The sequence below is a fragment of the Chelon labrosus genome, assembly GCF_963514085.1.
Source record: "Chelon labrosus genome assembly, chromosome: 17".
Classification (NCBI taxonomy): domain Eukaryota; kingdom Metazoa; phylum Chordata; class Actinopteri; order Mugiliformes; family Mugilidae; genus Chelon; species Chelon labrosus.
The window spans coordinates 6,715,059-6,971,839 of record NC_140350.1 but is presented as its reverse complement, the minus strand read 5'-3'; the positions used below and the strand labels follow the sequence as shown (position 1 = coordinate 6,971,839).

General features: G+C 41.5%; 15 protein-coding genes and 1 long non-coding RNA gene across 27 annotated transcripts; 7 read left to right on the top strand and 9 right to left on the bottom strand.

The window, feature by feature from the left end:
* Positions 1–3,781: 3,781 nt before the first annotated feature.
* LOC311502650 (flotillin-2a) lies at positions 3,782–21,315 on the top strand. 2 transcript variants are annotated; one of them, XM_084564977.1, is made up of 11 exons: positions 3,782–4,009; positions 6,966–7,047; positions 9,424–9,514; positions 14,529–14,652; positions 14,878–14,996; positions 15,102–15,215; positions 15,340–15,459; positions 15,558–15,772; positions 16,562–16,745; positions 17,265–17,414; positions 18,221–21,315. In XM_084564977.1, exons 1-11 carry the CDS (start codon positions 3,961–3,963, stop codon positions 18,269–18,271), a joined length of 1,299 nt encoding a protein of 432 aa, XP_084421103.1. In that variant the 5' UTR covers positions 3,782–3,960; the 3' UTR covers positions 18,272–21,315. The 2 variants fall into 2 exon arrangements, with proteins under 2 accessions (XP_084421103.1, XP_084421102.1); XM_084564976.1 differs by lacking the exon at positions 9,424–9,514 and adding an exon at positions 10,027–10,117 and having other exon boundaries at positions 3,785–4,009.
* A 3,199-nt stretch (positions 21,316–24,514) lies between these two features.
* LOC311503002 lies at positions 24,515–25,665 on the top strand. Its single transcript, XR_014699569.1, has 2 exons — positions 24,515–25,165; positions 25,280–25,665. It is a non-coding gene; the product is annotated as an uncharacterized lncRNA (long non-coding RNA).
* Positions 25,666–26,265: 600 nt separating this feature from the next.
* On the bottom strand, positions 26,266–33,762 carry eral1 (Era-like 12S mitochondrial rRNA chaperone 1). Of its 2 annotated transcripts, none has more exons than XM_084564076.1 (11): positions 33,316–33,762; positions 31,532–31,690; positions 31,236–31,363; positions 31,061–31,138; positions 30,919–30,965; positions 30,759–30,820; positions 30,539–30,651; positions 29,248–29,535; positions 28,867–29,016; positions 27,932–28,012; positions 26,266–27,140 (listed from the first exon to the last, which is right to left on the bottom strand). In XM_084564076.1, exons 1-11 carry the CDS (start codon positions 33,434–33,436, stop codon positions 27,018–27,020), a joined length of 1,350 nt encoding a protein of 449 aa, XP_084420202.1. In that variant the 5' UTR covers positions 33,437–33,762; the 3' UTR covers positions 26,266–27,017. The 2 variants fall into 2 exon arrangements, with proteins under 2 accessions (XP_084420202.1, XP_084420203.1); XM_084564077.1 differs by having other exon boundaries at positions 33,331–33,760.
* A 22,957-nt stretch (positions 33,763–56,719) lies between these two features.
* Positions 56,720–64,906, top strand: fam222ba (family with sequence similarity 222 member Ba). The gene is made up of 2 exons (XM_084564594.1): positions 56,720–56,933; positions 63,132–64,906. Exons 1-2 carry the CDS (start codon positions 56,852–56,854, stop codon positions 64,832–64,834), a joined length of 1,785 nt encoding a protein of 594 aa, XP_084420720.1. The 5' UTR covers positions 56,720–56,851; the 3' UTR covers positions 64,835–64,906.
* Positions 64,907–65,014: 108 nt separating this feature from the next.
* trpv1 (transient receptor potential cation channel, subfamily V, member 1) lies at positions 65,015–78,038 on the bottom strand. The gene is made up of 16 exons (XM_084564593.1): positions 77,884–78,038; positions 75,994–76,221; positions 75,711–75,868; positions 75,469–75,621; positions 75,159–75,296; positions 73,834–74,132; positions 73,527–73,703; positions 73,281–73,436; positions 73,105–73,200; positions 72,929–72,999; positions 72,603–72,768; positions 72,446–72,512; positions 69,716–70,044; positions 69,514–69,629; positions 67,870–67,991; positions 65,015–67,788 (listed from the first exon to the last, which is right to left on the bottom strand). The coding sequence occupies exons 2-16, from the start codon at positions 76,200–76,202 to the stop codon at positions 67,703–67,705; spliced, it is 2,343 nt and encodes a 780-aa protein (XP_084420719.1). The 5' UTR covers positions 76,203–76,221; positions 77,884–78,038; the 3' UTR covers positions 65,015–67,702.
* A 331-nt stretch (positions 78,039–78,369) lies between these two features.
* Positions 78,370–86,097, bottom strand: shpk (sedoheptulokinase). The gene is made up of 7 exons (XM_084564195.1): positions 85,370–86,097; positions 85,150–85,291; positions 83,451–83,625; positions 83,201–83,353; positions 82,814–82,989; positions 82,308–82,508; positions 78,370–81,016 (listed from the first exon to the last, which is right to left on the bottom strand). The coding sequence occupies exons 1-7, from the start codon at positions 85,505–85,507 to the stop codon at positions 80,622–80,624; spliced, it is 1,380 nt and encodes a 459-aa protein (XP_084420321.1). The 5' UTR covers positions 85,508–86,097; the 3' UTR covers positions 78,370–80,621.
* A 154-nt stretch (positions 86,098–86,251) lies between these two features.
* Positions 86,252–88,549, top strand: emc6 (ER membrane protein complex subunit 6). 2 transcript variants are annotated; one of them, XM_084564197.1, is made up of 2 exons: positions 86,252–86,436; positions 87,106–88,549. In XM_084564197.1, the coding sequence occupies exon 2, from the start codon at positions 87,137–87,139 to the stop codon at positions 87,467–87,469; it is 333 nt and encodes a 110-aa protein (XP_084420323.1). In that variant the 5' UTR covers positions 86,252–86,436; positions 87,106–87,136; the 3' UTR covers positions 87,470–88,549. The 2 variants fall into 2 exon arrangements, with proteins under 2 accessions (XP_084420323.1, XP_084420322.1); XM_084564196.1 differs by having other exon boundaries at positions 86,256–86,436; positions 87,103–88,547.
* Positions 88,550–88,910: 361 nt separating this feature from the next.
* Positions 88,911–96,135, bottom strand: p2rx5 (purinergic receptor P2X, ligand-gated ion channel, 5; the record flags this gene model as incomplete). The annotated part of the gene is made up of 12 exons (XM_084564923.1): positions 94,733–96,135; positions 93,984–94,134; positions 93,704–93,775; positions 93,515–93,590; positions 93,182–93,266; positions 92,924–93,004; positions 91,181–91,322; positions 89,994–90,127; positions 89,791–89,884; positions 89,631–89,696; positions 89,288–89,376; positions 88,911–89,184 (listed from the first exon to the last, which is right to left on the bottom strand). The coding sequence occupies exons 1-12, from the start codon at positions 94,861–94,863 to the stop codon at positions 88,911–88,913; spliced, it is 1,395 nt and encodes a 464-aa protein (XP_084421049.1). The 5' UTR covers positions 94,864–96,135.
* A 573-nt stretch (positions 96,136–96,708) lies between these two features.
* On the bottom strand, positions 96,709–98,189 carry LOC311502895 (polyubiquitin-B). Its single transcript, XM_084565331.1, has 2 exons — positions 98,108–98,189; positions 96,709–97,471 (listed from the first exon to the last, which is right to left on the bottom strand). The coding sequence occupies exon 2, from the start codon at positions 97,464–97,466 to the stop codon at positions 96,777–96,779; it is 690 nt and encodes a 229-aa protein (XP_084421457.1). The 5' UTR covers positions 97,467–97,471; positions 98,108–98,189; the 3' UTR covers positions 96,709–96,776.
* Positions 98,190–101,427: 3,238 nt separating this feature from the next.
* On the bottom strand, positions 101,428–103,859 carry LOC311502858 (polyubiquitin-C). The gene is made up of 2 exons (XM_084565274.1): positions 103,754–103,859; positions 101,428–103,177 (listed from the first exon to the last, which is right to left on the bottom strand). Exons 1-2 carry the CDS (start codon positions 103,830–103,832, stop codon positions 101,568–101,570), a joined length of 1,689 nt encoding a protein of 562 aa, XP_084421400.1. The 5' UTR covers positions 103,833–103,859; the 3' UTR covers positions 101,428–101,567.
* Positions 103,860–107,059: 3,200 nt separating this feature from the next.
* Positions 107,060–119,460, bottom strand: pigl (phosphatidylinositol glycan anchor biosynthesis, class L). The gene is made up of 7 exons (XM_084565207.1): positions 119,023–119,460; positions 117,836–117,935; positions 111,636–111,726; positions 110,411–110,478; positions 109,124–109,155; positions 107,674–107,807; positions 107,060–107,526 (listed from the first exon to the last, which is right to left on the bottom strand). Exons 1-7 carry the CDS (start codon positions 119,279–119,281, stop codon positions 107,398–107,400), a joined length of 813 nt encoding a protein of 270 aa, XP_084421333.1. The 5' UTR covers positions 119,282–119,460; the 3' UTR covers positions 107,060–107,397.
* A 365-nt stretch (positions 119,461–119,825) lies between these two features.
* ncor1 (nuclear receptor corepressor 1) lies at positions 119,826–169,028 on the top strand. 5 transcript variants are annotated; one of them, XM_084565155.1, is made up of 46 exons: positions 119,826–120,030; positions 122,972–123,161; positions 126,550–126,644; positions 126,818–127,025; positions 127,356–127,538; positions 129,573–129,686; positions 130,930–130,986; positions 131,105–131,157; positions 133,142–133,208; positions 134,362–134,528; positions 135,885–135,975; positions 136,757–136,935; positions 137,093–137,147; positions 138,052–138,153; positions 146,161–146,291; positions 147,050–147,345; positions 149,451–149,516; positions 151,744–151,880; positions 151,976–152,069; positions 153,627–154,062; positions 154,174–154,297; positions 154,605–154,782; positions 155,451–155,618; positions 157,184–157,341; positions 157,704–157,815; positions 159,083–159,159; positions 159,261–159,423; positions 159,505–159,630; positions 159,721–159,804; positions 159,898–160,148; positions 160,382–160,691; positions 160,949–161,176; positions 161,406–161,606; positions 162,027–162,188; positions 162,897–163,118; positions 163,229–163,364; positions 163,582–164,060; positions 164,268–164,381; positions 164,757–164,905; positions 165,019–165,230; positions 165,308–165,451; positions 165,661–165,806; positions 165,933–165,986; positions 166,081–166,275; positions 166,372–166,545; positions 166,660–169,028. In XM_084565155.1, the coding sequence occupies exons 2-46, from the start codon at positions 123,051–123,053 to the stop codon at positions 166,857–166,859; spliced, it is 7,209 nt and encodes a 2,402-aa protein (XP_084421281.1). In that variant the 5' UTR covers positions 119,826–120,030; positions 122,972–123,050; the 3' UTR covers positions 166,860–169,028. The 5 variants fall into 5 exon arrangements, with proteins under 5 accessions (XP_084421281.1, XP_084421282.1, XP_084421280.1 ...); XM_084565156.1 differs by having other exon boundaries at positions 134,356–134,528; positions 165,661–165,764; XM_084565154.1 differs by having other exon boundaries at positions 134,356–134,528.
* Positions 169,029–169,584: 556 nt separating this feature from the next.
* zswim7 (zinc finger, SWIM-type containing 7) lies at positions 169,585–180,909 on the top strand. Of its 2 annotated transcripts, none has more exons than XM_084564592.1 (5): positions 169,585–169,851; positions 171,209–171,230; positions 172,136–172,238; positions 176,380–176,484; positions 178,250–180,904. In XM_084564592.1, exons 1-5 carry the CDS (start codon positions 169,776–169,778, stop codon positions 178,358–178,360), a joined length of 417 nt encoding a protein of 138 aa, XP_084420718.1. In that variant the 5' UTR covers positions 169,585–169,775; the 3' UTR covers positions 178,361–180,904. The 2 variants fall into 2 exon arrangements, with proteins under 2 accessions (XP_084420718.1, XP_084420717.1); XM_084564591.1 differs by lacking the exon at positions 169,585–169,851 and adding an exon at positions 169,894–170,698 and having other exon boundaries at positions 178,250–180,909.
* Positions 180,910–180,928: 19 nt separating this feature from the next.
* On the bottom strand, positions 180,929–189,076 carry adora2b (adenosine A2b receptor). Of its 2 annotated transcripts, XM_084564589.1 has the most exons (3): positions 188,961–189,076; positions 188,343–188,816; positions 180,929–181,665 (listed from the first exon to the last, which is right to left on the bottom strand). In XM_084564589.1, the coding sequence occupies exons 2-3, from the start codon at positions 188,660–188,662 to the stop codon at positions 180,933–180,935; spliced, it is 1,053 nt and encodes a 350-aa protein (XP_084420715.1). In that variant the 5' UTR covers positions 188,663–188,816; positions 188,961–189,076; the 3' UTR covers positions 180,929–180,932. The 2 variants fall into 2 exon arrangements, with proteins under 2 accessions (XP_084420715.1, XP_084420716.1); XM_084564590.1 differs by having other exon boundaries at positions 188,343–188,991.
* A 776-nt stretch (positions 189,077–189,852) lies between these two features.
* On the bottom strand, positions 189,853–252,547 carry specc1 (sperm antigen with calponin homology and coiled-coil domains 1). 3 transcript variants are annotated; one of them, XM_084564073.1, is made up of 15 exons: positions 252,522–252,547; positions 240,186–240,373; positions 239,980–240,115; positions 221,196–222,757; positions 219,291–219,498; positions 218,364–218,437; positions 217,218–217,393; positions 213,324–213,487; positions 212,232–212,332; positions 212,064–212,139; positions 211,197–211,332; positions 209,030–209,132; positions 196,826–196,942; positions 194,857–194,916; positions 189,853–191,258 (listed from the first exon to the last, which is right to left on the bottom strand). In XM_084564073.1, exons 2-15 carry the CDS (start codon positions 240,348–240,350, stop codon positions 191,169–191,171), a joined length of 3,168 nt encoding a protein of 1,055 aa, XP_084420199.1. In that variant the 5' UTR covers positions 240,351–240,373; positions 252,522–252,547; the 3' UTR covers positions 189,853–191,168. The 3 variants fall into 3 exon arrangements, with proteins under 3 accessions (XP_084420199.1, XP_084420198.1, XP_084420200.1); XM_084564072.1 differs by lacking the exon at positions 252,522–252,547 and adding an exon at positions 243,980–244,382; XM_084564074.1 differs by lacking the exons at positions 239,980–240,115; positions 240,186–240,373; positions 252,522–252,547 and adding an exon at positions 232,954–233,388.
* Positions 252,281–255,897, top strand: timm22 (translocase of inner mitochondrial membrane 22 homolog (yeast)). The gene is made up of 5 exons (XM_084564075.1): positions 252,281–252,797; positions 253,341–253,670; positions 254,217–254,413; positions 254,847–254,919; positions 255,011–255,897. The coding sequence occupies exons 2-5, from the start codon at positions 253,412–253,414 to the stop codon at positions 255,085–255,087; spliced, it is 606 nt and encodes a 201-aa protein (XP_084420201.1). The 5' UTR covers positions 252,281–252,797; positions 253,341–253,411; the 3' UTR covers positions 255,088–255,897.
* Positions 255,898–256,781: the final 884 nt, after the last annotated feature.

Genomic DNA, 256,781 nt, shown 5'->3' with positions numbered 1-256,781 from the left:
CAATGCTTCCATGGGAGTGGGTCCTGGAAGGAGTTGAAGAGGTAATAGAGGGCCCAGGTGATGACTATGTTGTAGTACGTGCACATGATGAAGGAGATGGCCACTGATGCCAAGCCCACTCCTGAGGTCAGACAAAAATAATAATATCTAAATATAATTTCTGTTGTCAGACAAATATTCTTTCTATATCTTTCACTGATTTGTCTGAGTCCAAGTACCTTTTAACAATGGGCAGACGCTAGCCAGAGCATGGACAGGCCCTCTCCTTGTGTACTGGCCCACAGTCAGCTCCATGTGGAGCAGAGGGATCCCCAACACCACCAGCATGAACAGGTACGGCACCAGAAAGGCACCTGGCAGGAAGTAATGGTGAATTAACTGTCACACACATTTTGCTGGCACAGGAGATTTACGCCTGGACAAGTCTATTGTAGCCTCTAATGTTTAACTTTTGTGAAAGTACACTTTAATTAATTTCCATAAACTTGGGTTTACAGAAGCTACATCCTACCAGTGTATACATCCTATCAGAGACACATGCAGCAGTGTGAGTTCAACGGATTTTCAACACTTACTCTTACATGACATACACACTCATTTAACTTCATAAGTAACCACAGAAAGTATGTGAAGCCACTTTCACAGCACATTTTGTTAACCTTTGGACCCAGGTTTCAGATCTGTGCATACCTTTATACTGTATATACAGTCAGTACAGTGGATAGTCTAGTTTCAACTCTGAAGATGAAATCTCAGTTTGGTTTCTCACCTCCTCCACTCCTGTAGCAGAGATACGGGAATCTCCAGACGTTGCCCAGACCCACAGCACAGCCAATGCCGGCCAGAGTGAACTCTATCTGTCTGCTCCATGTTGGTCTGCTAAGCTGCTGATCCATGCCTGCTCTCTGTGTCAACACTGCTGCTTGTCTGGGCCCAAACTCCATGGAAAGGGTGACAGGCATTTAAATGACTGCAGGTGATATAACCTTCCTTTTTATTATACTTAATGATTAGCTTAGCAGAAACACTTTACACTGTAGCAGCCCCAGGGCTCACAAAGAGGAGAAAGTTTTTTTTCACAAAACTCATCAGATACATAGTTTTGTATTTCATAAAAAACACGTGAATGCTAAAGAAATGGAACCCATTTTCATTTTAAAAAGCTGAATTATTGTCAGACATTTGGCCAGTGGATAAATGTGAACACGCCAAATAAATACTTTTTCACAAAGTTAAAAGCTTCCCTTTTTATTTTGATCAGTTTAATGATTCCCTTAAATCCCTTTTAAAACACAGATTCCATGGGGTTATCAAAGCCTAACAGAGTCAAACCTTGGGCTTTATGGTTAGCAAAGATACAGTGGTGGCCGTTTAAATAAATGTATCCATGATCAAAAATAACAAGCAAAACCAAACAGTAGCATTCCATAGAGCTTATATTAATTAGCTTTCTTTGTTTTGCACATCAAAATTATGGAACAATCTACCACTGCAGATCAGACAAGGCCCCTTCACTGTCCATTTTTAAAACTTGTCTTGAAACCCAGTTTTATTCCTTGGCTTTCAACCCAGCATGAGACGTGTTTAGTGCTTTTAGTGTTTTTTTTTTATTATTATTGCTTTATTGTTTTTATTGCTTTCATTGTTTTATTGTTTTATTGTCTTTAATTATTTGTCTTATGTCTTATGTTCTTATTCGTGCCTATGTACAGCACTTTTTATTCGGCAGTGGTTGTTTTTAAAGTGCTTTGTAAATAAAGTTGTGTTGAGTTGAGTTTTATGTACCAGTTTGATAATTATTGGTTCCATATCACTCAGGGAAAATGTCTTTCTCATGCGAAATCCCTGAAAATAATAATGTTGCAGTATACAAGCTACTCTTAAGATGAATCCATCAAAATGAAGTCATCAGACCAGATATTAAACATATTTTCTGCCAGCTGCTGTGTCAACATTGAAATATTATTAGGTTAAGATGGGCAGAAAAGATTTACCGGGAGACATAAATACAGCTGGACAGAAAGTTCAAAACATCCTCTAGGGCAGGGGTGCCCAGTACGCCGATTGCAATGGTAGTGTGGGTAGATTGCATGGCATTGAAAAAATGCTTTAGATACTATCATTTATCTGTTGCACCTCCAGAACAAACAGCAAGACAAACATTCATCTTTTTGTTGCAACATTCCCTCAGTGCAGCGGCACACATCCACAGCCATGCACAACATCCTCCACAACTCAAGACTATCCTCTTTCTTAAAAGTAGCTCGCAAGCCAAAAAAGTGTGGGCACCCCTGCTCTAGGGTTATAGAGAAAACTACCAAGGCAAGAAAAGTCTGTGGAAGAGGTGTGCAGTGGTGAACTTCACAAACGCTCCTCTGTGCCACGGCCAGCTCAGACGGGAGATGCAATGCAGAGTAACAACAAATATGGAGGATGGAGAAGAGGCACATATAAGGAAAAGTAAAGTATCAGAGTGCCTCGCTCTGACGTGGGGGGTGATACAGTAATAACTAGCTGTTCTGTCAAGTAAGCATGAGACAAGCTTGTAACAGCGCAGACCTCAGACTTATAAACATGAATATCAAGAACATGTTCAGTAACTCTTTGTCCTTCTGAGCAGTCGCCCTTAAATTTACATGATCATCACCACCAGCTTACTGGGACGAGCCCGAGGGTCCATCATGCCCTGGCATTATCGGATGTCTGGGCCTCAACAGTACACAATCAGCCGTGTAAAGCAGGTTTTGTTGCTATTTTACCTCAGGAATGTTTGTGAATGCAGCTTCAAAGTTTGGCGAGTAACCTTGCCAGAGGCTGTGGTGTCTGATGTCCACATGCTGGTTGTAGGGCAAATATGGGTTGCGGGCCACTTCTAGTCCCAGACCCTGCATCACAGAGGCACTTGTGTGGAGTGTGTGGAAAAACTGCATTCAGATATAAAAGGCCATCAAAAACAGGACATTATGCCATGGTGATGAGGTTCACATCAATGATATGAAATTATGAAACAGAGAATGAACTCTCATGTGCCAGAGATAAGTATATTGACAGTTTGCATTTGTTCACAAATAAGAAACCAATAGGAGTCATGTGATCTGACACTATCTGTTTTATGACTTCTATGACTTTTATGACATCTACAACCCAGACTTTATTATCCATCACAAACCCACATCATGATGGATACAGAGGCGTTTGCGAAGGTACATTCAAGTTTTAAAATTCCCTGACAGTTGTCATGTAGGTTTTCTGCTGTGGTCACAGAGAAGAGGACTATGCCCATAGCGCGCACCATCAGATCTTACTTTGGTTATGAAGGTCAAAGATTGGGCGGGTTTTTGTATTATATTATAAATGCACAAAATTGACGAGAAGAAACGCCCTGTTGAAGAGATAGTGGGGAAGCATTAATTTCTTAATACATTTGATTAAGACAGTTTATCTCTCGCATGATTATTCGAGCGATAAATATGTGATAAGGTCACTACACACATGGCTGTCTTCGGAAAATTACAGTGTATTTTGCTGAAGTGCCTTGCGTGAGAGGATATTTAAACAACCACGCCTATTGCATTAGTATGGACTCGTAATCACGTGTGTCCGCATTGAGGGGAGGGGTGACTTGTTAAGTGAGTCAAGTGGCAGAGAAGCAGGGACACCGTCACCGCAACGTTACCTTCAACATAAGAGCACAGCGATTACGCAAACGCGCGTTCATTAGCATGCCTTTATTTCGAAAGTATTCAGCGGAAGCCGTACGTCTCATAACCTTCAGTGTGACGCAACCACCATCTCTGCTCTCCATTTTGAAAAAAACAGAGAAATCATCGGTAGGGGCGTGAAGAAAATAATTCAGAGTTGGAGCAAAAAAAAAGAAGGAAACCTAGTTTTTTTTAAACCAAATTAGCTTTGACTGTCTTAAGTAGGTGTGGATATTCGTTTTTCTTTTCTGTCGGTAAAATGGGGAACTGCCACACCGTTGGACCAAACGAGGCCCTTGTGGTTTCAGGTAACGTAAAGCCGTCTTGGACGATGTGTTTTAACTGCTCGGCTCGATCTAGTACTTAAAGAAAGTGAACCAAAAATGTGCTTAAACGCTACAGTAACGCGTAGGAATAAAGTAAGACGTAAACATCTGTATTAAACCTAAGCCAATATTCCGCGTAGTATTACGAGAACCCACCATTTGATGCACAGCGGCGGTCGACAACCCCACCTCCTCACCCCCCTCACCCCAATCCGTCAACCCAAAGACGCTTTTCTGGGTTTTAATTTCGTATATGTTGATAAGTCCGTTTTGAAAGTGCAAATATATCATGTTTTTAGCAACCCCAAGACGAGCCATTATATCCACCACATCTTACCAGCGTGTGTGCGTTTTATTTGCAAAATTACTTCTTCGCTGCTCTTAATGTAAATCATTTATTTTCCATTTATTTTCCTGTTTAATGTTGTTTTGATCACGTTTCCAGTGTACAAGTGCGATCCTTGCGTTTTTGAGGCTGGGATTGCACCAGTTTTGCTTCCCCATCTGTTTTTAATTAACTTTCTATGTCTGTTTATGAAACTGCTTCTACTTCGACGTCTTAATAATGTAAAGCTCAAAATGACTGAGCTGCATGTGTTTTTGTGGTGCAATATGGTGACTCCCTGCTGCAGAAGGAATACAGTTAAACTAATTAAATTACAAGGGAAGGGCTTCTACACAGCCCTGTTCCAGTCTGGTCTGCACACAACGTTTTTCACCACCAGCTGATGTTTCTACCCCGATACTAGACAAACATAACATTTGTTAATATTAGGGCCAACCTTATAAATATTCAGAATCTAGGGACCCATTTTGTGTCAAAGTGTAGGTCATTTCATTCCAGATTAAACAAAGTGCAACTCATTCTTCACAGCGTGTCCCTAATCTTTGTGTCATGAATCCCTGGTAGACCAAAGGCCCAGCTTCTTAAGAATCACTGACTTTCCCCCCCTCGTTTGGAAAGCTTTTCTGTACGTTACAAATGTGGTGAGGCAACAGTGTACCGAAAAGAATTCCAGGATGCGGCTGTAACTGAATCTGTGAGTGTTGGTTTCCTGTCTAATCGCTTGATAAACCAAAAAAAAACAAATGAGAGAGGAGCTTTGGGATTTTCCGTTGTGAACTTACTTTTACATCACATGCAGCAATGTTGGAGGGCGGAGGTGAATGGGCGTGACTTACATCCTGATCCACAATGTAGAAAAAAAATAGTTTGTATGTTTTAGTTGAACTAAACGTCATGATGGGGCATTGTGAGCGACTGAATCGTCGTTCTTTCACATGGAGTCCCCACCCCCCTCAGTGAAGTGAATGCATTCAGGAATGCCAATTATGTCTGTGGTGAACTTGTGGGCCTAAAATGTAGCTCGAGAATTTCTATAGGTCTTCAGCCTTGTTGGCAGCGGCATTTGGCAGAAAACAGGTGGCGATGTATTGTAAAAGCCTGGGTCACCGACAGTTACCTCACTGAAACAGCACTTTAATATATAGATTACTATGGAGGTCCTAATAAAGCATGTGGCACAATGAAAGCAGATCTATTTAAACAGTAAAAAAATACTAGTTTTGTTGCAGCATAGCCACCAGTCAGACTAGTGTACTTGTCATCATAGTTTACTTTGTTATCGTGATTAAAAAGTTTAAAGCATTGCTCATTTTTTCCAAGTACGCTGTGTACTTTCACTGCTTTCGCGTTATAGCGCTACTGCTTCCTGTTCATTCAGCCGGGAACGTGTATTGTTTATATTATGTGAAGAGTTGGAAACGTAGGGAACCGCTCTATCAGTTCTGTTTTCTTTTTGTTGATCTTTCTGTAAGTGGAGATTTTAAACACAGATTTTTTAATGCGTGGGATGAGGTCAACCTGTCCGTGCATGATTCTTGGTCGTTGGGGAATATCTGTTTGATATAGATAGTCCAGCTCCTCCCCCTCCTCCCACGTCTGTCAGTTAATATGTGACAGCTGGGAATGTCACACTGAACACTCAAGATTAAACCGACTTAATCAGACTGAGGCTAGTGAATGGTGCTGGTATGTGCTGCTCTTATTTGGAAAGACCTCACATTTATTTCAAAATGCTTGTCACTACAGTTTCCAAATGTTGGGAGGTTGATGACACGCAAAATGTTGAAATCAGATATTTCTGTTTCGTTCTCCGCAAAGGGACCTGCGATGCTTAGTTCAACCACTGTATTTTTATTCTTCAGTTCCAACAGTCCTCCTTCATCTCATACTGCCTGTTATGCAGTCCCCATCAGGCCAGCCATAAACTGAAAGCAGTGTGGGGCTCTGTAAGACCATACTCCTTTAAAAGCCCACTTTCCTGTTCTAATTGGCAGGTTGGCAGAACAGAATTTACCAGGAAGACAATACTTTGACTTTGTGTGCTTAATGTGCCTGAAGCAGACAACCGTATAAAGAAAAGAAAACCTTTTTGTCAGCTTGTCATAAATTCAGAGCATGATGTCAGACGTGTGAATAAGACTGAAGCACTTAGATTTAACACCTCTTAACCACTTGATTTGAAAAACAATTTCATCCGGAAAGCAAAAGTACTAGTACAGTTTCTAGTATGAAACAGAACGAGCACTGAGGTGGCTGTGGTCGACAGATGGAGCAGAGTGGTTTTATACGTGTACAGTTCCCATGATCATGCTCTTTGAAAACTAATTGCACAACATGAAAATTGGGTCATTGATGGAGCTTTGTGAAAACACTGAGACTGCTTTGCATTAAGAAGGAAACCTACTTCAAAAGCCTGAATGCAGTGTACGTGTTGAAGGATGCATGAATTCAGATGTTGCAGACGTGCAGTCTGTTAAAGTATCGCCTGTTGTTTTCCTCCAGTGGAAAAAAAGTGGTTTTGTTAGGTGGCTAGCAAGTGATGTGAAAGGTCTAAAACAAATCAAAATAATTGTCATCTGTTTTATTCTAAAGGTGGCTGCTGTGGCTCAGATGAGAAGACGTATGTTGTGGGAGGCTGGGCTTGGGCCTGGTGGCTCATCTCTGACATCCAGAGGTAAGACCTGTCTGTGCTGGGTTTATTCCAGAAAATGTGTGGTCAGTGAGCTCACAGTCTCAGTCAGAAAGCCTTTAAGAACGGTGTGTCTGCAGGTCAGCACAAGAGGCTTTCTACAATTTAAAAAAAAAAAAATAAATAAAAGAAATTGACAGCAATGGATTTTTCTGTCAACTTCTTTCAACCATTCAAGAAGACTGCTGACTCTATTACTATATACAAAATTTCATCACTCCAAAAAAAATAAATAAAATATATTATACACAGTATATACAAACTATTTATACAGTATATGAAATGACTGCATATAAAATAAGAGCAGAGAGAGTCAGGTTAAATTGCGTACAGAGCAAAAAAATGATCCTCCGATTAGTGTGATTCACTGGATACATTTACCTCCTCCGTCTCTGTGCCATAGTTCTTGCACTGTTTTAGTGATGTAAATACACACAAACCTACTCCGAATGACAATTCCTAACAATTTTATTGCATTGTTTTGAGTGAAATATGCTGAAAACAACAGTTCCCAGCACCAAGCCTTTAAGAAATTAAATTAATTAAAATGGATTGTTTTAGAAAATAGATCAGTATTTTTGTGGGTTTTTTTCACTTTTCATTTTGAAAATGCTCTCGTTTATTCGTCTTTGTAGTGATCAAATGTGGAATAACATCAATATTAAAAACTAATGTTTAACAAATGTGTAAACACAGCAGCTCAGCACTGACTGCTATTAAATGCAGCATTAATGAATCAGCTTCAGAGATAACACCAGAAAGGTAAACATATGATAACGTAATAGCAAAGAGGGAAAGGTGCATTGAAACAAAATCTATCAAAGGAAACAGAAACCTAAAACAAAGTTGGATGTGTTATAAATATTAATAATTTTCCATGTATTGATTGTTAATGGAGAAATTCTTTCACTGCAATTGACCCATCCCATTGTTCACACAGTGTTGTGTACACTTGGAGCAGACTTGTGCATCGCCTGGGGGGAAAAACTACTCGTTGCTGGCAGGATAATTGTATCTCTGCCAGAGCATAAAACCAAACTAAAATAAAAATCTTTAGTCTGATCTTATTCATAAACAAAACTTGATCTCATTGAACAAACAAAACATGTTTTGCAGCTGAAGTACTGACACCTCACAATTTTACCCCTCCCCCCCCAAAAAAATATAAAAGAACTACACTGTTCTTCTCGATCTAAGCAGTTTTTGCCAGTGCCCCCTCCACACACACACATTAAAAAACATTTAGCTGCTACAAAACTAACTGAGAGAGATAGCATACAGTTATGTGTTAATGTTCCTTGTGCAGGTCTCCTCGTCTTAAATAATTTGTTTGCTTGCCTCTTTGTTTGTTCTTTTCTAACTTGCTTTGCTTTGTCTGGTATTGATCTCACTCAGTCTCAGCCCTACTATCCTCCAGGTTAGCCATTTAACATTAAGTGCTGCTGCTCGTCTTTAGTTGCTAAGAAACGTAATGATAGACCATGACAAGAAAATGCAAAAGTTGATACATGCTTGGATTTATCTCCATTTAGAGGCAAGCTGCCCTAGGAATATCTTCTCGTCTATTTTTAATCACCATTTTGGTCATGTGCAGTTTGGTCAACATTTCAGATGCATCCTTGGATTATAAATAAGAGAGATTCTCTTGTGCCTTTCCAGAGTAATGATCCACTAAAAGCCTTGCGTGCAGGGTCCAGTCGCAGGACAGCATCATAAAATCGGAGGGAGGGGGGAGGGGTGGCTTCCCGCTTGTGATGCAGTAATCATGTTAACGTCCAGGCCTGTGACTCATTGATCCAGTTGTTCTGGAAAGAAAGGGAGGTGGAGCTTTAAACTACAGAGTCTCCAATTCCAGGTGTAGCTACAACAAGCCTCGCATGTCTCTGAAGCTGAATGCAACAACAAAAGAATCCCAAGTTGGTGTCTTTCATCAGCTCTGAAACGTAATCTCTTATAAACAGTTGAGATGAACTAGTATTGAAGCAGATGATATGATTAATTGCATAGGATAATCCTGTGTAATCGCCAAACAAACATAATCTTCAGGAGCGACTGGGATCGATAAATCTGTTAACACCGACTTGATTTCTTTGTCTATGAATGTTGCTTTTGCCGTAGTTCATTAAAAAATGTCTTAGCCGTGACAATATAACCTTTAACACCTTTAAGAGGTATCACCAGCAGCACATTATACACAAAACAGTCTTTGGGACTCAAACCAGCATCTCGTGAGGTTAGGTTGTGTCTTTCCCCGTCTCTCTTCCCCTCTTCCTCTTGACCTTGGTTACTGACATTCCTAACCGTTTTTGTTCAACTTACTGTTTTGCCTCTGCTACTCCCGCCGCCTGCCCGCCTGCGTAGAATGTCTCTGGAGGTTATGACCATCCTCTGTCGCTGTGAGAATATCGAAACCTCGGAGGGTGTTCCCCTGGATGTGACAGGGGTGGCTCAGGTAATGCATTTAAAAATACCCCCCCAAAAGCAGTGGCTTGTGCTCAAAGCCAAAGGAGGACAAAGGAAAATGGTTCAACTAACAAGCTAACATGTGTGTGTTCTCATCTTGCTTTCGTTTTTCTTCTGCAGTCAAAGGGAGACAGTCAGCAGTCACTTACTTGGCTTCACTTTAAAATTGAGCTCTGAGTCACCTTTGGCAACGGGGTCACTAAATGAATGCTATAGAAATTTCTTAAAAGAAGGTTTGAGGAGTCTAATGCTATCACCAAATTAATTTATTTGAATAAAGTTGCATTTCAAAATAAACACTGCGAATCCTGAAGCCAAAGATATTTGAACTGTGAATAGCATCTCATTTTGCTCCGTTGTTGGTGATCTGGAGTCCTTGGGTGAATGGTTTCACTGTGTTTTGTTTATTTATTTATTTTTCTTGTGTTCCTTTCCTTCCCTTCATTTGCTTTCCTGCGAACATGTCAATTTTTATTTTTTATTTTTCCACATTCTTCACAGGATAACGCTTGAGATTATGACCCTGCAACCCAAGTGTGAGGATGTAGAGACAGCGGAGGGTGTAGCTATTACTGTCACTGGGGTGGCTCAGGTAAATCACCACACTTTTCTGGGAATGCCAGTTCAGACATCACTAACCTTCCTCCCCCTCCCTTTCTCTGGCATCAGCCCATAATCACAGCAGATGTGGTATTTCGTACAGAAGGCTCAGGTTCATATGTATACCTGTATTTTTCAGTTAAGACTCTAAGATAGATGTACACATAGATGTTAGGTCAGATTGTTGTCTGCATGATTTACCTTCGTATTTGGGCAGAATACACCCTTTTAAACCAAGCTGCAATCAGACTGACAGTAGCGCTGTGTCAAAAGTACAGTCTCCGTTTGTATTTTGTTGTGTAACTGGTACCTGCAATGCCCATATACACAGCGATATGTGTTGTGTTGACACAGTGTTATTGTCAGTCTTTCAGTGAACCTGGTCCTAGCATGACAGGGAAAGGGTATGTCAAGCGTCTGAATTGCATTTGAATGTTGGTCTCAGTGTATTTTGTGTATTTTTTTTGTTAGATCAAGTTTCAGGGCTGTCACTTTTTATTCACAGTTACAACTTTTTAAAGAAATATTTTTGAGTTGTAATTGTGTCTGTTACAACATTACATTAGTTTGTGATCATGGAGATCCATTTCCACTATAAGTAGACAGAACTTAAGTGCCAAGACTGTTTTTTTCCTTCAATAAACTAAAATGTTCCTACAGTTGTCTGCATTTCCACCCCAGTCTAAAAGCTTTTGATTATTAGGGAAATTAGTCCCCTGACATATAAAAAATTGTGAAATGTGAAACCTTATTTTGTCCAAATGCCCAATTTTACCAAACGTTTTTGGTAATCTACTGATCACCTGCAAAGGTTCCTAGTTTATGTGGTGCAAAAAAAGATAAGAAAACATGGACTACAATAGAGAGTCGTAATGGCACCAAATAATCTGAAGTTTGGGTTTGCCCCAAAGATGTGATCATAAATTTGTTAGATAACTTTATGAAAGAGCTCTACCTTAGCTGTAGTAACAAAACAGGTTTAACCCACCAGCCTATTTCCCTATGATGCAATAGAGACCCCAGAATATTTGAATATGGATTGCATTCAGCTTTGTTCAAACAAATCTCCGCTTCAAATTGTTTAGACATAATTGTAAAAAAAGTGACAGACCTGTTTAGTTCTGTTCCAAAATTAACTTTTGTTTTTTAGGTTGAGAACTATGAGATGTTAAAGAGAAAATCCACCACAGATGTTCACTAAACATCTCCACCTTTGTGTGACTATGCATACGTAACAAAAGCTTGTGGACTACCAAATGATTTTCTTCATTTATATTGTTAAAACCCGGTTCGAAGTACATAACATAAAGTGGAGAAAGGAATCTGATTCACAAAAATAAATAAATATCAATACATTGTATCATGGGCGTGGTAGTGGGGGGAAAAGGGGACCTGACTACCCAGGGCCCGCGTAGGGAGAGGGCCCATGATTTATTTTTTTTTGTTGCACGCTTCGTGCACTGGCATGGATAGGGGCCCACTGACATTAAGAGTGTACAGGGCCCAGAATTTGGTGCTACGCCCCTGCATTGTATATAAAAACTAGAACAGGCAACAGGTGCGTCCTGGTAATCTTCTGTGGTGCCTTCAAGGCCTTTCCAGCCAAGACATGTCCTTGATCCACACCACCTCAAGTGTGGTTGATTGATACAGTCAAACCCATGCACAACTGCTCTGCCACTGCAAGGACAGTTGGGTTGCAGAATGACACAACAGTATCTAGCAATGAGATGATAAAGGTATGGACTACTACAAGTTTGGTTGTATTAAGAAGGAGTCATAGTTCTGCATTAGGTTTCTCATAGAAATTGTCGCTATGCTGCATTGTCTATAAACAGATTCCTGCATATAAATGTGCAGAACCAGTTGGCAAGCGACAAGATTTTGGTTGCAGAAGCACTTTTGTTTGTAGGCCATGTAGTACTGACCAATCATGTTTGAGCAGGCTTTGGTTGCATGCAGGTGAATAGTCTATTGAGAGACGCTAAATAGACAGAACACTCTGTTTATAACCTGCCAGCAAGCAAGTGAACACGTCTTTTGTCAAACGGGTTCCTTAAATAAAGCTGGTGGTTTTAAGCAGTAAAGTGAGCCCAATTGGTTGTAGACTTGTAGTCTCAACTCCACCTCCAGTTATACATCTCAAAGTACTAGTGAGTAGTAGTGTCTGGCAACCAGAGTAGGCGGCCTTGGCCCAGGTATCTGTTTTCTGCTTGTTACAACAGAATGCCTGAAACACTGGCCGTTGCTCTCAGAGGTGAAGTCATCAGACATTAGCGAATGTGTTGTCAGACCTGGTACACCACACTGTGAACCTCCTCAAAAATGGAACTACATATATAGGATGACAGAGACTACACAGATACTACACAGTGATCGTAGAGATAGTTGGCATTTGGTTAGGTGAACTACAGCTAACCATCTGCTTTGTGTTCTTTTCTTAAAGGCATACCTTCTCCTTCCGCAATGACACAAAGCAAATTTTAGAACCTTATAATTAATGTTGAACACGTACAAAACTTTTAGTGTCAAGTATAAATTGAGTTTAAATGTCCAGAGTAACAAACTGAATCCCATTTGAGGTAGCTCTACTTGTACGGGTCAGTACAAGAGTCATGGATATCTTGTGATAAAAGATAAATACTTTTCATTGTGGATTTTCTCTTAAGATCTTGTTCTCTGCATTTCCATTTTAAATGGTATTCTCATTTCCTGTTTTTAGCCTGCATGTGAGCCCTTGTGTTTGTCTTTGAACATCGAGGCCTCATTATCAGTTCTCTATTTTAGCCACAGTCACGCCAGTATTCCTCTCCTCAGTGTTTTCCTACATGTATGCTGACAATGAGCCCAGTGTTTGGAGTTGAACAACCCCTCACACTCACACAGTTCACTTCACAGAGACGCTGATCATGGCCTACATTTGATTGGTCCAACCTAAGCCAGAACCATTGTGGTGTGTCCCATGGCAACAGGAGTTGTGTGTGTAAATTAAAGGGACATGTTTAGACTTGGAGGGGGGACATTCTAGTTCATTTAAATGAAACTAGAGCCGTGTCTTAATCTAGGATATTAACTTTACTTTTCCAGTTGGATATAAATTACATTCCTCCAGCACATTTTGCATTGAAACTTTCAGACAGCCTATTTTTGTCTACTTTGACAGCCTAATGGTCAGTTGGCAGTGAAACACATCAGCTGAAAGGCCCAACAGATTCATCACCGATATGAATAAATCTCTGTCATTTTGTATCTTTGAGGAACTGTGGGTTTGGAAGAAGCAGGAGAACGGGTGGTGGCACAAGGCGGATGGGAGGGTGGTGGAGCGAATCCGGAGTTGAGGGCAAGCGATAACCATTACACACAAGTCCCTATGCCAGTTTCTTCCATGGCACGACTCCCCCTGCTGTTTGACCTGCCCTGTGTGTTCATGTGGCTGGCTTGCAGCCTTTTCTGTTTTCAGACAAATTTCGGTGTCTTGGAATGAGGACCATCTTTCCTGTCTTTGTGTTGACCTTGTTTTGGTATGAGTGCATGTGAAAAACAAAACCATATGCAGACCTCTCGCCTAAGGACCCAGCTCACTGCTTTTTTCTTACAGTTCCAGTGGAGTACAGGATTACCCCAAACCTTCTTATTCCATTTATTAAAATTGATTTTAAGTGAGCTCTATAACTGACTGCCCTTGTGTTTACCCCAAATCATTGTTGCTGATTTTTACTTTGGTGTTATTTTAATGTTAATAGTCCATCTGATGTTTTCCCCATTTAATTCCCTCTAAATGTTCCTGGTATTATTTTTTGGTCTTTTAAAGGAGATGTACTGTAGATAGACATGTTGAATTGTGGTATTATTACTTGCATGAAGAATTAAGCATGGATATGCCTTGCATTTAATTTTGTACATCAGGACCTATTCCATTTACGAATGTGTGTAATGTATGTTGCTTGTAACCATAAACTCCAGAGGAATAGATTTGGTGTCAAATGTATTTCTATGTCTACTATTATTAATCATCTGAGTAAAGCTTCCAAAAACTGATTACTGAGCTTGGTTTGGCTTTAGAACACAGCTCAGTATATTCAGAGATACTGCTGACTGAAATATGAAAATCAAAGGAGTCATATTTTAATACTACAGTGATTTATATACTATGATGATTGATAAGAGATAAGTGAAATAATACTAAGAAAACGACCCATCCATCTCTTTGATGTATTTTGAACTTAGAAGGATTACCTTTAATTCCCATTTTAAATGTCAGTCTTTCTTTTGTTGAAATTGTTGTTTTCTGTAATGTTTGCTGGGTGATGCCACAAAAGCAAATATGTGTTATGCTTTCATGTGCGGCACACCTGTGTCTGTGAATGTGTGTTCAGCTGACCATCTGTCCGTATTGGCACTAGGTGAAGGTGATGACAGAAAATGAACTGCTGGGCTATGCCTGCGAACAGTTCCTGGGAAAGTCAGTCTCAGAGATCAAGAGTGTCATCCTGCAGACCCTCGAGGGTCACCTGCGTGCCATCCTCGGTGGGTACCTCCTCTTGTTCTTTGTGTCTTGTAGTAACAAAATCAGGAAATACTGTATGTATGCATGCAGCTATATCAGTGATAATTTGATTATTTTAGTCTCTTCACATATACTGGGCCATCTTTTCAGAGTGTCAAATTTTTAGATAAATGTATTATACGTATTACAATGTCCACAGAAACAGTTTGAATTATGAGAAACTGAACAGTTGTTCCATGTTTCAGGCACCCTGACTGTTGAGCAGATTTACCAAGACAGAGACAAATTTGCCACACTGGTGCGAGAAGTGGCAGCACCTGATGTTGGCCGCATGGGCATCGAGATCCTCAGCTTCACCATCAAGGTTTGAGACAGAGAACTTGAATGTCTGTTTCCTGTTGCTATTTGTAAGTTGAATAAATTAGTTGCTTCTGTACAGTACCTCAGTGTTTACTTTCCCACCTGACAGGATGTGTATGATAAAGTGGAGTACTTGAGCTCACTGGGCAAAACTCAGACAGCTGCAGTGCAGAGGGATGCAGACATTGGAGTGGCAGAAGCAGAGAGAGATGCCGGCATCAGGGTAAGAGGAACTTTTTGAGGAAATTAAAACTTCAAATACATTTCAAAGCGATCAATGTTGGATTGTTTATAGCTGCACCTAATCCACCTCCCTATCGTTATCTTTCTCTCCATGTCTTTTACAGGAAGCTGAGTGTAAGAAAGAAATGATGGATGTTAAGTTTGTCGCAGACACAAAAATGGCAGACTCCAAACGAGAACTGGAAATGCAGAAAGCCTCCTTCAACCAGGAAGTGAACACAAAGGTACTGAATTGAATGCATTAGGTGGAATATACTGTCAACAAACATGAAAGATAAATATTAAAAAAGAAATAAATAAAAAAAATCTCCTGCCTCTCTAGAAAGCCGAGGCCCAACTGGCATATGAGCTGCAGGCGGCCAAGGAGCAGCAGAAAATCCGTCTGGAGGAGATTGAGATCCAGGTGGTGCAGAGGAAGAAGCAGATCACAATTGAGGAGAAGGAAATCGACCGCACTGAAAAGGAGCTCATCGCTACTGTGAAGAGACCTGCCGAGGCTGAAGCCTACAAGATGCAGCAGCTGGCTGAAGGCCAAAAGTAAGTGTGCCCCACACAGCTCTCCTTACAAACCACTGAAAATTACTCTCACTGGTGAAGTGAGATTACTGATTCATTTCAGAATATATGTTTTTATTATTTATATTTTGTTTCTATCATATCTCATTATCTTGTCATTGAATACAGCTGCAGAATTATTATTATTGCTTTATTTTAAGTTGTTGACATTTAACCACAATAGTTGAAACTAAACTGGTGTTAAGCAACAACCACTATTGGCTATAATGTGACATTGTTGGTGCTATTTCAAGACCCAGTATGGATTTAATAACAGAATGCATTGTTTAAATCATACCCATAAAACACCATCTTTACAAGAGTGACGGTTGAAAACCACTAAAACATATTTAAACATGTTAAAACCAACAAAAATCAGGAAACAAGTTGAAACATGTCTTTAAAGACACAGTCCCATTTCGACACAAGAGCAGCTCCACTACCGACACATGAAACACTTAATATAATACTGATGCTGTTGAGGTGTAAGGTGGAAAAAAAGGATTAGGACGGTTTTGGGTAATGTCGTCGTCGAAAAAAGGATTGTGAGTTATACAGTACTATCCATCAGAGGTCTGCTCATTTGTTCACCTCTAAGTCAAAGTGATACATTCATATATGATATATAAATACGTAAATATGCTGTACCACAGATATTTATAGGAAGAACCTCTAAGAATGTACATTTCACACAATGTAGAACAATATATGAGCAACTGCTAATATAAAGAAAGACAAAGAATCAGATCGTCTGATGTTTCCCTACCCCAGGATTAAGAAGGTCCTGACAGCACAGGCAGAGGCTGAGAAGATCCGCTGTGTCGGAGAGGCGGAGGCTGCCTCCATTGAAGCAGTGGGAAAAGCAGAAGCTGAGAAGATGAGGCTGAAAGCTGAAGCCTACCAGCAGTACGGCGAGGCAGCCAAAACCGCTCTGGTCCTGGAGGCTCTGCCCAAGGTTTGTGGCATACATTTTATATACTGGTGTTTCAACCACGTTGGTTTATTGGTCTTATTACGTTGTGTTTTCACCACTTTTCCACATGATAGCTAACCAGCTAACTGTGTAGTGTGAAAGAATAATTATTAACAACATTCTTAGTATTCTGAAGACATGACAGCAGCTGCCATGTCCTATGTAAACAAGAAGCCCCAGGGGAAGAGAAACGGTCTGCTTTCATCGATACTTCCAAAGAGTGCATTTCCTTATGTTTCCTCACGTTTCCTCAGCACGTCTGGCAGGTTTACATGTCGATCATTAAAAATTAACTAACCCTGCTTTACAGGTGTCGCATGCACTAATTTGTCACATTTAGAGCAGTGCTGCCCCCCTGCAATTTCTGAAAATGGTGTTTAGGCATCAGCAAAGTAACTGATCAAAGCTGTCAGTATGTTCTGTCAATGAAATCCCCTCAGTCCTCTGATATAGATGAGCAGAATGGGAACTGACCAGCATATGCCCACTGTGTCCTTTCAGATTGCTAGTAAGGTGGCTGCTCCCCTGGCCAGGACCAATGAGATTGTCATCCTGAGTGGAGACGGCAGCCGCGTGACTGGAGAGGTGACCCGTCTCTTAGCTGAGCTCCCCGTGTCTGTCAACGCCCTTACTGGGATAGATCTAACTAAGGTGAGTGTGGCGCTGTTCTGCACAAGTCTTAAGACTCTTTTTGTGATGTTATCTTCGTGATTCTATACTTGATTTATTATTGCTGGAAGATTTGGGTGCGGTATAAGTGACTTCTGGTTATTAATAGTTGTGCTAGATATGTGATTTTCACTGACACAAAGCACTATTACAACAAGTGAACACAGGGCTGTTAATGCTGTCCTCTTTACTATTCACTTCTTCACTCTGCACAGTTAAGTAGCAACCTGGGAAGTTGCATGGATAATTTGACCACCCATGAATGGGCAAAGCATAATAGTTATTACTGAAATCTGAAATCTTATTGTGTAAATAGAAGACTGTTTGCCAACACCACACCAGCTTGTTCGTGTCAGCTTTTCTCAGCAACATTTATTGTAGCTTTTATGCAAGCTTTAAAATATTGTCTATATTCACTGGATATAAAAAGATAATGATATTTTGTGTACAGTATATACCAGCCCCATGACTGGCCATCAGGGGGCGCTGCAGTCACTCTTAACATGTTGCTGCTGATTCAACTATTGTCTGTTTTCTACTTAATACATGTTTATGTCATGGATTCATTATTAAATGTAGCCACACTCCCAAAAGTAAAAGAAAAATACACACATGGGTTTGAGCTCAGAACAATCTCATCTTCAGAAGCTGGTTCTTCCCGTATCAGATTTCATTTGTAAGCAGACAATAGCTGTGATGAAAGAGGTATAATATCTATCTGTAGCACTCTGTGTATGCGACACAACTGTGAGCAAGGCCCTGAACACCTCTGCCCTCTGATCCCACAGATGCCTCTGCTGCAGAAGATGACCAACCCACAGGCCCAAGTAGCCATGTGATGTATAAGACCTGCGACTCCTTAACTCTGTTTTGCCATGTATCTGCCTCAAGCATGAAAATCATTTTTCATCCTGTGACCCCTTATGCAATTGCCTTTGACCAGAAACACTTGACACCAACCAGGATTTTTTTTTTTTATATGTATATTTTTAAGAGGTTTTTAATTTTCTAAAGGAAAAATATCACAGGGCCTTACTTCCAAAGGACCAGACTGTACACATCATCTGTTCTTTTTAGTTCTTGTTTTAGAAACATTCAAACTTCTCGTATAGCCAGGATTATATGCTGCAGTCCTGTTCAGTCCTACAAGTCATCCAAAGCAGAGCTGGGTGTTTCTCCAGAGCTGTCTAAATGTCTGCTTGGAGTCTGGAGAGGACTCTTTTCTGTCAGGTGTTTTGACATTTATTCACCTTTGGAAGTGGAGTAAAGTGTGCCAGCTCCTGCCTCTTCATTACATACTCATTCATCTGATGCTCAAAGCTCAGTTAGGGAGGCAGCATACTGAGCACAGTGATAGACTGTGCATTTTTAAAATTAGATCGCTAACTCAGATAGTACTTGTTCGATTTACGAACTGTGGTCATACTTCAAACTCACCAAAAACATCACCCACTGTGATTGTAAAATTTACAGTACGTTACTATTTCAGTGATATTTGAGTCACTTGTATGATCATCTTTACTTGGAAGTACGTTGTCTTCTCGTTTTCATGTGTAGTGCCTGTCCACCACTCAAGTGCCCAAACCGAAGGACAGTGGTTTGGCTGTAGAGTATATGACTGTGTTATAGATGGACAATGTTTAAATAGTGCACTCATAACGTCTGCTTATACTAACAGTAGTGTTTACTCTTCACACTTCGTCTCGTGTTTGAACACATAGGCAATTTTTAAGCAACGCATAACAGAAAGCCATAGTTAGAAATGATAAGCCTTGAAAGAGACCCTGGACGCCTGCCAGACCTACTGAACATTTCTGTATTACCTCAAGTAGCACACGGCAGACGGTCAAGGTCTACGCTTTAATTCAGCTCCTCTCTCTGCTTCCTACACCTCAAATGAACTGTCACCCTCCTATTCAGATGTTGTTTGCTCAGATTATGTACATATTTTGTAACTTTAGGGACACTAAATGCTAAATAAGAGAAAAGCCGCTTTGCTCTGGTCACTGTTGGTTGAAAGTTGTGTTGCATATCTGCCCACACCCAGTCTATGATGACAAAGCAGAAATCTAATGTTGCATTCAGTCTGAAGTTGGAAAGCTAGCAGGTGGTAGGTTGTAAACACTGTACTTGGTGTTGATGTTCAGGTCAGTTTGGTAGGTGATGTGAAGTGTGCGTAGGGTTGGAGCAGTTGGACCAGTGACATTTTCTGCTGCAAAACAAACTATTATTAGGTCAGATTTCTACATGTATCCTGTGACAATGTGAAAGAAAGAAGAATATGGTCAAATTTATTCATGTGTAATCTCACAATATTATAAAAAACACGTAAAGCATTTACTGAACAACTAATTGTTATAGTTTATTGTATGGTTACACATAAAGATTTAGTGCAGCTTCAAAATTTCATTTCTCTCACAATTCACATTCACCATTATAAACAACTACAAGCTAATGGCTCAGTGGTTCATCATGGCTTGTGGTGTGGACGTCCAACCTCTAAATCTAAACACCATATTTTTATATCATTGTATTGTTTAGCCACAGTACCAACAAACTTGCTGAGCTTTTTTTTTTTAACTGATGATATCCTTCAGAGAAACCATATCGCGAGTAATCATTAACCACTTTTCAGAATCTGTGACCATAAATGTGTTTGTCAGTGATGGCTATGAAATCATTATAATGACCCAGTCCATCTTTTCTGTGAAATAAACACAAGGCTTGTGGCTTATTTGATCTGTGCAAAGTTCATCTTGTTTCTGTTTTTGATCCTTCTAATGTGTTTCTTGTATATTTCTTTCCTTTGAAACGGCCAGTAGCTTTGAGTGTGATGAGTTGCAACTGTTAGCAGACGATAGTCACTCAAGGTGGACACACATCACCTGATCACCCACTGACAGATGTCATTTTAGTTTGTCAATGTGTAACTTTCATACCCCTGGTTACTCCAGTCTCCACAGTTGCTCAGGTAAAAAAAAGTCATATTTCACCCAAACTGATCTACTCAAATCATTTAAATGGGAGGAAGTGTAGTAGAATCATTTTCAATTTAAAGTAGTCAATGAGTAATGAGCAAGATGGATGTTAGGATTTTAAACCTTTGATGATAGGTCCATTCAAATCTGACCAAGATTAATCATGTGGCTGAGGATGAAACCGAGTTCACAAGATGTGATAATTTCACCTCAGTATATCTGAACGAAACAACAACGGCTTCTTCTGTTCTGTAATGCTCCTTTCAGTCTGAAGTAGATTTGCATCCACAGTGCCTTTTGTTAGATACGCTGACTTCATACTTCAATGTGCGGGTTGTTAATCATAAACTTAGAAGTACTTGTGGGATGTTATATTATGCTGTAGGACAAAGATGCACTTGTAGATTATGTGAACTTAATGAAATTATATAGTTCAGCTGTAAATTTACCTCTTTCTACTTTTTCTGTTTTATGTTCTTTGACATATCACATAACATATAAGGAAACTTCTCCAGTGTAATTAAATGATCAGTATAAGAGTAGCATATAGGAAGGATTTTACATCTACTCTTAAAAGAATTTTCACTCATTATTTTGGCCATTGTATCAGTGCCAAAGAATCTGCATTGTCTAATCAGAATAACGAGACCTTTCCATTGCTTCCCGTAGCATTTTAGAGGAGAATGACCAAACATAAATCTAAAACCTACGCCTTAACTCTTGTCTTCAGCTGAACCGCCTGGTGTCTGTCATAAATCTAATCTATATAGATTATATTGTGGATTTATCTTGTATCTTCACCTGTAACACTGGCCTTTTGAAAATGATCCAGCATGGCATTGTACGCACGTGTTCATGTTACTCTTTGTTGTGTGCCACTCTCTAATAAATGTTGTACCACTTCCTGTTTGCCTCGTCGTCTGTTTGTCACATAAGGAAGCCTTCACGTGAGGCGTCTGAGGGGAAAACGTCACGGTATTGCACATGCAAGATTTGGTTTTTAGTTTGTTCCAAATTTAAAGGGGATTAAGATAAGGAAAGTTCATAAGTAATCCTGCAAGGTGTGGCTGTCTGAATATAATCTGATTAATGATTACAGGATGAGAAGCAGCAGCATCATCATCATCATAATGCCTCTGTGGCTTAGCGTGCTGCTGTCCCTCTTGGCGGCGTGACAGCGAGGATAGAACACAGTGGATCAGCAGAGAGCAGATGTGTCCTCTGGCCGCCGCTAATCTGAACACGCTCATTGTCAGAGGTCAGAGGTCATCGTGGTAAAGTCATATCCTGAAACTGCTACATGTCAGAAATAGTTTCTTCCAACACAGATTAATTATAACTATTTGTGTAAGTTAATAAAGGGCTACCTTGTGTCTTTTAAGGAGTGTTGTCACTTGTTGTGTTTGTCCTGAGGGGGGCAGTCACGGCCACAAACTTTCACACAAGCCGAGGATACAAATACTGCAGCAACAATTTCTAAGTATTTTTTTCTACACCCAACAGTGTGTGTTTGCACTTGATGATACTGCAAATAATTTTCCGTCGTGTGTTATGTGCTTTATTTTTGTAGGAACATTTCCTACATTCCAGGAAGCTGTCACTTAATCCCTGTATTGTAGGAAGCTCATACTTGCCGCTACATGTATTTTTAAGGGGAAAATCACTGTGTGAAAAGGAATGGGAGTCAATAGATGTCTGGAAAGTCAGGAAAACATCGTTCGAATTCTATAAAATCTTCATCTTAATAACGAGTGTGTAGCCTTGACAGTTACATGTAACTTAATATCATTTGTGGCATTTCTTCCAACATCACTGTCAGGGAATTTCTTCGGAGAAACATCAGTGATAACTATTATTAGATGGTTTAAGGTTGAAGCAGCCATATAATACTTGTCAAATATATTCATTCTGCAGTGAGAATTCCCCTGTGACTGATGTGTTATTATGCCGTGCATTACTTTGTTAATGTGTAAGCACCACTTTACCGTTGTAGGTGGTCAGGGAGAAGTATCTACTGTAGGTTCAGGGGTTTCCAGTCCATGGATCGGGCCGCAGAGTTATGAAGGCTCACTGAAGGTTTACTTTGCTCGGCCTGCAATTGAAAAGGAAAGAAGAACAAAGAACAATCCCCATGGCCGCTTTACTTTTTGAAATGCCTAATCAAAGAGGTCAGAAATAATCCCCAATAATGCGTCATAGTTTAGAACCTAGTTTTACTGTAAAATCCCAATCTGAACGTTAAGTACCTGACATTTATACTCATGTGTTGTACCTAACAGTGAATCTTCCATTTCATCCTCTATAGGCAAAATGTATTTTGATGTCATCTAATGAACAACTGCTTAATTCATTCATCTTCATTCATCTTCTGTAAGCGCTTGTAAGCGCCTATCCCAGCTGTCATCAGGCGAGACGGGTACACCCTAGACAAGTCACCAGTCTATCACAGGGCTAACACAGACAGACAGACGGACAACAATTCACACCTACGGCCAATTTAGATTCACCAATTAACCTAACCAGCATGTCTTTGGACGGTGGGAGGAAGCTGGAGTACCTGGAGAGAACCCACGCAGACACAGGGAGAACATGAAAACTCCACACAGAAAGGCCCAGTCGGCCCATGGATTTGAACCTGGAACCTTCTTGCCGTGAGGCATCAGTGCTAACCACCACTGCGCTGCCCACAACTGCTTAATTTTCTAGAAGAATCAAATAACTCACTGGACATGGCCCAAACTGGTTCACAAAGCTGTTGGCTGCCATGTGGAGCCTTGCCACTTTTAAAAACAATAAATAGCTCACATTCACTGAACCAGTAGTGGTAATCTCTTTAAAAACAAGGTTGAATCAAAGGTAACTGGACTAGTTTGAGTTCTCTTGGATAAGAATAAGAAAACCTTTATTTGTCCCACAATGGGGAAATTGCAGTGTCTGGTTTGCTTGTTTAGATACACCATAACCTGAATGTCTCCAGACATACCAGCCGTTATATAATACAAAATACTCACAATCTGTCATTTTCCTTTTTCCCTTATTGTAAATAATTGAGCTTGTATTAAATAATTATATCCCCAGTGTTGCATCTGTTTTTTCTCTGATATGAACCAGTGGGGTTTGGGTGCACAGTCAGGGGTGAGGAGAATGGGTGAGAAACACGTGGAGGATAGAGGAGCAACTACATGATGTAATAGATTTAATATTTAACCGTTTATATAAAAGAGAAAACCTTTTATTCCCTTTCACGTAAGAGTTTAGGCAAATCTCCAGCAAGTTTCCCTGATTACTGACCAATGGCAGCGGCCTTCGCGTTGTCCTCACAGGCACTGAAGAATAAAAAAACTTATCTATGAATGCCAAATGAGAGTCGTAAAAGGAGTCCGAGCATTTCTGTGGCAGATAAAGAGCTGGAGACAAACCAAACCACCCCGATAGTCCTACGTCCACCTTTATCTGCCGCCGCAGCAGGACCTCTCACACCCCCAACCAGATCCCACACCCTTACTAAGCAGCGTGTTACCAGGGCAAACAGTCATGTCCCACCTAACTCTGGCGATTCCTATAGAACATGGTGAAGTTCACGCTAAGCTTCTGCATAGCAACCCAAATGAAATTTATTGGATTTAGTTAATAATATTAAAAATGACAGGTATGTATGTGTAACTGTGATAAATGAACGTGACAGTATTCTGAGGAGTCACTACGCCTGACAAAGATGTGGCCAAATTGTTTTCTTGTTCCTGCACTACATGTGTTCATTTACAGCTGAACAAGCTTTCGGAGCCATTTTGGATTTTGACTTCCACGTTTCTAAGAAGGTGGGGGAACTAAACCCCTCAACGAGACTCCCTTTCTCCTCAAAAACCTACAGTTGAAGGGTGCAGACAAACTGTCAGGGATTAAAGACAAACCACAGCAGGTAACCCGGCCTGCCACGGCCCAGACGTAATTTGATGCTGTGAATCTGATGCAACACGTCTAATAAAATAAAAAAAATAAAAAATATATATATATATATATATATATATATATATATATAAAAGAAAAAACACACCTCGGCTCTCCGTATCCTGCAATCTAGCTGAGCGTATGAAAAAGAAATACACTGCGTTTAATAAGTCAGATAACATGACATCAGCTGACATATCGTAGTATTAAATTCCAATCCATGAAACCATCGCACATAAATCCAAAGCCTGTGAGAGTCGGAGAAATGAAGAGATGGAGAACATTAGATTTATTACCCCAGTGTGAAATAAAGCTCCCTGCTTTTTTTTTTTTTTTTTAATAGACCCTGTTTTGGCTGGCTGCTGGGCTCCTTTAATTAGACGTGTATGAGCAAGAAAGGTCAAAACTCACAGCGAGATGGAGGAACATTTGGGAGAAGAAGAAATATTTGGAGCTCGATATAATAAACTATTGAAAGCACTGAGCAATTTCCCTGTGAATTACACAAATGCTTTAACTCAGTGTGCAGTATATGCAGCGCAAATAAAACTGGGGTTCACGTGTAACTCTTCTGCAAAGTCCAGCCGGGTGTAGTAAGGGTGTGGGCCCAGACTGGACAGGGGCAATCAGGTTAGGAGCAGATAAGAAAAAAGTCCACCCCAGATGTCATCGCAGTATGCTAATGAGCTAGAGGGGTCTTTAAGTGCCAGAGCCCAGCAGGACACCAGTTAGGAGACCCTGAACCAGACGTGGACACGTAGCAGAACAAAAACATGTTGAGAAGGAGATACCGCTGCACACAGAGAGGTGAGCATGTGACGGACAGGTGGGATTTCTCTTTACAATGTTTAAATACTTGTTTATTTAATATTCTTCACTTTTTCAAGCTTTGCTAAAGTGGCGTCTTCCTTTGTCTCACAGATTACAAACACAGCGGGACCTCTGCTCACGGTAATGTCTTGTTCCCTGGACAGGATATCATCTTATACTGTAAGTTTATTATAGAGACACTACAGTATAGATGATGTACTATCCAGGGTTACATCCCCCCTCCGGCGCTACCGGCTGACTCACTGAGGGCTGAACACACTGTAGAGGGGGGCCGTCAAACCGTTACCATTACTGAGTTTTAGTAATGGTAAGGGTTATACGGCCTTCGCTCACTGTCGTCTAGACCGGGAGGACGAGCGAGGAGGAGGAGGAGACGCTGGTGACTGACGTGTTTACTCATGTGCTTCTGGATTGTTTATTTTTTTTACTTAATCACACTATTGAAATGCATGTGAAATAAAGCTAATAGTTCTCAAGTGTGTATCTCATTATTTTTTGGTAAAAACTAAATTAAAGGAGGGTATATGCGCTGTGAATAAGGTGCGTCCGAAGGATTAGTTTAATGTGCTGGCTGACGTACATCAGCTTTAGTGTGTTCAAGCTGCAGTTGGCTTGTCTGAGTGGCGATCTCTGCTGTGCAACCGGCTTGTCTAATCACTGGGAAGCAGCCGTCGTAGAGAGCAGCGAGAGCTCTGGGGGCTGACGCAGCTTCTGTGAGACATTCAAGGCCTCTCCCCCCCCCCCCCCCCCCCCCCCCCCGTCCCTCCCTCCCTCCCTCCCTCCCTCCCTCGATTGCTTTAGGCCACTAGCTGGTTATTCATCAAGACGCCCCGGATAGAGTAACCGCCGAGTTAACTCACAGGCAGCAGGAATGAATCTAATCACCATTATCTGACCCATTTTAGCATCAGGTTAGTGCTCCATTTTGCCATCCATTAGGGAGACAATTCAGGCCTTGGGGGCTTGAGTTCGGCTTTATAAGAGCCAAAAAAGCAAAGGGAGGGAGGGAGGGAAGGAAGGAGGAGAGAGGGAAAAAAGGGAAGAAAGCAGCAGCAGAACAAAAAGTGATAGTCGCAGGGACGGATGGCTACGCTTCAAAGGCAGAGGAGAAGGCTAAAGTGATGTGGGAGTTGGGGGAGCAGGGTTGGACGGTACATCGGGGACATTTGAGTGAACATGACTGTGCAGGTCCCGCTTCAGTTTATCTTCAGTGTTTGCACGAGGCGCCCGCCAACTAAAAAGCTCTGAGAGCCAAAGATAAACCATCGGCCTTTTCACGGCTCGCCAGACCTGCTCAGCCATGAACGCGCCGTCTCACTCGTGTCAAAACATCCATCTGATGAGAGTATGTGTCATGTTTGCCACTTGAAATATGCCACTGCTCAATAACAGTCAATAATGCATTAGTTTATTCTGCAAATTGAGTAAGATGTGTTTAACCAACAATGATATCTATAAGAGGAATAAATATTCTGAATTCTATGAAGTTGTGGCTCCTTGTATGTAACATCTCCACAATAAAAGCTTTAATAATGTCCACATGAGCATATGCTGCGGCAGCATAAAGACAGATGATGCAAAAGTCTTAACTTAGAGCACGATTTCTCCTCCTAAAAGAAGTTCCAGGTGAGTGGGAGTTCTGGGGCTGTGGATTTATGGTATATGCCACCTCACAGCTCTGCACGTCAGACTCATGAGGAGACCTTATCCCTCATTCCGCTAAAGCCCTGTCCTCTGCAGAGGAAAAATACAAGAAGTGTCACTGAAAATCCACCAGGATCTGTTTCCACATCTTCAGGATTTCCCAACGAAAGTCCTTCCGTCCTCTTCACTTTTTGAGCTTGGCTGAGAGCCTCAGCCTTACGTCCCTCAGGTAGACTCGGCTCAGGTCCTCGCTCGCCTCACGGGCGATCCGTTCTATCGTCTGGCCGGCCAGGCCGATCACCATCTTCTACAGACCAGAGGAATAACAGCGACGTCAGGCCCCACAGAACATTTAGCCGTTTATGATATGCTTTATTTTAAGAGACGGTGCCCTGTTACCTTTATGTGATAAAACACCCAAGACTGTTAAATAAATCTTAGCTGTGTCTACAGGACAAGAATAGCTTGGCAAAGATGACGCGTTTTAATTAAAAATGTTCCATTATGCATTTTGTTACACCGATGATTCATATGAAAAGAAAGTGCCAGTGTATTCTCTAGGTTTGTCTCACCTTAAAGCCTAAACTGTCAAAAATATAAATACGTTTTTTAATATATGCAAAGGCACACTAGCTTTGAATTGGGAAGAGTTCATACAATAGATGAAATTCGATGTCTGTTTAACACACACATGTGCCGTCACTGTGTGTGAGAGCTGAAGAACGGCCTGAGTGATTCCTCTTGGAGGTCACCGGCCTTGAAACGTTTCAGCAACCACAGATGTTGCTTTAGATATTCTTTTGTCATCAAATATGAATGGCTTCAGAAAGGCTGCTCAAATATTTAGGAGCTAAAACACAAGGAAAAGGCAACCTGGAGGTATGGGAGAATGGCAAATACATTTTAGAAGCCATCAGAGAGGCCACAGGTGTCGGTCATAGAAGAAAAGCTTTGACAATCAAACAAACAAACCAAAAAAAAAAAAGGAAAGAAGAGCTTTGTGTGTCTGCACTTAACATATTGGTAGACAAATTAAAGTTTTGACCTTCTAATGTCAAAATAAGAAAAGCTTCATTGTAAATGTGTGCGAGCTCTTACCATGTGAGAGTCTTTCAAGGTGTAAAGTTTCACGGAAATATGAAGTTCACCATTTTCTCCATCTTGCCAGAGTTCAATAGACTGGAAACAGAAATATTTTTTATGTTAGAAACACTGGGTTTAAAATGAATAGCTGCTGAGTTGACGTCCACATTCATTGCTATATTTCACATTTTTTACTTGGTGCAAAGATGCCTTCCAGATGACAGATTCTGTCCTTGTAGCTGTTATCTAACTAAATGATAAATAAATCTAAACATGTAATAACTAATGAAATAATTGAATACGAGGACACTGGGTGTGATTCTGTCATTAAACACGTATCAGCATGCAGTTAATTATTGATGCAATCATAATGATTTGATGAAGGACATATGTGTAGTTAGGTTACTTATTGCCTCAATAATGACCTGAGTCTTTATTAGTCACTGCTTCGAACAGCACAGCACGGTGCGTATTGAAGTTCATTTCTAATCTGTGCTTTGTGCAGATCTCTAAAATAACTAACCAGGGCAGAGATCACAAATAAATAATAACTGAACACTTTATATCAGAATGACTTCACAACTTGTTCCAAAATATTTATCATTTCCCCAGTGAGGTGGGAGAGATTAATTAGAAACACAATATTCTACTGAGTCACAAATGATGTTGGTGTTTATTGGTATACAGAGTGTAAGACTGAGATCAGATCTGGAGTGCCTGCTGGTGACACATGTGGAGATGCATTTCAATGCCGGTATGAACGCAGGTACTCTAAGCTAACCGTTTGGACTGCCCAGATCAGATGTTAATGCAAAGTCTGAACGGGGCCTTCATTTAGAGGGTGTTAACTATGCCACGTAAGCAATGCAGTAAGACTGTAGCCAGTATACTGTCAACTTATCATCACATGTGAGTGAAGAGTGCCCCAGTAGAACTGGTTCATTAGTCACCTGTGTCATTGAATAGGGCACTTCCTGGGGCAGATAGTCCAGGAGCTTCTCCCTGATGATGTTGGTGCAGACTTCCTCTGGACTCTGGTCAGTCAGGACCTCACTGTGATACTGCCACGGCCCTGGCTTAGCCGCCGCCATAAAGTAGCTCTACATGAAGAGATAGAAATACAAAACTAAGTCTAAGCTAAAAAGCTTAGTCTAAAAATAAAACATAGGTAAAATCTATTATTATATACAATTTCTTGATTTGTCTTGGGTTTTATATTATTCATATTATTTATATATTTTTTATTTCAGCTTTCAGTGTTGACATAGTGTGTGACATAACAGATGCACTGAACGTCACACTTCTTCTGGTCGTGACCATCAAATATTTACCTTTAGTGTCTCTACATCCTCCGTGTCCACAGAGGACATCATGAAGACATCTTTGAAGTGGGGCCAGCCCTGCTGTTTCCTCAGTGTCATCAGCTGCTCTTTGCTCAGCATGGACTTGAGCTCAGCGCCGTCGCCATCGGACGGTAACTCTGAAACCCTCTCTGACCTCTTTTCAGCCCACGGAGGCTTGATCACTGACCTGACCCGTATTTTGCGTCCATTTACTATTCCACATGTCAGCTGTGCCACGATGTCAAGCAGCCTGTCCTTAGCCTTCACCAGGTCCACCTTGACGGCGAAAGATTAAAGCAGGCACTTGTAAAGCTCATCAGTACAGGTGAGAGCACACACATTTATTTGAACGTTAGGGTGTAGTGTTCAAGAAAAGGCTGCCCCTATTCTATATGTTTCATTGCTGTCAATGAACCACAAGAAAAGACCACACAAAGAAGTATCCATAAGATATTAAGTCAAAAAACATCAGCGAGTCCAGTCTAAAAGCAGTACCAAACAAATATTTTTCTCCTGTTAGAGTTTCTCCAGTGAAATGATTTTGGCCTTTTTAAATATCTGTCCTGTGAAGAGTAGTGGGGGGGGGGGCTGGAGCCTATCCCAGCTGTCACAGGGCAAGAGGCGGGGTACACCCTGGACAGGTCTCCAGTCTATCACAGGGCTAACACGGAGATACAGACAATCATTCACACTCACACCTATGACCAATTTAGAATCACCAATGAACCTAACCAGCATGTCTTTGGACGGTGGGAGGAAGCCGGAGTACCCGGAGAGAACCCACGCAGACACAGGGAGAACATGCAAACTCCGCACAGAAAGGCCCAGTCGTCCTGGATTCGAACCCGGAACCTTCTTACTGTGAGGTAACAGTGCCAGCCACCAGGCCACTGTGCCGCCCCTTTTTTAAATATCAACCTTGATATTTGTGATCCATTATTAAAGATTTAGGAGCCAGCGGACTTCGAGCTGAGTGCCACAGTCTGTTTTGGGGAAGTTGGAAACTACCATGAAAGAGGCTAATAATTGATTTTGGCCATTTCATGCAATTTGATGACAATGAGAAAATATACTGAATACACAGTGTGTTTTTGTCAGAAAACAATCTTGTCCAGATATTTCAAAGAAATGCTTCCAATGTGAGCTGCTCACACAAGGAATATCTACATCTAGATCAATTTATTTGTCATTCCAACTGCTTACCACCTTTTAGTTTCTGTCTAAGTGAATGTTGGTTGATGATAGTGTAAACAGAACAGATTATTCTGGAAAATAGTACCTTATTGAGAACTAGTATCGCTGGGATACTCGTGTTCTGGGCCAGGCATTTCAGCACCTCAAAGTCAAGACTGCTGCACATCCATCTGTCTGACACGTCCACCATAACTACCACTGGAAATAAACACAAGCCCTTCAAACTCACTTCTGCAGTCCACTGTCCTTGTTGAATCATCACAAAGTATCAGAAAGAAAACTAGCTCAGAGTAAATATGTCATACTTATGTCAGCTTCTTTGACAGTGATCCAGGGATCCACAAGCAAAGACTTCTCCAGCTGGTGTCTGCGAAGACAGAAGGTCTATTCATATAATCCACTGGGCAATAAACCTACATGGAGACTGCGACTTTATAATAACAAATATCTAAACAAGAAAGGCACCTTTTGACCTTAGATGGGGTGGTGAGACCAGGAGTGTCGAGCAAAATCTACGAAAAAATACACACATATTTATTGATGAAGGCGTTTTGCTTTTGAGTGGTACTATTCAAATATAAGAGGAGGAATATGAAAATGTTCTTACTATCTGTGTGTCATGCTCGGTCAGGACCCCCAGTGTACGTGAACGTGTAGTGTGCACTTTCTTGGACACAGCAAACACCTTTAAGAAATTACATTACAAAGTGAGCAACACCACCTCCACTCTAGCACAGATATATGTACAATATAGCATGCAGGCGTAAAAGAGAGACAAAGACCTTTGTGCCAAGGAGCTGATTGGATAACGTGGATTTCCCAGCATTTGGTGCACCTATTACAGCCACTTTCAAAACCTTTGGGTTATCTGGCTGATCTGGATCTCTTACTAATAAATTTAATTGTTCACCTGAAAAAAAAAAAAAAAGACACAAAATCCATCATTAGGCAGACAATAAACGTGACATCAGCAATAAAATGAGTCAGAACATCAGAGTGGTGGCAGGATGACGTCTGCAGATTTTGGAAAAAGTCTCGAATTTAAAGATGTAAATCTCTGAGGCAGTGGTCTGGTTACCCCTGTCTGGTGGAACTGAGGCTCGAAGGCGATGAATGTTGCCGTCTGCCTCTGCCGGTCTCCCTTTCATCAGTCCGTGGAGAAATGCCTCTGATGCAATAAAACAAGCAGGAGTGAAGATAAATCCGTTCCTCCCTCCTCGGCTGCAGGCAGAATTTCCTGTTAAGACATCAACATCTCCATCACTTTGCTGCCAGCAGGGCTACAGTTAATGACTGATCACATTGCTTGGATGTTAATACGATACAACTGAATGATGTTTCTCGTAAAAATAAAGCATTGAATAAATGTAATCACAGAAACATGTTATTCCAACTAAGTAGTTCTGCGGGAATCGCAGAAGTGTTTTATGCTGTCACCCATTAAAGGTATCCTGTGGAGTATTTGGCCACTAATAGTGCTATGGAGCAACTTTCAGTAATGTGGAGGAGTTACGTAATTGTCTTCTTCTAGATGGCTTTAATTCAATTAAGGTGAGTGAAGGCCGACTGTGACATCACCTCACATCGCCTGTATTTGGACCAAAAAGTTGGACTTGAACACACCACAAAGGAGCAGACACAGTTTGTTCTGCACCTATGAGAAAGGAAATAACTCTTCACACCAGCAGGTGGCAGTAGTCTATATTTGACTAGAGTCTAGGATGATGAACCATTTGTGTACTGAAATGTTCAGATAAGACGAAGATGAAAAACGAGATGTGCCTTCTGTGTGCCTTTTGAACTTTGTGGTTTTGTTTAATTTCATCACTTCTCATACAGCGGTTAGCTAAGCCGATTGGCCCAACTTAGTAATCATAAAACTACTGTAAGTGTTCCTCATCTTACATTATGTGTGTCAAATTTTAATCAGATGTTACTTGTTAACTGTCAGCTCTGACACCCTTGTCTAGCACTAACTGGACCCCCAGCCGTGCATTTTGAATTCGATTCAGCTTGTTGAACGGTCAGTCAGTGAGAACCCTAATGTCAATATCAGTAGTTCAAACTACTGGTAAAAACAATTAGTCACTCAATGAATGGATGTCTGGGAAGGTTCTTAGTCGTCCAGGTTATGGTATATTCAAAAACGCTAAAGGAAGGTAACTGGTCTTGTAGAATTTCCTCTTCAGTTTTGAACTGAAGAAGCTACGTGGATGAGTGGCAATACGTCTTCAAGAAACTCACAAGTCCAGTTGCCTTTCTTTAGCGTTTTTGGATATCAATAAACAGACTATTTCATCAAGGAGAAATGTGGAAAAAGTGTGTTGGTCTTCTCCATTTTAAATCAGAATAAAAGACATTCATATCTGGACCATGATTTGTTGATCTGAAACTCTGAGCATTGTAGTATCAAAACTCAGTTTTGAAGATTGTGGCGAATCTTTTAGGGCAGGAGGTTTTTAAATATACCAAAAGTTAACAAGAGAGTACCAAGTATAAACAGAGCGTTAAGTTGAATACAGATATGTTATTGCAAACATGAATGACTGGTGTTTTTATTGATGGGGGCGTTGTCTTTTCCGGCTCAATCAGCAGCTTTGGGAAACCACTGATGGGGAAATCACATCATTTCTCTTCGTATATGAGTCATGTGTGAAAATAAAGTGACATCGTTAGAGTCGTTAACGAAGCTAATTAAAAGCAGCATACTAGCATTAGCATTCACGTATTGCCACATGTTAGCTTGTTTCAGATCTGTCATTGTACGCTACTGAAGTAAATATCAGACATTTCCACGTTGCATTAATCACATGCTTTAAAAAATGTTGCTATAAATGAAAATGAAAACAGCAGTACAATAACCTTTACGTGACTGACCCGCTGTGAGAAACCATGACGCACTTTCCTGCCGAGCAGAGACAACGAGCCGTTTGGACAAGATGGCAGAGTCTCTGAAAACCCGAGCGCACAGCCTGAGAGCCATTATGCTTTGATAACAGAAGCGGCTGGGTTTCAATTAATAAGTATAAGTAAAACAGTATCTATCATGAAACAGGTGCTCCGCTTGTTTACAATCACATTGCCTGTAGGGCGAAACCATGTTGCTTTGACCAACGAGAAACAGCTTCCGCTCTCAAGAGCGTCTATAAATGCTTTGTAGAGGCTACACTGCCCCCTAGCGACCGATATGTTAAATTCAAATCTAGGCCGATATCCCATACATGTGTCACAATTAACCTGTCAGTTTTTAAAGTTAAATACAACTAGTTTAATGTGAAAAGCACGACTTAAATTATTTAATGTAACTACCTAGTGTATTTTGTATGTTTTTCTACTCTTAATGAAGGCTGCAGTGGTAGAATTAGCTTTACTGCCTGCATCACTAAAGACAGATCAGAGTCTAAGTGACCACAAAATGATTGCATATGAGCAGAACATCAAGGAAATACATAAATAAAGGCCAAAGAATGAGATGGAAGATAATTCAATTTAGAGGAATTATCAGATGAAATCATTCAAGTGGGTAAACCCATTCTGCAGGCATGGACACCATTTTAATACGTAAAATAATAATACGTCTACATTATATAAGAATAAAAAAAAGCAGTTGTGGATTATTTTTCAGCAACCCCTGTGTCACCCCCAGAGGATCCCTGAAGCCCAGCTTGGGAACCACCTGTCCACAGCAGGTAGGACATTCAGGGGCAACCGTCAGCCAGTGGCAGTTCCAGATCAGCTCATCACAATGCACAAACACATCTGCCGACACAGGCAACTTGCAGCTTAAAATGGATGACTGTGCTCAAAGGATCTTTTGGCAGAGGTGATATTCTCTAGATTACTTTGTGAGGGATGCAGTGCCCATAACCACAAATCAGATTGCACTGCGCAGACTTTTCCGTTCCCTCTTGTCCCTTGAGTACACAAACAGAGCTTATCCCCGAGGGTGCTTGAAGCACAGTTGTGACAGTGTTGTTGAGGATATATCAAGCATCAGCGCTTAAAGCAATATGCCAGCCTAAGAAAAAAAACACTACGTGCTGTCTCATTCACTCCTTTTAACTCTTCAATAGGAATTCACAATGACAAGCTGATATAATGACTTGATACCCAGGACGTCTGTAAGGTTAATCATCAGAGTAAAGGACACAGTTTGCATATTGATTGATTAGTGTAACATGTTGTTTTCACTCTGGATGGCAAAGCCAGGCAGAGCAGATGTCTCCCCATAGTCCATCAAACACACCGGCTGTTTGTTAGTCCTCGAGGACTTGCTCGGGGCGGAACAAACACCTCCACTGGGGAGGATGATGAAGGATATCAGGTAGCTCACAATCTGTCATCATCTAACTCTAAAAGCTCAGCAGCAATGGAAGGGCAACAAAAATGAAGCTTTTAGCAGACACTTACTGCTGAATTCCAATTGAACCAGAAACCAAAAGGATATTTGAGGATCAGTAATGTTTGAACTTTCTCTCTATGTACCTCTCACCCACTCTCTCTCTCTTTCTCTCTCAAATTCATTCAAGGCCCTTTCTCCCTCTGGGCTTTCCTCACATGGCCACTTCACGTGGGAGTGTATCAGAGTTCTTTCTATGACTGCATTAACTTTGGCCTTCAGAAAGAGCTCTCTCTCTCTCTAAAAAAAGACAAAAAGGCTTTGCCTGCAGACCATTTAATCATAAGCTGTAGCCCACTTTGCCATGTGAAGTACACTTGCCAATGAGGTTCAGCACAGTGTGATGGAAAACCTCTCTCTGCTGCTGCAATTCAGCGTGCTGTTGATTCCTAATCAATCTTGTCTTCTGTAATTCAAACAGAACACACTGCATTGATGGGGAATAGATCGACTCTCCTTGAAAGTGCAGAATTATTTTATAGCCGAATCAGGTGGAGTCAGAAACAGACTTTCTCCTACACTAGGTTTTGCTCTGGCAACCTCTCTTGTTGATAATATTGCTAGCTGGGATTAGTCGTGGAATAACTGGCAGCTTCTGCACTAATAAGGAGACCTTGCTCCTCATGAGCAATAACAAGGTTCATGGAATTATAAGCACAAGCCGTGGGGCATGTCAACAGGGAGCAGAGGTGGGAAAAAAACAATCTGTCAGTGCGTCAGAGCATCCATCACTCCATCACCGCTGATTGCAGTGAGAGGCGTGATGGTGCACAGCCGGCTGACTGTCTGTAAAACAGCCGCTCCTGAACTTTATCATGCTGAGAACTCCAGCACGGATAGGCTATTTGTGAAGGATCCCACAGATTAATGAATGGATGGATGAATTTCCACGTGTGATAAATGAGAGAGTGGTGAGATTTAACTGTTACATTTTATGCGACGCCCTGAAGGTCCCCCAAGGTCCCTCGATTCAGTAATCACGACTCCATACGTCCTTGCTCAGACTGCTTTTTAGAAGAGGTGATTTAGCTCCCAAACTACCCATATAGGTCACACTGATGCTCTGATTGTACAATCTCCGTCTCTGTGGGGGAGATAAAGGGGGGAAAAAAACTTTTATTCATTCTAGACTTGCAATCGATGGGACTTGTCTGTGAAGTGGATCAATAATGCCTCCCTTTGAAATCATCAATCACGTCAGTGGTGAATTTAAAAAGCGTAATTAGGAACAGCGTTCTTAAACATCCTTTATTGACGTCTTCTTTGGTATGGAGAAAGACACCATTCTGCATCATTAACTTTGTATTATTGCCTGATGGAGCCTGCTGCTGCTACTTCCCCACCTGCTGAACTCAGAGCGCTGTGTGTGATTGGGCTTTCAGACCAAATTCTCCCTTCTTTCACTTGCTGATGGGGGAAGTGAAGCTTGCAGACCTAAATTGGCTGAAGTATTGTAATAAGCCCAGTCCATACTAGAACCCAGACCATAGAGTTCTCTTTCACAATGTGTTATATCAGACATGCTTGTGGGGCAGAGCAGGTGTAAATTTTTCTCTAATCATCTTATTTGATTACTTTTGTGCAGGCTCTAATGTGACATGACATTACATGGCCACAAGCACACATTCTCAAACCTTTCCACAGCTCGCCACAATCTTCAGCGTTGTCCATCTGTCCCTATCTGGTAATAAAATAGTATCAATACTGTAGAGAGGGCAGGTGGGCGATTGTAATGGAGTAATTTATTTTAGTTGTCACAGAAATATAAGTCTTTGATTAGGGAGCCATACACATCAGGCTGCACAAATAGAACCTTTCATCAAATCACAAAGCATGTGACACTATTGACCAGGAGTCCTCTCCCCGGGTTTTATCTTCCCCAACAAAATTCATAATATGAGAAGGGCACAATGACGCAAAATGCAAAGGTGACACAGCTCGAGGCAAATCTGTGCCAGTGTAAGAAATGATGACTATTACTGTTAAGTGACAAACTGTGTTAGAGATGCGTAACATCCTCACCACAAAGGTTGCCGGCACTTCAGTTTTTGCAGATACAATTTTTTAAAGAAAGCATAATTTCTCACAGAGCCCAATAGCGAAAACTGAATAAATTATTAGATAATATTACATACACAGCTACTTCCATTCAGTACACAGAGCCGCCAGACTTTAGCTCAACAACAAACCAAGGGGAGATTTTTTTTCTTGTTCTGGTTGACAGACAGTTCCCTATACTACCATCAAATATAACAACAAATGAGTTTTAACAGAATTGTGCTTCATCATTTCAGTGGAAACATGGACAGTTGATAACAACCCTTCAAATGAAAGAGAACCGACTTTTTCCAAAATGCTAAAATGTTGTAAATATTATATAATGGGATCATAATATGGGTCAATGTGAATATATAATTAAATGCATGCAAAATATCAATCTGCAAAGCATCTCAGTGACTATAGATTGTCAGATGAAATCTGACTCTGAAATGTACTGGAGTCACAGTATTAAAAAAAAGAAAGAAAAAGAATAAGAAATATAAGTGTAAATCCAGTATTCAAAATAACAAACAAACAAACAAAAAAGTAGTAAAAAAACTAAAATAATATGTTAATATGTTACTTTCAACCATTGGCCACTTTTTCAAGTTATAATTTATATGCCTATTCAGCACCATTACACCCCATGAAATTAGCATTAATGCCGTTAGAATTAAATGTAGTTAATAAGTAATATATTCGTATATTTTTATTATTATTAGTGTAGTAGATGTAGTAGTAGCTTTTATGTATTTATTTATTTATTTAGTTAGTTAGTTAATGAATTAGTTACTTTAATTTTAATATTAATTTTTCACAGCATTTCGATCAACCATGCATATTTTATTACACTAATTTCACCTTCCACTTAGACATCGCGTTGGGCCGACGTCAAATGTCTAAACATCCAATCACATTTCCCGATGACTGTCCCTTTAAACCACTCGGTCGTCCTGCGCAACGCGCGGCGCAGTCTGGAACGGTCCCGGTTACAGCGCATGCGCCGGAAGTTGCTGCCGCAGACAGCAGCAGCAGTGATTCGGCAGCGCAGGGCAACGGGAGGAAAATCTGTCCGTTTTAAACCATGGCGACGTACTAAACGATGCCTATCGCAGAGGTAAACGGAGAGTAAGTAGTGGTATCTTTGTAACACGCCTGTTGCCCGGTGCCGTGTGACATCCTCTCAAATTGTGGCACAAATATTAGGAGAGGTTGAGAAGGCAACAATGGGACTGTTTCAGGCTCCTGGCTAGCTAACCTAGCCAGGAGCCTGGGCAGTCAGCTGGCACACTGACTGGCAACATGCTGATTCGTAGCTACTGTATTGCTCCCCTGTCTTGTCTCTATATCTACTGTAAAATACCCACCTACTGCTAATAAGCCACAACATTTTATACAGGCACAAAAGTAGCTGTCAATTCTAGTTTAAAGCTGCTGTTAACTGAACTAAACTGGGTTTGTGTTGTGGTTAGCTAGTTTTTTTTTTTTTTTTGCAATTTGACAACATTGAGGATTAAGCGGAGCTCCATTAGCTTGCCACATGATTATCGTGCTTATGTCTTCGTCATGATGATTTTCATCAACGCGATGGAGACAGTTGTGTGCCTCATCTCAAGAGAAATTGTGAGTTGTTTTCCATGAAAGAAGCTGGAGCTGAAGTTTGCAGTGTGCTTGTTGTACTCTACTAGCTTCGCTCAAAGTGTGCCGTGGCTGTCGCTGAGTTGTCACCGCTGCCAGGATGTGATATAGTCGTTAGGACACGCATGCATATGTCCACATTTGGAGTGTCAGCCGTCTTCAGTCGACGCGCAGATGCTGCGTGCGCCCCTCGCGTCCCCGGCGTGTCTCTTAATAGCGCCTCTTGATGTAGCGACGGGGAGAGATGTTTCCACCTGCAAAAGCGAAGTGTTAAAGGTGATAACAAAAGGTTGACGTCACCGGCTCATCCTGATCCTGCCGCACAACCTCGACCACTGAGGAGGTGGAGGAGGAGGAGTTTCAGAGGAGGAGAGCGGCTTTCTGCTATAATGGTTCGTGTCTGGAAGGAAAAGGTCTATCTCTGATCAAATTTCGGGTATCCTAAGGGCGCACTTAACTAATGGGATCCTATCGATGTCTCTTCCCCCCTCCAAGCCCGATCTTCACACGGCGGAATGTTAATGTTGCCACAGCCTGTCCGTGTTGTCTTTGGCTGCTCTGAGGCTGGCTTTATTGTCCTAATCGGTCTATAATGTCACGGAGCTTGACGGATTTTATGAAAAGGCACACCACAGTAAAGTAACTCATCTGTGACTGACCGGACTATGGAAGTTATCGGGTTTGCCCTGCACATGGTAAGGTGATAAAACTGTGAATTGTTATAGGGGAACGTGCAGTAGATAAAAAACTGTTTTGTCTGCATTTGCATAACCATTTTGAAGTTGGAGAAGAAAAAAAATAAAAATCTGTCGTTATGTAAAGAGCCTTTATCTTTACCATAACAAAGGTGAGACTGTTTAGTTTATGGCAGCAAGGAGGATGTGCTCAGTGATATCCTGTGCTTGCTCAAACAAGAGCCTGACATTACTTGCTCAAAAGTGCAGTTTTGCAGTGTAGCTTTCCCTCCCTTACATTTTCCAAAGAGCAGATAATTAAATTTCAACCCTTGTTGTCGGGGAAACTCAGGCCCCGAGACTTTCTGCAATTATCGTGTAGAAGGAACCCTCTTTGCATTGGGGTGCTACGTTTCCCAGCACAATGAAGATTAATTAGGTCTTAGAAACAAATTACTGTAAGGCCTCCCTGGCCATCTGCAAAATGCAGTTCACCTCTAATGGCTGTTGTCTGAGAGTGAAATGCTTCAGACATGTTTTGAGATGGCTTTTCAGAAGGCTGACGATCTCTTATGATACGTAGGCTTTGCTTGCAGCTCGGCGTCTGATGTAGAAGTCGTGACTTTCTTTGTGTTCTCATTAATATTTAAGTCTGAATATGACACGTGTCTCAGTCATAAAGGCGTCAGATAAGTTCCAATATCAGGCGCACCTGGTTCACTTGTTCCTGTCATGCCGGTCAGCATTGTAGAAAATTACAGCGTTGCACCAAATTGAAATGCCACTTGAATGTATGTGTTAATTAGACCTCTGTGAAGCTTTTCAAAGTGTCTCTCCTCCTCTGCCCATGAGTCATGTGCTGACTCTTTGACCTGTCACCACAAATCCAGAGTCTTTGCTGAAGGCAAGCTGACAGAAAAGCAAGTCTGCTTAGTTTTTTTTTCTGCCTGGAAGTCACTGACACGTTTATTTGACCATATTGATCTACATGGTGGGGCAAAGGACGTTCATTTTCTCTAAAAAAAACAAAAAAAAAACTCATGTAGCTTCTTGGCTGCTGTAGCGCCATAGCCCCTCCGTGTACACATGCCTGCTGACAACGTTAAACAACTGCACAAATAATATATACATATATATATATATATTGTAGAGAACATACACACCTACGTGTTTAAAATTGAGTGGAAGCCATTAAGTAGAGTAGTGAGTAGAGTGCAATGTGAATGTAATGCACACATACACAGTTTCCGGGCACTATTTTTACTGTCAAACCTTGTTCTTGTAAGCAAATAGCAAAGCAAATATTAGGAAGTCATGATTGACATCTCAGAGCAAGATCCAGCCATCTGAGGACCTTATACTGCAGCCCGGATGTTTTATGTTGCAGAGGGTTCTCCACGTGACAGCCAAACGATCTGATTCCCAACATTAGGCTTGTTTCAGACAGCAGTAATAAGAGGATAACATCAAAGCTCTGCTTTATTTCTCTGAGACTTCAGAGCAAGTCTATGAATAACAGATCACAAGGTACAAAGAGTGAACCAGAGAACTTGAGCAGCTTTTATGTTTCAGCTGTTGTTGGGATTCACAGGGAGCTCATTAAAATACATTGATTAGTAAGAGTCCTGATTCTGTGATTGTTGACTGTGAAATCACTCGACTAACCAACATATTTTTTATGCGATGATTTTCTGTGCTGGAATGAACCACTTGGCTGATGCTCATTTTGGTTTATTCAAAGCCAGTGATTTGATGTTGCATTTTAGAGACAGTACTTGAATTGGAAATATGTAACCGCGTGCTCTCTGCCAGTGCAATACACTGGTTCCTTTTGATATTCCAGCAGAGACCTGCGTGTGTTAAATCTCTTGCAGGTGTTGTCGGTGAGTTTTATGTGCATAGCGGATTTTTAGTTTCCTCACCCAATCATTTTAGATGAGCAGCATTTGTTGAATATCATCCATTTGCTGAATGAGGCTGCCCCCAGGTCTCGGGCAGCAGGGCAGAGATTTCCCAGGTACCGATGATATGCCAGCCCAGTACCGGTGCAGCTGTCAGACTGCACTCAACCTCCCACCACTTGGAGAAACTCTCTGTGAGGCCATGCGATGTCTTCTCAGCTGAATGAGTCTGGTTTCAGACGGTGAACAGATGCTTGGTAGCCTTTGTGTGAATGGGCAAAGTCAGGGGACACAGTGTGAGGGTCAAACGCAGGTCAGGCTTGGAGTAAAGAACGGTGGCCACATGATACGTCCAGATCAGGTGTTTAGGACATGATGGGCAACTTCTGGATACCTCTAAGGAGCGGGACTTACCTGCAGGGCAGAGGGTGTGGGTCAGCTGTTGTATGGTATCGAGTTTGGTTTATGTGGGTTGTTTCATTTTGTGCAAAATGTCTGCAGGCAGTAGGCCTGATTTGACGATACACTTTGTGTCTTTGTTTGCTACATTTTTGTGTTCTGCATGACTTTTCTTTGTGCATAGATTTGCATGTTAGCCAGCAGGTCCAATTAGGGCAAACAGCCCTGCTCTTGCTGGGTAGTTTGCATAATCAGCAAACCTGAATCCTTCAGCCAGGGAGTGACGTTACAAACACCAGAACCAAAGGGCTCTCTGGAATTGTTATGTCTTCAGCTTGAAGGTAATCATAGAAAAATCTAAGCCTCCTGGTGACATTCAGAGCAATAACAGCAGTCGGTGCAGCAGGATGAACAGGGCTTGGTCTAGGACAGCGTTTGTGTGATCAGGCTTGTCGGAGGCACTGCAGATGACAGGGTTGTTTATCCACCTCCATCTCACAGGAACAGCAGAAGAGCAGGGCAGATACTGTTATCTGTTTATGGCACAAGATAAGGTCGTCTCAATCGGATCACTGGCCCTCCACTGTCTCCCTCCACCCCCAGTACCAAGTGCTCTGTAATAAGAGGTTGCCAGGCGAGTCCCGTATCACCCTTAAGTAATCCTAATAGATGCCATTAGCATGTCTGTGCTTATTGCAGCAGTTTTCCAATGTCCATGCCAACTGTACATATCAGGGCATCATTAGCCACCAAAAGAGAGGCTCGGAGCCCGACCCGGTCTGTGGGGTCAGAAAGAATGCTGCAACAAAGCACCAGCAAAGCTGTAGGGGATATCAACTGGAGGGGATTGAGGGTGAGTGAGCTCAAAGTGTCATAGTTGCCGCAGACATTAGATAAGGCTAAGCTACGAGAGGATTAGAGAGGGAGGAGATGTAAAATGCTGTCGGCTAATTGGGCTTTATTTTTAATATTTCAGAGGGTTCATTAGAGACTAAATTGGTGAAGTATTTCAGCTCTGTCTGTAGTCTGAGAGGCTTTTTGGGACAAGCCTTGCAACCTCAATAATAGCAGATCATTTTGGTGAAGGTCTTGTCACTGAAAACACAGGATTTATCGTTTTATTAAAACCCTCCTTTTTTTTTTTTAGTAGTTACAGGGTTAAATTTCATAGTTGTTGCCCAACTGTGAGTCTAGTTGACTTACTTTATGTCTTATTCTGTAATTTGTGTATTGGAATTATTTATTATCCCAGCATTTTGTTTTCAGTTTCCTTTTTTTTTTTTTGCCCTTTGTATCTTGAACTGAACATAATAACCTGGATGATGACATTTAGGGTATCATGCAGCTATCTTCTCCAAAACGACAAAGAAGTGAAGGCCTGATAAAGTACTTGGGAGGCTTGGTCTGGCTGTTAAGATCTGTGCTGGGGAGGCTGAGCTGAGAGAGCCGTTGAGGAGAGCGGTCACAGCGCGGCACTTTGCCATGACCCTCCGCAGTTTATCATCGGTTACACCACTTCTCCAGGCCTCAGTGTGTGGGTGTGTTTTTTCTGTGTGCGTGCAGTGTGCTGGAGAGCGAGCAATGCTTAGAATGGGGTCCTTTATAACCTCCTAACCCTCTGGTCCTGTTTGCAGCCATTGTTGGCCACTGTGAATGGTATCTCCGTGCCTTGAAAAGTAACCAGATGACATTCTTCCTGTTGTTCAAAAGGGCCCGGGGTTCTGTTGTGAAAAGCGGCTGAAAGGATAGGCTAAGACTGTGACCTTCAGAGGCTAATCTCTGGCATGTCATTCAGTGCCTGTTTGAAGCAAACGCAGACCTTTCTGCCTGATACCACACAAGTCAGAAATTCCTCTTAGGTTTTCAGCAGTTACACTTTACAAACAGTCAAATTAGTTTTTATTGAACCTCCACTATAAAGGAAGCAGGTGAGGTTTTCTAGCATCTGATCTGAATCGTTATGCCAGACAGGCAGTGTGTCTGACACCTACATTGTCCAAACAGTCTCTTCAGCCTGTGACTGAGCCCTCTGTACACAGACCTGTGGCATCAGCAGCCCCTCTGTACAGCATGCTGAAATACCGCCACTGCTGTGAAAGCAGTGGGGATGAAATGCACTTAGTGAGACAGTAAACATCGGCGCAGCTCTCAAACTAGCTTACGTTGTTTATGCCTCCTCTCTGGTGTATTTGCTGTCTTCAGCTGGCTGCGTTTCCCGGAATGTGCAGAGATGCAGTTGTCGCTCTGCGGGGGGATGTTGGCTGTAATCACAGTTCATAGTTCAACTATGTCGTTGGACTCAACTGAGCAACAGTCAAACAGGAGTCACATTATTCTCTTGAGCTGGGACACCACACTTGACGTCACCGTTTTCCTGCATTGAAATAATCTTCACAGGATTTTATTATGAAAATTTCTCATTGATAGATGCATGTCTTTTTATTTGTGGTTTAAAACTTGTCTTTGGATCTCCAGACCACAACTATTACATCTCTGATAGCACTTGAAGAGTTGCAACCTTCACAGTATAATACAACCCTTATCTAACATCACACTCTCAAAATCCCCTTAACCAGATGCTTTTAGTCCACAATGAGAATGAGCCTTTACCATTAATATGTTCAAGGGGATTTGCTTTTCAGCAAAATACACTTTACTGGCATTGAGCTGTCTTGGTGCTTGTCTAAATGATCTCTGAGAGTCTGAGAAAGAAATGTTTCTGAGTGCTTCCTGTGTTAGCGCTGTGCCACCTGTATGGGGTTAAGATTGGGGTCAGACCTCTTGTAGGAGTCTGTTGTCTGGGGCCCCTTTTTCAGGAGCTGGTTGTGCCGGGGAGTGACATGGAAAAGAAAAGCTGTCAGGTATTTAGGCCCTCTTTTGTCAGACATCTTTCAACGATAAGTGATTGGCATATCTCCTGCCATTTCCCCCTTTTGTTTGCGACCAGTGGGTTTGAGAGCAAATAACGAAATTGACCATTACGTGCGATGTGTGTGCGGCCTGCGCGCCTGTGCACGCGTACACACATAAAAAGGCGAGGTTGTTTACAAAGGAAGCATCGGATTAGAAAAGGAAAATGTCAACTTTTATCACGGCACCGCACAACCATTTTGCATTCGTCAGAAAATATCCCCTGAGGTAGTGTAACATCCGCAGAATGTGATAGAGATGGAGGGGACTGGGTGGGGGCAAAGGAAGAAGGGTGGGCCACAGTTTGAAAGGCATACTTGAAAGTACTCGTGTGTAAAGAGTCCTGAGGCAGGTCATGTTGCTGTGTGACAGAGAAGCATTCGTCTTAGTGTGTATCTGACATCCCAGGCTTTCATTGCAAAGGTTTGCCTGTGCTGCGTGTCGGCTTTCTGTAATTAATAGCCAGTAGCCCCCTCACCCCATCAAGGGACCAGGTGCTGCTTAGATCTGCTCTGGCATGGAAAGACAGCAGATATGCTGGTTGTGGGTTTCACTGTTATTGGGATAAAGCTCACAGATGTCACATCTCTCGCACTGTATACAACTCAGCTGACTGTGTTCATATAAACACACAGGTCCAGACCAAAAACAAAGAGATGAATTTTAATGGTGCACAGCTGATGGATAGCTTGTTGGTAAAGGATGTGGTTCATTTAGTCTACTTTGTGTCAAGCACCATTGTGCTCATGTCCTGTGCTGTTTAGCAGGGCTTGCGGCCCTGACAGATTGCCATCCCGATGGGGAGATTTACCCAGCCAGCACTGCCAATGGCACTGACACCATCATTAGGCTTTGATCAGCTGCAGTCTGCAAGGGGAAGAAGAGAGAGTAATATTCTTGATCTAATTACTAGGAGACATTTCAGGCAGTGTAATGTGTGATTTAACCTCTTGTCAGAGGCTATAAAAGGAAGCTGGGTTAATCTTCCTGGCAACCTCTTTTCCACACAGGGGAGAGTGCTTTTAAATTTCCTTTTCCCATGAAGCCAGTAAAAACCAGCATGCCGCTGTGGTATGCAAACGCACCACTGCTGGCTTTCTTCTTAAAATCTCTTAAGGCAAGAGTTCTCTGACCTTTGAATGTTAGCAACAGCTGCTTCGCAGGAACTCATGCGCTATGTGCATTTGGAGAATTGTAAGTAGAACAAAAACGCTCTCCTTTTGACTTCTGTATGCTTCCTCCAAATGGATTGTTTTGCAGCCTCTTTTGTTTCTCTCTCGTTCTTTCTGTCTTTTCTTTCCCTCCTTCAACATCACCACCCACACACTGCAGCACGATGAGAGCAGGGGACTTGATTGTACAAATAGATTGTAAGTGGAATCGAGGGGTTTGGGTTAATCAGTCAAACATAGTTAAACAATTCTTTGGACATGAAGGGATTAGTCTTGCCTGCGCTGAGCTCATCAGAGCTCATTCTCCCCAGCGCTGGCTGGGCTTTTAGGGCCAAGGGCCACGGCCTCTCTGGCTCCATGGAGAACCACACACGCACCCCTCAGCATGCTCCATTGCCTCTGAATGCCCCACCACTCTCCTCTCTCTTTGTTACAGAGTACAATTGGAATGATGGATTAGCAAATTAAATGCAGACCTTTCTATTCATGGCCATTCCCGCTCAAAGTCTCATTCACTGGATCTATCGCAAACCTACTTTAAAATGGTTACCAGGTTCACCGTATGTCCTCTAATTCCATCATGTTTATCATTCTTAAACATGTTCTGACAAACGGTTCAGTTACTCTTTCCCAGCATAAAGGTTCAAAGTATGTTGTTCTTACAGGATGACTTCCTGTACATTTTCTCTCCCCCTCTTTTTATTTTATTTTATTTTTTTTTTTAACCAAGTGCTGATCACACCGATAGGAAGAAGCCCTGATATGATGATGTGTTGGCAGAGTACACAGCTGCAGCCAGCATGAGCCTGAGCTAAATTGGCTATGTCACTGTCTTTTCCATGTTCCTCAGAGCAAAGCAACGAACATATTGGCTCACAGATGAAAACTGTTCTATTTAAATGGTCTTCTTACTCCATGGTTTTAATTTATTGGATAACTGGCTCGTCACTAAAATAACTTATGGCTTCTCCTGGCTTCTGTGGCATTTATTACTCTGTTCTGCCGCAGTTTTAACCCATAGACTTTCAAGGGTTCTGGCTTTATGTAAAGGCACCAAAGCTTCCCGTTGTACAGCATCTCCACACATGCTCCTCTTGTGTTTCAACTCAAGCTAAAACGATTATTTAGTAAAGTTTGAATTGGTAATTTCTTTATTCTAACTGATTTTTTCTTTGACAGATTTTGACCACAGCTTCTCAATAACAGGGGTTTCCTGCTTACTCTGTATTATTTCACCGTATAGCTGAATATCTTTGGATTGTTGCTCAGCTAAATATTGCAACCTGATGATGTCAGTTAGACTTATGGAGACTTTAGATGTGCATTTGTCTTCTACATGTTGCCACAAAAACAATAAAAAAATCAAAACATCCACAGATTAGTTGACAATGGCATTAATCATTTGTTGTACTCCTAGCAACAAATGTGTGTACTTATACTTATATTCTTAATTAGCCGTTTATACTGTGACGTCTATGATTTTACCTAATAGTAGTATTGTCACAGTATTGCATGTGTGTGCCTACATTTATACTTTCTATTGTTACACAGTGCAATCGGATTTCCTGTACTTCTGAAGAGTTTGTGATGTATTGTAGAATCAGATAAATTTTTCAATGTTACAATCTGGCTTTTTTCTTTTTAGTGCAGCCAAGTTTAATTCTACATTTTGAGGTTGAGATAGTAAGCACATGTTTATTATCTGTTTACCACCAAGCAGATAACACACTCCCTTGCTATCTCTCGTTCCCTCTGCCCCAGCGTCCCACCTCCAGTGTACGGGGGTGGGGGGTGGGGAGGGTTGCTGTGCTATGTGGAGACCCCAATTAGCAGGACTAGCTGGCCTGCTGAAGGTCACTCCCAGAGCTTTGGTGTGAGAACACAGGAGGGCTGGGCCGGTCAGGAGCAGCTCTGAAAGTGACAGGGACCCAGGAGTTCTCACACAATAGCTGTACTTTCATAACCTCGGCTGCAGCTTGCATATTCTCCGTTTTTTTAGCATTGCACAGTGCTGGCAAAAAGTGGCGCAGGATTTTGCTAAAGGTCAAGTGTTCTCTGCGGATTGTCATACTATACTGTGACCATATCTGAGAGATCCATTTGTCATTAGCTCCAAAGTCCCCTACTTCATCAGCTCGTGTCTGGTGTCGGCTATCTGGGAACTGATTGATGGCTCTGTCCTTATTCCAGGGAACTGGGGTCGATGGCAAAAAATTTGCTGCTGGGTGCATTAATGCTGTGTTCAATGGCATAGACCTTTGAGCATGCCTCATCAGTCTTGAATCATTGGACGGCCACAGGAGATCTGTATTAGAGGGCATGATGCAAGAAAGTAAGAGAGGGAGAACAGCAGGAAAAGAAGTTTCTATCAGCTGGGTTAACTCTATTACTTTATCTCGCTGGTACAGGCCAGGAGAAGATATTGAATATCGTAAGTAAAGCTCCGAGTGTTAAGGACTAGCCACACACACATTGCTGTTGTTACTATCTGTAAAAAAAAAACAAAAAAAAACAAACAACCGTTTGTTCAAGTCAGGATTCATTACAGTATTGATAAGTCAACAGAGCTGCAGCTGCCGGTGTAGAATTCGATCAGAACTAAAGAACTGTTAAATCTAATCCTGGGAACTCTTTTAAATTTCCTCTATACTTCTGTGAATGCTAAAATTCGACTCTCGTTTCAGTACCAGAACCAAGCTCTATTTGGTGCATTCCTTTGAAGAAATTTTGTTGTAAACTATTTCAACTCGAATGAAAACTAAAATGATGTGTATAGCTACATCGCTGTCACTCTTCTGTCCATAAAGCCCGCCCAAATGATTGGATTATAATCTGGGGCATAATCAGTTCCCAATGGAGCGATTCCAAGTTTGTGCTGGCTTCAAAGCAAGACCTAATGTGCCTTTCTTTATTTTCCGTTAGATTCATATAATCATATTACAAGATTCAAATTACGTCATAAACATATTTAAAGTAATCCCAGTCTGGCTTCTGTTTCTACTGAATACTATATACCCGTTTTTTTTCTTCTTCTTCTGTGGTGACCTGATGTCAGTTTCTCATGGATTTTATTTTTTTTAATGCAATCATCTGCTACATCGCACCCACAAAATGCAGACAGTACAGCTCGCCATCTCTAGGTGCTGTCAAACTTCCAGAAGTTGGCCAATCAGAAGAAAGTTGGCTAGGTGGGCCTTAAAGAGAGAGGAGCTAAAACGGCCGGATAATCTGAGGGCTGCGTAAAGAGTTGGTATAAGATAAATGAGGCTTTTTTTTGGATCTGTGAATGACTTATTCTAGCGGGTCGCTCAATAGAAATAGAGAGCTACAAATGAGCACAATCATAATTCTTTCATCAAAGAAAATAATAAATCTGACCAGACACTGATTAAAGCCTTTTGTTTTTTTAACTTTTTGATTCTGCTGCAAATTAAACACATTTTAGAGTTCAACACCAGGCTGTTGTCAAATTCTCAATTGAGGCTACCAAGCCAGTCTTTTAATAATCATACAGTGGTGTTGTTATTGTTATGCAACATTTGGCTTGTTTTGCTTTGGTATTGTAGTGATTGATTTTGTATATAAAGTGAGTACCTGTGTAGGAGTGAAAACTTTGGTGCCATGACAACACCAGTATACACCAACAGTGTGTGCAGGCTCGCAGGCAGACAGGCGGACAGACGGAGGGCCCTGCGAGCTTGGGAATGCCAGATGTTCCCATGCAGACACAGAGGTGAGATGTTTGCCATGCTGAGCCTGTGTTTGCCTGGCTCTCCGCAGAGTCACCCTCTGGCTGCCCAGGACACCGAGTCGCTCTTTGCTGGGGAAAGAGCTGGGGGTGGAGAAGATGAAGGAGAGACCGCAAATGTCTTGTGTGTTGCCAGGGGCAAAAGGAGCACATCTCACACAGCCCTGTCCGGTGGAGAAAGTTCCCTTTTTTCCTCAGCTGGTCTACAGATATGAAGGGGACTCGTTTGGTCTCGCTGGAGGCCAGACTAAATGTCAGGGCTGCCATGGAGGCTGCTGACCTTACCAACCTTCCATAGACGCAGGACGGACACGGATTAGCTTTTACTGGACACATGCACAGCATGATTTGGAATGGGCATACAGGGATTTCACTTTAACTTGTATGACCTGATCCACGCAGTAGAATATTTTCACCAGATCTGTATCTGTATCACAGCTTTTCTTTTGTCCTGCATTCAAATCTGAAAAATTGTGCCTGCCCCGAATCATTTGTAAACTAACAACTACCTAAGTAACTAACTAAAGCCCTGATTCACTCATCACCCATTGCTTTGTAGCCGACAGCTGGCTGCTAGTGGACATCCCAGACGGAATCCTTTTAGAGGTTATTGTTCAGAAACGACAGATTGTTAAAGCATTTACTGGTATCCTTATGCCACTTACATGTTTGGTTATTATGTCACAAATAAGACTTTAAACTGGCTGACCAATAGCATTTGAGCAATGTGTCAACAAGAAGAACAAAATTGACTTTTCTAATTAAAGAGTGGAACTGATTGAGTGAGTTTTCCTGCAGAGTCAGATCGGGCATAAGTCTAATTAGTTTTTTTTTTCTTTATGTGTGTGTCTACATATATTATTCAACTCGTATAGCAGAGAGGCCAGTTAGTATAATGGTACAGTGGATAAATCTCTCACAGCAGGCCTGTGTAACACTGGAAGCTGTTTTTGTGCGTTAAGCCCTTTTAGGATGATTTGTGAGAGTCAGCGCTTGCACAGTTCTGCCCAGCAGAGCTGCTCTGACACTGCACCCCCCACCCCCCCTTTCTCTTAAATCAGCCCAGCGCTGGCAAACAGGCCAGGGCTGGTTAATGCTGGGTCAATGATATGGGTCTGAGTGGGACAAGCGCACAGAGACTTAACTTTTTTCTCTGTTAAACACAGCGTGCATGTCAATAAGAAGGCACTGGAAATACCAGAGGAGGTCATTATTCCTGCAGGGGAAAATCACTAGTGCATAAATAAGTGAGCTTGTGTAGTCGGTAGTTTCCAATGCATATACTGTGTATATGTGTTTGTGTGAGAGAGAGAGAGATGAGCGAACAGCTGCATTGATTTGGTTTTGTTTGCCGAGTACTTGGAGCAGAAATGTAAGCCGTGGGAACACCTGGAGAGAGGGGAAAACGGGAGACGAGGTGGTGGTGTCAGCTCCGCACCGCGCATACATGCATGCACAAACACACGCGCGCACACCTCGCATGTGTGAGGGCAGCCTGGGATCCCAATCAGCAGCACTTAACAAAGCTTTCCTCTTTCTCCCTTTAATCGCAGGCTCAATTTGTCACTGGGGTGTCCAATTTCTGATAAGCGCTTTGACTGTGAGAGGCGGGGTGGGTGTGGGGAAGAACACAAAATGGATGCACCTGCTAACAAATGAAATCAAACCACTCCATCTTCATTTCCCCCTTTTCCGCCAGCTGGAACAATGCTGCCTCACTTTAGCTCTCAACACATTGAGTTATTTCCCACTAACCAGTTATTTCCCACTAACCACGGAGGAGGCTTGACTGACTTATAGTTAAATAGTTGGAGCAGTCTTTTAAACTGATGGATAAATGGGCCTTGTTTCAGACCTAAGCCTAATTGCCTGATTCCCTGGCTACTGTGCATTTTCGTACAAGTTGGGGAATAATCATCAACAAAATATGGTGCCACAGTTACAGGGCTCTCTTCATTTTTATATTTATTTTATATAACATATTTCTTTGTGCATTGAAAGCCTTTGCAGTAGAAAAGCAGCACAGGCTCATGTGCTTTTTTAGGTGTTTTCATCTTGGCCACAAAGCAAGCATCTTGAAAAAAATAAAGGTGCCTTAAGTCTGGTGATTCCTATCGCTGAACATAGACTACCACACACCAATAGTTATTTTGGATCTGTTTATCTGTGTCTAACCATCACATTCCAGACCTGTACCAAACCCCACAGTCTGGCATCTGACACAGCAGCATGTGACTTAGCAGATTGTTGTCTGGTTTGATGGGAGGATATGTGAAGATATCACAGATGTGATGCCACCACAAAGGAGATGAAAGGAGCAGTGTTGATCTCATATGTATGAGCGCTGTCTCTGGTCGTGTGAGCTGATGTTTACCAGAAGGCTGGATTGCTATGAAGTTGGGGACAAACACTGATGCTAGTAACTTTTAGTGATTCCTAGATTTTTCGTTCAGGGCTAAATTTAATCCACTGGTGTGTGATCAAATGCCCGTAATACAAATGACATATTTCCCCAGCCTCATTGTTTAGCACTGGCCCAGTATCTATTACTTATCATGAAGGATTTGTGAACAGCTTCTCATTAATTTGAATAATTTCATGTGCTAATCAGAACTCATGTGAGCTGCATTAAGAGCGTGAATAAATCAGATCCAATCTCTAGAGCTGCATGAGATCTTTGCTTTCCTTTTATTAACTACATGTAAAGTTTTTTTTCCCCTTCCTGCAGTAGTTTAAGACTGTCATGTCTGAGAGTGGGCTGGCCTTTTCCTCACTGAGGCATGCCCAGCTTCTGGCTGCGCTCTCAATGGATTTGCAGCAGATAAATAAATAACTAAGCTGGCACCCCTCACGCTGGATCCCCTCTGTTTTGGCAGGCCATCCACACTGCATTTTCTATCAGGTGTAAACATGTCTGTCAAACGGCACAGCCAGGGGCCCTGGCACTTTGGCATTCATGACGGCATGCATGCGGCGCTGCCAGCACCCTCTGTCCGCCGGCCTGACCTTGGCCAGCCTTGACATGACTGAGCGCACTTAGCTCTACCCTCCACATTTGTAGGGCTCTTCGGGAAGCTAAGCGGCCTAAAGTGGCTGTTAGTGAAACTGACCCCAAGTTGAAGAACGGACCTTGGCTGGCTGTCCTCGCAGCTCTGATGCTGTGGACGGGTAGCGATTATGACATAGCTGTGTCCATAGATAGCCGAGCCAGACCAGGACGCTCACTGCCCGATATCTTTCCGTCCTCTCATCTCTCCACCATTACTGTCATCATCTTCACCGCGAGGAGCCATGGTCATCATCCATGAGGCTCCAAACTACTGATGACAAAACAAGAGGAGGATTGAGGTCAGCCTCATACTTTCAAAATGTGTCCTTTTCTTAGTTTCATGGTACACAACTCCTAAGAGCCTGTGTTCTCATTGTGAAACCAACTTTCTGTGTCTGACACCTATGCAAAGATTTAGCTGATCCAATTGTGGACTGTGCAGTATTCTAGGGGCATGCTGTCTCTCTCCGCTCCATATCCACCATCTCACCTCAGGGAACTGTCACTTTTTCATCAGTTAGTTACTGAGCGTTCATACTGCCTCCCAGTTGTTTCACAGACCCCTCCCTCCCACTAAAGAAGAGCAGTTTCAAGTCGCTGTCTTCCTCTCTCCCACACTACTGCAGCAGTTTCCTTGCTTGACAGTTTCATCCCTGACACACTGTGTCATGCAACCTGGAAACCACTATTTTACAGACTCTCAATTTGTGTGTGAGTTGGGTTTGGCTTGGTTGTCTCCTCTTCATTTTTACCCTCTGCTCACTATCACGGCCATCTCCCTCCTCTCTCGTCCTTTCTCCTTTGGTGCCAGATAACACTCCGGGTTGATAAGGGGTCTCCGCTGACTGAAAAAGCAAACGGTCTGTCCCAAACGCCTGGGGATATGCTGGAGTCATCAGGATCCATTGTGTGAAACCGTGAACCAGCCTGTCATAGCCGAACATGCCCATGGCCCTCTGCTAGCGATAGAAATCCTTTTCTACCTCTGTTGTTTGTGAAGCCTGATGGGCTAATGAAGGCCATACCGAAGTGTTATTTCTTCCTGACGTGTTCAAGAGCCAAGGCTTTTTCCCCTTTCTTTTGACAGAATGCTGTGGCATGGTATTCAAGGGTAAAAAGCTGTTCTCATCTTCCTGCTCCTTTTCTTTCTTTACCTCCTATTCAGAGACTCGGCTTGCAAAGAAAAGTAATTTCACTCTCTCTGTCCCTGAGAGAATCAACACACTGAAGTTGCATTGAATTTCTACTGCAACATTTTTTTTTTTCTTGGCTCTATTTCAGACCCATAACCTGGGGGTAAACATGCAATTAAAATAACAGCAGCCTGCTTTCTCCTCCACTCTCCTCTCCTTCAGCCGTTAGCACAAGCCATGTACAACATGGTGACTTGGTTCTCCTAATTGCTTTTGCTCATAATTGGTATAGAAAAACTGCTAATACCAGCAACCAAACATACTTTCTCACCTATTTTTTTTCCTTCATTGTTTTTCCTCCACTAATATTGTACGTGTCTCTTGCTAATGAGATTATTTTTGGTGCACAATCCTCGCTTTTTCCTCATGCATTACTGCTGGTGGACATAATAGATGATTTCCTTTACAATTAACCTGATCCTTTACCCGAATTCTTAATAATTAGTTGATGGAGAGGATATTGATGAAAACACAATTTCATAAGGTCTAATTTCCTAAGTGGCTTCCGTCTATCCTGTTCCCCCTTCTATTCTTTGTGCACTGTGCTTTTTTTTTTTTTTTTTTTTTACTTTCAGATGGGTTTCTTTTTTTCCTTCCCCACTGAGGAATGAAAGGAAAATATAGGTCAGCTTTTATGGGAGCAATTTGACACATGACACAAGCCATGCACATCACTAACTCAAGTCCTGCTTTGTCTGCTCGCCTTTATTCGTTCATAATGAAAGCCACGCAGTTATTCACACACTTTTATTATGCTTCTATAAGTAGCTGGTGGAGACTTGCCGAAGTCACGGGGGCACCCCCCTAACACTCCGAGAACCCCGTGGTGTCTGTCTGCACGGGGCTGATAGTGTGAGACGCCTGGCTAAATTCCACCAAGCCGATCCCTGCTCCACAGGCCTGCCCAGCTGACTCGGCCGGGGCTCCACAGGCGCAACTCTGTTTCCACTCTTGACAGGAGGGGGTTTGTCTCTATATCACAGGGGCCACAAAGCCGTCGGGGTAGATACCCATTTGCAAGGGGCTGGCGGGTAGAAGGTCAAGCCCTTGTCCAGACCAGGCTAAACCCCCTGTGTGGCGGTCAGAGGGCAATTGGGACTCAGCAGAAGCCAGCAGCCGAGCAGGTCACATGCCCATTACGACCAGCAGAGAAGCCTCCAACTTTAGCGAGCTCGGTCTGGCTTTGACATTCTGTCAGGTGTAGTCATCCTGCTTCTGGTACAAATAGTCCATGTGTTAAAAGAGGCTCTGTGGGCGTGTGTGCCTTTGTAGAAAGTGTCAGTGTTTGGCGTGTGATGTATATTTGAAGTCGCCGTGGCACTGTTGCTGATAGGCGAGTCGGTAGACGTCAGGCTTGTGTCTGTCGGGTTTCATCTCCTCCTACTCTGCGCTGTAAAGCTGAGTGTCAGCTCGGGCATTACCATAGGCTGACCTTTGCCGCTGCGCTCCCCACTGCACAGATTTCTGACATTCAGGGGCGCTGTGGGGGAGGCAGGAAGGGGGTGGCCTGTTGGCTGTCTTTTTTTTTTTTTCTTTTTTTTTTTTTGCCCGTAGTGTGTTGATGTGTGTGTTCTTATAGCAAGTGAACTGACAGTTTATGCTGGTCTTCTTCTTTCCCCTGCATCATTTCACTCCACTGACACCGTTTCGCTTTTGAACCCTCGCTACAAAGACACCGTTGTATTTGATATTTAGTTTTCCTCCGCCCAAAACCTGTCTGTTGTCAAAGAGATTGCTGTTATCTGTGTGTGAAATCTTGGCACTGTGATAAATGAGAGAGAGTAGGAAATCTTGCCTGCTGACATCAAGGCGCCATGTACCTAAAATCCTTCCAAGGCCAGAGGGAAAAGAATAACATATCAGACCAATTAAAGTTAATGCATGGTGACATGCTGAATCGAGGGCAGGGATTGCTGCCATATGGCGGTCCAGGCTGTAAATCAGAAAGCTGGGGGAAAAGGGAGGAGGATGATAGGAGTGGGAGGCTGGGCAAAAGAAAAGGTGATGCAGCATCAGTGGCACCAAATACCCCCCCAAAAAACATCAGATGTGTCTCAGGACTGCAGCTCCACCGCCCACCCTTTTCCCTCTGCCTCCCCTCTGCCACCCTGCCCCTGCAGCACCCCAAGGTGCAACGCCCTCAGGTATCTGTGTAGAACTGGCAGCTTCATTAAGGCTTGTTTTTTCTCGTCTCGCTGGGAGGATTTAAATGAGCTGTCATCCTGACCTTTTTGAGCTCCTGCTTTTTAAAGCAAGTTCAGCCCCCCTACCACCCCAAACCCGCCGCCCGTCTTTCTCTCTTTCCACCTTTCTCTCTCGCTTTGTCACTCTTTCCTCCACTTGTCTATTCTCCCTGCAGGGGGGAAGACACTTTTAAGCCATCACCCTGCGGCAGACAGGCATGCCAAGGTTGTTTTGTGGGTAATTGCCTCTCTCATAGACGCTGTTTGTCTGCGCACACTTGCCGCCCTCCTCAGATGCCACGCAGCAAACGGGGAGGGCACGGACTCTGTAGACTTAATTTGCTCCCTGACTGTTCTTCAGTGCTGATTAAGCAAGCATCTGTGGTGTTTTGAATACAGCAGTAAGCCAAGTGGAGCATGGCTAACGTTTTCTCCCTCTCTGTTACAAGTTATTGCAGGCATTTATGGGAGCTGTAGCTGTGTTTATTCATTTCTTTTCAACGTGTCCTGAGCTGGCTCCATTGTTTAATGTCCCCAAAATAAAGGCTTCTTTGAGGTCTGGAGGACTGCAGTATCGATCAGAGACTCTCTAACTTGTCAGCGCCAGGCCTCTCGAGAGTGTTCTTTTCGAGTATACAGGAGTCATTAATTTCCTCTGCCATGGTCTGATGGAGGCGGAGAGGTAAAGCGCAGGTAGCAGAGTCCAACTAGGTGACTAACATGCAGGGCGAGGAGGAGGGACGGAGTCGATTTAAAGCTGCCAGTCCCTCAGGCCCAGTCTGCCCGTTTTACTTCAGCTGTTTGATGTTTAATTGAAGTTGTTATTGGCATCAAATGTCACCTTACCTGATGCTCCAGGTGTGAATCAGTTTCTAATTGAAAGGTAACTACGTCTCCCATAGCCCTGTGCCTCCGGGGACCGGCTACAGAGTTCTATTAGTCTGGCCCCAGCCTCTGTATCGCCACGCACCATGTGCTGCCTTGCAGTAATGTCTGACCTCTCTCTCTCTCTCTCTCCCCCTCTCTCCCTCCCTCTCTCTCTGCAGTGTGAGGAGAAGTGTGTGTCCCATGTTACATTAGTGTCTGTGTGAAATGCTGGCCTGTCTGCCAGGGCCAGGTGACCTCCCCCTCCAGCTTCTCCCCCACACGCAGATGAACACTGGACTTCAGAAATGTAAGTACCGACCCTTGAGACACACATACACACTATTAACTACCACCATCATCCCACACAACAAACCAAGCTGTTACAATCCTGCTGGCCGCCCCGCGTCGGATCCCCATGCCAACCCTGGCCTGGTTCTCTTCTGCAGCTCCGTGTTAAAACCAGACAGAGAGAATGAATATTTTTGTGCGCCACGACCGTAGATCTGTCTTCAAGGGAAATTAGGATCAACTGCGCCATTAATTAGCTGATGAATGGTGAACTGGCTCTCTCCCTCTCTCATTACCCCTGAGGATCAACGGAGTATATGTTTAGTACAACCCTACCACCACATTCATGTGTTACATCTGACCGTCTCGGCTACTTTTCGCCATCAGGAAGAGTCAGTTTCTGTCAGACATGCAGACAGATTGAGGCGGCGTGGTTTTGCCCTGATGATCTTGTAATGTGAGTACATTTAAGACGCAATCTGCCGCCCCAGTTTAACAGGAGACACAGTGAAGTCACTGCATTCAGTGTGTTTGAATTTTACAACTCAACTGCCGACTAATGACAAACTCGGGCGCTGTAGGGTGTGAGGGGCAACAACACAAATGGATAGCTGATGTCTGTAATCACCAGTGAGAGCTGAGGCAAACTGACTCTGACCAGAGAGAGTGGAGGAGATTAAGGGTGCTTTCACACCAAGGTCGTTGTTCTGAAACCCGGTGCATTTATCCCTCAGGTCGGTTCTTTTGGGCTGGTGTGAAAACAGCAGTCGCACACTGTTACGGAATAAATGAACCGAGCTGAGTCTGGTTAGAGAGCATTGTCCTAGCCCAATTGCAGCCGCTGCTCGGAGCGGTTCGTTTGCAGTGTGAACACACGTCAACCACAGGTCAATACAACTACCTTAGTAATTTATCCAAGTAGTTTAGCTGTTGTGTCTTTGGACGAGTGCTCTCCTGACAGAAGAGTCTGGCAGCAGCTCCTTCTCAGCATATATACATAAACGTTGTTTTCTACTCATAGCAAGATGACAGCTCATTTAAGCCTAGAACTACTGTGTCAATTGCTCCCTGAATCTGAATGAAATATAGGATTGTAAGCACCCTAATGCATAATGAATGGGGGTTGTAACAATAAGTCAATATTGTTGTCTTTCCCTTGCAAAGATAACCTGAGATAAGAGTTTGCTGATCCCAAGGGGAAATTTAGTTGTTAGCTGCAAAAAATACAAGTTAGATCCAAAATAGAATAAGGTAGAGAAAAAAAAGTGAAGGTATAAGAAATATTTACAGTCACGGCACCAAGCTTAAATAACTAACTACAATTTTGGTGAGAAACAAAAAATGGTCAAATAAAAAAGGTTGGAGTCGGGGAGGGTGAAAATACATTCGGGTATTCATGAACATCGTGAAAAGTAAAAAAAAAACTCCAATAGGAATATTGCTCTTAAAAGAACAATATTGCACAGAAATGACATGATGAAAAATACCTGAGATATAAACTGACATGCCTTTAGAAATGTAAATGATTAACACTTTTAAATACAAACATAAGCGCATCCATGTTTTATAATTAGAAGTATATTTAGTGTAATCAGTGCTTGTTGACACTTTGTCTCTGCTATATCACTTCCACAGTGTTGATTCTGTTGGTGAGCTTCACTTTTACAAGTCAATCATAAAAAAGTCCACATCTTCTTTTCCTCCTGCTTCCTTCTCTCTGAGTGGAGACTCAGCCCCAGCCTGACCCATTTCTACTGCAGTTTTTTTTTTGTTGTAAAATGCTCCAGCTCATCAAGACTGTAATTTCAGAATCACAGTAATCAGCCAACCCCCAGGAGATCAGCGAGCGTGAGGGAGTCTGCTAAGTGCCAGCGTCTGTTGCCTCACTCAGACAGTCTTGCGACACGGTACAGCCATCAGCTAGACTGTTTCCCTGCTCTTCCTTTATGTGACACACTAGGACACATCAGAGCACAAGCCACAACTGGAGTTCAATTTGTTTTTCCTGCCCTACACTGTAATCCATTTAGCTGATGGAGCGTGCTTCCCTCAGCATGGCCATTCCTAGAAGTGTAATTTCAATCTATTTTTTTCTCCTTATCACTTTTCTCTCATAATGCTTTTCCTTCTCTTGTGTTAATCAAACTGACACTGCATTACATCAAAAAACACAGAGCTGTATTTCATGTACACTAAATCATTTAATCAAAGTGCCACAGGAAAAAAAATGAACTAAAAAAAATCTATACACGCAGGTTGCTGCCCTTACGCCCCATAATCCAGCACCTGTAGATCACCTTCCGCATGTTAGCAGTTTTTGCAGGTGACGTGTTTTGAGGTACCGCTTCCCTATGCGCCGACACACACAGCCAGAAGCAGGCCCTAACCCTCAAGTAACGCTCCGCTGTCTAACTCCTGGCTGTCCGCAGGACTCGTCATCTCTCCAGAGCTCCATCGCTTACCCAGCACAGGATAATTTGACAGCTTGACTCCATGAGAAATGTGCTCGACTGCTTTTAGGTGAAACTCATATACTAGATGTCAGTTGAAATCTTTATTCGGCGCGCTGACAAGTTCCCACACAAGTAAAAAAAAAAAGATGGGGAGTTTACACAATTAGCTCCTATTTGTTTTCCTGCATGCCTGTCCTTGAACACAAGGCTTTCAGCTACTCGCCGCACTCTAATGCAGACTCTCGTGTGACAGTATCTTGTCTTTGACACGTCCCTTCCACTCCGCATTCACCAAGAACTCCAGATTACTACTGCCTGTTCTCCTGCGGGTGAGCGTGGATAGGAGAGTCATTTAAAGTTACGAGCTTGCAGGTTACTGTTAGAGGCAAGGCCAGAGCAGCTGCTCTATTTATCATCAGGGAGGGACTGTTAACAGATGACGGCTGTGAAATGTAAAGGGTGTCGGAGCAGTAGATCAGGTATGCTAAGAGACGGTTGGTCACAAAGAAAACGGCTCGTCCTCCAGGCAGGATTACTTGAGTACCAGGAAGTGGCCCTTGGTTCTCAGTACTTACAGGCAGAACAAACTGTGAGTGCAGCTGGGCCACTTGGCTGAATCTCACATCTCAATCCCTACTGAGATCAAACAGGGTAATAGTTTCCCTTTTTTAAGGTTGTGCTATCTTTCTTCATCAGCATGGTATGCTCCCTTCAAAAGTCTGCAGAAATGTAAAAGGTGGCTTCATGTCAGAAAGCAGATTCACATGTCTAATGTGACGCTGGAGCTTCAGAGCTAATGTTCTGCTCGTGTGAAAATTGCATCTTACAGCATCATGGGCCCCTGCTCCCTGCTGTTTAGACTTTGTTCAATAAAAACAGTAGTTTGAATAAAAGAAACCCTAATTAGTGCCTGCTGACTGTGCACTTGTGTTCCAGCTAGCTAGCTAGCAGTGGGATAATTAGTGCGTGGCCAGACTGGCCTCTCTCCCCTGTTCCCTCCCTGGGAACGTGCTTAGCTGGAGATCTGAGAGATGATACGCTCGTAGCCACCAGCAGCCGCCTACAAACTTCATATTCCTCATTAACCCTCCCTTGATGCTTTAAGCTCTTCAACTAATCCAGGTTTCGGGTTAAGGTTGAAACGCTAATAAGCTACACTTGCTTACTAGAACACATAATCAACAGCTGCCAGGAGCCTTAAACAGATGTAAACAGCGAGAGGTCGATTTTATCCGCTGTTAGGGGAAACTACTCTACTCTAAATAGTAATTTACAGAATTCATTACACGTTTTGCAGCAGTGCTGTTAAACTCCTGATTTTCATTTTCCCCCATCATGCCTGCCTAGGCTTTGTTAACAATGTATAATCCCTTTTCCAATTTAATGGATTGGTCAGTTTCCATTGACATTGCTTTCTTAGCTGCTTGCCTGAATCTTACATCTTAAGTATAAAACTCATTACACAAGTCACAGAGAAGAAGAAAGAATTACCACTATACACAGTTACCCAATCCTTGCTGTAGGTGCTTTTGCTCCATTTCTCTATCTGAAAGTAAAAGACATATTTCCCAAAGTAAAAAAGTAAACTATTTCTGATATTGCACTGAGATTAGACATCTCATCATTTAGATTATTCACAGGTATTGATTTTCTGCTAAACAAAGCCTGATCCATAGTTTTAGAGGACACGCCGATGAGTAAAGGACCAGATATGTCACAGTCTGACCTCAGTTAGACACCTACACAGAACATTTGTTCTTGTGTCTCTCCAAGTGAGACTGTTTTGATTGCTTACATTACTCACCCCTGTTGTGTTGGCTCAGCATGTGAGGCTAGTTTGTCTCTGACATTCAGCCACACTGTCCATACTCCTAGTTTCATCCTGAAGATTTCATTCCCATCAAATGATAAAAGATGTTTTATTCATTGCAACAGATGACGGTACTGTCTTCCCACCCACTTACAACCCTTTTCCACAGCTACACTGACATGAGGTTTTGACAACAGTTGCAGACCACGGAGGCTGTGCCAGCATCTCTCAGTGTGATAGCAAACATGTTGCATTTATAAATGTGTATTTGTAATTCTCTAAAATGCTATGCTCTGTGTAATAAATGCAACCCTCTGATAATGGGAAGACAGGGCGGGGTTAGCCTGTCTCTTTGTCACTGTGGAACATCATTTCCAACAAGATCATTAATCATGTGCTGTGTTTGACAGGTGAAACCTATCCTCAGCATGTCTGTGTGCTTGTGTGTTAAGTGTTCATTTATCTGTGTTTGCTTACCTTGGCATTTATTCAGCGACAGACATTAGGCCTCAGTGATGGCGGGTGTCAAGCTCCAGCTCCCTGGCCCAGACCCCTGCATTAATGAGGCCGCCGTCAGCAGGCTGAACACTTAGTTACAGCAGCTCCTGCACATTGCTGCCCATTGTTTCTCGGTCACAAATAAAGCAGGAATTAATTAGCCAGTTGGCACAATTCTTGGTGCCGCCGTGTCATTGCCCTCAGTTCAGCTCTGTGTCTCATCCCACAAGCCCAGCCCGCCTGCTGTGAGACTGAGCATAACGACCGCAGTCGCATGAGACCGCAGAGCGCTGCCAGAATTTCAGACATTTGAAATTACTCCTCACTCGACAGCAGTGAGAAGCAGCCAGTGTTCTGTAAAGACATCATTGGTTTTACCTGAGCTGAAAATCCTCTCCTCAAATGGAATGAAAGAGTGAATTTAGTTTTGCTCCATGGCTTGTCAGACCAGTGATCCTTTCCGCAGGTCAGGTCCACTCATGTCCATCAGCCTGAAAGCTATGGTATAAGTAGGTCAGACTGGCATGGCTGAGGTGACGGAGGACAGCAGGGAGAGGAGCTTGTCATCCTCAAAAGTGATTATCACTTACTTTTATTGCAGAAGTGAACACACTGTGTTAGAAAGAAGCCCCGGTGACATTAATCCAGGCTGAAACAGGTACATTATGTGCAAGACGCTGACACATAAGCCAACACCTGCATGATCTTGTCGCACATTTTAAAGAGGCCCGTAAATGAAACACACCTTCTCACATGCACAAACACATAATCATGTTCACATTGTCACTTCTGCATTGTTAAATTTAGCCACGGTGCTTAGCAGGTGTAACAAATGTCTGCGAGCTGAGGCCTGGGAGGTGTTCCCGCAGATCAGAGACGCTGCTTCTGTGTCTGATTACTTGTCTGCTGTCATGGAGCTCTGCTCTCTGCGTCTATCCCTTTCTTTCCTTCTCCCTATAGCAGCCACAGGGGACCATCGCTGCCTCGCTCATTCTTTGTTTAGTTTGCGATTCAGTAGCAGGCAGCGCAGCCCAGCCTCTCATGCATACTTATTCTCTGGCCCAATGCTACGTCAATTATGCCGCTAAAGGCACCTGACCTCAAAGTCACCAGCGATACCACTAAATTGGATTTTAGACTTGGGATGTGTCAACCGAACTTATTCTCCTGAGAATGAAATCGGAAATTTTTCTTTGTCCTCATGAGGTGAGCGGTGTGAGGGATTTAGAAGAAAAACAGTGAAGTGTGGAATATGAGATTGCTGTCCAAATCAGGTTCCACTCAGCTACTCCAATTACAACTGATGTGCTCTTTTGCGCCATTTACACTTCTACCCGGATTAACTTGTCTCTTTCATTGTGCCTCCCACCCCTCTTCACTCTTCATCCCCCCATCTACATCTCTTCTTTGTTTGTATTTGTCTCACCTGCAATCTGTCCTATTCTCCTCACCCCAGGGGACACCACACAAAGGATGAGATCCGCTCCGTTTCCAACCCCTGCAGAATTGGATGCATATGCTAAGAAGGTTGCCAACAACCCCCTCACCATCAAGATCTTCCCCAACAGCGTCAAGGTCCCCCAGCGAAACCACGTGCGGCGTACCGTCAACGGGCTGGATACGTCAGGCCAGCGCTACAGCCCTTACCCATCTTCTCAGGCCAGTGCCAAGACAGGTCTTCTCGCCGTTGTCAAGGCACCCACAGTCAAAGGCATCCTTAAAGACTTTGACGGCACCCGGGCTCGCTTGCACCCTGAAGTCATCATGAACCCTCCCCCTGGACCGTATCAAGTGGCTTCCACCAGCACTTTAAACCACCACCTTCCTATGCCCAACCTGCCGCATCCCCAGCAGAGTGTACCCCTTCAACCACAGGACCCTCCTCAGACTTTACAAATGTCCCACCCTCAGCAGCAGACTCACGCCCAGAGCCTCAGATACCCTCACCCTATGGCCCAGCACCCTCAGGGCCCACCCAGACTCCAGACTCTGCCTCAGCACCAAGCTCTTGGGCACCCGCAGGGGCCCCCTTCTGTCATGCTTCAACAGCAGCATCTTCAGCAGCAGCCGCCACCTGGCCTGCAGGGGAGCAGAAAGCTGCCAGATGGCGACGCACCGCCTAACGTTACTGTCTCTACCTCAACCATTCCACTCTCCATGGCCGCTGGCCTGCACCAGGGCCGTCAGAGCGACCTGAGTACCATTGTGCATCAGATCAACCAGTTCTGCCAAGCTCGGGCCCAATGTGCAGGAACCACCTCCTTGTGCGAGGGCCAGATCGCCAACCCCAGTCCCATTAGTCGCAACCTGCTTATCAGCGCCTGCTCCAGGGTATCCATGCACAGTAATCCTGCTACCCCTGGCTTTCCCCCACACAACTGCATCCTAGGCCCAAAAGAGAAAGCCACAGCCCCAGTAGGAGCTCACCCTCCCCCCAGCGTGGCCACTATGAACCACTTGCCTTCCAACCACACTGATCTCAAGCAGCAGCACCAGCTGCAGCAGCATCTGCATCCACAGCAGAATCAACAACAACTGCAACATAATGCACAGCAGCAGAAGATGCGCTCTTGGAATCAGCATCAGTTGGCTCATGTGCCCCACATTCAGAACGGTGTGACCCACCTCTGCAAGCAGCCTTCCAGGGACCCCGCCTTCCATTTTAAAGGCATGGGCTACCCTGCAGAGGTGTGTGTGGGTCAGCCTTACTCACTGAAACCTCCAATAGAGAGGCCCACGCCCTCCCCTCCTGTCAACAACGGTATGCCCGGTCCCATGGCCCACTACACTAATGGTCACTACTTCCAATCCCACATTTGGAACAGCAGCATCCTACCCACACCAAACAGTGACAGCTCCGGGTCTCAGGACGTAGCCATGCCATTCCACAGTGCGGGACCAGGAGGGTGCACCACAATAGACTGTGGGCCCCCTGGGCCTCCCCATTACAGGCTAGGAACAAGCTCCTCCACCTCCTCCTCCGCCCAGACTAATCTGATGCAAACGGCAGATTACTTGGGTGGGGACTTCCAGACGCCCTACTTCCGCGATCAGAATCTAGGGTTGATGGGCAAGATGCACAGGCCTCCTCTGAACAGGGTTGGTCCGGAGGTTGGAGACGGCAGAACCGCTCTCATCCAGCACCCAGGGTACAGATAAGCTATGGCCTTGTCTCCACAACCATTATCAACCCTCTTTGTTTAGTCTTAAGAAAGGAAACACATGAATAAAACTCAACTGATAAGTTAAACAAATGACCGCTAATATTAAAGAGGGTAAATTAATATATTTAATGAAGAACAGTAGTTTTTTTTCCTTTTTTTTTATCTTGCAAGTGATCAATTGCTACTATTATTTTTGTTGATGAGTGCTTTTACCCAGCACGTATTGTGTGTACACATCTGTACTGTTCATTCCCTGCTCTCTCCTCATCATACTCGTCTATCTGTGTGCCTGGATCTCAACAGATCCTGTGTAATTCCTACTTCTGACAGGTTGTTAAAGTTTTATTATGCATGTGGGAAAGAAGAAAAACTGATCTCTCGCTGGAAAAACTCCAACGTCTACTGATGAATATTATTTTCACAGGATCATGTCAGGAATTTTTGGCTCCGACTAGTTCTATTGGACTGACCAAACTGTTGGCGTTGATTCTTCAAGGTTAATTACAGTCACTTCAGGATAGAAGACAGAGTAATGATCTTGTTCAGTGCCATGAAACACTGGAAACTTCAAAAATACAGCTGGAACAGCTTGCGGTATGCACATGTACGCAAAAGTTTTATTCTTTTGAAATGTTATTATTTATTTGTGAAACGGGACTACTCGATTGATTCCACGTGGTCAGTTTAGGAAACATGAAATCAGGATGTCTGTTCGTATTGAAGTCCCTACAGGGAGCAATTATGTTGAAAAGGCAACGCTCTGGTCTGCTTAAATGCTGCAATGAATTCAGGTGTTTAAACAAAAAGACTTTTTTTTGTCAATGCCACGGTTGGCAACGAGATTGTGAGATGTTTAGGGGCAGAAAAAAAAGTCACGAAAGATTAACTCTCCTACCTTAAAATGGCCAAAGTCAGGTTAACAAGGACACACTGTTATGAAGTTGTGCCATTTTACGTTTGTGTCCTCTTCAGATCGTTTTTGTGTCCATGACAAATGTATTACTTGAATGTTGAGATTATTTGTTTTTTTTTGCAGGTATTGAAAGGGATGGGTTAGCTATGAGGACAAAACTCTGGAGTAGAAGAAATAAGTGTTAATAATGTCATGTAGAATCTACCTACTGTACAAGCCTAGCCAGAGTTTTGATCCCGACAACAGGAACTTCAGTGAATTGTGTGTAGTTGCTACTGATTCTGATGTGAAGTCTGCTCGAAACGACCAAATTGATCACTTGCAAGATCACCTGGAGGTGAACGACTTTTAAGTTCAAAGTGAAACAGCAAATGCATTGTTTATTTTATTGTACACTGACTTACCTACTAGACTACTGTAACTTTAAAGTTTAATGATTGTGTGTGAATGTTGCCTCCTGATGTGGGCACAATTAAGGGTGAGTGTGAGAGCGTTAGTGAGTGTGTGTGTGTGTAATACAATGACGCCCATGTTCTGTTCACCTAACTCCCTAACAGCCCTTAAAAAGCCTTAAGTGTTTGGTCCTTGGACTTTCCTTTGAAAACGAGCATGGTTTTATTAATGAAACCCCAAATAATAAGGAGGAGAAGATGGTGAGAATACACAGCAACAGCAATTGTTTTCTTTTTTCTTTCTTTTTTTTTTTTCCTTTTTATTTTAATGACGTTTCGTTGAATAGACAGAGCAATTCCTTAGAGATTCTTTATTATGGAAAGCAAGAAAAGGAGTAATATTTTGTAATTATATATTTTAGCAATGTGTAGTTACTGAGCTGTAACATTTTTTCCAAGTTTCAAAGCTTCAGTTTGCAGTTGTGACTATTTATAATACTTGATTTGCTTGTTATTTAAATTTTATTTTCCTCTTTGTTTCTTGTACTATTGCTGTGAAATGGAAGAAGGTCCATAAGCCTTTCTTTTGTGTCATTCTGTACGACAGATAACAGGCAAGAGCGTGAGAGTTGTGCTACTCTTTTTGTAATATTGTAATAATAAAATAAAGTTCTAATTTATGCTTTGAAATGAGTCTGGTTGGACATTAATTCGTCGAAATTTAACAGCAGAAGTCTCGGCCGCTTTTTCTGCTCCTTTTTATTCTCCATGGATAATAACTTTACTGTCCGACAGTTCAGGTGTAGCTTTCTTTTCTCTCACAGACCTGCACATGACTGATTAGCTCCAAACACCCATCTAGATCAAATATAGTTTGTGGCAGCTAGTGCTGAAGGTTGATGATGTTGCACTCGTTGCTGTGCCTTCATTCCATTTATCCAGGCCTGCCTCTGCCAAATAGCAACAGGAAGTACGGTAGACGAAGCCAGCTGTGAAATCTGCGGGACTATCTGGCCGCAGTAGATTTAGCTTGTCTGGCTGTGATGAAAATGGGACTGGTATAAAGGGCACACAGCGGGAGGGCGGGATCAGCACCACCGTGATCAGTATTACTCCATGAAGGATTTTAGCGGTGCCAGAGGTGCCGGCAGGTTATGGCCTTTGTGCAGAGGATGTGCTTCCTGTTCACGTGCAGAAACGGCATGTGGAGACACCGCTGGATTTAATGTTTAATTTAAAACGCATGATTTCCTCAGCATTTAATCAACACTTGTTGCAGCTTTCGACATTGATAAGTTCTACTTTTTAACACGTCATTCAAATGCACAAATATCTACAATGGTTTCCTCATCACTGTTCATCTCAGTAAAATATGGCCTCAAAGACCAAATGCAAAATCAGGCCGACACACTGGAGTAAAAGTCAGTCATAGGAGTAGTTCACCCATGTGGCAGTTAAATTTCTTGGGGAACTGAAAGGGAACACTGTCTTCAGGTTTGAATGCTTCATTGCTCAGGTCAGTCAGGCTGAGCATCCAGAATGAAGCTCCGTTGGTTCTTCAGATCGGCATGGGGGTCATCTCTGTGGACTGATATGTCTGCCACCGCCTACTGCCTTCCATGAAAAAGCCTCTCCAGCTCCTCCCTGTGGGCAAAGGAAGAAATGTCACTACAAGATAATTACTCTCCCGTCTCACATAAATGCACTCGCGTCCCGTTTCTGCACCTCTGGTTGGCCTGTCCGGCGGGGCGTCTGAGCCAGGCTGCTGGAGACGTTCGCAACACCCAGGATCCTCATTGATTTTAGCCAGGTTGATGTTCCATTTGTTCCAGTTGACTTCCTCCACTCTGAGACAACAGGAGGACACATGCTCCAATTACTGTCTGCTGTGTGACACATCAATCAGCTGCCAGTGCAGACGAATTAGTGAAGAACACAGTGTGCTGCGCATAAATTGATCCCGTTCAAACAGCTGCGTCTTATGTTAACTCTGCTCTTTGCTTCTGCTTTCTTATTATCACTTGATGAAGTCTGAAGATCAGCTGGTCGTGATAGTAGTTTTAGTGGAGTGGATTTTTTGCCTGTTGAAATTGCTAAAAGGGATGAGACTATGTAACATAGCCGACCGTCTCTCACCATAAATACAGCAGTCGTGCTCTGTTCTCCTGTCCTGATGCATAGCCACTTTAATCTGCAAGAAAGCCCCAACTGAAGAGCACTACAGATCACTTCCTCCACTATATTTTCCCTAAGCACCAGAAACCAACTGCTGATATACTCATCTCTTGGTTTGCTGTGCATCATATACTTTGTAGTAATCTAATGAAACACACTTCTATAAGGGAATCATATTGACTGAAATACTTTCCAACAAGGCCCTTCCACCAGACAGGGCCTGCATTTAGATGACAGGAGCCCTGAGTGAGGACAGCCATAGCAGCTCTGTGAGGCTCCATTCGGGACAATGGTGCTTTAAAAGCTAATGAGCAGAATAACAACTAATGCTAACAACAACAGTACTGCTAACATGCTCGTGTTTTTTGGCCATGAACTAAAAAAGCAGTATGAAAATGTTGATCCGATTATGACGCTAGAGGAGAAAGGTTTTGAGATGAATGAGAGTTTGACATTATGATGTCATCGGTTGAAATGTTAAGGGATTACTTGAGGCACGTGATGGTTCTACTCAATCCATGCAGCTGAACCACATGTGTCAACATCATGGTGGAGCTAGAGAATATCAGAGGATTGTCAAAGTCAAATATTTATCCCCTTGTGAACATGAATACCTCTGTAACATTCACTGAATCACAGCAATCCATCCAACACATGCTGAGATACAGTATTTCAGTATGAGCTAACTGACAGACAGGTCCTTACCGGTGATGGGCCACGGTGGAAATGTGTGTGTGTCATACAAAAATGGAGTCAACACTGCCAAAACATTGAATGGGCACACGGAGCTGGCTCTGAAACAGAATTAATCCTAGACCTCCCTTTTAAAATTGTATGTATGTAGTATGTTTTCAGCCTTATACACTCCTGAAAGTGGTGAATTTGAATGTAACTCACTTGTTTAAATTGTATTAAAGATTATATGTAGCTGTCTGCATAGGAGTTGCTTGCCCACCTCTGCGCCACTCAAGCTTCACCCTCTTTGTCCATTTTTGAAATAGTTGGGAATAAGCCAGATTTCAGCACTGATGAATGGCCGTAGCCACACTGAGCTTCAAACCTGCTCTTCATACATCCTACGTGTGAAGTCATGAAGGCTGCATCCATCTTTTTATACAGTCACTGGTGTCACGTCACCAAGGACGTTTGCACGTTGGATCACTCAAAACCAGCAATGAACCGAGAGGAGCCAACCTGAAACACCGCCGGCGTTCGCCCCCAAGAGCAGTGCGGATGACTATATCCACCCCGCACCTCCTCCTCAGACAGCAAGGCAGCCTTTTCTCCATGTCCAAGATAGTGACAGCCCTCTGCAAAAGAAGCCCCCGTGCTTCATTAAACCACAGCTGCCTTGAAAAAGTATTCACACGGCCGCCGAATGGTCTAGGTGGCTCACCTGTAGCTTCCAGATGCTGGCGCTCTCCATGGTGATCTTCTCCACGGTGCGGTTCATGAGGGCGATGAGCATGTTAAGCAGCAGGATGTAGGTGAGTATGATGTAGCAGATGAGGAGAATGTAGAACACCTCGATGTAGCGGTAATCCTGGGTGAACTCCATGTCGCCCATGCCGATGGTGAACTTGAAGAGCTGCAAAGTGGTGTAGGATATGTTTCTGAAGGTGGGTTTGACACAGTCCTCATCAGCACTAACGGGGCCAAAAAGACGCCCCCTCTGCGAAACTGTGACGTTTTTCGGAGGAGGCTCTATGAGCAGGCTGACCACCGCTGTGACAGGAGAAAGGAAGAAGATTACATGCAGCACATCCTTCACAAAATGCACGCTGTTTTGGGAAAATTAACAAATCCCAATTTTGCAAATCATTACAGAACTGACCTTGGGGTATATTTTCAAGTCAGAAATTGTTTTTTTGAACAAGGCAAGGCAAGGCAAAATTTATTTATATAGCACACATGGCAGTTCAAAGTGCTTTACATAAAAGAAAGATGTCATATATACATCAAAATAAAATCAATTGGGTAAAACTCTAGTTAATAAAAATACATACATATCATATCCATAGAAGGCAACAAAAATAATAATAATAAAAAAAAAATTTAATAAACAGATGGAAATAAGGAAATGGAAAATCAAATAAGATAAAATTATGGAAAAGCAAGAGAGAAGAAGTAAGTTTTTAATTTAGTTTTAAAACAATCTGTTGAGGGTGCGGTCTTGATGTGTTCAGGAAGCTGGTTTCAGAGTTTGACTGCATATGAGCTGAAGGCGGCTTCACCACATTTAGTTCTAATAGTTGGTGGAACCAGGAGTAGTCTCTGTTGCGACCTGAGTGACCTTGGGGGTGCGTAGTGGTGGAGCAAATCTTTTAGATAAATGGGGCTACTACCATTCAAAGTTTTAAAAACAAGAAGCAGTATTTTAAAATCGATTCTGTGATTCACAGGGAGCCAATGTAAGCGTTTGAGTAGTGGTGTGATGTGATCTGTTCTTTTAGCTCTCATCAGAATCCTTGCTGCTGCATTCTGGATTAATTGTAGTTGTTTGATAGTTTTCTTGGGAAGGCCTGAGAAGAGACTATTACAATAATCAAGTCTGCTTGATATGAAAGCATGAATGAGTTTCTCAAGGTCTGTTTGTGTCATTAGGTCCCTAAGTTTGGATATGTTTTTTAAATGATAGAAAGCTGATTTCATAACTGTTTTAATGTGACTGCTGAAGGAGAGGTCGCTAAATTTTAGTTTTTTTACCGTTGTTTTTACTTGAAAACCTTTGGTGTTGAGAAAAGAGGAGATGTTAAGCCTCGTGTCTTTATTTCCAAAAACAATCACTTCAGTTTTTTCCTTATTCAACTGGAGAAAATTCTGACTCATCCAGTTGTTAAGATCACTAATGCAGCTAAGCAATGTTTCAAGCGGGCTAATGTCATTAGGTGAGAGAGCAAGATAGAGCTGAGTGTCATCAGCGTAGCTATGGTAGAGAGTTTCTATCTTTAAGGTAGGAGCTGAGCCAGCTAAGTACAGTGCCTGAGAACCCAACCCAGTGCTCTAGTCTATTTAAAAGTATGGTATGATCTACCGTATCAAATGCAGCACTGAGGTCCAGAAGGACTAGGACTGATACCTTGCCTGCATCCAGGTTGAGGCGTAAATCATTTAAAACTTTGATCAGTGCCGTCTCAGTACTGTGATGAGCCCGGAAGCCTGACTGGAAACAGTCAAGACATTGATGTGATGTTAAAAAGTCATCAAGCTGGGCGTAGACTATTTTTTCAATTATTTTGCTAATAAAAGGCAGGTTCGAGATTGGTCTATAGCTGTTATACGCGGAGGAATCAAGAGTTCTCTTTTTTAATATGGGCTTTACTAGTGCGTTTTTTAAGGACTTAGGGAATACTCCAGACTGCAAGGATGAATTTATAATTGTGAGCAGATCTGATGAAAGAAAGGGGACAACAGATTTAAAAAAGTTGGTAAGAAGGGTATCAAGACAGCAGGTGGCAGAGCTAAGTTTGTTTACGGTTTTGATTAAAGTTTCTATGTCTACTGGAAGGAATTGGGACATTTGGCTCTTAGGACCCTTTGGTGTAGGTTGTGAGTCTAGCCCGTGGGTTGTGTGTGCATAGGATGAGATGTTAGATCTGATTTGGTCAATTTTGGCTTTATAGAAGGAGGCTAACTCATTACATGCATTAACCGAGAAAAAGTGAGATGGAAATTGTGAGGGAGGGGTTGTCAGTTTCTCAACTGTAGAGAATAGTACCCGGGGATTGTTCATGTTTTTAGTGATTATGTTGGAGAAAAAAGATTGTCTTGACTTGCGGATCTCACTGTTGTATGCATATAGTTTTGCTTTATATTCAGTGTAGTCAGATGGATGTTTGTTTTTGCGCCATCTTCTCTCCTTCTTTCTACAGTCCTGCTTAAGGGCTTTAACAGAGGGGCTAAGTAGCCAGGGAGACCTGTTTTTGTTGGTGGGCGTCTTGGTCTTTAGGGGAGCAATGTTGTCCATAATGCAGACCATTTTCGCATTGAAATGGTCAAATAGGTCATCTGTTGTACAAGATGACCGTTTGGTGGTGGGTGGGAGTAGTGCAGGATAAGATATGAGAGCCTGCTCAAATTGGGTAATGGTATTGGCGTTAATCATGCGCCTCTTGGTCGTTCATACCTGCTGAAAATCCAAAGAGGAACACGATGTAGACGAAAAGAAAGCGCAGGATATCGCTGAGGATCATCTGCGGTGAAGAAGAGAGACAGACAGCCTCAGAGATCAGAACTGGTAACTGTGATGCTCACTGTGGTGCAGCGTAATCTGTACATCTCACCTTCTGTATCATGACGCTGTAGACGCCCATGTGTCTGTCACCCCTGGAATAGTAGAGCATGTTCACCCAGCTGAGGGCAAGACACAGCACCAGGAAGCCCAGGTACTCATGCTGCCCAAACAGATACAGCCCGACAGCGACCAGGAAGAGAACACCCTGCACAAAACTGTCAACAGCAGAGAAACCACTGAGATCCTGCAAAGATTTGTGATTAAAGTTATAAAAACTATGAGCTATAAAAAATATTCAATCCCTGTGGAAGTTTTCATTTTGAAACTTTGCAAAAAGTTTTGACTGTGTCTCAGAAGATAAACTTCTCTACTCACAAAAGAATCTCATAATATCCATCAATCAGCAGCGTCTGGAGCTTTGGGCGTTTCCTCCTCATGTCTATGATCTGGAGAGTTAGATTAATCAGTGCGGAGTACGTTTATCACAGGTTCCACAAGGTAGTGATATGAGTCACTGGATATTAATTCAAGACTCAAAGGTACCTACATACCCCCATGAAAAAGAAGTAGCAGTTTGCCAGTGTGGTCAGCAGCTGGCCAGAAACATACAGGTAACCCTGCAGGTTGTGCTCAAGGGGAAACGGTGGCTGTGGGGCATAGAGGAAATATCAGGCCTGTGTGGTATTATTACACAGATCAGTCATGCTGTTTTTAAGAGACAGCTCACCTTTCCATCTTTTTTATTGTAGGCTACAAGAGTGAAGATGATCAGGTACAGGAGGTAGACCAGGAAGTTGAAACAAAACATTCGGCCTGCAAACATCTTCCACTTTTCCTCCAGCAGTCGGCTCAGAGGCTCAGTCTGGAGCATCTCGTGACGGTTCTGAGAGGAGACACATAAAGGTGACACATGTTTGGGTTCAGAATAACGACTGCTGCCTGCCGCGATAGAGCTCACGCTGCTGGGACTCACAGGAATGTCGCTGCCATAGACCAGTATCTCCAAGACTGAGTTGCTGTCACACGAGTCCACAGAGGCCAGGTCATACAGGGAGCAGTGGACTGGTCCATAAACCCATTCGGTGAATTTACGGGACAAGTGTTTGGTGTGACTCTCTTGGAATTCCCGTTTCAGGATGTGTGAAAAAAGCTGACATACGAAAATAAAGGGAAAACAAATAATGTTCAATCTCATATACCTTGACTGAAATGAACTTTACTGAACACAGGCACTTGAAGCACATTTGGGTGTAATCCTTAGATGACTCATAGTGTTTTACCCCAATCTTGCCAGTCTTGGCAGCCATTTTGAGAGGTGTCAGGCCCTTGTTGTTCTCAATGTCCTCCAGCTTCAGCTTGGGATGCAGCCCGGCGGTGGTTTTGAGGATACGGTCATACATGGCGGTGATGAAATCCGTGTTCTCCTTGGAGTTATCAGCCACCACCACCAGGGCATGCAGCACCGTGTTGCCATGAGTGTCTTTCTGATCAGCATTCGCTTGCTGGTACTCGTTCTCCATGAGGTAGTCCACCATGTCAGGCTGGTTGGTGCAGGCGGCCAGAGACAGGGGCGACTCACCTGGACACAAGACAAAGAGAGACTCTTGTTGATTTACAGCTTTTTACTGATCATATTGCATCTCGCTGAGAGTATTTAACTTTGGCTACATTCAAACCCAGATTTGGGCAAAATTCATGCTATCTCTAAATTCCCCCAGCAAAATCTATCAATACTCAAAAATGAGTTGGACTTACTTGTTTAGAGATTTGGTAAACTGCAGGTCTGAGTTGTTTTGAATCCATCTGCTCAAGGGGAAACATTTCTTTGTACAAGCATTTTTATGTGACAGCTATTTTGAAAGCCAGTCAACCTTGTGTTTCACGTTTAAGAGAATAAACCCATCCATATGTTTTCAGTATTTCCTTTGGAGCTTCCCTTAGACTTGCAGCAAAGCGATTCCATGAATGACTTATAAATTGCTACAGATTTGAGAAGGGAAATTAAGAAATGTATAAAATGTTCACAAATATAAGGAATTAAAGATGTTATACCCTGATTTATACATTTTAAATTATTGATGAGATCGTTATTAAATGTTCAAATGACTCATGTTGTGTTTTACTCCTGTTACAGTTAAAGGTAACTTGATGAGTTTTTGGCCACTGGTGGCGCTGTAGAGTAAGATTCTAATGAGAAGTAAAAAAAAAAATAAAAATTGTTAGTATCTCATGTCCTGTCAGATGTCTCTTAACAAGATGCAGATCTTTTGAGTTATCTACATTGCCCAATAAACACAGCTCAGTCTCAGGCCATGGAGCAGATTTAAGATATCACCAAATTTGCTGAGATATAACTCAGACACCCTGCATCTTGTAACAGGAAACAGTATGTACGCATTCAAAATTAGAAATCGACACACAGAATTATAATTATTTTATCTTATAGTTATTATATAGAGAAATGTAGGAAAACAGTGCAGTCATTAGAGAGGTAAATAACAAAATGGCACATTTAACTACCTTTATGACTGAGTAATTCTTCTTGTCAATAGAGGATCTTTGCGTGAGCCTCTAGAAGAGCTCTGAAGCAGCAGCATGGACTCACCAAAGTAGAAGTTGGGTCCGTCGTGTGGCTGGAAGAATTTCCCGCATGCTTTGGCGTTGACGTCTGCTCCTTTGCTGACCAGCAGCTTCGCATAGCAAATACTCCTCCTCTCAATGGCTATGTGCAGAGCAGTCTGACCTGTCAGAAGATGGGTCACATTTCTTTATGTCTTTGTGACAAACAAACAGCAATGGGTTTTGTTCTAAATTACTTTAAATTGCATTCTAACAGCATGTCTGCTTTATATGGCGAATGACAGACACGTTAGAGAGGACTGCGTCAAATTCAAGCTCCCAGGTCCATGGCTTACCCTCGTAGTAGCTGCTGGTGTAGGCTGCATTCACAAACTCCTTAATGTCGCCCGTCTTCTCTGAAATGTCAATTAGTAGTTCCACTGTCTCGTTCTTGCCGTCTTTGAGGTGCAGCAGAGCTTTCATTAGGGCGGTTTTGCCGTAGGACTGATCTGCAGATGTGACCACACATACAGGGGGGTTAACACACAGGTCAGCAGCTTACAGTGCGGTGCAGCATTAAGGGCCCTCATGCACTCACACAAAGAGTCAGAGAGTTTCTTCATGTTTTGATGCAGATACTGTTGCAGGCCGTCCAGCTTTCCGATGTCCCTCGTGGCCACTGCTTCAAACAGTCTTTCGATGTTAAATGTCTTGCTGTCTCGCCTGCTGTCCTCCTGCACCTTACCTCGAATCCCTCTACAAGCAAAATCCATCCATCAAATACTCCATTTTAATCAACACCGCAGGGCTTGATAATACACAGAACACATGCTATAATGAGTGAGGCAGCGATCATTTTATTACTGCATGGAGAGGCTCACTTGTCAAAGTTGAGATTGAATCTGATTTGAGGTTTGGGAATCTCTATATCCTCCTGGTAGTCTGTGTCCATGGGAGCCTTGGGAGCCTCTTGGCTCAAACCCAAAGCAGAAGCCAGACCATCCTTCTTAGATGCTTTCTGACGTTTTTTCTCCTCCTCCGTCCTGTCGTCCGACTCCAAAGTGAAGCCGAACATCTCTGACTTCTTCATCTTCACCACTCCGAGTTATCTGAAGGATGACACGTGTACATTATGCACAAAAACAACAACAACAAAATAAACAGATCCAGTTAAGAAGCAAGCTTATAGAGAATTAAAATTATATCAAAGTATACCACAGTTTTATTTCTATAACTACAATCAAAATAGTCTCAAGATGCTTTACTGAACCCAGAGCCTGCAATCCAAATCAAACAAGTTGAGGAACGAAGATTACACTTTGGCTGAACTTATCACAACTGTGTCAGTAGGTGACGCACACATACTGATTTAATGAGACATAAGTAGTTGTGAGGCAGTATGTTAAGAACAACAAGTAAGTAAATAAATAAATAAATAATGGAGGACAAAGCGTTTAGTGTGTCTGCACCAGCGGTTTCTGCAGCATGTTTATCACAGCTCACCGTCCTTTAAGGGCACAGACATATTTTCAGACATGTGACGATTCAACCCTCAGTGACTAACAAAGGAGTTTATTTAGAAGAAGATTTCCGCCGCGGCAACACACTCACAGCACTTGATCCAGTAGCCACTTGCTACTCTGCAGGATAATCAAATCACTCACAGCCTAGTTTTTGTAAAACCAACAGAATTCCTCCGTATTTAAATTCATCACGGTGATCTAAATGAATGAAAGTATCCACAGCTCTGATTTAAAGGAACCACGGGAGCCTGCAGATATGTTTGGCGTCTTCTTGTTCCCCTTTTCAACCAGAAAATGGGAAATAAGTGACTCAGCAGCTGTGAGTCTCCATGAACATCATATGAGGAATATTAATAGCATTACAAGAAACAAAGGATTGAACAAAACTGAAGCAAGCAGGTCTGCTTGAAGATTATTTAACTGTACTGCACTGAAACAACAATACTTTTAAAAATAGGGTCACTAAATTCACTCTGGCATAGACCTCCTTGTCGCTATGTGTGTATATGTGTTAACACCTACACCATGACATCATGTCCTGCAGTTTTATTTATGGATCTATTGATTTTCCACTCACAGTAATGTACGCTGGGTTTTATTTTAACACACCAGCATCCTCATCGAAGGTCATAAAAGCGAAATCTAGAGCTCCAAGGAGTTAGTTGTATGTTCAAATGTATAATATATATCATCAAAACATCTCATTAGGACAGTACAGGACAGTGCTCATGCCATATTCTTCATAGTCTGAAACAATCTCATCAGCTGAGACTGGTAAATAAAGCAACAACAAGTAATTGGACTCACCAGAAGACTTCCTGTTTCAGATTGTCTTTGTTATCAAGAATCTAACCTTCAAGTCAAAAACAAAAACAACTGTGCGCCGTCCAGTGTTTGGCAGAGACACGGGTGTAGGAATCCTATTGTGCTGCGTCTTATGATGCTCAAGTAATGTAAAGGAAATGGGATAGTAGGAGCAGCAACCCAGAGGGAGATAAAGTGACCCGCCCTAGAGAAAATCAGACCACATTACCGGGTTCTTGAGTGCTTAAAAGGATGCTGTATTGACCATGTGTGTTCAGAGCAAGGAAGAAAAAAAAAAAAAAAAAAAAACATACTACCAAGAATTAAAATGTGTCCAGTACAAGAAGGCAAAATGTGTTTGTAATGAAATGAATCTAAAAGACAGTGGTATCTTAGAAATAAAATACTCTCATGCTGCACTGATAATCATGAAAAAAGATTTACCCTTCACAACGCAGTGTTTCTTACTCCGGGGGTCTGTCACATGTGTAAAATGTTTCTTCTGTTTTTAGTCCATAAAGTTGCTTCTGAGAGCTTCCTGGTTGCGCTTCTGACTGCTTTGAGCTGAAGTGGTATGTGTGTGTGTTTTCAGGGCTGTGGTCCTGTGACTGTGTGAGTGCAGAGCATCTGCCTTGGCATAAGCTGCGGGTTTGCATTTCTGAGATCTGACGATTTCCTTTCATAATATCACTTCCCTTTTTAACCGTCAGACATGCCTCACTTGAATTATTGCTTGCACAAGATGGCGTAACTAAAACTCACAGAGACGTCTGACCAGACATATATAATGTGGCTTGACAGAAAATCTGTGACAGAGCTCAACATTATCATTCTTGCCTTTCAAAGCTTACCTGGAAAACAGAAATAAATTTAAATGATGTGCAAGAAAAATATTCAAGATTTGAGACCAAATTAAATACATAAGGCTGGTTTATTTGTACCGTGTCAACATCCCTTCATGTGTTACTACATGTGACGGCTTTTTCCACACTCACATTGTTATTGCTTGAAAAAAATAAAATAAAAAAATCATAGAAAATTCTGAAGCCCAAAACAAAACAATCGCATGGTCCTGATAAAAATGTTTTACCTCTCATTGATTTATTCTAATTATTTGCTAGTTTGTCAAGGAAATTAATGGTTATTTTAATGATAACATAAAAAACAACAAAAACTGAGGACCTTTATTCACCACTGCAGGAGCAGAAACTCTAAATGAAAGCGTGTATTAAATGAAAGAGAAAGCGAAATCATTCATCTAAACCAGAACTTCATGCATCATTCTCCTAAAATTAGGCAGTGGAAAGGACTTAACCTGAATCTAAAGATCAGCTGGGATAAAGTGGATCGGGATAGTGAATAAAAGCGTTGCTGAAAAGGGATATCTTTGGATTTAGCGAAAATCCGAAAGACTTTCCTTAAAATAAACGTCAGTTAGATCCCCACCGCTGAACTAACACGATGGTGACTGAGCCTATAGGCCACAGATTGAATTATATGAGAGTCCCTCCATTTACAGCGTGTTAAAACTGGCTGTCTGTGGCAATAAACCACAAACAGTTAGTGATGCATGGTCTGTCTACCCACATTTTATCTTGGTGCCACAGACAGCGGGAAGGGCTAGTGCTCAACTGACTGGTGAAGTCACACAGGCGACACTATTTGGGTCTCTGGCTAGCGAGCTTCAGAAACACACCAGCCGTTATCACTTGATTCAGCCACAGGTTCAGCCAAAGAAAACAAAGCAGAAATGTCTGAGATTGTCCTTTTAAAGGTGCACCATGCCGGATTTGTTGGTCACTGTTTGAGAACGCTACATTCAACCGTAACCCTTTCTCCTCTTCTGACACTTGAAGAAAGAAGAGGAGAGAGCAAAAGAGAGTAGTGGTGATCTAGTGAGCCAGCAAGTGAACCAACAGAGGGAGCGGCGTTGGAACTGGAAATAAAAGTTTATTTTCTGATTGCCCCCCTTGCAGCAGTTGCACAGAAGGGTGAGATCTTATAGCAGCCTCAGTGCAGAGAGGCAATGAGTGGAGAGAGACAGCAGTCACTGACTGGGTTAGCCCACAGTCAATTACACATACTGTACTGCTCTGAGGTTGCAAATCAGAAATGTCCCAAACACAGCAAAATAAGAAAATACAGGGAGAGGGCTGTGGTTTATAGATCAGAAGAATTATTTTGCTTTGACAGCTGCATCAGCGATAGAAATGTGTCCACTCTGGCTCCTAACAATGAAAAAGGTCAGTCTCTGACGACTCTCAATCATCCAGGTCATGGTATGTCTAAGTGTTACTACAAAGGTGGTTCACCACACTGCAACTGACTATTATTAATCGTCCAATGCTGTCAATGTTTTCAGGTTAAAGTTGGCACGTGCGTTTGACATGTCATGTTTTTAAGCTCTTACCCCTACCCTCATATTCTTGTTTGGACTGTACCTTTACTGTCTGCCTGAGAAGCAGAAATTTCAACTGTTATGTTTATCACCATTTATAATCAGCTTACCCCTGGCGTCATTGACTTAATAAAGAACTATATCTTTATTGTGTGAGTGTGCTCTGAGCTTGACTGGAAAACAGACAACTGAACTGAAACAATAATTAACCACGTGAGGTTAACTGGACCCAGCTAGTCCAAAGAGTCACAATGAGTTGAACTTCCATTTCCTAAAACAGACCCAAAGAACAGAAACACAAAAGGATCTTTCACACACCGTCACACATTTTAAAGAGATAAGGAAACACCTAAAGGGGGACAAACAAATTAACCTGAGACAAAAAACAAGGCACAACTTTTTTTTTAGCCCATGTTCCAGCTCATTGTTAACATACAGCTTTAGAAAACAGCTCTGTCTCTTTAGTTCTGGGAACAGAGCCAGAGAGGGCCAGGTTATTGCTTACAGTTGTTCAGTCACAGTGAAATGTTTGATGGGCGATTTGTTGCACTCAGTGCATGGCGTAATTCAGTGGTTTGCCGTCTTTTGGTCTTAAAATGTACACAGACATTATCCATGCTCAGGCAAATAGGCTTTTGCTTTTTGTTTCAGTGAATTAAAATACTGTATTTCAGCTTTTTTTTAAACAAAGCAGCATTATTCAATAAAAAAAAATCAGAAATGTGCAAAATTCTCAATTAATCGTGTAAACAAATAGGATTCCTCCGCAGTTTATGACTCCTGTTCAAAGTCGGTCACAGAGTACCATGGCCACGCCGATGGCGGAGTCCGCATTCTGTCCGTACACCACCTGCTGGGGGTACGCCTTCTCCACCTCCCGTCTTAGCACCTCATTGCGAGCGAGTGCACTCCCGCTGCCCACGATCCTGGTGACCCCCGCCTGCTGCAGGCACTCTGCAGGCATCATGGACGCGATGTTGGTAATGACTCCATGGGACAGCGCCCTGATCACGTGACCGAGAGAGAGGTTGGAGATGGAGATGTTGGTCACCTGGCCCAGGCAGAGGGGATCGTGCCTCTCTCCCAGGATGGTAGGATTCACCCTCAGGTCGCTGGTTTCTTGATTTAGGGCGCACTGAATCAGTTTTTCATATACGTTCGATTGATTCAGCTCTGCACCTGTGAAGGGTCAGAGGAGAACGTTCAAACATGATCTATTGTGACACTCTGTTCACTGGGCTTTCAGTGTCAGTTTCCTTGAAATTATTCAGCAAACCTGAGTTGTAACTACAACTGTAGCATGAAAAGCCTCATGCAATCATTTTAAATTTGCAGATTTTTTTCTTCCGATTCAAGAGTTAAGAGAGGTTGCATTTATCATCTGTATGTGCACTTTTCTGTCAGATCTGCATCTGACCACAGTGCTTGAGGCCAGTTTATCTGTGGTTGTTTCCAGTTTAGAGGACATGTTATCTGTTAAGATAGCACTAGTGGTTTATCTCTTAAGATAGCACTAGCGGTTTATCTCATAAAATGTATCATTCAGCTGCATGTATAGATGAAATAAACTAAGAATCTTTAGTCATGTTAGCAGCTCTGTGGGACTACACTTGGGCACAACAGTGGGCTAAACGCTAAGACAGCTAAATAGCGGCCTGTAACACAAAAGTCAGGTCATTTAACATGTCAAGGTGAAATTTAAAGCCTCTTCCAATTCCCCCCGTCTTATGAACCACCTCCAATCTGTAAAAAATATAAAAACACCCATGAGAGCGCTGTGAGCACTAGCAACAAAAGAGTGGCGGCCATGCAGCCCCTTATCCACACCTTCTCAAGTGTGGACAGTTAAGGCAATAAGCTCTTTCAGACAACTGAAACTTATTCACAGTCCCTATAACTGCTGTGTGTCTACACTGCAGGAACTGAGAACAATCACAGTTCTTACAACTTATTTTTTAGTGTCAAGATCCTTAAGAGATATACCGTATATGCACACTGATTGAACACATAAAGATGATTATAAAATTGCAGCGTTTAATGTTAAAAATGGAACAAAACAAAGAAATAGACCAACAATGACGTCCTGATTTATGGGCGCTATATGCAAAGTGGTTGTGTATGTTTTGATCTATGTGACATCGCTATGCCAACAGCTTGAATGTCACTTCAACGTTTTTACTGACACTGTGATGCAAACAGGAAAAATAACCCTGAAAGTATGTAACTCGAGGAGGAGGTGCCCCGTGGGTAGTTTCTCTCAGGAAGTCTGTTTGTCTTAGTGATGCCATACAGAGGAAATGCTGGGGAACTCCATGAAGGAGACAAGCTCATGACTTTGTCTCAGTTCTCAAAAGCAGGACAGAGTTTGTCCCTTTTGACCGGAAAGTTCCAGGAACTGAAGAAAAAGAGGAACTAACAGTAAACAATACAACGTTAAGTTTACAGAGTAAATAGTAAGCTAAATACATACCAAGTTCTCTCATCCAGGAAGTAAGCATCTCCACAAAAGTGGCCAGAACGTTTCCCCCATTGAGCGACGCCGCCACGGCCAAGTATGCAGACTCAAAGTAAGGGAAGTAAGAGATGGGTGAGGAAGGCTGAGGGGAATGTGGTGGTTTGAAGTCATCTGGCATGGTGAAGGTCAGCTGAGCTGAGGTGCTTATGTTCAGAACTGGGAAATTAAGAGGACAGATAAAGTTTAGAATTAAAGTCTAGAATTACACTTAGTAATTTGTTTTCTCTATGTGCTCAATCATGACAACTAACTTAAACAGAGCTTTTCTCGGCTACACAATTTCGAATTGTTTTCATGTTTGTATCAGAGCTCTGATGCACTGTTTCCATTATAAAACATTCAGAGAGCTGATACCACATATTAGTGCAGTCATAATGGATTGTTTCACTTAAGCTCAATACATGTTAAAAGCGTAATGTGCATTAAGTGTAATCCCTGGCTGAGAGGTATTGTTGTTTCACCTGCATCTGTCCGCTTGCTCATGCAGGAGTAGACAGAGCACTGGAAGTCTCCCAGGGCGGCCCCTACTGGCGTACCAGCAGGGATGCCATGCCATTCAGAGCATGTCTGTCCCGCCGAGCCACCAGATGGCACACACTGAGGAAGGAGGTGCAAAGGGAAGCCGGCACCCTTCAGACTACGGCATGCACACACACACACACAACGCTTTGTTATGGAGGTTAAACACAACAGCCTCTGACAAAGTTAGCTTACAGTGATGCACAAAGTTTTGAGTAAGTGCTGTTCCAAACAAACATGCACAAACTATACATCGTTTGTCATGCTTTTAGTACTTCAAATACTAAATAAAGAGTTACTAAAAACAGGAAGTTTAAAGGTTTACATACATGTTTTCGTTCCACTGATTGGATGAAGTGTTGAAGAAGCCCCAGCTGGCTGCATTTTGTGGCGTCATCACACAACGGTCCAGCCCGCACAGCATGGACACCACATAGTCCTGGATGGTGCCTGCAGCTGTGAAGCCTTCCAGAAACTCGGGTCTGCAGCGAAAACAGGCATCTTCAGAGTTAATTTTCTTTTCACAGGAGTTAGTGGTGTACTACGCTCCATGTGGGGTTTTAGAAAGTCTCGTCTGACCTGTGTTTCATGTACCAGAAGATTGTTGCGCAGCCAAAACCAGTTGCTACGCTGAGATGGGAGTCCGGTTTTGGAAGAGAGGACAGGAAGTCGTGGCTGCAGCGTCCATCTTGCCAGGTGATCAGCTGACTGGTGTCTCTGGCAGTGAAGAAGTCCCTTTTGGACCAGTCGCAACCTACAAAGGGGCAAAGAGGCAGAAATACAGTATATAGTTACCCTGTGCTTCAGTATTTCTGCTAATGTGAGATTAAAGTTGTATCTGACTTAAAGGATTTGGACAAAGATATGCCAGTAGTCAAAATGAATGGCTATAAAGCTACTTTTTAGATGCAACCAGCAGAGGTCATCATAGTACTATCTCTCTTATTGAAGGCCAAAGGAATATTTTTCTGCAGCCAATGGTTTGGTTAAATGTCATGTGAACTGTTGTCCAAAGCAAACTGCAAATTATCTTTAGGAACTGGACTTTCTCCGTTATAAACTATATATAGTTACACAATTACACATTTCTCTTTCAAGGCTCTGCGCTCCAAGATGCTTATTAATGAAATAGTGCATATGACATTAAAGTGTTATATCCCATCAGTGGGGAAAGAACAGTGGCTGAAAGATAACCCTTAAAACGAGTGTGCAAATTTCAAGGTTTCAAAAGTGAATGGACACTTGTCTACTTTCTCTGGCAACTATGTTTGCTAGAGTCAACAGTTTATTCTTAAATGACAATCTAGAAAATGGCTTTACAACTACATACTAAAGAAAGCTCTCCAGGCTGTAGGTGGACACGTAGTGCTCTGCGAGCGCTTAAGAACAAAAACTGTGCAACTATCCAAATGCTGTACATTTGCTGTACATGCTCTGACGAGAACACAATTTTGTCACCTGCATTTTTTTTTTTTTTAAATCATTCAAATTGAGTTTAATGAAATGGTTTCCATGTGGATCTCTGTTATGTTCACACTAAGATTCATGAAGAAATGTTGACCGCTGCTATTGTTGCCTTCCTACCTCTGCTACATGTCCAGACTGACAGGTAATGATTAACACTTGAGGGCTGTGGGGCAATCCGGGGATCATATAAAATCTACACAAGGACAGTGACACTAATTATGAGTGAGCTAGACTGTGTGTGTTTTATTTTTAGTATCTTACATAAGCTGAATGTATCAAATACAAAAGCCATCATGCAGCTCTTTGGAAATAGAGTGTCTCAAGTTGCACATGAGGATCAACAAACAATAAGGCTGCTTCATTTTTTAATTCACTAAATAAACCAAACACCCATTAAATCCCCTTAAGAATACTGTTATAACCCTGTTATATAAAAGTGGATAATTAAACAGTATGGCCCATGATCTCTGTCCTAGATGCTGCATGATTAGGCGGTGGGACCTTGATTCAGGTTCAAGTCTGCTTTGATTTACCTGAATATTCATATACTGTGATTGGAACTGCACAATAGTTTTAATTGGACATGTTGTCAACCTTTCAGGGCTAACTTCCCCTTCCTCTGTGTTTAGTTCATCTAATCACTCTAACATCTGAGCTAAGATTGTTTTACCTCTCATCACCATCAGTGAATGAATGACTGAATGAATGAATGGACATACTGTTTACGTTGCTGCTCAAACTACACACGCATCATAGAGCTGCCGTTACACAAATTGCTTGAGTGTGTGCGCATGCATGTAGCACATTTTACCGCTCTCCGCCTTCCAGAATAAAATCCCGTGCATCTGACCGGACAGTCCGATGCTGCAGACGCGCTGCAGTTTGTCTCTGGGCAGCAGACCGATGCACCGGTTCAGGGCGTTTATGATCCGACCAGTGTCCTGCTCTTTCGCCTGCGTTACACACAAACCCAACAGCCTTTAGTTTCCTGGGCTGCAGCGCGGAGTTAAGAGGCACGTGAACGCACTCACCTTTATCCCGCTACTGTCGAGTACGTCAGAGTCCGTGGGTAAAGTGTGACTCACTGCCACGTTTCTGGAGCCTGTTTCTAATAAAACGGCTTTTACAGAAGTGGTACCCACGTCTAGACCCAGGATGAAGTTAGACATGATTGTTGTTGTTGACGCTGTGAGCCTTGTACTCGGCAGCTCATCCTGAAAAGGCAAAGTCAACACTGCCGCATTCAAGCCGTAGTAAGAAATCGGAAATGTCAGGTTTAGTTCCACACTCAAATGCAAAAAGAGATCTTAGTGAGCTATTTGATTTGAAGAGCAAAACAATTACCACTGGGCCTAACACTGAATAATTGACAGTAACCCCCCTTTGACCCAGTGCTAGCATTTCATTTTCTCGTTATGTCAAAATGTCTTCTGGGCATATTGTTGTTCTCCTAATTCTGTCGCTTCTTGGCTGATCAGATGCAGATTAAAAAGGAAACTTCAGACAGTAAGATTTGGCAGAATCAAAGTCATAAAAGTGAACACATCATGCTTCATCGTGCCTTTATCGAATAATTTAATGAATCTAAGCATTACAAACACACAGAACTTAGTCCCATGAATATTAAGAGGAATACAAGTTAACTGTGGAAGTGGCAATCCTAATAATAGTCTTTGTGTGGTTTGTATCAGCTTTAAAACGAATTGTCAGTTTCTTTTACGTGCAGTTGTGAAACAGTTGGTACCAGCTGAACCTACATATTGCGATATATTGCCTCAAGACAGTGACTTTGGTTTACTTAATTTTGAAGGGCACTTCCCTGTTATAAAAATTGTAATTTCCTACGCTTTAACATACATCGAAGGCATCAATCGTAACCTCCTGCTTGATGACTCTCTTGTTCCCAGAATTCACTGCGGAGGAGCATGGCTGACTTTGGTCCGGGAGTGTCTTTTAAACGAGAATGAATGTGCTGTTTTCTCGCCGTATCAGCTGATATTTCTTAAAAACGATATATTATTGAAGTTCATTAAATAATCCCTACACATTATGTTCCTGTAATCGAGCAAGTCTCGACAAGTCCCTACGTTCATCTCCGGTAAGAGCCTGTCATCAATTACCGTCAGCTTGGAGCTTGGAGAGCTAACAGTGCTAACGTGTTAGCATCAGCTCTGACATGAATGTTAAAATCTAAATTAACGTGCAGTTAAGCTACCCATGGTCGTATGCTTTTGTGTGTGGTTTGACGGCGACTCTCTCTGTTTTTTTGTCTGGTTTTTGGCCTTCTATGTACATGCTTTTATCGCCAGAGCTTTGAATATTATCAGCTTCAGTTTGGCAAGTAGCTAAGCTAACACCGACCATAGCTCCCTGAGAGCTGCTGTTGTCTTTATCGGTCATTTTAAGCGGCTTTTAATAGATCGAGGCGCTTGTTTTCTGTATAATTAATTTGTTTAATATACTAGACTAACTTTAGACCTCCCCACGTCTGTAAACTCACTACATGTTTTATTTTTAATTCAGTAGCTCAGTTACCAGTTGTGAAATTTAGCTACAGGGTTAAAACTACAGTGTAATATCATTATTTCTAATATATTATGTTAGATTTTTTTTTCTTACAAGAGGCCAAGAGGGAGATGATGATAAAGTTGAACCTATAACAGTATATCAGACGTGATAACTTAATTATAGGTTGTACATAAAGCTGGATATGAGTATCTCTACCTTGTATGTATTATAAACATGTCTGAATCCTCTGTTACAGCAGCACCTTCCTGTGGCAGCCCACCTGAGTCAAGATGGCGAGCGTTGTAGCCAAGCGCGAGGGACCACAGTTCATCAGTGAAGTGTCCGTTAGGGGTAACAATGCCGTGCTGGACTACTGCCGCACCTCCGTATCCGCCCTGTCCGGAGCAACCGCGGGGATCCTCGGGCTGACGGGACTGTATGGCTTCATTTTTTATTTCCTCTCCGCGTTTCTCCTCTCACTACTGCTCATCCTCAAGGCCGGGCGGCGGTGGAACAAATGCTTCAAATCACGACGGCTGCTTTTCACCGGAGGCCTTGTCGGAGGTCTTTTCACTTACGTCCTGTTCTGGACCTTCTTGTATGGAATGGTGCACGTGTACTAAAATGATGTGCTCCGAATAACCCTGAAAATTTTCTGTCTAATACTATGTAAACATTTAATAATGTCTGTCCTGCTGTTTGTTTATAGTTGGTTAGTAAAAGACATTTGATTATAAACTGTTACTATATTGGAGATCATGTGATAATTGCAGAATTTACTGCCCTCCTTTTCTTCCTGATCCTCATCATTATGAACTCCTTTAACCTGTAACTCCTGCTCTGCACCACAGTTAGTAAAATGTAGGTCGTAGGTAACTGTAGCAATACATTTTATGTACATTACTAAAATGAGATGATGGCAAATGTGATTACTGACCAGAATAAAGACCCTTCTACAAGTTGTTCGACTACATCAATAATCCATTTGTCAGGCAGTGTCACTTGGTGATATTAATTATAATCAACATCACAAATACATTTGTTTCTAAAAACATAAAAACACTTAATCTCTCTGCACTTTAAGGTCGTTTTGTTTAGAGTCGACCAGTTCATCACAGCAGTGATCTTGTACATGCACAGTAGACATGGCAGACTGCAGTCCTCAGCTTCACATGTGAATTATGAGAATAAACAATAATAAATACAATTGTGTTGTAGCTGTTTCACAACCGACATCAAGGTCACAATCAGCACAGCTTACTGAGCATAGTTTAACAACACAGATACATGGTGAGTCCGTAATAGTGAGGGTTTTATTAAAACTCAGTCTTATGAGATCACTCCTCTGGTGACCAGACATTTTAATAGTAAACTCTTCATTTTAATCCAAAGTCTATTTATGAGGTTTGTGATGAAGATTGGATACAGTAAAATGTAAAGGGCTGGATCTTTTTCATTTTCAGGGACTTTTATGTCTGTCATGTTTACATCGATCAGGCATAACATTATGACTACCTTCCTGAATGTGTAGGTCTCTCTTGTGCCTCCAAAACAGTTGTGACTCACCAGAAATGCTGCCATCAAGGAGTGTCATTGCTATGGGGTGGGGGTAGGTTGGTATATCTAAGTAACATCCACATGAATGCCAGGTCCAAAAGTTTCCCAGCAAAACATGGTCAATGTTATTTACATCTCCTCTCAGTGGTTTTAATGTTGTGGCTGATCGTTGTACCTGATTAAGTCAGATCAACAGCCATATATGCTGTATTGATTTTTAACATGTTTTAACAAGTTTAAGCGTAAATAACTAATTAAACAGTATTAAGAAACTCATGTAATCTCCCATGTCCCGCCTTTAAATCATGACCCAGCCATCTTCCTGTGTACATCAGTGTCCTGGCCCCTTGGTGCAGTTCAGAACATTTCCTTGGACCAACACATCTCCAGTCAGGGCGAGCATCTGTCATTCTAGTGACCATGCCAGCATGTATGACGTGGAAATCAGTCTGACTTTTGGTTCCACATTCTGCAACTTTAATAGAGCATACTGCTCTGCCTGCTAACCTACTTGTGTGAAGAAAAGGTGATGTGATGCTTCGGCCCTGCACCTTGCTGAGACAGAATGGCAGAGTATCGCTGTCCTGTGTTGCGTGGAATGGTGGGACCCCGTTTCCCCACGGCCCCCTGGGTGTCTTCAGTGGGAGAAGTCTCCACAGTGAGTTCAGTTTGTTCCTCTGGGTTTTTCATAGAGTTGGCGGCCACTTTCTCTGCAGCTGGTTTCCTGGCTCTCCTTTCCCGGTGTCCTGTTCTCTCGTCTTTGTTTTTGGTCTGTTCTCTCCTGTTGCACACAGTGTGAGAGAGAAGTCACAATGTGATGAGCAAGATTCGGAAAACGATTTATTTTAAGTTACTGAAATAGGTGCAAATACAGGGATTCATACTTGAAGTTGATGATTTCAAACTTCCTCTCTCGGTAGAAGGAGCTCGTGTTCATCATGTACAGTAGTATCATATCACAAACAAAGGCACCCTGAATGAAAAAATAACTGGATTTTCATTATCACTTTTTTTTTTTACCTTCAAATTCAATATTCATTTTATATATATATATAGCGTCAATAACAAATACACAGGAACACACAAAGGAACCAGATACACACACAGTTACACAAACATCTGATTAAAGCATATAGAAGCTGATACTACTGACACTGTAACATTTTCCAAACTTAGGGCATCTTGTTAATTACACACCTCAATGGAATATTTAAAAAAAATACTCACTAGACCCATCAAAGCAACACCCGAGCCGATGGCAATTATTGTAGGAACAATATTGAATCTTCCAGCCTGCAAAACAGCAATAAGACATTCACTGCAAGGCCAATTCAACTTGAAAACATGTATTTTGTTTAGGAATAAACTGCTTATGTCGCTGCCGTACCTGGCCGTTGATCATTATATCGAACCGGATCCCAAACACTTTATACAATGTCCTATAGGTTTCACCATTTTGATCTCTATAGTATCGGGCATATCTGTAGGAGGGAAAGAGTTTAGCAACAAAAAGGTGAAAAAATAAATCAGACGCAGAGAGCAGAGTGGAGGTTGCAGCTTCAGTTCGGAGATCTATTTCTTATTTTGTACCTGAAGTTATAGCCCGATGTGATCGAGTTGTTTAAGTCCATGTCCAGACGGGTGAAGCTGTACTCTGGATTACAGCGAGAAGAGTCTTTATCCAGGTCACAGTTCCACTCGATGAGAATCCCAACAGACCCGCCCTGACAGACACAAACAGATACTACTTATACGATATATTTATATATGAGACGTATGAGATTATAAAGGTGAAAACATAAAGAATCAGGTCATAAAGTCAACATAACTCATACACATACACTCATTTTGATTATCTAACTCCATCAGTCAAGTAATTCCTGAACACAGTGGACGACGCACCGGTCTTGGGCGTTCAGACTGCCTGAAGGTAATTCTATATTTTATGTACATTATTAGAATGAGATTGTGCCAAATGTGATTATTGATCAGAGTGAAGGCCCTTGTACAAGTAATTTCTTTACATTATTAATGCGTTTAACTTTTAGTGTTTAACTAGTTACAGCAGTCTCACACAGGACACTATCTCATTTGATGATGAATTGCAAACTTAAGTCGCAAGAACTGTCTCCATGACAACTGAGTAAATGACTGATGAACCCCACAAAGATGTGCTGAAGGCGTCGTAAATATGAAGACCTCATAATGAATTTTTGTCTCAAAAATGCAGATTAACATAGTTTACATGGTTTAAACATTTTAATATGTCCTGTTTCTGAAAAGGAGTTATGCAGACTTTTATTCTGACTTCTCCTTTATGATATTTTACAGTATACTGTAATATAACTTCATTATAAAAACCCAGTTGTACTGTAGTTTGGCCGTATGCAAAGCACAGAAACAAGTAGCTCATCTCCCTTGAAGCAAGGAATTGTGATACATGTCCGTTATCAGTTATCAGCAGGAAGTAGAGACAGAGAGAATGGTGACAAACTGTCGCCTGCAGAAACAGGACTAGCTTGTCCTCCTCCAGTTCCCAATCCAGTTTCCATGCCCGTAATCTACTCAAGGGGTTGTCCTTTTGTTCTACTTTCTCATCTTATCAATGTCACTAACTGTATGGAAACATTAATGAGGGTTTTTTTTAGTTCTTCTGCAGTCACTATCACAAACAGAGTTCCATAATATATAAAAGCGTTGGTCTATTATGGCTAATTATCAAATGTCTGCAAAGAAGCCACACGCAGTCTTCACTGGCACATTATTTCACTTTGCACCTTAACAGCCATGTCCTGGAAGTCATGTCCAGTTCTGCCGACTAGGTCTCTTAGGCGGAAGATGGGGCAGTAAGGATGCATCTCGCTGTCGTAGGAGCATTTCTTCATGTAGCTGTCATCAGCGGTTTCTAGGACGTTAGACCTAAGAGGAGAAACGAGAGGATGGATATAAAATGACAAGCTTTCACAAACTGTGACAAACTGTGTTTTTACGACATTGAACATGGTTTGGTTTCATCACTGAAAAGGTTATTTAGATCCAAAGACAAACATGTAAACCTCCCACTGGTGCTTATGAGGTTCTCACATGTTGCAGCAGAGAAAAGAGACTACTGTTCACGGCGCACTCTTAACTTCTCACCTTCTTTTAATCTTTAGACTCTGGCACGACTTGCCTTTAACAACGTCTTTTATGATCAGCTACTTAAAAGCATGATACGGTCACATCTGTGAGATCAGATGATCTGTCCACATGTACAGTGGAGATGGAATAAAAGTGTAATAAAATTGTTGTTCATTACAAACAAAGTTATCAGCATGACAAGTTGAATCTCAGAAAAAGGAACACGCATTTCGGAAAACATATTTGTTTGCTTTGATGAAAGCAACATCGTTTTTTACACCTAATGAGTTATACTGAGCTTTCCTACTCCTTAAATTTGCCCTCATAAATGTTCAGCTGGGTTGAGGTCAGGCGTTTGACAGCCAGCACAACTTCACCTTTTGTGGACCTCAAGTATTTCTTCAAAGGTTTGAGGTGTTTAGACTCAGAGTATAGTCATGATAGGATGCAGCGATTAGAATAACAATTTGAGTTCACCTTAACTTAGTCCTGATATCATGTTTCCCACAATCAAAATGCTATTCAGTTAGCAATGTTGTGTTGAGGCAGAGCCTATTTATAAGAGGGGAACAATGGCTGATATACTTGGACGAGCTCATGATAACTAGGTTAAATCCACATGTAGGTTAAACATATAACACTAACAGCGTTAAAATGGTCACCAATGCTTAATGGTTTTAAATTACTGACCTGGAATTAGTGCAGAATCCCAATTCTTAAACTTTCAAGTTATTATGGGTTTCCATGAAGATATTAAAGATTTCTGGAGAGTGTGTGATACTTAATATTGAGTCTTAAACTAGACACTCACACACATTCTGTATATGAGCATTAAACTGTAAAATAATGTACTCTCTATACTTTATATTATAAGAATGTAACAGGCTGAAAGTTGCAGCTTGACAAAATTCTCCTCAGCTGTGTACAGTATGTGCATGCCAATCAAATGTCTAGTGTTGCTAATCATTTTGAGTAACCCACTTTAAGAAGGATTGTATTACCAATCAGTCCCCATTAAGAGCCAGCATACCCAAATTAGCAAGGGAACATAAGAGAGATGTCTGTGAAATTAGAACAAGATCCTGACTGATGCATTAGCGGCGGCATCTTCCAGCTTTCCTGCTGGGCTTGAGCAGAGAACAGCAGAGGCGGCCGCAGTGCAGCTCTCCGGGTTACCCCCATCTGATCTGACACCTGTCCAGGTCAACTCTTGCTGTCAAGGACGTCTCAGATGACTGTTTCACTGTCTCATTGAGAGCAATGCACGAGCTGGTATAAATAGAGGACTCTCTGCACCCTAAAGCTATTTAGAGCAGTCATTGGAACATGTATCGCCCCAGCTCAGCCTATACCACGATGCTTTGAAACCGCAGACACACCAGCATTCGGCAGCCACTTACTTGGAGAATTCAAACTTTGGGAACCGGATGAAATTCTTGATGTAGATGGTGAAGTTTTCTGCTTCGCTCAGTAGGGGCTCTCTGGAAATAAAAAGGGACAGGCAGCTGCATGAAAAAAATAAATGTAGACCACAGGCTGTATTAGTAAAAAATAGAACCTGTGAAATATCTAGGTCCGTGTGAGGGATCAGAGGGAGTGTCACTGTAGTAGCACAAAATGGCAAATTTCCAAAGTTCTACAAGGGGAGGGGTCCTCACGTGGGTCTTTTGCTGTATTCAACAGGACACCAGGCGTAAATCTCACAGGTCCCAGTGCTGTTTAAACACAGGCCGGTCTTGACACCTAACAAAGGATTCATATCAAAGAATGAGCTTTTTATTATAACTTCATGACATTTGGTCAGTGTGAAACATAATATTTCACTGTTGCTTGAGGCAGTATGAATGCAAGGTGACACTCATAAAATGCACGTGTTATTTTTCCATCAGATGATAATCAACATGAAATATCTCAAGCGGGACATGGACATGTAAACCTATAATTGAGCTTTAATCCTGCATGACAACACGACTACAGTGAATGTCTCTCACCGTGACCAGCTGTTACAGTCTCCCCCTCGCCGCAGTCGTCATCGCTCTGACATCGTCCATCTGGCACCTTGAAACTCTGTGAGAGGTACAGTCAGCGCTGAAGTTTTAGGATAGAAACAGCGCATTCAAAAAAAAAAAAAAAAAAGAAAAATGCTGATGAGAATCCTCTTTCTCCAGAAATAAACCCACCTCAGCGCAGAACCCCAGCCTCTGATTGGGGGTCTCTATGTAATTTGTTACTATGAAGAACACCTGCTCGCCCTGCAAAATGAAATTAGGTCCCAACAGTGAGACAGAGAAGCAAAAGGTTAAACGGATTACACTTACCAAGAAGTTCAATGTTGTTAAATCAGTGGAGACAGATGCTGAAGCTAATGATATAAGGCAAAAGAGATAGATAGATAGATAGATAGATAGATAGATAGATAGATAGATGCACTTCTCTAACAGGCTTAAAATGCAGACTCACATTTGGGGGTATGACGTAATCCTCTGCGCTCCACAGGTAAGGCCCTGCCTCAGAGCTGTTGGTCAGAGTGACGCCTTTTAGTTTAGTGATGACCGAGCTCTGGATGGCCTCATCTCTCTCCTGGTACCCCTTCTTCACCACAAACACCCACCTGGGACATTCACCAAAACCTCAGAATTCACCATGTTTTCAGGGCTGGTTGATCAGCTCATATCAGGCCCCACGGGGCCAGAACACTGTGTTCACCAACATGTGGCAGATGAAAGGAGTAATGTTAATTATTAATATTATGCCAATGTTTTGGAACTACTTTGCACACGTGTCAGGGGTGCACGAAAATACCACAACACGCTAGGATAAGAAGTGGAATGGCAATAAACAGTAACAGTATATATCAGCATGAGAAGTACATACCCAAGGAGCCAAATGTGATTTTTATAACCACCATGCAGCAGCCACTCTGCAGCTAAATTTGTCATGTTTAGTAAATGTCATAGACAAGTGACAATTTGTTTACCATCATTTGTTAGACAGCCTACATGACACAGAGTTTGAGACATTCATTTACCAACTAAATTCCATTCTTTACCAGACACACCACTCCCAGACTGAAAACCCCACACTGTGCTACCACTTTAACACCACCACCAAAGTAAAAACCTTCTGGCTCAACTATTTTTAACTTTCTGAATCACTCACTGTTTGCTCATACCATGCTTGAAAAACAAGCAGCATGCAAACCACCTTACCCGATTATGTATCCCAGCACAGCCAGCTGATAGAGCCGGAACAGTATTCCAATTTTCCTGTTTTCTGCGATGACATATTTCTCTGTCTTGTAGTTGAGGAGAGAAACGAAGAAGCCCCCACAGCCAGCCATTCCTCCCTGCAGGGTGGAGCGGAGTGTGACGGCAGCTCCCAGGCTCCCAGCTGATATATAAAGCTGGTTCACTTGTCATGCGGCAGGCAAGCCCATTGAGAGAGGGGCTGCAAAAGCACCAACACTATTTCCTCCTAAAAGACACCTGACAGACATGTAGAGGAACTTGTGATCGGTCCGATTTGGAATTAAACATCAGTTTGACAGCCACACAAAACTCCTGATAAATAACTATATCTATAAATCCACACTGAGCCAATAGTAAATTGTTTCCTTAATATTACTGAAACATTCCTGAAATGTCCTACTATAAAATAACGTCACTGCAATTAGTTTTCATAGGGGAATGAAACAATGTGTTTAGGAGGATAATAGCAGTATTCTGCACATGAGGTGTGCAGAGTACTGTGTACTTCCAAAGTCTTAATACCCTCAGAAGGTTGTTTTAATTCTGTACCACTGACCAACTATATAATCCCTTCTAACAAGCTAGCACTGTATTACTAAAATAGTAAGTGAAATATTGGCAAAATCATTACAGCCAAAAAAACAACAACAAAACATCAAGTATCTCCACTCATTTTCATCTGACTTCCATGGACCCATTAATCGTTACGGCAGTAATACCAGTAATACTAATGCCTAAACATCCAGATTAATACTGATCCATGTTTGTAAGGTCTCTTGTTTCTGTTTGACCTCAGGTCATGGCTTCACATCTTTAAACATGCTGGGGTGCTGAGTAGAAAGTCCCAAAAAACAAAGCTGAAACAAGGGCAGTTGGACTTGTTGGGTTTCCTGAAGTTACTTAGGAAGATACTTGGATGAAGTCTTCCAAGAAACTCTACAAGTCCAGTTGTTTTTTATGTACCATGACCTCAGTGAGAAGCTTCCCTGGGTAGAAAATCTGTTTCTCTTCCACCTCAGAAGGATTTAGACCCAGAACCTTTATGGCTATCTGATGTAACCATTGTTTATTATCCCTGACAAGATTTTTCACGCAGTCTCTCGCTCTCAGCATATACTTTTTGGAACTTGATTTCACATCCTGGGGAGTATGAGCAGAACACACTCATAATCACAAATTTTGTTGACCTTAGATGTACTTTTCAGTCAATTTGATATTTATCAAATCCAGGAATCTCAAATTGGGGCCGTGGAGAACAGCACTGCAGCGGATAAGAACACATGAGAGTGAAACTTCACAGGACCAGAGAAGGGAGAACTACTGGTCAGCCAGTGACATCTAGTGGTTCCATGAGACACCTGAATTTATATTGTGGACATGAAACACAATTTATGATCTGAGATGATGGTGGTCTAAACGAAAAAATTGATATTCTGGGAGCTTGTTATGAAGAACAAATTATTTTGATACCTTTCTCGAGTAAAACACATCACTACAGAACTCGTAACATCGGTTCATGGTCCACATTTTCACTGAGCTTGTCAAGGTAACTCAATTGGAACAATTTAAAAGGAAGCTTAGGGGACTAACAGATACCCTTTAATTTTTACCACTGTTTAGGATGCCTCATCAGCTGATTTTTCATGACATATTTTGTACGCTGTAGAATTTTGAATTGCTCGTCAAATGTGAAAAATAAAGATCATTACGTCATTGAATACTTAAAGTAGATAGTCTTGTGAGTAAATGTAGTTCATCTGTAATGGTCCTAAAAATAAATAAATATAAAAATTTTCTAATCTATGTTTCATATTACACCCAAGTTAATAATACAGCATTAATCTGAATGAATTTTACAAGGACAGTATTTGGAAACCCATCTGATCTTAAAACATGCATTTTCTAGTCAAATGTGGAAGGAAAAGGCAAAAACTTGATGTAATTTAATCTCTCATCTTTTATTGGTTTTTAAAGTGTCGTGTATATCAAGTAAAAACAGAATCATTTATTGACCACCCCTCAAACGCAGGACAAGGTGGAGTGTGGACTCCTTCTGGATGTTGTAGTCGGAGAGGGTGCGGCCATCTTCCAGCTGCTTGCCAGCAAAGATCAGCCTCTGCTGGTCGGGGGGAATGCCTTCCTTGTCCTGGATCTTGGCCTTGACGTTCTCAATGGTGTCGCTGGGCTCAACCTCAAGGGTGATGGTCTTGCCAGTGAGGGTCTTGACGAAGATCTGCATGCCACCCCTCAGACGCAGGACCAGATGGAGGGTGGACTCCTTCTGGATGTTGTAGTCAGACAGGGTGCGGCCATCTTCCAGCTGCTTGCCAGCAAAGATCAGCCTCTGCTGGTCGGGGGGAATGCCTTCCTTGTCCTGGATCTTGGCCTTCACATTCTCAATGGTGTCGCTAGGCTCAACCTCAAGGGTGATGGTCTTACCAGTGAGGGTCTTGACAAAGATTTGCATGCCACCCCTCAGACGCAGCACAAGGTGGAGGGTGGACTCCTTCTGGATGTTGTAGTCGGAGAGGGTACGGCCATCTTCCAGCTGCTTGCCAGCAAAGATCAGCCTCTGCTGGTCGGGGGGAATGCCTTCCTTGTCCTGGATCTTAGCCTTGACATTCTCAATAGTGTCACTGGGCTCAACCTCAAGGGTGATGGTCTTACCAGTGAGGGTCTTGACGAAGATCTGCATGTTTCCTGTAAAAAGCGAATGAAAACTCAGGATCCCATTTTACTAATAAACTACAATGAAATATACTCCTACACCTACCTTACATTAGGCACTATATTTACGGTTGTTGTCAGAAATTGACATTGATTGTTCAGTTACTATATACATGTTAGCATAGCATATACAGCTGCCATTATTCAGGCCATTCATTTTGCCACAAGCGATAAAGGCCTCTAAAGCCTTGGATTTCACGCGAACATACTGGCAGGAAGCCGGTGATTCGAGCACCAGCGCCATTTTAAAATAAGCTATTGTTGTTTGCCTTCGTTTTCAGCTTACGTTACACCCTAATGGATGAAAAAAACCCGAAATCGTATGCCACCATCTTTGGTTAACCTCTGTCATAAGCATTTTTCAAATTGAAGGTGGACGATGAAAGCCTACATTGGGACTCGACGTAACTGAACTACATTATTCGTTAACGAATTGTTGTTTATGGTTGCTAGCTACGCCTCTCTCGACAGTCATTTTTACGAAGGGGTTAGGTAGCCGCTAAGAGACAATAATTAATGACCATGAATCAGGAAAACTGCGGAAGAATTGGTGATGATAACCGGGAACATGTCTCGTGAAAATAAAATAAAAAGAACAAGTATACTTACAATTACTTTCAGTACCGTGTCCCGATTCGCGATAGATGCACCTCCCTCTGTCTGTCTGTCTACAGTTGCCAGGGGGACGGGTCGGGATCATTTATAGTTGGAGACGCGTCATCAATTGATATTCATCCGCAGTTGAAAGTAGATCCCAGATGTAGCACAAAGATATGGATTATATTCCGACTGCAATATCATACTGTATTGTCTTTATTAACTTTATTAGGATTAAAAATAGACATCATTATTACGGTGACAGATTTTTTAGGATGCTGAATATTTTACATGATTTAATGTACTGTTTAACTGTATCTAATGTTTTGGCTGCTTTGACACTTCCAGTCATGTGTCATGACTAAGACAAATATCACACATGAGTTACATGTGAACAATAGAGCCCAAGATATGGGTCAACTACCTTCCTCTTCCTAATGCTGTATTAAATCAACAGCATAGTATCACTGCCTGATAAACCGTAGTATGTTATATGTCTACTACTGGTTAGACTGGTCATGTCTGTTTTAACAATGTTAAAAAGTCATGTTTTGGAGTAACCAGTCAAACAGGTAATGTGCCTTCTGTCACATATTTTAGCAAATCTTTAACAATCATCCACAGACTGTTTTCATTGACAAAATAGCTGCAGGATAAACCGCATACAGCCGATTATGCAAATTATAGTATAGTGCCTGTTTGGTGAAGTTTTAGCCTCAGATGGTAAATACCAAAGCACAGTCCTTGTCTGGGAGGTCCAGATTGGACCTCCCAGACGCAGGTGTCTTTATACTACAGCCACTGGAGACACATTCACTGCTCTTAGGTCCAGGTTGGCTAAACCTCTGTTGAATTAGGTCAGTCATTTTAAAAGGAGTTCAGTATTTCAAATAACTGACATGACTCTGTACAAATCTATTTAAAAAAATAATCACAATTAGATTGACCATGATTCCATATATAAAAGCAGTAAAAGGGAAAAATATCCAAGGGGGTGATTACTTTGAAAGGAACTGGACTTACTAAATATAAATAACAGTTTTTGGTTTAGAATCAAAACAGTTTTCTGATCTTTCATTTCATTCATTTAATGTGTGATTTAAAACATTTTATGTATTCATTTTTGATCATTACTGATGTGTTGCTGACCTTTTACAAATATTGTTTTTTAAAGCTTTGCCTGTACTTAAATGCTCAGCATGGTCAAGTGCTCTGGACTCCATTCAGCCTGTATGTATGTAAATCTGATTTGAATATGCTGTTTGATTTAACCCATTGTATATGCAAGTGTTCACCCTTTCTCTCTTGGCACACACAATGACACAGTCAAGTAATTCCACTTTTGGAGTAAACTATTGTCAGTGCTCATGCACACATTTTCTCTCTCAAGTGTAGAAACCAGCCTCCAGTTCTACTGTACAACCCCCATTCAGTTAACCATGTTGTTCAAAATCTCCAGCAAATATACAGTAGTAGTTGTTAGTAGACAGTCCAGCAGAGTCTCTCTTGAATGACTGAGTATTATGACAAAACAGTTATAAGACATAAGGCAACATTTGCTTCAGATTAGTAGTACACACCATGACTCCAACTGTACACTAATGGGTTCAGCTCATTTCATTCACCTGCTGGGATCCTTGTCATAGCTTTAATGTAACCATTCATTGTCTACTAATCTACACCTAATATACATTACAATACACTGTATACAAATCTGCTACAGCATTCTACACTGTTATTTGGAAACTACAGACTTCACATAGAAATTAGTTTGGAAAAATGCTGGTATCTTTTCTATGCAGGCGTACTATGGTTATGGTGTCAAATTCTTACTTGGTGATGTAACAAGGTAACATGTATCAAATTATTAACAACATTAAACTAACATGGCCTCACTTTCATTCTCTTTCTATAAAAAAGTTGAGAATTGCTTTTTCATTTTTTTTTTTTGTATTTCTTGTTTAAAAAAACATAGTTTAGCTACTCACAGTTATTTCTGCTATCGCGTCCTTTTATTTCTTTATTTTTATCCGGTATCATGTCCTATTTCCAATGGAAACGCGTTCGCCTGTCTGTCTGCAGCGACCAGGGGTTGGCGAGATGATGCACCTGGGGACACAACACCGACTCTGAAACCCATCCGCAATTGAAAATAGGCCCCAGTTTTTAACACTAACGCAACACAAAGTTTATTCAAGAATTAAACTGACTTTTAGCAGTATTATACACGAAAAAGTACACTAATACAAAATACGTTGCCGAATTAGTTTGCTTTTGATTAAGGAAAATAAGTTAAAGGGAAACTTGAAGATGATAGATTGATTTCCGCCTGCTATAAAACTTTATTAACTTTAAAGGCATTACAGCATGACGTTATTGTCACACTAACAGAATTTTATCCGAGGATAATGCTTTGACAGTCTTGTCTCATCCAACTAAGACAATCATAACACGAGTTAAACGTGAACAATAAAGTCCAATAAATGTGTATTCCACCGCTGCCTTACTTCCTAAAGCTGTTTCAAATCAACAGCAGGAATATGCGCTAACATACACAATCATCCACATATTACATCGACACGATATTATTAGACTTTTAAAATCTGTTTTCTTAAGAGTTCCAGGATACGTGGTATGCTTCGTGATTTATTTGTTCCTGATTAATTTTCTCCCTTGACTCTCCCACTTTAAACTTAACAGTAGATGGCGCCACACCCTCATTAATAAAAATCCTTCCAACCATCTGAAGTAGAAACCAGCCTCCATTTCTGATGAGACTCAATGGCTTCAGTAGGTCTCAGTACTTACGTTTACTTAATGTACGTATTTATCCCTTGGATAACATTGACTTATGTGTGAATGGGGTTATGTCATGTTAGTTTTTATAGTTTTGTACACATAGTATTTTTCCCCCTTTATTTTTATTACTTCTACAGCACCTAAGGGGGACCTCAGGTCACCTTAATTTCATTGTACATGTACAATGACAATAAAGACATTCTATATTCTACACTATACATCAGCACTCTACACCTGAGAATGATTTAAGAAGAGGTTCTATCTTTTTCAAGTCGTATTATGGATATCACTATAGGTTGGTAATAGAGAAACTAGCATTACCTTATTTTCCACAAGTTTCATTTAAGTCTACATTTCATCAATGTCACATCATAAAAATATTAGAATTACTGTTTGTACTATAGGAGAAACCATATAATATACAGAAAAAGGAGACTGGAGCTGTCCAATACCCCGTGTTTGTTTACACAGCTACTTATTCTTTAGCAATAGTTCTGGAATTAAAAAACAAAAACAAAAAACAAACACCAGAATTCTCAGTTCAATCTTTTATTAGGTGATATGCATCAACATTTTGGTCAGAGATTAAAACCTTGCAAATACCAGCTTTAATATGGCATGTCATACATAACATGTTGAATGGAAAAATGAACAACAACATGGAATCATCACTTTACTGCCCACCCCTCAGACGCAGGACAAGGTGGAGTGTGGACTCCTTCTGGATGTTGTAGTCAGACAGGGTGCGGCCATCTTCCAGCTGCTTGCCAGCAAAGATCAGCCTCTGCTGGTCGGGGGGAATGCCTTCCTTGTCCTGGATCTTGGCCTTCACATTCTCAATGGTGTCGCTGGGCTCAACCTCAAGGGTGATGGTCTTGCCAGTGAGGGTCTTGACGAAGATCTGCATGCCACCCCTCAGACGCAGGACAAGGTGGAGAGTGGACTCCTTCTGGATGTTGTAGTCGGAGAGGGTGCGGCCATCTTCCAGCTGTTTTCCGGCAAAGATCAGCCTCTGCTGGTCGGGGGGAATGCCTTCCTTGTCCTGGATCTTAGCCTTGACATTCTCAATGGTGTCGCTAGGCTCAACCTCAAGGGTGATGGTCTTGCCAGTGAGGGTCTTGACAAAGATTTGCATGCCACCCCTCAGACGCAGCACAAGGTGGAGGGTGGACTCCTTCTGGATGTTGTAGTCAGACAGGGTGCGGCCATCTTCCAACTGCTTGCCGGCAAAGATCAGCCTCTGCTGGTCAGGGGGAATGCCTTCCTTGTCCTGGATCTTGGCCTTCACGTTCTCAATGGTGTCACTGGGCTCAACCTCAAGGGTGATGGTCTTGCCAGTGAGGGTCTTGACGAAGATCTGCATGCCACCCCTCAGACGCAGGACAAGGTGGAGGGTTGACTCTTTCTGGATGTTGTAGTCGGAGAGGGTGCGGCCATCTTCCAGCTGTTTGCCAGCAAAGATCAGCCTCTGCTGGTCGGGGGGAATGCCTTCTTTGTCCTGGATTTTCGCCTTAACGTTCTCAATGGTGTCGCTAGGCTCAACCTCAAGGGTGATGGTCTTGCCAGTGAGGGTCTTGACGAAGATCTGCATGCCACCCCTCAGACGCAGGACAAGGTGGAGAGTGGACTCTTTTTGGATGTTGTAGTCGGAGAGGGTGCGGCCATCTTCCAGCTGCTTGCCAGCAAAGATCAGCCTCTGCTGGTCGGGGGGAATGCCTTCCTTGTCCTGGATTTTGGCCTTGACATTCTCAATAGTGTCACTGGGCTCAACCTCGAGGGTGATGGTCTTGCCAGTGAGGGTCTTGACGAAGATTTGCATGCCACCCCTCAGACGCAGGACAAGGTGGAGAGTGGACTCCTTCTGGATGTTGTAGTCGGAGAGGGTGCGGCCATCTTCCAGCTGCTTGCCAGCAAAGATCAGCCTCTGCTGGTCGGGGGGAATGCCTTCCTTGTCCTGGATTTTGGCCTTGACATTCTCAATAGTGTCACTGGGCTCAACCTCGAGGGTGATGGTCTTGCCAGTGAGGGTCTTGACGAAGATTTGCATGCCACCCCTCAGACGCAGGACAAGGTGGAGAGTGGACTCCTTCTGGATGTTGTAGTCGGAGAGGGTGCGGCCATCTTCCAGCTGTTTGCCAGCAAAGATCAGCCTCTGCTGGTCAGGGGGAATGCCTTCCTTGTCCTGGATTTTGGCCTTGACATTCTCAATAGTGTCACTGGGCTCAACCTCAAGGGTGATGGTCTTGCCAGTCAGAGTCTTGACAAAGATCTGCATTTTGAAATCTGGAGAAACAAGGCAATGAAAGAAAGATTAAACAAATGGTATAGAAATAGCATAGTTAAAATATATTAAACTACCAATATATTAAAATAGCAGTGTTATATTAAACATTAAATGTTATTGATTATTTTCACTTAGTCAAAATAAAAGCCATCTTGATCAGATGCGCTGATCTATTGACAGCTCCGTCATTCCAGCCCGAGCGCCATTTTGAGATCATATTGACCTTCCTTTTGTTAGCCGACTCTACCCGCTAATGGACGACACTGAAAATGTTGAGTCACTGCAGTAGCTAATGTTGGTTAGCCAATGGTGTCGCAAAACTCGACGATGAATGGAGGGACGAAACTCAAACGGAACCAATATCGACTTAAAATATGTTTTAACTTAATTACTTCACATAACCGTTTTACGAAAAACTACCTGACCTACATTCAAAACACATAGCGACTGTTACTATTAGCTTGTAAAATTCTACTAAGCTTCAACACAACGATGCTAACAAAATAAGCGACTAGGAACATACACTGAAATTCTCAACATAACAAACACATCGAATTACAAGAAAAGCTACTTACAGTTTCGCTTGCTTTCTGCTTCTGCTGAAGATGAATGCGGCAGAGGAGCCGCACACTGTATTTTATAGAGGAGTTGCATACGTCATCAGCTGGTATCCTTCCGCCTTCAAAAGTAGTTCCTATCATTCCGATGCTCACTGTTTCAGTATATTCACTGTACTGTTTTATTTAATTGTCACTCATTTACTCGTAAATGTAAATATTTTCTCAAAATAAAATGTATATTTGAGAACAAATGTTGTGAAAAATACTGTGGCGGAGTAATATCTCACTGCGACTTTGGCTCCAGAATTTGCTAGAACCACCTCAGCAACAAGAACCCTCTCCGAGCTTCTGATTGGATGACACAGTTGTTTGTTTCACCAGCGATTGGTTGCTGTGTTACAGTAAGTAATGTTTGATGACTAAGTTATGCTTCCGGCAAAGGGGTTATAACGCAGGCCTTATAATGATTGTATGCGACCTAAATAGATATAGTTTTGTAACATTATAGGCCATAGAAATATCGGCTGTGTATTAGACATTTGTGGCCATCCTAGATAAGATCATTGCACGTTGATTATAGCAAGGCAGAATGATTAAGCTTTCGTGAGACTGGCACGCGTGAGGGACATGTGCAGACATGAACTCAGCTGATCTCCACAACGGTCCTGTTAACAGATGGAAACGTGCTTGGTAAAAAACGTGCTACCAGCTGTTGTGACGGCAGGGTAAAGGGTTTGAACTTTGCTAAATGGCCTGTTTTACCGACCTTATAGTAAACCATTCTCATTACAGTGGCCGTCTTGATGTAGAATGGCCACCTACCTCAACTATAACATTTGTTTTTAAGGAGAATGTGCTGATTCTGATTCAAGGCAAGCTATATTAGTCAAAGTCCATGATTGTGATCTGTATACTGAAACGTGACACCATGTTAAGTAGGCCTGGTGTCTCAGATTTAGCCAAGTTTATAACCAAACTGAGCTGATCTGATGCTTGATTGTTACAGTGTAGGTGTCACTAAAGAAATTATGGACATCAAGTATACAGACTAAAATAAAGTTATTGTAAAATAAAAACCGTTTCCTGACTCTTAAGTGTCGAAATTATTCTTATCATATTGTACACAAGGGAGGGGGAACCATATCGTCTACATTGTGGAACAATCTTCAACATTTTGCTTCCTCATAGGACAAGGACAAGGACCATTTCTAACCTCATAAGCACATTTCTATCTTTGTGGCTTTCGCTGAGCAGTTATTACGGCTCAGGAGTAGCCTGTGCTCTTTGTCTAATTTATCTTTAACCTTATTTGATCACCTCTTGAGTAATATTATTGCTGAGGTTATAGGAAAGTTGCTTTACGAGACACATAAAATATATCTATCTGGCATAATGTCAACGTCCAAAGGTTTTTATATTTTGAAGTTATTTTTTGTGATATGTTCCTGGAGTGATCTAGCCAATTAAACCATACTGGGTGAGATTTGGGTCTAAAAAAATGAGTAGGGGACAGTTACAGGCATAATCACTGGCAGTTTTAAGAACTGCTAAGCACCCACTTTTAGTTCCCACCCCCAGCAGAGATTACATTGGCACTGTAACCTAAATTGAGCAAAACCTCTGATGGTGGGGGTCTACTGGGTTTCTATTTTAGGGTCATAGATATGATACAGCACTTAGAGTCCTAATTTATGTATTTAGGTCACCCCATTCCCCTACTCCAGCCCTCCAGCACGCCGTCATATGACACCCAACTCGTGATGCGTGACGCCCCAGGACTCTAATGCAGGGCTGGTCTCTCTGGCTGTTCTAGTTCAACATATGAGGAATGTGTTTGTGCAAGTCTGCTGTACTTTGCCCTGCCCCTTGCTCAGAATAAATCTCAAAGTGTTCCAGGAAAAACATTCAAGCAGGAAATGAGTTTAGCCGAGTACTTTGGACACTGGCACTATTATCATGTGAAACTAAAGTTGAAACTTGATTTTGGATTTTAATGAACATTTTCAGTGACCACACTGGATTGAAGACATAGATATAACCAGGTGAGAGGGTTTTAATGTAAACGTGACCCTTGTGACTGATTGGGTTTGCCTTGGCTGGGTGATTGGAATGTTTTGTGTGGGACATTGAGCTCCACGTCAACAGGTTCCCAATAAACACGTCACACCAGTTTCGCTTGAACTTTATCCGGGCACTGGGTAAACACATTCAAGTTCCTTCCATTTTTGAGTGACAGAGGAATATTCAAATAGTCATCCGCCAGGTTTGCTTGTTGTTATTATTACCTACAGAATGGACCTTGTGAAACATACAGGCGGATGCCACTGTGGGGCTGTCAGATTTGAAGTCTGGAGTTCCCCAGACCTCCATGTTTTTCATTGCAAGTATGGGAAATTATTTCAATGATACGATCTTATATAAAAAAAAACATATTTGACTCGCTGTAAAATTACTACATATTAATATAATGAAAATATGTTAAAAGTACAAATGAATTCCACATTGTGTTAGTGATTTCAAATAACACTCCCTCTACAATGCAATTTCTTTCATCTCTACATGTTCTTCCAGTTGTAGCATGTGCATTAAGAAGCAAAATCACCATTTCATTGTCCCGAAAAATCAGTTCACGCTCTTACAAGTAAGAGACTCACTCATTTTATAGTGTTTCCTAAAAATGAAAAAGCAAATTGTAAAAATTTTTATTCTCCTTTACAGGGGTTGGATAATCTGTCCACGTACACGTTTAACACTCATGTTGCGAAACACACCTTTTGTAAGACGTGTGGAGTTCAAAGTTTCTACACTCCGCGCTCCAACCCTGATGGATACGGTAAGGCCTCTAGTTGCTGACTCAAGACGGTCACGCTGGTCTCATGTGTTTGTTTCATCACTCTGCTGTGTTTACTCCAAACTAACCGACCCAGTCTGCTGTTTAATGCCCCGATTTAATGGCATTTGTGGAAAACAGAGAAGTTCACAGTTAGTTAAGTGGCTATGTTGGACTGTAGTGACTATGAGGAAGGCAACCTTGACACGAAATACTTTGCATTACTGTACTGGTAAAGCCGGCTTGTCTCCTAGATGCTTAGGAGACAATGGCCTGTGTTGTTCGCGTGTAAATCAATGACTGGCCTTTGTGATTGCTACCTCCCCAGGTGTTGCTCCACACTGTCTGGATCCAGGAACCGTGCGCAGTGTCACAGTGGAGAAATTTTGTGGGGAGAAGTGGGAAGAAAGCATGCAAGCTCACAAAACCATCAAAGACATGTCTAAGCCTGAAGCAGGCGTGCAGCACAAATAACACGGGTGTAATTTAAGAATCAAGCCTTTTTTTAATCAGCTTTATATGAGACAAACAGTATTTTCATGATTCTTTGAAATAACAGAATAAAAGAAGCTGCAAACACAGTGTTGTTTTGTACAGTGTAACACCTGAAACAATAAAGCTGCTCACGTAGCAAAAGACAAGTGGTCAGATATATTTCAGAAAGATTTGTCAGTTGTTTTTATGGAAAGTGCTTATGAAAAAAATGAAGACTAGTACAACAGATAAAGTTTCACATTTGTAAACAGCTATGCAATTCACTCCCACAAGTACCACTGCATTTCACTAGTCAGGCAGTGTAGCAATTAGTGCTTCGGGATGAGACGATCTTTTAATAGATCTTCAGGTTCTTCGGCCCCTGTGGGATCATTTGGAACGTGTTCGCGAACATGTATCGAGAGAAGGTGATGTAGAGGTAGCGGAACCACAGAAGCTGAGTCCGATGGCAGAGCATGGCGGCCTAAAGAGGAAAGAAGAATGCTTAGGAGATAATACAAAGCGCTCCTCTGTTTACAATCGATATAACTCTTATTTTGATCTGTCAAAACATGTTTGTCCTCTAAAAGCGGATGTTTCTTGCCAACAAGCTGTCTACTTGGAGGCTTACCTTGGCTCGCCTGTAGCCCTGTGAGCCTATAATGCAGTGGAGGCACGAGGGCAGCAGCCAGCTGAGGGGAAGCTCCAGGAAGGAGATGTACTTCCTGAGGAGGCCGACAGTCACCAGGGACAGCAAACAGCAGTCTGGCAGTAAAGACAGAGACCTAGTCAGCTGTTAATGTCCTTAAACATTCAATACAGAAGCAGACCGTGTACTAGGCCGTTGTTCCAGCACCAAATGCAATACTTGTCGTAATCCATGTAAAATGAGAACATCTGGTGCTGTTATACCCAAAAAACAGCTGAAACAAAGGCAACCATAGTTGTTTTTTTTTTTTTGAAGATGTTTCGCCACTCATCCAAGAAGCTTCTTCAGCTCTAAATGATTGGTAGGGAGTTGGGGTTTTAATAAGAACATTAGAAACATATCAAGTCCAACTGCCACAGACACCTGGTACTGTTATACTGTACTAAAATATCACACAGCATAGACTGTACTGAAAGTTTTCATGCAGCAGGAGATTGTGGAGTTCACGAATCTCAAAGCCGTAAGTTACAAGCAGGGAGCCTTGTTTTACAGCCAAGTGAAGAGGCTTAACGTTGGGCCTAATTCTCATGTGCCTCCCCTACAGTAAGGCCAGCCAGTCGGGTTGAGGAATAAATGCCCACTAACAAAATAGCCATGATTAATGCAATTCCTGACATTTTTAAGCTCGTTCACTTCACGCAAAACAGGTCAAGGCTGACCGAGCTCATTCTGTCCTAAACAAAGGACAGAATGATTAAGTCTTTCTACTATTCAGCAGCATAGTCCAACAGTTCAGATCACATATATGATTAACTCCATGGCTGTCTCTTATCGTGTTGCCTAATCAAACAAACTGTGGGCTTAAATGTTTAATGTTCAACAAACCAGCAAAGCAGACAGCTTGTTGTAACATGCCCTCCCTACTGCCCTACTTTTCCTTTCACATTCTTTTAAAGAAAATCCCCATGAGTACCATCATGGGACCTCTCAGAAGACGAGCAAAAGTAAAAAGTTAATTCTGTTTTTATCAGTAGACGTGATTATGTCTGGATTTTAGTGACAACATGATATGTAGTCTGAGGGCACATTCCTGGTTTTGATCAGCAGATCAAAATATGTGGCGGAGACACAAGACTCATGCAGCCTTCTTGACCAGGAGAGGGAGCTGTACATTAACAAAATGCTCAGTCTGAGTCAGCCTGTTCAGTACTTTCCAGGTTTCTCACTTTGAAACTGAAGCCTGTCATTTCTACCTTGTGTGAGTGAGCAACAGTTTTCATGAACTAATAATGAAATTATACATTCAGTGGAAACCGTTTCTACCGAAACAACTAGGATCACTATTCTGAGAGTGGCCAGCAGATTGAACACTTTTAAAAACCACTTCTCTAAAATATAAACCTCTCAACAGCTTTGTTTGTGTCACACCTACCATTGGGTACTTGTCCAGTGGAAGCCAGATGTCTGTAAGATAGGAAAAAAAAACAACAACAACAACAAGAGTATTACCCACAGAAAATGTCAAACATTATGAAAGAGATAGATTTTGCAACTGGGGTCTAAAATGGCACGAATGTGTGTTTGTATTTGCCAATATGTAACCAAGATTAGATTTTTGGTTACTCTGATTACATCATAAATAGGTAAAAAGTCATTGTGAAACAAGCTATTGCCAAAATTCTCAGTGTTTTTTGGTCACGTTGTATCATGCGCTCAACGGTTTTCATTCTTCATTTTCGCCACAAGAACAGTTTCTTTCCATCGGCAACTGAACTTGTAAATAACCCCCCTCCCACGCACACACACAGACTCTCTCACAGACTTTTTAAGCCTAATGCTTTGCAATAACTCACCCTAAACCCTATTATTGCACTAGCCCTGTTTATTCTTTTTATACGTTTTTTATATTTCTTTATTGTTCGATTCTGAACTTGAGTGTATGTTTATTGTACTAACCATCACACCAAATACCCCATATGTGTTAACATATGTGGCAGTAAAGAATTCTGATTCATTTCAAATTTGAATTATTATACATTAACTCATCTTGGAGTAGAAAAAAAATAAGGTTTTCCTCCAAAGCTGCATTTTCTATAAGCGATAGCTGTTTCCATGTTGACAAAAAGTTGTTTGAGGTTTAGAGCGCTGTGAAACTAGTCCACAGCCCCTCTGGGCTCCAGCCAAATGGGAATCATGAGATGTGATTTGGAGAGCTCACATCTTATCAACAGATGAGGCCCACAGATTGACAGAGAGTCATAACAACCAAAAGACTATATCTGAAGGGCAGTGTAAAGGACCACGACGTACACTTCACAGTGCAAAACATAAAAATAAAAAAAAATAAAAAACAAGAACCAAGAGTCTGATGCAACTTGCTTGGTTGGCTTCTCCAAACCAGATCTCCCTCCCACCTCACCACTTCAGGGACAGGATTTACTGCTGCTCGCTGGGAGCAGAGCCGAGTGCCTCTGAGGACTCTGTTTGGATGACCTCTCCGCTATGTAACAGACCAATTCTGAAAAACATGATGTGTGTGTGTGTGTGTTTGGAAAAACATTTGGAGAGACTGATGTCGATGCGAGTCTAAATGTTCTGCATTTTCCTGGACGGTGTTTTATGATCGTGGAGTGGGCTGCCGTCTGCGTTTAAGCCACATAATATCCATGAGCATGGTTGCTGTTTTTCTGACAGCAAAGCTTTCATGTCCAGCCTGTACCTGACAGCTTTATAGATGGCTGTGTGATTGGCATGGCCGCTCACTCCTCTGCCATCGAAGGTCAGCACCTGAAACAACAAAATATCTCAATGTGTGGGTGAAAAGCCAGAATCTGGGTATCTAAAAGTGATTTTAAATAAACCATGGCAAAAACAGAGGGAGAGAGTGTTTTCTTGGGTTAGTGGAAGGCTTTCTGTGCCTGCTGCTTGGCAGCTCACAACTGATATTTAAAAGGCTTTTACTTTTACTGCATGCTTGCACACCAGAGGAAACAGGTGAAAAAAGAAATTAGGTCAAAGGGAGAGGAAAAAGTGCTTGACTAAAAACGTGACTACTTACTGTGCTTAGGTGTATTCTACCATGACTATGTACTTGCAGTCAAGCACATGTTTAAGCTTACAACCACACACAATGACTAGTATTAAATGACTTGTGAACTCTGGATAATCAACACAATATCAAGGTGTTAGACCAAAGAAATAATATTACTGAGCTTAAGGTAACTCAACTACTTGTTTATTATTGCTGTGATTTTCCCTCCATGTATTCAATAGAGATTTGTCTGAGACTAACATGACTCTTTAGCCTACTTTGTGGACTAGAGTTACTTCTCCCTGCTGAGCTTGACAGGATGGGAGGAGACGGTGTGCCTGTTTGTCGTCTTGATAAAAAAATAAAAAATAAATAAAAAATCAGCAGCTTAAGGACAGACAAACCCAATTGTATGTGCTTATCATCTACTTTACTGAACTTTTTAAAAGGTATTCCTTCTGTACTTTTTATCCCAAGCAAAGACTATTTTTGCTCTTGTCGAGATAGACTGGATAAAAAAAAGCCTTTGATTCTAAATACGCCACATTCCCATCAGCTAATAGTGTGGAACTGCACCGAGGACGATAAGAATCTTGGTGTAAACGCCAGAATGGTTGAAATTTCTGCTGGAGCTGAGGCCTTTTCCCCCCCTGGTTTTAAGGGAGCTCACAAAGCAGCTAGGGCTTGACTAAAAGAGGTGGCTGCAGACAGGATTATTACACAGACCGCAGTCAAACTGGGATAATGAACTAGGAAGCTGTGGTGCCAAAACATACGTCAAAAACACAACAACAATACAGGACATGAATTTCTTACACAGAATGGCAGGAAAATTGCGTGTTAACACCAAACAGGAAATGACAGGAAAGCCACTGCTTTGAAAGACAAAAATTTAAGGAGGAGCTGAGCGTACCATGTTGAAGGAATGGGTCCTCATGTGCTTCAGAATTTCAGAAGAGACCAGTGAGATGCTCCATTCTGCTTTGGGATCATCTGGTAGTTTTCTGGAGGACAAGAAACAGACTCTGGTTATCTACCTAGTTAATATTACAACAGTTCTTTACTGAAATACAGTATCATAATGTATTGTATAACCTCACTGTGACCTAAAGTCTTATTCCTGTCCCCATTACCATATTTTTGCACTGTGCTAGAAAACATGCTGTTATGAAACGCAAACACGTGATAGCGCTGGGAAGTACAGAGGTTGCGGGTCGGTAGGCCCTTAGCATTGTCTGCATCTGAAACTGCAGCCTGGAGGCAACACAGAGCACGCACGAAACACCATCAGCCTACTCTCTTGGCCTGCTAAACATGCATACACTCCCTTTTTGGGAACAAGCAAAGCTTTATGGTTGCTCAATATCCTCCTAAACTCAAGAGAATCACAAAAAGTAAAGGAAGAAAAGTGCATAAAACGTACTTAGATATACATAAATATGAATTAATGTGACACATTTCATAAAAAAAAAAAAAAAAAACACACAAAGCCCTGTGTTGCATTATAAGTGGAGAGCAACCAGCTTGCAAACCAGTTAACATTTCACAAGCGGCAAAGGAAACTGGTGTCACTGTAGACAGCACATACAGCACATTTTGTCATTTTGTGTCCCAAGCTTTGCTTTATAAAACAAGACATGTGCTGAGCTCATGTGAATTATTTTTTTTTGCCACCTTCTAATGATTTATCGACTGAATAAAAAGGAAATAACGAGCAGATTAACTGCTAGCTGCAACCCAACATGTGCGTATACATGAGAGCATAAAGTGGGGGTATGTGCGGCGGGGTGTCAACAGTTGCTTCCCTCCCCTTGGTTGCAAACAATGAGCCAGGACAGTCGGGCTAGCAGAGGGAAGTGATGGATTAGGACACAAATCTATTGGGTGCCAGTGATGTGAGGGTCAGGCTTTGGTGTAAAGGGTGGAGGTGGGGTTAGAGGGGTAGGCTGTGTCGCGTGGAGGGGGCGCGGGGGTTCAGAGATAGTTTAAAACTGTCCGTCATCGAGTGAATGCATGACTCTGACACTTTGATACCAGGGATACGTATAATAAGAGCTGTGTGTGTGTGTGTGGTTTGGGAGTTGGGTGTGTTGTAAACCAATGTTAAATGCAGCATGAATGAGTAGAATGGAAAACCAATGTTCTCATTTATGTCTGCTTTGGACTGAAAGAAAAAAGGCAGAGGAATTGTGAGAGCCCAAAGTACATGAACATTGACTTAGATAATACTGAGTTTGATGCTACATTTTTTTCCCACTGCTGCTTCTATTCATTTATTATTTTAGGCACACTGCCTTACATCTTGACAACCGTAGCTAAGCACAAGCCTGCAAGGAGAGAGGGGAAAAAAAAGAAAAAGAAAAATGAACAAAAGATATGACACCTGACCTTTCTCAAGCTGGATGCAAGCTGAGTGTCAGCATCGCCATGGCAACAGTGCAAAATGTCCTAAAGTAACCTCCCCAGCTCCCCTTTGTAGCTTTGCATGTGGATGTCTAATTGCTTGCAGGCATCTGTATGCAGTTGTTGAACTTTGGCCCAGTAAAGGGATTCTGCTGTGTGTGTGTGTGTCAGAGAGAGCTTGTTTAGTCTGGTCACATGGACCACAGGCCTGTGAAACTGCCAGACTTCTGTCCACAGAGTCAGATTATATGTCCTGTTGGGAACGGCTGAGATGCCCCTACAAGCTGACAGTACGTCCACAATATCCCCCTGTAATAAGGCAGTTACAGCTACACGAAAAACGCCAATGTACACATGCTGTTTTGCAGTTATTTACAGACATACGTGGGCATTCAATATTCATTAAAATAACAATGGACTAATGCTGTCGGTGTTATTTTGAACACAAATCGTGCAGAAAAAATTGCAATCTAATGTGACAAAATTATAGTCTGTTGCAGGCTGTGGGTTTCAGTAAATGGAAAAGAAAGCGCTTGGCTACGCAGAGGCCGGTGTGTGGTGCTGACACATGTATCAAGAGTAAAAGCACAGCCAGAGGTCAGTGGCAGGCCTGGGACATCTCATCACAGTTTAATGCACCCTGCCATGTCCTTATAAATCAGCCCGGGGTTATTTTTACAGCAGATCAATGTATATTTAAAGCTTGTGTGGGGGATAGGGTGTTGCAGCAAATACTCCTTTCCTTTTTAGCAACTTCTGCTATGCTTTGTTTATGTCCCTGCAGGGAGAGTCTTATCAGACATAAAAGCTTTCAGGTCAGGATTCACTTATGACTGAAGACTTCTGAGTGTGTCTGAAGAACATCTGAAGTATGTTAACAGGGAAGTACCGTTACAAGAGTCAGAAGAAAATGAAATGAGAGACAGAGTGATGTCTCATGGATAATGTAATGACGAAGTGTAATGGTTGGATTTGTGCAGTGAGCAGCTATAATCGAGTTCAGGGAGCAGACAGAGGTCAAGCTGGAGCAAGTGGAGAGGCAGCAGAGCGTGTTCAGATTGAGCTTGATCACAAAAGGCCCCACCATGCACCGGGGCCCCTGATACTGTCAACACAGCTGTCCTATTCAGCGAGCATTAAAGAAAAAATCCTATTTTAAAGCAGAATTCACGTGTTATTCCCGTCATCTTACAGAGCCAGGATATACTTGTGAGTGAGCCAGGCTCACCTAGATCTGTCACCATGAAGCATAACCCACGCTGCGGTTTTGTGAAGTTCAAGTGGAGAAGGTCCGGCGGAAACAGTGCACGACACCACCCTGATGAATGAGATGACTACAGATAGACTACAGTACTAGGAATACATTTTAGACAATGTATTTTAGAACAAAGTCAGACAGCGTCAAGATGGATTTCTCAGCACATGTCCTGGTTAGTGTTCACCCGGCAAAAAATAGTAACCTGCCTGGCTGTCGTGCCCAGAGCAAATATTCTGATCTCACAAATGCTAAGGGTCTGCTTCAGGCCTTGTTTTTTTAATAGCGTCACATATAAAGTCTCAAGTCTTGAGCCAAGGTGCTCAATGCCACTGTATCAGTGCTTCGTCTCTGACCACTTCACTGAAAGCCTCCTAAACACACGACTTTTAGCTGGAGGTCAGTACGACAACTACAGTGTGAACTACACTAACCCACAATCATCCTTGTGATCCCATTATCCAGCTAAAGTGTATAGCAAATGACATATAGCAGTTTAGTTTTAATCCTTAAAGCCAGAAAAACATCAGATGTCACTGTGTGATTAGTATGTGCAGCAAAAATCCAACATTGGTCTTCATATCCTTTACAGAAATATTGATGAATTTAACTTTACAGTACAAAATACTGATGTAAAAAACTATTTCAAAAACAAAATTGGCCAGAGCTCTTTACGGTGAGACAACCTAATATTTTCATCCAATATGTACAAATACTTGTAGATAAAATATTTGAAAAACACTTAACAGTATAATGCTGTAGAGTTTTATAGTACCATTTACTACACGTCACATATGGCAATAAAATCATATCAACACTGCTCAAACACACTTTCAACCAGAACTAAATATTACAACTTCCCTGCAGATAATGTTTACTACAGTTTTGTTGAAATTAAACAGTTAACCTTCATATGGTTTCTGTCATTCAAAGGGTTAAAAAGCTTCAAACAGGACAAGATCAGAATTCTATAATGATTTTGTGTCCGTTGCACTCAATACGAATCCCTGCTCTGACCATCGTGACCAAAAGTTGCACTGCAGTCTTTTCTTTTCTCTAATTTGACAAGTGAGAAAGACGGAGAGAGGTCAAGGCTAAGATGTACATCTGCACATATTGAGCAGAAAAGGTTGAGAGCAAAGCCAAAGTGTGGCCAGCCATGTAGAGACACACAAAGAGAAAAACAGTTTGGAGTGACCTACATTTGAAGTACTTAGAGTGTTGCCAAAATGTATCCCACAGTCCTTGGCAGTTGGCTTCAGCAGACATGGACAAGGGGAGGAGGGGTGGAACAGAAGGAGAGAGCGAGAGAGGAAAACAGAGAGAGAGAGAGAGAGACAGAGAGAGCTTGGTTACTAGTGAATGGGGTTTGGACTCTTAAAGTGCTGATTAGGTGTGTGTGTTTTGGGCAAACAAGAGAATGCACAGAAAGGGAAAACGGGCTACACTCCAGTTCAGCAGAAGAGCAGACAACACTAAGATCAAAGTTCAGCTATATTCTGTGTGCACAAGATGATAAAACCATGAAGTAACACACACAAGCAATGCTCTCTAGGGCAGACAACCTGGGCAGGCTGCCAGCTTATTACTGTGAGTTCCAGGTTAGTGCCAGAGTTCATGCAGCTCTCCTGGCAAGCCAACATGTAGAGGCTCACATGTCAGACCCGAGGTTCTTAGAACCTCAAAACATTTTCAAGGAAAGCTGCAGGATTGGTCTGCATGAAAAAAAATAACTGTCTTTGTAACTTGACATTATATATATATATATATATATATATATATATATATATATATATATATATATATATATATATATATATATATATATATAATAACCAAAAAGAAAAAAACTTGTGAGGAAAAATCCTCATGGTGTATTGCATGCTGTGAGACGAATGACAGACAAGAGTTCTTTAAATTGTTGTGTTCCTGCAACAAAGCTGGAATGTGCAACTATTTTCTTCCCACTAATTTTCCACAAAAAAAGAGGGACACTACCTCTGAAATGTTCAAAGGTTTTCCAAGGCAACACACATAAATAAAAGGTGGACTGCCACTTTGTTATGTAACCCTAAATGGATCTAAAAACTTAAAGGCAAGCCCAAGGTGTGTTTTCAGCTACATTCAGCTACCTGGTGCTGAAGAACAGGGGATTGTGTTGGGGTAACAACAAAATCTAATGCAATTAACAGGTAATTACCTCCCAAAAATAACATTAGGCAGGTTATAGTTATCCAAATGTGCCCTTTTTTCCACTTAGGGATTATTGACTTTGACTAATCTGTTGTGACTGCTTCAACAGGTTGACTGACTGTTCAGGCCCAACAAATATGTCTGTGGTATAAACAATACGGTCTCATTACAGCCTTTTCAGTAACTTGCAATTATAAGTCAAATATGTTTAATCTGCTTTGATTATGATTATGGTTAAAACCTTTACTATACTTTTTAGTTACCGATATATACACCGATCAGCCACTGACAGGAGAAGTAAATAACATTGACCATTTTGTGACAATGCAATGTTTTGCTGGGAAACTTTTGGACCTGGCATTCATGTGGATGTTACTTAGACATGTACCACCCACCTAGACCACACCAGGCACCCCCACCCCATAGCAATGACACTCCTTGATGGCAGCAGCCATCCCCAGCAGGATGCAGCCTGATACAGACACACACACAAAAACGGTTTAGGAACAACTAAAAAAAAATATAAAGAACAGCACAAGGTGTTGACCTGGCCTCCAAATTCACTAGATCCCAAACTGATCTAGTATCTGTGGGATGATCCACTGAGGCCCCTCCACTCAACCCATAGGACCCAAAGGTCCCCACTAACAACATTCTGTTGCCAGACACCACAGGACACCTTCACAAGGCCCATGTCCATTCTCTGATGAGTCACAACTGTTTTGGAGGCACAAGGGAGACCTACACAATATTAAGAAGGTGGTCATAATGTTATGCTTGATCAGTGTAAACAGACATGTACATATATACTGTAAGCAGACAGAGAGATAGGTTGAGGCCAGTCTGGGATGTTTAAGGTTTTTAGAGGGCTTTGTGTCCCAAAGGGCCTATTTATGCCTCTGAGTCTACTCATTTATTTCCTCTGTGACAGAAAGGTAATTCATCAGGTCGGGCTAGATTCCATCTATTGTAGAGATAATGGATGGGTGTGATTTGTGGTTAACTCTCTATTTGTTCTGATAGACACTGGGTGGAGGGGAGGGGGCTGATTGTGCTCCAACAGACAGACATGCTGAGAGCTGACTCCAGTAAAGGCAGTAAATGCATATTTTGTTACGAACCCTTTTAGTGAACAATTGACCTCAGTTTGTGAACACTCAACAGATTATTACAGCCCAACACAAACCCTTCCAACATTACATGCACACAGCTAAAATACTGTGTTTACAGATGTTGCGTGTTTGGTGCAGGTGTCGGCTTACTTATGGTCTACTACGGTGACTCTGGAGGCTGGTATTCCTAGCACGGCACAGCTGTTGAGTAGTTCCTCTTTACGCTGAGCTCCTTGATTGTAGTAGTTTCCTGTTTAACAGTTGGAGGACAAATTAGACTAGAGCTATAATGAAAGTAAATTATGTCTAATTTCTATTCCTTTCATTCATTCATTCATTCATTCATTATGTGTGACCGTTTATCCTAGAGGGTCGTGGGGGTCTGGAGCCTGTCCCAGCTGTCATTAGGTGAGAGGCGAGGTACATCTTGTACAGGTCGCCAGTCTGTCACAGGGTTAACACAGACAGACAACCAACCACTCACACACTTACCTAAGGCCAATTTAGAATCACCAATGAACCTAACAAGCATGTGTTTAGACTGTGGGAGGAAGCCGGAGCACCTGGAGAGAACCCACCCATGTCTAATTTCAAGATGATTTGAAATATGGTATTTTCCTAAGCTGTATATCAATCAGCTATTTACGAGCTAGGGTGGATCTCAATGATGTTAAGAGTGCCATGTTTTTATTTTGTTATTTTATTTTATTGTAAAAACAATGCCATTTCTGAAATGCATTGGGCTGGGGGACAAATGTCAATACTTTCCAATTATAAATGTACTTTACATGTACATGTACATGATAACCATGAATCATGAAGCAAGAGTCTTGTTAGTTCGCCCTGGTTTACTTTGGCTTTTAAGATAATGAGCGTCAAGCTGTTTAAAAAAAAACTCTTGGCCTTATGAAATCTTTCCATGAATGCTAGAAAAAAACTATAACACTTGACAACAGAGAGATAATCAGTTAAAGAAACTCAAAAGTGAAACACCTGCAGACACCTTGCTGAATCCCACTTCTATCAGTTTATCTGGTGTACACCACAAAGTGTAAGTTAGGACTGCAACAAAAAAATGTTCTTTAAAAATTAAAGTGCTAAAGTGCTGTGTATACATATGCTTTACTCACTGATCAGGGGGCTACTTTAACATTTTTCTTCAAAGGGAATATTTTATGCTTTTTGACTATTTTCTGTTGTCTCACATGAGTAAATAGTCCAACAATAAATAGCTAACGTTATTTATCAGGGGGCGACACGACTGACAGTTTACCTCTTTATGATTACACTGACTTGTTATCTTTATGTATGCAAATGAAAGTGTGCCGTGACCCTACCTTCAGATAAACACAGCAAATGAACGCGGGCATTTAATTCAACGAGTCGTACAATCGTTGGCGCGAAGAACATACATTCATCATCCGGATGTGCAGTTACAATCAGAGCTCTGACATCACCGCTGTTTGTGTCTCTGCCTGATGAAACGTTCAATAAATGTTTCAACGACTTCACCAAAGTCCGCCGATGTCGATAGTAAATGCATTTTATCAAAACTAAGTAGGATAAAACGCTGAAGACGACCAGGTAAATACTCATTATTTTGACCGTTACCGTAAACAATCCGTGTAAAGACAAATGTCTAACGTTCACAAGGTTCCAGGTGTAAAATATTGCAGTATGTCTGCGATTTTAAACTTTCTTTCTTTGAAAAATACAACAAGAAGCAGTACATCTAAGTACAACAAAATTGTCTGGCCACGCAAATCATCACAATATAGTTTTTTTTTAAAATAATTTAAAGTCAGTGTCGTTTCTTGTGTAATTTGAATCTAAATAAATGTATTATGAGAACAAGACGATGAGCATGACATGGTCTAATTTCATAGCATATATGGATAAAGAATATCAGAAGAAATTTGCAGAAATCGAGTTAAATTTGTGTTTTTGAAAAGTGAAAATTACAAACACCAGGAACATAACCATGTTTGAAGGAACCATTTAGCTGTAACACTGCATAATCCTAGCAGATACATAAAAATCTAAATAATTATTTCATTTGATTATTTTAAAACAGTGAAATAATGTTATATACGCTTTTAAAACTATGTACAATATAGTTTTATTTGTAAAGAGACCTTTGTTGCAGAATATTAGCACATTAGGAATTCACACGAGTGGAGGCAATTCATTTTACCCTGCCAGGACATCGACCGACAAATGCGGCGCAGCCTTTAGTCTGCACAGTCGTCCACAGCCCACAACCCGCGGATTTACAATCAACAATTGACACATATTTCTGCGCAGGGATACCTTTCTCTACCATTTATATATTTTCTAAATATGCGGTGAGTACAAACAGCTAATATGAAGCACAACAACATGCGTAATTAGCACGCTATTTAAGCGTCCCGGTCTACGCTGAAAATCTGCCTTGCAAGATGGCGACGTAGTTGAGAATTCAAAGGTGAAATACAGGCTAAGTTAGCTAGCTAGCAACAACAACATCATCTTAAACGTTGCCATATTATATAAAAGTGCCAATGTACCATATACGTTTAAGTTGGCGTTCGTTATCGGGCACGTTTTGGGCTCATTTCCGGAGATGCTCTCTGTTGTGGAAATGGTCCCATCCCCCAAGAAAAGATACACACCGAGTTACGTTTATGTGACAGTATGATGTTAAAGACAACAATAACAACCCACGGCAGCAGTATATGTCACTGCGAGTCTGTAGCCGTGGCCATGAAGGTCACCAAGTCGACTGGATTTACATGGAAATCGTCAGAGGCACCATTATAAATGCTTTGCTCGTTAACTTTATGGGGAACTTTACAGTGAGACAACAAAAACTGGCTAACACAGACTTATATTTATAATAAGAAATGTCAAGCATCTGCCCTCAAATTGTCTAATATATCACTGACGACTATTAAACAGCTGAAATGGAAAAAAAGACAGCTGGGAACACCCTGAAGTGAATGTACATGCAACATGTTTCATCTGTCTGCTTTCATGTTAGATTTTGAAGGGATGAGAGAGTCACAGCTTCCACTGTACCTTGAAAACGTCCAGTAAATTATTCTCATCGTGCATTTCTTTGCAACTTCCAAAATCAGGCATAAAAACTATGAAACTGGTTGTAGTCACATCACCAATCAGGGCTGTACCAGCTAATTCTGATATCATCCTGCTTATTCATATGTTTAATAATAGTAACGTTTCAGTGATTGGATGTCTTTCCAAACGGGAAATATGTTGTGACACATTATTTCAAGCAAAGAGGTGCAGAGTGCAGCGGAACAGATATATCTGTAAAACTACACTATTTTGCTGATAGTCATACTTATTAGCTAATAGTTTCATTACCTTCCAGTAGAGCTCAGGTTCCTAACTTTTACGGACACATTTTATCTTATTCTGCAATGCTATCAATTTCTGTAGATTGGCTGACCATTGTTAGGGGTGAATCAAATCAGCTGAGTCTAGAGGAATCAAGTTTAACAGGACAATACGAGTAAAACATAAAAGATGGCTGTGATGCTGCTGGGTACGCTTTCAACAACTTTTCTTTCACAGTTTCATTTACTTCATACATTTTGACTCGTCATTGTGCTTTTCAACGTTGACCTGTGGTTTGAGCTCATTCTTCTAACCTTATTTAGGCTGAAAATCCCTAAGGTGCTGCTGAAAATGAAAGTTAGTCTCAAATACATTTAAAAAAAACAGATTCGCAACCTGCTTAGAGAATGTGGGGCAATGTGGGACGGTTTTGATAATCGTTAGAAAGAGCATTAACTGGAGTTGGTAAATTACAAATCTCCTTGTTATTTTTCACAAATTGTAAAAGTCGATCTCATAGTCTGACTCTCCATATGCTGTACCTGGGGGTTGAAAAATAAAATAACAGCTTCCTACCACGGTAATGGTGGCATATGTTGTATCTTTTTAAACTCTAAAGTTAGTGTCCTACTGTGTTGACATGGTGCTTGTGTAAATCCTGAAGAAGATAACTGCACAAATTCGATGTGATGGGATATGATGTATCCCTGTGCTAAATCCTGTGTTGTGTTTGCTCTGAATTAGCACGGAGAAGTTTTGTCATCCTTAAAATAACCAGACCAAATGCAAAGTCCATGTGTTTGTTCAGTTGCTAGCACTGGGCCACCACGATTCAGAGCAGATAAAAAAAACGTGCTCATTTACATACATCTAATATTTTTGTTAAAAGGAAAATTGAGGATTGATTTTAGTCTCGAGGGCAATTACAAGTAACACTGGGTATGGAAAGTTGAAAGAGTAATTACTGCTCCTGAGATTGCTGGGCATGACATGTAAGGATAGAGACAACACCTTGCTGCTGTTTCTTATCTAAAAAAATGTCTTCATTTGTTTCCTGTACTATATTTGTCTACAATTTGGACTTATGGCTTATCAGATTTGAGTATATATTTGCATTATATTTGCAGCTTGTCTTGTTGGCCTTGGTGTTCTGAAAAGTGTCTTTTGAAACTTTGGATTGCATTTGAGGCTATTTCAATAAAATCAAATTGAAAACGTTTTATTTGATCATATCTTCAAATTTCATTTAGGTATCTTACAATATAAATTGTAATCTAATTGTGGTTAAACTAGTAACTTTCTAACTTTAATGGCTGGTAATTCTTCAGCTCCCTACTATCTCCAAAATGGATGAGTTGGGGCCAATCTGAATACATGTTAGGTTTGATCCATTTTTATTTATTTATTTATTTTCATACAAGATATTGTTCTTGTGACAGGACAGTTCCACCACATGCATTATTGATAACAAAAAAAAATCTAGGTTAATAAGAAATTGTCTACAATCAAATAAAGTTAACCGAATTATCTGTATTCGAAGAACAGACGTCTGTTAATTTCACCCACAGAAACACTGTGTTTTCTGGGGCTGCAGCCGCACTGCATAGCACAACATTTTTTCCCCCTAGCTGTTGCAAGATCCTCCCTGCATATTTGGTTTAAAATCATTGGCTTGAATTTACACTGAAGCAAGTGATGCCAGAGTTTATAGTGTTTTATTTTGGATTTAATTCTAACTTTATTGCCTGCACTGGCAAGGGCAGAGAAAGTTGATAATAGATAAACTGCTCTTTCTTTTCAGATAAAATCAGTGTTTTAACAAATATGCAATCAAAGTTTTCATTTGCTGTGCCTGGTGTTTATGTTGTGCGTTCTAATTTGCAGTTGGTTACAGTTTCTGTCTGAAATTACAGCTGAACATGTCATTACTGTTCTGTCTCGGTACAGGTGGTTCGTGTCTCCAAACATGGTGTAGCTGAACTCTCTGATCCGTGAAGCAGCAAGAGGCCGCTAGCACTGAGCCAGAATGTCCAGTAGCTCGGGCTACCCCCCTAGCCAGGGGAGCTTCAGCAGCGAGCAGAGCCGATACCCACCACATTCTGTCCAGTACACCTTCACCGGCGCACGTCACCAACAGGTAAACCATTCCTTCTGTATTGTTGTGTGTGAGCTGACCATGTGTCTATGTGTCTGTGTCATGATTGGCCCAGCTTTCGCTGCCTTGATGCTTTTATATGGTAACTGAGGTATTGGAAAAATACACTAGCAATATTGAAAAATTAGATTACTAAAACTTTATTTATATTATGCTTTTCTAGGAACTAAGGGCTCATTCAGAAATAAGAACTTTTGTTTTTTTTTTTGCTATTGAATTTTACTTGAGAATAAAAGGGACCAACATTGTTTAGACATTTTAGATTTTTCAGCTTTGGTGTGGTTTAATATTTAATGGTTCTATAAAAGAAACATAGGTGAAAACACCATTCTGTTAGGAGGCCATCCTGACCAGTGAGACAGAGTCCATGTCTCCCTTTGAGATTGGATTGGACTGAGCATGTTCTTGGACTGGTTAAATTTAAGACTCTTTCGGTTGCTATTGTTCAGGGATATGGGTTTTGATTTTTGATTTATACGCTGTTGCACTGCTTTAATTTCAACTTCATACACATCCTGGCAAGTCGTTCAGCACCTCCATGTTTGTCATGTAGAGGCAAGCTAGGATTTGAAATAATAACTTTACTTCTTTTCCGTAATTAATTGCGACTTGGGTCTTCAGTGAGGCAGACAACAGAAGAACAGCAAAGTTAGGTTCAGACTCAGCAATTGGATTTGTGGGTTGAGTTCAGACTTGAAATTCAAGTCTGCACGGAGCATTACAGTTGATTACTTGGATAAAGACTTGCTGTGAAATCAAATTACCTTCAAATTGGAAGGGAAGGGGATTATCAAGATTTCATTTGTATTTTATGTATGAAAATGTTTTGGGGCAATAACGGGAAAACATTCTGAAAATCATTAAAAAAGCTGCACCCGAAACCTGAGGTGACAGTTAACAGGTAACAAGGATATGCTGCCCTTTTCATAATCAGTTTGTAGTTTCATATAGAAAATGAGTCAGAAGTTGCAGTTTTGCTTAGCTTACTGATGTGCTCTACAACCTGAGAACACAGTTTCTCTGTGTAGTGATTTGCTTGCTGTAGTGGCATTATTATTAGTATTTTGCAACACTTGAAAATGAAATGCTCTTAAGAGGTTTGTATAATATTTAATTCCAGTATGCTCTCCAGCTGAGCGTTCATTTGACTGTAGTGAATGTTGGATCATTTTTGTTTGTCATTTTGGGCGACATATTTCTTAGAAGCTTACTTTCACAGAAAACTGTAGCAGAACATTTCTGAGCATTTGGACTGTTTGCTTAAATCTGGGACCAGGCTGGTATTTGGAAATGTTTCCTGTAACTGCATTTGCTTGTTCAGGTTTGTTTGGCGGTCACACTGTGCTGATAACATTGATGTTTTCTTTACCCCACTGGGTTATAAAAAGCACTGGAGTATTAAAATGTTTTTAATCAATTTCCTTGACTTAAATAACGTGATTTAGTTCTTGGATCAGAGCATAGCTGCTGGTCTTATCAATTCCATTGTGCACTGACCAATAACATGTCTGACAGAGAGTCTTGCTCCAGGTCAGGCCAACCCATGTTCCACAGTGAACTATAACATGAATGGTTTTTGTTTCATAACCAGAAAGTTGTTTGACCTGGTGGCATGCTGCACGCTGTCATATGTAGCCTGAAAGACAGCCATAGAGAGAGATGACTAAGAGATAAACATTCACTTGTCCTGTGGAGGATCGCAGGGTGCTGGAGCCTATCCCAGCTGTCATTGGGCGAGAGGTGGGGTACACCCTGGACCCAGATCTCCACTTTATTGCAGGGCTAACACACAGAGACAGACAGCCATTCACACTCACATTCACACCTACGGCCAGTTTAGAATCACCAATGAACCTAACGAGCATGTCTTTGGACGGTGGGAGGAAGCCGGAGTACCTGGAGAGAACCCATGCAGACACAGGGAGAACATGCAAACTCCACGCAGATACAGGGAGAACATGCAAACTCCACACAGAAAGGCCACTGTGCCGCTCAAGAGATAAACAGGGTGGTAAAAACTTTATGCATGTTTTTGTTGGTCCACCTAACCTCTGAGGCAGCGGCCCACTGGGATTTGTCCCACTGCTACGGCAAAGCGTCGTTTTTGACAGGGGGCCTATGTTGACCAACAATCGATTGATAGCAGCTTTAAGGTGGCCTCTATAGATTCTGTGGTAACTTGCAGAGGATAGGGTGTTCACCAACTGTATTTCATCAACTCGAGGCTGGGCTCACATTGTTTACTGGCAGGAGTTGCGAATTTTAGCAGTCTCTCCTGTGACTGTTTGGCTAGCAAGCTAAGTGTGCTAGGTAACATTATCTAGTGATAGCATCAAGTGTTGAATGTCACTCTACACATAATTAAAGAACACTCGTCTGTTTTCCTATAGTTCTTTCAGTGTAAACCAACAGATGTTGCTGGCTTTCCATCCATCAGTTTCCATCCGAGCTGGCCCATTGTGACTGTAGTTTTTTTATACGTCTTATAAAACACAGAATGCTCATATGTGGCAGGGGGTCAACTTAGCCTTCACAGTCTGCTGGGCTTGCAGTACAGTGGTTGCAACCTTGACCTTCCTGGTACCCTTTTATTTATTTTGTCCCTTTTCTAAGCTAGGCAGACCCCTCCTGCACTTGCTGTTAAATTTTGGAACCCTTCAGCAAAGAGAATTAGCTTTAAATATTTAGAAATGAAACTTCCAAATGTTGACATTGTGACTATGTCTTGTACTCAGGGCTGCAGTTGTTGAGTGGTAAAAATGTCCATTGAGTTAATTTAGGAACTTTATTAGATTACAGCACAGAGCTTACAGGAAATGAGGTGGGTGAGGTTGGAGTGTGCTTGTTTGTGTGTGTATGTGCGTGCAGGCACAAGCACATGCGGTGACACGCAGCAAAGGTCTCGTACCAGACCGGGACGTTGCAATTAAATGGCCAGGGCCTTAAACGCGGGGCACCCCTTTGTTATTGATACTGCTCAGAATTAAAAACACAGTCCATGTAGTTATTTGAACAAACTGTCAGAGAAAAAACCTTGATGTCAATAATTATGCTTCAGGTCACAGTTGTGTGTAAAGCTTAAATGAGGCAGCCAGTGTAGATGGCTGTATTGATTGAAAGTGAGGCTCATCTGTTGCATCAGATTGATGTTGCTCCTGCAGATGGGATTTTGCCTCTCTGTGCGCTGTTATGTTTCGATTGCTGCATCTGTGTATAACTTTATTTAAGTTGTAGCTTTGCAGGAATTTGTTCATTTTTTGTTTTCTTTTCTTTTGAGCAGACCTGTTTCATAATTTTACAGCCATACCATCATGACGCATCATGATATTGCTTCATAAAGCTGTTTGTGGTGTGTTCCTCTTGCCTCCAGGATTTCACCATCCCAGACTATCGGGCACACATGCAGGATCCACAAGGTCGCAGAAGGCCATCTTTACTGTCTGAGTTCCACCCTGGAGCTGAAAGGTAATTAGCCTCGTTTCTTATGTGCGGCTTGCTGCCTAAATATGTGCCATCCAGATTAGTGGTTTTTAAATTCTTTCATTTTTCTTGCTGTAGACTAGCTTTCCCATCCTGCACACTTGCAGATATCGCATTAACGTATATTTTGACATCTCTTGTTTGCTGTGGTTCCTCAGGCCTCCAGAGAGACGCCATGGTTATGAACAGCAGTTTCACTCCGTCACGGGCCAGGCTGAGCATGAGGCCATGGAGTCTAAACGCCCTCGCATGGAGACTGTTGCTGAGTCCCATATCACCCGTACCCCTTCCACTGCTGGGGGTATTGTCCTGCCTTTGCCACATTCTGTACAGGACGGCCTCAGAGCCACTGTGGATGTCAAGAAGGTGGGCCTCTTCTTCTTCTCAGTTGTCATTAGGTAGACCTAGTTTAAACTAGTGCAGTCATGAAGGTATAATTTATTGTCGGACTGAGAAAGATCGTTCAACTTGGAATATGTCATTTGTAGTTCATTTGATCTTATTCACTGACATAAATGTGATAGCTAAAATAATCAAAACATACAGATACAGTTTTACCTGAAAGTTAGGACCTTTTGAGACACCACCTCATTAGCTGCAGTTTCTGCTCGCCAGCACTGAAACTTTTTGAAATTATTTGTTTTGTTCATATTCTGTAGCAACATTTTTACACTGATTAACCCTTTTTTGGACCAGGAGTCTCAGTTCTCTGTCAAAGTGGAGTCCCCATCCTCAGGAGGACCAACCCTACACATGGCCGAGGACCAGGACGCATCTCCTTCTAAACTATCCAAAGAGGAGCTGATCCAGAGCATGGACCGTGTGGACAGAGAGATTGCTAAAGTGGAACAGCAGATTTTCAAGCTGAAGAAAAAGCAGGTTGGTTTCCCTGCTTTGCATTTTGTCTTTGTAGGAACAAAGTGGACGTTGTGTAGGAAAACTTAGCGAAAGTATCAAGTGTAATTGCTATTTTTACCTCACATCACCTGTGTCCGGGCCAAAAAGTTCTGGGAAACCGGATCTACTGCTGTTAACTGAGAGGCTATCGGCAGTTGGTCTACATTTAATTGATTCTAAAATGAACATACTAGTGTGTTTGACCGGTCAGACTGGATCAAGATTCAAGTCAAGGAAAGGCTTCTGTTTGTGTCTTTTGAACTTTTATTACTACTGGTTCTCTAAGGCCTCGTCCACACGTACGAAAACGGTCTTTTCCCTCTCCGTTTTCGAGGGCATCGTTTCAAGAAATATCCGCGTCCTTACAGGTCTGTTTCAGCTCGACCGAAAACGCTACTTCATATTCCAGGCCTATAAGTGGCGCTGTTTCAGTTTCAGAAATTCACCAAAAACGGAGAGGAAGAGGCGGAGCATGCGCACAAATCTTGAGCGCTGTTTACAAATCGCCTTTTTTGCTCAGCGTGGTGGCACAGGAGCATGATATTTTGCCCTAGTAACCCTAATAGGCTCAATATCTTCTCCAGCATGAAAACTGGCATGTAGTCCGCCATTGTTGTTGATGTTGTTACGAGACGTCTCGCGGGAGGTGGAAGGCTGCTCGGGAGTGTGGCGATGACGTCATCGTTTTCCCCGTTTTCGCCGTCCACATGAAAACGCAAGAGCTGCGTTTGCGAATTTCTCCACCCTGGGACCCGTTTTCAGAAAAGTGCGTTTTAGGGCAATGCGTTTACAGGATACGTGTGGACGATCGGCCAAAACGATGAAAAATTTATGCGTTTCAGCGTTTTTGCGTTTCCGTGTGGACGGCCCCTAAGCTCAACAGCTAATCAAAGATCTCTTGTTTGAGGACCATGACAATGAATTGAATCAACTGAAAAACAAATAACGAGTCCTGCTAGTGTCAACAGTGCGAGACACAAATTCTCACTGACATCTCAACATCGGCTTGATGGGTCACAGCCTATAACCATTTTCCATCAGCAGATTGAAGTAATTTTAGAATGGGAAATAGGTTGTTATACACAAGAATAGCATTAGCAAAATACTATAACGTCACATTTAAGTATTCTCCCAACAGGCTTTGAGCCTTTTTCCCTTTTAGTCTCTCTGGAGCTAAACAAAGAGGTTATACTCTTTGTCGGAGATTAGGCTCCTGATAAACCCCGCAGGCCAGCTTGCCTTCTCAATGAGGAGTTTAATCAGCAAAGAACGCTCTAGACACCTGCAGCTTAAATGCTCTTATTGCCCTGGTGAAATTGATCTGGCCTTTAAGATGCTTTTTAGACTATAGCTTAGCACACTTATGCTCATCATTTGCTTATTTTCCCAATATACTTCCAAATACTGAATTTGCAGGGCTCCATGCTTGTTTTATCATCTTCTCTTCCCATCTGGTTGGGCTTGTTTTTATGTTTGTGGCTGTCTTTTTACTGCTATCTATTTTGGAATTCAGTCTCATTAGATAGGAATGTAAACTGATCTTTTCTGGGAGATTAAGCCTCTCAGTTTTTCAGTCTGCGTTTCCCCAAGATTTTCAGGGATGTAATCGTTTATTTGAGGTATTTCAGGAACTCCTAATCTCATCCCTGAAACCTGGTGTTTTACATAACCTTGAATTTGTAAACACTGACCTACCGAACATTTACCAGATTAGACTGTCAGTTATTATCAACATGGACCCATGTTGGTAGAAGCCTTCAGTTCTGTTAAAAAAGGCAATACTTTTTTGTACTTTGTTGAGGGTCATCTGATAATACTGTACCTGCATTGGCCTCAGATATCAGAAGCTAAGATCAGATCAACACAGTGTAGATATACTCATGTTTTCCACCATTTTTTTTTCAGTATGAAAATGGACACAGATAAAAACAATACAAAGCCTCCCTGTTTTTTCCCCGTGTGTCTTTACTTGTGTGCTTTTGGTCAGAATTTCATGTTTTTGATGTTGTCTCTTAGCAACAACTTGAAGAGGAAGCAGCGAAGCCCGTGGAGCCAGAAAAGCCAGTGACGCCGCCCCCAGTGGAGCACAAGCACCGCAGCATAGTCCAGATCATCTATGACGAAAACAGGGTTAGTTGTCAGCTCTAAACGCTGAGACACACTGATAAAGAGCTTAGGTTCTCCCTGTTTCTCAGTAGTTATATTGTTTTTGTTCTCAAGAATTGCAACTATTTATTTCAGTTCTCTCATCTACACATTCAAAGAACATCCTGGTTTGCTTGTCTAAACATACAGTATGTGTCTCTGCATCCTCATTGCACAGTGTAAACATGGTGACCACAGCCACCCAATGACGGTCTCCTCTTTCAAATCGAGTCTCTGCACCAGTATTCCCCTATCCTGTTTAAAAACACCATTTGGCATAGCGCCGTTTTACCTTTCAGAAACGATATTGTTTGGCATCTTCTGTTAGAATATCTTGTGGTTTTGCATTATTGATGTTTTGAAGGCAGCAGTGCGGAAAAAAATAACCACGTTTTACGTATCTGTTTGTCAGGTATTTGGTACTTTGTTAACTGATTCAAAAAGTTCAAAACTGAGTAACAAAGTATTTGATGTTAACTGCAGTGATACTGTATGCCTCATTATCTGTATTTTAGCTCCACAACAACACGTCACTGAGGGTGTGTTTATGGAGGTCACTGCAGTTCATGTCTGTCAGACAGTGTTATTGTAGGAGAGCACTGGGACACGCCTTCCTTCTCAGTCAACCATTAACCCTTCAGGCTGTAAAGCTGCTCAAGCTTTGTGCATTGCATTCGGTTTGGCAGCCGTGGTTGTTTGTCTCAGTTTGTAGATGGGAACTCTTGTGAAATGTGAAAATAAAGAGATTGTCAGCATGTCCCCGATGATCCTAAATGAGCTGACAGTCTGCACTGATCCAGAACGACTATCTTGCCAACCCTATTAATTGTGCTGCAGTCGGACCATTTGATATTTATTTATTTATTTTTCCTGCATCATGTATTGCTTCTTGTGGGAAGATGCAGCTGCTTTGTTTTTGAAATCATCAGTGGCAGAAGCTTACATGACAAGTAGAATGCATCGAAAATCAGTCAAACAAGCATTTATTACAGTGTGTCTGCGGTAGATGTATTATTATTATTATTATTATTTAATTCAAATTTGCATCATATATTCAGTCGAGGGTTTCTAAAATCTATTTTGCTAATATCTTATAATGTTTTCCATTCGTATCTCTCTGGGAAAGTGATCAAGTTCTCAAATTCTCCTGAATAGAAACCGTTGCCATCTTAAAATCAATATCAACGCTGGTATAATAATATATATTAAATCAACTTTTTCTTTCCAGAAAAAAGCTGAAGAGGCCCATAAAATACTCGAAGGTCTTGGTCCAAAGGTTGAGCTGGTATGCGATTTTAATAGTGAATGATATTTTTGTTCGTACATAAGCTTTGAGAACAAAATAATGCTTCGCTAATGACTAATCTGCTACCTGTTCTTTGTCTGTTATTTCTTTCTTTCAGCCTCTGTACAACCAGCCATCAGACACAAAGGTGTACCATGACAACATAAAGACGTGAGTATAGATTCCTATTAGAAACCTCCACTGGCCTTGCAAAGTGTAGAACCTTGCTAGACGCTGTCACGATAAGAAGCGTCTCAGCTGCGTACAGCATCGGAGGTGATTCTGACCTCAGTAAGATAAACCCAGCTGATAATGCTGTCTAATCTGATTGCTGAGTCACCTGATTGAGTTACCCTACTGACACCAAGGAAAGTGATTGAGAAAGGAAGTGAAAAAACGTGCGTGTGACGGCGGTAAATTTGTTTAAAGTAGGCTGTGTTGGGGGTGGGGGGGTGGTGTTTGAAGGTCATGTTGTCTAGGACAAAACCCTTATCAGTGTGTACCATGAGGGCAGCCCATCTGGCTCAACTTTTTATCAGTACAGAGACCACTTCTGTGTGAATGTGCTGTACAGGTCACACTCTCAGGGTCAGCGCTCTCACTATTTTTTCCCCACAGCCACCATCCTGTGTAAACAGAAGAGTTCCCAGTATTTTGTATCTGTCACAGTGCAAATAAACAATCAGGTTTTTTGGCGCGGCGTTGGAAAGAATATCAAACTCAAAGATTTTTCTTGTTTTCAAAGGGACAGAGGAACAAACTAAAGGCACTTCTTCATGCTTACTTTTTACTGACTCCTTGTCTTCTTTAAAAAAAAAAAAAAAAAATCCCAAAAGCATATTACTTTTGAATACATTAGACACATTTTGGATGCTTCCAGGCAATGTCCCCTCTAATTTTTAATGTGTCTGGGCATACACAAAAACTCTATGAGTACACTGTGGACACTGTGGACGCTGTGAGCAACCTCACATGTGCACGCTGGGGCCACACACCAGTATTACACCTGTCCAAAACCCGAGATCATAGCAAGTTACATGGTTTATTAAAAGAATCACACTATAGCAGTAATTTCCGTTACTTTTAATATAAGTGATTTGGCCCACTTAACATGAAAAGGACACAAATCTTGTTGTTCATGAGCTATGTAGTATGTTATATGTCCGTGTGAGGGTCCTGCTGTGGTCTGGGTGAGGAAGAGTCCTGCTCTGGAAAAATTGAGAAGTGTACTTTCAGAGATAAAATAAACCCTGTATTAAAAAAATATTAAAATTAACAGAATAAAATAAATATCTTTCTTAAACAGAAACCTGTCCTGCTTAACTTAAAGCTGTGTAAATTAATATAAAACAATAGAAAGCAGAACATTCCTCTTGTAATAGTGCAATAAGAAAACTACTAACAGAAAGTGTGAGGAAAAGTTGTTGCTTTGTTGTCTTGAGCAGGTGGGAATAAGTTTACCGTAAATTTTCATATAAAGCGCCCTGTTATTCATTAATTCCATTGACATTTTACACACTACTTTTGTATCTCACGGTAATACGGGACTAAGTGCGTGCTCCGTTTCAGCTCAATACAGGACGTGTACTTTTGTTTCTAAATACGGGACGATTCCGTTTTTCAAGGCACGGTTTGCAACGCCAACTAGTAGTAACATCATGTTTTGCAGAGCAGACTTTTCTCTCTCGAAAAAGAAAAAATCTTACCCAGTTTCCCCGCTTGTTCTTCTGTTATCACACACTCCGACAGCCATTACATCTTAATAGAACCACATTTAATTTTTACTTTGTCTTGGTGAGTGGACGTACCACTGCCTTAACTCCGCCGCACTATTACCTAGCTAACCTGCAAAACACAGGCGCCGTGGCGCGTATGGGCAGGGCACGTACTGTCAATGGATTGGCAGCGTAAGTGAACCGCATCATATCATTGGCTGGACACCTATCACTCACTGAGTTACATTGCAAAATGGTACAGAAACGAATAACAATTTATTTGCTTAATATATTTACAGTTCATGTTGTTTTTTATTTTATGCACTGTATAGATTTTCTTGTGCGCGAATGTGCGAGCGCGCAACTTAGAGGGAACATTGCTTCCAGGTAATAGTATAGCAATGACTTAAATTCACTGAACAGCTGTTGCTCTCTTTCAGAAACCAAGTCATGAGGAAGAAGCTGATTTTGTTTTTTAAGAGGAGGAACCATGCACGGAAACAAAGGGTAGGTGCTCCTGCTGGTAGGGAGCTGCATCTTTTTTCTTTTTTTCTTTTTGGGTGGTCTCATGTTAGATCATTGACAAAAAATAATTTATCAAAGTCTGGATGGACATAGATGTAAACTATAACTCCACTTTTTGCAGTGGCATAAACCAAACAGTTGGTCCAAAACTTAAACCTAAAAAGACAGTCTATCCAATAGATATTACATTCTGAACTGAAGTGGTGGACTGACCAACATTGCCATCTTTGTAGCTATGCAACTGGCATGGCTAATGAAAATAATGTACTGATGTGTTTTCAGTACACGAAACGCCTTGGTTTCCCTTGTTTGTTCAAACCAATTGTGTGAGCCAGTAAGTTCTTTTATATGTTTAAGAATAATAAATATTGCTACATCAAAGAACAGATCTGAGGAATCACCAGCCAAACCACCATGTTTATCCCTTACCAGTTATTATTGGTAATATTTCACCCCATGTTGCAATAAATTGTTGGTCTTTCTCTGACTTTTCCATGTCCGAGTCAGACAGACCTTTTGGACTATGGACAATGCCAGAGTGCATATGGCATCATGCCAACAGGAAGGTCAATTGTTTGTCCATTGCTGCAGAGAGTGGAAATGAGGCTGTATTGTCCTCCCAGCAGTCTTTCCATATCGTCATTAAAAGTTTTAACCATTACAGCTCTGGAATTGAGGTATTTGTTAACAGAATAGTTGCATCAGAATAAACTGAGCGAAGGTCATGATACCGAGTTAAGTAGTTAAGCAGACACAAAGCCACAACAAACACGGCCACTTCCTGATCAGCGTGTACTCTGTCAACTCTTGCCTTGTCTTTGTTGCTACGTAGCACAGTGGTTCTATTTTTTTCATCAGTTTTACCTTGTTATTCAGTCATGTGGCAACATATTACATTTACTATACCTCCAACAAACTAAATACAACTTACGTGGGAGCAGTTAAACTAAAATTGAGATAAAAAATAATCCCATATTAAGTAGTATGAGAAAATATCAGCTTCATGATATCCATAACTGTCTTCCTTTTGGATCTTCTGCCACACTGCATTGGCAAGAGTTGCTTTCGACTTGTAGTAATGGAAAACTCCTCCTGATACAGATGTGCATTTTTTATGCTCTATACCCAGGAACAGAAGATCTGCCAACGCTATGACCAGCTGATGGAAGCGTGGGAGAAGAAGGTGGAGCGAATGGAGAACAACCCCAGACGAAAAGCCAAGGAGAGCAGAACACGGGAGTACTATGAAAGGCAATTCCCAGAGATCCGCAAGCAGAGAGAGCAGCAGGAGCGTTTCCAGAGGTACTGATATTTACCAGTAATGGGGTTTAAAAGTGGTGTATTTCCGCATTAGGGGTAGGTTTGATAGTGTGAGAGAGTCAGAATCCAATTTTATTTTATTGCCAAGGGTCTTTGTGTTTAGTGGATAATGGTAATAGTTAACATAATAAGAGACGATAGTAATAAAGTAGAAGCAAATGCTGCAAGCAAAAAATCATGCAATAGTATCAGTAGTGACATATAAATACATGTGAGGAGAGCATAGTTTGTCAGTGTGTCATGGTAGGTCGTCCAGCAGCCTAGGCCTACATCAGCATAACTAAGGGATGGTTTGGCAATAACTGAGCCAGCGCTAACCTTAACCTGTATGAAACAGGAACGTTCAAAGCCTTATCTCAAAAATAGAGAGGGTGTGTGTCTCTTGAACCCAAACCTGGACCTGGTTTCAGAGGAGCCTGATACCTATAAAAGCTTTGCCTTTTGGAAACTCTAGGAACCATAAGTAAACCTGCACAGGTTTAATTGTATATTGGGGATAATATGAGACAGAGCTTGGTCATTAAGGGCTTTGTATATTATGAGAGGGAGTTTTAATTAAATAGAGAATCTATCTGTCAGCTGCAGAATATTGTATCAGCTGAAACTATAAGGATAACCTCATAAGGAATTACTAGTTCAGCCTGGGAGTAATAATTGCATAAATTAGTAAGTTAATAGTGAGTCGACTTAAATAATCACATTTAGTTTAAAACAATCAAGAACCCAAATTGGATTTGATAAAACGTGGAATTACCACAGTAGGGCTTTGATTTTTGCAGTCTTATGATCCATTAATAATGGTAACAACACTACGACAAAAAAGATCAAGATGTCTGTTCAGCTATCCTCTAAATGGAGGACACTAGGCGGTCTGTGATGGCCTACTTAGAGCAAGAGACGCTGGCTTTATGGGTTCCTGTGGGAAGAGTGGGAGAGAGGGTCAGGGTGTCTGGTTGTTCCTGGTTCTGACATTTTATTCTTTCACTGAAATATCTAAGTAAGAGTTTGCAAGTCAGCAGTGTTTATACAGACTGCTAGACCGTGAAGGAAGAAGCAAGTAATAACTGTCCAGAGAGACTGTTTTATTCGTTAATAATGGGTACAAGGATTTTTTTTGTTAACTGAGATTCGGAAGTTCCAAAACTTGCCTCATGTTGCTCATGTTAACAGTCTGACTCAACATTGGTTGGAAAAGAAGTAGCTATGAATAAGTCATGAAAACTAAATGTAGCATAACCAATGTTGTCTTATAATAAAGCATGCACATTTAATGGGACGTTTAACATCAATTTGTAATAATATAATAAGTGTAACTCAGTACATTTCTGTTCTCCACAGGGTTGGACAAAGAGGAACAGGCCTCTCTGCAACAATTGCAAGAAGTGAACATGAGATTTCTGAAATCATTGATGGCCTTTCTGAGCAGGAGGTGGGTACTAACTGCAGTTCATTTTAAATGTGTTTTCCTCTGCAGACCTCCCTGAGGTGGTCGGCTACACTGAGGTGTGCCATAAACCCAGAGAATCAGTTAAGCCATGCTGCCTCTATTTCCATTGCACTGTACAGAAAGTTTAAGTAGTTCAGCTAAAGCGCTAACGTAGCTCTGCTTACTCCGATAGATTTTATATAACTTCTTCCCTATAGAAGTGTCCTGTTGTTGACCGTTGTGAAGCAGCAACTGCAGGAAACAATAGGTTTGCACCAATATTAACTTTACAAAGCTCTGATATGGAGTAAGAAATCAGTGAAATAAGACTGGTATTTATGAACCGATTCAGTTAGAAGCCGCAAAAATGTCTGAGAGCTTAACACGAACAGTTTTACAGAAGTTTCTTTCTAGTCTCCAACACAGTTTGGACACTGAACTCTGCTGCGTTGCAGAACCAAAGCACTGCTATCCTCTGCTGTGAGAGTGCCGTGGAAACATGTCATCATGGTTTGGCACAGCTAAAGTGGGCAAACTTGGGCATGTGGAAAAACCCTATTACAGTGTAGATATGAAACTACATACTGTACCTACATGACAAGTGTCCCTGTTTGTGTTTATTTTAGGAGGTCTCATTTGCATTTCTCTTACATCATGTTGACTACACAGTATATCATCTATGTATGTGACTGCAAGTAGATTTCTCTAAGCAGTAAGATGCCATGTTGAACAAGGATGACTACTCTCCATATTACTAACAATGGCCACTTTCCATGTTCCACAGAACAACGAGAAACAGATGAGACAGCTGTCAGTCATCCCTCCAATGATGTACGACTCAGAGCAGAGGCGAGTGAAGTTTATCAACATGAACGGCCTGATGGATGACCCAATGAAGGTGTACAAAGCCCGTCAGTTCATGAATGTCTGGACCGAACACGAAAAGGAGATCTTTAAAGAGAAGTAAGTTGCTTTTGTTTCATTTGGCAGAACGACATGTCATGGTTACAGTTGGTTACTTTTGTGCAGATTTGGTTTATGGATCTTAATGCTACCTTGTTCTTGCACCAATATAGCTTTGGTTTTTGGCACATGAATAATGACTGAATTGTCTTTGCAGGTTTGTCCAACACCCTAAGAACTTCGGCCTGATTGCCTCCTATCTAGAGAGAAAGGTAAACAGCTGCTTGTATTGTCACATCTCATATTTTTGCAAAATACGGAAGGCCTTCATGTCATTGATATCGTTTGGGTGGTACAAAACTCCTGGTACTCAGAGACTTTTGGATTTAAAGGGGAACTCCGGTGCAAAATGAACCTGGGGTTAATAACACATGTGTACCGAGTTCGACCGTTCTCTGGTATTTGTTTTCATGCATTTGTTTTGTTAGTCAAATGTGACCAGTTTTCTTGCAAACCGCTATTTAGCGTATAACGCTAGCCTTCGGGGCACACCGACACATAAAAAGAAATCGCTATTTCTATACCACTAACAAGGCTCACAATATCACCACACTTACACGGTAGCATAACTAGGGTCTCTACATGTAAACCGAACCATTGAGAACTTTGCAAGTATACAGGCAGTTTATTAAAAAAGGAATACAGTACCGTTCGCGTCCGGCTCGCGTATCCAGGCGGGCGCCATCTTGGGTAGAAATAGCGATTCTTTTTATGTGTAGGTGTGCCCCGAAGGCTAGCGTTATACGCTAAATAGCGGTTTGCAAGAAAACTGGTCACATTTGACTAACAAAACAAATGCATGAAAACAAATACCAGAGAACAGTCGAACTCGGTACACATGTGTTATTAACCCCAGGTTCATTTTGCGCCGGAGTTCCCCTTTAAGACTTTGAATTTATATTTTCAGTTTGTAATGTAAAATATGAGTCTGACAGATTGGAATTAACGAAGACCCATTTGTTCTGATCTATTGTGTTCAAACAGTTGTTTTATTATTTAATTATAAACTAAGATACAGTCTTCACTCTGTGGATCTATAAAGTCTTTCAGATCATAATAAATTGGTAAAAAAAACAATATTGAACAATATAAATATTCTGGGATTTCTTGTTTCAGTGTGTTGCTGACTGTGTCCTCTACTATTACCTGACCAAAAAGAACCACAACTACAAGACGCTGGTGAGACGAAACTATGGAAGACGGAGAGGCAGGAACCAGGTAAATCCTAGACTTCAATGTATTTGTGTGATTTCTCTCAGTCACGTGCTCTGTGAAATGATATGAAAGTAGGTTCTTTTCATAAGTAAAGCCGCATTGAAGATGACAAGAAATATTGCTCACCTGGTTGAGCATGTATCTCATGAACTGAGGCTGTAGTCCTCACCGCAGTGGCAGTAGTGAAATTCCAGCCTGCACCCTTGGTTGCATGCCCTTCCCTCTCTCGAATCCCATCACTTCCTGTCTTTCTCCACTAGCAAAGTAAAGGCGAAAAAAAGCCCTAAAGAATAACTTGGAAGAGCAATGATTTAACTGTCCACCATCTTGGATATGACCAGCTTTAAAAGAGAAACAGCTGAACTACTGCTTCAGTTGGTTGTGAGGTGTGATTGTTCGACATGCTCAGTTTGGAGCTTTGCGATCTGTGAGGGATTTGTGTTTGTTCCATACATGACACATGGATTACTTTATAGGCTTTTACTTTGCAAGCACTATTTAGGAATCAGAGTGAGTGAAACAGTATGCAGAATGAGCTCTCCTCATGTTTTATTGTCCTAAAAGATTGCAAGAATTGTATTATTGTGGAATTGCTTCAGTTTGACTTGCTTGTCTGTAAGATTTCACAAATGAAGGCAGCACTATCTGTAAAAGATACAGCATCTATATTAACACTTTAGACAAATATAAACACTGTAACTAAACATTTAATTATAGAATAGTTAATAGGTAAGTCAATATGGAAACAGTTTTTCCAGTTCAGAGCTGAACCTGACAAACTGAATGTAAAATGTCCTGAAATGGCAACACTGTGGAGAGGACAAAGTAGCAACAGTCTCCATTTTTAATCTGCCCAGCAGTTTTGCTTTCTGTCGTGTAATGGACATCACAAGGTAACAAAGCTTCTAGTCAGACTATAATCATTATTGAATAATGGATTATTGAATAATTGTCTTTTAATTATAGGTCTCAACCTTTTAGTTGTGGGTATTCCCTGCTTCAGTTTTTTTGATGTGATACGAGACCTTCAGACAGACATATATGAATATCATGTCATAATTTGAGACTGAACAAAAGGTTCAAACTCGTTTGAAAGCTTAAAATCCATTACGGATATTTTGCCAGCTTGAAACTACGTTTTTAAGGCTTCCATAATATTTTAACAGCCTGAAGAAACATTTCTTTATATTAAAAATGTCTTTTTTCACAGCCACAGCACGCTTCTCCTGTTACTCAGACTCATCTACATAGTTTCAAATTTGTCAGTGATCTCCCAGTGTAATACTTCGTTTCCCAGGTTTGAAACTTTGTAAATAGTGATCTGAAACCTAGGGCATATATGTTGTGGGGAAAAAAGTTCAGAAACATTGAAACTAAGTTTCAGATGGGCGAATCCTTCTTTTTAAGATTTTCCAGAGCTGAGTTTACAAGATCCATTTTAGAGTTTGCAAGTCATGTGATTTCTGGCAGCTTTTTTTTGCAGCTCGGGTCTGAAACTCCAGATCAGACTGCCTGGAAAAAGGGGGAAAATGCTGGGATCCTGGCAGCATTTTAACCTATAGTTTGCTCTGAATTGGCCAGTGGTACAGTCCATTCACACACGTCATATTTTACTGGTTACATGGAATCGATAGATTGCTCCGTAAATGAGTGACACACACACATACACACAGTATATTTAAATAAGATGTACTGTTTTCTGTTCCCAAGCCGTGCCTGTGGGAGCCGTGACTAACATCTACAGTTGATAGTTATTAACTTGCTTGTTATCAACTGCAGTTATTAGAGTGGTTACAATGTATACCACATGGGCACAAAAGTTGCCAGTAGCAAGTTCCAGCTTCAATTCATTGGATGATTGGCTGTTTGCAGAGTCTGGGGCAGACAGAGTAACATGAATCCTCAGGAAAAGATGGAGAAAAATGCAGAGGCAAATGTTGTTTGTGCTTCTCTGCACATTCTTTCTCTACCATGACTCTGCCAAATACAAAGAATTTGAAAATGGGTCAGAGATGGAGGACTGTTTAATTTTTATCTGGTTTCCTCTGGAGAGTGCTTTTGCTTCTTTAGGCTTACAGTACATACACAGAATTGCAGACGGACTCAGACAAAATTTATATCATAGCATACTTTTGCATGTTGTAGTTTTAACTAGAACAGACGACAGCAGTCACTGCATCAGTGTCCAATCAATGTCAAACCCGGATTGTAAACTACAAAGTGATGGCTACAGAGCTGTGTTGTTGTACACGGATTGTGTTTTTAGCTTTATATAATTGTTGTCTATGCTTCAAGATCCATTTAAAATGATGCACCATCTCCTGACTGTGTGTTGGCTGACATTAAATATTGATTTTAGTCACTCTGGTGGATTTTACATCCCTGTGTGGGGCTTTTTTTCCCCATTTCACTGATGTCACAGCCCATCTACAGGACGTTTTATCTGCTATGCACCGCAATAAATTGACTGTAGACTGTTTATTTACATAAGAGGAGGTGGAGGGCACATGTGTTGATGATTGCAACTTAAACATCTTATTTATCTGCATTACTGGCACATTTTCTTCATAGGGCAATGCATAGAAATGTGGTGCACACTGTAGTTTGGAATGGCGAATTATTTCCTACGTTTTGCATTTTATTACCTGCATACACACCAATCATTTTATTATACAAGCTGCGATACAATAACTTCCGTGTTAAAAAGACGTTATATAAATATGGAAGTCTTTTGGAGTTTGGTCTCGGATCTTACGTTGTGCCAGATATTGTTGTTCTCGCATACTTCTTTAACCCACAAATCAGAATGAATATTCAACATTCATACTGGATTTTTGAACGCATATGAATAGTGGTCAATTTGAACAATATTTAGTTTTGCATTTTTTTTCCTCTTTGCTAAATGTGACAGACTGTTATTTCGTTCGGTTGAAGTTTTCCATGGGTTGTAACTTTCATTGTAGAAAAGATGGTTTCTGTCACTGTCTTGAGATTTGTGGAAAGTTGTCAAAATGTCCCCCCCCCCCCCCAAAACAAATCTGTGGCTGTTAAGAACGTGTTGATTATTTTTTACCCCTTGGAGTAATGTACATCAGGATGTAGAGTACAAGCTACTGGTGTAACAACTGCAGTTGGAGTGAGCAGAGTGACTCAATAGAGTGGGAAGGAAAAGGACAGAGTGAGCAAAAGCAAGAGCAGTGGAATGTAGGGCGAGTGAGTGAAACTGAGTGAAAAAACCCTCAGAGACAGAGTCAGCGCTGGCAGCTTATCCGCTGAGTGTGTGCTGTTTTTTTTCATTTTCCATTTCCTTTTTCTTCTGTTCTTGTGAGAGAGTGCGAGAAATTCACCCCTCTCCAAAACAGCTGAGTTGGTACAGCCCAGCCATCTGACAGGCCCAAAAAACTCACGGTACTGCTGTGAGTGCCAATCAAAGAGGAGTGCTCGGCAGGGATTACCTTGAGTGACCCTGCATAGATTAGTGCGTGCATGTGAGATGGACAATTCTTTGGGCGGCTTAAGCGGCCTGATGACACGCTTTCCTGGAATATGTGCGGCAGCGCCGTGGCCCGGCAGCCCTTCTAAGGAGCTCTGCTATGGTGCTGTCCTGCCCCTCTACTGCTACCGTTACCACCACTATGGAAGTACCGGAGGCTAAATTCACATTTGCAACACCAGTAAGCTGTGTCTGACAGCAGAGGAACGGGGTTTTGTGAACAGCAAATGAGCTTGCAGGTATGTCACTAACTTTAAAGCCAGAGTTTTTACTTTTTAATTGACTTCATACTCTTTTTATTTGTAGTTCCGTATATTCTTGTTTTAGTCTGTCACTTTTTCTCTTCCTCTGTTGCTTGGGCAGTTTGATTCTTAGCCAGCATATTTACTTTAGGCATGCAGGCGGTCCAACTCGGCTATTTTAGGATAGTTTTTCTAGGACATGTGCAGGCATGGTTTTCCGTTTAACACTCAACTCAAGGGTGTGTGGTCATGTGCATGTGTATATGCTCTCGGGGAGGTTTCCCACCCCATTATGAGATGAGGAAATACAGGAATTACCTTTTATTTTATAGTGCAAAAAGTATTAGACATGCTGAAAAACTTGATGTCCCTTGTGTCAGCTGAACCCAAATGACTCTGCCTCTGATGTGAATGAATATTTTGAGTTGGCTTGTGAACACACAGAAAAAGACAATGGCCAACAGTTTGGTGCTCACAGTTTATACTGATGTGGAAGCCTACACAGGATACACCCCCCACTGTGTCTGCAAACCCTTCATTGGTCATGAAAATAGGATTTACAACTTGACTACCTGGTCATGTCTGAGGGTTTACTTGGTTATGTCGCTCTAATCTGTTAACAGCTTTTATCGAGTAAATTAACATTTGTTTTTTGTGCGGCTCTGGTGATATTTAGTAGTTCAAACAGCATGCAGTTGTGGCTATTATCAGTCATCAGATTTTTTAATATATTTAATATTTGATTTATTGCTGTGATCTAAAACAGACATTGTACACCTTTTAGCCAATGCAACTTTCTGCTCAAAATGTGGCAATTCATGTGTTGTGTAGCTTAATTTAGCACATACCACCCTCTTTAACATTATTGCAGACCAGTAACATATCCCCAATGGCAATGGCGAATGGCACTCCCTGATGGCAGCAGCCTCCCACAGCAGGGCAACACTCCCTTTCACTCCGCAAAAACTGCTCTGGAATGGTGTTGACCCAGCCTCCAAACTCCCCAGCAATCCAACTGAGCATCCATGAGATCCACCTGATTCATGGAGACCACAGCCCACAACCTAGCTGACCCAAAAGATCCGCTCCAATGTCCTAGTGCCAGACACCACAGACACCCCCAGAATTCCTGTTAGCATTCCTCAATAGGTCAGAGCTTTTTGGCAGCATGAGGTTGACCTACAAAATATCAGACAGGTGGTTTAAATGTTACGGCTGATTGGATTAAAACCAGTTTTACCACAGCGATCTCTCTGGTTTGATCACGTCTCAAGTTTTATGATTTTCTTCTTCAGTTATGTAAAGGGCAGACATAAATCTCATGTAAACATAATGTAGCCACTGTTTGCCTGTACTGTTTCAAGGTTTTATATTTATGGTTAGTATACCAATCAGCCACAACATTATAACCACAGGTTAATCCCCACAGGATGCAGCCTGACACAGGCACACACACAAAAATGCTTTAGGAACAACTCAAAAAACATGAAGAACAGCACAAGGTGTTGACCTGGCCTCTTAATTCACCAGATCCCAAACTGATCAAGTATCTGTGGGATGATCCACAGAGGCCCATCCCCTCAACCAAAGGCCCCCACTAACACCACAGGACACCCTCAGAAGGACCATGTCCATTCTCTGATGGGTCACAACTGTTTTGGAGGAACAAGTGACATAGTTGTATATGTAGTTGTATATATAGTTTTGTATGTAGAGTCACACAATAAAGAGAAATTATGTAATACTCTTTGCGCTCCGCTGTTTTTGCTATTGGAGTCCATGATGGCAAAATGTTGTTGAATTTCTCAGTTGCTTAGCAGTGAAGTTTGATAAGCAGTCAAGTAGATTTCATTGGTTTGCAATTCTCCAGTGCAAAGCTCCCAGTAACCATGGTAACCATGGCCACTGCTTTTATTTTATTTTTTTCCCAGCTTTTTTTGTCTTGTTCATTTGTTTTTGCACCTTCGTCACTCTTTTCCTCTTTCATATTTCCAGGATGTCTTTACCTGAACGTTTTAACAGATACACTTTCCAAGTAACTGTGTCCCAGTACAATGACTATAATAGAGATACAGGGGATGCATTGTAATAATACATTTTTCATTTCCAAAATTCCTGTTCTTGTAAGTGGAATTGCTCGAAGCAAGAGAGAGATTCCTCTGGTGGCCGAAGCTATGTGGCAGGAAAGGAAGATTGACTTGTGGCTCTGTCTTTTCCTAAATCAAACAGGACTTATGAATCAGCAAAATAGGGGAGAAATTAAAACTCTTATAATATTCAAGATGGGTCAGGAAAAAGCTTCATCTAAAAACATAGAAAAGCCACAGAACCACAGGCCTCATTCACTTTTGGAGAACATCTGTGTGGAGTCTCTAGACGCAGTGTGGGAGAACAGGCAGGAATGCCACGACTCTCAGACCACCTCCAAAGCAAACACTAATGCTCCCAGGCCCAACCAGAACAGCATCTCACTGAAGGATATGTATGCGAAGAAACAGACTGATTCCCTATTTAGAATTAAAAAAAAAAAGGTTTCTGGATTGTTGATTGCAGCCTGCTGGAGGCAGGAAATGGGTCAAGGTTTTAAGCCCCAGTCGAAGTTTGATGTGGTCCTCACTGGAGTCTGTTTCGATTGATTTTGTCCTCACTAGGAATTGTCATGTGACACCTGATGTGCATGATAAAGGAAATTAAAAAAACTGCCTTGCAGGCAACAGTTTTGACTAGTAAACAACTTAACAGAAACTTCATTTTTATGTTTTGTGAACAGTTAATTGAGATAGAGTACAACAGGCAAACTTGTGGATAGCATGATATGCAGTTTTCTGTCAGATACTGAAGATTTGATTTTGCTAGTCATGTAGCTCTATTCCAGTTCAAAATCCCTTTTGATTATTGGCTGTCTCTGGTTAGAGCTGGCTGAAGCAGCCACTAATTCTGAAAGTCAGAGAGGCAGACTTAAAAACGCTTACCATCCAGGAGCAGCTAAGGCTGACTCCATCAAGTCTTTTCACAGTTGCATTACCGCCTGTTTTTGTAGATTTTTATTGCTCTTCTCCACCAGACTTTACTCAATGGTGAGACAGCCACTCCTCGTGTTGTTGCGAAATGGACAGATAGATCCTTGTTTTTTTTTCTAATTTGATCCTCTGTCTTTTCAGTTTTTTCGTCACTCCGTATCTTTTGACTTTACCATTGAGTGAAGCACATTCCTTGGCCCCATCTGGTACCAGCATGGGATATTTGGCTTGGCATAGCCAGACTTGTTCCAGCACAGCTCTTTCATGGAGCAGGCAGGAGGAAGCATTCTGTGGTGTACCGCGGCAGCAGTGTTGATAAAGAATTCTGTCCTCATTCAGCCCTGTTTTCAAAATTCACATACAGATTAAGTTTTCAATCCACGTATGCAGGTTGTGATATTGATGTGAATTGAATGCCTGCTAAATTTGAAATACTCAGGTCAACTTTGTTCTACTTTAAGCTTGCTACTTTTTTATCTGCTGTGGTTCATGGGTGTCACTGTCACCCCCTTTTCCCTCATTGAGAAGTTTTATTGAGAAAAATAAGGCATGAGAACAGCCAGACTCCAGACTTCTTCATTTTGTAATCAAAACAAACTGATTAGAGAGAACAGTATCTGCAGTGTGATTTGGTTATTTTACTCATTGAAACTCCTCCCCATCTAGAGCAGGACGTGCGAGTAAACCTAAGAAGAACCAAATAACTGCATATATTTTTCCCGCTCACTTGACTTACTAGGTCAACTTTAAAATATATTTAAGTAAACATTTTAGGTCCTTCTTCATTTGTACAATTTCAAATGTTTTTCTGGTCTTACAGTGCAGCACTGCTTTAATTACTTAACTTTATGCTCCTACTGACATTTACACAATTCCTGTTTCAGTATTTTTGAACAAAATACCTATTGAACAATAACCTTCCTCTTACCAAACAAGAGGATGACTATTGTTTGATAGGGGGCAGAAAGACTGGATCAGGAATTAGTAGTATAAGGCAGCTATGGAGCATTAACATGACTTTGTGGTTTATTGTGTTTCATGGTAAAGTAGCATCAGATTGGTGGAAGATTCATTAGCACGTTGGCCTTTAGGTGATTAAAAACAAAAATGAATGTTTGTGGTGGATGGGTTTTACATCTGAATAAAAGCACCGATAAGACAACCCAAATCACTTTTACTAATCTATGCATTGACCCTTTTCTTAATGTTCCAAGGAGGAACAACTAAATTTTGTCCTTGTGTGTTTTGTCTTCAGCAAATAACACGTCCCTCACAAGAAGAAAAGTCAGACGAAAAGAACGAAGAGGACAAATCAGAAAAGTCAGAGAAAAAAGAGGACGAGGAAAAGAAGGACGAGGAAGAGAAAGATGAAAAGGAGGATTCTAGGTGAGTTATGAATAGTTGTTTGTCCTGCCGTTGCTGTAGTCCATTAGGCCCTGCAGGTAAAGCGTCCTTCTGTTTGGTGTCGGTCTTTATCCATTCACTGTGATTTTCTCAAAGAGGCAACGTCTTATGTAATGAATGTATATTATATTTCAGTGTTTTAAGTAAATTGCAACCATTATTACATGCTGGTATATCAACCTACTATATACAATGACTGTAGCGTGTTCTGACAACAATTCAATACTTCCTGGACCTGATTTCTGTTGAAACTAAATAGAAATAAGGGACTAAATGTGGGAGTGAAGAATGTCCAAAGCAGACCTCACATTAGCTTTAATGATGAGGGCCGTTGAGGTGATGATGATTGTGCTGTAAGTTTCAGTTTTATTGAGTTGCACATTAAATCCTGTGATAAACAGAATGCAAATCCAGCTTTAAGATCTTTAGTTTGTCTCATGATATAATTAATGACCATCAGAAAATGTGCATTGAGGATTTCACTTCCAAAGACCCTCAGAGGAGTGACCATGTTCTAGAGAAGGCTAGGAAGAATGGGTATTGCAGTGTCTGTTCATCCTGGCCAACAGAAAAGCAGCTTGCTCACTTGTTAACATGTCTGACAAGAGTATAGACAATCCCTGTTATGCTTTTCTTGTGTTCACTCAGGATGCTAAAGAACAGATATTGCTGAGTCAAAAGGGAATAGATATTCCCTGTACCAAAAGCTAAAAGCTGTGTTTCCCTGTCCAAAACCACAGGGACATTGGCAAGGACAAAGACAAGTGTGACGGTGGGGAGGACGAGGACGGAAAGGAGCAAAACACGCCGCGTGGCAGGAAGACTGCCAACAGTCAGGGCCGCCGTAAGGGAAGGATCACCACACGATCTATGGCCAATGAGGCTGCATCTGTGGCAGCTGAGGAAGCACCTCCCCCTGCCCCTGAGCCTTCCTTGCCAGATCCTCCGCAGCTCCCCAAGTCGGATCCAGCGCAGAAGACCATGAAGGATCCTACAAAATCCCAGACTCCAGTCACTTCCATGGATGTTAATAAAGGTGAATCCTCTCAGGAAGCTTTCTGGAAGTTGTTGAAAAACGTATTTTAACACGGGAGTACATGTTTTGACAGAGAATCAAAGAAAGGGGAGCTTACAACATATTCAGTCATACTTTATTCTACCACAATAGAATTTTAGAAAAGGGCATCCGTTTGCCATGAGTATGCAAATCTCATCCAAGTTGTGTTACCAGCAAAGCTTTTTTTCCTTTGCTAGGTGTTAATCATTTAATATTGTCTAGGTGGTTGTCATATTTTGGTGCAGTTATTCAAACAGTGTTAAAACTGTCTGAATACAGTATACACCTTTTACACAAGTAAATGAAGTTATGAAGTTGCCAACATCCTGCAAAGGACACAACAACCTCTCAGAGATTACAGGCAAAAAGATATTTTGTTGTTCTCATGAATAATCGCGTGTTTTCTGCTATTAACGCTTTGTGTTATGAGATGAAAGAATGTAGCAAATGCACCACTTAGACAGGGTTAGCGACCTGTCAGAAACTGGTGTTTTCGATTTTAAAATGTGTAGGTGCACAAGCTGTTCATAGCCTAAAAGCCTGACATTTGGCTTAGGCACTTGTTTCCTGCTAATAGACTCTGTCCTTCACTGCATTCCCTTCAAGAAGCTGTTTACACCACGTGTGAACTGCTCTGGTTGAGCTGTTGTCATGGTGCTCAGTTACTCACTTGTACCCTTCCACCATTTGAAATCTGTCTCTGTATCCAGGTCTCTGTGTGTCAAGCTTATTGTGTTGTTAAACTGTGTCTTTAATTCACTGTGCATGACATATACCTCTCTACCATGTACACCCACTGCTGTCTGTTGGATACTCACTCTCTTAACAATCTGAGCTATTCAAAGGCCACCCTATATTGTGATTAATTAACTCACTACAGTGTGTCAATCCTTCTACATTCTGGACATATCATGGTTTACATTGGACTGTGTCAACTGTAAGCTCCCTCAGTGACTACACTGTGGATTTTGTGTGGGACTGTTTGCTTGCTCTCCTGTAACCCCTGCGGCCATGGTGCTTCTTAGAAGTACGTTGGCAAGGTGGCAAAGGGCAACTATCCGTCACTCTTGCCAGTTGAAACAGTGCCAGTCAAGTTAAGGAAGCTGCTGATTCAGTGAGGGACAATGGAATGAATTTGTTCCTGTTTAATGTTATGGAAGATGGTGTATGCATATATTGTGTCATTAGCTGAGCAGACACCATGCCTTTTTTCATATCCCAGATAAAGGACTGCCCTCAAGAGGCCTGACATGTCCCAGGGTAACGTTAATTTTACCACAGGAGAAGGAAGCCTGGTCAGGTTGACATTTGCTAAACTAAATTTAACAGGCCATGTCCAAGGGACCTTTGGTAGCAGTTGTTTAAACATTGAGAATTGATCGCTTCATCTTCAAGGTGGGTTAGTGGTGGGACGGCAGACCTCGTCTTAATGTCAAGGGTGCATCTGCAGCTATATTAGTCCAAATGTTTACACAGTCTCAGTGGGTGCCATGGAGGAGAGTGGGCTAGAGTTCATTCTGCCTCCTCCACACTAACTGTGCACTTCTGTGAATTTTGTTGGGGGTTGGTGAACTGTGTAGTCAAGCTGAGGCAAGAGGGAAGAGACTCTGTGTGCGCGTGTGTCAGATGTGCAGTGTCACAGTAGAAGGTGTGGGAAGGGTTTCGGCTGGCTGTTCTATCTGTCTGTTTGTCTCCATCCAAGGCCATTTCCCAAAGAGGGAGGCACGGCTCTCAACTCCTCCACTGTCTGGCACTACATCAGCTGACCAAGGCCCTCCCCTTCTGGATTAGCAAGGAGGAGGGCTTGCTCTGGGCTGTGGGGTAGGGGAGAGAAAGAGAGGTGGGAGAGAATGAGAGGGTGAGAGGAGGAGAGTGAGCTCGAAAGAGTGTAAGTGAGGGAGCAGGTCTCGGCAGCCCCTGAATGTAAACAGATTATTAGATTAGTGGCCATGAGAAGGAGGTGGCTGAAGGAAGGACCTTCACTATCTCTCTCTGCCTCCCTCCCTCCGTCACTTTTTCTCATTTTCTCTCTCTTTCTTTCTGTCGATGCTGATGGGGCTGTGTCTCTCTCCTTTGTGATTTAGCGGGTGCTGGTGAAACCGGAGAAACTTCTCGCTGGACCGAGGAGGAGATGGAAGTCGCCAAAAAAGGTAATTCATATCACCCTTGACGTATCTTTCTGGCCTTCTTGTTTTTTTCCCTGTTTTTTTTTATTTTTTTCTCTTTATCTGATATTATTTTGCTGTGGCTGTTTCTTGCAAGCAAATGGGAATGAATGTGCACTTGCATTCACACAAATGCAAACTTGTGCTGGTGCCTCACTGGAAGCTGTCAGAGACCCATGAAGGTTTTTTTTTTTTTTTCTTAGCCGCAGCGCTCTGCTTGCTTCTCAGAAGTGATCTATTAAGGCTATCCAAGAAGCAACACAGCGTGACACTTGCAGCTTTCTCCAAAGATCACAATCTATTATTCACATTCAAACACTTTGTCAGATTCTTTGAAAAAGTTACTTTGGTTTTGTTAATTCGTCCAAATCTTTATTGCATGCAGTATTTGCCCTTTCTTCACCTTTTTGCTTGGCTTTGTTGGTATATACTCTTGTGTTGGGTTCTCTGAGTCCAAAGGGCCATACTCTTGGGGATTAATGTGGTTTAATTAAGACTCTGGGGAGGGTAGATATGCTGCCCCTTGAGAAAAATACATGCTTCAATTATCAACTCAGTCATTCAGACATGTTTGCTACATATGTCTGTGGATTAGTGTGACTATAAGAGACCAGTCATATGACAAACCTAGTTCAGAAGTCACTTTTATGCTACCACACATCATGGCTGGTCATGCAAGCACAGTGAACACAGTTTACCAGTTTGTAACTTGTCGATCTGTAAAAGTCTTGATGCTTATACATGACTAACACATGCCAGAGTTCATAGTCAAATCAGAAGGGGTCTTTCTTGTAGCTTGTATAATTTCACTCTTAGTCTATTTTAAATTGGTCCAAAACCAGCAGCCTTTTCAATAGTTTTGACATTTAATGTTAAGATAAACAAATGTGTAATAGGTGCTAGTTGACCAAACTGAATTTTATCTCGCTGAACTCATGTTGTTTAGGTTGCTAGTCATTGTTTTTTCCCTAGTTTATCTGCATGCATTCAATGAAGTAGGAAGTAGACAGACACTTTCTACATTATTAGTACAAAATAAGTGGAACTCGTTACCATGTGTACAAAATACAACATGACTTCCTCACTGACACTTTTAATAGTACGAGCTTTGCAAACTTGACAAGTGTCAGCTATCTTTAAAAACACCTCAGCCCAATCGAGGACATTAATTAAGGCTGTCCTATGAATGGGTAGACTGTTGCCACGGTAATACAGATAACACTCGGATTTAATGTTATTTTTGTTAAGTATTAGTCTTGTCAGAATGTTTCTCTTTCATATTATTTACTGTTGCACTGAATGTAAATTATACTAAATGCCTAAAACCTGTGTGCTGCAGCAATGGCAAATATGTGTTGAATGTGACGTGACAGTGCTAAGCTGTGCTCTCAAACACTGGAACAGTGATTGTTACAATGTGAAAGGTATTAGTTTATATGTGTTGCAATGGCTCGATGAAATTGCTAAATAAAAAGTTAAAACAAATGAAGGTTACATGGAGATTTGACTGTCTAGTGTAGGTACAGCACCATGATGTCTGACTTTCTGAAGTTTCTGAAGTCTAAGTAACTCTCAGTAACTACCTGCCTCATTTAACTGGAATGGTAGTTGGGTTTTGCGTTTAGCTCTGTGGTGATTTGTCAAGCTGCCAGTACCCCTCATCTGTGTACGGCTGGGAGGGTTTCCACAGAGGATACAAGATTTAGACAAGAGACACCTTAATGTCAGAGGTAAATGGCAGTGTTCCAATTCACAGCAGCTCTGCAGAGCTGTTTCAAAGTTTAATGAGACCATCAAAGCTGATTGTGTGCTCAGCACAGTGTTAATCAGGATGGGGAAGACCAACGGCAACCACAGCAACAGGGATCCCTTGAGTATAGTGCAATTTTGAGGTATTAATACAATGTTTCCCTGAATAGTAAAAGGAAATGCAGCAGTTCTTTTTAAAGAGAGACCATTAAGAATTAATTGAGATCGTCTTGAACCTTAGTTTTGGCACAGATACAACATGAAGCAATTATTGGAAATATGAAAAGTAGGTCCAAGTTAAATTAGACTTTGGAGGCTTGCCTTTATCACTGTGCCTTTCAGATACTTGCAGCCAAATCCTGATTGAATATAATTTAATTAGTATTAAACATGACAAATGGATTCAGTATTAAATTGACTAAGTATTAAAGTTACAATATTCTCTCTCTCCATCTTGTATCAGGGCTTGTTGAGCATGGGCGAAACTGGACAGCCATTGCTAAAATGGTGGGCACCAAAAGCGAGGCGCAGTGCAAGAACTTCTATTTCAATTACAAAAGACGTCACAACTTGGACAACTTGCTCCAACAACATAAGCAGGTGAGCTATTTGCCTTCTGTTCTGGTCTGTCATTAAACTGTTGTATCGCTAATGTGTGATTAGAAGGTGATCGTTTACGGTTTTCTGTTTCCCAGGATACACGAAGGGCTCGTGCTGATAGGTCTCAAGGTGAAAGTCTAGCCACAGCATCACCTGATGACGATGATGACAATGCAGATGACAGTGAAGGTCAGAGTTAAACATTCTCATTGTTAAGCATGCAGACACACATGTTCCCAGGGACTCTGTTTTAGACTTTTCTTCCTGTTTATCTGGCATATAAACTCTAACACCACTTGGGTAAAGGCTCCTCATCCACACCCACACACATCTGAATTTTTGTTTTTTCTTGTGAAGCTTTAGCTCAACAAAGGTTTAGTAACAAGAGTAAGAGAAATAATTTAATGACAAGTTCAGTGTAGAGCTGGGAAACCTGATCTAAACTGCCCTTTGTCTTACAAGAATTTGATCCTCGTTGACGGGAATGTGCTTGCCGTCTATGGACTGTAGTTTCATTGAGCTAGAAAAGAAAGATCAAATGGAAAAATGGAAGGGGAAGAGATAAAGATAAAAGATATAAACTAATTCAAACTGCACGGGTGTCTGTTGCGTAACAGTTTGTAGCTTTGAAGACTTGAGAAAGCCTGCTCTTTGAACATACAGTGCTGGTCCACTTGTTTGATCCAGCAAGCCTGCCTGTCTGCTCGGCTGCCTCCTTTTCAGAAATGCTTTTTGTTGCTGGAGTTACTAATGAAGGCAGTGCACTCTGGAAAAAAAAGACCCCATGCTCTATGTAAGGGTTATAGATTATTGTGAATGTTGGCCAGTACGTTGTTTTTTAACTTTACATTTTGTTGGAAAATTGTCATGCTCAGCAGACTTAAACAATCTCTAGTTCACAAGATGGTAGTGGCAACATCAGGAGGTCACAAGGTTTTCTGTCTTGTTTGTGTGGCTTTCTCATCATCTCATACAAACCCAAACTATTCTGTACAGACCGTGGCCTTATACATACTGTGCTCTGTGCTGTGCTGTGACCCACATAAAACCAAAAGAGGCATTTGTGCAACTGTTAGATTCAATTTTGATGGTTAAATTCTGACCCGCTTCTCTGATTTTGGTTTGATGCATTTAATGCGTCTCCAAATAGTTTTTACATAAACATACTATCTGGACTACTATCACCATGGCAACAGTTGCAGCAGTAGACAATACATAAACCAACAACGGCAGGCACAGTTTAAATATGTACTTTGTCTTAAAGATGAGATTTTAAGGTTAAAATGAATGTTTTTGTCACTTAGATATTGCTGTTCTTTGACACACTGAATATTGACACTGTTTTTATTTGAGATATCTAAACCCAAGTAACAGATGATTAGTTTAGTGGCTGCATCTTTGTATCTTGTGCATAGCATAGGCCAACATTAGTGGTATAATGCAATGCAAAATATAGTTATAGCTAAGGAGCTGGAAATTATATTTGTGTCTAAGCAAAATGTGAATGAATACTTTAAAGTTTGAAATCAAATGTATGAAGCATAAACTGGAGATAGTTTCAGTGTGAATAATAATATTTCAATAATAATGCTAAATTGATATTGGTTTATTGTTCTGATACACTTGATATAAGTATGTACTTCTTTTTAGACTTATGTTGTGATAAGTTTTAAATATGCTTGTGAGTTTCAGTCAATTTCATGTTTTGTTTGTCATGCACTAATTCTTCTTATGCTGTGTCCATAGGCGGTGACAACAGCTCTGATACGGAGAGTGCCCCTTCCCCCTCTCAAGCTGACTCCTCTAAGTCTGGTGACTCTAAGAGGCTAGACAGCACGGGAGAAGCTCAGGGCTTTGAGCAGGACAAAGGTCAGGCTAGCAATGGAAAGGCCCCAGAGCCTTCATTCGGAGAGCTCCGTGTCAAAGAAGAAAAAAGCCCAGAGAGTGAGGCTGGATCTCATGAGGAAAAAGCCAGGGTGGCTTCCTTTGCAGGCTCAGTGCATCCCAAAACCGAACCTCAGGATGTGGACATGAAGACTGGAGAGGTTCAGGTCAAGATGGAGCCTGAAATCAAGGAGAAGGGAGAAAAGGGCGAAAGGCAGAGGGAGCTCCACTCAGATAATGACTCCAGCGCCACCTGCAGTGCTGATGAGGATGTGGAAGCAGAGCCTGAACGACAGAGGTGAGTCTCATAATCACGGTATTTACATTCACATGTTGTGTGTACACTATTATATTTTACAGGAACACTTTATGATTTGAGTGTGACTTCTACTGTTTTTTAACTCTGCAGAATATTCTCTATGGAAAAGCCTTCGTTACTCAATCCTCCATCCACAGTGCTGGTGTCCTCACCCAAGCAAGCCCAACTTAACATCCAGCAGCTTCACCAGCGGGCAGCTGCCATCCCACCTATGGTTAGTCAGAGTTACACCTTGATCACAAGTTTGGAATGACTTAGAAGAAAGTAGCAGGTTGAAGGCATGCCTTAAAACCTGTCATTATGGGCATTAATAAGATCAAAAATAGATCCCGATACTGTCAGTCATATAATTCCTCAGCAGTATATAATATGCACTCAAGCCCAAAGTTTCCAGATCTGTGTATGCATTTTATTTGATCAAGTTTTATTCAGTATTTTCTGTGCAGTGCTGTGCTGTCAATATTACAGTTCATATCTGGCGTCCCACCTAATGTAGACTTTTTCCTTCCTTAATTATCTAGGTGCCTGGTTCTTTTGTCGCTGGTGATGTACCCATCAGTGGTTACGTCATGTTGCAACATCAGATCAAAGCAGCACATGAGTCGGCACACCAGGAAGAGAAGCAGAGGCAGGACCAGGGAGACCTGGAACGCAGAACTCCCTTCAACACCCGCAGTCCCAGCATACTAGACAGAGACAGTAAGGGAACAAAAACTATATCCTCATGTCTCCTCCTTCCTGTGCATTGCTCAGTAAGCCTCGTTTTCTATTACTGCTAGCAGGACTATTTATAGCCAGGCATTTTTAGGACCTTTTCATTTTTGTGAAGTTTCATAAAAGGAAATGTTTGAGGATGATCTGGACTGTCGTAACATGGTTCAGGCTGAGCCTAGACAAAAAAGTTGGCTGACCCCGTTTTACATTTGGTGCACTCTGTGAGCTGAAGTCTGTGTTCATGCTGCTCTGGAACTGCCGTTGGATGGAGAAGGGGACTGTGGTGTTGACTGCATGAGTTGAGCGTGTCAGAGTAGGACACTCACTGCTCCTGGGCAGTCAGACATAGTTCATCCACTTAGCTTGAGAAAGGAGAACAGTAATGTCACTAGGCAGACTGCATTATGGCTTGATTTTTGCAAAGCTTTTAGCACCTTTTAGTCTAAGTGCTGTGAAGAGTAGAGCAGCTGTCACTGAACTGCTGAGCTTTGACACCAAGATATTTATTACATAGGTTTTAGCGGCTGTGTGTCTAGGTGGTGCTGTTAGTTATACAGGTCCGTCCATTCTGGGTCAGCTCAATGCTCATTGGCATTGGGGTTTTGTTTTAATAGTGGTTATCTTCCCTTTGTCCTTATGCCTGTGTACTGCAGGTAGACACTTACCCTACATGCCTTATGACATGATGCTGGCTATGGACCAGGAGGTCCACTCTGGTCAGCCAGGCTCTCCCTACAGGCTCTCCCCCAGGGAGCTGAGCAAGGCCTCACCTCAGCCTGACCCCAACGCCCCCAATGTATCCTGCTACAGTGTGCCACCAGGTAAAAGCACACATCTTCACCTCCTCCCCTATCCATTGTGCCTCCCCCTCCCTTCCCTTCCCTTCCCTCGCTGATACAAACTAGCCTCGTCTGACACCCATTTTGTATTTTGTGTCTGACATTGGAGGCTCCATTTTGACTCCATTGGCAGTACAGTGTTGAATAGTTTGGATTGAAAGGCTGCATACTTGAGGTTTGAGGCACTAGTTTCAGTTTGATATTTTTTAATATCTCTAACTCTGATCCTAAAGAAGCCTATTTTTATACCTGTATGTTCAATTGTATGATTATCTTAACTGGAATTTAAATGTGGAGCAGAGAGGACTGCAGCTTTAATCCTGTTGTACGTCTGGGTTTGACAGTGTTTTAGAGCGCGTGGGCATTAGATAAGTCAGGTTTAATTTCCTCTTGTCCAAATGTATATATACTCACATTAGTCTTATTCCATATACAGCATGTGTTTCATGAATATTTATCTGAGGGGAGTTGAAACCCCTGCCAGAGATAATGATTAAATAAGCCTTTTGCTAATGACTACTTTTTGAGAATGTGCAGTTTTCAGTCGACCTTTAAACTAGGTGCTTGTGTAAAGACAAGTTTTTTCTCGGTTATGCTTCACAATGGATTGTATTATAAGTACATGCTCATTATCTTAATTTGGATCAATTGTAGTTTTAATGATGTTGTGACTTCTGTTCAAAGCTAGATAAGTTGATTATCCCTGATTTAGTGTTTACAGGACAACTTTGAGATAGTCACAGGAATTCTGTAGTGATACCAAAGCAAACATCTATGTGTGTTGGAGGGTTGGAAAACCAAATTATGGTGCATGGGAAACTTTCCCTGGAGAAATGTCTGCTGCTGTTGATATGGAAATTATATTTTTACTGAAGTTGGACAGCCAGTGGCTTTTCTTGTTTGTGATTTTGGACAAACGTATTTATCCTATCCTCACAAATTATGTTGTTGTTCCTGATGCTGAACTGCAGCATGAATGTTAATGCTTGACACACAGTCGCCCTGCAACAGGGATTTATAAATTCGTCATAGCGTGGCTTGTTTTCTCATCTGTCCCTGTATGAGACAGCAGGATGATGACGGCCATGCCCGCTGGAGGAACTCAGCCATTTGCATTTTTGATTTTGCAGAGTGCAGAGCATGAGGCGCTCTTGCTGCTGGGAGGTTACTCCCGGTCTGTGTGGGTGTATGTTTTCAGTCTGTTATGATCCATTTCGTCTACTCAGCTTTCCCCAGAGACGGTCTGAGCAGACAGCAGGCATGGGCCAAAGTTACCTAAGGCTGAGGAAAGGCTATTAACTGAAGTCTTTTTAGGCTTACTTTACCCACTCACTAGAGTCTTGTTAAAATGAAGCTGAATATTTTATCATTTAGTGTTTGGGAAATGAAGCTTAATGGAGGCTGTATGTTGGCTGGTTTGGAGTTGGGATGTCTGGCAAGCTATTTAGAGAATAGGTTTTCGGTAAGTGAACGTTATTTTCTTCACAGGTAGATATTTTTTCCCCAATGTAACTAATTGATTGTGTCTTTTTTTGTATATCCGCCAGTTCTCCACCCTGCTCCTAACCAGCTGGTCTCAAGTATGCCAGATGCAGTCCGTGTGACGTTCAACAGAGCCAGTCGGCTTCCCTCTCCTCCTCCTCTCATTCCAACCACAAAGCCCACAGACAAGCCTTCCTTCATCCAAGGAGGCTCTATCTCCCAGGTAAGACACAGTCATGATAGCACTGCTCTTTTGAAGAACCAAGTGGATTAACCCTCCTCTTACTTTTCTACAACATCGATATTCAGACAAATCTAATTCTTTCATCATAAATTTGATTCCAGCTCTCACTGAAAATTATATATATGGATTTGATGAAGATGTTTTCCGCAACACACACGTGACTCACTCAACACTCAATTACTTGATTTATTAATGGCTGATTATCATTTAGTGATGCCACACCACGGTTAATATATTGTCTGCATACCTGAGCTGTAACACATAAGATTATCAGCATCACTTTGGACCACTACATTTCTATCACAAACAAAGTGACCTGACCTTGACATGTGACTTTGCAGGGAACTCCTGGCACATACCTGCCATCTCATGTTGTCTATGGCCCAGAGGGGACTAAAAGCGCAGTGGGATCTATTTCTCTGGGTTTGCCTCGACAACAGGATAACAAGCCTGGTAAGGGCATGGCTGTCCAGTTTGAACTAAAATGACTGCATTCAAAGTGTGACTTGTATGCAGCTTTAGATTCTTTAATTACATTTTTGCAGGATTAGTATTTTTGAAAGCCATGAGGCGTTATCTCTCCATATCATAAAATAATGCTATAACAGTATTTTATTGTATAATGAATATTTTGACAGTCATTGTGTAAACATTAAACTATGGTATCTTTAAAACTAATTGTATACTTAAAGCCACAACATGCAACTATGTTATCTTAAAATAACACATTCATAATCATTTGGATGATTGATTGACTTGCAGTAAGGGAGACTGGCTCCTCTTTCATTCCCACTCCACTCCAGCATTCCACACCCTAAATCTCTGCTCTTGTACTATGTAACTTGAGTGGATTTGTTACACTCTCCTGAGTAACATGGCTGGTTGGTCTGTACGGGTAACCATGACCTGACTAGCTGCTGCAGTTAATGGATTGTTTGCCTTGGGTTAGGGTGGAACTTCATTTAATTTCATTAAACCTTGGCTCCAATGTTAGCAGACCTGAAATGCCACCCTAAAGTATATGTTAAGTATAAACTTTAAGGAGACATTTTGGGAGACTGAAAAAGATGAGTATTGATGCAGCATAGTGCAAAGAACACAGTCTGGTGCCGGACAGTTAAGTTGCATGGTTGGTAGTGAGGTCAAGTCTGTGTTGCAGTGCCATTTACTGCTCGCACTTGGAGCCCAGCAGAATCTAATCTATCAGAATCACTTGTGGCTACTACTTAGTAAAAATGACATTGTGATGCTTTAAAGTATGCTGCATACATTTTCAGCTGTTGCGAGGACTATAAACGCCCACACGACAAAAGACATAACATAGCAATTAGAATAACACAAATACAGTCAACATAGCACGACTCTTTCGCGTTACTCTAAAGTGAAGCACTACTCTGAATCAAAAGAAACTTTCCTTGAAAACAAACATACCATACCCAGAAAAATGGCAACTAACTGGGGTGCCTGATTTTAAAACCTTTCCGGACCCTTTCTCTAGTTTGCAGAGTCTCACTTTACACATTGTATCACATTTTTGCAAAAAGGCACTCCTGTTGATGGCATTGCTAAAAAAATATTACAAATGTACTCTTTGTTTACAGAATCAATAAAAACGTTTTTCTGAATTTAAATCTCAATTTAAAACTGATAAAGTCAATCACTTGTTCCATCTCTAATACCAACTGCAAGTGGCCAATCTCTATTTTTCCTCTCTCTGTAGTTCAGTCCGTACAGGACAACAGAGGCAGCACAGGGAAGGTCAGTGAGGGTCTGGCTTTCAGAGGATCTATCACTCAGGTAATCAATGGGTGTTGTTGTTGTTTTTTGTTTTTCCTGGGCTGATATATATGTCTTTTTGATATTTATGTTACTTTGTTTTTTGCTCTCCCTTAAAATAGGGCACTCCTGCCCTGCCCCAGTCTAGCATTGCTGCTGACCTTCTGAAGGGCACAATCACAAAGTTAGCCACAGAGGACCTGAGCAGCCCAGACAAGGCCAGAGCAGAGCAGATGGGTAAAGTCATCTATGAAGGCAAGAGTGGTCACATTCTCTCCTATGATGGTAAGTGTTTAATTATTGATATCTGTTGTGTATTTCTTCCCCAAGCACACAAACATGACCATATGTTTTTATGTCTAATAGCTATTAAGAACCCCAGGGAAAACACCCGCAGCTCCCGAACCAGTCATGAGCTAAAGCGCACTTATGACATGATGGAGGGACCCATGAGCAGAGGACACCCTGCCAGGGACGGGGCTCCATTTGAGGGTACTGCTTGTGTGTCACTCACTATACTGAATGAGTCCTGGTTTGTATATTCTTTATCAGTGTGTGATGGTGCTCAATTTTTTTTTTCAGGGTTAATTAGCAGAGCCTTGCCCAGAGAAGGTCACCATGGAGATTCTAAGGAAAGACCACTGATGACTGGATCCATCATGCAAGGTAGCTAACTGTAAAGCTTGCTGCATTTCCAGAAGTCATTCAATGTCACTGTTAACATCAAGCAATCAGGTGAATACTTTCAAATCTTTACAGGAACGCCTAGAACTGCTGCAGAGACTTATGAGGATGCCATGAAATACGGAAAACAGATAAAGCGAGAGAGTCCGCCGATCCGCTCCTTTGAAGGGGGCATTGGCAAGGGCAAGCCCTATGAGGGAAGCAATACTATTAAAGAGATGGGACGCTCTATTCATGAAATCCCACGACAAGACCAGTCTGGCCAGGACATGTGCAAGACCCCTGACCTGACCGACAGGAGGATTTTGGATGGCTCCATATCTCAGGTTAGACAGTCAGAGTTGTGAATGGCTGACTAGAATTGTCTGACAGCATTAATATGACATTTTTTACACTACTCGGTAAACTGCCTTATTTTTGAGTTTCGTTTGACCTTTTTTTTATGTTGAATATAATAAATGTGTAGCATACATGCATACAAAGTGAATATAACCATGAATGTCTATACTGAATTGATAACTAATCTGTTGTGGTTTAAACCCTTTCATCCATCTATCAGATTCATTCTCTGAACCCGCCTACCATCAAACACAATGTCAAGTCCCTAATCACCAGTCCCAGCAAGCTTCCTCACAGCATGCCCCAACTTGAGGCCATGGAACGAGCCAAATACGAGGACAGCAAGCCAGTACGGCACACTTCTGTGGTAAACTCCACATCTGTCCTGCGCTCCACACACCAGGAGAATAGCAAATCCCAACTTAGCCCAGGCATGTATGAGGACGCCAATGCTCGCAGGACCCCTGTAAACTACAGCACACACAATCCTGTGTCCAGAGGTTCACCCATGCTGGGACGTGGTCAAGAAGGTATATTCTACCATCAATTTATTCACAAACTGTTAGACTTCGGGTTCTCAACTGTTCCTTATAGTGTAATTACTACAATTATAGTTTATCAGACAGAACTTAAGACAAAATTGAATTAAATATTTATCCTTTTAAACAAGATTATCTTATTTGCTAGAATGAGCATATTATCAGTAAAACGTAATGCAGTATCACAGGCATTAGATAAAATTGTTTAATATGATATTAAGTCATGTGTGTTCTTCTGTCTCGTTAAGGCGGTATGAGCTCTGCAAAATCTGCTGCACATGAAAGAAAGAGTGCCATGACCCCGACACAGAGGGACAATGTCCCAGCCAAATCCCCAGTGTCAGGTGGTGACCCTGTAGCCTCTCATAGTCCATTTGACCCCCACCACCGGCCTGTTGTTCCTGGAGAAGTGTACCGAGCCCACTTGCCTCCGCATCTTGACCCCACCATAGCCTTCCACAGAGCGATGGATCCTGGTACAGTGTTTAAACTCTTTTCACCTTTTCCACCATTAAGTATGAATAGAATAATAATATCCTTGATTCTCTGAAATGTGACGAAAGCAGCCCAGGCCTTCTAATTAATAGGCATCACGTTTCCAGGATCTTTTTCAGCCGTTGACGTCAGCAGTGGTGATCGGTATCTGTAGGCCTTCTGTTCATATATTTTGTGTTCTTTCTTTTTTTTTCTTGTTCTCTGCTGCAGCTTTTATGTTCCCCAGACAGCCGTCCCCAACCGGCTACCACAACACCTACCAGCTGTACACTATGGAGAATACGCGGCAGACTATTCTCAACGATTATATCACCTCCCAGCAGATGCAAATCATCCCTCGGCCTGACATGGCCAGAGGACTGTCACCACGGGAACAGCCTGTTGCCATCCCTTACGCTGCTGGAGCTCGAGGTATGGCCCTCCACTAGCTGACTCTCTCTCATCTGCCGCAACAGGCAGGTGAGGGACTGCAGTATGCCGACTGTGTGCTTGTGAAGTAGTGGCTACCTTTTCCAGACGCCCAGAAGCAAATGACCTAGAAAAATTTTGCTAATTTGCTCTTTATATTTGGGCTGCAAGTGATTTGGCAATTGACACTGCTCAATTTAGCTGGGTATGGTCATCCTAGCTCCATTTGTGGAGTGGTTGCCTCTTACAAGTTGACTTCTATTCCACTCTTTTTGCAGCCCTTTTCCTTACGGATCAATCTGTATTTGGGAGCACTAACAGATGAAAGTGATGGGTTAGAGCTAACTGTATACGGTGTTCATACATTCAGAAATTGATGGATCTTGTTGTTCACCGTTGGCCCTTTGCTTCTGTCTGTAAAAGGGATTATTGATCTAGCCCAGATGCCTCCAACTATCCTGTTGCCTCACCCTGGGGGAACAGGTTCTCCCTCTTTGGAACACCGCCAAATCGCCTACCTCTCTGGAGCTCAGCCCCCTTTCCCTCCTAGGGCTTTCAACCCAACCTCCACCTCCATGTCGCCAGGTGAGGACCCCTCCCTCCCCCATCCCTACACCTCGTGCTCCCTTATATTCCTTGCCACAGTCTCCCTGTTCCCTCACTCCTCTGCAAGAGTGCAGCCTTGCACTGGCCTAAGGTGTCAAAGGTCAGTTCTGCCTGTCTGGAGACAGAGGAAGTGTTACTGCACTCGTGTTGGGAACGATTTCATACATAACTCTCTTGACTGTTACACACGAATTGAGTGTGTCATTGTGGGCACAGAAAAATTGCAATGGAAATATATCCATTTATACCTGATATAGCTTTGACGTTTTTATGGCTGTATTTGATACTCTGCTGTGTCTTTTATTCATGTCATTCATTGTATAAACTCTTAATGTAGAAAGCCTTGAAAACCTGGTGGTGAGGTCAGTCAAGCGATTTAGTCTCATTGTTTGTGTTTTGTTATTTTTATCTTTCAGTCCGGTTAAGATTAAAAACTTTTCATTTGATAGCAAAGTTCCTTGAATAGCTCAAGTGACTTTGCCAATAACACAGCAATGTAAAACCCTGTATTGTCTGAAATGGTAATTACACTTCTGGAACCGAATTGTACAATTACAATTCTGTTTTGGATTAAGAATTTGTCAGCAAGCCTCATATTTCTGCAGGAAGCCTCATCCATCATGTGGAGACCACATGAGTTGTTTGTTTAAAAATCTTGTATATGTGTGATGTCCTTGTTTCCCACAGGTCACCCAACCCACCTTACTGCTGCCAATGTGGACAGAGAAAGGGAGAGAGAGCGGGAGCGAGAGAGGGAGAGGGAGAGGGAGCGTGACCGTGACCGGGAGCGTGACCGGGAGCAGCAGGAGAAGGAGAGGGACAAGGAAAGGGAAAGGGAGCAGAGAGAGAGGGAGCGGGAAATGAGAGAACGAGAACGGGACCGAGAGCGAACCAATGAATTCATCCGAGGTGATTTTTTAAATTGCTGTTTAAAACTGCAGTACAGCTTTGCAAATGGTGCTCTTTAGCTCCTTACTCTGAAATAGTGTTACAGTGTTTGGATTCTATGTGTACATAAGGTGGACCAGAGCAGCCAGTCCGACCAGGGAGTCGAGGTTATCTGCACTCACCTTCTCCCTCGCTCAGGACACAGGATGTTGTGGTCCAGCAGCGGCCAAGCATCTTCCAGGGAAAAAGCGTCATCACCTCTCTAATGTAAGCTTAAATCAACTTAACTCTGTATTTACATAAACACACTTGCCGCTCTATTTGTGTACATGTTTTGGGTAACAATCATGGTGTCGCCACTGTGTGTGTGTCAGTTGTTCCTTAGTTATGTCAAAAGTCTGGTCATTAGTTCAACATATCCTACAAGTGAACCCATTCTTCAGAAAATATTTTGAATGTTTTTATCTCTTTATTTCCTCCTTAGGCCTCATACAGCGGTAGTAACATCAGTACAACAGAGTAGCTCTCGCCACACTTCTGCAGCTGATGCCTTGGCTGCATTGGTGGATGCTGCAGCCTCTGCTCCACAAATGGACGTGACAATGCCGAAGGAGAGCAAACACGAACGGGATGATGACATGTCTTCATCAGCTGGATCTCGGAGAGCACCCACCATCTCTGAACAACAGCAACAGGAGGCAGAAAGGCGATCCCTGCACTCACCATATGGTGCTATGTCCCTGCCAGGGGGTAAGCCCCATCCAGCTTACTCTGAGGGTCCGGGTGTTGGAGTTAAAGAAAAGGGACCACAAACAAAGTCCCGCATTGAGGAGGAGCTTCGGGCTCATGGAAAGACGACTATCACAGCCGCTAGCTTCATTGATGTCATCATCACTCGTCAGATAGCCTCAGACAAAGACTCACGGGAGCGAGGCTCTCAGAGCTCTGACTCCTCTAGCAGCTGTGAGTGTGTTGGTTTGACATGCATTCTTTTTCAGAATTCACATAAGCACACAGAACAACATAGTGTGATAGCTGACAATGGAAATGCACACGTAGTAGTTAAACTGAAAAGTTCAATTCTAAGAATTAAACTTTTTGGTTAATGATTTGACCTTCATGTTTTCTCCTTGACATAAATAATAAAACTTGTCCAAACTTGTCCTGCAGTGTCATCCAACCGATATGACAACACTAGTGCAGCCATTGAGGTGATTAGTCCTGCTAGTTCCCCTGTCCAACCCCAACAGGACAAACCAGAGGACGTGCAACAACAGGCACCAGGTATGAAGGCAAAAACAATGAACAAGCAAATTAAAGCAATGTTTAGTTTATTCAGATATTATTTAAATAAAAAAAGTTTAATGTCTTAAGTTTATTTGTGACAGGGGTGGGGCAGATTTGGCAGCGAAGGCTAAATTTAGCTGTGTTTAGTACACATACCATAACTTGAATGACTTAACCCACTGACCTTGACATTTGAGACTGTTAGGCAGCGTTTCTCTGCACCAGTCTAATCACTAGACTACACTTGAAGTTATTCTTGTCACCTGCAAGCCAATGTAGCTCAGTTATTACTGGCACAGAGCCACTAGCCGTATTCTCTGGATCCATGCTCTCTAAGACAACAATGCTCTGTCCCTGGTTAACCTTCACCAGTTGGCATGCGGGCCTACGACATGAGTCGTTACCGGCCATCGGTGGAGCCACAACAGTCGAGTTCCCAGCAGCCGCCCTCCTCCCAGGCGGACAGCTACTCGCAGGTTCCGAAAACTCACAGGGTCATGACATTGGCAGATCATATTTCGGTAAGAAGTGCTGGAAATGCTGTTTTGTATTAGAAAAGGTAATGCAGCGCTTGAACCTGAATTACAAAAAGCACCTAACTAACCTGGTTTTCTGGTCACTCCCTGTAATGCAGCATATCATAACCCAGGACTTCGCTCGGAATCAGGACCCTCCCTCATCCTCAGCTTCTGCCACATTCCAGAGTGTGGTGCCACCCGTGTCCTCGTCAGGTCGAGTCAAGGTGCCCAGCCGCTACAGTCCTGAGAACCAGGTCCAGGCCCCACACCACCAGAGACCCTCCAGCAGAGTTTCCCCAGAGAATGCCAATGACAAGTCCAGAGCCAGGTATGTTGTGTCTGAGATTATTAGTTGTGTAATTATTACCCATTACTTGTCTAACATTTGCAATCCTACCTATTCAGGCCTGGTAAATCTCCAGACCGAGGAGGCAGGCCAGTGGAGAACTATGAACCCATCTCTCCACCACAGAGCTACCAAAACATGGACAAACAAGAGGCTAGTGGACCTCCACCCCAGAGACGAGAGGCTGACAACACAGAGATCAGGTACCACATCTGCTTGATCATTTGTAGTATATTTATTTACTACACACCGCTGACGTTACCAGTGTATTGGGCAGCAAATCAGTTTGGGTTGTTTGGATGCCAAAAGGGAGAATAGCCCAGTGTGGTTGAAACTGTCATGCCAAGAGTTTGTTGCTTGCCTTAGTTTCCTTGTGTTTTACTTTTTTTTTTGGCCCTTTGTGTGGTTCAAGGAGTGACTCAAGGTCCCCAGGGAGTGTCAGCTATCTGCCTTCCTTCTTCACCAAGCTGGAGAATACCTCGCCGATGGTGAAATCCAAGAAGCAGGAGATCTTTCGTAAGTTGAACTCCACCTCTGGTGTCGGTGATTCTGATGTTGGTAAGTGGGTCTTCTCTTACTCTTTGTGTTGAATAAATTTCCCCTACTTTTTCTTAATGAGATCATTAAGCATGTGTTAGGACAACATGACTGTATTGTTTCGAACACCTAATTATTATCTTACAGGAAATGCTCAACCAGGCACAGAGATTTTCAACTTGCCTGCTGTTACCAGCTCCAGTAAGTAGCAGTGGCATTCCTTTAGAAATGTCACCATTCATGCTCTCTGAGGTTTCCTTTCTCACTGTAAATTTTCTTGTGCTGTGATTTGTAGGCAGCATCAACCCCAGGAATCACTCCTTTAGTGACCCAGCCAGTAACCTGGGCTTGGAGGACATCATCCGCAAAGCCTTGATGGGTAACTTGGAGGAGAGACAGGAGGAGCACCAAGGAGGGGCAGTTGCCATCAACAACCCACCCGGTGCAGGCAGTGACACCCGGCAGGAGGCCAGTCCATCTCCCAGCATGGGTGGGCAGCTATCACACAACAGAAGCTCATACATTTATACAAGAGACCTTAAGATCAATATGTTGTTTTACACTTTGTGATTGTTTTAATCTAAAGGAAAGCAGAAGCAAGGCAAAGCCAACAGCCGAAAATCCAAGTCCCCTAACCTGGGGCAGGCCTATGCTGGAGGGGAGCGTCCCTCGTCAGTGTCCTCTGTCCGCTCTGAGGGAGATTATCACAGACAAGCCCAACCCCAGTGGGACCCATGGGATGAACGACCCTCATCTACAGGTGAGCTGTCAGCGTTTCTACTGTCAGGAAATACGGCCTTCTCATGAAATCAGACACCTCTAATCAGTGTACCTACTGTTTGTCACACTTGTTCTCTTCTTCATCTCTCCCCAGGACCCATGCAGTTCCCTTACAACCCGCTAACTATGCGCATACTGAGCAACACGCCACCCACCTCCATAGCTTCACCTGCTATACAGAGCCAGCAGCAGCCGCAGCAGCCATCCCAAGCTGGAGCCCCGGTGGCCCAGCAGCGAGTGTGGCAGTCTCTGCTGTCAGAGCAATATGAGACCCTGTCTGACAGTGACGACTGAGCCCTGCGTATTATAGCACCCAATAACCCCAATAACCAGAAGAGAGGCCTGTGCTGGGGCTTGTCTGTTCACCCTCCCCCCTCCCAGAACTAACCTCGCACATTTGCGAGTGGAACATGTAGATGGGGTGGTGTCTTTTTATTTTATTTTTGGTGCTATGGCGCCCCCTGGCTCCCTGGTATAAGCAGCCACCTGTGACAGGAAACGCTCCCTTGAACAATGCTTGGTTTTGGTCTGAAAGCACTCACCAAGTCTGTCGGGGAAATAAAAAAGAAAAACTCGACTGAGGGGATGACATGAGCTATAATAAAGATGAAGAACTTATTATGTAAAAAGAAACAACATAAGAAACTATTTCTGAATTTTCTTTTGATTTCTGTAAAGATATACTTTGTCTTTAAGAGAATCAATGTATGTAAATAGAGTAACCTTTTGCAGTGTTTTTCTTAACTTGATTATTTCTTATTTTAATGTCGCTTTTAAATTGATCCACTTTAAATGGGAAGAGTAGGGGTGTAATCTTTGATATCACAGTTGGTCTCTCCCAGTCCACCCCAAACCCATGTCACCTTATACAAACTCAAATATTTTTACCATAGCGATGCTAAGAGAGACTGGACCTGTGGTTTGTACTTGACCGTGAGTGGAGCACAGAGATTGTGCCACCCTGCGCACCATCCACCAAGCACCACCAGAGCCTGAACATTGTGGACATGAGAAGACAAAACAAAACACAGACTAACATTTCAAGCAGCGCTGATATCTGATGCCTGTCTTCGTCACACAGTGGAGATGATGCATGGATCATAACTATCGGATGGTAGAGATAACCTCTCACCCCATTCTAGGCATAGACATGTCTTCGAAACAAGTTGAGAACACTGGTGTCATAGCAGAAAGGTGAAAAGTCTGATATAAGCTTAATTTTGCCAGAAATGATATCCTTATGACTACTCCTGGACCCCGTCTGAATAATGAAAGTGAGCCAATGTGTTTTTTTTTTTTGTTTTTTTTTCAACAGAGCTATATGTTCTGCCACATGTAGCTGTCTCTCTGTCTTTTCCGTTTCCAACTTGTCCAGAATGATTAGCTCTGCAATGTTGTCATGGTAAAAAAAAAAAAAAAAAAAAAAAAGTATGTCAGGAAGTTTTTGTTTTTTTGGATGCTTTTGCCATGCCTTGTGACTTGAGAAAGAAGGCAGCTTTAACTAATTTTCTCAGAGATATACGTTGGTGTTTGATGTTTGTATTTGTTTATGTAGTCCCTCTTTTTTTTGATACTGTCCTGACAAAAATCTGAACTCTGTAACTTGTCTTTCCATTACACAAAAAGACAAAACTAACCAAACCTAAAGAATGGTCTGCACCATTGTTGCACTTTTTTTGCTTTGTAGCTTTTGACAACAAAAAGCATACTACCTGCTGTGTAACTTATTCATCCTCCAGCCCAGGAGTATACTAAGATTTGCTTTAACTTTTCCCACCACTCACAGAAATCTGGATGTTCTGACTTCCTGTCTTCTTGTTGCTGGTACATGATTTGTTTCTTTCGTGTGACACGTGCATCACAGTTACAGTTTTAAAGTGTATGGTACCGTTAAATGTCTTGAGTTTGCTGTCATGGTTATTCAAAACCATGACCACTTAATCTCTGCTTTCATGGTCAATCAACAGGCATAAAGCTTTGATAATGAATTATACTAGGTCAACATCATAAAAAATATATTGCTTATTTGCTTTTTCAGCTTTCGCTCTGCACAGTTAACAAATCCATTCTTCTCTATACTTGATTCTTCCTCGCTTCCTTTCATTTAGATTTTGAATCTTTTGTCGTAGCGCACCGTCAGATTTTTATTTTCTGTAATTTTCAACATCTTTGTAATTCATCCTGTTTAGATGGGATGTTATGTGTTTACAGACGCAATGACAAAAAAAGTTTACAAACTTGAATCTTAAGGAAATCCGACATGAAGCCGAAAAAGAATTGGAGCATCTTTTCAGCTCTCTATCAAAGTGGTGACTTTTTTTGTCTTTTTGAAATTGAGACTTGAAAACCCGTGTATCCTATGATGTTGAAATGCAATGTTTGTATCGCACAATGTCTCTTAGTAGGCTATTACAAGAGTTCAGACCAATCAAATAAAGTGGATCAGTTCTCCACCACTGAAAAGCGTTTAGGTCCTTAATGGGTGTCCAATCATTTTGCTGTCCTCTTGTTGTTTTTGATTGCTCATAATTCTTGGTCACCGAGGTGTACCAAATTCACTTTAGAGGTGACTCTGAAATAAAAATTTTATTTCAGAATTAATGCAATAAAAAAATAAAACAATGAAAGAATAATTTTCCAAAGAATACATAAAAATCTTGTTATTTTGCAAGGTGTGACTTTTATATTACTCAAGTTATTCTCAGATTTAAACTGAAGAAGTTAACTGGATTACCATTAACAGAATTTTTAAAAAAATTAAATGGAAGCCCATTTACAATTAAAACACTTATGGGTTAGAGACATGGTTAATGTAAAATACAGGTTTTGCTGCATGATTGTGAACTTTTTTATGTTTATATTTATATATTTTTTAGTTATAGCTAAACGTTATGACCTTAAAGTTTCCCTGCAACAAAAAAAAAGGCTGATCTAGTGTGAACTGTTGTCAACTGATTGTTAATTTGTTAATACTATTAATAAGATTCTAGTATAATCATAAATTAATTATATTAGTGATTACAGTCCGTGAATATGCATTTATGTATATGTGAAAGACGATATACGTGTACAAAAACAACCAGGACCTTCGGGCAAATGGGACAGTTGGATCTATTTCGGACTTTTATTCGACACCGGAAGTCGTAATATTTTGATGGGCCCTTATTGGCTGGAGAAGTCGGAGACTTCCTGAAACACAACGATCTGAAAATGCCTTCATTTTTACCTGCAGTGGCTCAACAACTTTTCCGAGATATCAAGAAAACATACCAGGAAACGTCCCAAAGTAAGACTAGAGTGATAAATGAAGTTAAATGTTAATAAACGACAGTGGGTCCGTGGTTAGTGTTACTGTAAAGGTGGCTAGTAGCATAGGTTATGGTAGAAAGGGGCAAACTCGCCTAGCTTTGTAAGCAGACGTAAACTTACCTATTTTCTGGAAGTTCTTCTGGAACTGGTCAACTTTCCGTTTCAATTAATTAAAAAGTTGCCTGCTTCACTAGGCTCCACGGCAACGTTAATGCAGCATTTAGTGTAATTTGACATAGACACAGCACTGTAGTTACACATCTGGCCTGTAGGTGGCGCTGCTGCAACACAGTATTAACTAGTCGGTTAGGGTTATTACAGAGCACTACAGCTGAAAAGATAGTAGTTTTCCACAGGAGACATTTTGACTTGACATAGTTGGGTATGCTCAGGTGGTACCCATGATATCAGCTTTGACCATGTTCCAATGATATGTCCCTGTAAGTCAAAACAGAAGCAGCTGAACAAATTTGAGTCATCATACATTAACTGGAGTTGCTATGATAAAGACTAGCAGTATTTACACTTTTCCAACCTGAAAAGTCTGACACAATTTGCACATCGTCAACTTTGTAACTGGATTCCCACGTCAGTTATTGAGCAATAATTGCACACAACCTTTGATCATAGTTCGCCAGGACATTGAATCTGGGAATGTTAGCCACGCTAGAGACCTAGAGCAGTTATTTGTATGTTGTCCATAATAAAGGCTACAACCTTGTCACACACTACTTTCCAATATTGCTTGATATCCAGAGACTTCATCCCCAGTATCTCACGACATCTCTGTTTATTGTACCGTGACCAACTAGTGTTGGCTTCAGGTAAAGCTGATTTATTCTTCTTGAAGACATGCGTGTGCAACTTAGAAAACTTGACACAGAGCCAGCCTGAGGCAAGGCTTCACCCAAGGCCTTTGCAACTGTTTTAACTGTTTTGTACCTGTATTAATTTAAAACAGACTTGAACCTGCAAATATATGATGACCAGCTTTCTTTTCTACCTTCCACTCTATTGCTAACACCTTATTTGGACACCGAACTACAGAAATGTTTAATCAAAAAGTAGCAGTACTACAGTTTAAAAGGTTGTTTTGCTGAGACACTCATTATCTAGGCAGAGCTTCCGTGTGACTGTGTAAATGTTCTGTTTGTGTACATATTCTAGCTTCATCATCAACACAGAAGCAGTGTTTGTTATCTAAACAGATACCCACCAATGCAGCAGCCATGCTCTCCAGTTATTTCTCTGTAGCTGCTGATTACATTTGATTGCTGTTAGATTAGCTGTATTAAGTTTTTACATCTTAAGATAATGCTTTCTTCTTTTTGCAGTTCCTGATGACCTACTAATTGCGTAAGTATTCATTAACTTGGACACATTTACTTCCATCACAGTCATTTCTAACTACCAATTACAGTTCCTTTTGTTGCTTCCTGAGTGGGAGGGTAGAAACCATACTAAGAAGTGAGGCGTTTTTTAAAATTTTTATTTTTAGAATCTGGATTTGCCCATGTCATAGCACTATCATACATGATGCAACTCTGTTATCTTATCTAGTGAAAATGATTTGAATTACTGAGTTCGAAAGTGTGTTCCCTGCCTGTGTCTACCCAGCAACATCCTGTTAGTCAGGAAGTCTCTGGTTTAGGGACTCGCCACACTCTATGTTTATTCATTTTTTTATATATATTTGACTGCTAGCTTCTGTCAACATGTTGAGAGGCATGCGAGTGGTTGACGCATGTTCATTATTTTATGTGTTTTTTTGCATCTTTCATTTGGGATTTTTTATACATGCAAATAGTAGAAAAACATAAATTTTTAGATTATGGTGTAGTTGAATAAGGCTTTTTTAGTGAACAATTAAACACTGTTTCAAGGTCAAAAACAAATCAGGCGAGAGATGGGTTACAGGTCTCCAGTGTATCGCAGGGCTAACACAGAGAGACAGACAACCATTCACACTCAAAACTACGGCTAATTTAGAATCACCAGTTAACCTAACAAGCATGTCTTTCGACGGTGTGAGGACGCCGGAGTACAGGGAGAGAACATCAGCTATTAATATAACAATATTCTACCAATATTAGCACTAAAATACAGCTCCTTAAGAGTCTGACAAGCGGGCTCTTTAACAATACGCTTCCTCAAGCACAGATAGAAGACTGTAATGTCTTCATGTAAATCATATTTTATTTTTATAACCTACTGTTTTGTTCATTAGGAAGTCTTAATGTTTACTTCCTCGTGTCTTACAGGCTGAAGTTTGTCTTCGGGTCTTGTGCGTTACAGGCTTTGGACTTGGTCGATCATCGTTCAGTCACCTGCCTGTCATCTCCCAGTGGACGCAAGGCCTTCCAGGTCTGTCATGTATCTGTCAGCACACCACCTTTCCAGTCAGTAGACCTGCTTGCATAGTCACATCCATTAACAACCACAGTTCCACAGTAAAACAGTTTCTAACAGTCATGAGTTACATGACTCTTCTGACTCAAACTATTAAATGTCAAAAGTTAAATTGCCCCAGTAACTAGATAATATTAAACTCTAATTCCTTTGAGTTCTGCGTTGATGTTAAAGCTCTGGCACATTTAGATATGGCATTTTTAATTTGTGGAAAATTGAGTCTCTCAGATCACAGTAAAAAACGTTACATCTGAACAAATTTACTATTAGAACTTTTAGAAACAGGAAGTGGTTCAGTATTGAGTTCTCAAATCTGCAGATTTTCAAAATTACTTCACTAATAATGACGTAATTCTCATGTACAGTAGTGACGTCTTACCAAAAAGAAATATTACTCCATACTTTGAAAGCTGAGTCATGCTGTCCTCAAAGTTAAAAGTTAACCTCAGTAGGATGTAATGTTCCTTGTGGTGGGAGAAGCAAAGCACTCCACCAAGGTTGTGGTCATTGTGCCCCAAACTTCCTGTAAACTCCTTCAGGCTCCTGTAAAAATAGTTTATTGAAAGGGACCTTAAAATACAATGCAGCTAAACAAAGACATGATTTTTTTTCTTTTGGGACACTTCAAGAGTTTTAATTGTTTTTCTTGAAATCCCCTTAAGGCTGTGTGACGTTTGTTGTCCAGCAAAATTATACAGCAAGAAGAGAAAAACACAAATAATTAGTGACAAAATGTCATTTCAATCTTGCTGTCTTTTTCAATTTAGAACTAAAACTGGCAGCTTGCCATAATGTCTTAACATATCTAAAGTTCTGTGGAAGTGACAGAAGTCTTAATTGCTGCTGGGTGTTTGCAGAAGTCTGAACCTGTTTGAAGGTCACATGTCACTGTTTGGATTTCATTTCTGCACACAGATGCAGATCAGCCATGGATGAAACATTTTGGGAAGTTTATTTGCTCACTCACCAAGACTTAGATGTGAGGCCTGAAATCATTCTCATGTTTGTGTGTTATAATTACAGTAAGAAGCTCCAACCAGCAGCCACATCTTAGCTTAGCATAAAGACTGGAAAGAGCTAACTCTCAGCATACTAACAAATAAGCATTATCAATTCTCATTGTTATCCTGTGATCTTGACCGGTGAGTTTTAACTCTGCAGCGATGCATTACGTAGAGGCTGAACCCTACGCTGTCTGTTCAAATGATGAATCGAAGCCATGCTACAAATATTTAGCTTACACTGCTTTCTCACTCTTTTGATTTAAGTCCGATGATGAGTACTTCAGATTTTTTTCAAGCTTTTTCCACAGTAATAACTGAAACCAGAATGTGGCAGGCATGACATTAAGATGTCATTTTAGTTCTTGACAAATGTTATCTGAGACTGGACCTAAGGCTGTCTGTTTATGCTCAGGATAGATTCTCTTTGGGAAACGTGTGACAGCACTGTAAGTTAGAAGAACATCATTAAACATCTGGAACAGAGCGCAGCCAACTATGACATTTTTAGGGGCTACTCATTTTAAAAATACAGCTGCCCCGCAATTAGTCATTCACTTTTCGAGAGTTCATAGAAATTTCCTGTAAGGAGAGAAGAGGATAAGAAAGCAGTTCTCACCAGAAAGTAAAAAGACAATCTGATGTTTGACAATACTGAGTATTCACTGACGTGCGTGCCACATCCGCGCTGTGACAGAGACGCTGAAATAGAAGTTATTTAACAAATTCCGCCTTTTTTGTCATTTCCTGTGACGATTTTGTTTACACTGGACACAATTGAGTTTCTCGTGTTGTCATGGCAATGCTGTCTCCTGTTTCTTCAAAAGAATGAATAACTCATGAGAACTTGACCTTTTACTGCTGGGATTTTTCACCCTGTCTCATTCCTAATGTTCAGTGACCTTTTTCAAAAGGAAAGGTGTACCGACACCTTTGAGACAGGAGTCGTGACTAGTATATTCTAATTGTTAATGAAACCTCAACTGTATAATGGAATAGGACTCCTAACAATGATTATTTTTATTATCTCTTAGTTTGCCAATTGTGTTTTCAGTGAATTCATTGTAAATTAAATAAATCCCTTAAAATTAAAGAAGAAATTTCATCTTGACTTCACAAAGTGTTGTCTTCAAATGTTTAGTTTGATGTTTTTCATCTGTACCTGCTTGAAATTAATCATTTATTATCAAACTTGGGGCAGACTATTTTTAGTGTGTCATTATTTTAATGATCTGAAGCTCTTAACATGGACACTATGGATGACAACTTTGTACTCCTTTACGCAACAAAATATGGAATATGGAATATGTTTGCTCGATATAGCTGTCATTGGACAGTATCCTTTTACTCTGCTTAGATTGTATTTGACATTACTGCACTGAATGCCCTCATACGTTGGTAAAAGCAGCAGGTGAGATGATGCTTTGCTAATGTACGTGACTGCTTTTGAAGATTGGCACAAATTATTTTGAGTTGGAATTAGTTGACAAAATCAGTCTCCTGACTGGAATAATATAAAATATCACATGTTAATGGCACTAAGATGCATTTAAAGTCAACACACACAAGACACAGTTGCATCGCAAACCACTGTAAAAAACTAAATGCGCCTAATCAGCGTTGACTGGTGATGCAAATATCAAGCACACATGGGCTATGCATTTCAATGACTTCCTGAACCTTTAAAGCTCCCAGTGCCCTATTTGTGCTGTGGAACCAGCAGACAGTGGGCTGTCCCAACTCCTGATCCTCTGGCCCGTGATGCCTTCCTGAGAAGTATTCCCGTGACAGCCAGGATGTTAAACAGAGACAAAGCCACAAATTTGCTGAGCCCTTCACTCTCGCTGGTCAATCTGAAGTGAGTAAATGACAGCTCTTGATGTGTAGTCTTTGCTGGAGAAATCTGGATCGTGCCAAGCAGTGGAAGCCCACAGTTTGTTGTGTCTTTTGATGATATTTGCAGCAGCAGAGCCACATTATCTATGAAGCCAGCAGAAAACAGAAGGAGCCCATGTGTGAGCTGGTTTTCAATGAACTTGGCTCTTCAGAAACTGTAGCGGTCTGTGGCTTGGTTCCCACAGTTGTACTGCTTCTATCCTCATCATGGTGTTCATGGTGCTTTATTCGTCTGTACCGAGGTGCTTTAAGTCCATGTGATTGTCTCTTTTGTGCCTTATTTATAATGAAGTGTCACAGTGAACAAACGAGGTGTTTTCAGTTTTGTAGGTCGTAGGGAAAGGTAATTTATTAAAGCTCTGAAGAATAATGGGGCCTGCTCTGCCATCTCGGGATGCATTAGTTATTGTGAAGTGTCAAGCTAATCCACCGACTTAATGTCCTCATGTGTCGTCTACATGACGACGACACTTAAATCACTGTCTCAGTCTGGGAGTGAGTGCTGGCATCGTGGGCAGGCCTTAGCCAAGGCCATTAGATACTCTATACAGATTGTTTAAAAATGCATCATTTCCACCTCGTCTACTCCAAATAACTGATGTGAATGACTGGTGGATTCATCCTCACCTCCAACCCAACCACCATTCTGTCACTTCTATGAAACATTCAAAAGGAGAGTCCTCCAAAAACACCACCCAGTATTTTCCTGTAAATCTGGACTGTAAAATCAGAATGTGAACGATACGCACTTGAATCTGCAAGCTGGAAATCCTTGCAGAGAGTTACAGAAAAGATTTGTTTGCCTCATGGCTGGGCAACATCAGAACCACATGAGGATTTTATTATACAGAGAGATGGACGTCAGTTACAAAAAGAGGCAGATGTCCTCTGAAATCTTCCTTCTTCTGCTTCTCAGAGCTCAGTCGTGTCAGAACCCGTTGAGGAATATTTGGGATGCAGCGTGAAGCAAGTCTTGCTTCATGCCTGTCCACTCTTTCGCTTTCTACTGGTGCTCCTCGACTGCACCACACACACAACTGCCAATAAAAACAGATCTGTTGTCATACCCAATTGGTGAATCCCCTCCCTCCTAATAAAACAGCTTTTACTCGCCTATGGCTGTAATCTTTAAAAAAAAAAAAAGGTCACAAGCTTTGCCATGTATTTGAATGTACTTTACATGCATTTATCTGTTGCAGGTAATGGGAGGCTCGGGGCGTTTGTACACTTGCTTCCTGTCCTGTCACTACTGCCCTTGCCCTGCCTTCGCCTACACGGTGCTACGCAGGAATGAAGGCCTGCTGGTGAGTCTCCTGTTACATACGTTTCAAGTGCAATGGCAGCAGCATCATGAGTGAAAAGAACTGGCATTGAAATCTCCAAAAAGGTGTTTGAATGCTCATATAGCAATATATTTATTCTGAAATGCATCAGGTCATACTTTCCTTATCTAACAAAGAACTACAAGAGCTGTGTGAACTGATTAAATTATATTTAGATCTTTTTAAATACTAGATAAATATGTAGTGTGAGCCTTCTGTCTAATTTTTAATATTTCCTATTTGACTGATCTTGAAGTGTAACATCTTTTTCGAAGAATATAGACTGAAGTATTTTTACCTGAAAAACACACAGAGGAGTTAGAGGAGACTATTTGTAGCCTGAGAGGTGAAACCCAGGGCATGGAAAATTCCAAATAACTTAATAAACTGTGCTTTAACTTATTTAGAAAAGTCGGAGAGACACACCCTTTTGTGCCCAGTGGAAATTACAATACACTCTTGATGATATGTAAAAGAAAATCTACATGCAGCCTCCTGTTGAAGTTTACATGAACACAAACCCAGGAACACACGTGTACACATTGTAGACAGTGGCATATTTAAACACAGACCTGAAATCTGTTTCACAGTCATTGTGTCCTGTCAGTCAAGTGTGTATCCTAGAGAAAACCTTTGCCCAGTCAAGATATACAAAGCACACATCGAAATGTGTGGAACAGATGTATTGTGGTCAGGTCATGTTTTTGTCTGGTCACTGATGGGCGCCTCCCTCCAGCCGCTCCAACTGGCTGTTTTGGCTCCGAATGTTTGTGAGCAAATGACCTCCTCTCCTCCTCAGACTGTCAGAAAGACTTGTTTCCCTGGAGGATGCTGCTAAATCAGTGTGAGAAACAGAACTGCAGCGGACCGTGGAGACTCCCCATGAGTGCATCACTGTTATCATTCCCCATGAAAACACACAACATAGATACATAAAATATTCCTGACCTCCTCTACCCCTCCATTAACTTTAATAGCCGATTAAAGGAAGATGAAATTGACTTATTGTTGCTGCATATGTGCAGATTTAGACGCTGACGTAGCTCTTCCATCCTAAAGACAAAACCATTAAACACACAGAGATGAGTGTGATGGTGCAGTACTCCTCTACTGCTGCCACTGTTCAATCTGCAGACCAGATCCATACTGCTAATACAGTATATCAGAGGTCAGATAAAGGAGCTTTGCCACCAGCAGCAGTTGGCAGTCGACAGGAGAAGCTAGGACACCCTAGACCCGTCCCTTTGTCCTGTTGAGTTTACGTAAAACACAGATCCACATGTATGTTAGTGTGGAGGAAAGTTCATGCATGCAGTGGGCTGAGGGTGAAAATAGGTCAGAGACTACCATGTTAATATAGATAATAATGAGAGTGTGTTCAGTGACTCACTAATGCAGAACTGTGCAGCTCTTTGTTATTCAACCAAGATTAGACTACCAGGTATTCTTCTTCACACAAATCCATTTGGAAAATAATACACACCTCCTCATTTATGTAAATGTTTATAGTTTGATACAAATACTGGAAATAGTTCTGGCATTTGCTTTGTGACTAATCCTCTGAATGAGGATTACTCAGTGAAGTATTTTCAGCAGGTCAGAGCCAACTGGGCCATTTCTAGTCTGTTTATATGAGATCTTTGACTTTCAATTACTGCAGTGCCATTACGGCTTCATATCCGTGTCATTACTCACACTGATGCTGGAGTCCATGTAATGAATCAGCGTCTACGATCTTTTCTCTCAGTGCAAACACGTCCTGGCCATCTACCTGTGTCAGGCCATGGCTGTGACTCAGCAGGACAGTGTGTCCGATCAGCAGATGTCCATGCTGCTCAGCGGGACGGCAGCACTTTGACAGAAGGCGGACCAGCTCACCTGCTCCCACGGGGACGTACGCTGGGACATTCAAGGGGACATGCATGAAAGCTGATGTTTGAAATGGACAGTTTCTTTATTTGTTTCCAAGGAAATGACATCCGTTCACTGAGTACAAACAGTTTACCTTTTAGTTTATTTTTATCTGAAGCTGCATCAGTCTGGGAGCCGGTGATCATTGTCATACTCAAGTGAGAATTTCTCCAGTGTGTCATTTGTAAATAGAAATTGTTTTAAAAAGGAAACACTAGGAATAAATACTGACCTTTAACAATATAAACATTGCCTTTATTAACAAAATAATTCACCATACATACAGATTGCATCATGTTAAATAGCAGTATCAGTTGCAGCTGTAGTTTTCTTGAATGGACAACAGAATGGCCTCTGGAAAAATAGAACATTAGCTTGAGCACAGTGGATGTTTTTCCTGATTAGTAGCGACACTATAGCACACTGACAGATAGCTACATCGGAATGAAAGGCAGGAATGTTGAACTCCATCAGCTCGTTATTGTCCGTCTCACCTTTGAAGTTGAAAAAGAAGGCAACAGTTTGACATCAATCAATAGCTTGTAGAAAGCTGGACACCTACAGTACTTATTGTTACACTTCAGTTCACAAAGACAGTAATACAACATTACAGTGCAGATACAGTATAGATGTCTCCAATGGAATGTACTACAACATTGGCACACTCCTGTATTTTAGCCCTTGAAGTTAGTCAGGGGTGGGTCACTGGACACGAACAAATGAGGGGAGATGGTGATGGCAAGCGCTCAACTTAAGAACTCTTCAACACAGCATAATTCAACACCAACAGTGAGGCGCAATAAACAGGAAATAATCTAAAATGTCAGTGCAATGGTTTCATTTGTGTAGTGATGACCGGCCTTCAGCTTTTAGTTCACGCCAAATCACAAGGATCTTTTTTTTGTGAAAGTTCAACAAGAACAACTATGACATTAACTTGTACTCTTCTGTGGAAAAAAAGTGTCAGGCGCTTTAAAATGTGATTCATGTTTCACTGTGAGCGCCATCAGACAAAATTCCCTTAGTGTCACATACTTCACTTCTCTCTCTTTTTTCCGGGGTGGTTGGAGAGAGACTTGAAAGCTCAGTTATATCCGATACAGTTTTGATTAAAATAAGGAGGAAAAATGTATTGTTTAGCCAGATGAAACAGCTTCTCTCAGTTCAGCCAGTGACTCGTGGAGGACTGACTGAACTAACAGGGCTTCAGGACCCCAGCTGAGACTATTTGTGGAGTGGGGCTGTCAGCTTGACTCCTAAGGCAAGTGACATTCATATGCACCCAGATGAATCAGAACTTTGTAGGCTACTACATGAATGTGTACGCCAAGTTTGATGGAGGAGTAGTAATATCAGTTGCACTGATTTGAAGTATCATGTTTGAAACTGACTACTTTCGCAATGTGGCTCATATAAAGCAGCTGAAAACCCTCTGCACAGCCATGTTCCTATAAAGCCTACAATCAGTTTCCCACTTCCTGAGCTTTTTCCTTAAAATAGAAATCACATATAAATGATATGAAGCACCAGCGCAGGTGTGTTTTGCTCAACTAGTTCTTCTCTCTGGGTCTGCGTGACAGAATCGTAAATGCTTCCTCTGGATTGCAGCCCCAGGGGTCTCAAGATAACTTTGTGTTCTCTGTGGCTATGATTCAAAGAGGAGGATAATCATTCATTTTCTTTTGTTTATTTTTGCATTTTTCCCTTGCTCTTTCAATTCAGTCGCTTGTGACTTCCACTATGTAGGAAAGTCTATTTCTGATCCCTCTGCACGCTTTTTAGGCTTTCCGCCTCCACACAAATTGCAAACACTGGCACTTAATGGAGTCTGGAGCAGCAGAGGACATTAGGAACGTCATCTAATTCTGGATATTGATATGAAGAACACCACAGTGCCACCTCTAAGGCCACCTCTTACAATTAAAGCTAAAGAAAATCTTCTTTCTGTATATTGAGCCTGTGATGTGAATTAGCATGAATTCATTTTAAAGGTTCACGAGTCAACAATAACCACGGATAAAGAGTGCTGCTACTGTACCTTTTTAGGTCCACAAGCACAGATCTAACCAAACAACGCTTTTTGATCTCTACATTCTCAAAGACAAGGTCTTGTAATAAATAAATTATTAAACATTGGCACCCAATGTTGACGATATAAAATAGCAGGGCACAAAAGAGGAGTGTTTGCAGTTGTAACAGTGTGAGTTCAGAATGATAAATAGCATCTTAAGTTTGGATCCTGTTCACAGTCCCACAAATCCAGTTAGCTTCAACATGTTTTTTGAATCCTTCACAATACAAAAGTAAGTTAAGACTATTGAACATTTCACTCCTTGTCCCCTGATACTCGGCACAGTTCATAAATAAATGTCCACATTCGAGACGCGTCTGTCATTGGTTCATCTTCACATATCATACCCTTGTTCTGTAAACATTATAAATCTCAGTGAAAAGAACATTCAAGACTGAAACGACAGGGTTGACACAAATAATACTCCTTCTCATTGACTCTCTGCTCTCTATAGCAGAGGGTCGATGGTCATGTGGATCTGGTCTCTGTTGCGTCTGCTGCCATTGGAGCTGAGGTACAACTCCTCCTTACGGCACAGGAAGTTCTGGGCCAAGATCTTGCGGAAGGTGTTCCTGAAGTCCTGGATGCGATAAGCGTAGATGATGGGGTTGACCGCGGAGTTGGCGTGAGACAGAATGATGGCCACGTACATGACAAGTTCCGGCTTCTTCAGCTCGCTGTAAAACAGCGTGAGGCAGTTGAGGATGTGCACGGGCAGCCAGCAGATGGCAAACAGTCCCACGATGATGGACAGCGATTTGGCAGCCCGGATCTCCTTCTGCAGCAGCCCGTGGTGTTGGCTGTCCCCGTTGCCCACGCACTTGAGCTCGATCTGTCTCAGCTGCTTCCTGGCCACAGTGAAGATCTTCAGGTAGATGCACAGCATAATGAGCAGTGGCAGCAGCACGCAGACAAAGAAATTAAAGTAGACCATGTAATGCATGTCCACCACGCTCTCAAAGTAGCATTGGAGCTTGCAGCTCTGTACTAAGTCTCCCGTGCCCCTCGGCTCCTCTGCGAGGCTAGTGTTCGTGGTGTTGTCTGCTACAGAGCTGTTGTTACTGCAGCTTGACACCTTCATGTTCCATCCAAAGAAGGGGATGAGGCCGATAACAAAGGAGAGGATCCATAAAATAGCAATGATCTCTCTGGCAGTCTTTCCCGTCATCAACTCCTTGTACCTGGGGAAAACACAGCACAGGTTATTGTCTCAATATGCGGTCCAAGTTGTGGACAAATGTCACAATTTACTTTCTTTCCTCTCCCTCCCTCCTCAACTTAAATATGACCATCCTAAGAAAGACTTGAGCTAAAATTCACAGACACATAGCCCTATTCCAAACATAGAACCGTAAACAGAAAAAGTTCAAGCCGACCAAGACGGGAATGGACGGAGATTAGCCTCTGCATCTTGACAGTCAACAGGCTTTGTAAAAAGCTTCCAAATTGAATTTGACAAGGGATGTTCTTTGTGTCAGGCAAGGATGGATGAAGTAAAAGCAGTGGCACCAAACTAAAAATACTCGGATGTAAAAGCCATGCAAAATACAGACATATCATTTAAAACGTAAAAGCATCAGGTTTTGTCCTGCAATTTACAATTCCAATTTAAACTTACCTGGAATGGAGCTGATTTTGAAAGACACAACTAAATATTTTGAGCTAATGTCACATCTTTACACACTGATGTTTAAAGCAAGTGCAAATTTGTGTGCAGCCTGATATTTTACATGAGTAACTAGCATCTGTAGCCATTATACAAAAGTATTGGTAAAGATGACAATATTGTGTGAAAAGTGGGCAGAAGTTGCTTTAGCTTATCATCTTAAATGATAAGCACTCATTCTTCATGTTAATCTCATATGATGCAGTGTGTGAGAAAAATTTACAATTACTGTTTTAAGGCCTGATGGGTTGAACACCAGAGTGGGCTCTGTGTGTCAAAGTAGCATAGTAACCATAGCTGCCAAATAAATGTAGTGCAGTAAAATGTAGTGTTGGTCAAAATACAAATAATAAAATACAAGCTTATTACTAATTCTAATTAACTACTGTACTGTCACGGTCTTTACAGCTACTCTGAAAATAGCAAGTGAACACAGAAAACCAAGGTGCTACCAACACTGACCAGGCTGATAATCAGATCTGTATCTGGACTGTTATCCCACTACATCCTCTCATCCTCACATGTGGGACTGCTCTGTGGCCAGAGGAAGCTACAGCCCCACTTCACTAAATATGCGGGATACTGTGGATGCGGTCAAGATGCATGCTGCATGCTCGCGTTCAGAGCACAGTGCCAGATTGAAAATGAAACTGTTTCCATGGCTGTGTCTGACGGCGTACCACTTCCTGCATTGCTCAAATTCATACCAACAGATACTGCTAAAAGCACCCGTAGCCACTGAGGTGTGAATGTGTGTTTATGGTACAGTAAGCGTGAATCTGGCAGAAGTACAGCAGGAAGTTATTAGATGAGAAGAGGTGAAAGAACCCTGAAACAGCCCTAAGTCCTTTTTCAGTCTCTACTTTTTGCCATGATATCTGAAACTCTCAAAGAACTTTCCTCTCATGTTTTTCCACAGTAAAGAAACAAATAAAGAAACTGTCTATATATATATATATATATATATATATAGACATATATATATATATATATATATATATAGCAGTTTCTTCTTTCTTCCTTATTTGTTTCTTCATATTTCAGATAGCCATTACCTGTCTGAAATACGATACGAGCAGGTGCAGGGAGCCTGCGTTTGGCAAAGCGGGGCTGATGAGTCACTCCGCTGTTGTCCTGACCGTCCCTGTCATGTGAATAACCCCAGAAGCAAAACTCGCCGTTTCCTCAAGCTGATTCAGCTGAGCGACAGCGCGGTAATAATGACTCATACACACGCTGCTGACAGGCGCACACACACAGACTGAAGCCATTCCGAGCTGCAGGTGTCACAAATAATCCTACCACTGCAGCCTGCACCATCACAGAGCAGCAGAACTTCAAAAGTGTCGTGTCATGACGGTCGTAAGCTGATGCTCAAATAATGAATGATCAACACGTATTTGGAAGAATATATCGACCTTTTGTGTTATAATAAAAAGCCATTTACCATGTTACTGTTGAACATAGCAAACCTTTAAAGGATGGTTTCCCATTTTATCCAACCAATACAAGATGATCCTTCTTTCACAGTGGCTGTAAAGAGACTTTTCATAATGTCCTTCAAAAGTTACATAAACTTACAGCACGCTTTACAGGCAGCATGGATGAACAGTGTTTTTTAAATGTGTAGAAAAATGTGAACATTATTGTAAGTATATATCCATTCTAATCCATTTGTACGTTTTCTTAACACTCTTTGTTAAACACAAAAGAAGGATAAGGCTTTGAGCTAGTTCCTCCTTTTATTTTCTGACTTTTGTTTCCATCCAGACCCTTGAGCACAGTCACCACAACACCTACAGCCTCTCGAGCTCACCAGCATCAGTCTGAACACCTCTGCTGCGCATTTCACTTCACTGTCGGGTTTTTTCACTTCCTGTCACAAATACAGGACAGCAACAACCAGACCTACCGTGAGCTACTGAGAGAGAGAGAGAGTGAGAAGGTGAGATTTGTGCAGACTATGTACAGGCCACAAATAACAAGCGAGTGAGAAAAATGGAGGAAACTGTCGTGCTGTCACAGGGAGAAACAGTCAGCTCACGCGATGAAATGAAGTGCGTGTATGCACCTTCTACACCACATGACTTACTGGGGAAGTAAATGTGAGAATTGCCAAATCATGAAGCTTCCAAAGTTACTGACTTCTCCAAAAAAAAAAAAAAAAGGAATGATGGTAGAAGGAATGATTTCAGCAAGTATCATCACTGCTCACATGACCACCGTATTCAGTTTAGTTCAGTTTTATACATACAGTGTTTGTAACAATCCAAATCCCAGACTTCAAACCTGTATATTTTATCTAATACAGCATGTAAACATGACATAATCTGTTTTAATCTGCTGTAAACCCCACGTGCAGGTCTGAGTGGTGTTTAGCATCATAAGGAAAAAATGTAAATATCTCACTAAAAGAAGTTACTCATGGAAAATACTTGTTATCAAGATGAATTTAGTCACTGATTGGTACTTATTAGTTTCATATTGAAATAAACCGATAAGAATAAAGCTGCCTCATCTCATTAGAGGCCATAAAGATGACAGTGATGAGGCTTCAAGCTGCAAACGGCTTCAAGCTGCAGCACAGATAGCACAGGTAGGAAGTCGGTGCCATCAAGGTCCCATTTCAGCTGGAGAGAATTTGCAAGTAAAATGAAAGTCATGTTTCTGTAACGACATGGCTTCTTAATCATTAGCTCAGTCTATGTGAGGAAAACAGCTCTGAGCTGTGTTAATAATAACTCTGATAGTCCCTAAAGTCATTTATTCATCGGTGGTGTGCCATCGGCCTCGATGCTGCAACCCCTTGCAGGGAGGAGAGCCCACTGCCTCAGGGGCCATGAATAATACAACGCTGCCCTGAGAGGAGGAGAGGAAGCTTCAGAGCTTACGATGACCTGCCCTTGTCCTTTGTTTCCACACCATCCCCATGTTTCCTCTCCATCCTCTACTCCCTCTCTCGACACAAACCGTTTCCCAGAAGGTCCATCTCCTGCACATCACCTCCCACTCTGTCTTTCTCTCTGTGGAGTCAGGGATCGAGCGACCGGCTGAATGGATTAGCTCTGGAATGACGACAGCACGTTGGCATCTATCTTTGTTCTGCTTTCTTCCCCTGCTTCACTCCTCATACATCCCTCCTCTGCTCTCTGTCGCTGGGCTTCCGCCCTGGGGCCTCTGGCCTATACCAGGCCACACACATGCTCTAAACCCTCGCAGCATCCGCTTAAACGTCCGGCTGTGTCAACAACCCAGCTTCAATCACGATCTTCCAGGTGGCCGTTCACACTGACAGCACCGGAGACATTTATACTTCACCCAGCTTGCCTCTGTGTGTGCAAGCAGAGCTGTACGGCATTTGCATCATTATTATTTTTAAAAAGCAGGCATGTGAATAGCACAGATTTGCATTTGCTTACTAACATCTGATAACACGAGAATTATGTAGACAAAAGAGAAAGACGTATAGCTCACCCACAGTTATCTGTAAAGACCAACAGTCAGTGGTACTTAAACTGTAACCTCTGAACATCTACTGCTCATTTCAACAATTTAACAAAAAAATATGGTCTGATTATTAAAGGAATAGTTCACATATCAGAAATGTGAAACCACTAGAGGTTTTGCTGATGAAAGTAGTGAAATATTTCTTGTTAATGACTTCGCTTTAGAGGTGCTGGGAGTTTGTCACCTTCGCACCAAGCCAGGCTGGCTGTTAGCTCTCTTAGCTAAAGATGCAGCACACAGACATGTGCTGTCTACAGATCAGATTGTGTTCCTTATATTCCCAACAACCTCATCCTTTTGTTATGCCTTTACACTTCCCTAATGAAGTTACCTGGTTGTTAGCTTGCTAACTGTTAGCCTCAGTTGCCTAGGTGTGGTCTTCTCACATATTATAGTCAGTGTTACCAAGCATTTCCTATACACTTACAATTTGAAGTCAGCATTAGAGAGGCCTCCAGCTTCTCTGACTCTTAATTTGACCTTCTCTGTCTTGTTGTCAATCCAGAGTCTGATTTAAACAGTTAATGGAGGTTACTTAATACTGACATGCAGTCCTCTTCTCCAAACCGTATGTTGGAGAACTCACAGACACTCGAACCAACGTTGATGATTTTACATCTGACTGAACCTCATTGTTCTCTGGTCTCCACAGCGGATCTAGAGTCATTTCAGGATTCACTGACTCACTGCATTTGTTGTCGTGGATAGCGCACGCCTGACTGAAAGACTGACAACGATGCATTCCTCACTGGATGTCTGCATTTTCCATTTACACTCTGTTTTAAAATAGTTTTCCACGTGAGGAATCCAGCTCTGATTCTACCTCACTTCTTTGACATTTTTCATTATCGGTCAAACAACTACAGCAGGATTTACAGGGAGAACGACACAGCGCCACCAACACTACATCCCTAATTGTGCTGAAACAAGGACTGTGCATTAAAATCATGTAGCCGAAACCAGGTTAAATCTGGAGCCTGAAACAGGACGAGGCTCGCTTTGACCACAGTGAGGCAGTGCTGCTGGTGTGGGTGGGGACTGTGCTTTTGGTCATTTGACAGCTCCAACAGGACAGAAGATCGAAGTAGCCAGTAGGTCTTTTTCTGGGAAATGTGATCAGGGAATCCGGGGGCTTTGAGAAGAGCGTTGAGTGGGCGTGAGGCTTTGTTATCTCCTGGGACTTAAAACATCTGGTGTTAGCCTTTCACTTCCACCAAATCCATCTGCGAAAACACTTTTATCTGAAACAGAATTGTGGCCCCAAAGGCCTGAAGAGCGGCCAAAAGCACAAAGACTGTGGACGTGTAATTTGAGCTCCACAAACACTGATCTTATTATCACATGTACACGTTGTGAGAGTGGGAACTGGGCTTTCCCTGCATGTATAAAATGTCATGTTGAGAACTTTTTACAGAGAATATTATGAGCGTGTCACCCATTTAGTGTTTTCTGTGTAAAGATGTAAAATGAGGTCCATTAAAGTTTGGTTTCTGTCCGTGGAGCAAAAACAGGAGCATAAATAAGGATTTTACAAGCCACTTGGTTGGTGGCGGACAACTTTCATCCCAGACTAGTGTCAAGTCAAACCGTCCTTTCTTGCCAGCGTTTGAGTGTAATGGAAATGACAGCACAGCTCAGCCAAACAGCCCCACAGCACCGACAAGCCCTCAAAACCAAAGCCAGTGTCCGCTCAACATCCACTGCAGCAATGCCTTCAAAAAAAAACAAGAGCCACCACTCTGACATGGAGAAATGCCAAAAACAGCAACACCTGCAGACAAAAAATCCCATCTGATAATAAAACACGAATACTTGAATTCACGGAAATATCAAGCAGCACCGCTTTGTCCCTGCTGCTGCTCCCTGCTTCTGCTTCCTACGGCTGGGCCGTGTCAACAGGCTGCAGCTCTATGGCCTTTGCCATCAGGTTCAGTGGAAGTGACACACCGGGGAGGCTATTGATCCGGCTGCTTTCAGCCTGTGTGTCCCACTTATGCATTAGCACGGGGGACGTTTGCATCTTTTTTTAAAACTGCAGGAGACTTGAAAGTGAAACTCACACAGCCTGCCGAGCATCAAGTGGGTGCTGTTGATACTCACCAAAGAGTACAGATATTAACAAAGTCATTACCAATGTCTAAATGTGTCATTAATCAAAACCTCCTTCAGATTACAGGTAATAAAAAAGCCACTTGAAAGATTAAGTCTCTAACTCCAGATTTAGACTGTGACGAGAGGTCCTACCTGATTATCATTCCAAGTTTAGACATCAAACAAGCTATTTTTACCTGAGGCTATTAGCTCTGCAGGAAACTGACTCACAAGATTACAGAGCTTAAGATCAATGATCATTCTTGGTTCTAAAGACTTGAAAAAATGAAGTGAAGGCACACATATGGCTCAGTTTGTATTGCCAAATGATTTAACAGTAAGTTTCTGTTACAGTCCTGTTGAGAGAGGAGCTCTTGAGGACTTAAATTCACTTGATTGAATTAATTAGAACAAAGCTAAATGAGATAAAGAAAGATCATTCTTGTCTGAGGTTTCACTTCTAACCCTTCACACTTTACACCCACACCAGATCAGCACTGATCTGAACAGATGTGGATTCCAGGTGGGGGAAGAAAAAAAAACAAGTTTGACATTAAATATTAACGTCACTTCAGTGACTAAATGAACACTTACCTCAGAGGAATTTTGACGGCCAGATATCTATCGATAGCAATAGCAAGAAGACTAAAAATGGAGCTCTGAGTGAGTACCAGGACAAAACAGGCGAGGAAGAGACATCCGTAAAAGTCCAGGTGTATGCCGATGCTGATGGTTATGGCAAAGGGTATGGCGAGGCAACCCACCAGGATATCAGCCACGGCCAGAGACACCAGAAAATAGTTGGTGGCGTTTTTCAGAGTGGTGTTGATCGCGACGGCCCAGCACACCAGGACGTTGCCGGATATGGAGAGAACAGCAATTACTACTTCAATTATGATGTAGAACACATTCATCTCAGCAAAGTGTGGTGAGAGATGACCAAAAACTGCAGGCTGTTCACGGAGAAGACGGTCACCCACAACGCTGTTTCTAGTCCCAGAGGATTAAAGAAGTCTTTCTGATGTAATCCAGGAATATTCCACAAGTGTGAGCTGCAGACTCAGCCATCTGTTGAAGAGAAATGGGATCACTTTGCGTTAAGAAAAAGCAGCAACTCCGCATTTCAAAGTTGGCAAACCTTTAATAGTTGCACATTTACGCGTGAAATCCTCCCGTTTACAGCACAGATGTAACTGAATATGTTTTGCTCACCTTAATGAACTTGTACATGGTCTCTGGATGTCATATCAGTATCGACTGATCAGAGTTCAGGCGCCTAAGCGGCATCTGTAGTTCTGTATCGCAGGCAGTGTCACACAACTTCTCCCCTATAGCAGTTTTGAAGTGGAGGGAGAAATGCATGAAAAAAAAAATAGAGGGGAACTCAGCTTCACAAAGAAGCCACGCCCCAACACACACATTTACCCCCACACACACACACAAACTCGCATGGTTGCAAACAGTGTTAGTGCGGAATCCCAAGTGATCGTCACCGGTCTCCCGTGCGTAATTACGCGCCAATTAGATCGCCTCCTCCGGCAGCCCCACGTGCTTTCCGTTCAATCTAAATACCGTCTTTTGCGCACGGCAACACGTCCGCGCCGCACAGAGACAAGGCTGCATCTGGCTTCAATCAGGGCGAAAACTGGGGGCTCAGGGGAGGTCAAAACAATTCCAAAGACTCGATTATTGTCACGTCTTTTCAGGGTTTTGCGGAATTTTTTAGCTTCCGCCCGCGGCTGATGCAAACGCACGAGATGGAGCCTGAGCAGAAAACACTCAAACAGTATTTCTGAAAACTGGAATTATTTAGTGTTATTATAGGGTATTTAATCATTAAATTCTCCACGTGATCATAAGGTGGCCATACATGTTTGACCAAAGAATTTTCCCCTTCATAGATTGAAGTGTTTAAGTTTAAGTGATCTATTGTAAATCTCCTTATATCCCACGTTGTCCAAAGTGTGTTAATTCATTTGAACCTGATGACTGTAAGCGGAAAAAGCGAGCTGTGAAAAGCAGACAACTTCTTCCCATACTCAAATGTTTTACTGCCCTGGCACGGAGCATTAATGGGCACAGTGGAAAAACTATTTAACATACACCGGTGCCCCACAGGAATACATTTAATACGGGGAGACGCTGGTGTGTGCATTAAATAGCCTCACTAAAAATATAACACAACTAAGCATGTTTGTGACCTCTCCAGGGTGTACCCCACCTCTGGCCCTATGACAGCTGGGATATGCTCCAGCCCCCCCAGCATGTCTGTGTCATAACATTACAAAAGAAAAAAAAATAAATAACTGTGATTGTGAATTAGTGATTGAAAATAATTTTTTATTAAGCAACAAACATCCAACAGGGGTTCAAATCTGTAAATAGAAAACTGCATCCATATCTGTCCACGCTGCAAATAAATAAATAACACTTTTATCCTTCCGGACATCTGTAAACGGAGGCTTGTCTACATCACACCAACAGAGAAAGAGCTGTGCCCCCAACTCCCACGTGTAAAAGTTGCTTTCTCTTTTCTGATTCAACACGGCATGCGAAAAACACAGATACATTTTTGCAAAGCAGCTGCAGTACCACGGTGGTTGAGAGGATCTTTGATAGAGAATGAGAAGAAACGGCACAAGAGGGCACAGCACGATGGTTTGATTCAGTCAGTCCTTAAAGCTGTAAACAACGCAAACATAGAGATCAGTCTATCCGTAAAAATATTTCTATAAAACTATTCAGCAACTCTTGACGTGTTAAGTCATTTTAGTGTCTCATCACAGATGGAATCTAAAAGCTTCAGTTCAACTCCAAGCTGTCAGAGGAAGACACTGCCTGCCTTATAAAGGACGACTCAACGAGGACTCCAGCTTGCTTACAGTAAGTACTCAGAAGTGAGCCGCAGCATTTCAGAAAATGTACCCAAGGTTGGCTTCTGTCTGGTCCTCTCATGACTGCATGTTGTTGACTGAAAAGAGACGAATGGTCACACTTAAACCATGCATAGATAGTCATGTGAAAGTCATGTTTTGGCAAAAGTTTTGGCACATTTTCAAAAGGCCAGATCATCTGATTCACAAACAACGGCGAATAAATAATTTCCTATAAACAGTCTGTGTTCTCTATAAACAAAGAGAAAGACATGTTCTCTAATCCAGGGTGTCAACTGCTACTAGGCCTGAATAGTATTTTGCATCATTGTCTCTTTGTCTGTGAATCAAACTCTCAGTCGAGACTTATAGCTTGTAAAAACTGTGATGTGTTTCCTGACTGTGGTCATTCTGGACTTCAGCGGTGACGGTGGTGAGGAAATGGGGCTTTTAAATTTCCTTGGTCGAGTCTCTAGTGTCTGGCAGGAGATGAGTAAACGTTGCTGCCTCGGATCTCCACCAGCCTCCAGCTCCTCTCCTTTCCCGGTCAGGTTTCGAAGTATTTGTAGATCTGGGAGACGTACTGCATCACGCTCTGCCAGTCTGGTCTGTCAGTCTTCATCAGCTCCCCAATGTCCTGTGTGGAGCAGAGAGAGAGGAGAAGATCAGCAGTTCACAAGGCAGGTAATTCAGGGATTGAAATAGTTTTGAGATGTACAAATAGCGCCCCCATAAGGTGTGTCAGACAATAATTCATTCATTCATTCATCTTCTATACCCGTTCAGTCCTGTTAAGGGTCACCGGGGTCTGCCGGAGCCTATCCCAGCTGTCATCGGGCGAGAGGCAGGGGTACACCCTGGACAGGTCGCCAGTCCATCGCAGGGCTAACACACAGAGACAGACAACCATTCACACCCACACCTACGGCCAATGTAGAATCACCAATTAACCTAACCAGCATGTCTTTGGACGGTGGGAGGAAGCTGGAGTACCCGGAGAGAACCCACGCAGACACAGGGAGAACATGCAAACTCCACACAGAAAGGCCAGCCGGCCCATGGATTCGAACCGGTGACCTTCTTGCTGTGAGGCATCAGTGCTAACCACCCGCCCCTGTCAGACAATAATGTACCGCTCAAATGCAGCGTCAACAAATCAGTTTTATTTATGTATGTAGCAACCTGTGATCATAAATGGTGACGGTTCTTATTGTCCTAAGATCATTTACCAAATGGCAGAAATATGAGTGTTAAAACTTTTCAAAATGACAGTAAGACAGAGCAAAAACTTCTCATCAGACAGGCTCATCATTTGCAGCATCCTCTGACGGCTGTATTAGACAGTTAGACAATAACGTGAGCAGCTCATTTTCTAAAACCACTACATGCATTTGTTGTTACTTTCAACTCAAATGCACATTCAGCTGTTCAGTTTGTTCATCCTCATGTTCAAGAAATCTAGTGTCGTTTCTTAAATACTGCTGAGGGTGAGTATCCAGTGGGGGGTTGGATGGGATTTAGATTTTGTTTGTAATTTATAAATACTGCCTTATTTACTTAAACAACGACAAAAATAAATCTTGAATAAACTGTTGAAACTGTTGTTAGCTGGCCTTAGAAGATACACTGCCTGGATTTAACTAAGCAAATAGGTATGGGTTAGGGTCCTATTGGCTAATTACAGCATGGGCAACAAGTTATTTAACCCCAACTGATGCAATGAGTAGCTTCTCATTTCTTGAACAGCAGTGTCGAAAGACACATCCTGTGTTCATGGAAAAGATGTCTGAGAAGGGTCAAATCATTGGCCTGCATCAAGCAGAGAAAACATCTAAGGAGATTGTAGAAACTGATAAAATTGGGTTAAGAACTGTCCAGTGCATTATTAAAAACTGAAAGGATAGTGGGGAACCATCGCCAAGAAATGTGGTCGGAAAAGAAAACCTGATTAATTGTGATCGCGATCATTTAAACATTTGAATCGCAGAAAAACAACAGTAGAACTCAGGGCTATGTTTAATAGTGAACGTAAGAGCATTTCCACACGTATAATGAGAAGCTAAAGGCGGTCCAACGAAATATTAGAGTGTGTGACTTTTTTTTTTTTGATGGCAACTTTTTTTTGGCCAGGCAGTGTATATGACTTCATTATCAGCTTGCATTGACTTGTTGCCATTGCTTCTTCAGTGTTGTTAATGAAAAGGAAATCAGTTCACATCTTCAGCTTCAACACAATACAATTGAATAGTTCTACAAACAACAGCCTCCCAAATTAAAACATAAATGAATCACCAGCTGTCAGTTATTTGAAACAAATGCTGAATACCTGAACCTTCATGAAGCTAAGATTTAGTGCAAGACTGTTATACTAGACATTACATTATGTTTCTGACTGTTTGGAGAAATGTGCTGAAGCTAAGATGTGAGCCTCTTCTCATTATTAGACTCTAGTCAGCTGCTTGCAGACACTGCCACTGATGAGTCAGTGAACAGGGCCTTCAGATGACACTTCCATTGCTTTTTATTTACACAGAAGTTTCAGTACAGTCATGTCCGTGATGTCCCAGGCTCCTAACAGGGGGACGGCCAAATATGTTCTGGCCAGTGTCAAAGGTTTTATTACCAGCATAGATAAAAAGAGGCCAAAAACAGTGTGCTCAGTTATTAGAGGCTAGAGAGCGCCAGCAGCAGTTTATTATAGTATTTTATTTGTTTTTAAGACACTGACATGGGAACAAGTTTACCATGCCCAATCTTCTAACCACAAGCACGTAATGGAGAATTTAACTTGGGTCTCAGTCCAGCATTTCAGCCTAATTAAATTCATTGCTGAGTTCCAGCTTCCAGATTTGAAGCAAACGAGCTGTTAGACTGATTTGTGTATTTTCAAAGTCACGGCAGAGCAGATGTTGTTGTTGGCCTTTCAGAGTTCAGCTCCGGTCGTTTGTTTTATCATGAAACTGTCTTCTGAGGTGTGGGGAGAGTAATGAGGGGAGACGTGATGCACAGATTCAGCTCACGTTAGTTTAACCCTCACACATCTCAGATGCTCTGTTTCTGTATATCACCAAACAAGTAGGTCTGGAAAACTTCCTACTGACTGTGAGACGGCCGCAGATTGTTCCAGTTAGTCCGGTCCCTTTTAGAAGCTGGTCCTGGTCAAGATTAAACTGTTTAGTGTCCACAGTCTTCCTGCCAGTGATAGGTGTGTATACATAATGATGAAAAAACGCAGAGGCAAGCAGAACATGGGGCATAAAAAGCTGTGTGGGTGTTTGGGACGTGTTTCTGTGAAGAGATTTTGATTTATCCCCAAAGGCCCCCAAAACCATTATTTCAATGAGCTTCTTACTATGAGGGACAAGATCCATATCCTTAATTATTTACCAGTTGGATCAGCTTCGGTCATTTAACATGAATGATTTCCTAGTCTGTATTTTTGTCTGAGCCTTTCTCTGTGAGTAGGAAAAGGGGTGTCTCACACTTCCCTGCAGGATTTGGTCACAACATCTTAGTCAAAATGTGATGAACGTTATGTTGGAAGGCCAGGCCCAGTGTGACCCAACCACACCCACGCAGTGCTGACTCAGTACTGACAGTTATTCAATATCTGCAAAAACAACAGCTATATATATGTCAGACATAAATATTCTTAAAATATTCTTTTAACTTTTGTAGTGTTACTTTCATTCTGAGAGTAAGATGAGGACTTTACATTGCCGGTGTCCCGAATCACTCATTAGAGAGCAGTAAACTGATATTTACCATAACTTTGTGTCATGTCAGATAACCAGATCATAATTTTCTTGGAGTACTTCACCGCACATTAATAAGACCCTGATTTTGTTTGCTGCATGGTAAAACAGGAGGGAGGGATTTTCTAAACATTTCAATGGCGCTGCTGGTTACTCTCTAATTTCTGAAGAGGGCTGCTAATATTTTCACAATAATAATATCTGAAGCATGGATTAGTTGAGTTTCGAGAGGCGCAATGCGGGAACAGGCTCTAGGACATCCAGTAATAACTGACTCAGTAACGATACCAGTAAAGCTCCAGACTGTCAGGGGAGAAAAACGGTCCAACAGAATGTTCCAGGGTCATCTCTGTTCTGAAGCTCCGTATCAGGAAAGTTTGGCAAATCAAAGCAGACTGTTTTCAATTTGTCTAATCAAAGGGTCTGTGTTATCTGAGTGTGTGTGTGTGTGTGTGTGAGGTCCGTGGCAGCTCAACTCACCAGGGAGGGTTTGATACCAATGCTCTCTGCGGCCTGAAAGGCAAGGGTCAGATTCCGGACCTAAAGGAAAAAAACAAACCGTTGTTGAGAAAATGTGAAACTCTCTGCACCCCAACATCCTGCAGCACCACACATGGAGCTTCAAACAACAACAGTGAGCTCACAACTACACTGGTAAACCCAATAAACATGTTTAAGCCCCTTGCTTGTTTCAGAGTATTATATTCTCCTATGATTATGTGATACGTGTAAGACTACACTGGATAAAATCACTCTGTAAATCTAATTAACATGTTCTTGAACCGTGTCCCTGTGGATATGGCATAGTTCTCCTTATATAACTGTTTTTATAATGTTATTTCTCCACAGCAAGGACACGTCACATTAAAACTAAATTTAAAAGTGAAAAACAAAGTAAGTTAGCACTACAGATATAACTCAGACTCAGACGATGATCTTCTCTCGGTCTCTCACCACATACTGTTCATTTTTGTCTGCCTTTTGAATTGAGAGTGCAGGTCCTTGACTTGCTAATCGTGACACTTACAACCACTCCAACCTTCACATAAACTGCCTTGAGACATCAGCACAGCTGGCATGATGAATTAATAAATTAGGAATCCTTAATAATTGGTTCTGCAGCTGTAGACTGCTGCTTAAAATAACAACCCCCCATCTTTTACCTAAAATATGCGCCCATCTATAAGTTTGTTGTGTTAAAAACATCTATGATAAAGGACGATGGGGGCCAGTAATGGGATTATGGGAAGGACAGATTACACTGGGAAGAGGTTGGGTGTTTGGGCCTCGGGGAAAGTCACTCAGCAAGAGTTATTAAAGCCAACACACGCCTATTGAATTATTCAGAGGGATGGGCAGCACAAAGTCTCTGTCATCAGCTTAATGTTACACATTCGCACTGACATGACGGTGTGCACACACGCGCACATGACTAATTCGTCACGTAGGATGTGTCAGGCCTGGTGTTGGTCTGCGTGGTGAAGGACCCGCACTCCCCAGAGAGGGGCCATACAGCGCTGCTGTATATACCACCTGCAGGTCCACATTACAGAGCTGTCCTAACTGAGCTATAACTGCTGGCCCATGCACTAACACTGCATTCATAATTCATCATCAGGCTGTATTTTAACGCTGTGTGGACAATATGGCAGACCTATAAAATCTGACCAACCACATAAAGAAAGTCTAATGTGCAGGCTGGTGGTGGTATACATGATTCTCAGTAAAATGGCTTCAAAGCATTAGGGGCTTTTTATTTCCTCTCTGCAATCAGACATCTTTCAGACCTACACAGAACAAGCAGACTATTTTCATAGTTGACAGGTTCCCATTTTCAACGGGAAACTTAATGTGGCTTTATGTGTGGAGTTTTCTGGAAACACAATTTTTCCAGGTCTGAGTCAGAGGGAGGGCAAAAAGATTCTCCTTAATGAGAGATTCATACTGTCATTTCGAGGAGAAAGAAAGTGAGGCATGAATGAAAAGATAAAATGATGGAAGCAGACTGAGTGAATTTGGTTTAAAGAAGGACGGATGCTGTTGTCACTTTTTGTATGACCTCAACCTCATACAATAGATTTTAACAGCAAACTGCTGTCATAACCTTCATGCACATATGAGCTTAACCAGTATACTGGTACAAACTGATATGAAACCACGGAATTGCTCTTATATGGATGTGCAAGCTTGTGTGGTTCACAACTCAGTGATAACTTAAGAATGTAACTGAGCTGGCATCAAGATGAAGTGTTCAGGAGGTGATGTGTTTAAGGAGGAAATATGTTTAAGGATGTGACGAGAGCCTTGGCGCATTAATCGTGTTGTTTCTGATCAGTTTCATGTGCTCAGGCCCCGATTACCTCCAGCTGAGGCACTAACTCGCCACTTGTGAGGTGTTCAGCACTTTGGTGTGGGACTGTGTGAGTTTGGTCTTCCGGTAGTTTTGTACCTTATCTTGACTAATGAGTTCCTGGTAAGGGATGTGGGCAGGCAGATAAGTGTGCAACAGGGCGCAGAAAGCCAGGCCATCACTCCAGCTGCTGCTGAAGTTGGTCACATCAGTGTTCTGTACACAGACAAAAGAAGAGGAGACAAAAAAACAATAAATTCGCCAACAAGCCAAAGTCAATACCACACATAGTAAAAGTGAGTTTAAAGTGGCCATCATTCTGACGAGGGAGCTAATAGCCTCTTGACAACATGAAGTGGCCTTGAAAAAAAAAGCCATTAAGTTTTAGAACCCGCAGGAAACAACATGGAAATTAAAATGTAATTAAATTATACAATTTGATGTTCTGGGTCCATTAGGGCCTGGTAGTGTTTCCTTTGATGGATGTTAATAGGATAAATTTCATTTACATAGCATACCGTTGACAATCAAAATTTTCTCAAAACGCTTTTCGGAAACCAAATCCTAAAACCACCAAAGGAAGCAGTAAATTTCTTCCTAGATTCCCTTTCAGCCGTCAGTGCTGTCTCTGATCTCTCCTCTGTGTGAAGGACGTGCATAGCAGCACGTCCAGTTTATTGTGTTTCTGTTTGTGTAATTCGCAGTATTCTCGTCTTCAGGGTCTGACAGGAGTACAGGAGTTTGGAGGAAAGACTTCCTCGGGGCCATTGTTTAGAGGTTGCAGACTCCCCCTCGGATAGATAAGTTATTTCCGGTGTCTTCCTGTTTCATCCCTCTCATGAGCTTTAGGAACAGAGTTCACAACCAGGGAGGCTCTCCTGAGTCAGGGGTATGTATCTGCGAGGCTTCATGGGACTCCACATGCTTCCTATACTTTTAACCTTTCACAAACTGAACTCTATACTGATCCAGGACCATCGTGTATACGTGGAGATGCTGAAAGGGCGCTAAAAGCAAACACGCCTAATTAAAAGAAGTAGACACACTAGCATGCTAACAGCAGCTACAATGTTCACATTTTAATTAAATATATTGGTTATATCAACGAGGTCATAAACATAAGTACTGCACATGTTAGAAAATGTATCAAATCGTGTTATATTTAAATGAAATGCTCAACCAAGGACTTACAAGTCATCCTCTGTCAATACCATATGGGCAATAGAGACAAAATGAAGGTGGTGTTTGTTCAAGTGGAATTATCCAGCCATGCCAGAAAAAGGATAACACATGACCAGCTTGAATCCACAGTGGAAAACTAGATGACAGATAAGATATTTATATATGGAATAACAGATTTTGTGGAACTAGAAGCCCTAACAACATACTTTAAAAGGCGCATGTTCTTAGCCTGGATTTTGATATGAATGTGATTTAATAATAATAATGTAATATTAATATTTCTATATTAATATTATCAGATTCCTACTTTTAGTTTGTATTTCATGTGGACAGTAAGGCCTCAAATAGTTTCAACTTATTATCAGCTTGTCATCTGAGAAACACTTTGAAGTTCACTAATCTGTAATAACTGTGCTATTCAAATGAGGTTTGACAGACAGTAATAACAGACGTGTTGTTTTTTATGTGTTTGGGATAAAGCCCTGCATTCAGTATCTGCGGGTACATCTGTGTGTCTGTCCACACAGCATTAGCTCCAGTGAGGTGATAAACGTGTGACACGTGGCCACGTTTTTGTTTACCGTAGCTCTAAGCCAGTGGTCTTCAGTCCCGGCCCTGAGGATCAGAGCGCTGCTGATTATTCCACAAATCTAATCAGTGACTGATCCATACGTGTGACGCCAGGTGAATGTAATTAACTGTGACGGGAAGATAGGAGAGCAACACAAATCTGGATCCTTAGGACAAAAATGTGAAATCGCTCCTCTAAGTCACTGCAGTAATGAATGCCCCTCAGCGCCTGTTGTTGACAAATATGCTATCTCTGGTAGCCTTCACTTGTCTCATTCGCCACTTAGCTTAACTTAAAACTAAGTTCAAGGTGAGAGGCTAAAAACTGTAGAAAGGAGGAAAACGGTGTGCTGGGGGTTGTTATGATGCTGACACTGAGAAAATCTATCTGGCTGGTCATATGGTTATTGCTAGCCACTGCTACAAATAAGAATCTGAATAACTTTATCAATCCCTGAGGGGAATGTGTCAAGGAAATATGATCAGTCTTATTTTGATCTATTCTGTAATCATGTAGCAGCTCAGCTCTGTGGAGACTGACATATCTCAATATAAAGCTTGGCTTATGCCTCTGTAATGGACACATGCACACCCTACACTTCAGTAACCTTTGAGCGCTGGTGTGTCGGTATTGTTCTGTAATTATGCAGCTAAAAACGATAGTTGGAACTCCTTCATGCACTTTAAATATTGCTACTGGAACAAATTGTCCATGCTTGTCTAGTGATTGAGATACGTGGACAAGAAAATGTCTGTGTCGCTGTGATGTGTAGTTACATTTTTGGGGAGGTGCTCCTCAGACTGTAGCACAGCGTATGGTATATCAATGTAGAAGCATAAACCCCCCTTTCAAACATCATATCCCATAATTTTAACAACCAAGTACAAAATTATCAACATATTATACTAGCAATCCTTTCTCCACAAGACACTACTTTTGTGCTGGTTTCATCAAGTGTCTTCATCACATCAGCATTTGAGTTTGTCTACTACTCCCCATTCTCACATCAGATTTAAAAAGACATACTTAAAAAAGATGAGGAACATTCTAAACATTGTGACCTAAATATCCTCTCAGTTGGGCATGTTAGCATGGCAACATTAGCAATCAGCTCACACAGTCTAAAACTTTTAAATTCTTAAACATAAACCTGAACCTGCCAAAGTTTGAACATACGTAACAGTGAGAGTGTCTGTACCCTAAACTGTGTTTATTAATACACTGCCTGGCCAAAAAAAATAAAAAATGTCGCCACTTGGATTCAACTAAACTGATGCAATGAGTAGCTTCTCATTTCTTGAACAATCATGTTGAAAGACACATCCTGTGTTCATGGGAAAGATGTTAGTCTGTCTGAGAAGGGTCAAATCATTGGCATGCATCAAGCAGAGAAAACATCTAAGGAGATTGTAGAAACTGATAAAATTGGGTTAAGAACTGTCCAGTGCATTATTAAAAACTGGAAGGATAGTGGGGAACCATCGCCAAGAAATGTGGTCCAAAATGAAAACCTAATTGATCGTGATCGCAATCATTTAAACATTTGAATCGCAGAAAAACAACAGTAGAACTCAGGGCTATGTTTAACAGTGAAAGTAAGAGCATTTCCACACGTATAATGTGAAGGGAACTCAAGGGATTGGGACTGAACAGCTGTGAAGCCTTAAGAAAACCACTAATCGGTGAGGTTAACTGGGAAAAAGGCTTAAATTTGCCAGGGAGCATAAAGATTGGACTCTGGAGCAATGGAAGAAGGTCATGTGATCTGATTAGTCCAGATTTACCCTGTTCCAGAGTGATGGGGGCATCAGGGTAAGAAGAGAGGCAGATGAAGTGATGCACCCATCATGCCTAGTGTCTACTGTACAAGCCTGTGGGGGCAGTGCTATGATCTGGGGTTGCTGCAGTTGCTCAGGTCTAGGTTCAGCAACATTATGTACCCAAAGAGTGAGGTCAGCTGACTACCTGAATATACTGAATGACCAGGTTATTACATCAATGGATTTTTTCTTCCCTGATGGCACGGGCATATTCCAAGATGACAATGCCAGGATTCATCGGTCTCAAATTGTGAAAGAGTGGTTCAGGGAGCATGAGACATCATTTTCACAGAGGGATTGCCCACCACAGAGTCCAGACCTTAACCCCACTGAGAATCTCTGGGATGTGCTGGAGAAGGCTTTGAGCAGTGGTCAGACTTCCCTTCCATAAATACAAGATCTTGGTGAAAAATGAATGCAAGGATCTAGTCGACACATCCAACATGAACAGGATGTAGACTGATCCATTTTTTTATCATATCAACTGATGACTGGACGGAAATAAATATTGTGACATTGCAGAAGCTTATCCAAGCAATGCCCCAGCGAATACGTGCTGTAATCAAAGCTAAAGGCGGTCCAATGAAATATTAGAGTGTGCGACCTTTTTTTTTTTTTTTTTTTTAGTGGCGTCTTTTTTGGCCAGGCAGTGTATAATACATAATACATTGAAGAAGTGTGTTTATAGTTTATAAACTGAGTCATTAGGGGATTTGCAGCCACAATGCGATGTGAACCATGAGCTGCTTCATCTGAATGAAGGCAAACAGGATGCAAAGCCCTGAGCTCTGGCTTTGTTCACATTCACCATTATTTATCATCATTAGGGAAGCACTCAGCACGAGAATCTAGCGTTATTCAAAGAGGTCCCTTTCAATGTACACTTTGATAACCCCCCTTTAGATATATATCTCAGTATGCACTATACCTGTAAAAACCGAAGCATTTTATAAAGTGAGCGTCTGGATGCACTAACTCTCCATCTGTCTCAGCTTGTCTATTATATGTGAAGGGCAGACCTGTGCAGTCATGTCAGCCCACATTCCTCTCATACCTCCCCCTTCATAGCTGGCTCAGCAGTACCACTAGTAGCACTGTGTGTGTGATGTATGTGTAGACACACACACACATGCACAGATGGGACGATGGGGGGTTAGCCAGACTCCAAGACCAAGATAGACAGTGACAAACAGGAGAGGACTGCAGAGGCCAGTTTGTGCTAGAGAGTGTCTGGGAGTCGAGGGGGGGTCTGAGACGAGCATGTCCTAATCCGGGGGTCAGAGCTGGTAGATGTGTTCGAGTTCAGGGTGGGGGAAACCGGGGGAGGGGTGACGGTGTTCGTTCAGGGTGGAAATAGAGGGAGAGACATGAATGCTAAAACAGCAGCGGACAACAACAGCTCTCTGGGAGCCGGCTCAGAAAAGCAAACACAGCATCAAGCGGCAGGAAGCGTCTCGCTCCGCACAAAAGGCAGAGCTGTTGCTTTTCAGGGCTCAGAGACAGAGAGAGAGAGAGAAGGTATGAGAGAGAAGCAGGGGCTTAGACAGAGAGAGGACTGAACACAGAAATTAAAACAAGTTGTACATACTACTTTGGTCTCTCTCTATGTGGAAAGCAAATAATGCAAACATTTTAATGAGGTAACAACAGGCAGGCACAGACCTGTCACACTTAACTGTCCTTAAGAAGACTAAACTGATTGGCACTGATTCTCACCTTTTCAACAAAAATCTTGCCAATGCCACATAATGCTTAGGGGGAAATGTTTGAAGCTACTGTGGTGAAGTGAATTAGCTGGGGAAACAGTTTTGTATTTTGTATTTTTAATTTAATTTGAAAACAAGAGCCAACATCTCCAAATACTATGAGCAACAAAAAAAATTAAGTTAGTCCAAAATCCGAATATATTGGGTTTTCAATTTAGTGCAAACAGTGATCGCTTTGCATTTCAAAAGAATCACTTAACTTAGTGTCAGTCAATCAGCAAAACACTTAATCATTTTAGGTGTTTGTGTGACTTCTGCTGCAGTGAACATTATAGGCCAAGGACATGTCACATCCAGCCTGGGCAGCACATCCTCTCTGCTGTAAACCATTTACAAATGGAATTCACAGGCACCCTGGACACGAGCCAGGCACCGAGCAGTGGGCAGACGGCAGTTTAACACTGCAGTAATAAAAGGTGATTTCATGCTCTCTGCTACCACATGCGAATGCTACTGAACCAGTGTCAAGTCCAGTAGCTGCTGTCATGCTTTTATGACATTCGATGCTCAAGATTTCAACATGACATGAAATATTGAACGCTTATTCATGAAACTAGAACATACTAAAGCACAATGCAGCAGGGTAACTGTGCTTTGATAAATACACACATTTTAACTAATTGTGTGAGGGTTTATTAAAAAGCCATCAGTCTGAAGGGTGAAAGCAGGAGACACGGAGCCAGAGAGTCGTCTGACTGATGAGCTCGTCTCAGTATGTGTCCTGTCACTGAACCCCTCTATCTCACACTGAATGAATGAACAGGGCGACAAGAACAGAAACAGCCAATAAATATCAAGATGTGACAAAGACACAAACAAAAATGAAACAGTGGCGACATTTACACGGACACATAAGATGTACATTATGTGTTTACATACCCATAATACCAGTCACAATAGAACAACAGAGGTAGATTTGACTATTGTGGAGCGTTGAATCGCACCAAAGAATAATTCTCTACTGACAACACAGACAGACCTGTGATTCTTGGCTTCGTTCGTCTTTTCAAACATTTGTTTGAATAACTTGTTTTGCTACTGCCATGTTTCTGTGCAGCCTGGAAACTTGGCACATCACCTGATGTTTACCTAATATGAGGCGAACATCTGCAGTCGGGCCAGTCTTTTCTAATTAAGGCGGAAACATAAGGCTTTTTTGTTCTGATTGTGGTATTATTTGAATTATTAGCAGAGTACAAGTGTCCATGTAGACACAGTCAGTGAGAGCAAACAAGCACAGTGGTGGAGAGCAAAACAAAAAGGTGGAAGGAGAAAGAGTAGAAAGGTGGAGAACACGTCAACGGACCTTGCAATGAATCATAGTCATGAGCAATGACGAGCTGAAAGGCTCAGTGGGCGGGGCCATGTAGACAAAGACTGAGCAAGAGGGATGGTCACGGAGCTGCTGGAGCTGGAGAGAGCTGCTCTCCACGGACTCAACCTGTTTCATGGAACCACTGTGGGCAGGATGAAGAGTGGGGAGGGCAACAGGGGCCCAACAGCTCAACTTTACCATAATGCTTTAGAAAACTATATCTACTGTAACCTTACTGCCAAATAAATGTTCAACTATTGTAACTTAATGTTTTGGTTACTCTGCACATCTGCAAAAAAAACCCCATCACATCTCTGTATCAGTGTAACTGTATGACTTTGACTCTGTCATCATCACTGTAATGTATTCAAAAGTGACATTTTTTATAATACCCCATGAGAAAAAAGGAGAAGGCCCCTACCTCTGCTTCTTTTGCTGAGTGAGACTAAACACATCCTGGAACCTTCTGGTATTTCTAAAATTGCAAATGAGCATATTTCTCAAAATGTCACAGTGTTTCTTTAATTAGGCAGCTCAACATTTCCTTGTATTGTTATTCAGAGAACATTTAGCTGTACCTCCAGGTCAAGCCAAGTGAATCTAATAATAATCCACTTACCCCTTGTCAAGAGTTTCTCAATATTTTTTGTTTTCTTGCACTTAAGCCCAGACTTTTTCTTACCCAAATTTGACTTATGGTTTATATGTTGTTCATCATTAAGTAATTCTGATAACTCATCATTTTAAAAACAAATAATATGGCAAGTTTATTAAATATTCCAGTCACCTCTGCTTCAATCCCTTCAAATCTGTTATCGATGATCTTGTTCAACGTTACTGTTAATCCTCCATTATTAGAACGTGGTAATATCTACTCTTTGAACTGCTACACTCTTCCTCTCCTCGATGTCTGACCTCCATTCCTCACTCGCCTGGGGGTCCATTCCTGTCTTTCAATGGTTTTGTGTGTGTGTGGGTGAGTTTCCCAGACGAGGCCGGATAAACTGTGCTCTGTCAAGCCCAGCTGAGCCTAATGTTCAGAGCCTTTGCTCATTGTTCCCATCTTGAACAAACAAGACATTTATTTTTGTTTGGCTTCTATGGTTAATTGAGAAAAAAAAAGGTTTAAAAAGTGTCCGGAGCTGTCCTAAATTAAGACATCAAAGAGCCTGATAAATATACAGTAGAAGGCTAGTGGGCTTTCCAACAGAGCAAACGTTGAAGAAAGCTTTTGCTTACTGAACGGAGCTGGAAATTCCAACTCTTGTTAATCTACAACAATGAGATATTTTGATTTTCAATGCAAAATTACAGTTTTTGCAATTGATTCACAGTGCCCGGTTGCTGTCCAATAAAAACATTAATTTAAGTAAGACTTGGAGATGAGGAGCAGAAAAAGTTACACACATAGAAAACACAAAACAGGCAGTTTCAGGCCGAGTGGTTCCTGTACGGCTACATGCTCCTCTGAGTCCGATCTGACAAACTGCCTTGAAAAACAGTGCAACAGAAGTTGTATAAAAGCAGTCCTGTGTTTCAAGTCTGTGTCCAGTCCAGTGCTGACGTGCACAGGGTCCCTCGTGAATACTAATTTCCTGTGAGAGGCCCTTTCTGTCTCTCCCACAGGGCAGAGTCAATCAGAGCCAGCTTAAGGTCTTCACCGATCGATCTGTGCTTCCCAGAATCTGACATTTGAGGTGTGACAGGACTGTCAGGGCTCACATCTCATCCTCCCCTGAGAGTTTAACACAGGGCAGTCATTCAGCTGCTCTAAAGACCATTGCATTAGTGGGTTATAGAAGCAGCTGGTGGATAAATACACCCCTTCGCACCCCACATTATCCCTCTGGGGTTCAAGGGCTCTTTTCCATGGTGATAGCACGACACCATTGTGTCATTGTGTGTTTACATGCATGTCATATGTCATGTTTTCCTTTTTCCTCTTAAACCCTATTAACTGTTCCAGTCTGTCCAAAGACACCATCCAGATGGCAAACATGTTGACACCGGCACGCATCCATACACAGCTGAACCTCAGCCGGTGCATGTTTTGAGACACGTAGACAATGGTAACAGGTTTTTTTCCACTGTCACTTGTAATTGCTGAAGCAGAGGAGCATGCATTTGCAGACACCTGATAGCTAATATGAAATAATCATTGCGGTGAAATGAAGCTTCTAGTTCAACCTTCTAGTTGTTGTAGCACATCATACATCTAATTACACCCTCTCTTTGTGATGATTACAAGCATTCATCTCTCTCACTCCTTTATTGATCCCAGTAAAGGGGTGTGGTGTGACATCAGGCTTTGTGTCGAGCTACAATCACACAGATTTACTGTGCCCTTGGCAGCTATAAAACATCTAATAATCTCTCATCATGGTTATAATAGCTCCCGTTTTCTGTTTCACTTTAATTAGGCTGCTGTTTGACCAAATGGTCTGCCAACAATAGGACTGTAATAACAACTGGCACGCGGGTAACCCTGCCATCAGTTTGGTCTCCGTCTCAGACAGCAGCTTTTCTGGCTCTGTCCTGGCAGATGAGCATGATATAAGAGCTTGTTAGAGAATGGTGGTGGTCAAAGCCGCCTCTTCCGACCGACAATTAATTATGTAGCCTGATGAGGCCATGCACAAATTACAACTTGCTGACTCTATACTAAAGAGACAATTAGTGCAGAGTTATTACCTTTGTGACCTTAGTCCACAGCAGAGAAGAGAGGCACCGCAAAGTGCATGGAGATCTATTGACAAAACTAAACCTCACTAACCTTTATCAGTGCAGAACACAAGCATGACAGAGACACAAAGACAAAGTGAGAAACCTGGGTGTGGTTGTATTTCTGAGGATCGTCAAAGCCCCTGTGCCTTTGCTGACGTGGAGCTACAGACTGTTTGACATATCAGAGAGTCTCTGGACATTAGGCCTGTAATTAGTGGCTTCCATATTGACAGAGGCCTTGTAATACCGTAGCAGCCTGACCTTTCACCAGACATGTGAAGCTCAGCACATCCTCCAACAGTCACCCTTTCTCTCAGCCTGCCATGAGACCAAAGCAGTTATATGTCTCACACACACACACACACACACACACACACACACACAAAGCGTGCAGTATATATACTGTGGCTCTCATAAATGCTGATAGTTGTTGTGGAGAGAAGCCCCAGTTAAACACCAAATCCACAAAATATCTATGGAATTGAAGCTGAGGACCAGCCCCTTTTGCTCAATCTAATATCACAGACATCTTTAAGACTGAATGGGTCTCATCTGTTTCTCTTGGTCTCATACTTTTTATTGATTCAGATGATGATTCTAATAAAACCTGCAAACCTGGTTTAATAGACAGAGGTAAAACTAGTGTTGCCTTTATTCCCTTTAAATAAATGCAATAAATTTATTCTGAATGGAGATATACACAACATTAAAACCACTGACAGGAGAAGTAAATAACACTGACCATCTTGTGACACAATTCAATGTTCTCCTGGGAAACCTTTGGACCTGGCATTCATGTGGATGTTACTTAGTCATGTACCACCCACCTAGACCAGACCAGACACCCTCACCCCATAGCAATGACACTCCTTGATGGCAGCAGCCATCCCCAGCAGGATGCAGCCTGACACAGACACACACACAAAAGGATGCAACACACACAAAACCACTTTAGGAACAATTTAAAAAACACAGAAGGTGTTGACCTGGCCTCCAAATTCACTAGATCCCAAACTGATCCAGTTTCTGTATGATGATCCACAGAGGCCCCTCCCCTCAACCCATAGGACCCAGAGGCCCCCACTAACAATATCCTGTTGCCAGACACCACAGGACACCCTCAGAAGGCCCATGTCCATTCTCTGATGAGTCACAACTGTTTTGGAGGCACAAGGGAGAGCTACACAATATTAGGAAGGTGTTCATAATGTTATGCCTGGTGTATATTCATTAGATATTCAAATGAGGATATTGAGACTATGCCCTCTGGAGCAGTCATCCTTCTACAACAGGCCTTTTTAAGGTTAAATGCCTAATAGTCTGTGGATAAATCCAATTACAGACAAGGCACATGGAACACACAAAGAAAACACAAAGGCATGCAGCCTAAGTCAAAAATGGTTACTCTAGCAGGGAACTGATTATGCCACAGACTGAAACACTCCTAGTAGCCAAATCTGCTTATTGCATTCCTGATACTTGCAAATAATCACACTGTGTTGCTAAACCCTTTGTGAGAGGGGATCATATGTTCTATAGTCAAATCCACCCCAATGAGAATGAGGCACTATTAAGGGTTTCATGGTGGTGAACTGAACTGAACTGAGATTTGCAGTTTTATTTGATTTACAATTTGACAAAAGTACATTTAAACCTAAGCAGAGATAGAAAGAACCAGTGAACATCTTGTAAAATGTAACACATAATGAACACATAAAAATATGATTTAACTATATGCAACTAGAAACAGCTTTAAGACATATTGTCATGCCACTGGAATTTGTTAAGCCTTTTAATCACCTGTTTAAAGATTTTTCCATTTCCTCTGAGGCACATTATATTGAATAAAAATCCCAGTGACCTTCCAATGTAAGCTAGTGTCTCTAAAAGCGCTTCTGCTGCCGAAAGATCCATGTCATTTTAAGCTTGCTGTTCTGTGTTCAGGTCCAGCATCCCATCAAACAAATCAACAGTTTTATCACATCTGGTCAAATATTTCCATCACAGAAGATTTGCTGTGTGAGTTTTACCAACACGTACACCATGTGACAGTTTAGCACCTAACCTCATAAGAACTGAGGGTGACTCAAAGTTCACTGAAGCAGCACTGTGCTTGAGAAATAGCTACTATTGATCTGACAAATCTTTTCATACCTGGTTAAGTTCGAGCTACATTATATTAGACTGACACCAGACAGGACAGAAACACAGTCAGTGGAAATTGTAACTATAAATAATCAGAATCCTAAGAGGGCTGAGATGACTGTTTTTGCTCTCATAGTAGAGTATGCAGGCTGCAACCAGTCTCTGATAAGAGTTTTATCATTAGTTAGCTGGCGTGCTGGCACACAAGCACAATGATTACATGTGCAAATCTCTAATCCCATTGGACTTAATGGGCTCCTTAAACTGGGTATTAAGGGAGCAGCTAAGCCAGATGATTGTCAGCACTTAGCTCCATGGTCCCAGGAAACAGAGTTGGAAACTCAGCACCATAACAATGCATAAACAAATGGACATGGATGAATACAAAGAGGCTGATATAAAATACACATGTATAAATCCAGAGGGGTTGTACCACAGAGTGTTTTTCTCCATTGTTTCCATTACTGCCATGCCACGATTGACTTCATATCCCCAGTGGGATGACAGGTGGGAGAAGGCCGTTTCTGCAGAGACTAATGTGCCACTACAGTCTAACACCTCCATGGCTGAAAAGAGTAGCTACCAAACCTGAGGGCAGGTGCATCGGTGCAATATGAAAGAGTGAGTGGGAGCTGCTTCTCTCATCCCACTTTTAAATGAAAACATGAAGAGAGAAAGCTTAAATAAAACTGTTAGTTGAAAATCCAGAGAAACGCTGGGTGTGAAAGTGAATGAGGTCGGTTTTGTATTTGAGAGAGGTCTCTGGCCTGTGATCCCTACCGGATAGCCTTCTGTTTTCTTCTGGCACCACTTCAGTAGAGCGTTTCTCTTAGATCCTCCATACTCCCGCGCCAGTGCAGCCAAGGGGTCCGTTCTTTCCACGCTGTCACCAGGGAAACACGAACCACAATCACAGAGAGAGAGACAGGACAGATGCAGTATGTCATCTGGTGTATGTGCAATGTCTGTGTCCCTTGTAAAACTTCTGCTGGCTTCACGTCCACACACATTCACATGGACCTGAAATGAACTTCATAAATGCCATAATCGCAAAAGTTTTCTTTATTTAACTTTGTGAGACCGTTCTATTAAGTCAGCATTTTTCAGATAAAAATGGAAATTTCACACATCTCAGCTAAAACATGCTCATCTTTAAATAAAATATATGGTACATTAATGTTAATTCTATAACTTAAGATCTAATAATACAAAAGGTTTTCCAAGACTGAATGGAACTCTGCTATTGCATCTGATAATATCATTACAAGATTGAAGCTTCTCAGTAGTTTAATATATTTGTGCTAGAGTTCAGAGTTGGGTCAAGAGTACTCTGGAGAAAAGCCAGTTATACGCAGCGTCCAGTTCAGCTCTAAGTGTGGGATGTAAAGTTTGGCATTTTTATAATTTTTATGTTCCACCTAAATGCACTCAAGCTAAAAATAATTACATAAAATACAGTATACACACCTCACTGCTATAAGGAAGTAATTACAAGTGCTACAAGAGATTGGTTTAATGCATATCTGCAAGATTATTCAGAGGGTCTTTTCCCTAGGGTTTGTGCTGGAGCTGAGGCCATGGGAAGACCACGAGCCATGGTCATTGCACTGAGCATGGTAAACATTTCACACGTCATTGCAGCTCTGCTGTTGCATTCATTACTCCTCCATCTGAGGCAACGTAATATGCTGTAAGCGTGCTGTCCAAACAAATACTGCAGAGGGGGACAACATTTGTATTTATCATTAGTGATATCAGCTATATCATGATCATAAAAAAAATACCATACATGGTAGGAGACTGCTGCTGTGCTGCTGTTTGAGAGTCTACAGTGCAGTGACATAATGTAAATTGTATTAATAAATATCTTAATAGAGCATTTAGACAAATAGACGCTGAATAACAATTAACTGCACAGAGGGATGGAATAATCTAACCAGCCAATTATCTGCGTGGCTGTGTGATCTTTGAAAGTGTACTCTTGGCTCTCATAATGCTGTAAATACAGACCTTGAAAAGCAGAGAGCTCAATAATGTCACGATGCCAGAAGATGACAGGTGAAGCTTGACGGACAGGTTTGTGAGTTCTGTGGTACTGAGAATAGTGTTCATGAATGTCAGTTACATGTTGGCTGATGCAAATATTTGACTGCTTTAACCAACTTGAAGTGTCTCACTGTGACCTCAAATGTAACCTCCCGTAGAAGTAAACACAGTGCTACAGTCAGTCATTTGTGAGTGTACACAGAGAGGAGTGGTCTGTAGATATACTGGAAATTATGGCTAATGATCCCAAGAGGCAGAGGATGTACAAATGTTTGCTTAGCATCTCTATGACTTCATTGTCTTATATGCCAACACGTTTATCTCTTGGATAAAATGTGTCAGATAAACACTGTTAGCAATACAACTTGCGTAACTCTAAAGTCTCCTCGCAGCTAAGACTATTTAATGCTGATTTAGTGCACTTAATTGCTACTGTAAAGGCCTCCGAGGACATAATAGATACATTAACTCTGAAACATTTTATCAGTGATATCAAAAGGGAAACATAGAAGACACACAAAGGCAGAAATTAAACAATAAATATAGTAAATCATGATTTCATTGTAAATACTCCCAGTGTTAACAAGCCATGTTATTCTGTATCCTAAAGATGTTAAACAGAAAATGAAAGAAAGAAGCTGAATTTGAGTTTGTTTTTTGTTTTTAAATAAGATCTAAAGTCTGAGACTGACTTGTTCACATTTGTTGCAGTGATGGGATGGTTAGGGGAGGGGATGTGCTTTACAGGAAATATGACAGAAGTGCTTACTAAGTTTGTGAAGCAGTTTACTACTCATCAGCTAAAGGAAATAAACACTTTTCTGTTTACCATGTACAGTTACTTCAGCATGGGGTTTATCTCACAGTGAAGTGTTGTAAAAACTTGTTTAGATAATGTCACCTGAGCTTGCTGTTGCCTCGGTTGTAGCTTGTGCGGCTGCTGAGGGAAGCAGGGGCTTTGATTACAGACTCTAGAGAGGGGCTCTTCCTCATGAGGCTGTTGGGTTTGAGATCTTCCCCGCAGTTTGACAACTTATCTGTGGAATTAAAGGTTGCAGGGAAGGGAAGTCGACAAAGAAAAATGCAATGATAGAGTCTGAAATGGAGGGATCAAAATATAAAGGACATTTGACAAATAAGTGTGCAGTGCTAATGTAGGATATTAACAGCAGTTATTGAGCAGAGCATGAAGAGAAATTGAAAAACTGAAAGAAGAAAGAAATTACTAATGTAAGTCTTGTTATAAGTCACGGAGTTTGTTGCTGCAGAAAAGTCACTGTGGTCCTTACTGGGAAAGCCTTTAGTTTGTTTTGTCTTCAAGGGGTCTGTGGTGCCTAAACAAGTCCATATACAGTAGTAGCCACTGTCTGCATAAAAAAATACCTAAAAAGTAATGAGTATCTGGATCTGCTGCAGTGGCACAGTAGGTTAAAAGTTAATTCTGTTCAGCTCTATGATGCTAAAGCTAAAGGAGGTTTCTCAAACAGCTCACTTGTTGAGTGTAGATGCAGATATTTTATGAGCTGGGTGCCACATTTACAGTATTTACTTTCAAAGAATAAAATCATAAAGCTTTCAGGTTGACGTTTCTTTATTGTAGCTCCTACTCCTTTACTATTTATCAAGGATACTGAAACATAGTAGTACTCTGGCTGGCAGTCTAATGACATAAAGTCCATCGTTTGTATCTGCAACTTGTACGGCTAATAAATTAAAAAAGGATATTTAGTACTGAGCACTATCTCTCCAACATCTCTGTGTTACCTACCGTGTGGATGAGAGAATTCTCCATGGTTAATTCTTTTTTCCAGTGTCTTTGATAGTGGCTTTATATACGAGAGTCTCTAAAATATACAACAGAACAGAGATTATATCATAGTTTCACAAAAAAAAAAAATAAAAAAATTGTCTATCTTCTATCCATCTAAGCATATACCTGGATAGGGGAGACAGCAGCAGCAGGTGCAGTGCGCACAGGGATACCACTCAGCGGGCTTCTTGGTGAGGAATGCATTTGAACTGTGTGGCCTGGTCCATCTGAAAAATCCAGCAATACACCGACTGGTTTCAAAAGAATCACATTTTACAATTGGAAATGGTGTCAAATGTATTCTTTCCCTAAATAATTAGATTAGATTAGATTAGATTCAACTTTATTGTCATTACACATGTACATGTACAGAGCAACGAAATGCAGTTTAGCATCTAACCAGAAGTGCAATAGGCAGTAAGTGCACGTGGCATAAATATTATGGTAAATAAGTATGGTACAGCATATGGACAATATTTTATATATTGTCCATATGTCCATATAATATTTATATAATGATGCTAGAAAAAAGACCTGTGATGTAAGCCAGCCTTAGAAACAGAACAAGAGGCTATTATGTCTTCAGTAAGTTAAAAATGACCTGGGACAAATTAACAAACATTACAGAAACTAAAATTAGACCAAATGTAGACAGCAGTGTATCAAACCCTCAATACCGCACACTAAAATGTGCATGTAGCATTGAGATTCAATAACTGTCATGAACCCACTGTGGACATTTATTCTTTGATGATTTAAGGTATTTAAGATTTGAATTATTAGTTAAATTATTAATAGTGAATCTAACATTATATTTTCAGAAAAAGGCCTATTTTTCCTATTTAACATTTAGTAATATGGTGTGACGTTGTTAAACAAAGCATTTGTTTCCCTTAAGTTTTTGAAACACGGTGAAACCAGCTCTATATAATGCGGAAGAACAACCATGTGTGTAACAGTGCAACTGTTACTACATCATTTATCCGCCGCAGATTTATAACACCTAACTTTATTGTGGTTGTTTGCAAACATGAAAAATCTCTCCAACACGCCCCAAGGTTAACTCAGGCCAGTACCGCACAACTGCACATTCCTTTGCGGCAGAGAAATGGCAGATATTCATACTAGAGATCTCACAGCTGTTTTAATCTACAGCTACACTGCTGGGTTGGGATCCCCTCCCAGTGTGTGTCTATGTGTTGAGGTGTTCATGCTCACTCTGTCCAACAGTATCAAAGGACTTAATGAGGGATTTGACAGTAGCTCCGGGGTCTGAGTCGGCTTCTCCGCTGGCGTCGAGGGGTGTAGTTGGGATCATGGAGATGCCACACCACTGACGGCTGTTATCAGAGTCAGACACTCTCCCCTCATCACCTTGGGACCTGGCGGACACAATGAACAGGGTTGCTGTGTAGAGACATACAATAAATGCACTGGGGTAGGAGAATCTGGCAAGACAACATATGAACTGGATTCACTTTTATCTTTACCTGCTGATCAGAATGATCAGAAGAATGTGTGTTCTTTACTCAGTGTATTGACACGATCACGTGATATTAGTTTGAACTAAAGAAGCGTCAATAGCTGATAACCAATTCAAGATAGATCTTCATTTAGAAAACAAAGTCTGAGCATTCTAGACATCAAGACACTTTCTACCCATTACCCCTGGTGAACTTTGGACTTCATGCAGAGTGAAGGATTTGGAGCTTCTTTATCACTGATGGAGGAGGAATTCGTGACAAATAAGGAATTTCACAACTCACCTCTGAAATGAAGGCTGACAGAAACATACAACTGTAGTAGGACTTGTGTGACGGCATTTATTCATTTGCCAAATGATCAACAGTCAAATACAATACACATTTATGTTATATATCATGAAACCAGTCACAAGTCTTTTTAAGTCTTTTTTGGCAGAATAAATAAACAGAACATTCATTGTGTAGTTCATTTAAAAACAAAATGACGATCACACTTTAACCATTTCATCTTTGTCTTGACGGTATTGTCGAGTGTATCCAAATGTTTAAATTTTGAGCACCAGTACCTTATCCTCTGGCTGGATTATATGGCTTTTAAAATGGATCCTGAGATTCTGCAAGCATAATCCAATATACTACTACAGTATGTGTTATTCTGTAACGTTTTATTCTGTGAGAACTAAGTGGAATATCTTTCAAAATGAGTGACGTCACAGAATTTGAGTTAGATACATTAAGAACATTGTAGAAATATCTAAATCTACGCAGTAAGGAAGAACTATCAGAGCCATGAGTGACCTTTGAAGATCAGATACAAAGTATTTGTGGTTAATTCTACATTAGGTTATGTTGCTATAAAGTAAAATTATAGAAAATGAGTTCATCTCATCATTTTGACAGTGGTAAAATAATCTTTTCAGACAGTAACACAGTCTTTCTGGTCTTTGGGTTAAAATGGACCATCAACCTTTTGGTATGTTTCAGAAGAGTAAAAAGTGACTCTGAGGTACAGCTGTGTTTGTGGCAGTTCCATCTTCAGTTTGACAGCATAATACTTAGAATAACGCTGTAAATTTATAACAAATATTGAAATCATACAAAACTGAGACCAACAGAAACAGAACAAATGAGACCGGTATGTTGATAAGAATGTCAGCAATTTGTGGTAATTGTGTGTTCCATACTGCCATCTAATGGCCAAATATTACACTGCCTTATTTCCCAACACGGAACCAAAAACCAAAGCTTTACAGTTTTACAGATAATAAATGTCAAGTTTTAAAGTAAGAAACAGAGGTCAAATAAACAGTAATTTGACTAATACACAAACAGTAAGAAAAATATTTTTATGAGATCCAGCACAAAACCAAAGAACTGCCTAATTTGTAATTAATATCAACTGGACTTTCAATTCTGTTGTGTTGCTTTTGCCTTGAAATCTGGACTTTCTGATGTTACCAGTTGTTGTGGCAGAATGTTGAGAGTCTTCGGCTGAACATTTACCAGTATGCTTCATGGTTCTCCCTGTTTTTTCATGGTATTTTTTGTAACAGGTCATACACTTTCTATATTCTGTTTTCTTAAAGGCACAAAGCAGCTTCACACATTATAAAAAGGAGTCTCTCAAATATATGTCATTTTATCAACACAAGAGAATTCTGAACATAAACAGTACATTCATTGGGAAATAAAAATACATTATTAATATTGAAAAGGTTCCAAAATGTAAAGACTGTATAGTCATGAGACTGTGTACTCCAGCTACACTCACAGTGGCTTACAATGAAACAGGTTCAGCACATTACATTTTGAAAGACATAGTAAGTTCAATAATAACACTGTCTTCACATGGTGCTGTGGTGAGGGCACTTCTCTAATGCCCTTCTACTGCCGTCTTGGTATCAAAAGTGGCTCCGGTGTTCATTCTGAAAAAAAGAAAAAAAAAAGAAGTAGCAATATGAATTCTTGTATAGAAATAAGTGATATTTTTTAATATTATTTTGAAAGCCAGACCTCTGGTCACTAGCAGTTTTTTTTCTTTTTAAAACTCTGTTCCATGCATACCTCAAAGGATTAACACAGTCATTCATAATGTCAAGTTTGACCAAATCACCCAGTGACGAAGATGCTATGCAAATGTATCTGTAGCGGATGATGCATAGCATGAGTTTAATCCTGTCATGCCGTGATGGCCATCCTGCTATTATTCAAAAAAGTAGGAGGGTTATTCATTCAGATTCATTCAAAGAACAGCAGGTGGCACCAGATACATTTACTTGAACTACAGGTTTAAAGAACAAGGCAAAGCAACCAAAGAGGTAAGATAGCCCTGAAGGTGCAGTCAGCCAGCATACGGAAAGACAGACAGAGTCAGACAGGCTGAAGCAGTAACACGAAGCCAAACACAGATAGGAAGGTCAGTGAGCATCAGCAGCACACAGGGCAAGGAGAAGCAGGCTGGCTGAGAGAGGGCTGGCAGGGCAAGGAACTCACCTGGACTTTACATAGGGAGGCTTGTCAGAGGGACATCTTTGAAAGAGTCATCACAGGGAGCTGCTGGAGTTGGGGAGTGGACGCAGCGTAACAGCTAATCTCGGGGAAAGTTTGCTTATTTAGCCATAGTCTCCTATACAATACTGTAACTATATTCACAACTACTGCATCGAATCTAAACAAAAGACATATCTGGTTTTAAACCAAATACTACATTTTCTTATATATTCTAATTATCGCTAGTGAGGTTTGTAAGGTTGTACAAACGGTTTGGAGATTTCCTTGTTGAATAGATTATACCATGACTGGGCACACAGATAAACGTGCTACACGGTAGCAAATCTAAGCAGACTGTCACAGGACTACTTGACCTGGCACGATCATGAAAAGGAACAAAGGCTCTCAAAAGCACCATGGTAGACACACACTTGATATACTCACACATAGAAACCAATGCAGTGCTCTTTATAAATACAATCACATTCCTGCATGGCCACGGCCAAACAACACTATGTGAAATTTTAAATAGCATGACACATTGATGTGGAATGTTCATTGTACACTTGGATAAAAGCAGCATTTGTGATTACAGCAGAAATGCCACTACATTTAGCTTCTCATATATATACTCATTAATAATATCCTATAATCAATGTACCGGTACTGTAGTTTGATGCATTCTGTGAGTGTGAAATTTGAATGTTATGATAATACAATGTCAAGTGTAGAAGAGAGAGACAAAGGGGGCAGCAGCTTAAAGGAGTAGAATACACAGAGGGAAATACTGCCGGAGACTGCTCATGTACCAACAGAGCCTGCCAAATCCCAGAAACCTAAACTCTCAAGGATTTACTCTTATGAAGAACCAACATATAAACTAATATATATATAATAAATGCTGTCCTGCAGTGATATGATACCAGATAGGGGTTTTGTAGACCTCTTAAACAAGAGATCATTGTGAATTATTGTTTGCACTGAATATATCAAACGTAGCACTGGGTGGAGATATGGCAAGACTCTGGCAGGTATCTCACATCCACATATGTTCAGATAGAAAGAAACTGCAGCCCAATGAAACAAGGGAAGCTGGGTGGGGAGGAACTGAAAAAGTGGATTCTGGTGGAGATGGTACCTGACTCCCTGCAGGGCCTCAAGGTCTGCGGAAAGCTTTGCACTGCGATCCTGCTCCTCTTGTAGCTGCCTCCTAAGTGAACGCAGCTCCTGCTGAGCTTCCACCTTGATGTCGTTTGCCACAACCACTGCTGTCTGGAGGTCTGCCTGGAAACGACGCCACTCCTCCTTTTCATCCTGACAACATAAACACATGGATGAGGACAATTGGATGCAGATGTAAACACGTAGATAAAGTCCTACAGAAAAAAAAATCTCAAGTAACAGGAAATGACTGCAATCACTTTGTATTTAGTTAGTTACCAGCATACACTAGTCAGAAAATGAATGCATTAATGAAATCTAATCAACAAATTATGCACAAACATTTTGTACATTTTGTTAATTACAATCGTCTACTCTTTGCAACAAATCTGAGAAGTAACGCATCATTCTTCAAAATTCTGTGAGCAAATACCCTCGGGTAGAAAGAAGTTAAAAATGATGTTGCACTTGATAATATCTATTTTAAAGAACAACACCAAACAAAAGTGATGTTCATGGAGGAATAAGTGACTGCCAAAAATGACAAAGCTGTCAGAACAGTCTACATGCATGTTACTAATGCTGTTGGAACAATTCGCAAGGAAAGAAGACTCAAAGGTCATTTTAGCAAAATGACAAAGAACACTGAAAGAAGAACATCACCCTGAACTTCAAGTGATACTCCACCCAAATCTATCTCTTAAATATCACTCACTCGCCTTTGTAGCTGAAGGATGGCAGTAAAAGAGTGGCTATAATCAACTGAATTGAGTCTGTAACTCTGGTAGTTTCTAACATACAAAATCTGCTGAAAACTCAAACACTGTCTACTCATATGTTCCTCCTGTTCCAAAAAAAAAAAAAAACAATCACCACAACATAGATTACTGAGACTTCACTGCAGTAAAGCTTAAAGAAAGAGATGCTGGATGTAGCAATTGAGTGACAAATGAAAGAAAAAGAGAAACAATATGTTAGAAATGTTAGATGTGACAAAGGTCCAAAAAATGTCGTCTAATCTTACAATGTCACAGTTACATCATGTGTGGACGAAATAGCAAACACGCATATCAGGACTGGAACTTGTGAACCTATACAGGTCTGCATATTGAAGTGTTCTTACCTTCATCTGTCTATTTGAAACTTTTAGTTGTCGCTCTACTTCAGCTTTCTGCTCCTCCAGCTTTTTGACAAGATCTGCAATAACAAATTCAAGATCTTTGAGGACAGCTTCCCAAACTCACAAAGATCCTCACTAATTAAACAGCATTTATGATGAACAGTTTTAAGTAATGTGGAGATAGAGTAGCAAACTTATAGCATAAAGCTTCTTATAAAAGTAATAGTCACTTCTGGACAGTATTACATGTATATGCTTGAAAGAAAGAAATGTTTAAAATCATACTCATCAGCTGTTTCACATAACTGCCAGTGAAAACACTTTGCATTCAGCCATACAGTTTTATAAAGTATAAAATATGTCAACTGCATGTCATTTTCATTTATACTTAAATGACAGCTTATAAACGTAGCTATGTAATAAATTATGCTTAAACTAACAGTCTATTCCTATAATAATGCAGAAAAATCCTACATTCATAGATGTTATAATGATCAGTTGTGTTAGAACAGCTTTATGTATGTCCACTTTTAAAACTCAATTAAAAACATATCTTTTTAGCTTAGCTTACATGTCAGCCCCCTGATCTCTACTTACACCGCCTCTTTTATTTTATTTTATTTTCCCTGTTTTTATCTGTCCTCGCTTTGTGCTCAGTGTACTGTTGTGTGTGTCTGGGGGTGTTTTGTGTTTTGTGTTCCTTGCCTATACCTACTTTGTACAGTGTCCTTGGGTACCTTGAAAGGCGCTTCTCTAAATAAAATGTATTATTATTATTATTATTATTATTATGGAGCTGTTCCTCATTCATTAAAATCAACCAAAAATGACAAACAACTAACTGATCCATGTCTCTAAATTTGTTTTAAGACCTCAAGTCAAGACTCCACAAAGCCAAAGACAACTGAACAACCAGTGTTATGAACATACTCTCCATGTCCAGGACAGCTTGGTTGGTGTGGCAATTGACAGCTCTCAGTTGCTCCACCTGGTCCTCGAGCTCAAAGATGGTCTCCTTCAGATCCTTCACCTGGTTCTCAGCCTGGACAGCAGCCTCCTCCAGTGAAGTCACACGGCTGATTAGCTCCTGCTCTCTCTTCTCGGCCCGCTCCTGAACCTGCTGGCATTTGACATCCACCTGTGTATGCGTTAGGGAACCACAAATCAAAATGCAAATAAGGCATTATACATTACACCTATCAGTCATATCATTATGACCATAGCCTTGATCCTACAAATCATGCAAGCTGTGCGGTGGGATCTTCATGGATCAGAATTGTTTGGCCAAACATCCCACAAATGCTCCAATGGATTAAGATCTATGGACTTTTATTTCAAAATATTGAACTTGTTGTCAGGCACCTTAAACCATTCCTGAGCCATTTTTGTTTTGTAATAGGGCGCCCTGTCCGGCCATAACAGGCCACTGCCAACAAAGAATACCTTTCCATAATATTCAGTAGGTGGTACAAGTCAAAGTAACATCCACATGAATGGCAGGTCCCAAGGTCTCCTAGAAAAACACCACCCAAAGCGTCACACTGCTTCCACCAGCAGTGTTTCCCAGGTAAGCAATACGCCCACACAGGCCCATCTACCTGAAATAATAATAATAATAATAATAATAATAATAATAATAATAAAAACAGCCTCACATGTAAAAAACTGTAATGCACCGAGTGGTCTGACACCTCTCTATCAGAACCAGCAGCAGCTTTTTGTTTTATCAATTTGAATTACAGTAGCTTGTCTAGTGGACTGAACCACCAAGGCCAGCCTTCGCTCCACATTCACATCAATGAGACTTATGACTCTCTCGCCAGTTCCCTGTTTTTCCTTTCTTGGACCACTTTTGATAGGTACTACAGACTGGGAACACCCCACAAGAACTGCAGTTTTAGAGATGGCCTAAGCCAGTTGTGAAGCCATCAAAATGTCAAGGTTGCTCATATTCCTCGCTTTCCCATCTTTCCTGCTTTAGACATTTCAACTTTAAACACTTGATATATCCCACCCACTGACAGGTGCCTTGATAACAAAATAATTGCGTTAAAGCGCTTGACGTGTGATTATGAGCGGTTTGTCATCAACAGGCTTAAGAAAAGTAGTTAAGGTGGATATCATTAACTTAATGTGTTTGACAACGACCATTTGGTCATAGGGTAAACAGGTGGCAATGACTCATGGAATTAAGAGTTTACCATGGATTAGTTTAGAATGAATCACTTTGTTCTTTGCTCCACCAATGGAAGCTGAAGTCAGAGTACCATGAGGACTGCTGTTGTGAGAAGGGACACTGTAAGGCAGATGTCTGTGAGCATAATATACTAAAACAAGTGAATGATGCAACTGTGCAGGACATTCACCAACTGACACCATGTGGCTTGAATAGATTTGGATGTTTGTGAGTCAAGTTATTGAGTGGCCACACCCTAACATGCATGTGGCAAAGGACAAGTGTGTGACTCAGTGATGGTCCACCCTACCGTTGGCACCACAATCATTGTCCAACTATCATGACATCACTAATCTTATGGTGACACACCTCAATTTGGAGCAAAACCCCACCAACATGACCACAAACCAACATTTCCCCAGACTTCCTAAGATTTGTGGTGATGTAGGGGAAAACCAAAGAGAAACATATGGAAACAATTTGAGTTAACATGAGTTTATGTGCTGCATTGGTGAAGAAAAGCATCCAGTACCAGTTTTGACTCTTTATTTATATAGTGCATAACTGTTTATTAGTCCTGTTGAAACCATTGCTGTGTAAATCAGATATACCATAAACGCCAAGATGGAAAATGTGTCGTAAACTTGCATCACTCCTACCTTGGACATTGAGGCTCGCACATGCTCCGTCTCAGCCTGGGCCTGAAGAAGCTCCTGTCTCAGCTCTGTAAGTTCCACCTCCAGCTTATCTCTCTCAGTGTGGGCTGTCTTCAGCAAATTCTGCAGCTCAGTGCTGTCACTGGCACTTTGCATGGCCTTCAACTCACCCACCTTCTGTCTCTCAATGTCTACCTGTGCCTTCAGCCTACTGTTTTCCAGTCTGAGACATTCTACTGTGGCCCTGTGCTCCTCAGCAGCTTGTGCTGCCTGACCTCCGACTTCCAGCTCCCTGTCCAGCTGAGACTGCAACTTGTCTATCTTCTCTCTGAGGCAGCGCACCTGGCCCTGGGCCTCCTGGTGCTCCTCCTCCAGAGCACGCAAGCTGCCTGTCAGTTGCTGCTGGATGTCGACCAGTTTCTCCCGTTCAAAGCGCGAGCTCTCGACCAGCTCGGCATACCTCTGCTCCAACTCTGCCAGCCGAGGTCCTTGGCTACCAAGCTCCTTCTCCCTCTGGGCCTGAGCCTCCGCTTGCTCCTGAAGTCGAACAGCCAGTGTCTCATTCTTCTGGGACAACACCTCCAGACGCTCTCTCTGCTGCTGAAGTGAGGTCTGCAAGAGACGCTTCTCCTCAGCCAGACGCTCATTCTCAGCAGTCAGCTCCTGCACCACTTGCTGCTGGTCAGCCAGTTCCTGCAGTGTTGCCTGTAGTTCTTCTGCTGTGCTGTGGTGACTCTCCTCCATCTTGTGAATTTGTTCTGTTAAGCTCTGCACTGACACATCCTGACCTCCTGCATTGTTTGCTGCTCCTGCAGAAACAGCTTCACCACTGACACCACTACTCAATGATTCGGAGCATGATGGAATTTTCTCAAACTCTGAGGAATCAGGTGATGGTGACTCCTTGGTTATGTCAGAGCTGGAGGAGACAGAAGTTTTCAGTGGGCTTGCAGTACAGGGGAGACTGTCCTGCTGAGGTGTAGAGGAGTCAGAGGGAAGGCCATTCACCAAAGACTTAGGGAGAGTGCTTGTGTTTGTATCAGAGAGAGGAGAAGATTCCAAGCAAAGCAGCTTTTCTTTCAGGGCCTGGTTCTCCTCCCTTAGGGATGCCAGTTCCCTTTGAAACTTCCCATTCTTCTCTCTCAGCTCCCCAACCAGCACAAGGGCTTCTCCCATCTGTTCCTGTTCGCGATCAGCTCCAAGCTCTTGCCATGCAACAGAGTTGGGAGAAGGTGAAGAGGAAGCAGTGGAGGCCTTACCCTTGCATCTTTGCAACTCGATCCTGAGATTACTGATCTCTAAATCTTTAGCCTTGGCTTCAGCGAGCAGCTCTTTCACCTGGCTCTCCAGAAGGCCCCTTTCCTGGCTATCTGCATCTGCACGGGACTTAGCCGAACTACGTGTCTGCTTTGTCAGGGTGGAGAGACTGGAGGTGCTGGCACTAGAAACCATTCTTTTTGTGGAAGCACTTCTCAGTTGGTCTCTCAGAGAAACACGATCTCTTGGTATGGCAGAAGGGATTTCTCTAGGAGCTGGGATCCCAGACCTCTTGGTAGCTTGGGCACCTGCAACAGACCAGAAGAACATTTTCAACAGTGTTAAAATAACGAAACAACCAAACCAGCCTTCATCATAGTCTATCCACAAAGCAGTTGACAGTTGTGATAGTTGGATAACTGTGCATACACTATAATTTTAACATAACTATATATTTTTTTCATTTGTTTCTCTATTTCACTGGAAAGTCACTTCAGGGGACTGACTACCAGATCACCAGTCATTAGGGCTTTTAAAATATAAAATGTAAAATAAATGAATGAATAAATGACAACGTAAATACATGCTGCTCTCAGAATCTATGAAATTATATTGGAATGTTAAGGTTAACGAAACCTATTATATATTTAGACCAGACCTACACTGGAAAATTCAAACATACCCACGTAGTTCATTTCTCACTGAGCAGTTTAAAAGTGGAGAAGCAGAAAAAAAATACACTGAATAATTAAAGATCTACATGGACTGAAAATGTGATGTCAGTGATCAGACAGAGTTCAGATTCTTAGCAACTCATGTTGCAATTACACATTGATCTCAGCAATTATTATGTAGCAGGCTTGACACTGAAATGTGGATGCAAATAGAATCAGCTTACAGATGAGCTGTAATCGTGAACTTGTTAACATCACGTAATGACACGAACTCAATAGACAGTGTGTCACATTCATACTTGTATTGTTCAGCAGTATGGTCACTGTACCCTATTCACATATTGTTCCCTGTTTGGACAACAGTACATCTGCACTGTCTGTCCGTTGCTGTCTGCGACCATTCATGGCTTCAGCAGAGCTTAATTGTGGCGTTACAAAAGGCATCAATGTGGGCCGCTGGCGTGTGACTTTTCCAGACCCCTCTCAGATATGAAGAGTATTTACTGATGCCCGGCGTGAGCTGGGTGCTGCCTGAAAACGTTGTATTGTTTGTTTTCAGATCATCAGCAAACAGCGATGCAGACACAAGGGGGCTGCTTGTTTCAAAGGACGACAAAGGTCCCGGTGCACGTGGAGCATTCAGGCACAAAGCGGCTTAAGCAGTGCAAAAACAAAGACAGCACTATGTCTTTCACATGCATACATCATCATCAAACCCACAGAGCCAAGCTAGACAGACAGTCTGTGTGAGGAAGATAGACAGCTCATCACCCTGAGGAACACATGCACAAAGTTAACAGCACACACACACAAAACCCACAAACAAATGGCCTAGTTTGGAATGGAAATCCTATACCGCTGTGGGTTCTTTAAATACTCTGCCATTGATAGGCACTTCGCACAGACCATCCCCTTATCAAATAAGCTGGAAACTGCAACAGGAGCTGCCAACACTGGCACCATTTCTGGGGTACAAAGCTGTTTAACATTCCCACAGTGAGAAGCTATGGTTGACAAAGTGAGTTGATTTAAGTAGAGATAAAGACACATCAATTGAAAAAGCATACAAAAAAAAAAAAATCTGATGATAACCTAAAATTGTTTAGAAAATGTTTAGAGTATAAAATGAATGGTTGAGTGTCACTGGACACTGCCAGATCTGAATGTCAGAGAGATGAGTTAGATAAGAAAGTTCATTAAAAAGACCTCCAACCTGCTTGAACTGACAGTATGCTGTCATTTCAACTGAATCAACAATTGTAGCAATTCATCCCAATCAGGTGGATTTGCTAATGGACTAGCCTGAACTTTACAAAGATCCAAAGAGTGCCATTAAAGATCCACAACTGCAATTCGCAGACGATGAATCCATGAATGACAGAATGAGGACAGCATGCTCTCCTAAATTATGTACTGTCACATGGAGGATGTTAACACTGACCAATCACTGTATATTTAATATTACTATTTACTATGCAAGACAAGAAGCATCATCCAGATGCTGCAGGAAAATGAAGAAACACCTAACAGCTCATGTCTATTTTATCGCCACTTGTCATATTCTCATTATGGGCAGTAATAAAGAGAGGCTAAAGAGGTCCTTGATAGACACAGTATGATGTGATTAAGATCAATCCATTCCCTTGAGAATGAATGATGCCAAGCGTGGGACTGAGAGAGAGTCTCTCATTTGCTGTTCCTTCATATTCTATTTTTCTTTTGCTCTTGGTGAATGAAACCCAGATGGAGCACATGAACTCACTTGTCTTTAGATCACCCACCTCTTTAACCATGACATCACCGCAGCTGCTTCATGTGCACAGAGAAATGACACCAGTCTAGAAGCCAGGAGTACAAAACAAGCAGGATCCTAAAGGGCCACTTGCATTCAGTGTCAAATAGGAGCAGAACCTCACACCAAGGCCTTATAACGGAGCTGCCTTTGTGTTAGACTGTTTTCAAATCCGTTGCACAGGATGCACTAAAATGTTTTGAATCCCCTTACACTGTATTTTCGACCTCTTCCAGTCAATACAAATGTCAATATGTATTATGTAGCACGTGTTAAGGTGGAGAACTTTCTGAAGACTACTCAGTATTTTTTGAAGAGCATGATTATATTGAAAACTCTGAATGATTATTCCACATTTGACCAAATGTTGGCTGTCTTAGGAACAATCTTAGATAAAAAAGACTATATAGAATATACAACACACAATATACACTGCCTGGCCAAAAAAAAAGTCGCCACCTGGATTTAAGTAAGCAAATAGGTACGAGCCTCCTATTGGCTAATTACAGCATGGGTGATTAACTTTCAGCTGGCAACAAGTTATTTAACCCCAACTGATGCAATGAGTAGCTTCTCATTTCTTAAACAACCATGTCTAAAGACACATCTTGTGGTCGTGGAAAAGATGTTAGTCTGTTGAGAAGGGTCAAATCATTGGCATGCAGAAAAACATCTAAGGAGATTACAGAAACTACTAAAATTGGGTTAAGAACTGTCCAACGCATTATTAAAAACTGGAAGGATAGTGGGGAACCATCGTCTTCAAGGAAGAAATGTGGTTGGAAAAAAATCTTGATTGATCATGATCGGCGATCACTTAAACGTTTGGTGAAATCAAATCAAAGAAAAACAACAGTAGAACTCAGGGCTATGTTTAATACTGAAAGTAAGAGCATTTCCACACGTACAATGTGAAGAGAACTCAAGGGATTGGGACTGAACAGCTGTGTAGCCTTAAGAAAACCACTAATCAGTGAGGTTAATGGCTTCAGTTTGCTAGGGAGCATAAAGATTGGACTCTGGAGCAATGGAAGAAGGTCATGTGGTCTGATGAGTCCAGATTTACTCTGTTCCAGATTGATGGGGGCATCAGGGTAAGAAGAGAGGCAGATGAAGTGATGCACCCATCATGCCTAGTGCCTACTGTACAAGCCTGTGGGGGCAGTGCTATGATCTGGGGTTGCTGCAGTTGCTCAGGTCTAGGTTCAGCAACATTATGTGTCCAAAGAATGAGGTCAGCTGACTACCTGAATATACTGAATGACCAGGTTATTACATCAATGGATTTTTTCTTCCTTGATGGCACGGGCATATTCCAAGATGACAATGCCAGGATTCATGGGGCTGAAATTGTAAAAGAGTGGTTCAGGGAGCATGAGACATCATTTTCACACATGGATTGGCCACCACAGAGTCCAGACCTTAACCCCATTGAGAATCACTGGGAAGTGCCGGAGAAGGCTTTGCGCAGTAGTCAGACTCTCCCATCATCAATACAAGATCTTGGGGAAAAATTAATGCAACACTAGATGGAAATAAATCTTGTGACACTGCAGAAGCTTATCGAAACAATGCCATAGCAAATGCGTGTTGTAATCAAAGCTAAAGGTGAAATATTAGAGTGTGTGACCTTTTTTTGGTGGCGACTTTTTTTTTTGGCCAGGCAGTGTATTAAGATAATATTACACAAACATTGTAGTTGAGATGGAAGTAAAAAAAAACATAAATAAAAACAGAACAAAGAAAGCAGACTAGGAAAGCAGCTGATAATGTAACCGTCAAGTTTCTTTTGACTAAGTTGTAAAGACTCAGTGGTGCGGAAACCATCCTCTTTGCTAATTCCTATAAAAAGTTTTCCCCGTCACAAAAGACACATTACAATACAGTAATCGTACTATTCGGCCAAGACAATATTGGTGAATGAAGAAATGTTGTAAAGTTTGTAAAAACACAATTCAGAGTCCGTGGTTGTGACTGGGACAAACCAAAATGTCTTATTTTACAGTGAATCTAGTAAGGCACCAGATGAATATTTCTTTATGGTCTTAACAGAAAAAAAAAAATATCTCTACAATATCTTTCACAAATCAAAGCTAAAATAGATAAGATCAAAGTCAGTTTTAACCTATTGCTGTCGAGGCAAGCCGACTCAGGTCGAGGGCCATTTATAGCCATCTCTAAGGGGCATTAAATATGTGACAATGAGTGGAATAGGCAGTTAAATAGCTCACTGAGGAGTGCTCCTCCCAGTAAGGAATAAATCCACACGCAGCGGACTAGCTCTTACTGATAACAACACACAAGTACTGAGTAAAAACACCAGTTTTGAAAAAACAGAAGGGAATCCCTGCTCATGAAACAGAATGTTGTCTCTGAGACTCATCATATCAAGAGTCTCAGGAACTGTTTCATAATCTCTTTTAATATACTAATGACAAGCCATTGCTGACACAATGCATTCGAGAAGACTGTTGATTTTTGCCAATATGGATTTATAAGGTTATATGGATAAAATAGACTTATATTGACAGTACTAGACATACTGTCAGTGAGAAGACTTGGCATATGAAATGATTGTGCTGTTTATATTAACTAATTATCTAAATGAATTAGATAGGCTGACTTTCAGTAGTCCAAAGGCATTTAGTTATTTCATGGGAAGTCAGCTCCTCGATCACAGTAATGCAATGTGCAGGCGTCTTTCTTTCTAATGAAGATAAGCTTTCAAATCACAGCAGGAGCTGTGTGGCTGGACACAGTCCAGCCCCAGCCAGTTAACTGCAGCTAGCCTGCCAGCCAGCCAAGAGGTGACAGAGTGCATTGTGAGCAAAGTGTACAGAGTCTTCAATTTACCGAACTGCAGGGGCATGGGTGAGAAGTCAGGATGAATTAATGACTGCAGGTGGTCAAGTGTCAGAGAGTTGGCACATGTAGTGACGCATTGGAATTGCCACACCATCACAAACAAGCTGCGGATGGGAATCTCTCACTGCCTCTCCTCCGTCATCCCTTCTGGGTTCCAGGAAATGTAATGTGCAGTTTTCAGTCAGGTGGAAAGGGAGATGAGAGACAGAAAACACCGTCTGTGTTTCTGGCCTTCCTGTTGTCCAACTGATACTGCATGAAATAGTTCAACAGGCGGCCATCAGTCAGATACTTCGACTAACAGGCATGCCTTTCCTCTTCCAGGAGTGAAAAATAGACTGAACCAAGTCTCCATGACTGCCACAGTGACTGAACAGACTCAGAGATTAGTCTGAATGGTGTTACACAGCTCAGTGCACACAAGAAAACCTTAAAACTATCACTTTGTGAGGACAAAATAGCTCTTTCATTGCCTAGAACTTTAAAATCAAGTAACATCAAATAAGGATGACAAGATGTACTAAAAAGCTGAATTCTCTCTCACATGACATCATAGGCAAGGTGACAGATAAATGCTGGTTAACAAACAGATAATAGAAGCTCCTCAGAGTGGTGTCAAACACAAGGAAAGCAGTGTCTCCGTTTGCAATAGTCTGCTGTGTAAGCCAGACATACTCTATCACCATGCTTCACAGATTTTTGAAGGCTGTCTGGGAAACACAGTTTAGGACTCACAAATGACAGGATCTGACAGCCTGTTTGTATTTGTATTGTGTTCATTGCAGAATCCACAGATAAAACAAAACATTTGGTTAGATGTTTAAAAATCAAGTCAACTTCCCCAGCTAATTTCCTGATACTGTTCTTGGAAAGTTTTCATCTAGAGCATAAAATAGGTATGTGCTGGGTGCATAAGTTTCTGCCCTGCATATTTTTATTGTCAATGGAATTTCTCCTCTGCCATAAGCCAAAAGGTGGTGCAATGGTACACATCGTCTACACAGTCAGCTCCATTAAAATTCCCCCTACCAAATGGAAGGCAAAGAAATGGTCATATACTAGGTGACACAAAGACTTTTTAAAAAAGCAATAAGCATTCCCTAGCTCCTCTGTTAACAGCAGTGCAGTGAAACTAGCCACTTCTAGTCTGAAGACATTGCTGTGACACTTGTCAGCAGGCAGCATGTTAATCAACTGTACCTTCAACTGACCAGGCAGACTGTCCACCTTGCCTTTAAAAAAGGCATACAGTATGCAAGGCTGAGCTGAGATGCTTGTTTCTGCCTCAGTGGCTCTGTGCTCCCTCTGCAGCATGGCAAGGGAGTGCAGCATGGGAGCAAAACCACAGAGGGCCTCTTGGCCTCGCTTCTTCGAGTTCTTCATCATTTTTGAACAAATAACTGGCCTGTATGCTCAGACTTTTAACACAACACCCTCAGCTTTACAATACTTACAGTATGGAGACAGTGCCCCCCAGATATATCCACTAGCACAGGCCATGAGCCAGATGGAAAAGAGTTTAAAATGGGACTCACTGGAAGCATAGTCATATGTCATTTTACACGACTGCAGGTTTATAGGATCAGCATGAGTGATGGGGAACAGGTTGTAATGAATATTGCTAAAATTAGCTTAAACCTTTTGATGATTTCCATCCAGGTTTAATGCATTTAGATTAAATGTGACAAGACTTAGGATGTATGAGCACTGATTTGCTTTCCAGGAGCCACCACGAAAAAGATTAAAATAAATGTTTTCTTCAAAGTCAAAGCCTCAAATAGTGGAGGGATTTGTAAAAAGGACAAAAGACAACAACATCAGCCCACAATCTCAAGCCACACTTACTGTACCGTAGTTGCTGTTACACTGACCACAGTTTAACCAAAAGAGAGACAACCGATTTGGAATAATTAATAAACCCATTTAAGTTGAATCCGTTTCACTCAAGAAGGTTAAAAGAATTCATGCAATGCTTTTGTGAACAGTGCTAATCCATTTTTCATGGTTTGTGTTTCATTCAGTTATTGATAGCTGCCCCATTATAAATAACTGATTGTTATGAGGCATGAAGGCCATAATGTACCAACTTTGATGTCCAGGTTATAGTCTCGGGCACACAAACAGGACATTTATACAGCACACACCTCCCTCTGTAAACACAAAGCTCTGTGGAATGAGCAGTGTATTTACTGCACAAACTGCTAACTACCATGGAAAGTGTGACTGATGTAACTTCCTCACTGTGTCCCAGCTATCAGAAGTTGGACAAACCTACTTCCTTATGTTGAATCCCTGCTGTATGTCAGTTTGCTCTGATATGGTATTGTGATGGCACTTTACTCTGTTTCCTTCCACATTCTTTGGTTTGTGGCTCACTATTGTGTGAAAGTCTGCTCTGATTGGGAGGAGTACACACCTTTTACAATGAGTCAGTGCCAGCAAGCATTCTGTCACACAAGTAATCACTGCACTATGGGTGTATGAATTATGTGAAATGCTAGATCTCAAAATATCGGCTGTAGAGGAGAATTAGCTAAGGATCTTATTTTAATGGTAGCTGATAATCAACGCCAGTTAGCAAAAATATCCCATTGTTAGGAGAAAAGGTTTATGTGTGAAACTTAAAAATTCCCTTCCAATAAGGGTTAACCTATCAGAAACCATGCAGAGAATAATATTCTTGTTGAGCATGAAAACAGAGATTCCTGTGTCAGTTGACAAAGACTTGTATACAAACAGCATCCAAAAACTGAGCAGAATTGAGATTCAGGAAATTCCTCCACTAACATTGTAATAAATCTGTCCATCTGCTCGTCAATTCATTTGTTTATGGATAAATTCAGTATACTTATAAAAAATAAAAATAAAAATATGAAATGTACTGTATTAAATCATAGAATGTGGCACTTGTGTGAGATGCCTGTGTCATGGAATTTATACCAAAAACAAAAGCTAACTTGTTGCAAAATGCTGCTGTACCACTGATACATGCTACATAACACGCTATCAACTGCCACACTAATATTAATGCCATTCACAAATTACTGTTTTTACAAGTTTTTGACAGCTTCCAAAAACATTACAGCTACCTTCAAACATCCCAGTTAAGCATCTGCGTGTATGAAATGTTCCATTTTTGACCAAGTGAAATCTATGTTACCTCACTGTCCAAACATGTTTTAACTTCCTTTAAATACTAAGCCCAAAAGGGGTATGACTGACTGACTGGGCTGTAGTACTGAAAATAGACCCGCTGTTATTGGACTATATTTCACTGACAATTCATCAACCACCAACAACATGCTGACCACAGGCTCTGGCATTGGCAGCTCTCCTGGTGAGAAAGTGGGGAGACAGGAGAGCTTGCTGTAGTAGCTGCAGTGTAGTTTGTTCTGATAACAACCTGCTTATCACTGCAGCAGACAGCTTACTCCTGAAGCTTCCACTTCAGAGATAACACCATCAATCAAATCCAAACGAGTTCCTCCTGTTCCCACGTTTCTTTTCCAACCTCCAACATCAGAACTGTTATTCTACTTTCCAGGCCCAAAGTATGAGAAGCCTCAGTTGCCTATTTCACTAATAAGAAGCTAATGAAGAGTATACAAATTGTAATGTTTTTGTACATCACTATATTACTGTTTATTAGTGCAAACAACATGACAAACAATTAGTATGATTAAACGGTAAGGAGTTAGTATGCTTATTATTTTACTGACTTGTGAAATACAGACTGAAAGGCTTCTGTGTGTACTTGGCCGCAGCAACCTGGAAATCTATAGCTTAATGTCATAAGTGGGCATATTGAAAACTCCAGCCATTTGAAGATCAATTCTCATTTTCTATAGCAGATAATTAGAGAAAGCAGACAGTGGATTTATGAGAAAAATTGTTTTATTAATTAATAATTTAGCTGACTCTTTCTTTTCATAATTGAGATTCACGTGGGAGGTAGGACCAAGGATCATGGAGTACTGTACCAAGCAGAGTTCAAATACTTCTCACAGCCTAGAAGACATGATTGATTATACTGCAAACACTGCACTCTAAATCATTTGATATTTGGCTATGCATTCTTCTATATACTACCTTTGAGTACCAATCTCATAATTACTTACTTAAGTGCAATATTTATCAACAAGCACCCACATTTTGCTTAGTAAACATGGAATGATTTGTGAGATTAAATAAGGCGATGTGTCCTTCCTTTGTTTCTATTTTTTTCAGTCAGTACTCAGCAATTGTTGTATTAACTGTGCACTGAATGCTGTATGTGTATTTGCGCAGAGAGAAGAAACTGGGAACTAATCTTGTCAAGCATGCAGCAGCTTGCTACCACTGCCTTCCGATCAGAGCCTACCATGCTCTACCTTCAAGCAATACACTATATGACTATGAAATGATGCAGCTTAACACCCACCACTGATAAAACACTGTGTATACGAGTCTGTGTATTATGTGTGTTGGTGCTTGTTGCCCTAGCAAGGGACCTGGCTCTGTTCACACATTGGTCTACTGAGCATGTGTATATGCTGATAAATTAGATGCTTAGAGAAACTGTGAGAGGTTACCTAGCTATGGAAGAGCTTGGCTGTCTCTAGATGAGTGTGAAGTTGCTGCTGAGTGCAGTTCAGAGACACTTTGAAATGGAAATCTTACAGAGGCGCAGTCAGCTCGAGGCACTGGAAGGATGTAAGGATGCAAGCATGAGACTGATGCTACCATCTCCTCTGGCAGGTTCCCTCATGCTTAGTGTCAGGAAAATCTCATTCAGCACTTCCCCCCGCCCAACTCCTAATATCTACACACACAAGTGCAAACACATACACCGCACACATATATACACCAGATCCATTTCTACTCACATTGTGTGGACATGCTTGCATAAATGATAGCACAAGAGCAGGGCAGAAAACTAAATTCCAACCTGCTTTAACAGCTTCTATAACTCCAGGGCATATTGAGTCAGTGCTTTGTTGGTGTGCATCTTTGTCTGTGTTCATAAATCAGAACTCATCTGTCAGAGATGTGCTCAGACATGACAGGAGATCAGCTCATGTCTATTGTATTTATCAAATGTACGCCTTTGTTGTTTACATGACAACAGAGCAGGACAAACACAGACAAAGAAGAATAAGTGATCCTAAGCCAAATCCCGATGCAAGAACCAGACCTGACTCTGTTTCCTCCTGTCTCCCTGCTTGGTTCCCCATGATGGTCCGCTCTGCGACTCCCACAATCCACACCGGGGTGGACTAATCCAAGAATCCGTGGCTGCAAGGGAGAGGTGTACACTGTATGCGTGCGAGTGTCAGGAATGTCGTCTCTGTTCAGCACCCACAAACACCACTGGTCAGTCAAATGGAAAGGAAACCATAAGAGATGTAAAAATCTTCTTATTCTTCCTTCCTTCTGGTCTTCTTTTCTCTTCTCCACTCCTTCCCGGGACTGTTTGAGTGTATGTATGCATGTGTGAGGGGGAAGGCTGCGTGTCCTGCCAGTGAGTAACTATGAGTGTGTGCGAGTGTGCGTGTCCTCCAGGACGGTGACAGTACGTCGCACTGGCAGGCTGGCTGGCTGGCCGCGTCGTGTGCACTTCATTATCGCTGTGATGACTGGAATCAGCTCAGAGGAGGAGTGGCTTCCTCGGTCACACACACATTTACACACCTCCTCCCACTGCTGCCAGTCAGTTTACCCTCACCAATAAGAGCTGAACAATGGTGAGATGATCCGTCCCCCTCACTATTACTGAAAGGATAAGTATGAGGGAGGGAGAGAGAGAGAGAGAGAGAGAGAGAGAGAGAGAGAGCAAGCAAAAGAGAGAAGTAGGAAGGGAGGGAGAAAGAGAACAGGGTGGAGGGAGGAAGGAAGGAAAGAGGAGCAGGAGGAAAGGAATAGGCAGTATTTGTAGTTTTGTCACATGGTGATACAGCTGTTCTTGTTTCTTTTTTAGTGAACATGCAGCCTGACACCTCTACCATTCCTGCTATACCATGCAGAATCAAAACAGCGATTTCCCAAAAAAAAGTCTTCATAAAGATGGAAATGCTGGTCTGAGGATAAGAGGCCATCTAAGGTCATCTCCACCATTAACCATATAGTGCACCCAGCAGGGAACAATAGCATCAGTGTGTATGTGCCTGTGCCTACACGTGCATAAAGATGAGGGTGTTTTGGTTGAACAGTGTTGGAGCTAGTAAGAGGAAGGCTTGTTTTTTCTGTCCTTTCTCATTCACAATGGATGCACGTGTTAAATATTTATGATAACCGGAGTTACATGAAGAAACAAAGTTGGACAGCAGAGCAGAGTGACTGTTTTGGGGTTCCAAATATTACAGCTTTGTGTTTTTAAGTGTGCATGTATGCACAACAGTATGGAAAATGACAACGGAAGCCTTTTTAATACCTCATGCAAAGTGCCACAGTGAATTCATTTAAAAGAAGATTATATTAGTTATAGTTTATCTGTGGGACAAAAATACCACAACATAGACTCAGACACAAGAAACCATTTAAAACTGCAATCTATGATGTATGGTCCAAAAAGAGATCACACTTACCTAAAGGCACAAATGTGCACGAATACATTTATGTGAAATTAATATCCATCATAAGGGGATCATCATTTTCAGAGCCATACATTCTACAGATGAGCACTGATATTTTTAGGAGTTTGAGCATCTCTGTTGCATAAGCACAGAGTTACCATCGTATTCCCTTTGTGTTCACTGCTGAAAAGAACTGTGGAAATCAAATCATAAGCAGAAAAATAGGGTAATGGGCATTTACAATTGTAGATGCATTTTTATTCAGTGTCTGTAAATCTCCAGACACAAAATCCTTTAGAAATTCCTCCAATAGCTGGAAGGTCTAGTTTGCAAAGTGATTCATCCCACGTCAGTTTGAATATTTGGACCTTTATACACATACAATACTGTACGTGGTGGTTTCCTTTCTTATCCTATGTTGTGAATGTTGCATAAACTGCTGGTACAATTTTCTCTTCCTTTTAATATTCTGCTCTCTCCTCAGCAACACATCCACCTTGGTAAACAAACAAGCCTCTAATCCAACTAAGAATGTTCTCCTCACCACAGGACGCCCATCTCTGTGGGTCCAGCAAGCCTTTTTCACAATCTGGCAAGACCATTTCTCTCCGTCTTGTGTCTTTTGGGACTTGCTAGGGTCGCAAGCATCTCAAGAAGGAATTTTAAACTTCTTGCCAAAACTCTGGTCAACTAAGCTAAAAAGGGCCAGGTGTGTTTATGTCTGAGTTGATGCCAAATGAGTATATATAGTTTCAATGGATAACAACAGTGGAGTATTTTAGGATACGTACTACACCAATCAGGCATAACATTATGACCACCTTCCTAATATTATGTAGGTCTCCCTTGTGCCTCCGAAACAGTTAGAGACTCATCAGAGAATGGACATGGTCCTTCTGAGGGTGTCCTGTGGTGTCTGGCAACATAATGTTGTTATTGGGGGCCTTTGGGTCCTATGGGTTGAGGGAAGGGGCCACTGTGGATCATCCCACAGATATTTGATCAGTTTGGGATCTAGTGAATTTGGAGGCCAGGTCAACACCTTGTGCTGTTCTTCCATGTTTTCTGAGTTGTTCCTAAAGCGTTTTTGTGTGTGTGTGTGTGTGTGTGTCTGTGTCTGGCTGCATCCTGCTGGGGATGGCTGCTGCCATCAAGGAGTGTCATTGCTATGGGGTGGGTGTGCCTGGTCTGGTCTGGTCTGGTCTAGGTGGGTGCTACATGTCTAATTAACACCTACATGAAATGCCAGTTCCAAAAGTTTCCCAGCAGAACAGTGAACTGTCACAAAATGGTCAATGTTATTTACTTCTCCTACCAGTGGTTTTAATGTTGTGGCTGATCAGTGTATGTTGACATGGGTGGGGAAATTATGGGAGACGAGACAGATAAATGTGTTGGTAATGTTATGTGCATATTTGGCATCTCCATCTGCATGTTCAAGCATGCAGGGCTTTTGCCTGCTTGCGCTCATGTCTGTGTGTCTGTCACGGCTGAGTGCTTATGCAGGCTGAGGGGTCCCAGTGGACTGAGGCATGTTTGATTAATTTATCTGACAGATATGAGGAACTCAAGGACCATTCTTCTCTCTCGTCTTGCCTCATAAACACTGACACACACTGGCAGACAGGGCCCTGCTGGGACCACATGCTACAGTCTGGTGTCTGGGTTGATCATAGTAATACTCACACACAGTATGGGTCTAATATCTGTAGCTCGTCTTAGCCTCCCTGCTCTGCTTATCCTTCAGGTTAACTAAACTCACCCGACACCCCCACACTTATTCATACAGCTACTGTGTATTCTGACAAGATCTGAATCATATCTGAAAGACCTGAGCTATAAGTTTACTAATGGTAAATAAAAAGTTATTGTCAATCTGGTGTGGCAAGCAAACCGCATACATGGTAAACATGGTTGTTGAAAGTCAACAAAGAATGTCCTGACAAAGTAAAACAATAAAGCTGGTCTCCTGTAAACCCTAAGATGTATTTGAGGCAGCATGTGGGATCCAGAATGCAAAAAATGAATCCTTGATGATCATTCATTCATTCATTTTAACCACTTGACACCTAGGGGGTTGCGGGGGGACTGGATCTCAGCTCTCATTGAGCGAGAGGCAGGGTACACACTGGACAGGTCGCCAGTCTATCGCAGGGCTAACACAGAGAGACAGACAACCACACTCACACCTACAAATTTTCTCTATTAAACAGTTTGTACTTGTTATTAACATGGTGATTCGGCCACAAGTGAGTGACTCTAATCACCTGTGTGGACACTTGGTATTAAATACGTCTCCACAGGCATCTCAAGTTACCATTTGTGATTAGATCTCAGTTCCACACTCATCCAAATAAACTCCTTGATCATTTGGACCACAGTAGAAACAAACAGCTACTGCCTCAGTGGATCACTATAATTCCTGCCATTTCAGAACCATGAACAACACTGTAGGTTATATGTATGGGGTGCTTATACAATACAGTGACATTATAAAAAATGTGGGCAGCGCTGTGTGCTGTCAAACTTTAGGCAATTGTTCATTTATTAATTTCTGTCCCTGACAGTAGTCATTTTGGAGACCTGCACAAAGTTCAGAACACTCTAACTCTGGTAGCATCCATAAGCACAATAATATCACTGCAGCCTTCTGTCAGTACTCTATTGACACATGTCACTGAAGCAGACATCTTGAGGCAGAAAAATAACTAAATACATAAATAAAAAGTGTCAGGTACATGTGTTTTCAAAATTACAATTTTCTATAATGGAACACCACATTTATTATAAAAGACCTACTCATAAAACAAATATATTTGACAACTATCAATAGCCATAATAATTCTAATTGTTATTAATTGTAAAGCCAGTGCTGCCTATTATTTAGGTGTAAACACTGGAACAAAAAAATGTTGAATAAAATGTGTCACTAAAGGTTGTGTGTATCTGTAGAGGTGGATACATAATTAATGTTTGAAAATGAACTGAGACTCTTCATGGGATAGAACAAAACAGTTCTTCAGTCATTTAAGTGGATCCATGACTCCCCCTGAACAGAGGTGAAAGAAAGCGACCATCAATGAAGTACCCATTTATAAAGTTATGCCATGCAGTCCTCCTCACCAGTTTTGTTATTTATAGAACAGGACAGTTTCATCTCCTTCACTCTTGTCTCCTTGCACACTCCACAGGGACTCCTCTTTGAGTGAAAGCTTTGCTGAATTATTGATGTGGAGTTTTAAATAAGTCATCAAGATGAGGCTAGATTTTAACCCGTTGTCTGACAGCATGGAAGAGTTGGTAAAGTGCCAACTGGGACAGGGACAAGACTCCATTAGCAAAAATAACAGTTTTGACTCATTAGTACGGCATGCTGTGCGGGCAGGCGAGGGAGGGGTCAGACTGTCAATCAGTGGAGCTTTTTAGCCAATACCGTGTGTCTGACTGTGTGAATTTTACTTGTGAAGCAGTATCGCTGTTTTGCAGCTTTCAGCCCTATGACATTAGATCAGAAGATGAGAAATATTTTTAAAGACACATTCAAACACTCTTGACATTTCCAAGTGTTGCATCTCAAAGAGTTCAAAATACCACAAAGCACCTCCCATTCTATATTCAAATCGTGGCCTTTCCCTGCGTGAATATTTCTCACAAATTTTCAAGTCAAACTCACTGACTTATAACAGAAAGCAGAAGACCTAATGATGATTATCATAGCTTGCACGCATGGTTAATTAGTGCTGTTCATTCCAGTGTCATATTTGATTTTCCACACACAAGAAAGCATGGTTTTTGAGACCTGTCTGACATCCAGTCATTGTCTTTGTTCATATATGTCTTAATGTGCACTGGTGTAGAGTCCTATCCCAGGTGTGGAAGAACCCAGCTGGCCTGAGGGGAATCACAAAGCAAAAGCATGCATTCCTGTCATGACTGTCCCACAAGTGTATGGCAGGTATGGCTAGTATGCCGGTTAATACACATTTAAGTGTGTACCTTAAGAAATGTGTATTATGAAATATTAAGTTAATTTGAAATAAATTATTTTGATAATTTAATGATTTAAATTTTATTTAATCATATCTTTTGTGTTTGGCGACCAGAATGCAAAAAAAGTTCAACATAAAGTGGCGGCTTATGTTATATAACCGATATCACTCACCTTGGCACATAATTGGACGACAACTTGCATTTTAAACATTGTTTTCACTATGTCTGTAAATTCTATATATACAGCATTTGATTGTTTTTGATTGGCTACCAGAAATCTAGGAGCAAAACTAGGTCAGCCCAAATGAGAGAAGAGCAATGAATTTATCATGAATTGCACAGAGTGGGGATCTGTTCTTATGGCTGGGTGTGAAAAACAAACTTTGGATAATTAGAGCCAAATCCAAATGAAAGCGGATCATGGTCTAATAGTATTTGAAAGAACGAAGAGCCTCACTTGGCCAGTGTTTCTTAGCTCCTCTGGAGTCTTTTGTCAAGTTGAATTTAATTATCACTGCTTCAGCACAAGAGCCCTTTGAAGATGAAATTCACCAAAACAGAGCATACACACACTATGTGAATCGGCAGCCATAAACAAACATAGCTATCTCCCACTCTGAGGATTTTCAAAGGGTGTGCTGTGAACAACATTAATTACTGGAGACAAATCCCCGTCATTATCAACTGCCATGTTTGTCAGACATGTAGCACGCGTTTTGCTATCGAGCCATTTGCAGTTGCTCTGTTTATCCAGAGGCATACCCAGCTAATAGAAAGTGTGATACATATACAAGCTAGAATATAAATAATTTAGAAGAAGTTTATCACAAATTGGCAAGCAAGGAAGCAGAGGAAATAACGTAAGTCAATCACAAGACATAAATACAGACATGACACATGACATGAACCGCATAAGAATGAATACAGTGCATTATTCAAACACAGGAGCTGGCAGTGTCTAAACATGTGATTGATGCTCCATTGATATTTTACCAGATCTAACAAATGCATCATGTAATCCACAAAAGCTGCAGCTTCTCTCTGTCTGTCTGTGTGCAAGTAACTAAATACTTGGGATGTATCATCTGAAATATATCACGGATTGATGGCTTCATGTCTAAAAGATATTTGTGGAACCTGGCGTTTGTCTTCGAAATGTGGCTAATGAGGGTTGTGCTAACTCTGTACTGTCTTCCTTTAAAAATTGTGGAAATGAGTACTGGCAGAAAACATCTTAAATCAGCACAAGTAGTGCTTATTGCAGGTTTCCAAAACCATTGGTCAGCCTTTCTGAGTTAGACAAAAACAAACAAACAGAAAATAAAATAGTTCTACAGTTCAGTTTAGAAGTATTAGAATTCTCTAACGATTAGTCAGTTCACTTAGATCAATAACCCAATCAACATTAATATCAACTGGCAACAAATGTCTTTGGGTGTAGCCTCAAGTCAGATTAAATAAGGGAACGTTAACTCATGTCTGAGGACAAACCTAAAAAGCAAAATACACACTGTTGCAAGTTACCATCAGAACCTTGGAGCTATGCAACTTCAGTGGTGCACTGTGGCCCTCTAGTGGCAGCAAGTGTTACTCCCCCCACTTTTCAGGATCACGTAAGCAAGTCTCTAAAATTAGTTTTTTGACAGTAAGTCCCCTACCTGAGAGGCTGCGTGGGCGGGCCTCAGCGAGATCAGAAATGGCTCCAGTGGTCACAGTCTTCTTCATCCGGGAGCCAGAGGCAATAGCACCCACAGCTGGCTTTGTCAAGGCATCATCACTGCTGGCTCTTTTCAGCTAAAAATACATCTGCTGTTAGTGCCAACACTGTACACCATAACAACAGTACAGTGGTTTTGTGACTTACCCTGCTGAGGCGCTGGTCTGAGGCAAGCATGTTGGAGGATCTGGAGGTCTTCATGGATGTGGAGGCGTTAGTAGTGGTGGTGGAAGAAGAAAGGGAGGCCTGCCTCCCCCGTTCCTGGAGTCCCGACTTGGGCAGCCCCATCTTGGTGGCGCCCGTTTTCATCATGGCTACGTCTCAGCAAACTACACCTGAGAGAAGTCCACAGAAGGGAGGAAATTGCTGAGTACAGTAACAAACCTTAGATAGTGACTCTCCAAAAACATAAAAACATTTGTTCATTAAACTAGGTGGGAAGATCTTTGAAGAACAGATGCTCAGTAGTTTTGTACTTGAGGCTGTATGCCCCACTGTCCTGTCTCAGAAAGGACACTTCTGGACTCAGAAGGGAGTCTGTAAGCACAGCTAAAATATGAACACATGATTTTCCACAATCTCTGAGAACACAAACAGTGATGCTGTGTGAAACTGGGTTTTGACATCTTTATGACAGTTGACTTTAATTTTAGCCCTATTGCCAGTAGTAAAACAACAATTCCAATATTTCAACAACTATCAGCTAACTATAGATATCGACCAAAACTTAAACTACTTCATCAAGCACCATAGCTACATAAGCTCTAAAACGAGGCACTGAATAATAGGCAGCACATTTACTTCAGGTTAATCAGACTATACTGTGTTAGCACTGCCTGGTGACATTTATTGCTGTTCCAAAACACACAAGCTTTCCACCACTTCTGAGATCAGTTCAGATTATTGCAGTAGCAACACATAGAACCATTTCCTGCAGGAGGGAGGAGAAAAAACATGTCCTCTTATCTGATTTGTTCAAGGCATTTGGACTGACCAAGAAAAGAAACACTATCTTCATACATCTTGTAGAAGGCATGCAGACAACTACACCATCACTGTCATCCCTCTGCAAGGAATAAGGTTAAAGATCAGTAGAATAATGCATTTTCAACTACAATAGGAAGTGGTTAGAACGACAGTTAAAGGTGTTCATTTGACGTCCAGAAGGAAATGCACTCATCCGGGCAAAGAGTAGCCAAAGGAAATGGAAGTGCACTTAACCGAGGAGACTGTGAACTGGTAAAGAGCTCTGTAGCTCCCAGAGGACTGGCTGACTCATTGATCAGGTCTATGGTAACCTGATCTTCTGCCTCTGACAGGCCCAGGGTTGTTGATGAGGATACCCTCTAGTCTCTGCAAGCATGACAACAAGTTAACCCATGACAGAGCCGTCAAGAAGGACAGCTTTCCCCCTCTGCTATCAACTATTTATACTTTTTGTACTGTAGTGAATGAAATGCAACAACTTAGAGCAGGATAAATTATGCAGCAATAGACATTAGTCAGCAACGTACAAACAATCTTATGATGTGTAATTCAAGCAGTGTGGGCATATAGTACAGGCGATCCTCAAATCAGACAGAGGACCCTTTGATACATTTTAAATCATTGATGATTTGTTTGAGAATGTTTGACTTATTGGACTGAGAACATACTATAAGAACTTTGCTTTTTTGTCTTTGTTTGTATGAGAGCATGTGTTTCCCTGTAGGACTATCATATGATAGTTAAGGCCTCCTAGGCAATATCCTGTGACTAACTCCTGCTCCTGACTGGCCTGGTAGTCTAACACCTCAGCTGTGATGCCTCACCTCCCCTCAGATCAGTTTACATGGCTATGGTATTGCTCATTCACAAATGTAAGTTTGACTGCTTCTCAACTTGCTCTGATCTATGAGGACTATATGAGGAAGTGAAATTATTATTTATTAACATTATTTTAATTTTTCATATAAAATAAACTAAGAGCATCAAATATTTAGAGAAAATAATGGATTCAGGCCTTTTCTAGAGCAGGCATTTTGACATGTAAAGCAGGATGCTTTCTATAGAACAGAGATCATGCTAGTTTACTTTCCCTTCTGTGACAAATCAAAAATGTCCACTGTGAAAAAGGTGTATCATGAAACAATATGTAATGTTCAAAAACATAAGCTTGTAAAATGCAGATGCCCAATCCAATTTGTTTTCACCTAACTTCCACTGCAGAACTAAATTCTCCAAATATGACCTCTCCATATTTCTCTGCAGAGATGTGATTCTCAGGAGCCAGAGCAGTGTCCCACTTACTTCACAACGACCTAGTTGAGAGACCCAAAAGTCTTTGAGAGAGGGTTGTATCTTAAACTTCAATAAGCCAAAGGTTAAGAAAAAGAGTAGGACTTGAGCATCTCCTTGTAAAACAACTAAAATAACAAAACTGACATTTACTGACTTTTACGTGCAGTTTGCAGTCTGACAAAACACACACGTAGGATAATGACACTGCAAGTTAAACATGGCTTTTAAGATCTTAATATGGAATGTGTTCTAAAAAATACTAAATTAGAAACCCAAATATAATTTGTGGTTCCCAAAGCAATAAGTAATGGGTTGTCATCTGCCTTAATTATATTGCCTCCAAAAATGGGAAGATGAATGTAAAGGCTGAATATGGGACAGAGTGGTGGAGGAGGATCTCCAAGAATTTCTGACAGTTGCTGCTGGCCTGTACTGCTGTGAAGAGATAAGGAGAAAGCATGCGGAGTCAAGAACAACTGACAGCAGTTATCAGTATGGGCCTGGATGAAACAATCTCTCAGACATCACCTGATCTGATACCAACCCAAAGGAGAGGACAATGCACAAAGTATTCATTACACAACCAAGATCAACACTGATACCAAATCAGATCAACATCATATATATAACAGTTCAACACATATCTTGCCCAACTCAGCTTGCCACAACCACAAATCACCTCAAATCTAACCCATTCTGACAATTCTCTGACCTTAAATTCAAGCTCTGGTGCAGAACAGACCATGTGCGCGCTACTTCAAACTTCAAACTACTTCAAACTGTACAATATGCATTTGGGTAGAAGCATAAGAATGATAGTTATGCAGAAAGACAGTGTAAACAGAGGGGAAAACTGCAGTCCTGCAAAAATGTAACTGCAAAACGTGCTGCATTCCTGTACTGTAGTAGTACTCAATTAGTGCATTCAGGTGTGACAGCATGCCTTTGCTACCATCAGCTATTTTTATTCTATCCACAGAGAATAACATTAAAGGGATACAAACGTCACCCAGGCAGCAATACATTAGCTGCTATACCACTGACGTCATATCAGTGAAGACTGTTTTTTTGTGACAAACCAGTCACAAAAAGCAGAAATGTGGATGATTCAACTAATAGGCATCTGATATGCTTCAAACCACAATGGCTATATCTACAAACATGTAAGATGTTAGGTTGAAAGTCACTATGCATCATCACATCCTCTCGAGTTCTTTCCTGTCTGGCTCAGTGGTGAGCAGCACAATTTAAAAAGCTAAAGAAAACCTTAATTGCAAAGTACAATAAGAAAAACATAAACCGACATAGGGTACCCTCTGGTTAGCCACAGTTGTAAAACCTTGCACAAATATTGCCCATACATAAATTATGGATTGCAAAGTTAAGCCCAGCCCCTATTTCCACTTGACAGACGGATCGTAGCACTCTAACACAGAAATATCACCAGCAGATGTTCTCAGTCACTTTCTTCCTGATTGATTATATAAATTGACTTGAGTTGCTCTTTTTCCTCTTCCATTCGGGCACCAATTTCATCTTCTATCCAAAACAAGTTTCAATGTCCCTACAGAGATACTGAAACAATGACTGAAGAACTACCACTGCATTAAATAATTCGAGAAAAGAACGATGCTCCTGTTCACAAAAAACGGTTCACTCACGTGTTTGGTACTGGATTCTGTCCTTGAATCTGCCCTGTGCCTGGCCGCCCTGCAGCACAGCTGACCAAAATGTTTGTCCTTTGCTGAGATCTACAAAGAAAGTCTAAGGGTGAAAACTGAGGGTCACAAGCAACGGCTGTCTGCCTCCATACAGCAGTCAGGATGAGGAAGTACTGCAGGCTGCCAAACACTGCACTGTGTGCGCTGCTGCCTCCTTCACTCTCTCTCATACAAAGAGTAAGAGAGCAACAGAGCGTCAGCCATGGGCATGTTTTTCTCCTCTCGCAATTTTTCCAGACTTTTCCCTACATGTGAAGAACCAACAGCAAGAAAATGAGAATGACCCAGGAGGAGGAACAGATGCTCAGCATGTGACATGGAGACTAACGGGACATGCACCATCTAAATAAGGGTAATGATTTTCATCAAGAGTGATCACACAGCCTAAACATAAGTTGTTTGAAAGACTGGTTCCTGAACTTTGTTCACAGGACAGTGGCTTGCAATTAGATTTAGCCATTACCATGTGTCTAGTTTGTGGAAGAGACACAACTGTTCAATTGTATTCTTAAATTACAAACCTCAGCTGTCTAAAACAAGTGTTTGTGCTGCTTCACTGAAATATTTGCACCACATCCAACTTATGTCTTCCTTAGTAAAGTAGATTGTGAAAGATAAGAGATTGGTTTATGACAGTAACGGATTCTTTGTTTTGGCAGCTACCAATACTAACAAAGCCAATCTCTGTCACAGAAACACTCCATAATATGAGGGCGGATCATTTGTGGAGGGGTCAGCAGTTTGTGCTCTCCCATACTGGTCTAATTTGGATCCCACAATGTACAGCATGCCAAGGCCGTAGAGCATGTGGGTGGAGACTGTACTGCACTCTGGGCCAGGATGAAACAGGCTTCAGTTTGTGGCAAGTGGTAAACTGAGGAATTGGTCTGACCACACCCCTACATAACCACCAAAACTGCCTGTTAAAAGGGCGCTGCAAAGAGTTGAGTAACAGTTCAGAATGATTTTTAGGCACAACGCTCAGTCACACCCTGCTGGTAGTACAGATCTTTAGTGTGATTTGACATACACTGCATGCTTTCAGCAACACTTATTCCACGATGTTACCACTGAGGACACAACCTTATACACCCTGTGCACAATGGGAGCAACATTTAAAAAAAGAATAACCAATAACGAAAAGATGGATTACTTTTCCTACGCATGAGGTTGGATGCTCAGTGTACAGATGTTTACACACGTAGCAGAAAAATTAGGACGTCATTAGGATTTAATCTCTGGGTTCTCGTAGACATCTGCGCAAAATTTTATAACAATCTATGCCAACAAAAAAATAATTCTGATTATGGTGCTTGGGAAAGTCATGTAAGTCAGTAGGATAATTCCTGCATTTAATGGTTCATGGTTACAGACATCTTGGGTTTCTTCCTATACACATCGAACACCGGTTCTTTGTCAAGCTGTTGCTTTTAGTCTGCTACTGTAGATTATTAGCTGAGGCTGCAGCACAGGTCGAGGACTATCCATTGTTAAGTGTGTTTATGTTGTGCAAAATAACAGACACTAAGGTGTCCAGTATGAAACACGGACTTACAGGAACAAAGACTATAAAGAATCACTCTCTTTTATATTCACTTCCACAACGCACTACAACAAAAGACCAGTAATTATACGAATAATGAACATCATTTCTCACCATGAAAACATCCAAGTTTCTAAGAATGTCCAACAGAGACACGTTTTCACACCTTCAAAGCTTTCTGCATAAATGAAAGCTGAACTCTTACACAAAGGGTGAAGTAGGAAACAGGAAATACCAGGCCGCTGGGGTATGAAACAGGCCAAACATGAATAAATAATGATGGATCATCCAGCCATGTGGCTGGATGCTCAGTAGGTGAGTGGACTCTCAAGGGATTCTTGTCATTGTGTGATATAAGAGGCTGAGCGGATGGACCATTGAATGACACACCTCACTAACAAAACCAACAGCGTCACGTCAACATATGTACAGTAAGCAATGCCTCCTTCTTGTTTACTTCCTTTTTCCTCCCTCCAACCGCAGGAAAGACTGAGTCAGCCTCTCCATACAGACACAACTGTCGTGTGAGATGTAAAAACAAATGTCAAATGAGGATGATTCAGATGACTGAGAGCCTAAAAATACCACTTTTTCCATAACCATTTTTGATGTGAAAGTTGAATGTAAGTCAAATGTACACATACTTTAAAACTATGTAGCATAGAGGGTTGCATATTCAATGTAAATTTAGTAGAGAACTTGCGATGCAATACATATTAAAATGGAACATTTAAGGAATACTTTAATGATTTTGGAGTATTACTCCAAAATGTATTGAATTGTACACTGTATCTGAGGTTGTTATTTATACTTCAACGCAGCCTCAACATGTTCATGAATCATATTACCGTAGCAGTTATTCCTTACTACTGACGTAGCAACGATTAAAACTATCTGTATAATTTAAAAATGTACTGACATCAGAAACACAGTTTAGTTTAGTTATTTCAGCCTCATTCAAACTAAAAGGATAATTACATAAATACAATTATATGTAACAACAGAAACTGACTGAATGCTAATCATAATGTGTCAAGACTATTGAAAATAAGCTTCTTACAAATGAAAGCAGAGATTATCTGTGTGATGCTTCTGCTTCTACTGATATATCACATGACCATAACAGCAGCTGAACAAATGACTGTCAACACTACAGCGAGAAAGCAGATTACTGTTGCTATAGAAACATAAAACATTGCATAATAAAGATCCAGTTCACTTTAATAGCAACACATTACATGAAAGAATAACGCTGACACACATGCATTAATATATTATTGGGCCTCAACCACGCCAACAGCTTTGAAGCATCTGTACAACACCTGGACATAGGAAAGGAGTAAAGTGTAAAGTGATTATCTCAGCTAAAGTGAAACAGGAAGAGTGTTGTATCTCCTGCTGTGCGACGGTCTCTGTTCTCCCTCTGTGTTCCCCCTTTAGTCTGGAGGGATGTAAAACGAGTGCGCAACAGGATGCAAAAAGCGGATTTAGGTAAACTGCAGCCAAGTTTCACACTAAAAAACACAAATCATGTGCTATATTCTGAACCCAAAGCTAGGAAGTAATAGGTCACATGCACAATATTTGAGACTACAGTGCTGTCTTTGCGAGTTCAAGCTGAGTTTAATTACTGTAAGATAATGAGAGAACAAAAACCAAGCCTATAGAACTATATTTCTCAACCAAAACACACACAAAAAAATCTTTGCAGTATTTGAATTTAAAATAACCTAAAGATGAGAGGTGGTGCTTAAATCAGCATCTTCTGGTTCAAGAACAGATAAAAGGAAAGCAGAGCTAGAGAAGAAAGTGCTGAGTTGGCGAGTCTAGACACAGATCAATAAGTTGTTCAGCTACCCCGGTCTATGAAGCGAGGGTACAAAATAATAATAATAAAGTGCTTACTGTGGGATTCTGGCTCGTTAATTGTGATGACTTATACTCAGTCCTTAACTTTCTGATATAATATTCACTAATCAAAACATTTTAATCATAGGAATCAGCATGAGTTGGGTCCAATTGATCACTAACTTTTATACAATTTAACACTTCAAATATGGTTTATTTATCTATTTCACGGCACAGTTTATGCCCATCAGCTTAGACATCAGAAACAAAAATTTTGCATTCCTTTCTTTAAATACACCGTACAGTAATTTTGGTATCTTTACACCTAATTAGCCAAACACCACCATAAGGTAAAGCAGGTAGAAGGACACAGTTATGCACAATACAGGTATTACAATATGTTAAGTTCAGGTTGCAGTCCTACACAGGTAACTGTTAATATCAGCACCATGTTTTGTTTGGCCCCAGTCCAACAAGGAATAACGGATGCACTGAACTTTGCCACCTTGCAGCAGTCACAGTCTTACTTTATTCCCCCAAAAATCTGCTCTGTCCTGGATTCACCAGGCATACAGTAGTAGGAGCTGAGCCTGAGACGGATACAGTCTTCATGCATATTTCATCTGTTTCATCCTCCGTTTCATCTTTCCCAGAGCCTGGCTCCCTTGAGGGCCAAACTTCCTGCTCGTATGGTGTCAACGTTCTAGTCTGGTAAACAGTCAGTCACAGCCACGTTGCAGAAATTTCAGCTTCTTTCCAGTCTGCCTGGCTACATAGACAATGAGTGGGTGGATTCCATAGAAACACTAGCACTGCATCCAGACAGACTGTGAGAGAATAAAAACATGGCCACTAAATAGAGCTCTGTCATTTTCCACAGTGGAACTCCATAGTAGTCATGCCACCGACTAGACTACTGTCCAGCCCGACTCTGTGTCTTTTGATTTTGCAACAATACACACTTGTGGCATGAGAGCTATTTGTTGTGCACTGTGGGTGTGTCCATTTTAACTTGTACTGAGACCAAAAGAGATCACAATGGTTTAGACGTGTTTCAGATACCAAGCAAATATTTTAATGACACTCCCCACACATGCATAAACGTCACACAATACAACTTGCCTGTCCCGTTTACAAAGCCTGAACAGTTCCTTTAAATTATCTGCCTTAAGCCTAAGTCTGACATTCACTTTTAAAGCCCATATATATGCTTTACCTCTGACGTGGCCCAGATGACCCATTTACAGAAGCAGTAGCATTCCTTAGAGCCAGTGAGTTAGTCTGCTGTACAATGCTTGTCAAGTATGCAGTCTGCTTCCTGGACGTTCCTGAGCTGAAAACATAGCCAGAGGAAAAAGATTCTTGGAGCTACCTTCCTTCACTCAGTCAGAAAGCACAGTATGCCCGCACAGTGCAGTTTCTAACTACTGGTAACTAAACACTACCCACTGTTAGTTTATGTTTTATGTGAAAAAAGAAAGAGAATGCAGTGCCTTGGAGGCGAAGAAGCATCTGTGCCTCTCTGAGGCAAAAGTATTTAACTAAAATATCCCATATTATAGCTTCATCCTGCTGACAACTTTCTAAGCAGTTACACGTTCTGCCAGAAATAGTGGGGTTTCTATCTATTCAACTGAGTGAACGCCGTTCTAGTAGTCATTCCTGCTCTTATCAATTCATCTCCTCTTATCTCCTCAATTAAAGCCTCCTCCACTGCAGTAAAGGACATGCCACTCCAATTGTATGCAGACCAGACCTCGCCTCTTCAGGACAGATAACAAGTCTCAGATCATAGTGACTGCTTCTCTCTGGCTGTGCTTGTGAGAAAGTGAGAAAGTGAGAAAGTAGGCTGACTGGTCACACCAGGCAGAGAAATGCGTTTCTGACCATATTAGTATTTTCCCATAATCCTCATGCTGAGTAGTAGTATCAGCTGTTCTCAATACAGACAATAGGATCACTACACAGCAATAAAGGCTAAATGGATGGTTATGTAGAGAGAAACAAAAGTGCTTTACACCCTATCTTTACAACCAACCAGGCAAGGAAGTATTAAGTAAGATACCGTGTGTCTTCACCACAAACTGAACAAATTAACTATCACTTGAATCTTTGAAAAACACAGGTTCATTTCAAGAAGATAACTCGTATTATAAACAACACATTAAATTGGTTTAAATTGCTATTGCTTTCTCAAGCTTTGATGATGAAACCATGTTAATGAATGAGGCCCATTGCACTGATTGCACCTCTAAAAAGCTTTCACTCTACATTATTGACAGGTTACTGCAGGCTAACACTACAACAGAACTAATGGACTTGATGAACTTAGCACCTTCAGCGTACACACCGACAACCGGGACATGACTTCTGCTGTCAAAAGTCCATTTATCTAATCCAGATAATTCCCCAGTCTCTCATTGGAGCTTTAATAAACTAGGATTGCCAAGACCTAGCAGAAATCAAGAGTGTACATATCTCTACACAGCCTTTAGACCACTCTTAAGCACATTAGGTGTGCAAGACTGCGATTGATGTCACTACTATGGTGGCATAGGGGGATCAGTAATCAGAGAGCATCCAACACACAGCATAGAAAACAACACTGAAGTATCTGCCTTTCACTATTCTTACTACAGCTGGACAAGGTCACTCCAAATGTTGTTATGTAACTCTGAACATGACTGATTTAATATCAGTTACAGCATATGGACTCTCGTGATGCTGTTCATTTACTACCATCCATTAGCATTATAGTTAACATAAGTGATTTCAGGACATCAGCCCGAGTAGGAGATATTTTTGGGTGTCTAGGACAGCACTGGGAAGAGACCTTGAATTCCCGGTAGAACAGTGCACACGGAAATTCTTCCAATTGAGCAAAGCAGTCAAGGACATCACCAGATATCATTTTCTGTCAAACAAAACAAGCCATACCACTACTATACAGCTGGACATGGGTGCTCCCCACATAACCCCTGGATATAAATAGCACACCAGTGAGAGGAAGTGGCTGGATAATGAGTTGAACAGATGATGAGAAGAGAAAATGAAACAAAACTGAGGACAATTCATTGATCAGTACTGTAAAACATGTATGGGTACCTTTCTCAAAGACTAACACAAAATCATGAAATTTGTAATAAGACTGCAAATTCGGCAGTCCAATTAGTTAATGTGTTTTAACATGATTTTCCTGGCCACAAACAGAATATATGTCATAGACAGAGAAAAGATGAGCTGCTTCAATCAGTAAATGTAGAGGAATCAAGAACCGTATGTGTCCAGTCTGATCAGTCCATCATTACATTGACATATGAGTGGTATCCCATGGTGATTTTTTTTGTGTCGAGCATAGCCTGTCCTGAACACAGCCCAGAGGATAAAGACAGATTTCCTACTGCTTTCCCTTCTTGGATGGTTAACCATGAGAAAAACAAATGCTGTAATTACCTACAAACGAAATCCACTTTGACTACATCATAAATTACTGGTGCACTGCTCATATTTGAACTCTCCTTTCTCCCAGCATGGTCAAAAGCAACAGAAGAAAGTGAAAGCTGTCATCTGTTGCCCATTTGGTTTCTACAAAAGGACCCATGTACCACTGTAAAGCTAGTCTCTTTCATAAAGACTAAAATTACATCGTGCCCTGCAGTTGGAATATTTTACAACTTCACTTTCCCTTTCGTCATTACTTGGATGTCTACCTATGCTGCACAGCAAGCCATCACTAAAACAGCACCGGTCTATAATTCTAGCATCACTATTTTAGACACTGATCTGATGTTTCTGGGTTGGTAATGTAATTTTACAAGTAAATGTTACCTGGCAAGGGCAGACACAGTAGCTTAGTCAGGAGAGTCTTTCATAATGAACCATTTAAGAATCTCTTAAAGACATAAATAGCCAACGTTCACATAAAGCTGCACTACACACAGCAAAGCCTTGTCTGACTGCTTCACATGGAACTTATCTAATGAGGAACAAATGGCTGGCTGATCATGTGAAAAAAACAGCTTGCAGTGCACTGAAGTGGCTCCAAAGGCAACTTGCAATTGGCAGCAAAATGTGAAGTTTACCTAAACTAAGCAGAACAGTTAATATGGTAAATTCGTTAGTAAATGTATCTCCCAGTACATTCTCAGATATATATGTCTTGTATAAGATCGAGGTGCTAATGAATGCCTGGTTGCTGTAAAGGGGAAACCTTTCACAAATTCATATCCTTGTTATATATATGATAATATACAAGCTATGTAATACTGAAAGTATGGGTGGAGTGTTGTACCCATCACTGAGGAAACTGAGGTCAATCAGGAACTGTACTGTTTGTATTATTGTAGCAATCTGGGGGGAGATTATACCCTCTGTAAAGGATAAACTGATAGTAACTGATAGCAGTATATTAAATTGTGTTAAATGTTAATACTTATAGGTTCAACTAAATTCGAAATAAATAATAAAAGCCAAGTATTTTTAGGTATACTGAGAAGCTGACGTATATCGCCACCTTTTTTTATGACTGTGCCGGAATAAGAACTGAGGAAATGAAATTGATACGTATGAAGCAGATGGGGAGTATTGATCGAACAAAAAATCCTGTTGAACTCACGACTCCTCATGGTGCAACGTTATCAAGTAAAATGAAGAAATCACGATGGATATCTGAGGCCACGTAAAATGAGGAACAACATACTGCAAACGCTCGCGTTATTCGACTTTCTGTTTTTATATTACAATGTGACATGTTTAATGAGCGTGAAAACAATATGTCCTTGGGCTAATTTTATGACAGTCGTTGTTATCGTATCATGAAAGACGGATGTGCTTTAAAATGACTAAGTCGTCGCATTAAAGGGACAGAAACGTCTCTTGTGTCCGTTGATGTGGTTGTTAAGCTAGCTGTCATCAGTCACTTTGACCAAACCAACTGATCCCGAACGATACTCTCTCTGACCGCTTCTAATGTCCAGCCACCAGGCTTAACGGTAAAGTTTACTTATTTTAACTCAACAATAAAGAAGACACAGCAGAAATGTTGTAAGCTGTCAGAAATATACGAGCATTTAGGCGGTAGTGTCCTCTCACCTGTTCAATATTGCGACGGTGCTGCTGTTGTTTGGTCAGGATGATGCTGCCTGCTGCCGCCTCGCGCACGCGAGTCATTAAAGTGTCACCACCGGCCTGTGCTGGAGCCGGTAGGTGGAGCGCGTGAAGCGAGTTTGGCGCAGTGCTCCAAGGGATTCCTGGGAAATGTAGTTTTTGTGTTGACAAACGCTTGGGACGAACGGAAATAAAAAGTAACTGTTTTCCAACTCTCCATTTAAAGGTATTGAGGTGCTGCTCTGCATATGTACTAATCGTGTATGTATCGGGACTACTTCAAGGCATATTGGCATTTTCTTTCTTGTTAAATCATGCTTCGCCTGTATGCGTGGCATTTAAAGAAACTAGACAGCCTTTAACGTTATTTAGTCTCACCGACCCTTGCAGCGCAAAAACACACAAACAATAGAACGTCTAATATGCAAGAAATCAAAACACATTTTATACGTTTATAAAGTTTATCATGTGAAGTGTTTGATAGTAGTGTAGCATGCTGTGAGAATTTAAATACAATTTTGAAGACAGTCGTTTTCGTGGTGTAGGGCCTGACTGTGTGAATTTAGTAATAAGTTCCGTATATTTAAATAGAGAAAAACAAACACCAGGTTGTTTGCTGGGACCTTTCTGACAGACGTTACTAAACTGTAAGCATTGACCGCATTAGGTTCAATATGCTAACACGTATAAAAAATAATGACAAAATAAAATAATTTAAGTATATAAAAAAACAATATATTATTTTATTTCCCGTCGGTATGTAAATGAATACTTTAACTGTTTCCCAATTATTTCCGTTCTCAGACAAACGTGACGAATATGCGCACGCTCCTCTGCGTACTACATTTACCTAAAGCAGTGTGTCATTGAGAAACATGGCGGCCTCCACGGGTGCTGCAAGCGCTGCTGCCTCCGACTCACAAGGTCTAGCTTCGGCCGGTCCGAGTATGGACAGCACAGCGATTCAGTACAGTATGATTCTGGAACATCTTGTCGGGGACAAGAGGCCCGTGAAGGACCTGAACCCGTCCGTTATGGGGGGACTGCCGGTGCCTCCTAAAAGCGACGAGCAGAAGATGATCGAGAGGGGCATGGAGAGCTGCGCCTTCAAGGCAGTTCTGGCCTGTGTGGGAGGTAAGCAACGACGCTAGCAATGTAAAATACATTCAAAATAAAGTAAATACACACTATCAGAGTATTTTTAATGGTTTTGGTGAACAGTTTGCTGATATGCTGTTTGAGTCTGAGCTCTAAACTGTACGGAGATTTGAATAGACCTTGGAGGAAATGTGGGTTTCAATCATGTAAACTTGTAATAATCAGCTGATTAACAGAAAATTAAAGTTATTTTTGAAAAATCAAATTTATAAGCCATCATTCCAAGATCCTCATTTATGGACATTTGCTTGTCTCTGTATAATGTGATGTGAAAATACATTTTCGTAAGGCTCTGCAGTATTGTTGAATTTCATGATGATGATTTTTATGAATTTGTGATTGCTGTTGTCCACTTTTCTTTGTACACTTTATTGATCAACGGATTAATCACTTACAAAAGCATGACACTGCACAGGCATAATCACTTCAAGCACAGTAATAGTTCTACAATAAGAAGAAACCAGAATAATAGGAGGTGTCTTTGGATATTGTGATCTATGTTGGTGTTTCTGCTCACTTCAGGGTTTGTCCTCGGAGGAGCTTTCGGTGTTTTCACGGCTGGTATCGATACCAATGTTGGCTTCGACCCCAAGGACCCTTTGAGAACTCCGACAGCGCGAGAAGTCCTCAGAGACATGGGTCAGCGGGGGATGTCCTACGCCAAAAACTTTGCCATTGTGGGCGCCATGTTCTCCTGCACAGAGTGCATCATAGAGTCGGTAGGTCCCAGCATTTCTCTGCACCGTGTGGGACTGATGGTGGTGGGATGACGGGAAGAACATAATCTCTGACAGGACTTCAGAACTAAGTGATACGTGACTTAAGACGCTTACATAATGTTTCCTGTTCAGTGTGTAAAAACAGGAGGTGGATGGAATAATGTAAATTTTACTACGACATAAAAAAATTATGTTGAAAAACTGCACAGCTGATGTAACCAGAATGCCTGTATTTTCTTTATTCTTCTTTTGTTGAGCCTCATGGTAACTCAGTTTTTAACCTGCCTACTTAAAGAGGCCTTATAGCGCCCTCTGGTGCTAAACTCTTAAAAATTAAACATTAAAAAGCTTTTAAAAACACTATGCTACACTGCTTTTTTCCTCTGCTTCAAATGCACAGTTTCCCATCTTTGTCCCTGTTTCTCATTTACAGCACAGAGGAAAATCTGACTGGAAGAACGCCGTGTACAGCGGCTGCGTAACTGGAGGAGCCATCGGGTTCCGTGGTATGTACCCTGCTGCATTAATGTGATGGTTTACATTGAAGGCCGTGTTTTTTTTTCTCTCGTCCTCACACGATTCTTCTCTGTTTTGTAGCCGGCCTGAAGGCAGGGGTGCTGGGATGCGGGGGCTTTGCTGCATTCTCCGCTGCAATTGAATATTACTTGAGGTGAAGCACGGAGGAGGGACTCCACGGACAAGAACTTGCTTGTTGCACGTGTGGACGGGAGAACAAAGACTCGCACTGTGAGAAATCAACATTGTGACTATTTCCCCGCACACAGAGGGCCGATGTATATTGTTTAAGTGACGGCGAAGCCACGGCGGTCTGGAGAACACCCCTCTGTGTATTCCAGCGTCTCGTTGCTTTCATCATGTGGACAGAGAAAACCAACAAGAACCTGAGCAGAGAGGTTCTGCTCTTCTGTGTCTGAGGCGGTGATGAAATGGAAAATCAGCTTCTCTCTGAATTGCAACCGCCTCTGCTCAGACTCAAGACACTGTTCTGGCTGTAGAATATTACTGTGATGATCAGCATCGAATCCACTGCAGGATTATTTATGTTAAAGATGGTTTTTGTTGGGACTTTGTTCTTGGCGTACTAGTTCCATTGAAGAATCGTCTGCAAACCTCACTGTACACTAGCTGCTCAGCACCAAACAGCAAGCAGTCACTAGATGCTGAACAACGTTCCAATAAATGTTAACCCTGTACCTGACGAAGCTCTACGTTGACCCACGGTCCGTGAGAGTGGACGATCTCACCCAGCGTAACGTCATTTTAGATGTAATTACTTTATGTACTTCAAATTCCAAGCAACTTGTAAAAACGACATACGAATATGAGCTGAAAGATTTTATAATTGCTTCATAGTCTTTCACGTTTCACAAACTTAGTTGCAGTTTTGATTCTAAGTCAATAAAATGTGTTTTTTCCTCTTCATTAATCTACAGTCAATGACCAATTAAAGCAAAGTGAACACCTACCTGTGTGGATTCTCCATGTTCTTTGCAGGTTATATCCTAGTGCTCCAGATCTTCCCACAGTCCAAACACATGCTGGTTAGACTAGCTACGCATAGCGCTCAGCGTGAATGCCTGTCCATCTCTGTGCATCAGCCCTGTGGTTGACAGTTGACCTGATAAAGGGTGGCTGTGTCTCAGTAGGTAGAGCGGGTTGTTTACAAACAACGATCTCTGGAACATTACACATGCTGAGGTGTCCTTGAGCAAGACACCGAACCCCCTGTTGCTCCCAGTGCTTGGCACATAACTATGAGTGAATGGGTAGATGTGCCACTGTGACTGTAAAGTGCTTTGAGTACCAATAGAATACATCACAAAGTCGGCCTGGGTCCACACACATGATCCTCTCAGGGATGAGCAGGTGTAGCTAAAGGATGAACATCCCAGCTCTGTTCAATGTAAAGCAGCAACACAGATGTGTGATCTCACCTGGATCAAGGAACAAATGGACACTAGGCAGGTGTGGGGGAAGAAGTCAGAGTACAAAAAGCTAATCACTGTTAACCCATCCAATTTCCCAGATCACAAAATCACAAAGAAACTATCCAACTGTCAGATATGTACAAACATGCCCTGGAGGAAACACAAAGACACAAAGCTGGCTCCAATGATAACAAAGAACAATCCCAACTGACACATATTTAAATATGTCCCTGGAGCAAGACCTTTCCTTGGTCACTGCCAAACTTGCAAAGATTTTACTTTTTGCAGTCCTGCAGTAAACAGGGCTGTCAGACTCTGATCAGGGTTGAAGGTGCTGACCCTCTGAAGCTCTCTGCCCATGCATGTTGTGCATTAGCTGAGACCTGGCGTTGATGGTGCAGACTCCTCCTCTTACCTGT

What these genes read in the sequence shown, in the direction of transcription:
- zswim7 (XM_084564591.1), top strand. Translation starts at nt 170,566, where the DNA reads ATGTTGTCCATAATAAAGGCTACAACCTTGTCACACACTACTTTCCAA. An exon ending in CCAACTAGTGTTGGCTTCAG is followed by an intron (nt 170,699 to 171,208) that starts GTAAAGCTGATT and finishes TTCTTTTTGCAG; the next exon opens with TTCCTGATGACCTACTAATT. An exon ending in GCAGGAATGAAGGCCTGCTG is followed by an intron (nt 176,485 to 178,249) that starts GTGAGTCTCCTG and finishes CTTTTCTCTCAG; the next exon opens with TGCAAACACGTCCTGGCCAT.
- LOC311502895 (XM_084565331.1), bottom strand. Translation starts at nt 97,466, where the DNA reads ATGCAGATCTTCGTCAAGACCCTCACTGGTAAGACCATCACCCTTGAG.
- fam222ba (XM_084564594.1), top strand. Translation starts at nt 56,852, where the DNA reads ATGCTGGCCTGTCTGCCAGGGCCAGGTGACCTCCCCCTCCAGCTTCTC. An exon ending in GAACACTGGACTTCAGAAAT is followed by an intron (nt 56,934 to 63,131) that starts GTAAGTACCGAC and finishes TCCTCACCCCAG; the next exon opens with GGGACACCACACAAAGGATG.
- adora2b (XM_084564589.1), bottom strand. Translation starts at nt 188,662, where the DNA reads ATGAATGTGTTCTACATCATAATTGAAGTAGTAATTGCTGTTCTCTCC. An exon ending in GCCGTCAAAATTCCTCTGAG is followed by an intron (nt 181,666 to 188,342) that starts GTAAGTGTTCAT and finishes TGTTTTCCCCAG; the next exon opens with GTACAAGGAGTTGATGACGG.
- timm22 (XM_084564075.1), top strand. Translation starts at nt 253,412, where the DNA reads ATGGCGGCCTCCACGGGTGCTGCAAGCGCTGCTGCCTCCGACTCACAA. An exon ending in AGTTCTGGCCTGTGTGGGAG is followed by an intron (nt 253,671 to 254,216) that starts GTAAGCAACGAC and finishes TGCTCACTTCAG; the next exon opens with GGTTTGTCCTCGGAGGAGCT. An exon ending in AGGAGCCATCGGGTTCCGTG is followed by an intron (nt 254,920 to 255,010) that starts GTATGTACCCTG and finishes TCTGTTTTGTAG; the next exon opens with CCGGCCTGAAGGCAGGGGTG.
- emc6 (XM_084564197.1), top strand. Translation starts at nt 87,137, where the DNA reads ATGGCGAGCGTTGTAGCCAAGCGCGAGGGACCACAGTTCATCAGTGAA.
- LOC311502650 (XM_084564977.1), top strand. Translation starts at nt 3,961, where the DNA reads ATGGGGAACTGCCACACCGTTGGACCAAACGAGGCCCTTGTGGTTTCA. An exon ending in CTCATCTCTGACATCCAGAG is followed by an intron (nt 7,048 to 9,423) that starts GTAAGACCTGTC and finishes CCGCCTGCGTAG; the next exon opens with AATGTCTCTGGAGGTTATGA. An exon ending in AGAGAGATGCCGGCATCAGG is followed by an intron (nt 15,216 to 15,339) that starts GTAAGAGGAACT and finishes TGTCTTTTACAG; the next exon opens with GAAGCTGAGTGTAAGAAAGA.
- shpk (XM_084564195.1), bottom strand. Translation starts at nt 85,507, where the DNA reads ATGTCTAACTTCATCCTGGGTCTAGACGTGGGTACCACTTCTGTAAAA. An exon ending in TCGACAGTAGCGGGATAAAG is followed by an intron (nt 85,292 to 85,369) that starts GTGAGTGCGTTC and finishes TGTGTAACGCAG; the next exon opens with GCGAAAGAGCAGGACACTGG. An exon ending in TTCCTGGATGAGAGAACTTG is followed by an intron (nt 81,017 to 82,307) that starts GTATGTATTTAG and finishes GACCCTTCACAG; the next exon opens with GTGCAGAGCTGAATCAATCG.
- specc1 (XM_084564073.1), bottom strand. Translation starts at nt 240,350, where the DNA reads ATGATGAAAACGGGCGCCACCAAGATGGGGCTGCCCAAGTCGGGACTC. An exon ending in CTTTGATACTGTTGGACAGA is followed by an intron (nt 212,333 to 213,323) that starts GTGAGCATGAAC and finishes TGGATTTTTCAG; the next exon opens with ATGGACCAGGCCACACAGTT. An exon ending in AGAAAACAGAAGGCTATCCG is followed by an intron (nt 196,943 to 209,029) that starts GTAGGGATCACA and finishes GTCTGTGTACAG; the next exon opens with AACACTGATGTGACCAACTT.
- trpv1 (XM_084564593.1), bottom strand. Translation starts at nt 76,202, where the DNA reads ATGAAGAAGTCAGAGATGTTCGGCTTCACTTTGGAGTCGGACGACAGG. An exon ending in GAAACTCTCTGACTCTTTGT is followed by an intron (nt 75,622 to 75,710) that starts GTGAGTGCATGA and finishes TCACATCTGCAG; the next exon opens with ATCAGTCCTACGGCAAAACC. An exon ending in CCAGCATCTGGAAGCTACAG is followed by an intron (nt 69,630 to 69,715) that starts GTGAGCCACCTA and finishes CTTCTTTTGCAG; the next exon opens with AGGGCTGTCACTATCTTGGA.
- eral1 (XM_084564076.1), bottom strand. Translation starts at nt 33,436, where the DNA reads ATGGCTCTCAGGCTGTGCGCTCGGGTTTTCAGAGACTCTGCCATCTTG. An exon ending in ATCAGCTCCTTGGCACAAAG is followed by an intron (nt 31,139 to 31,235) that starts GTCTTTGTCTCT and finishes AATTTCTTAAAG; the next exon opens with GTGTTTGCTGTGTCCAAGAA. An exon ending in TGCCCTATTCAATGACACAG is followed by an intron (nt 28,013 to 28,866) that starts GTGACTAATGAA and finishes TTCTGTTTCCAG; the next exon opens with TCTATTGAACTCTGGCAAGA.
- pigl (XM_084565207.1), bottom strand. Translation starts at nt 119,281, where the DNA reads ATGAGTATTTACCTGGTCGTCTTCAGCGTTTTATCCTACTTAGTTTTG. An exon ending in TTTGCTGTGTTTATCTGAAG is followed by an intron (nt 117,936 to 119,022) that starts GTAGGGTCACGG and finishes ACTGTTAAACAG; the next exon opens with GAAACTACTACAATCAAGGA. An exon ending in GCCATCTATAAAGCTGTCAG is followed by an intron (nt 109,156 to 110,410) that starts GTACAGGCTGGA and finishes CCTATCTTACAG; the next exon opens with ACATCTGGCTTCCACTGGAC.
- ncor1 (XM_084565154.1), top strand. Translation starts at nt 123,051, where the DNA reads ATGTCCAGTAGCTCGGGCTACCCCCCTAGCCAGGGGAGCTTCAGCAGC. An exon ending in CAATGCAGATGACAGTGAAG is followed by an intron (nt 152,070 to 153,626) that starts GTCAGAGTTAAA and finishes CTGTGTCCATAG; the next exon opens with GCGGTGACAACAGCTCTGAT. An exon ending in GGACGGGGCTCCATTTGAGG is followed by an intron (nt 159,631 to 159,720) that starts GTACTGCTTGTG and finishes TTTTTTTTTCAG; the next exon opens with GGTTAATTAGCAGAGCCTTG.
- LOC311502858 (XM_084565274.1), bottom strand. Translation starts at nt 103,832, where the DNA reads ATGCAACTCCTCTATAAAATACAGTGTGCGGCTCCTCTGCCGCATTCA. An exon ending in AGCAGAAAGCAAGCGAAACT is followed by an intron (nt 103,178 to 103,753) that starts GTAAGTAGCTTT and finishes TTGTTTCTCCAG; the next exon opens with ATTTCAAAATGCAGATCTTT.